Below are 288,358 nucleotides of genomic sequence, written 5' to 3'. Positions count from 1 at the left end.
TAGTAGATGTTAGCCATTAATATTTCCCAGCCCTCGCTTATTTCTTTAAGGATTTCCTACTAACCAGAGATCCCCATACTTATCCTAATAGTGAGTAAAAGGAAAAGCTGGAGAAGAAGAGAGGCTAGTGGGATTTGCTTTGGCTAAATCACAGGATTTCTCTTGGGAGAGAAAACAGGAAAGAGAAAAGAAACAGAGATGACTAGGAGGTATAAGAAATATTGAAAGTGAAAAAAAATGGGGAAATGATTTTTAAGAACATGCCTTAGTAAGATACTGAGATTTGAGAATTTTTAAGAGAATATAGTAGAGACTAAAATTGCTTTTATTCAGGGTTGCCAGATCATTTTTTCATTCATTTCCATTCAACAAATTATTAATGAGCCAACACTATGTGTCATATCCTGTGCTAGATGGTCATGATAGTCATGAAGAGAAAAAAACAAACTAGGTTTCTATCTGCATTTAGTTTTTGTAGAAGCAGGATGACAAACATTGAATAATCAGACATGCAGATGTTAAATTATTAACGTTGTAATTGCTACAATTGTAAAAGTAGAGCAGCTTAATATACTCAGGATTGTCAACGAAGCTTTCCCTGGAATCTGAAGGATGAGTAAGTGAAGTAGTATAGCCTTTTCTAGGAACTAAAGGAAGAAGTGCGGCTGAGGTACATTCAGTGAGGTGGTGCTTGGAGTGAAAGGAGACTGAATGGGTAGAAAGATGTCAGACCATGTGGGGTCCTGAGGATCTTAATAATGATTTTGATCTTGTCTTTAGGAGAAATGGGTTGATATAATCACTTTTACATTGTGAGAGGGTTTTTCTTCAGAGACTGCTTGGAATAGAAGAGGATATATGAATGGGCCAGTAGGTGGCTATTGCATTAGCACTGGTGAGAGCTGATAGTAATAATGAAGGAGTGGGTGGAGGATCAATAAGAAAGTGCCACGGATGACTCCTAATTTCTGGCTTGAGTAACTAGTTGGACAGACAGCAGCTGTTTCCTGGGAAGACTGGAGGGGACTAGAAACTGTGTAAGATTTATTTTTGACTCATTGAAAACTCTCTCCTCAAAATGAAAGCAGAGTTCATCTAGAATTAAAATCATCACCCTAGAGATGAGTCAAGAGTACTGATTAACTACGAACATATGATATTGAAATTTACTGTTGAAAGGCATGCAAGTTGACCAGACTAGAGTTGTGATTTGGAGGAAAAAGTTAATCAGAAGATATAAAATATTCTTCACAATGGTTTTTTTCTTTTTTTTTTGGTTTGTTTGTTTTCATTTCACAGAGAAATCCAGGGAAACTTCTCTGTAAGATTGCAAACTAAACAATATTTTCAACCCAACCTGCATGAAAACCCAATTTCTAAACAGTAGGACTCTTCTTGGCTGGAAGGTGATGGTCATTATTATACATGCCTGAATGAATTTAAATCCCTTGCACTGCCTTTCTGGCTGAGGCTGAAGACTTTGGCTACTGCTATAAAATTTGAAAATAGTAAGGGTTGTTTTCTACCAGAAACTGAAGAAGTTCTGTGCAAAGAAGAGGAGAATATGACTTTGTTTAAAAGAACAATATTCTCTTGTTACAGATGAGAGATGGAAACCATTGAAGAAACACAAAAATGCTGTCAATTGTGTGAAGGGTCAGGCACTAGTAGACAATAGTTCAGCAGAGGATGACCTCATTACACTAGAGGTAGTGCAGTAACTTGGATTCATATGCAGAATTTATAACAACTCTTTTAACAAGAAGGGTAGAAATAATCTGCCTATGGGTTTAAAGCGAAGAAGTTCTACTCTGAGTGACAAGTCAAGGAGCCAGTATTTGGAAGATCACTACAAGTTGAACAAGATATGAAGGAATCTTTCTTCAAGAAGAGGTCTGTCTTAATCACACACCTAGCACACGTCTTGATTACTTGGTAAAGTCAGTGAAGAGCGAAGAGAAAAAGGAAGATAATTGTGGCAGGATTCTAGGACTTAGAAAAAAGAAGCAGGCAGAGTTGAGGAACTAGATGTCATGCAGGTGAACCTTAACTTCTTGAAGAAAGACATCCCAAGCCCCTCATGGGCTATTTTGCCAATCCCCTCTAAGATCACCAGAGCAAGCCTAAGGCAGAGCTGAAGAAAACATTACTTATAATATTTGTTTCTGAAATCAAGGTTGATTACAAAATGGATTACTATGACCACTTAAAGACCCATGCCCTTACATTTCCCAGAACCCTCCTTGAAAAATGAATGATTTTATTATTAATCTGCTGAGTACACTTGCACATTTCAATTTGGTGGCTATATGAGTGTTCAAAAACATATGAGTAATGTGTTATGAGCACAAAGGAGTGATTCACCCTGTCTGGACAACTTGTACAAGTTAGCCCCAAGGCTAACTTTAAAAAAAAAAAAATTTAATTGTGGTAAAAAAAACACAAAATTTTTAATTTTTTTTAAATTTTAAATTAAAAAAAATTTAATTGTGGTAAAAAACATAAAATTTACTATCTTAATTTTTAAGTGTATAGGTCAGTAGTGTTAAGTATATTCACATTGTTGCACAAACAGATCTCTGGAACATTTTCATCTTGCAAAACTCAAGCTCTATAACTCATAAACAACAACTCTCCATTTCCCCCTTCCCTCAGCCCCTGGCAACCACCATTCTACTTTCTGTTTTTATGAATTTAATTACTTTAGGTACTCATGTAAGTGGAATCATACAGTAACTGTCTTTTTGTGACTGGCTTATTTCACTTAGCATAATGTCCTTAGGATTCATCCATGTTGTAGCATGCTTAAGGATTTCCTTCCTTTTTAAGGCTGAATAATATTCCATAGTATATATGTACAACATTTGGTTTATCCTTTTATCTGTTGATGAACATTTGGGTTGCTTCCACTTCTTGGCTATTGTGAATAGCGCTGCAGTGAACACAGGAGTGCAAATACCTTTTTAAGATCCTGCTTTCGATTCTTTTGTATACATACCAAGAAATGGGATTGCTGGATCATATGGCAGTTCTATTTTTAATTTTTTGAGAAACCACCATACTGTTTTCCATAGCAGTTGAACCACTTTACAATCTCACCGACAGTGCAAAAGGATTCCAATTTCTCCAAGAAGTGTTTTTAAAACTAGATTTTTTATTTTATATTTATTAAAGGTTAATATATATATTAATATTGCACATATATTAATATATCTATAGAAGAGTACATATGTAAGTGTATACCTCAGTGAATTTTCATAACATGGTTATAGTACGACCATACAATCAACACATAGATAAAAATATAGAAAATACCAGCACCCAAGAGGTTCCCTCTGTGCCCCATCTCTGCCACTTTCCCCCAAAGAAACCATTATCCTGACTTTTATCACCATAAATTATTTTGGCACATTGCAGTATTTTATAGCAATAGAATCCTAAAGCATGTACTCTTTTGTATATATCATCTTTAGCTGAATATTATGATTTTGAGATTTCATCCAAATTGCTGTATACAGCAGTGATTGGAATATACCATAATATGTATCCATTTGTACTTCCTTGATAAAGTATTAATTTAAGGTAGAGACTCAATAAATCAAGGATCCACTGTGTAATCTCTGGGAAATTCATCCTTCCTCCTCCCAAAATAATAACACAATCTATAGTTAATAAAAGGGAAAATAGAAATATTAAAAATGCATTTGATTAATTCATAACAAGTCAAGAAAGAAGAAAAAGGAAATGAGCAAAAGGGAAAAATGGAAAAAAGTAAGCTGATAGATCTAGATCCAAATATACCAGTGATACCATTAAAAGATGAAGATGTTCATTCTGGATCAAAATAGATCTAACTATTTTCTGATTATAATAAACATACTTTAAATGTAAGAAAGGTTGAAAGTAAAATGATATAAAAGATTATGCCATGCAATATCAACCAAAAGAAAGAATGTGTAGTTTTACTAAGGTAATACAAAAATACTTTAAAGCAAAAAGCATCACTAGAAATCAAGATGATATTTCATAATGATAAAAGGTTGAACATACTGAGGAGATATCACAATATAATATCTTTGTATACCCAAAATATAGCTTTAAAATATACAGAGCAAATATTGACAACATCATATGAAAAATACACAAATCCACAATCATAATAGGATATTTTGCCATACCTCTTTCACTAGCTCATAAAAGAAAGCCACAAAAATCAGGAAGCATATAACATATTTGAACAACACTGTTAACAAAAATGACTGACATATAGAACATTCTACCTATTAACAACAGAATACACTTTTCCCCCAAGCGCACATGAAGCATTTAACAAAATAGACCATGTCTTGAATCATAAAGCCCAAGGTTTAAATTTCATACAGAATATTTATCTGACCACAAGGAAATTAAGCAAGTAGAAAATAAGAAATAACAACAACACAACAACAAAAAGAGATCTCTAACTTTAGTGATTAAATAACACACTTCTAAATAGCCCATTGGACAAATTGTGAAGAAAATCAGGCAATATTTTGAGCTAAATGAAAATGAAAAGAAAACAAACAGAAATTTATAGAATGCAGCTAAAGTGGTGCTATGTGAAATTTATAGACTTAAATGCACATTGTGGAAAGAAGAAAGACTAAACATTAAGAATTGGAGAGGGCTTCCCTAGTGGCACAGTGGTTGAGAGTCCGCCTGCTGATGCAGGGGACACGGGTTCGTGCCCCGGTCCGGGAGGACCCCACATGCCACGGAGCGGCTGGGCCCGTGAGCCATGGCTGCTGAGCCTGTGCATCCGGAGCCTGTGCCCCGCAGTGGGAGAGGCCACAGCAGTGAGAGGCCTGCGCTATGGCAAAAAAAAAAAAAAAAAAAAATTGGAGAATCCATCTAAAGAAGCTAGGAAATAACAGCAAATCAAACCAAAATACAAGAGAAGAAAATAAAGATAAGATGCACAAACAATGAAATAGAAAACGAATTAACAATAGAGGACTCAACAGAACTAAATTTAGTTCTTTAAAAAGACTAAGAAAAAAATTTTTTTAAATAACAAAACTGATCAAGAAGAAATGAAATTACCAAATCAAGAATTTTAAAAATGGAACATCATTACATATTCTAGTATACAAAGATAAGAGCGAGTATAATGGACAACTCTGTTCCAGTAAGTTAAACATTTAGATGAAGTAGACAAATTTCTTAAAAGTGTAATTTTCCAAATTTGTCTTGGGAAGAAATGGAAAATGTGAATAATTCTATACTTATTTAAAAATTTGAATAAGGCTTTAAAGCCATGGTTTCTCATGTGAACTTTTCTAGACGTATACATAAACTCTTTCAGAAAATAGAAAAGTGATTGCTGGTATAAGGTCAGCATAACCATGGATCCAATATCTGACAAGGATATTATAAGGACAAGTTGTATACTAATGTCTCTCATGATCATAGATGCAAAAACCCTAAACAAAATATTAGCATATCAAATCCAATAATAAGTAAAAAGGATAATATACCATGATCATACTAATATATCTTCAAGAATGGAAAGCTGGTGGGACATTAGTAAAGCATTTTATTCTAGACTCCCTTTTCCAAGCCGGGGCTCCTTCTCAGCTGAATTCTGAATGATTTGCCTCTTTTGCTTCTTGATCTTTCCAATTTCCTTTTTTTATATTATCATATTTCCTTTCCCTTGCCTTTCAGAAGTCTTCTTAATCTTAAAGTCTGTAACTGTGCCTACCAACCACAATTCCAAATCTCCTTTAGGAATACTCAGGCAGCCTTGAGTAAACAGTTTCGGGCATACAACTCTCCCTGTTGGAGCAATTTCTGAGTTCCCTAACTCAGCCTGTTCTAGTGAAGTATATTTCTGTATGGCTTCCTATGTTCCCTCCAATTGGAGCTGAACAAACTCATAAACCTTTTGAAACTTGCATTAGGACTGAAATTATGTTATAAACCCTGCCCAGCCAGCTACATTGACTTCAGTAGGTTTACATAGAAAACAGAATCTGAAGTAAAAGCTTATGTGCCTGCTTTTTATTGGTGATTGCAACAGCACAAGAACTGAGGTCTGAGGGACCACAGTCACCCTAAAGCAACTATACTCTGATAAAAATTTTTTTAAAAAAAGCATAAGCAAATAGCTTTTGCTTCAGGTTCTGAGTTTTTAAAGGGGGAGAACAGATATACAGGAGTGAGGCAGCCCCAGCTTTGTAACAAGGATAAGTTTTTGTTTTGGCTTGCTGGATGTTTTCATAGAAGCAGTATGGAGCTGCTGCATCTCAAATAGCCCAAACCAGGAGGACATTGAGAGAAAATTTATTCTGGTTCCCTCTGACCCCTTATCTCTCATTGGTCAAAGTTTTCCCCATGGGGGATTAATTTGCCTTCACTTCTAGGTGTCTCACCTAAGTGTCTCAGCTCCCATCAGGAAGCCAAATTCCTCCACCTGTTGCATGGAACTTTTTTTGAGTCAGAGGTAGTGGGATGATTAAGCATCACAAAATTTAGCATTAGATTGTTCTGCTATAGTTGGGACAAGGTCCACCTAAAGTCAGTGGATTTACAGTAGCTGGGACCAAAGAATTGGTCTAGGAACTGTAGGTGAGCTTGAGATCCGTGGTGACAGTAAGCGGTGCCCCATATATGCATATAGCCTGACTCTGCCTGTTAAACTCCAGAAGTACATTCCATGCTTCCAGTGTTGCCTTTCTAATGAACAAAATTATTTGCTGGTCTATAATTTGATGCTCAAGAACACTGTTAGATAGACTCTCTGGTTTTTTGCCTATTCCATACTACTACATTTTTAAAATCTGGGACATACCTCCTAGCAGAGCACCTTCAAGTTAATATCCCCAAGTAATTTATCATTCAAAGAATAAATCACACATTGAAATTCAGAATATATTAATAAGACCAATGCTAATAGCAAGATTTATCAAAACCAGAAATTCTACCCCAACACATTTTGTTTCATATTTTATAGCACTTCTTAGAGTACACTGGCTAGTTGTGTTAACCTTGAGTGCCCTATGCACTTCTCAGACACTATAAAACTTGGTGTGGTGACTAAAACTGGATAAAGTTTATATGATTATAAATAATAGTCTCTGTAAAATGAAATACCTTTAAAAAAGAGTGGAAGCAGAGAATCGGTAGTTAGAAGTAAGGAATAAAAATGACCAATATGCTAGTTGGTTTTCATGTTGTTTAACGCTTCTCTTTCACAGACAAGTTACAATGGAACTGGAAATTATGTTATTACATAAGAGATGGCTACTTCTGTTCCTTTTAGCATCTCCATTAACTGTGTTTAGAAAATGGATTAGAATTTAACTTGTCACTGATGGCTCTTAGTAAAGCTGGGAAAGAGTTGCTTTTTAACACTTTCCATGCAGCAGTCCCAGTGGGCCTGTGAAGAGTATTCTATTTTTCCAACGCTTGGCATAATATTCTAAGAAGATGCCAACGCTTAGCCAAAACAGTTACATTAGGAAAAGTGAATGTCTGAAAGAAGACAGGGCCACTTTTCTTGGGTAAACAGAGCACCCCTAGAAGGGAGCTTGCCTGGTGCTGGGCAGTGATGTGTGCGGGCAGCTGATGGTGAGTGAAGGGTACTGAGTAAAGAAGCTGGCTCGTCCAACTTTTACAAACCAAATACCTGATGCTCACATGTACAAAATAACTCCATTTTTATATTCATGATCCCTGCCAAACTAGTATATCCCACTACTTTAGTATATCTACACTTGTCATCTGGGCTGCAGTTAAAATGTTGATCACTAGACCTCACTCCCTATCTATTAAATTTGCAATAATTTCTTTAAGCTATTTTTTTTTTCATGTAAACCAAAGTTTGGGGACTATAAATTGGCTTAGAATATAGAGGTTAAGAGGTTATCCCCTAGGGGTTAAGAACATGGACGCTGGATTAAGTCTACCTGGACTCATTATGTATGTTGACATGATAATCTTACTTCCTTTATGAGCCTTTAGCTCAGCATATAATGTGTGCTGAATGATGCTGGCTGTAACGACAATTGTCAAAGCATAGCTCCATACTGTCAGTGCCTTTGCTCCTTGTGTGTTACCTTTTAATAAATTTGTTTCCACTTTAATAATACCCTGAATGACCATTTTAAATGGATTTCAAACCTGCAGAATAGGGAGTGTTTTTAACTGAAAAAAAAATTAGTATTCTGCATTTTTCTGGAGTCAAGGGCCTATTTATTACAGTCTAGTTACATCTCTACACATGGGAAAGCATAGAATTACTTAAATAGAAACATCATTGTTCAGCTCTGTTAAATGTCAGTGGAACATAGACTGAGTTGTCCCCAAATAACTGGGACTCAGTAAGCAATTCAGGCTTCTTTGAAGTTTCAAAACAAGTGAAGAATAACTTAGGTGGAAGGAAACTGGGTGAGGAATGAGGAGCCCTACTAAAAAGAGAATCTGGGCTATTTTCAAGCAAACAAATTATTGGAGAGTACGATATACTACATTATTCACAAACTCCATTATGCCTCTGACTTCAATAAATAATTGACCCTCCATAAAATGAATACCTACCATAAGTTTCAGTCTGAGCTGAAGAATGTATTGTATATAATGTTCTCAATAAAATTTTCAACTCTAAATGATTTTAACTGATTTAAAGTAATGAAACCGTGGTGTTTTAGATGCAATTGTGAGTTCTCAGATAATCACAGTATCCTTAGTCTCAAGGTCCCCAAAACTCCAAGAAATGCCTAAGCAGTAATATATTTCTTACTTATCTTCACACTGTAAATGCATTTTGTTTTCCTTCCCTGCTCTTGGACTATTGAAAATCATTACCATTGCAGCAAAACTAATTTTTGTGCCATTACAAATACTGACATTTATTCTTAATGACTACAAGGGTGGAAGCCAAAAAGCAATTGCAATAGATTATACACAGAAAGTTCTTTTAGTCACAATTATGGTATTTGTGTAAATTCTAAAATCCGTAATTGTGGATGTCTCAAAAGACAAATTCTCAATGATCATTAAAATACAAATAATTTCCTAAAAAATGTTTTTCTAAAACAGGATCTGGAACTTGCAAATAATTCTGGCCCTCAAAATGTTGTTCTTTTTTCCTAGATCCCAATGTAAATGGTCACCTTTTAGCAGCTACCCTCCCCCAAAATGTAGCAAAAATTTCCTTGCATTCTGAGTCCTTGAAACAAATTATCTTATTAAAATAAAGTTTGAGCACTGATTTCATATAAACTCCCTACGGTCTACCTAGAATTTCAAATGTGGTTCTCTTCTGAAGCGCTTTGGTGCTATTATGTTTTACTGAACTGATTGTAAAATCTTCTAATGGCCTTCCTGCCAGCTTACTTGTTTCTCTCTCTTCTTTCCTTACCTTTCCCTTTGCCTGGGTTACGGGAGACTCAGGTATTTAATCAGGAAGAGAATGGGTTCTGAGTTTGTTTTTGTTTTCTCTTTATAAATCAATCCCTATTTCTGAACAAACTTAGCCTGTAGAAAGATAAGCTCCTTGCTCTTATACCTCATGGCCAAATTTCTTATAGAAATTGACAAAGTGACTACTATGGGGTTATTGGAATTGTAACATTGGTCAAAGCTTAGCCACCACTTCTGATGGGAAGTGTTTTTGATCCTTGCCATCTAGATTCGGAACAATTTTTCTTGATCCTCCATAGTACCTTGTATTTGTTCTTTTAATGCAGTTGTATCACACTGTACTGTAAATCCTAACCATTTATCTGTAGTATCTATTAGGCTATAATTTTCATAAGGGAAAGAAGGGTCTGCCTTGCGCTTAGCACAAAATCTGGCACAAAATTTACCAATATTTGTGTATAAAATTAATAATGCCATCCCTGTCTGCTTGACTTTAAGGCAATTGAGAAGGAAACTAAGAAGGAAACAGAAGGAAAAGTCCTGAGTGGTGGGCAGGACATTTAGCATCATTATTTACACTGTTATCTTAAATGTCCCTTGTGAAATACATCTTAACTTCTACAATGAGAGATTTGAACTAGAGATCATTGTCAGCTCTGAATGTCTAATAATAATTTTTCTGTTCCTTACAGTTAATTTGAACAGGAGGGGCAAAGGCAAGCTAAATGAATGTGCAGCCTTGCAAATGTGCATGGATGTATTATTAATGAGAGGAAGGGAGGAGGAAAGGAGCAGGGGAAGCAAGGAGAAGAGAGAGCAGACAGACTTTGAAATTTAGATTTGGGGCAGGAATTATTTCATATATAGCAATTGAATCAGATCAGACATGCCAGGTATAATTATTAATCTCACAAAAATCACAGCTGAAATGAAAATAGATCTGAACCAACACCCTACCTCTGATAAAAAAAAAAAAAGCTTGAATAAAACAATGGGAAAGTTGGGTAGGAGGTAGACTGTGTAGCGTATAAGGCTTAATTTGACCACCAGGGGGCAACAGGGTATTTTCTTATTTAAAATATAATGTATCTAAAGGAAAAACTTAATTTAAAATTGTTTTTCAATCAGTCACTTTTATTCAATGCCCACTGTGTGCAGACCCTTGAAAAATATGTTGAGGAAATTCCTTAAGAAATAATGTACACAGTTCATAGGCATTTAAATTGGAATAATTATTAAATCCATCATCAGTTCTATGTTACCTCATTTAGGTCAATGACTCCTAATTCAATTTAAACCAATATGAATGCCTCTTATAGCAGCAATCCATAATTTCTTTTTTTAAATTGAGATATCATTGACATATAACATTATGTTAGTTCCAGGTGTACAACAATGATTCAATATATGTATATATTGTGAAATGTTTACCACAATAAATCTAGTTAACATCCATCACCACACACAGTTACAATTCTTTTTCTTCATGAGAACTTTCATGATCTACTCTCTTAGCAACTAAACTATAATTCCTTAAGTGACATCCTACTTTCTTTGTGCAAATGCTCTCTGAATAAATGCCAATAACTAAGGGCTAATTTTCTTCTCCAGTATTCAAACTGCTTCTGCTTCAAATCATAAAAAGGAAAATCTTTGAGGTTTATGTTTTCAGGAAATCATGATCTTTTTCATGTGGAGGAGCACAATCAAAATTTAGACCTGGAAGTAGAAAGAATCATTGAAACCAGCTGTTCTGACCCCCTTTTTTTCAAATGAAGCAACTGAGAAGAAAAATGTCTTCTCCAAGATCACAGTGTTTTCTAGCACTGTACTGCCCGGTGTGGTAGCCACTAGCCACGCATCATTTTTTGAGTTTAAATCAATTTTAAGAGAATAAAAATTTGTAAAGCCATTCCTCAATTTCACCAGCCGTATTTCAAATGCTCAATAGCTCCATATAGCTGATGACTATGTATTAGGCAGATATGGAACATTTCTATCACTGCAGAGAATCCTTTTGGAGAGCCCTGGATTACAGAAAGAGCTGGAATAAAACCAGGTCTCTTGAGATGATGGACCAGAGAAATTGAATTAGAAAAGTGTGGGGTGAGCAAACACAAAGAAAACTATAGCTTCCAGAAGGAAATAATACAGCAGAGGTGTTAGGCAGATGGAAACTGAAAAGGGTCCATTAATTCTGACATTTAGCAAATCATTTTTCACAGTTTTATACAGTGCCTGCTAACTTCCCAGAATCCTAACATAACATGATTTTCCAGAGAGGGAAGACAATTGTAACAAAATGAAATTACTGAATTATAAGACATGATAATACATAATTTCAGTTAATCGGCCTTGAAACATACAATTTTAATTTTTGTAGTGTAAACTTTGCAAAATGCTTGTGAAAATATACACTGAAAGAAAGGTAAACTAATAGAGCAACTTATGGGGACAGCCACCACAGCCTGTGTGTCCTTTGCACAGTACTTTATTCATATAAGAAACTCTAATAGTGACTCTGACAAGAGTATGTCAGTGGGAAATTCCAGAGTAGAATGAAAAAACGAACGGGGAGGAAGTGAGACATCACGTAGAAGCTGTTCTTTTAAGGTGATAGAGAAAAGAAAGAAAGAACGGTAGCCTATGGAAGACCAGGAGTTTGTTTCCCTGCACTGTCTACTTTAAGATTAACAAATGACCTTCAGACTGGTTCACAAGTCTTATGAAACTTAGTGCAAAACTTTCTAGGTTTATGCATATGTACTTTTTTCTGTAAATGGAGTGTGTAGCGTATCTACTGTTTAGTCTAATGAGAGAATTTGAGGATAAAGAAAAAGCAGAAAACTGAGCAAAGTCCCTGAGGAAGGAGGTAACAAAAGGAATCAGGAAGAGAGGGGAAAAGTAGATCTTAAGGAAGAGTAAAAAGTCTCAATTTGGTCATCTTAGGGAAGAAAGGCTGTATATGCAGAGACAGTCTTGAATAATCATATTGAGAAGTCCTGCAAAACTGTTTACAGAGCTTTAAATTTCTTCTTGGTTTCACCTAGGGGTTCTCCAAATATTTTTGCCTCTACATAGAGAAATGTTTCTGTTAAACAATGTATTACATTTCATGGCAAATGTCTAAAAACACTAATTGTAAACTAATTTATCAACAAATACTAATTAAGCACTTAATATAAGCTGATTACACTCAGTACTATGTTTTAATTTCTTACATATGTTTACTTGTACCAAGGCCAGAACTATGCAAAGAAAGACCACATGCAGTACGACTTTAATAATTTATACATTTAGTACACTTGGGAATCTTACCTTTCTTTCCTACTCATCTTGCATAATTTATTTTCTGCCTTTCTCTAGTGTGTCCAAAATCCTCATTATACTTTACATTAAGTAGCCACAGTTCCTAGGAAGCCTGTCTACTTACAATGTGATACTATTTCCTTTAACCTCTCTATATTTATTCTATTCTAAAGTAGGTGTCTGGAAATTGCATTCTTGTTATTGTTCTGATTGTTCATTAATAATCTGTAATAAAAAATCTAATAACAATAAAATATAACATTTATTAAGTAGTAACTGTAAGTCAATGAGCTTTATATACATTGTATCATTTAATCACCCCAATGACTTTAGACATTGGTACATTATTATTTTGTTTTACAGATAAAATATAGGACAGTTCTTGACTCTCCAGAGCTCATACTGAGACACTGGGGTAAGAACAATACATTCACTGACCCCTTGGGTGTTACATTCTGAGAAGAAGATATAAATTAAACAAGTAGTGACATAATTAATCACTAAATTAGAACCCCATAGCTGGGGTAATTAACTTGATCTGGTAGAAGGCAGCAGAGGGTTTCCTAAGGATTTTTAAAATGAGGGATAAACCATTGAAGGGAAAATAAAGCAAGAGGCAAAATGGCTTGACAAACACTGGAGAAGAATCTGACTCAGAAAGAAGAATGAAACAATAGTTAATTCTTTCAGTTTTCTATAACATGGTTGAAGGAAAAAAAAGTTAATTTATTTGCCATTCATGAACATTTCAGAATGTTGGATTTAGATGATTAGGTATTTACCTTAGCTGATGTTTGTTATGCATTAGAAGAGATGGTGTTGGCAAGATATGAACCCTCCTGTACTATTGGTTCATTCAAGATTTGCTTCCTCCATCACCTGTAATACTGGGGGCATGGGGAGGTCGGGGTCCTGAAGGACAATTACATTCTGTTTCTGGAAAGGATGCAGTTACTTCTGGAAGAGAGTTGCCAGCAGAGGGGATGTTGACTCAAAGTAAAACACACAACTTAAGAGTTGTGAGTTTAAGTTTTATTCAGGGATCTTAGGGAGGACGATAGCCCAGGAGACAACTACTCAGTAGCTCTGAGGAAATTGCTCCCAAGAGGTAGAGAAGAAGCCAGTTTACATATGATTTTTCGCTAGGGAATACATGCAGTCAAGCACACATTTTGGTAAAAGTTGACTGCTAGTCACAAAGAACAGATATCTCAAGTTAATGATTTTAGGGCTTTTTGATGTATGGGAAGATGCAAGAATCTGGGTTCATTAAAATTCTTCCTGAGATATACATCTAACTACCTGTGGGACCTGTTTACCCAAAGCACAGAGTGCCTCATCCTGGTTTTCACCCTGAATTCCTCTCAGGGTGTGTTGTTGGTCAGAGACTGCAGTGGCTAACAACTTAATCCTTGTAGAACCTGGTGGTGAACAACACACTTTGTTTTTCTTTGTTTACAGGGGTTTACAAGATGGAGCCTGCAGGTAGACTTCCTTGAATGTGAGAATGGAGTTTGGAAGGATGTGTAGGTGAATTTCTCAGGCTATCGCTATAAATGCAGTATTCACTTAAGAGAAGAGCCAATTGAATATTGGGTGACTATGTGGAAATTTCTCTCATTTCAGGTGATGTGAAAAGATAGGGATGCCAGCCATCTCTTTGCAGAGTCATCTCTTGAATAGTTGTTTTGTGAAATCTCTCGCTCCAAGTCTGTCTTTTCTTCAGATGGGATAAAGGGATAAAGCAGCAGTCAGGGGGAGAGGTGGGACATTATTTATATCTTCATATTGGTATGATGACTTCCTGGGAAATTATGTATTAACTTTATTTTCAATTAATTTTATGTTTTATTAAAGTAAAACATAAACATGGATTAAAAAGTTAAATATTCCTAAAAGGCATGTAACAAAACTCTCTCATTTTCTTGACTTTAGGCAGGCAACCCTTTAAATCGTTTTAGCTGTTTCATCTATAATCTTCTTCCAAATTTACAAATAGTATGTGGATACTGCTTTTTTTTTGATTCATCAATTTTAGATATTATGTATCACATTTCTACTATGGGAAATTAGCATTTTCCCTCTCTTTCACGCCCTGCCCATGCAAACATCCTGCCAATGTTGCTATATGACATTGATTAGACCCACATTGGTTGCTTTGATAATAAGATTCTGCTAGGTCAAGGAGAGTACCATAATCGTATTTCCTTATATATATGTGATTTTGTTTTTTCTTGGGTTAATATTTAAATAACTTTTAAATTTTCTTATTTTTTTAACTGTTGACTAAATGTTCTCGTACTCTTCAAAATTTCTGTGAACTACCACATGTACCTCCACCTCCAGTCTGAACTGGTCCTCTTGGGGCCTGCAGTGTATCTCTCATTCTGGCACTTTGTTCTATTTTGAAACCCTGTTTATTAGATCCCAGGAACATTTTTGTATTGTTCTCTCCTTGGAAAAATCACATTTTCCAATAATTTCTTAAGTAAGAATACATAGATGGAAAAGTACATGGAAAATAAAGTTTTGAGAACTCCCATGTCTGAAAATTATTTATATACTTTTCTTATATTTACTGATGGCTTAGCTGTGTCTAAAATACTAGATTGGAGTTCATTCTTCTCTAGACATTTGAAACTTACCACCCATTGCCTTCTGGATTCCAATGCAGCAACTGATAAATCCTATATAATTTATAGCCCAATTCTTTGTTGTGTTGTGGTTTTAATCTACAGATTTTATTAGAATTTCACTAGTTTTTCCACCAATGTCACATTTCTGATTCAGGATACAATCCAGAATTCCACATTATACATACTTGTCAAGCCTCCTTGGTCTCTATATTCTATGACAATCCCTTGGTCTTTCTTTGCCTTTAGTGACTTTGACACCTTTGATGAGTATGGACCAGTTATCTTGTAGATTACCCCTCTATTTGAGTTTTGTGTGTTCTCCTGACTAAATTGAATTTATGAATTTGGGGGCAAAATATTGCATGTCTTATTATTAGTGATGTTAATTTTGATCATTTCATTATGTTGGCCTCTGTCAGGATACTCCACTGTAAAGTTGCTAGTTTTTCTTTTGTAATTAATGCCTATTTTGTGACTAGATTCTTTGAGAATATGGGAATATCCTGTTTCTCATTATAATAATACTTTATTTCTTATACAGCACTTGGGGATTTATAAACAATTTTTTGAAAAGATAATACAGAGAGTCCTATATACCTTCCCCCAGTCCCACAAACATACACACACACACAGTTGCCCCTACTATTTACATCTTACATTAGTATGGCACATTTGTTACCATTAATGAACCGATGTTGATATAATTATTAACTAAAGTCCATAGTTAATTCAAATGTCTTTAGTTTTTAACTTAATGTCCTTTTTTTCTGTTCCAGGATCTCATCCAACTTACCATATTTACGTTTAGTTGTCATATCCTTAGGCTTCTTTTGGATGTGACAGTTTCTTAGACTTTTCCTTGTTTTGATGTCCTAAACAGTTTTGAGGAGTACTGGTCAGGTAAATTGTAGGTTGTTCCTCTATTGGAATTTGTCTGATGTTTTCCTCTTAGTCTGCAGGTATGAGATTTGGGAGGAAGATCACAGAGATAAAGTCATTTCAAGAGTGCCTACTATCAGCATGATTTATGACGGTTGATGTTGACCTTGATCACCTGGCTGAGGTAGGATTGTCAGGTTTCTACACTGTAAAGTTACTCTTTTTCCCCTTTTCCATACTGTACACTTTGAAAGGAAGAATTTATGTGTAACCCATACTGAATGGGTAAGGAATAATGCTCCCTCTCCTTCAGTATGGAGAATCTATATAAATTATTTAAAATTCTTCTGCATGGGAGATTTGTCTCTTCTCCCACATTTATTAATTTATTGAATCATCATGAGTATGGACTCATGGATATTTTATACTTTGGGTTATAATCCAGCACTACTTTACTTATTTTGTTGCTCAAATTGTTCCAGCTTTGGTCATTATTAGCTTTCAGTTGGCTCTCATGTCCCTTTGTTTTGACATGCCCCCATTACTGTGAAGTTTTTTTGAGCTTTCTTACTTTCTGGCACTGCAAGATGCTCCAGACTCATCTTATATTTTTCCTGCCCGAGACCTACAATCAACCATCTCTCAAAGGAATCCTGGTTGATTTTATTGGAGAATGATATTACACCCAAGATTTGGGCAAAAGGTATGTAACTCAATTTTCTTCAGTCTGGGAGCTTTAAAATCTTACCTTTATCTAAAAATTCTAACATTTCATGGTGATTTTCTTTGTCGAGGACCTATTTCCACTTAAACTGCTTGGCCCTTTCTGGGCCCATTCACTTGGGAGACTTGGGTCCTTCAATTCTGAGAAATTTTCTTGTATTATTTATTTGATGATTTACTCTCACTTGCTCTCTATTCTCTCTTTCTGGAAACTGAAGGTTGGACCTTTGGAATTTAGTCTCTTATTTTATCTTTAATATGCTGTTGTCTCTTTCTTTGTGTATACTTGGTCATTTCCACAATTTTATTATACAGACTCTTCCATCATCATCGTCATCATCATCATCATCATCTATCATAGATAGATAGATTCCAAGAGCTCTTTCATATATTGTTCCTTTAAAAGAGTACATCCTATCTTTGTTCCATGGATATATCACTCACTCTTATTTCCCACGTTAATTATATTTTCTTTGAATTTTCTTCTGTGCCTTACTCTGTCTCTACCTTCACAAAGTTACTCTGTTCAATAGACTTGTTTCAGTTCCTCTCTCCCATGATGAAATCATTCCTCAAATGTCCAGTGATTCTTGTTTAGTGATCACTAAGTAAATAACCAGATACACTATACATTTATACATGTGTTTGAGGGTTGGGGAAATAAATCTTGTGGACTAGAAGACTTTATTCTAGGATGATCCAGTAATCAGTTAACTATTTTGTTGAAGACATGAATATACCAGTATCAATGGGTCTGTCCTGGGATAGGTCAGATTTTCCAGGAGAAGATCCTAGAATCTTCCTTCTGAAATATAAAATCTGACTACCAGAATACTGGGTGTTGATTAAGGGAAATTACCTGGAGCAAAGGGGAGAGAGTCTCATCATTTAGAATACAAACTTTTATTAAAGGTCTTCTTTTCAGTCTAGCACCTCTCTGTATTCTTCTCTGTGTTTAATATTCCAGATTTCAAGACTTTACAATCCAAATTTTCTAGAGAATGTATTTCCTACCACGAGTTGAGGAAGGGGCAGTTAGCAGGGTGGGCTAGATTTAGACCTCTGGTGGCCTACAGATTTTCAAACAACTTCCTGTTTTCAGCACACAACCTAGCCCAGTTGCAAGATAACCAGGTCTCCCTAATTCCTGAGATTTTCCTAGCTGCCTGAAGAGATGATTATCTCGACTTTCACCAGTATTACTCTTGATAGGCAAGAAATCTAATGCATTTGAGGAAACAAATTAGAATCTAATACTGTAACTGTTCAAATGGTTGTTCTTCAATCTGAATTTCTTGCCTGGTAATTCTAATTTAGGTGGGGAGAAATGTTTATTGATAAATTTAGTTTTGCTTTTGTAAGTTCTTAAATCTTTAGAAGTTACACATTTTTCTTCTAATTTGCTGTGTGGTGAGGGCATCCAGTCTAATTAGAATGTCAATTGCAGATGCAGACAGGGCATGGCAGAAGTTGCTGATCATCCCCCAATATTCATTCTTACTTTTCTACATTAGTAGAAACCTCAACTTTTGGCTCACAGAATAGACATCAGAATAAACTCGACATTCCCCAGCCTTCCTTGCAGCCAGTTGTGTCTATGGGGTTAAGTTTTGGCCAACACGGTATGAACTCAAGAATGTGTAAAGTAAAACTTTTGGATTGTAACCTTTATGGAATGGGCATGAACTCCATTTTCTCTATTCCCTTTTACTGCTACCTGGACTACAAATGTGTTGGTGAGCCATCTTGAATCATGCAAACAATTGTATAATACAGTAGAGATGGCAGATCAACAAAATTGAAAGAGCCTGATTTGGTGATATTTTGTAGCCCTGAACTCCCTATGCCTAGGTTATTAGGTTTGAGAGAAATAAATTTCTACCATGCTTAAGCTACAATTTTTTTAGCTTTTTGTTACAGCAGTCAAATCCTCCTTTTACATATGGCATGCATATGTTCAACTGTTTCACATGTGGGCACACAAATTATAATGGAACATTCAGATAAATGACAACAAATTGTGATTTTGTATTTTTCTCTGTTTTGTGTTTTATTATTTCACTTGAAAATATTCTGGATTTCTGCCAAGACTGGTTAGAAATTACTTGATAGATGAATGTTGGATTCAAAATTGCAAAATGCAATGCATTGTGATCAGGAACATTGTGAACACAAACTCCAGATGTGTCTATGATTTGTCTAATCTGATTCTTGGTACCACAGAAAACTATGAAATAAATATAGGCACAAAAGGGTCCACCTTATACTATATGAATGTGTTTTCCAAATGAGAAGTTTGACATATGTTTCCTTGCTGATTTCCTATATTTAATTTGGCTTTTCACTGATAGTCTTTGTTGACTATGCCTACCTTTGGAATATTTTGGGGAAGAGTCAAACTGGGACATTATGTACATATGCATATATTCCAAGGAATCTGAGAAATTGGAACTGGTTTAGTAATTTATCAACTGATAATTAAAGCTCTAAAAGAATTTTTGTCCACTTTTTTATAGAGGACCCCAATTGACTCTTACCATCTATGGCCTGTTCCTTCAATTCTGAGAATCCTTAAGAATCAAGACATTTATTTGGTTCCTCTGCAACTGTTTAAACAACTTTTTACAGTTTTATTCACTGTCCAAATTCTTATAGTTCTGGAACTTGGGACAGAATTGAAGACTGTGGCAAGGTTTTCTTGGAACAGTTCTAGGTAATTCAAACATATAGTCAGAACCATAAGTAGAATACTATACAAATAAAAATAATGATAAGAAACTGATATTGGCTTTGCAGCACTGTCTTTTTTTTTCAGGCTGCATTGGTCTTCATTGCTGCTCATGGGCTTTCTGTAGTGCGGCGAGTGGGGGCTTCTCTTCTTTGCGGTGCACAGGATTCTCATTGCGGTGGCTTTTCTTGTTGCAGAGCACGGGCTCTAGGCTCACAGACTTCAGTAGTTGCAGCACACGGCCTCAGTAGTTACAGCACGTGGGCTCTAGGGCATGTGGGCTTCAGTAGTTGTGGTGTGCAGGCTCAGTAGTTGTGGCTCACGGGCTCTAGATCACAGGCTCAGTAGTTGTGGAGCACAGGCTTAGTTGCTCCATGGCATGTGGGATCTTCCCAGACCAGGGATCAAACCTGTGTCCCCTGCATTGGCAGGTGGGTTCTTAACCACTGCGCCACCAGGGAAGTCCCTGAAGTACTGTTTTGATGTAGGTAGGTGAGGATGATAAAAACTGCAAAGAAAGTATTATTGATGGAATGTTCGTGTCCTCCTCCAAAAAAAAAAAAAATCATATGTTGAAACCCTACTCCCCAATGTGATAGCATTAGGAGACAGGGCCTTTGGGAAGTGATTAGGATTAGATGAGGTCATAAGGGTGGAACCCTCATGAATGGGTTTAGTGACTTTATAAGAATCATAAGAGACTTTTCTTCTTCTCTCAGTTCTTCACCATGGGAAGATACAATGATAAACCTGCAATCTGCAATCCAACCTGACTACGCTGTCACCTTCCAGCCGCCAAAATTGTGAGAAATAATTTTCTGTTATTTATAAGCCACCAAGTTTCTGTTATTTATAAGCTACCAGTTAGCAGCCCTAACTGACTAAGACAAAAAGGATCATAAGAATTTGCCTGTGATATTATACATGACATGTGGAAAGTTAACTAGCATTTGCTAAAGAAGTTATGGTCTTTTAAAAAAATTTTTTAAAAGATGAGAACTCTTAGGATTTACTCTTTTTTTAAAATTAATTTATTTATTTAGTTTTGGCTGTGTTGGGTCTTCGTTGCTGTGCGTGGGCTCTCTCTAGTTGGAGCGAGCAGGGGCTACTCTTTGTTGCGTTGTGCGGACTTTTCACTGCAGTGGCTTCTCTTGTTGCAGAACATGGGCTCTAGGTGCACGGACTTCAGTAGTTGTGGCACGCGGGCTCAGTAGTTGTGGCTTGCGGGCTCCAGAGTGCAGGCTCAGTAGTTGTGGCACACGGGCTTAGTTCCTCCACAGCATGTGGTATCTTCCTGGACGAGGGCTCGAACCTGTGTCCCCTGCATTAGCAGGTGGATTCTCAACCACTGCACCACCAAGGACGTCCCAATATGAAGTCTAAAAAATCATAAAATTCAAGTGATTCAGAAACATGTTTCTACAATACATTTTATTTTATATTCATCCTGAAAAATATCTAGGCCTGGGGCTTCCCTGGTGGCGCAGTGGTTGAGAGTCCGCCTGCCGATGCAGGGGACATGGGTTCGTGCCCCGGTCCGGGAAGATCCCACATGCCGCGGAGTGGCTAGGCCCGTGAGCCATGGCCGCTGAGCCTGCGCGTCCGGAGCCTGTGCTTCACAACGGGAAAGGCCACAACAGTGAGAGGCCCGCGTACCGCAAAAAAATATATATATATATTGGGCTTCCCTGGTGGCGCAGTGATTGAGAGTCCGCCTGCCAATGCAGGGGACACGGGTTCGTGCCCCGGTCCGGGAAGATCCCACATGCCGCGGAGTGGCTAGGCCCGTGAGCCATGGCCGCTGAGCCTGCGCGTCCGGAGCCTGTGCTCCGCAACGGGAGAGGCCACAACAGTGACAGGCCCGCGTACCACCAAAAAAAAAAATATATATATATATATATATATATATATATATATATCTAGGCCTGGATTTTGACAACAATCCCACACCAATGTCTATTTCTTAGTATTGTAGAATAAGGTTATAGTTTTTTGGTTGTTTCTTGTTTTGTTTTAATGCTGAGTGTTTTATTTCGCTGAGTGCCTTGGCATTCCCCATAGACAAAATTGGACTTTCTTATTTGTACCACTTCTTTTCAGACAGACCTGTGCTTTGTATCAAGATTCTGCAGCCAGAGGAAATTTTCACATCTGTGTATACAGAAGCATTAAAGTATATAAGTATCATAGATGAAGCAGAATAAAAGCAGATCAACAAACAATTTTCATGTTCTTCATATTACATGTGCCCTATGATCTGTTTCTTTTTTTTTTAGAAGATGTTGGGGGTAGGAGTTAATTTATTTATTTATTTATTTTTGCTGTGTTGGGTCTTCGTTTCTGTGCGAGGGCTTTCTCTAGTTGTTGCAAGCGGGGTCCACTCTTCATCGCAGTGTGCGAGCCTCACTATTGTGGCCTCTCTTGTTGTGGAGCACAGGCTCCAGACGCGCAGGCTCAGTAGTTGTGGCTCACGGGCCTAGTTGCTCCGCGGCATGTGGGATCCTCCCAGACCAGGGCTCGAACCCGTGTCCCCTGCATTAACAGGCAGATTCTCAACCACTGCGCTACCAGGGAAGCCCCCTATGATCCGTTTCTATGGTGAATCACCACATTCTTCCAAGAAGCACACAGTGGACTGGGGGCATGCTTGGTGTTCATTCCTTTAACAAATTTACTGGGTACCTAATATATTACAACCTCTGTTCTAAGCACCTTATAACAGGGGATAAACAAGTCTCCCTTGTCATGTAGCATGCATTCTGGTGGTACAAGACAGAAAAAAAAAAAAAGAACAACTGACGTTTAGCAGGTCAGATAAGCGTTACAGAGAAAAACAAGCAGTTGCTAGCTATGACAAGATTCAAAATGTGAGTGTGGGAATTAGCAGCTGAGGTAGAGTGGAAAAAAATCATCTATTAGGGAGGAAAGTAGAAACTAGACTACTGAAATGCTTATCAGTATCCAAATGGATGAGAAAGTTGTTAAGAGTAGAAAGTAGAAAGTTGTAAGAGTCCAGATGGAAGGGAAGACTGTCGACCAGAAAATAAATCCTTAATAAATAAGAATATTTATAAAGTCAGAAGATGAATGCTAGACCAGTAGAAGGAAAGGATGATACAGCTAGTGGACATACGTTCAAAGGAAGGTATGTTTTGATTTGTTTGTATTTTGGGAGAATTATTTTAAGGTTTTACTGACCTCGGATGTGGTGATATGGAGTCAGAATCAAAACACCAGACCCGTCCACACACCTGACACTGATATATTTGAGGTTAGAAATAAACAACCTCTACTTAAGCAGGCTGCAAGGGAAATAATTCCTCCAGGGGCTTATCTGGTTCAAGTGTAGTGTGATTGAAAAGGTTTCTCTTGACGAGGTAGCGCAAGCAGGTCTAGAGCTTCTGCCTCCTGGGTACATACTTAGGAAACACAGCTTAAAATATATGATTATAAGGTTCTTAAGGCAGAAGCGTGGAAAACAAACAGCAAGTGACCCCTCCTACCCACACACTTCCCCAGCCGGGCAACCCAAAAGGGTCTCATAAGCTCTTATTAGGATCATAATAATTGCTAAAATTTGTCAGATTAATTTAGTAATATTATCTAATAGTAGTGACAAAATATTTGCTCCAGAATAAAAACAACAAAAAATTATTGTCCAACTCAGAAGGTAAATCCAATATCATTGGTTTCCCTTCCATTTACCACTTGTTTCTATTTTTGGTTTGCACAATGTCTTGGGATTAGTTGCCTGTTATAGTTGTTCATTATACAAAGCAGAATTTCTCTTTATTTATGTCAGATATCTTATTTAAACTTTAAAATATTTGATATTTTTAAGTTTGTTAACTTTATATTATGTTATTTCTATTATGTTTGTACAGAAAGATGCATAGAATTTTACTGGGTATGAAGGAATGCTCCAAGAAAAGTCCAATGCAATAGACAATCCACTTGTAGGGTTACCTCAAAGTGTGAGCAAGAGAAGCTGGAAATCCACACATTGTCTATTAAAAATAGATCAAGGAGGGGCTTCTCTGGTAGCGCAGTAGTTAAGAGTCTGCTTGCCAATGCAGGGGACACAGGTTCGAGCCCTGGTCTGGGAAGATCCCACATGCTGCGGAGTAACTAAGCCCGTGCGCCACAGCTACTGAGCCTGCTCTCTAGAGCCTGTGAGCCACAACTACTGAGCCTGCGTGCCACAGCCTGTGCGCCTAGAGCCCATGCTCTGCAACAAAGAGAAGCCACCACAATGAGAAGCCCGTGCACCACAACAAAGAGTAGCCCCCGCTCGCCGCAACTAGAGAAAGCCCGTGCACAGCAATGAAGACACAGCACAGCCAAAAATAAAAATAAATAAATAAATTTATTAAAAAAAATAGATCAAGTTGATGTTTGACTACAAAATAAAGATTATTAATTTTTAGGTATGATAATTGAATTGGGTTGTATTTTTTAGAAGTTCTTATCATTCAGAGACATATATGCTGATTTTTTTTTTGGATAAAATGATATGATATCTGAACTAGTTTTAAATTAACCCAAGGTGAGAGGGTGGGTATAGACAAAATAAAATTGGCTACATGTTGACAATAGTTGAGGCTGAGTGATGAGTACATAGGAGTTTATTATAGTTTCTTTGTATTTTTGTATATGTTTGAAAATTTTCATAACAAATGTTATGATTTAAACAAACAAACAAAATACATGTAACAAGACCTTTTCTGTGAATCATGGATGAAACATGCTGTTTCTGACATGGTTTGCACAGAACTAATGTTAGCTTAGTTCTACTTTATTCTTCTGTCCGATGCCTTGGAATGTAAAATTTGAGCCTTTTATAAATATACATGATTTCTTTTCCCTTTTCCTCATTTTTATTGTCTTTCTGACATGTGTTGTAGGGATCCTTTTTTTTTTTTTTTGCGGTGCGCGGGCCTCTCACTGTTGTGGTCTCTCCCGTTGCGGAGCACAGGCTCCGGACGCGCAGGCTCAGCAGCCATGGCTCACGGGCCCAGCCGCTCCGCGGCATGTGGAATCTTCCCGGACCGGGGCACGAACCCGTCCGTGTCCCCTGCATCGGCAGGCGGACTCTCAACCACTGCGCCATCAGGGAAGCCCAGGGATCCTTATTTCTGAACAGAATCGGGTTATAAAATGAATGTTCTATGATGTAACAAAATTTTCCAAACTCCCTTTGGGAAAGAAGGTCAAACACTTCCTTCTTTCACCCCCAAACCACCCTGTCGTGCACTAGTTTTCCAAGATATGCATAACTGTTCCTCTGTCTTTGTGTCTCAAATCGCCAGAGTGGGAAAGAAATCCCGAGTGAGAAGGTATAGTGGCTCCAATCCATTCTTTCCTAAACATCTGCACCCCCACCCCCACACACACACCCACACACACGCACCTACAGCACTGTCCAGATTTGAATGCTGCAGGCTAATAATTGCCTCTCACGGCCTCCATGGGGGCAACTAGGCAAGGAGGGAGAGCGAGCTCCTAGACCTAAAGACCTGAGTTTGCTGCCTTCTTCTCTTCCTCTCTCGCTCCTGTCCCTCCTGTTTACGACTCTTCCCCCACCCCCAGCTGCATCCCATCTGCATCCCGCTCTTCCTCTATTCTCCATTCCTTCCCGCTCCTGCAGTCCTCTCCCCGCTCCCCTCCTCCCCCATCCCGCTCCTCTCGCCCCCTCCCTTCCCAGGCAGCTAATAGAGGGGACACCGCAGCCGCCGCTGTCTCTGTCAACATCACCCCGCCCACGCCCGGTCTGGAGGCCGAAGTCGCGCACCATCCTGGGGAGGAGGGCGGGGGACAGGGTGGCGTGGCTGGGAGAGGGGAGGGAGGAGTGAGAAGGACTCAGAAATAGCTTCCAGGCGGCGGGCGGAGCTCCACTGCGCACCTGGGCAGGAGGGGTGTTTGGGTCAGCGGCTGAGCAGCCGCCCCAGAAACTCTTTCCAGCCGACAATTCGGTGGGGTCCGTTTACTGCTGAGCTGTCGTGGCCTGGGTGGCATCCGCTGGTGAGGGCCGACGCCAGCCTAGCAACACCTGCTGAGCAACCAGAGCTCAGGAAACCAGAGATCCTGGAGGAAAGAGAAGCCCAGGAGGAGAAAGGGGCTGCAAGGAAGCCCAGCTTCCCTTTAGGTGCTGGTGGAGACCCGTCACATGGTAGCAAGTAAGTGCCTTTTTCTTGCTGAGTGCCCAGTCCTGGGATGGTGATAGCTGTCACCTGCTGCCAGCCTTTCCCACCCACCCTGCCTGCCTCACCCCATACACACCCTTAGGGTCCCCAGTAGGAGATTCTGGACTTGAATTAAGAGAGCTACTTCAAGAGCAGCAACTGTCTGTGAATGTTTGCTCTGCACTGTATGTATGTGTGGTCAGTTTTCTCATCCCACCAGGTAAGCTTATGAAAGCAAGATGCTCTGTTAGTGTAAAATTTCTAAAAACTCTATATGGCAATGACTTTTAGGTTACATGACACAATGATAGAACAGAAGGAATAAAAGCTTATGCAAGATGGAGTATACTTCTTCTAAGGAATCTTATCTTCTACGCCAAGTAACTTAGTGATTTCAAGATTGATGCTTTTCATGTAAGAATCAACAGATAAAATTAGCGGCACAGATGTGATGGGAAATAGTGTGCCAGTTTAAACAGTTGGGCATTTTGGTATTGTTTGGATCAACAGGTTTTTGTTTTTGTTTTTCCATTGTTTAGTTCTGTAATATGCATACCTTCTGAAGGTTTTCTTTTAAAAGTGTTGATGATGTGATCATTTTGACTGTAGGTTTATGTTGCTTCCAATACTCAGGATATCGGTCTAAGAAGGACAAATGATGAACACATGTGGAATGACACACTGATGGGTTCCTTTCATTAATGGAAATGATGGAGTTAAGTTTGGATACTGGCCAGAAAAATCTCTTGAAATGAGGAGTTTGGGTGGTGCTTTTTGTGGATATTTTTTTCCTGGCTATTGGGTACTCTATAGCAAGATATAAGGAAACTGGGCCCTATGATAAACAGAGTCCTGAGCACCATACCTGCTATAACCAGCCCTAATTAAAGTTTCTATAATCCAGCCTCTAGTTATACAAGTAAAGAAGATAAGGCCCACGAGGAATAATTTGATGATGGTACCTGGCTAATCAATGATGAGCTGGAATTCCAATGAAGAAAACTTTGAATTTTATATGATAAAATGATTTCTGTTTTTGTGAAATTGCAGTTATTGAACTTTGGATTAAGCTTTATTTTTCTTATCTGTAAATGACATAAAAAACTTACAGATCCTGACAAGGACCAAATGACAGAGATTACATGAAGGGTTTTGTAAAGGTAATACCATGTGTAACTATTGCTTATATAAGGAATTGTTCTGTATATTTATCCACTTCACTCTCTAGCTCTCATTTAAAGTCCACTTCATTATAAGAATAAAAGAGGTTTTGACAGACCTCACTAGAATGCACTAGAGGAAGTGAAATTCAAATCCATGTCATGATCTACTGCCACCAGTACAATTTAAAGTATATTCTAACCTGTGAGCCTCCATCCTCACAAAATTGTGTACTTTGGTTAACAATTCATATTTAAACCTTTTGAATATTCTCAAAATATACTTTACTCTCTTTCTCTTTTTAGTTTTAAATTTTGTTTTAGGTATATGCTCTTACTTCCTTGGGATGAAACCATCAGTATATTGGATATTGCTGAATTTATTTGATCCACTAATTAACATAGGAGAAATCAAAGTTTAGGCATAAATATGCTACTCTTGTCTTCTGGGATTTATTAAAATTCTGCACTGAGAGGACAGGTACTGTGAGCTCCCTTTTTACCATTAATGTATATAAAGCAATAAGAGAAGAACCTAAAATTGGATGTAGGCTCAGGAAAAGGAACCAACAGATTCCAAAGGACATGATACACATGTTGCTGTGTGTCAGTCTCTACTGCAGAGGGGGCCGAAGAGCTAAGCACCTAGGAACTGGGCATTCTGTCTCACAGCCTCCTGTGGGAAAGGCTCTGGGAGGGTGGTTGATTTACACTCCCACTAATTTTGCACAGGTAGGATGAATACAGGTCTAAAGCACACTGAAAATGGAAACAACAGTATTGTGCTCAATCCCTCACTTAGGGAAGAAGTATCCCAATATGCCCCAGGCCTAGATCTCATTATGACAGTATCTGTAACACAACTGGGGTATTCAGAGACTGACCCACAACCCTAAACTTACCACCATAGACTCTTTCTTGAAAGCTTATGGTAGAGGCATTAGCATAAAAGAGACAGTCTTGATACCTGGAAGTCTGGTCCCATTATTTCTACTAACCCATATTGTGACTGGTCCATTGTAAGAGGACATCTGTAAACTCTGCCCACCCTGACTAGCTATCAGCAATGCACAGTCACCCACCATCATATGACCCTAACTTGTATGGACAGATCTCATTTTTCCCTGAGTTGGTCCCCTTCTCTTCTATTAATGTGGGCTAACCAAGGCCATGCAAGCAAGGTCTCACCTCTGCAACACTGAAAAAGGAAACCTTTAAGGCTGAAGAGAAAGTTTTCATTGGAGAGCTTCTAGGGATGTTTCTTTAGCTCGTCTGTATCTCTTTGCCCAGCTGGGATCATGATTTCCATGTGTTTGTTCATTTATTGTTATTTATAAACCAGGCTTATTCTGGTCATGCGCTATGCTGATAGGGGAACCCCCGTGTCTGGCTAACAGATATCCCTGTTGTATACACAGCACTTCTGACTGGATTGACTCAGCTTTTGCTGACTGAGGATAGCCAACTTTGTTGACAGTTTTGATTGTGGTGACAGCCAGGTGCCAGACTGACTGTATCAGCATCAAACAGGAGCTTGATGAAAATGTTGAAGCCCCACCCAAGGAAATTCTGATTTTAAAAGTCAGAGATTAGTCCAGGGCACTTGGTTTTAAACTGGAACGTAAAAGGATGCTGATTTGAGGGCCATAGTCCCTGGTTGAATATATAGTGTTGAATGGAATATTCCTTCCCTTCTGCTTTAAATGCCAGAGTGAGGCTTCCCATCCACCAGCTTCTCATTCTCTGAGTTCTCCCAGAGGCTGCATGGTCTAAGAACCTAATTATAGGCTATAATTTTGGCACTGGTCCATATCCTGCCTCACCCTAATATGTTTAAAGGCTCCTCTCTAGTTGCTCTTACTCTCCAATTTGAGAAAAACCTGGTGTCTGTGTATTTAGTTCCACATTTGAAAAGCTAGAGTAGTTTTGGGGGTGGTACAAGTAGATCCTGGAAAAACAGACCAACTATTTAGATGATCGGGAGCAGAGGTAAATAGCCAATTCTAAGAGGCATCTAGGGTTCCAGTGAATATGCCAGTCCTGGAATTTTTTTTAAATTTAGCATTCCACAGATTCAGTGTCGTCTAAAGCCATAGGCCAGAAGGTCTCAGGATTGCTGATGAGTATAGAAGTTACATGCATAACAAGCTCCCTTTTGTGTTACTCTAGCAGAGGCAAGAATACATTCCTCCGTCTTGAGCTCTTAAATGGCTCCTGGCCAGATTCCTCTGGTCTAGGGTCTGACTGACTTGGGTCACAAGAATAGTTAGTTCTGGAAAGATTCTGGCCTTTCCCCAACATGCTTATTTTGGTGGGCTGGACAGGCACAGCTTGGAAGTTATTATCATATCCATAGAAACAAGGGACCCTGCTTGTGAACCATGAGGTTGCCATAGGGAAGCTCAAGTGGGCATACTTAAAACCCAGGCAACTTTCCTTCATGTTCTAGAAGCCTTCTCTGCCTCCATTGCCAGTCATAATGGTTCACCCTAGTGAGACTCCATCTCCCATAGACACTTACCATCCTGCATCTTGTCAAAGCATTCAAACATGAACTGACCTTTCCTTGGGCTCATTCTTCGAAATGAATGTGAAAAGAGACCAGGTGTTAAGACTTTGTCACGTGACACTCTTGTCCAGATTTCTTCTCCTCAGTATAAGTCGTACTACTCTGAATGTGTGACATGAACTCCTCCCCCCTAGAAATATGACACAAAGACCTCAGATCCTGATTATGTTAATGAACCATCACTAGAATTTGAGTTTACCAGATTTGGGGGGAGTTCAGTTCTCAAAGGATAACTTTTTACTTGGGGAGAGATAGCACCTGTCCCTTTGGATTTTTGCTGATACTTGTTTATTTCGAAGGCTACTTTCTGAGTTTTTGAATATAGAAGAATGCCTGGAATAAAAAAATTATTAAGGAATAAAATCAAAGTAAAATGGCAATGCATACTTATGTTTTTGAGAAAATTATTAATTTACAGTTTTCTTCTGCAGAATGACATATTCTAGGAACATGTTGGCTGAAATTGTCACAGTGAGGGAGTTGAGTCCAGAATTCAGTGGATATATAGAAGCCAAAATTGGCTGACCTGGTTGCAGAACACAGCTGCAGGCAGAATCCAGGTCCAGGGACAAAGGAGAAAAAGTCAATTAAGCCAGGTGAGGTAAACTGTATACCAGAGAGAAGTAAAAGTGTAGGAGTCAGATAATCAAAGCTAAACAGGAAGTAAGCAGTTGAAGTGAAAAAATAATCCAGAAGCAGAAAACCAGGTAGGTTGAAGTCAAGGGGAACAGACACTGCAAAATTCCAGGTGGATTGGCATTATTCTGGTCAATCTGTCCTTTATTCCCAAGCCTTCAGTATGTAAATTTTCTATTTTTGGATTTTAGTAATACAGATACATGGTAAATTATGTTCAAGTAGTATAGAAATACTAACCAGAAAGCAACAGAGTCCTCTGACACCTTTTCAGTCCCTCTGTCTAGATATAGCAGTTTACTTCCTTTCAGAGGGAAAACGCCATGCATGTGCTAGCATATAGGCCACTGTGTGTATAATCCTCATAAAACATTTTATTCAAAGCCGCTCTTTGAATGCAATGCAAGCTGTTCTCAACATTTTGTTTTTCACTAAATAATTTATTTGGAGAATCATTCCATATGAACACAGAACTCAAACTTTAGCAAAATATTCATAGGGCAGTTTAATTGCAGGGTGAAAGAGTTCATGCAACTTTATTTTAGGAAGTATTGCCAAGCAGTCCTTCAGAAAAAATGCACTTATTTACACTCTTTCCTGAACTATGAGAGAGGGCCCATTACTTCCATATCCTAGCCTGCCAAAGACTGCATCCATTGAGAAGAGTCTGAAGTATGTCTCTAGAGATTTACTGTTAAGATTATTGGTTGTTTTAATCTTATTTATATCTTTCAAAATTTCATGAGACATCTTTCCTTATGCGTCCTAAAAGAAAATGATAATATTTTTGTATCCTTCATAAGAAGAAAGCAATACATCAAATATCATTTGAGTTCTAAACCCTGGAGAAGAAAAAATTATAGAGAACTCTTGGTGAAAAGGCTTTGCATCAGAGAATTTAGCTGTGAGTCGTTACAGAATTGGATAAGATGAAATATAAGCCATAATATATCTATGTAGTGCAGTCAAGAGGCTCCAATGAACAAAAATATAATCTAAATTGGTTACTTCACTAAAGCAGTATGGTTCCTACATTCTCAACAATATAGATTCCAGTAAATCATCACATTAGCTCTGTCTCTGTCAGTTATGCATCCAGTACCTTCTAGTCTCCAAATGTTTATCAGCCTTGTTATTACTATCATTACTTTTTTTTTTTTTTTGCAATTATCTGAATGTAATTGGTACAAGAGGCTTGTTGCATTGTCCATGTCCGATAGAGAGCATAATTGTTTCAAAATAGCTTGGAAACTAAGTAAGAAGTCATTTTACCCTTTATTTCCTATTTCCTGTCAGAGTGAAATTGACATTTGCTAAGTTATCCTTACTCTATGGATCTACTGTCCTAATTTTTGCTTCATTTTTCTTAACTTATATTATCTTGCTTTATGGCCTACACCTTTGTATACTACCCCAAACCTTTTGGTAAATGTATTAAGAGAATAAATATTTATTATCTGTTATAATTAGTGAACATTTCATAATTCTCTTTGGCAAAGCTACACTAGCATCTGTTTCTCACATCTAAGATCAACTCCAGCTTCCCAGAATGCATATAGGTTGATTATTTAGATGCTGTAGTTTTAATTCCCTAAGGTGCGAAAAATGAAAGTGAGAAGGTGGTGACTGCTCTGGGCAGTCACCTCCTACATGTGCAGAATCTATCTGCACAGTTTGACTGCATTACTGGCAGGCTGTGCTCTGGGAATCAAACTGAGGGGCAAGGGAAGCAATAAGGAATGGGAGAAAGAGGGAGAGGAAAAACATCGACTTCCGGCATCCCCTTTCTTCCCTGACCTTCGTCATCTCTAAGAAATACAGCTGCAGTTGCTGATAGAGAATGCTATCTATACACACAGCCTCTTCCCAGAAACTAAACTACAGAGAGGCCGAGCACTGGCCCACTGATTGAGTGGCTGTCATTCATCATCTAACACAGAGGTTTTTGAAAAGGAAAGAGAATGCCGTTAATAATTAATTCGCAGCAACAGGCATAAACCCAAACTGTCCCCCAGAATGCTGTGACTTATGGTCATGCTACTTAACTATGAGATTGAGTGGGTTGGAAACAAAAGGAAAGAGTGGAAGGAAAAAGCTAGATTCATTATCTTGAGGGAACTGGGAGCAACAGGATAAGGTGGATATCCCAGTTGCATTTTTCATTTCAAACTTTAGACCTGTTTTGCACCAGAACCTCTGTGGCAGAATGGCAACATCTGGTAAGGTCAAGGCACCCACGGAATAAGGAAAATTGTAGAGCTGAGGGAGATAAGGTGCCCAGAGAGGTGAAAAGAATGTGATCTTTTGGAGAAGTGATATTCTAAAGCGAGTATTTGCAATTCTGGTATAAGCTTCGTCTCTCATACTTAGGATATCAGATAAGAGAAACAACGAAAGAAAATGTAATGATGTCTCTGCTTGCTTTTTGAAGGTGGTTGAATGAAACATGGCTATCAGCCAAAGGAATCTTTCTGTCTAGCAGGCTGCATTAGATTTATCCCAAGGGACCCCAGCCCAAGATACTCTGAAATTGTCTGTCTGGGTTGGGCTGCTGACTCCTAGATATTCAACATTAGTGCCAGGAGATTTCTAATATGCAGTCAAGAGCTGGTATAATTCAAATCAGGTGTACTGAGAGGGTTGTCTTTCCCTACAACTCTCAGTACCAGGATATTGATCAGGGGGCCACACCCTCTTCCCTTCTCCCTCCTCTCAGAGGCCCCAGGATTCATAAACTGCAGATTTGACGCTATCACATCTAGTCAGCTGCCCAAGGTCTAGTACAATGTCGAAGGTTTTGTGCCCATCTCAAGCTAACCCAGAGCCAGAGTAGGTGCTAATGGTTGGTCTTTTATGACAACTGGTTCAGAGCTCTTCCATCTGACTGAAGATTTAGGAAATGGTTTGTGGTTCTATGAGCTTAGCTCCACTGCTCAGAAGCTGGGCAACAGTGAAGGTCTGAGAAAACTCACAGTCTCTCTGCAGATTAAGAGGATGCTTAAGGAGGTCACCTCTTTGTGAATGGTCCCCAAGAGCTCCAAGGTATAGTTCCAGTTCTGGATTTTTTAAACAGATGTTGAGATCAGGTCTTACATCTCAGGGGAACCAGTTGCATCAAGGACATTAGGACTGAAGATAACTTGTAGAATCTCGTTGCGTGACAGAGCCCCTTTGCATTCCTATGGGAAGTAGCAAAGAGTACTTTTCTTTCACTTGTTAACCCAAAATGAGGCCACTGGCCAGAAATTTTTGGCCAAAGATCTGACAGATTCTTGGGTTCATGAGAAATACAATTCTAGGAAGATCCTGGCTCCCTTAAAACTTGTTCATTTTTTTCAGAGTAACAGGGATAATTCAGAAATCCTAGAGGCCAATTTCACAAAGCAGTAGAAGTTTTGAGAACATCTAGAGAAACTGAGAACATTGAGAGGTTTGGAATGTTGAGTTAGACCACTTTCCCAGACTCACCAGTAGGGAATCAACATATTTGTTGTCTTAGAAGATTCAAGTAGGACTATTTAAGGCAGAATCAGCTTTACCTTTTGTGTTCCTGGCAACCTGGCTTTCTACTGTCTTTATCACTGTCATAGCGGCATTTGTTAGTCAGGTGGGAGACCCTCATTGGGATCCTATCCCCAGTGATCTGCATCCCTTCCTAATATTTCAACTGCCACTAAGCTTCCTGTTCATTGTTCTTAGAAAATTTGCAATCAGATGCAGATAGACTCTGTTATCTGACACTGGTTATGATCTTCTAATCCTATTGTGTATGTTGACCGTGTCATTCTGAATCTTAATGTCCTGACTGCTCCCTCCCTCAAGAAGAGGAGGGAAAATCTAACACTGTAGAATCCAGGCCCACCAGTGTTGGAAATGATTTTAATTTCAGTCTCTGTTGATCTTGAAACTTAATAATTTTCAGAGATGACCAAGATAACTTGGTTCTTATTTGTTTACAAGTCTGTCTCCCATTGTCCTTAAATCCAGTGACTATGTTTTATTACTATTTCCAGCACTGATACCTAGCACAGTGCTTGACACTTAATATATGCTCCACAAATGATTGCTAAATAAATGAATGTCAAAAGCAAAAACCATGGTTAAACTTATTGCCCTATATTATATATCAAACTGCAATATTTATATATATTTTAAAAATATATCTGAAATTAAAATGCTAAAATATAGAATTATAAATAAAAATAAGTGTATATGATTATAAATATATTTTTGAGAAACTCACTTATTTTATAACCACTTTCTGCAAGATAGCATATTCCAGTAATGTGTTCCAAGGGGTCTCAGATGGGTTAGGACATCTCAGGAAGGATAGAGTTGAGCAATCAGGAAATCTGAAGCCACCAGAAAGTCCAGAACTGGGACCCGAAGTAGGTCAATCCTAAGTTAGTCACACATAGTGAGGAGCGTTAGCCAAAACTGGCTAAACCCTGGGCAGAATACAATTGCAGAAAATGTAAAGACAAGAGCCCAAAATCAAAAGTCATTTAAGTCAGAAAGAGTAAAGCAATCTCAGGGGCAAGAAAAAGAGTTGGAATAAAGAAAATGTTAGCACACTGGAGTAAAGAGATGCAAATACAAGAAGAATCCAAGAATATATATTAGTTATGTAGTAAATGGAGTGAAGCCTGAGCCAGTTTTTGGAGGCTAGAACTTATATACCCACAGGAGTACGATGGCTATTTTCATCAGATGTTTGATCTGTCCCGATAGCTGCCTTTCAATCAATCCTCCCACGTAGAAATATTTCTACCTGTGGGACTTTAAATGGTCAGGTGATAAATGTGACTTGTTTTGGATTATACTTATAATATAAAGAAATATCATCAGCTTCTTCTAAACCTGACAGGAATCTTGGAATCTAAGAGAAGTACATTCTGCCTATTAACCCGGGAGTCATTATTCATCAATCTCAACCCTTTAAGATATATCTCAGGACAAGAAAATAATGGTTGATTATTTTTTTTCATTGAAGGTCTTGGACTGCCACTCATGGCCTATTATTATGGTGTTTACACTTAGCAAGTTAGAGGCAGTTGTTAGAAGAAGAAGCAGATAGAAGCAAGAAACTTGAAAGCAGTAAAAATAAAATCTAAAAATCTGATGATACCATGGACATTTTACAAATGTGACAATCAACAAAAGCTTCTCAAGGGGGGAACTCCTTATAGATCCCTTTGTGGAATGAACTTGCACTTTGGCTCAGAAGGTCCCTGGGTCCTGCAATGCCTGTCCAGGACTCCTGTGCCCATGAGAAAACTATGCCAGGCATTTTCTCAAAGCATCAGGCCTCTGCATGCTCTTCTCAGCAAGTTTCATGGCAATCACTGCAGTCCTTACCAAGTATCTCTGATATGACATTGTAAATTATAAGGAATCAATATACTGGGTACATGTAAAATTTTTTTTTTCCTGGGAATCAAGGTGGATGTGTGGGACAAAATTGAGGCAATGCAAAGGTGGGTTTCACTGTAATTATTGCAGTAATGATTTTAATATTATTCAATTTCAATAAACTATCCTGTTTTAGATAGTGGAAAATAAATAAATAAATAAAAGTCTGGGGCTTCCCTGGTGGCGCAGTGGTTGAGAGTCCGCCTGCCGATGCAGGGGACACGGGTTCGTGCCCCGGTCCGGGAAGACCCCACATGCCGCGGAGCGGCTGGGCCCGTGAGCCATGACCGCTGAGCCTGCGCGTCCGGAGCCTGTGCTCCGCAACGGGAGAGGCCACAACAGTGAGAGGCCCGCGTACCGCAAAAAAACAAAAACAAAAGTCTGATGATAAATGAGACACAAATAAATAAAGCAGAAGAAAATGTAAAAAGCAGAACTCTTTGAGTTTTAAAAATTATTTAAGGGGCTTCCCTGGTGGCGCAGTGGTTGAGTCCGCCTGCAGATGCAGGGGACACGGGTTCACACTCCGGTCCGGGAAGATCCCACATGCTGCGGAGCGGCTGGGCCCTTGAGCCATGGCCTCTGAGCCTGCGCATCCGGAGCCTGCTTGTCTGGGGGAGGCCACAACAGTGAGAGGCCCGCGTACCGCAAAAAAAAAAAAAAAAAAAAAAAATTATTTAAGTATGTCACAGTATTGCAGCTGATTATTGTAATTGAATACTACTATTACTTTGATTTATCAGTAAGAAATTAAATTATATTTTGCATATTCCCGTTATAAATTCCGAGAAATAAGGCAGTAATTTTAATTAAAAAGATTGTTAAACAAAAAAGTATTATGCTTTAAAGGATTAAAAATAACAACTAGTACTTACTGAGTGTGTAATACCTGGCAAGCACTGTTCTAGGTGCTTTATATTTATTAACTCATTCAGTGCTCATATTACCCTATGAAGTAAGTACTCTTATTATTCCCATTTTACAGTTGAGGAAAATGAGGCATGGAGAGGTTAAGTGCCTTGCTCAAGGTCACAGTTACAAAGTTCTAAAGCCCAGATTTGAATCCAGACAAGAGCTCCAAAACCAAACTTTTTTTTCAAATATTTATTATAAAATATTTCAAACATGTAGAAAAATTGACAGAACTGTACAATAGACACCCATACATTCAACACCTAGAATCTTCACTTGTAATTTTATAATATTTACTTTATCACATGTCTGTCTATGCATTACTCAAACCATCAATTAATTCTTCTTATTTTTTGATGCCTTTCAAAATAAGTTGCAAATACCATTAGGCCTCACCCATAAACACTTAATAGTTCATATAGTTAACTAGAATTCAGTATTTGTTTATGGGCTTTTTAAAGGTAAAGCCAAGTAAAATCCACAAAACTTAAAGGTATCATTTTATCAGTTTTGACAAACATATATACCTGTGTGCTCCAAACCCTCAGGATGTTGAACATTACTGTCACCTGAGAAAGTTCCATCATTCCTCCAATCTCCCAGTCAGTTCCTACTTCACTCCTAGAAATTAATTTTGTCTGTTCTAGCATTTCATATGAAATGGATCATGTAGTTTGTAATCTTTGGTGTAAGGCTTCTTTCACTTGGCATAATGTTTTTGGACTCTCATTTTTATGTGCATCAGTAGTTCATTCATTTTTATCACAGGATTGTGTTCTGTTGTATAAATATACCACAGTTTTTATTTTTCTATCTAGTCTATGGATGGACAACTGGGCTGCTTCCAATTTTGGGTAATTATGCTTTATATTTTTTATACTCTCCTACATGTTTATCATTTCTCTTTCTCTTCATTCCTTCCTAGAGATCTAAATTTCCATCTGAAACATTTGAAAATATATTTTGCCTTCATTCTTGAAGGGTAATTTTGGTGTATGTGTAATCCCAGCCTTACATTTTTTTTTCTTTCAACAGTTTAAAGATTGTTACATTGTCTTCTGTTCTTTTAAGACTAGAAGAACAGTGATTATTGTTACCATTGTTTCCTAATATATATTATTTTTTAAAGTGCTTTTACTATTTTGACCATAATATCCCTTGTTAATATTTAACTGATATGATTTAAAACATTAATTAGTAGTGATATATAAAATAATTTGCTTTCTAAACTATTTTTTTCCATCAAAAAGGTTAAGTTTTAGGTAGATCCTTTTCAATAGGCTGTCATTGAAATCAGTCTATAAAGAATTCCACACATTTTGCAAATGCACATAATCGTTTTTATTCTTTTCAGCTATTTATATATCATATAACTATATAACCATATATAGTATGTATATATACACACACTCATATATACACATATATTTAAGTGTATATATAAAACATATACAAACATATACAGTTTAATTTTCTTTATTAAGCTCCAGATCCAAATTTCCAATTAATCTCTGAATTTTTACTTTTGGATATTTCAGATGGACCTCAAATCCCCAAAATACAAAACATTATCTCTCCCTCCTATAATCTCTAAACTGGTACTTCTCCATATTCCATATTCTCTATATGATATGGTAGTCAATCATAAAATCCAGATGTTATAGACCTCACTGTCAGAACCTGTGATCTATGCACATAGTTAGAAATCAACTATTATTTTTTTAATTTATAAAGATATTAAGAATCACATCATTTTCTAGTTAACACTTGTCTCTATTTTCAAAATAATTCTATGTGCGTATACTTTAAAATATATATATTTTAGCAGCTGTACTTGAAATACATGTTAGCTGCTTCTATTCTTAGCTATCAAAATACTACTCTGAACAATCTTGTGCATGTGAATTGGTTTGAGATGTACCCATGAAGTAAGTTCCTGTTGCTCAAATTGCAGGGGTAAGGTATATACATTTTAATTTAGAGAACTAGTATCAGATTACCTTCTAAGAAATGTGTACGAATTTAACTCTACCAAAAAAGTTTATTAGAGTGCTTTATTTCCTCACATCCTAGGCAGGACTTTGCTTTATTAAACTAGGGCTTCCATTTTAAATTATTATAAACATGTTTACTTATGATTTCTTTTATAAGTTTCATAGTTTGGTGTTTTTATAAATTTTATTTTGATTTGAATCATTGAGCCATCTAACTTTTATCTGGATATAAGTGGATGGAGCCAAGGATAATGGGAACTGCCTAATTCTGATCCTTCATATATATACTACACAAGGAATACAGTCCAAAAAAAGAAAAACAAATAAAACTACACAAAACCCGCACCATCAGCATAACTAGAAGGCAGAGAATGCCCAAACTTCAAAATGCCTGTAAAGGAAAAGTAAAACCAAATTAATTTGCACTCTCTCTGTCATACTCCAAGTCTTTATAGAAAATTGGGTATCAATTTTATTTTAAATGACTGACAGAAAGAGAATACTCCCCCTAATTGTGAAGATGCTGGGGAAAAAAGCATTTCCACATATTTCCTTGTATAAGCTATTTAATAACCTCTATTTTCCCATTCTGATCTGAAACTACAGTTTTTATGTAGATTCTATATTATACTAATGCTTCAAATTATACTTAATGACAGTAACAAAATCAGTCTCGGGGAATGAAATCACGTGATAGATTAAAACTCAACTCTTAATAATCTTAAATCTGGGCGTCCACAGAAAAAATGGGGGAGGGGTAATGGGGGGGCGAACTAAGTCACAGCCAAGATCAAAGCCAATATCATATGACAGAACCAGTCCAGCTGACATTAATAATACCTCAGCTAAAACCACCAAAAATATAGCTCTAGTCTCTGCTACTGACTCCATTGCTACTATTGCTCCCTCAACTGCTGAAAAGTTGAAGCTTCTGACTCTCTTGCAAATAGGGATTCTCCACTGCCTCTCTTATTTTGTGTCATTAAATTCATATTAGAAATCTTGAGCTAATGTCTTTGATTGGCTCAGCCAAGGTCATGTGGTCACTTCCTAGATCCATAAGATCCTGGAAAAGTCATTATCTGGTCCTTTTCACTTGTATTGCAGGAGGTCTCCCACCATGATTCATACAGTAACAAATTCCCTAAATCTATGTACAGGGTCACCATGCTAGGCAGCACCTCCTCCTTCCAAATTAATGTCCACTATGCTTACTCACCTTCTATTTTACAAAATTTTACAAAATATTTGATTTTGACAACACTTAAACAAAGAAAATTTCTAGACAATCCCATCTGACATCAACCTGTTAGCTACTCAGCGAAGCAAGTTATCCTAGTAAGCCCATTGGTTTTTGGATATCTCTAAAGTAGCCATACAGAGGTACCAATTGCTTACACTTGTCTTAAAATTTTACAGCTTGTAAGCACTTTTGTGGTATAGTTTAGAGGTACCCAAATTTAGATTTAGACACAACTGCGCTAGCATCTATCTTCACTACCTATCTAGCTGTACAGTGATAAAGTCATGAAACTCATCAATCTCTCTCTCCTCATTTGTAAAATGGTGATCACAAGGGTAATACATGAAAATATGATGTAATAGAGTTAGAAACATCTAGTCGAGTGCCTTGAAATGGTACTCACTCAGCAAGTGTTACTATAACTAAAATTGCCATATTTATTACAGTAAATATTGGCTCATACTCAATTGCTTAAAGTCTGTTTTAAGGAGAATATTTTTTTTTCTAAGAATGCACCTCTTAATAGCACTTCTGAATGCTTCAGAGAGGAACACTGAAGAATTCTGTCTGGTGAGAGCCATGTGGTTGATAAGGTCTTGGTGCTCTGGCCAGATGTCAGGCCTGAGCCTTGGAGGTGGGAGAGCTGAGTTCAGGATATTGGACCACCAGAGACCTCCCAACCCATGTAATATCAATCAGTGAGAGCTCTCCCAGAGATCTCTGTCTCAACGCTAAGACCCAGCTCCACTCAATGACACCCCATGCCAAACAACTAGCAAGACAGGAACATAACCACACCCATTAGCAGAGAGGCTGCCTAAAATCATAATAAGTTCACAAACACCCCAAAACACACCACTGGGCTCAGTCCTGCCCACCAGAAAGATAAGATCCAGCCTTATCCACCAGAACGCAGGCACCAGTCCCCTCCACCAGGAAGCCTACACAAGCCACTGAACCAACCCTACCCACTGGGGGAAGACACCAAAAACAGCAGGAATTACAAACCTGAAGCCTGCAAAAAGGAGACCCCAAACACAGTAAGTTAAGCAAAATAAGTAACAGGAATAGGCAGCAGATGAAGGAGCAAGGTAAAAACCCACCAGACCAAACAAATGAAGAGGAAATAGCAGTCTACCTAAAAAAGAATTCAGAACAATGATAGTAAAGATGATCCAAAATCTTTGAAATAGAATGGAGAAAATAAAAGAAATGTTTAACAAGGACCTAGAAGAACTAAAGAGCAAACAAACAATGATGAACAACACAATAAATGAAATTTAAAATTCTCTAGAAGGAATCAATAACAGAATAACTGAGGCAGAAGAAAGGATAAGTGACCTGGAAGATAAAATAGTGGAAATAACTACTGCAGAGAAGAATAAAGAAAAAAGAATGAAAAGAATTGAGGACAGTCTCAGAGACCACTGGGACAACATTAAATGCACCAACATCCGCATTCTAGGGATCCCAGAAGAAGAAGAGAATAAGAAAGGGGCTGAGAAAATATTTGAACAGATTATAGTTGAAAACTTCCCTAGCATGGGAAAGGAAATAGTAAATCAAGTCCAGGAGTGCAGAGAGTCCCATAGAGGATAAATCCAAGGAGAAACATGCCAAGACACATATTAATCAAACTATCAAAAATTAAATACAAAGAAAAAATATTAAAAGCAAATAACATACAAGGGAATCCCCATAAGGTTAACAGCAGATCTTTCAGCAGAAACTCTGCAAGCCAGAAGGGAGTGGCAGGACATGTTTAAAGTGATTAAAAGGACATGATTAAAAGGAAAAACCTACAACCAAGATTACTCTACCAGAAAGGATCTCATTCAGATTTGATGGAGAAATTGAAGCCTTTACAGAGAAGCAAAAGCTAAAGGGATTCAGCACCATGAAACCAGTTTTACAACAAATGCTAAAGGAACTTCTCTAGGCAGGAAACACAAGAGAAGGAAAAGACCTACAATAACAAACCCCTCAAAATTAAGAAAATGGTAATAGGAACACACATATCAATAACTACCTTAAATGTAAATGGATTAAATGCTCCAACCAAAAGACATAGACTAGCTGAATGGTTACAGAAACAAGACCTGTATATATACTGTCTACAAGAGACCCACTGCAGACCTAGGGACACATACAGACTGAAAGTGAAGGGATGGAAAAAAATATTCCATGCAAATAGAAATCAAAAGGAAGCTGGAGTAGCAATTCTTATATCAGACAAAATAGATTTAAAGTAAAGACTATTACAAGAGACCAAGAAGGACACTACATAATGATCAAGGGATCATTCCAAGAAGAAGATATAACAATTGTAAATATTTATGCATCCAACATAGGAGCACCTCAATACGCAAGGCAAATGCTAACAGCCATAAAAGGGGAAATTGACAGTTACACAAACATAGTAGGGGACTTTAATACCCCACTTTCATCAATGGACAGATCAACCAAAATGAAACTAAATAAGGAAACACAAGCTTTAAATGACAGGTTAAACAACATGGACTTAATTGATATTTATAGGACATTCCATCCAAAAACAACAGAATACACTTTCTTTTCAAGTGCTCGTGGAACATTCTCCAGGATAGATCATATCTTGGGTCACAAATCAAGCCTTGGTAAATTTAAGAAAATTGAAATCGTATCAAGCATTTTTTCCAACCACAGTGCTATGAGACTAGATATCAATTATAGGAAAAAAACTGTAAAAAATACAAACACATGAAGGCTAAACAATACGCTACTAAATAACCAAGAGATCACTGAAGACATCAAAGAGGAAATCAAAAAATACCTAGAAAAAATTACAATGAAAACATGACAGCACAAAACCTATGGGATGCAGCAAAACAGCTCTAAGAGGGAAGTTTATAGCAATACAATCCTACCTATAAAAACAAGAAAACTCTCAAATAAACAACCTAACCATACACCTAAAGCAATTGAAGAAAGAAGACCAAAAAATACCCCAAAGTTAGCAGAAGGAAAGAAAACATAAAGTTAGAGCAGAAATAAATGAAAAAGAAATGAAGAAAACAATAACAAATATCAATACAACTTAAAGCTGGTTCTTTGAGAAGATAAACAAAATTGATAAGCCATTAGCCAGACTCTAAGAAAAAAAGTGAAAACTCTCAAATAAACAGAATTAGAAATGAAAAAGGAGAAGTAACAACTGACACTGCAGAAATACAAAGGATCATGAGAGATTACTACAAACAACTCTATGCTAATAAAATGGACAACCTGGAAGAAATGGACAAATACTGAGAAAAGCATAACCTTCTGAGACTGAACCAGGAAGAAATAGAAAATATAAACAGACAAATCACAAGCACTGAAATTGAGACTGTGATTAAAAATCTTCCAACAAACAAAAGCCCAGGACCAGATGGCTTCACAGGCGAATTCTATCAAACATTTAGAGAAGAGCTCACACCTATCCTTCTCAAACACTTCCAAAATATAGCAGAGGGAGGAACACTCCCAAACTCATTCTATGAGGCCACCATCACCCTGATACCAAAACCAGACAAAGATGTCACAAAAAAAGAATACTACAGGCCAATACCACTGATGAACATAGATGTGAAAATCCTCAATAAAATACTAGCAAACAGAATCCAGTAGCACATTAAAAGGATCATACACCATGATCAAGTGTATTCCTTTTATCCCAGGAATGCAAGTATTCTTCAGTATAGGCAAATCAATCATTGTGATACACCATAATAAAAAATTGAAGGATAAAAACCATATGAACATCTCAATAGATGCAGAAAAAGCTTTTCACAAAATTCAACACCCATTTATGATAAAACCTTTCCAGAAAATAGGCATAGAGGGAACTTACCTCAAAAGAATAAAGGCCATATATGACAAACCCACAGCTAACATCGTTCTCAATGGTTAAAAACTGAAACAATTTCCATTAAGATCAGGAAAAAGACAAGGTTGCCCACTCTCACAACTATTATTCAACATAATCTTGGAAGTTTTAGCCACAGCATTCAGAGAAGAAAAATAAAAGGAATCCAAATCGGAAAAGAAGAAGTAATACTGTCACTGTTTGCAGATGACATGATGCTATACACAGAGAATCCTAAAGATGCTACCAGAAAACTATGAGAGCTAATCAATGAATCTGGTAAAGTAGCAGGATACCAAATTAATGCATAGAAATCTCTTTCATTCCTATACACTAATGGTGAAAAATCTGAAAGTGAAATTAAGGAAACACTCCTATTTACCATTGCAACAAAAAGAATAAAATACCTAGGTATAAACCTACTTAAGGAGACTAAAAACCTGTATGCAGAAAACTATAAGACACTGATGAAAGAAACTAAACATGATACAAACAGATGGAGAGATATACCATGTTCTTGGATTGGAAGAATCAACATTGTGAAAAGGACTGTACTACCCCAAGCAATCAACAGATTCAATGCAATCCCTATCAAACTACCAATGGCATTTTTCACAGAACTAGAATAAAAAAATTCACAATTTGTATGGAAATACAAAATACCCTGAATAGCCAAAGCAATCTTGAGAAAAAAAAAGGAGCTGCAGGAATCAGGCTCCCAGACTTCAGAGTATACTACAAAGCTACAGTAATCAAGACAGTATGGTACTGGCACAAAAACAGAAATATAGATCAATGGAACAGGATAGAAAGCACAGAGATAAACCCATGCACATAGGGTCACCTTACCTTTGATAAAGGAGGCAAGACTATACAATGGAGAAAAGACAGCCACTTCAATAAGTGGTGCTAGGAAAAGTGGACATCTACCTGTAAAAGAATGAAATTAGAACACTCCCTAACACCATATACAGAAATAAACTGCAAATGGATTAAAAACCTAAATGTAAGACCAGACACTATTAAACTCTTAGAGGAAAACTTAGGCAGAGCACTCTATGACATAAATCACAGCAAGATCCTTTTTGATCCACCTCCTAGGGAAATGGAAATAAAAATAAACAAATGGGACCTAATGAAACTTAAAAGCTTTTGCACAGCAAAGGAAACCATAAACAAGATGAAAAAACAACCCTCAGAATGGGAGAAAATATTTGCAAATGAAGCAACTGACAAAGGATTAATCTCCAAAATATACAAGCAGCTCATGCAGCTCAATATGAAAAAGCAAACAACGCAATCCAAAAAAGGACAGAAGATCTAAATAGACATTTCTCCAAAGAAGATATACAGATTGCCAACAAACACATGAAAGGGTGCTCAACCTCACTAATCATGAGAGAAATGCAAATCAAAACAGTGAAGTATCACCTCACACCGATCAGAATGGCCATCATCAAAAAATCTAGAAACAATAAATGCTGGAGAGGGTGTGGAGAAAAGGGAACTCTCGTGCACTGTTGGTGGGCATGTAAATTGATACAGCCACTATGGAGAATAGTATGGTGGTTCCTTAAGAAACTGAAAATAGGACTACCATAGGACCCAGTAATCCCACTACTGGGCATATACCCTGAGAAAAGCATAATTCAAAAAGAGTCATGTACCACAATGTTCACTGCAGCATTATTTACAATAACCAGGACATGGAAACAACCTAAGTGTCCATCGACAGATGAATGGATAAAGAAGATGTGGCACATATATACAATGGAATATTACTCAGCCATAAAAAGAAATGAAATTGAGTTATTTGTCATGAGGTGGATGGACCTAGAATCTGTCATACAGAGTGAAGTAAGTCAGAAAGAGAAAAGCAAATACCATATGCTAACATATATATGGAATCAAAATAAAAGTGTTTCTGAAGAACATAGGGGCAGGACAGGAATAAAGACACATATGTAGAGAATGGAGTTGAGGACACAGCGAGAGGGAAGGATAAGCTGGGAAGACGTGAGAGTGTGGCACTGACATATGTACACTACCAACCACTCTGTGCTAAGCAGCCGCATAGCACAGAGAGATCAGCTCGGTGCTTTGTGACCACCTAGAGGGGTGGGTTAGGGAGGGTGGAGGGAGATGCAAGAGGAAGGGGATATGGGGATATATGTATAGCTGATTCACTTTGTTATACAGCAGAAACTAACACAACAATGTAAAGCAATTATACTCCAATAAAGCTGTTAAAAAAAAAAAGATCTTTTCTCCATACTGATGCTGGTACTGCTCCTTTCATCTAATGACCAAGAGAAATGGCTTGCACTTTAATCAACAATATAAAATATTATTACACTTGGCACTTGTTAGAGTCCAAACCTGAGTTGACTTTGATACAATTTTTGCCAAAATCTTACTTCAGCTATTCAGTTTTTTAGAAAGGTGGTCTAATGGCTAGATTAACTATTAATCTTTCTATATTTTTCAGGCATTAGTGCTATATTAAGATCATTCACCAGAAAACGTAGGGCCTGCACCATATTTCATAAATTCCCCACAGAAATGCTTTTACTGAATTATGATTTAATGATTAATAATTTACAATCTGCACTCAGCCATCTAAAAGTCAGATGCAAGCCAGTTTTATCTGATTAAGTGCTTGCATTTCTTTGTCATACCACAGAAGACAAGGCCCACTATCCATTTATTCACCTAGTCAACAACTGGAGTAGTTTCATTCAACATCAAAATCATGACTAAAGAAGTCTTTGGGGAGAACTGACTGGATTGGGAGAGAGAATTAGCACTGATAAAGTCAGTACTGTGTAGCAGGCTTTCTGTATATGGTCTGGTTTAATGTTTGTGACCGAGTGTGATATATGAGGGGTTCCAAAATTTACCCAGGCTATGTTATTAAGATCTCATAGCTAGTAGGTGGCAGACTGAGTAATCAAAGACTGTTGTGCTGTGAAGTGATAACAGAAAGGAAAAGAAGATTATATTTGGACTATACAGTAAGAAGACTGGCTGGCAAATTAAATTTTGACGTTTCAATGGATGGTGTTCAAAAATATTTTCATTAATGGTGGCATCTTTGCAATAAGGTTGCAACCTCCCTTTGTATCTACTTTTAAGGACACTATTTTTTACACACATAAACTTAATAATGATTTTTAGCAGTTAGAATGGATCACTAAAAATATAAAAAAGCACTTTTACTGTAATATGAAGAGATATATGTTAAAAATGCTTTTGATTTTGTTAACTCAATTATTGTTAATTCAGTGCTGCATATAGGTTTAGTTTAGCTAATATTTAGCCTAAACTTTTAGGTCATGTGATACTCTGTGAATATTCAAAGATTTTAGGATTGCAAAGTTCTAAAAGTACAAGGTCGCCATCAATCATATTTGGATCCATTTAAATTATTCTAACTGTTAATAAGTCCATGCTTCCACATTGCTAGTCAGAGGGAAGGATTAATGTCCAAGTCAACTTATTCCATTTTTCAATGGCTATTTAGAAAGTGCTTTATTATCTTGAGCCAAATCTATTCTGGCTTCAGCTCATTGCTCCTAGTTCATCTTATTTTTTTAAAGTAGTACTTAAATCTAATTTCTCTTCTACATAAAATCATTCAGATACTTGGACACAATAATGTTCTACTTCAGTCTCTTCTGCTTCAACTAATATATCCTCTATTATTTTAACTGGTCTGTAGATGGCATGATTTGAGTTTTATCATATGCTGATCCCATTTGAAGACCCTCCAGTTACATGCATGCCTTTTAAGAGTGGTCATGGAATACAGCAGAAGAGAGAGAAATTGCCTCCTTCATCTTCCTTCAATACCAATAAAGGTTATATTAGCTTTCTTGGCAGACACAAGTCAGTATTGATTTATATTGCACTTACTATTAAGTAAACCCCCTTGGCAGTTTTCTCTGCTGTAAAAACGTACTGACTGCACTTGTGCAGATGGGTTGTTTTGGTCCAAATTTCAAAACCTTACATGTATTCCTACTATACTATTATTCTGTTAGATTCGACCAATCATTCTAAGATATAAAATCATATCACAGTTAAAATTTTATGTTTAGGGCTTCCCTGGTGGCGCAGTGGTTAAGAATCTGCCTGCCAATGCAGGGGACATGGGTTGGAGCCCTGGTCCAGGAAGATCCCACATGCCGCGGAGCAACTAAGCCTGTGCGCCACAACTACTGAGCCTGCACTCTAGAGCCCACGAGCCACAACTACTGAGCCCGAGTGCCACAACTACTGAAGCCTGCACGCCTAGAGCCCGTGCTCTGCAATGAGAAGCCACCCAATGAGAAGCCCACGCACCGCAACGAAGAGTAGCCCCCGCTCTCCGCTACTAGAGAAAAGCCCGCGCACAGCAACAAAGATGCAACACAGCCAAAAAATTAAAATAAATTAATTAATTTTTTAAAATTTATGTGTAGTTTGAACCTATTATGTGCCAATCACCACACTAGGCATTTTCATTCACATTATTTTATTTTATCCTTATTTAACCCGAGTAGGAACCCCAATTTTATGATTGACAGGTTCAAGAACATAAGTAATTTAACTGAGACCTCTAAGAATATTAATAACAGAATTTAGGATTTGATTGTAAGTCTAATTCCAAAGTTTGTGATTTCATTTATACTAGTCTATAACCATGAATTGTTAAGAATCTATTCAAGGAAATCCATGAAAGGAGTACAATTTTGAAAGCTCATTAAATATTTTAAGGGAAGAAGATTATATATGTAAGTAAGAGCAAACTTCAGTTGTCTGTAGCTTGTCTCCATAAATTGTACTTATTCAAAGCATTTTGACTACCCTCAATAAAATTTGATATGTGAGGTATTCCTATACATGCATTTGTATGTGTGTATGGTGTATATAAATAATTCTTAATAATCTTTTAATAAGTGTTAGTTTTGTGCATGATATTGAAGCAAGATATTTGAAAAATAAGTAAATTTTATGATGAGCAATTGTTAGTTTTTATTAGTCTGGAAAGAGAGTTCCAAGTAGATATATGCTGACATTCCTATTCCATATTTCTCTCTTTAAAACTGCTTCACACGCATCCTTGCAGCATCTCTTGAGGGTCTTGGGCATAAGCTGCCATTGCTATTGTGAAAATGTCCCTCTCTCTGGTCACAAATAACTGAACCAAGAGGAAATAAATCCATAGGCTGGGCTAGTCAATTAGAGTATCTTTTAATTTACATTTTTGGAGGTAGAGGTTATAGGCATATGGTGGGAACTTAAACTGAAATATCAAAGTTGAGGCAGGCGATGGCATTTTGTTCTATGTGCATTCTTAGAAGTAAGCATAGGAAGCCATTCTTTAGATAGAATGCAGTAGAAATTAAAAGAAAAGCCGAGAAAACTGTGATGCCATGAACGGCATAAGGAGTTACCCTAGTAATTATTTTCCATTTTTATTTTTCAGGGTACAGAAATGGACTATGTGTCCTCTCCTTGGATGTCTACAAGACTGCCATTTGTGTATTTTAAATATCTCTCACACACCTCTTATTTAACCTATTAGGAGTCTGATTCTCACAATGATTGGTACTCCATTATGATTAATGAACATATTTTTTCTTACTTTCCATTAATAGCAAGTAATGGATTCAACTATTAAACAACTCAATTTTACCCAGTAGTGGAAAATTCTGGATTAGCATATATGTGTGTATACATATATGTGTGATTTCTGTCTTAGGAAAATATTATAGAAGAAATTCAGCTAAGGCCAACACTATTACAGACAAAATATACATATAGAAAATGCTACAGTATCAAGTACAAAATTTCTTATCCTTAATTGCAATAATAAAATTACCAAGGGGGTTAAGAAGAATGTATAAAGAATAATCAGTCAGTTGTCACTGAGCAGGATCATTTGAAGTGTAGGTTTTGACAGAAATTGGACTGGGAAAAATCAGCAAAAGAACATAATTTTATGAGAGGAAAGAATCAGGTTCATAAATGGAGAATTGATGCATGAAATTGTATTTAATGAAGACTAATTGAGTGACCCATAGGACGGCTTGAAGTAGATAAAGACTAGAATTGAGAGAGACCTGTAAAGACTACTAGAGCAATCCAGAGATAGAATTACAAAGATGACTATCTTGATGTAGGTATATGAACAGTGGATAATATTTAAATACCTAATGGAAAATAATTGTAAGAAAATTATTTTTTTCAGAGGAATTAATGACAAAGAAAAACATTTCATGAGTAACTTTCAAGGCAATAAGTTTATATGTGTGGTTTTTTTTTTTACAATGGCTAGAAGGTAAAAGAGTGATTCTAGTCTTGGGGAAAAACAACAAACTTTGTTTTTACTTGTTAAATTGCTGTTATTGGTGGATTGCCACATAGATGACTGAGGGAAGGGAGTGTTTGGGGAAATGTACTTGGTAAATACCCATGTACGGTAGTTAAAATTCTGTGTTTGCCTATGTATTTACCAAAAAGATGGATATAACTAGGGGAAAAGCAGAACTTTAAAGGATATCAAAGTTAAAATTTCAGAGGAAAAACTAAGTCAAAGGAATTAATCAGAGCTATAGGAAGAGATAAAGAAGAGGGGGCCCCCAGAGCCAATGAAAACTGAGTTTAGAGAAGGAAAGTCTAGTCAGTAGTTAAATACAGCTGAGAGTGAAATAATTGGATTTGGCCTTCCAACAATCTCTAGCCACTTTAGAACTCTTTCATTACAAGGGAGAAACTGAAAGGCAGATTTCAGTAAAAGAAAGAAGATTCAATGGATGAATAAATGAAATAGAATGAGTTATTTGTGAAATTACAAATTAAGTCTAATATTAAGTGAAACAAAACCAAGTTTAATGACTCAGATTTCTCTAAAGCTCAGGAATTTTCTTTGAATGCTTTTATTCAGTTTGCTCTTCTCTTTTATTCCTATCCTAGACTTTTAAAATTTTAAATTTTTCTTTATATACACAAATCTTATCTAGAACTGAAGAAAATACTTTTCAGGTGCAAAACTGGAAATGGCTTCCCCAGAACGTAAGGGCCTTGTCCCCTTCACCAGAGAGTCTCTTGAAGTTATGGAACAGCATAGTGCTAAAAAACACAGTGAGGAACACAAAGAAGATTTAAAGCCAAACACTGACTTGGAAGCTGGAAAAGAGCTGCCATTTGTTTATGGAAATCTTCCTAGAGCAATGGTGTCAGAGCCATTGGAAGATGTGGACCCATACTACAAGAATAAAATGGTAAGGATTAATTAAACTTATTATGACTATATTTTTATTCATTTTCCAGACATGTGAAAAATGTAATTGAGATAGGATGAAAGAAGATGGAAGAATAAGTGAAGAGGTAATTTTAAGTTACAGAAAACTGGATAAGAAATTTCACACATATTTGAGATTTTTATCAAAACCGAATATTTGCCTGGTAGGTTAGTTTGTTTAGGGTTACTTTACTTTGTATGTAACAGGCTATACTGTTATGCCTTGATGTAAATGATTTCTTTTATGTGAGCATAATGATTGGCTACTTAAGATTACTGATTTTAAAATAACTATCATGTAAAATTTCCATACTATGTACAGCAATTTCAACTGTTCAACTTGATGAGCTTACTCGGTAGTCAGGAAAATAAAGCCAATGTATATTTCATTCATAAATTTTATTCATTCATACAGTCACAGCCTCTCTATCCAGAGAATGATTTGAGGAACTTACTAAATATTTTGAACAATCCAAAAAGAAGCACAAAATGATAAAAATAAAAATAATTATGCTTACAAAAGACAGATCTGTGTAGACTGACAAAGCTGGAAGAGTCTCTACTAAGAAAATAGAATTTGAGTTATAGCTTGGAGAACACTTCACATTTTTACAAGGCAAAGGGAAGCTCTTCAATGAACAGTCAGTCAATAGCAGATATTAATTCTGGAATAGGGAAGAGACAGGCTGATGATAGAACTAGAACCCTGTAGCTGTGTTGCAGATTGTGGGAAATAAGATGAGATAACAGAGATGGCTTTAATGTGGTGGCCAAAATACTGGTGTAATGAATGCAGTGTTTAAGTAAGATTAATCTAGAGATTCCTAAATTACTATTGCATGGAAGAGATAGGGTCAGAAAAATGAAATTAGAGAGAAAACAATTGAGACCTGAAGTCAAGAGGTCTGGATTATAGGAGTGTCTTGGAGAGAGAGGTAACACACCCGAGACGAAATAGCAGGATTTGAAGACTGATTAATAATGCCAAGGTTTCCAGCTTGAAAGAATAGAAGTGCTTCTGACAAAAATGAAGTAACTATAAAGAAAGATCAAATTTGGGAGAGATGAGGATTAGTCCCATTGTAGACAAATGTAATTTGATATTCTTGTAGAGTGTTCAGTGATTTTACCAAATGGGTGAAATGGAAATGAATCACTTTCTGGACAGAAGGCAAAGTGAGAATTTTGTATAATCACAACTCTTTTGAATACTTTGCATGGTGGAAGCGTATTGACAATTTACAGTATAAATGTATATATTAACAAAAGACTCCAGTATCTCTGGTAGACTCCATGGGCATTATGCATCATTCGCTATAAAACACCTATAAAACCTTAAGAACATTTTAGTGAAAATGTAAGTCCTCATCTCAATTATCTCCGCTTTCACTTTTGCTATGCTTAAGTCATTAACAGTTGATATAACAGTAACCTTAAAGGTAACTCTATTATAGCAGAGTTCTGAGTTCTTTGTAGTGTTTACAGACGTGACAGACAAATCTAGGTGTGTTAGTGAAGACAAAATCAAAGATTTTGAAAAAAACCAAAAACGGTAAGGATACCTTAGTATAAAAAGTATTGTTATTAGTGATAACACAAAGATACTAAAAATTTTAATTATATTTAGTTTACTCTGTTAAAGATGGCATACAAATAAATAATTCTAAAATGAAATGAACAATTTCAGCACTTAAACATTAACTAGAAAATTATTCTATCTGGATCTACTCATTCCTTCACAAAGACATAAGTTGGTTGGCTACATCCTGTGTGAAGTTTGAAATTGTTTTGGAAAATACATGGAAAGCACATTTTAAACAATCAGATTTATTTTATTTGGCCCTTTTTACTTTCTTTTTGCTTTTAAAATGGAAAGAGGGACAATAACTACAATCAGGCCAAAATACACACAAATTGTATGTTGGAGAAGTGTTCCATTGAGGAGAATCAGAGCATGGTTTGTTTTCCATTTAGAATAGGTATCCATAAAATATCAATGAATATATATTTGTATATAGAGACAAATATAAATACCAATGTATAGTCACATATACACTTCTGTATAATTATATATTAAATATAATATATATTTTAGTATATTATAATATATTTTATCACATTGCATTATACACTATACATTACTGTTACATAACTGTTACATTATACTCTATATAATGTTTACTATGTGTAATATAGTTATGCACACACCACAACAAATGAATTTTCCAAATGGGCATGTATATATAGTAAAAGTGCACATATGTATGTGTGTATATACTTATGTGCGTGTGTATATATATATACAGACATACACACATACATATACACTTTTACTGTGTATCCATATTTTACACACATATACATATACACACATATACATAAGTCCTTTTTAAAATGTTTCTGATTTTTCCCTTTTTTGGTTTAATATTTCTATATGCCAACATATTAGTTTTACATGATATAAACTTGTTTTAAATATGTTTATGTCGGGGCTTCCCTGGTGGCGCAGTGGTTGAGAGTTCGCCTGCCGATGCGGGGGACACGGGTTCTTGCCCCGGTTCGGGATGATCCCACATGTCGCGGAGCGGCTGGGCCCGTGAGCCATGGCCGCTGAGCCTGCACGTCCAGAGCCTGTGCTCTGCAACGGGAGAGGCCACAACAGTGAGAGGCCCGTGTACCGCAAAAAAAAAAAAAAAAAAAATATATATATATATATATATATATATATATATATATATATATGTTTATGTCATTGATAATTTACAAGTGGGGTTTTATACCGTAGGTAATTACTAATGATTAATGTAATGTTTGAGTGCATTCGGTCACTTTTACTACTATAATCCCATACCTTATTTGCTTCAAAATAAAATTAACTTATTTTACATTCATTGAATTTTAGTATGCTTAAATGCATACCCATGAGCCATCTGGATATAGATTTCTTTCTATTACATTAGTTTTGCAGGAAAACTTGAGGATTGGTGTGTGGCAAACAGTTTTCTTAGGTAGAACACTGTTTAAAAAAAAGTGGTAGATAAGGCTAAATATAAGTAAAAATAGTTTAAAGAAAACTTTCCATTTGATTTAGTCTGTAAAAGGATATCAAAATGTAAGAAGTATAACTGTTAGACTTCATGACAAATGATCATTGGCAATATGCTTCATAATTGATGAGATCATAATTTCTCAGTTCTAATTTCAGTTGATGTTCTTTATTTTCATTTCACTTGATGTTCTTCTTTTCCTCTTACAGACTTTCATAGTATTAAATAAAAAGAGAACAGTATTCAGATTCAGTGCCACCTGGTGTACATTGTCTCCTTTCAATTCAGTTAGAAGAACAGCCATTAAGATTTTGGTACATCCATATCCTTTTCTGTTGGTTTTAAACTGTACTAATATCAAATGCAACTATTCTATTCAGATATTGCTGCAGTCTTTTTCTCTTTTTAATTTTCATTTTAGGTCATACTGAAATCTTGATTATAACTGCACTGTGTTCCATATTTGAAAGTACATTTAAAATATATTTTCTAGGGACTTTCCTGGTGGTCCAGCAGTTAAGACTCCGCACTTCCACTGCAGGGGGCTCGGGTTCGATCCCTGGTCAGGGAACTAAGATCCCACATGCCTCGTGGCCAAAAATATATATATATATATATATATATATATATATATATATATATATATATATATATATATAGTTTTCTTTTCTAGTACACACAACAGTAGTAAATGTTAACAAATCTTAGTAATCCTCATTGTTTTCAATATGAGGAGTATATTTTTTTGACATTTGAGAAACTATGTGATCTCATATGTGTAAATACATATAAACAGATTATAGAAACATGTATTTCCAATATTATTTTTATTAACATTATTCCTTGACGATAACTTACCTTTTTCCGACTGTTAATTTTAATTAGCATCCTGATTGACTGCATATTTATGTCCATGACTGATTTGCCAAAATGGGGGCCAGCATTACAGTAAGTTATATAATTTTATTATGTATAATTGCATATATGATTATATTTTATATTTAATACATTGTGTTACAGTACATTATATATTACATAATATAGCAAATTAATATTTTTAATATATAATTTACATTGTACGTAATATAATATTTATACACATTCCACAATTAATTGATAGTCAAATTTCATGGTTAATGCTGTAAGACATAGCCCACTCTAGAAGCCCTAACTAAAGCCCTATCCTATGGTCGTCTGGTTGATTGGTTGGTTGGTTGCTTGGTTGCCAGATAATTATCCTCGACATAGTTCTTCAGAGTTGACGATGTATTAGTCTCACTTTTAATATGAAGTTATTATATGAAAACTTTTCTGCAGGAATACTTTGCTTGGAATTTATACATTTGAAATACTTGTAAAACTCATTGCAAGAGGCATCTGGGCAGGATCTTTTTATTTCTTTGGTGATCCATGGAACTGGCTCGATTTCAGTGTAACTTTGTTTGAGTGAGTATTTCTTTTAAGTTGCAAACATCTTAATACCTTGCTAAGAAAATGCTTTTCATAAAGAAACATTGAGGATGATAAAGTTTTTTGCCTGCAAAAATTCTGTGAGTAAAGAATAATTCATAAATCATAGCCATAATGAGCTCCCTCAGGCAGCTCCAACTGAACTAATCCTTAGAATATGCATTCAAAATTAAAGGAGTGGGATATTATCTCTGTAATCTACCCAAAGCAAAAACAATAGATTGAATTTTTGCATTTGAAGTGATTATTTTCAGTGAACAGAAAATCTCCTGGGAGTTTAAGAGAGGATCCTGACGTATTTGATTCTTCTCTAATCTACATTGCTTAAAAACAGTAAATATTCTAGTTATCAGAATAAGATATTTTATATGCACACATTTTTCTAGAATGATACATTAAGTTCTAATAATTTACATGTGTATTGATTTATTTAATCCTTCTACTTAGTGTACTCTATTTTATGGCTAAAGAAATTGTCACTGGCATCAAACTTCTGTTAAAATAATTTAAAATAATACTCTATTTGTGGACTTGGGGTCAATTTTTTTGCAAAAGAAATAACCTTTATAAAGAACATAATTAGTTTCTGCCATGTTGTAAGCAGTCAAAACATAGTAGCTAATATCATTGAAATTATTATCACTACTACTTCTACTATTACTATTATTATTTCTGCTCTTGCCATTGCTATTAGCTAACACTTAGGTAACACAGCTAACATTTAGCCCTTAGTATGTGCCAGATGCGTTGCCATGAACTTTACATATATTAACTTATTTAATCCCCCCAAATCCTCAGAATTAGGAAGTATTATTATCCTTACTTTACGTTTGAGGAAACTAAGGCAAGAAAGATTAAGTAATTTAAATAGTGGAGCCTGTATTTCTACATGGTCAGTCTGGCTACAGAGTCTGTATCCTTAACCACTATACACCTTTACTTCTGCTGTCATCACCATCACCATTCTCATCATCATCATCACCTCATCACCATCATTATCATCACCAGAAGTTTAAATACTTAAATTTTATTCCTTTAAAAAACTGTGGATTTCCTTATTTTTAACTATCTCTTCACCAATTAGATTCAAAGTATTTATGAACATAATATAGAGTATTTGATATGGAATTATGACTACTCAGAGTGTCAAGCTTTTATAAACTCTCATAATTTGTTTGTAGATCAATATTTACTTGGATACCTTGCACTATAGCAGTCTTTCCCTTCCAATCAATAATAAAACTGTTTGCAAAATGCAATAATGAAAGCAAGTGAAACATTTGGATATATGGTTTTAAAAATAAGTTTCAAATAGTATAAAGAGCCAATATGACTTCTAAATGACTCCAATTTAATCCCACAGGCATATATCAAGATATTCACCTCCAAACTTCATTTCAATATTTCGAATTACAAGAAATTTGAGAATTTTGAAAATTATTCCTTTAAACCAAGGTAAGAAAAGGCACTGAGTTCTTCATTTTGTTTCATGTACTTCTGTGTATTCATCTGAACACCCCTATTATTGCTTGAAGAAATGTTAAATTGAACAGTGTTTCAGATTTGGAATAAATGAATTATCTGATTTTCAAATTTATTTCAGTCACTCCTGGAACGGCAAGAAAGAAATATCACATTTTTTACTAATTTGAAATGGGTTCAATGCTTTTGATAATAAAATATAGAGCTCAATCAAAATATATTATTTTTCTATTTTTTTCTTTTTTACTTATTCTTATGTCTTAAATATGAACTTATAAAATTGTCCTTAGACTTCTGAGAGAGATAGCAGTTTAGACAGATATCTAATCTGTCCTCTTCTTTTCCTCACTGTGTCTAAAAACCAGTTGAAATGAACAAAGCAATATAAAATAAGATAAATTTCCTTTTGCTGTCAGTGCTTGGATAGGATGCATTCCACATGCCACAAAGTTTAAGAAGATTCTGCTAAATAAAGTGGAGCTGTGACCACATTGATGGAAGAAGCTGACAACTAATTTACACCTCCCATTCCGGAAAGAGTCTTAGAGAAGCCTACCAATACCTTCTGATTTGTTGTTCTGAATGAATAAAAACAATCAGCTAGGAAAACTTGACCCTGAGGTTTTTTTTGGCTTCTATGAGTCAGAGGTATTATGAAATAGTTGAACGAATAAACCCACAGGCAAGTGTGATAATACCAAAAATAAGATCTACAGGCAACTTTCATCCACTGGAACACCATGAAAAAGGCCAGATATATTGCATACTCTGTACTTGGAGAACAGGCTGGGCAAAACAGCAAAAAAAGATTGGAGAAATATGGTAATGGATGCCTAACCTTGTGGATATACTGAAAGATTAAATAGTACACATTAAACAGGTGAATTGTGTGGTTTATAAATTATATCTCTTATTTTTCTTCTAATACATTGGCAATGAGATTTTTTTTAAAATGTCCTAGCTTTAGTGAAGGCCTGACTATATATTTATAGTCTCTGGTTTATGCATTGGTTCAACATCTCAACAATTTGAACGTATGAATCGATACTTAAATATGGTCATATATTTTGATACAGAAATTCCATTTCTAATGTAATACTTTAAAAAGACTTGCATATGGCAAAAAAAATTAATAGTATTATTCCAGGTGGCAAAAGTAGCTATAAATATGTATTTTGGTATGATAGCAATTAAAATTGTATATCTACTCTAGATATCACATTTCTTTAACCACAGGAATAACTTTATTTCAACCCTATTCTATTACACTCAAGAAATCTAATCATCTGAGGAGGTCATTTAAAAAATAGATTTTCAATTCTCACAATGATATATGAAATAGGTATCACTATACCCATTTAAAAAATAATAAAACAAGCATAGAAATGTTGGTAACTTGCTCAGCGTCACAGAGCTAGTATATTCTCATCCATTGTTGAGCTGAGTAACTATTAGGATCATAAATTTAAACAGACCAACAAATAAAAAAGGAGCAAGGGAAAAAGAGAAGGAAGGAAGGAGGGAACTAACGAAGGAAGGATGGAAAGAAGGAAGGAAGCAAGGGAGGAAGGAAGGCTTATAGTAGTTTCATCAATGAAATTTAATTATGGGGTTTTTGTTGTTGCATCTTCTTGTTTTCTATGTTTTCAAAATTGAGCATGTATTATTTAATAATTAGAAAAATGAATGTTCTTAAATAAATCTAGCTTTAAAGTTGAATTCTCTATTAGTAAGTATTCTGATATAAATACAGCCACATATAATCACAGTTATGTGTTATTCTCATTTCTAATCATTAAAAGTTTTTCATGTTTTACTTAATCAGCTCCAAAAATTGAGTTCTTAAAAAGTTAATGAGATAGCCACTATGGAGAACAGTATGGAGGTTCCTTAAAAAACTAAAAATAGAACTACCATATGAACCAGCAAGCCCACTACTGGGCATATACCCTGAGAAAACCATAATTCAAAAAGAGTCATGTACCACAATGTTCACTGCAGCTCTATTTACAATAGCCAGGACATGGAAGTAACCTAAGTGTCCATCAACAGATGAATGGATAAAGAAGATGTGGCACATATATACAATGGAATATTACTCAGCCATAAAAAGAAACGAAATTGAGTTATTTGTAGTGAGGTGGATGGACCTAGAGTCTGTCATACAGAGTGAAGTAAGTCAGAAAGAGAAAAACAAATACCATATGCTAACACATATATATGGAATCTAAGAAAAAAAAAATTGTCATGAAGAACCTAGGGGCAAGATGGTATAAAGACACAGACCTGCTAGAGAATGGACTTGAGTCTATGGGGAGGGGGAACGGTAAGCTGGGACAAAGTGAGAGAGTGGTATGGACATATATACACTACCAAAAGTAAAATAGATAGCTAGTGGGAAGCAGCCGCATAGCACAGGGAGATCAGCTCAGTTGTTTGTGACCACCTAGAGGGGTGGGATAGGGAGGGTGGGAGGGAGGGAGATGCAAGAGGGAAGAGATATGGGGATATATGTATATGTATAACTGATTCACTTTGTTATAAAGCAGAAACTAACACACCATTGTAAAGCAATTATACTCCAATAAAGATGTTTAAAAAAAAAAGTTAATGAAAGAATGTATAGAATACCGCTATTTCAAACTATTTCTTGTTTCAACATTTGCAACCCATGTTGATTTTTAACTCTACGCCTTTACCTATGCTTATAAATAATGGTGATTGGTATGAAAAACAATAGCCAAGAGAGAAGGCCTGTTCTTTATGTAGTAAAGAGAAACAAACAAATAACTAATTTAAAAATACTAAGTTATGTCTAAATTATTGCCAGGTGTAATAAATTAGCAATCATACAGAAACCTAAAAGTTAAGGGTTTTATTCATTTTAGTCATTGGACCTAGATAATGGTGAACTAAATTATAAAACACAAAGCTATTGATTTCGATGGCATCTGCATTTGCCATGGGAGAAGTTTGCTAATCCTGCTTTACTAAGATATTTTATTTTATCGAAAACAAACCTTTCTCTTTTCAGGTCTGAAGTCTTTTGTAGGGATCCTGATCCATTGTTTGAAGAAACTCACTGGGGTCATCATCCTAACTCTCTTCTTTCTGAGCATATTTTCTCTAATTGGGATGGAGCTCTTCATGGGCAACCTGAAGCATAAATGTTTGCGATGGCCCCAAGAAAATGAAACTGAAACACTGCACAACAGAACTGGAAACCCTTATTATATTCGAGGTAAGAATCCCTTGCATCTATATCAAAAAAATTAAAACTTTTCTTACTGGCAAAACATTCTTCACAGAAATATTGAACATTCAATTTCAGAACAAATTTGACTTCAGAACAACCTTCATATAAATGCCATAACTATGCTCAAGTACTAATTTGGATCAGTTTCCTTTATCAGGATAATAAAGTTCCAAATCTTCAGACAGTTAAATCAGGGAAACCTAACTTTGGACTTGCTAAAACTTGCAAGTTTTATCCTTTCATAAATAAATAAATATGACCAAAGTCTTAATTGCAATTTTATCAGAGTACAATCCTCATGATACTACCTTTCTTCGATAAAGTTGTTTAAAATTTAAATGTAAGTGTACACATTATAAACTTTGGGGTGATCATATAAATCAAAAAATGACCTACAATATAGAAATTCTTACTACTGTTGTATTTCAATTGCTGCTGCTCATTTTAAATGCTTTGAGTTATACTTTGATGAATAATGAAAATATTTTAGGCTAACAGAAATAATGTCAAACAAGTATTGCTTAGCCCTTATACATAAGTAATTCACATGCCTGATCACATATCTTCACCATAATCCTGCAGAGAAGACATGAATAACCCCTGTTACCAACAGGGAAACAGAAGTAAAGAGAAATTTTGTGAATGTTCTAGCATACTATAACCACTCGGTGGCAAAACTAGGATTCTAGCCAAGCTCCATCTGGCTTTAAAACCCATTCCATTTTCACCAGGCCATACTCTCTTATTAGATTTTTCCCTCATATTAAAATCATCAGCTCCTTTCTGACAGTATTTAGAAAAAACCAAAAGCATATTGTTCAACTAATAAAAATAAAATATTGTTTAACCTTAAGTAGTCCTTCTACCTTAATTTTATTTATACTTTGGATTTAATAAGTTCTAAAACAAATCTTAATAAATTTTACTCTTTGGTTTATCCCATAATATGATTATGATGCAAGTAATGCAAAATTATTAGTATATATATGAAATGTTTCCTTATTATGTAGGTCTATTTCATGGTCTTAATTCTAGTGATAAGAACAATAGGAGATGGATGTTAAATCTTAGATTCCAAATGAAATCCCCTTTAACTTCTTTGATGTTGTAATAAAAATATGCTAATTACTAAAAATTTTGCTACTTCACTGGTTATTGCTAAGAAAATAGAGTCCAAGTTCTTTTCTTTGTTAAAGTATGTATCTTATAATGAAATCATTTTAAAGATTATCACTTCCATATTTGTCCAATTCTAGTCATTCCATTTCCTCAAATAGCATGTTAGGAATTGCTGGAAATATATTTGCAAAACATTATTTAACCTAATTTCCATGTCGTAGTCCTTGTATTTAGAAGAGCACTTGGGACTGCTCAGTTCTAATGTCAAATTTCATTTGGTTTTTGACAGTCACTCAAAAGTTTTGATTAATGGCTCCTAACTATGATTTTTAAATTCTTCTAAAATTATTTTAGGTGACAAATTAAAGTGACATTTTCTGAGATTGGTGTAATTCAATTTTGTATACACACACACACACACACACACACACTCACCAGGACTGATCTCATGGGTTTGATTTGTGTGATTTGAATTCAGAAACTAAAAAGCAATGCTACTAAGCATGTATGTTCCTAACCCTGGTAACTGATATCTATAAATACACAATTTACATTTTGATTGATAGCAGATAAAAATACCTGGATGAATTCTACGGGCTATGACTCAGATTAGCTCAGATTATGATTGAAACTAGGTGATATCAGGACAAGTAATTAGGCGGCACTGGACACTCATTGTAGAAAAGTAAGCTGCAAAGTGGGAAGAGAATGGAAATTAAACCCAGAGACAGAAAACTCTGGTCTTCTGTTCAGGAAGATCATCAGGAATAAATCCTGGAAGGAATAATCCTCAGTTTTCAAATAGATTAGTCTTGGGAATTTTTCTTTCAGGGTCTGGTCATACCTGGCTGGAGTAGGTGGATTGCCAGAGGTCTTTTGGCCTGTACACTGGATGCTAGGACAGCCTCCTAGATTTAAAAGAAAAGCGGGGGAGGCAGGCTCTATGCTCCTTCCTTCTCACTGTACAGAAGTATGTTCATCTGTACAGATTTAATTGGGTTTCAGATATGCTGTCCACTCAAGATTAGATATGGAATATCATTTCTTTCCTATTCTTCAGAAACAGAAAACTTTTATTATTTGGAAGGAGAAAGATATGCTCTTCTTTGTGGCAACAGAACAGATGCTGGGTAAGTGGTATTAATGTTTTCTTCTATTGTAACCAGAAGTGAGGTCTGGCTGTTCAACGCTCAAAAGCCGGTAAAAAGGCCAGGTTGGTGGAAAGGAAAGTTTGCTTTATTTTGGGTACCAGCAACCGTGAGCAGGGAGTGGGGTGGGGAGAGGGCGGAAGCCTGTGTCCAATGGCCGACTCTGACCCCACCGCCCTGACAATCAGGGAGCAAGAGCTTTTATAGATGGAGGGAGGGGGCTACAGGCAGGAACAGCGCAGCCAGCTCTGACAGACATCTTGATATTGGTCATCGGTGGTCTGACCAGCATCATTTTGATTGTTTTAAGTACAGTTAATCTTCAGTTCCAGGGTCGGTTTGTTCCCATTTCCTTGAGGCCAGTTCTTGGAATTATGGCAGCTCATGTCACGGCTACAGTCTGGTCTTCATGTAGTTAACTTCTTCCACCTGGTGGGGATTTCATCATCTATAGACAGCTCACAGGATATGGCTCAGAATATTATCTGTAGCCCTTGAAAAGGAACTAAATGTCCTTAACTATGTTTAATGACTAAACTATTATTATTTGGTCTCCTTTGACTGTTTTCCTTTGTTTCTACTTTTTCTCACTTCTCCGATTAAACTTATTCTTTGGTTAAAGTTTTTCCACAGACAAAAGTCAGGATGAGGACATGGGAGAGCAAGGACCATAGGGTCCTGCTCCGTTTCAGTATCCCTGATCAATAGTATTTATTTAATGATTATTGCTTTTATTAATGGTTCCCATTTGATTACATAATCTCATTTTACCATCAAAACCATGCTGAGAAGTGTACAATATGGAATACTATTAATCTGATTTTACAGAAAAAAGTATAATGGATAGACTAGCTAAATGGTTTATTCAAGGTCAAGAAGTTAGCAAATGGAAGAGCTGGGACTTAAATAAGAATCTGATTTTCTGTTTTCAGTGTGCCCCAGAGCTAATAGGAATTATCAGGAAAGACAATGTAATCTGTTCTTCAGCCCGAAGACTTTGAAGAAAAAAAATTAAAGATATGATGTTATTTCACTTATTTTATGACTTGTATGTCTTTAATGAATATAATTTACATTAATCACAAGCTGATTGCTCTTAAAAACAGTACTTATAAATAATTCTTCAGTGAGACAAAACTCTCAAGTTTTATTGTCCTATAATTTCAGATGAAGAGATAAGAAGGTACTATGCAGTACTAAGAAGGTACACAGCAGTACTATGACTCAATTCCTTATGTTACTTCCCTAAGCCGGGATGACTTGACACCCATTTGTAAACTCAGCTCTTTCTTAGAGGCTCTGGGCACAGATTGACAAAAAAGCACACGGGAGAGGGGAACATGAGTTATGTAGTTTAGTTGTATTAAGATGATTTAGACATATTGTTGCTTACTCAACTCTTTTTGCCACCCTACTTCTGGGCTTCCTTTCTGTTTTCAAGTCCAGATTGTGATTTCATCGCATTGTTTCTGCCCCATCCCACTCAAGCTAACCCTTTCAATGGACATTCCAAATTAAATTTGACCTGAAATGCATGTTGGAGATATCTGGTCATGGATAGACAGAATCACAATGATATAGTATGTCAAGGCCAGAAGAGAAAGTCATACAGCGTTTCACCTGCAGCCATCATACTTTGCTGCATGGTAAACTATCCTAAAAGTTGGTGCTTTAAGACAAGAACAAAAATTCATTTGTTCAGATTCTGTAGGTCAGCAATTTAACAAGCCTCAACACACAAGTACTTTTTAAACCTCTGTTTGCATCACAATTGTTAACCATTAACAAGTATGCAAAACAAGTCACATGGCCAAAGTTCCAATAATGTAGGAGGAACTACAGAAAGTTGTGGATGGAGGAAGCATGATTTATTGGGCCACTACTGTCATAATGGACCACAACACCCAAGCCCCAGTAGGTAAAAGTATGAAGACTCCATGAAAGGAAATGAAATAAATATTTAATCATCTTTCTACCAAACTTCCAGTTCTGCTTATAAATTATTGATAATAAAATTTTTCTCACCCTTGAATAATGGGATGTAAGGGTTTGAGATGATATCATTTAAAAATTAAACCCTAAACTACTACAGTTTTATTTTTATCAGTGTTATTTTCCGTCAGTTATACTTTCACTTTGATACTAGGTAGTAAAGAAATCTTTAACAAAAGGCTTAGCAAAAACCATTTGTGAGGCCCTGTTGTCTTTTAGTTTAATTAACACTGTTCACTTATATCAACTTAAAATCTAACTCATATGCAGCTTTTTCCGCCGGGAACTGTTTGGGAGAAGACTACTTCCTGTGGAAGAGGGAGCCCTTTATTATTCATGGGCAGATGTTATGTATTTATGATTTGACCATAATCTGAAAGTCACCTAAGAGTAAACAGTTTTTCTTTTCTGTGTCTTAATTAGTCAGTGTCCTGAAGGATATGTGTGTGTAAAAGCTGGTGTAAATCCTGATTATGGCTACACAAATTTTGACAGTTTTGGCTGGACCTTATTAGCCCTATTTCGGTTAATGATGCAGGATTACCCTGAAGCACTTTATCACCAGGTAAGAACACAGAGAATCTGCACTGCACAGAAAAATGGTGCCATGCTCCTCCTTTCTGAAATAATGATCAAATATAATACACTGTATTAAATTTTTATGTGAAGAAGAATTTGAGGACAGAAGAAAAGAGGACGAGAATAACCTAATGTCAAACTCTATGTTAAAACTGAGCCCAAGTCTGTGTTCTTATGTATGGTATTGATATCTTATTTAATCTTTGAAACAATCCTACAAGGATATAAATATGTACATGCACTTTTTTATGAAGACCCTAAGATCAGAGCATTTAGGTAATCTCCCCAAAGTTAAAACACATGTATCTGCCAGAGATCACTATACTGCTCTGTTGTCTCAGACGTTTGACATTAACTAAGTAAAGAGCATTTCTAAGTACTAATTCTTTAGACAAAAAAATTGAACCTATGAGATTACCATGTATTAAGAAATTATTTGTTGAATGCCCACAATGTACTCCTTCTCTTTAATTCTCTATTTCTTCTCATTCTCCTTTAATATTCAATCAGGCTCCAGTTGTAATAGCAGAAAGCCTGCTGTTATGAGACTTGAAATCAAAATGCTGAGAGTCCTCCTTTATAACTGATGATTTGTGTGCCATAGTGTCTCAGAAGGATATAATACGTGCTCATTAAAATAGAGATTCAATTTTTCTTTTAAGAAAAGTTCCAGTATAGTGGAATATGCAGTGTCATTTCAGCAGCATAGTTAATATCGAAGGATATTAGATAAAATAAGTAAATTACTTTAAATTCCAAAAGTATTTACAGTTGAAAAAGAGCACTCTTTTTAAACACACACACCATACTTTTTATGATTGAATAAATTATGGTGTGTGTGTATGTGTGTTTACAGGCCATTAATAATGATAAGGATAATATAATATATTTTTGGCACAAAGATTCATAATATATTATTAAATGAAAATCAAGTAAACCAAACATGCTTGTAGTATAATTATATTTCTAGTAAAAGTACATGAAAATATTACAAGTGATTTTTTTCTTTATGCAAACTATATTTTTCTAATTTTGTAAGAGTAGTTATATTGTTATTTCCCAAAATTTTGACAAGCATCAATGCCTCCACCACAACACTGTAAACTTCTTATTTCTAAAATAATCTCATCATGTTATTCTCCTTCTAACAATCCTTCAGTGATTTCCAAATTTCTGTGAGATGAAGTTCAAAGTCCATATGCATTGTCCATAGTGCCCTTTAAAATCTAGTCTCAGCATTTGTTGCCAGATTCATTTCCCAAAAATATCCTAATATATACTCTCTGCTTTATTTGAGTCAAAAAGATTTGCTGTTTCCTAAATGACCTTTTCCTGTAATTTCTTGTTTCAGTGTGTACAAATTCAAGTTTCTTCCATCTTCAGTCTCATGCCTCAGATTTTTGCCTCCAAGCTATATTTCTTTTTTGAGCTTTTCCCCAACCTCTTCTTTTAGAGCTGGACATATTCTACATCAGAATTCCATGGTACCCTGTAATTGCCTCAGGTAGTGCTTATTTTAATTGCTTGTTCAGCATTTCCTCCCACTAGGAGATACACTACCTAAGAAGAAGTATTTGGTCTTATTTTAATTTTTGTATTCTCAGCATCTAACACATAGAAATGTTTGATGAAGTTTTAATAAACAAAAATATAAGTAAATATTCATGGGTTATGTTACTTTATATAATAGTGAATGTCTTGCCTTTTTTTTTACAGCTTTCAAAGTGCGTTAGCTAATTTTCTTGGTAACATTGGTCTAAAGGAAATCCTCTCATACAACCAGTGAAATGAGAAATCAGTTTGGGAGTGCCCTGGTGCTGGAGTCTTACAGGACCTTCATCATTATTGTACTCTAAATTTTTATTGACTAGTGTAGATAAGGTTTGCTTTGATTTGGACTTGGTTTTTACTCTGAGCATTGCTCTACTGAACTAAACTGACTGTGACTAGGGAAATTTGGTAATTATTCCCAAAGAGTACAGCTCATGTTTTAGAGGATATCATTCTCCGTTCGTTCAACAAATATTTATTTGACCCAAGTACTCTTTGATACAGCATCAGTACGGAAATGAACAAAGCAGATTGTCAATCCTCATGGAATGGAGTTATGTTTAGCAATAGTTAACGTAATGCATACTTGCCATGAGCTAAGATCGTCTCATACATTGTTTCATTTGATTTTCATAACAAATCTATGACAAAGGGGTATAATTAGCCCCTATTTCCTGCTAAAATATAATAGAACTAGAATTTGTATACTTTTCCATTCTAATAAGATTGTATACTTTTATTCTCCATCAGCTTCATATAGGGGAAAGAGCAAAAGTTTTGAATTCAGGCATTCCCCCACAGTTATGAGATCTTTGCCTGTCTAATTTTCATCTCTTTTCTATGTGGTAAATACCACACGAACGTTTTGCCCAGAATTAATAAAATAATAACCATAAAGTATTTATTAATATACATATCCTGCAGTGTACTCCATGATATCTATTACTAACTCCTGAATATACTGTAAATGACAGCCATTTAGTAGGAAAAATATTTAACGACATCCTAAATAGCTGACTCACTGGGATAATCAAGTTTATTAAAAATACCTTTAAAGAAAAACATACTATAGATTAATAAGAAATTATTTCTGACTAAATGTTAGAAGGTCGTATTAATTTGTAAACATTCTTAACTCTGTTATATCAACACATTATTTTCTGTAAATACCTGTCTATTGATTCAAATGAATACTTAAAAATTAAAACTATTCCCATTTGTTTTCTTGAAATTGGTTCATATACTTTTAATCAATGAAGATAAATCAGTGGACTATATTTTAGATTTGTCATATCTACTTATAAATTTAAAAGTTTTCTGATATATCTTAGGTAATTATTATGAAATAAAAGCTAGTCAATGCGCAGTTTGGAAATCTACAGTTTTGTATTTTTCTATCCACAAATGACTTCATATAAGTGAATGATATAACTTTCCTTTGTGATTTGTCTAGAGGTTCGTCAACAAAGCAGGTATTCCGACAGATATAGAAATATTCCTGTTCCTCACCCCTTTGAATAGACCTGATTTTGTACCTCGTTGTGATGTTTCCATGAAGTTCAGAGGAAAGTAATCTCCAAACAGTCATTCTTTGACTTTATTACACTTCGTATAGTTAAAGATTCTACTTCAAAGTAAATAATCTTTCATATTTAGACTGTCCAGCTTTCTTTATTGAAAGATGACAGTTTTTTCCTTTCAACATGTTTACTCTGTTAATGAAGACATAAAAGTCAGATGTTCAGCCTGAATTAAGTAAATTACTAAATTCTTCCCTGGTTTTGTACCATATATTTTGTACCTTACATATATGTCTAAATTGAAGAGCTTTCATTTATTTCTCCAGGTAGAGCCAGTACTTAAGCTGTCTTGTGATTACATTCCACTTATAACTAAATTATTTTCATAACAAAATTTCATTTTTCATTTTAAAATAACAGATTGCAGGAAGACAAATAACGTTTCCTCTCTGTCCTGTTTTCCACCTTTCCTTAGATCCTTTATGCTTCTGGGAAGGTCTACATGATATTTTTTGTTGTGATAAGTTTTTGGTTTGCCTTTTATATGGCAAGTTTGTTCTTAGGCATACTTGCTATCTCCTGTGAAGAAGAAAAGCAGAGAGCTGCTGAAAAAGCTAAGAAGATTGAGCCGGAGCTTCAGCAGGCTTTAACGGAACTTCAAGAAGGAAATAAAGCAGCAGAGGTACAGATTTTTTAAATGCTTTTTTGGAGTCAGAGTTTATCTTCTTGGAGCATATTGTCTTCTAATAGATGCTCAATATCTGTGTGTGGTACATAATAAGATCATAAGTGATTTTAATAGGAGGGCTCACTTTTGCTACATAACATTCTTTCCTGAGTGTGGTGTGGTAAGAGTGACCAACATGTTTAAGATTTTGTTTTTGCTCCAAAATGCATACTACTACTGCTGATAAACTATGGATATATTATACATTTTTTTGAACTTGACTTCTCTTAATGCAGGTATAATTTATTAATTTAAACTTGCTTCAGACAGCACATCAGAATTAGCTTTGGAAAATTTCAGTGTTCAACTCAAAAGTGACAGTGCCTTCCATAATTTAGAAATCAGAAAGTACTAAAAGCATGGATCGAAGTATAGTACTGAAGTTGTAAAAAGAGGAAAAAATTTTACTTTATTGACTTTCTAACTCGTTCAAGAGGAAATGCACTGTGCATCCTGACCTAAGGAGTTATTTTACCTGTGGAATAATTAAATCCATGATCAGTAAAATTTAATACAATTTTACTCGAATTTTCAATGACCTTAGTGTTGTGTTTGAATATATTTTCAGATGTTTAGCCTCATAGCAAAAGATTTTGCCCACGAATCTAAAAGTATTCACAGAAGTAACATTAAAGAAGTTGTAGAAAATTATCTTTAAAAATCTAAATTGTGCCATAAGTGTGCAGAAAAGAAGAACAGGACCTAGGAAAGCAACCAGAAGTAGCTTTCTTATATTCCACAGGACCTAGCTAGCTCACACCTCCTCTTAGGTTTAGAGAGGGATAGGTTTAGCTCAGTCTCCTAATATCCCTACCCAGAAGCTGTCAAGGTGTGCAGTGGGCAGAAGCCAAAGCAGCCTAAGGGGGACGGAACCCATGCCTCTTCTGAGGTGTTGCTCCCTTCCTCTGTGTTGTGAGCAGTCCCCCTGCCAAGAAGCTTGTTCTTTGGAGGGTGCTTGGCCCAAAGTGATCACAAGCAAGTCCAGTGCTCCCACCCCACTGGCCTAGTTACAGGACCCTCACTTGCGGGAGGGGGGCCATGCCCTGCCTTCTTTTCCATCCTTCTGGAATATTTATTTTTGCACTCTTAACACTTGCTAATAAAGATTGTCTACACGGGAAAAATACTCGAACTATATTTTCTAGTAGATGTAAAAAGAACAGATTGGCGGAGCAAACAAAAGATAGAAAGGGGCTATATCCAGGATCCTCTCACATAAAAAGATAAAAAGAGCTGAGGAAAAGTAAAGGGCAAAAGATTCACTCCGGCATGTGTAGTATGACTGGCTAAGAAGTTCATTAATACCAAAGGCCCCTGCTGGGCCAAAAAGAGGAAAATGTTAACTCCCCTGTTATATAACCCTTTCATTAAGTTGTCATCAGTAAAGAAGCTCTAGAAAAGTCATTCCACTACAAAGTGGGGTCTGAATGATATGATATAGGATCATACCAAATGACAAGTTATTGATAGATATGTGTATCTATGAGGTTTCAATGCATACAATTGAAAAATGAATCAATTACAGACGGTATGAAGAAAACATGTATAAAAAGAAGCTATCAAATATAGCCATCATATCACCCATGAGGAAGTCACAGAAGAACAAATTACAAAAGCTTTCTGTCTCTAGAAATGAGTCTGAGGTCCTTCAGATTGAATGATTGTAGTCTGAATGATATGTTGAATGTGTAATTTGTTTTGAAGTGGCATTTCAAATCTCAAGGGCTACACACAAATGCATTCAAGAGCACAATACTTCTCTTATTCCAGATGAGATGCCCTATTAGCTCTGCTTATGAAGAACTTAGATTATTCCCTAATTTCCCAATATCTCCATTCCTTTGGCTATTTGGATCACATAAAGCCTTTCTGGTTTTAATTAAATTCTTTCAATTATAAAAGGTTTCTGTTCCTGGAAGAGTACTAGAACATTTTGTCATGCAAAAGTTTTCTGGGAAAATGAGAATAAAAGTTATTTTCACAAGATGTGCTTTCTTTTCCTTTTTTATTTATACATAAGAAAACACTGGACAGTGAAGAATTTAAAATGGAACATACTGAGGACCCTTTAGATGACCAACCTGATTTAACCCTAGACAGATTCTAATTCCAATGTTGGAATTACTGGGAAATTACATATGTGTTTCATATTCTCACATTATAAGAAAACAGTAGATCATATTGGCTAAAATTAGAGTTTTGCAGTCAGATAAATATAGATTTAAGTCCATTTTAGCCACTTAATAGATGTATGATATTTGCCAAGCCTGTTAACCTTTCTAAACTTCAGCTTCTTTATCTGTAAGGTGTGTATTATAATATCTGTGTCATAGGTTGTTGTGAGATTCAAATTAAACATTTGTAAAGCACTTAGCACTGCTTAGAATATACTAAGCAACTGAAAAAATGGTAATGGCTAATTATAGGAAAGACAAGAAGACAACTGCAAGAAGGCACTGTCGTCCATATGGAGAATACTTGTCAATATAAAATTCTTTAAGTCTTTGACTATGTCCCCCTTTTAGGGATAATTAAAGTAATAATAATAATAATGATAATAATAGTATATAATGTTTATTGAGTGTCAACTATGTGCCAGACACATAATTAGTGTCTTCACAAATTCTCAAATTTAATCTTTATTGAGAAGTTCCAGTTACAAAGTTTGATCTGTATTTATTGGTAATTGATTTCTCAACACTGAGAAAGAGAACCCATTTTTCATCACTTTACCATCACTGTTCTGGAGAATCAACACTGAAACAATATTATTTCATCAGTTACACAGTTTGTAGGTGAAACTTTCCTATGAATTGTCAGTTATTGGCAAAACCTTAGAAAAGAATGATTTATACAACTGTAGGAATATAAATATTAAAAAAAGTTTTGCCCATCTAAACTGATATCCTTACAGTTCACCTGTATAATTAAACATTATTGACAATATTCTGTATGTTAGGCATTGTATTAAGCATTGGAGATTTTAAAATTAATAAATATAAATACAGTGTCTATCATCATGAAGCTAATGGTCTAATGGGGAGATAAACTATAAAAATAAATGGTAACTTTAGGACCACCAGACATTATGTTTCCTGATGTTATGAAATAGGAAACATAAAACACCACAATATATTCTTGCCAAAATCCACGCTAAGTCTAATATGCCTCTAGATCTAACCATCTTTTTCCAGAGACTATAGGAGAGAGAAGAATGCATTAAATTAAACTAAAAAGACATAATCTGCCAAATTAAGAATGTGGAAAATTCTACAATATAAGTGATTCAGTGTCTTTAACAAATTACACAGGCTAAATAAATTTAAAAGCATGATAATCAGTAGAACTGCAAACCAAAAAAAAATGTATATCATTTTGTATTTTGATTGGAACAAGTCAACTATAATAGAATGTTTCTGAGAAATGAAAGAAAATTGAGCATGGTCTGGGTCTTGGATAATATTAAGGAATTAATAATTTTGCTGACTGTGATAATGGTGTTGTGGTTATCTTTTTAAAAAGCTTATTCTGAAATTTTATGATATTTGAAATTTGATTTAAAATAATTCAGGAAAAAAGTAGGGTGAGTAATACATGAAAAATGGAAAGTATAATGTCATTAATGGTTGAAGCAACCTATTGGGTACCTGGTGAGTATTATTCTCCACTAAAAAAATTAAATATGAAAATATGGGAAGTGCTATAAAAGTGAGAAACTTAGTGCTTTGAAAACTTGTAATAAAGAATTTCTCTGAGTCAGAAAAGGTTTTTATTGAGGACTTGGCACTTGAACTGAGATCTGAAGAATGAGTCCGTTCTCTCTGGCGGGACGGAACAGGATGAGTCAGAGGATTAAAAAGGCCAGTGGGGTTGCAGTAGAGAGAGGAAGTCTGGGTCCCAGATGAACACTTCAGGTGTTCATTGCTAAATGCCAGGAGTATGACTGGGTTCTTCCTTTTTCATATCTCCCCTCCAGAGAAAATTGAAACCAGCAGTGAGAAGAATCCTAGGCCGTTCTTCCAGTTTAATTTTAATGCTGGATTGTCTAAAATTCAGGCATATATCCTCATTAGCTCTTAAACTTCCAAAAAGAAAATTTTTGAGTCATAATCCTTTCAATTTACATTGTAAACTAGGTGTATCCTTAGGAGTTGGCCAACGTATGGGCACTTATTGAGAAGTTCAATTGAGATAATTACTAAACTGATATGTGGTTTGTTCATTTTGTATCCTAAAACATATCCATAGTTCAAGCCAAATCAGTAATGAGCATTGACTGTCTCAACAATAACGTTATCACTCTCCCCGCTCCACTGCTCCCCCCATCACAGATGATGATCTTAACTGGATTGCTCTTTGTTGTAAATTCATCAAACATTGTCACCGTCACTACCACAAGCAGCTCTATGAGAAGTAATTCCTCGGTATTAAGAATATAGTGGAGGATATTGTTCACGATATGACAAAGTATCATCATTATGAAGAAACACCTGGGAAATTCCTATCAGACTTTAATAACAAAAATTATAGTTCTGTCAGTTTTTAACTCATGGAAATTTGGAGTTATATAAATGATCACATATTTTATGTAGCCTTGTAAGTCAGCAAAGAAAATACTTTCTGGAATAAGCATTGGTTTAAATAAATAAATTAGCTTCACATCCTGAGGTTTTGCTTACTTTTTCAGTTTAAAAAAAAAAAAGTGAGGCAACAGAGATCTGTAGACCTAAAGAATCTGTCATTTTCCTGATGGAACTCAGTATGTAGTACAGTTGGTTTTTACCTCCTCTAGCTCTAGTATTTAAATTAGAAGGACTTGACTCCTACTGAGTGAGATGAATGTGATGATTCCCTTGATATCTACTCTGGGACTTCAGATAGACCACAGCAGAACCTGCCAGCCAGGGTGTTCTGGGTATGGGTTATCAGTGAGCCTCAACCATGAATCCCCTCAGTGTTAGGGCAGCAGCAGGACCATGCCAGTTATCTCTATTCAAAAGCTGCCTCACCTATTTAAATTTATTTACTATTTATTTCACCTATTAGGCTCACCTATTTACCAAATTAACAAGCATACAAATATTATTATTCTTTGTGTGTGCCAAGTGTAAAAACTGTTGGGGGCTCTATGGTGCAATGTCATCTACCCATTGCCAGTTTCTTACTGTTTAAATTCAAATACAAAGTTTATACATGGTCACTAGAAACATCTGGGGCCATACTTGTGATAATCATGAATGTGTAGAACTTGTAACATCTGCATCGAAGCCGAGGAGTTTTGAGTGCCTTTCCAATGCAAGGGTTCTTTTTAACTCGGTAACCACATCAGCAAAACAAAGGGTGTCTTAAAACTGTTACTCAAGAGTCATGAGGGACAGAAAGAAGTGATTCGTTTTTGGAAGTATCAAATTTGTTCTAACCAAAAATATCCTTTAAAATTCATTCTATTACCTGATATTACATGAGACATGTTTCATCATCTCAACACCAAATAATTGATTTTATCAAGAGAGTTTACAAAGTCGTAGTTAACATATCCTCAAGTAAAAAATGTAAGGTGTTAGAGAAATGTAAGGTGTTATTGTCCAGTAGCATGTTTGCCAGCTGCATATTCCACAATAATTCTAAACTGTACACTGAATTCTTTGTCAAATATGGGTGATACCACTATCATTCTCTGATTTTCTCCTTTTATAGTTGACCTCATAATATAAAATGATTTTGTTGAGTTGCAAGTAGTACACATTCATTTTCCAAATAATCCTAAGTCAGTTTAATAATATCTATAGTGTAAAGAGTGGCAAATTATGGAACACAGAAAGGCTTTTGGAAGAAAGAATCAGCATTTTAAAGAAGGTTATAAGCCATCTTATAGTTATTGTCTTAGATATACAAAGGGGAGAAGCCAGTATTAGACTCATCAAATTTCTTTTTAGACCAAGACTACAGAAATAGAAATGAAGAAAAGATCATCAACTTCTATGATTACTTCTTTGGATATGTTGGATGATGCTACTATCAGACAGAAAGAAGGTAAAGTAAAAAATATTTAGACACTATGGAAGGTACCATTCATATGATTCACTTTTTTAAAAAATTATTTATTTATTTATTTATTTATTGGCTGTGTTGGTTCTTTGTTGCTGCCCGCCGGCTTTCTCTAGTTGCAGCGAGCGGGGGCTACTCTTCGTTGTGGTGAGTGAGCTTCTCATTGTGGTGGCTTCTCTTTGTTGTGGAGCATGGGCTCTAGGTGCACAGCCTTCAGTAGTTGTGGCACAGAGGCTCAGTAGTTGTGGCACATAGGCTTAGTTGCTCTGTGGCATGTGGGATCTTCCCAGACCAGGGCTCAAACCCGTGTCTCCTGCATTGGCAGGAGGATTCTTAACCACTGCGCCACCAGGGAAGTCCCCATATGATTCACTTTTAAGGAAATCCTCCAATTTCTTCAGAATTTTAGATGATAGTAACTAAAATTTAAGGAATAACATGAGACTATTAGGATAAACAATACTTTAAAATTTCATAAGCATAGTGTTTTAAACACTGGAAAAGGAACCAAAGAGTACCAAGGTATTTTCTTTGTTTAACACTGAAAACAACATGAAGTATTACCTTGTAACTAAAAATACAGTTTGGTGTATATAACATTAACCTATTAAGGTCCTTTTTATACTTGTCTCTGCTTTTTAAATATATATAACTAGTAATCATTATTATAGACAATATTGAAAGACATTATTTTGTAAAGCATGTAAATCTAAAATTATAAATATACTCTCAGTTATATTCCATATTTGTTTTTCTTGAGAGGTACTCCTATGTTTTGATTCTAATACGTAATTTGTCTCATTTTCATTTGTCTAACTTGAAAGCATGAACAAAATAGAAGAAATTTACTTTGCTCAGATTTTTATTAATACAAAATATTTCTATTTGCTAATACAAAATCAGAAGTCTAGTTTCAAACCTCCCTTTGCATGCAAAAGTCAAAAATTTCTACTAGTTAGAGCTTAAATAAACAATTAGCTAATGCATAACTTTTCTATTCTTTCATTTCAGAACTTAGAAAATCCAGGAAGAGATGCCCATTTTGTTGGTATAGATTTGCTAAAACTTTCTTGATCTGGAATTGTTCTCCTTGTTGGTTAAAGTTGAAAGAGTTTGTCCATATTATTATAATGGACCCATTTACCGATCTTTTCCTTACCATATGCATAATTCTAAATGTACATTTTTTGGCCTTAGAACACTACCCAATGAGTTTAGAAACGAACAATATTCTCAACATTGAAAACCAGGTAAGGCTCTCATTGTACATTATTTTCTTTTGCAATTTCAACTTTTCTTTAGTCATCATTATCCCTGCTATTTTATTTTATAACTCCAAAATGTTGCAAATGCATTATATGAGTATGAGATGAAGTACTGTGTTCATGCTTTCTCACCTCACCTCCCCCAGCCCTGCTTTGTGAATATTCTTATCATTGAATAGATTTATAGCTAGAGTCCGTTTAAATATAATACTTCTAGCTAGCTGCATGGCAGTCAGGTTAAGTAGAAATTATTTATTTCCTCTCCCTTCTCAAATATCCCCTCTTTTGGTATGGTAGCCCCTAGATCAAGATAGGGCAGAGGTGAAATAACAGACACAAGTCCTTCACTGACACCTGAATTTTGAATTCTGTTACAACTGCACCTAATCTTAGACTGGAGCTTATCCTTTTGGCAAGGTATTTTTGAGATTTGCCCATCTTTTCTTTCCACATACAATACAAAAGAGAAAGATTTCTATGAGTTTAAAAACAAGTCACATTCAAGCAAATATATATTGTTTAATTTCGTTTGCTTTTATTGTTGTTTAGTTACTTGATACTAATACAAACAGCCAACTGCTACCAATTTTGAACTATACATTTACTTGATACCAAAAGAGTAATTTAGTTAGTTCTGCCAGTGTAGTTTTCAAAGGACAATTTCCATGGGTTTGCTTTTTTTCTGGATCATATATACTTTTGAAAAATTTCTTTTACAGTTTTAAAAATTAAATATCTTAATATGTACTTTTTAGCCCAAAAGGAACTATTCAAAATGAAAAGATTTTCACTCTCAAATATTCTTTTGTTTTCTTCCAGGATGACTTTTATTAAAGTAATTGAAGATTACACGATGTTTGACATTAGATTGTCAAACAAAACCTATGAGCCTGTACTTGTAATACAGACTCTGAAACTAATCAGATCTTGACAGAGGAAATATGAAAAAGGTGGCAGTGAAAATTTACAGTTTCTGCGTGTGAGGGTTCTGATAGAGCTACTGGAATCATATTCTCATCTCTCTGTTTTGTTTTATTTAGGTGTTTATTGGAATTTTCACAGCAGAAATGATTTTTAAAATAATTGCCATGCATCCATATGGGTATTTCCAAGTAGGCTGGAACATTTATGATAGCCTAATTGTGTTCCATGGTTTAGTAGAACTTTATGTAACACATTGTCATGGACTGGCTGTTTTACGATCATTCAGGGTGGTAAGTAGAATCCAAGACCTAAATTTTATTTTATAAAAATTCATCTCAGTTTCCTCAGACGTGAAGTGGGAAGAATAGTAATACCTATCCTTTTGGTATACTGGAGGTAGTAAATGAACTAATTCATATGTAACAAGCTTAGAAAGTAACCCAGAAAAGAGTAAGTAGTCTCCAATGCTGTTGTTTGGCTCAGGCATTAAAGGAAATACGCCATATATACAGCAAATTTGAGATACAGTTTTAGAAAGCAGGGTCAGGAGTACTGGGTCAGTTTTGAGAAGCAGGATAATAAAGAGTCCCAGAAGCTGAATGCCAGTGTGTAACTAAAGAATCAGGTGAGTATTTCTAAATGTAGGGTAGAAAACTTTGTAAAAGAAGAACGGTCAGGCCAATAAAATGTTATTAGAAAATTATCAAGTCAGAATCACTATATGCCTGCAATGTAGGTTGTAGTAAAAGCATCAGAAAACTAGGCAAAGAAATAATGTTATTAGAATGATATTTATAGAAATGTTGGGCATTTGATAAATAATATATTGTCTCATTCTTGGTAACAAGTTGAAGGAATGTAGCGGATATCAAGAACAATTAAGTAGATTTGATCTTATCCAAATAATTCTTCAGAATCCTATCTTAAATCTTTATCCATAGGCTTGTCTAATGAGTAAGAGAAAAATATAAAAGCTGTATTTATCAAATTTATGGATGAAATAAGACTGGCAAATACAGACAATGTAATAAAAGGTAGTATCAAAATATCTGAAAGACTAGTAATGGACTGAATCTAAGATGATCACGTTTTTTTTTTTTTTTTTTGGCTGTGTTGGGTCTTCGTTTCTGTGCGAGGGCTTTCTCTAGTTGCGGCAAGCAGGGACCACTCTTCATCACGGTGCGTGGGCCTTTCTCTATAGCGGCCTCTCTAGTTGCGGAGCACAAGCTCCAGACGCGCAGGCTCAGTAGTTGTGGCTCACGGGCCTAATTGCTCCGCGGCATGTGGGATCTTCTCAGACCAGGGCTCGAACCCGTGTCCCCTGCATTGGCAGGCAGATTCTCAACCACTACGCCACCAGGGAAGCCCTAAGATGATTAAGTTTTACATGGATAAATGTTAAGTCCTACCCCTGAGTCCGGAAAGCCAACTATATACCAGAAAATGTTGAGGAAGGTATAGCACATATAAAAATAATATATGGATTTTAGATGACCCAAATATTAAGGTGATTTTGTGCCATATAAATAAAAATTTTTTAATCTGGTGAAAAGAAATGAAATATTCAGACTAAACCTAGCATGTTATGTTTGGTCTTCCATGTTACTTTTAAAGGTAAATACACAATAGAACTGTCAATGGAATTCAATGGAAACTGAAGACTTTTCCAGCATCATCTATATGTCAAAATGTGGGAAAATATTCAATACACTGTGAAAAACAAAACAAAGAATGGATACTTGCTTTACCAGATATTAAAACATAAAACTAGAATAATTATAATAGTGTAATATTGAATGGGAATTGACAGATCAATAGAAGAAAATATACATGGATTTACAGTAATAAACTATAGAATATTTAAGATGTATTAAGAATTATACATAAACTGAATTTTCAGTGCTTAGTATTAATAATGCTCAAAACTGAATATTACATTAAAGACTACATATGTATATGTGTATAATGCTGATAAAAAATTTTAATGTACATCGTAATGAATAGTGACCAGATTTTTTGTTGTTTTTTTCTTATTCTGGGTTTTACATTGCTCTATCAGTTGCGAATTTTCAAATTGGGGAGATATTGGCCAACTTTCAAGATTTTGCTGCTGACTCTTGGTAACTCAGTGATGGCCCTGAAAGACTTGGTCCTGCTGTTGTTCACATTCATATTCTTTTCTGCTGTGCTTGGCCTGAAGCTGTTTGGTTCAAATTACAAAATGTACGTCTGCAACATAGATGAAGACTGTCAACTTCCACGCTGGCACATGCATGATTTCCTCCACTCCTTCCTGAATGTATTCCGGATTCTCTGTGGAGAGTGGATAGAAACTTTATGGGATTGCTTTAAGGTAGCAGGCCAATTCAGTTGTATTCCTTTTTACATGATGGTGATTTTAGTTGGAAACTTATTGGTAAGTAATCCATGCTTTAAAATTTTCCTTGAAAAACTGATGTATTGTAGTCTGGCATTTTCACAATGTGGACTTATGGAAGACAGTGGTCTATAACTGTGCTATCTGATATGGTGGCCTCTAGCCACATGTGGCCATTGATCAGTTAAAATATGAGTGGTCCACTCTGAGATGTGTCATAAGTGTAAAATACCCACTGAATTTGAAGTCTTACCTCCCAAAAAAGAATGTAAATGATTTCATTAATAATTTTTATATCGAATGTATTTTAATTATAATATTTTGATACATTTAGTTGAATAAAATATGTTAGTAAAATTAATTTCACCTGTTTTTGTTTACACTTTTAGTGTGCCTACTGGAAAATTGCATATGTGATATGCATCATATCTCCATTGGATAGCACTGGTTATAACCTGCTACTCAAAGTAGCTTTGGCTTTATGGGAGATAGTTATTAATGAAGACTCTCAGATCCCATCCCAGACCTGTGGAATCAGAATCTATATTTTAACAATATCCCCAAGTGATCTGTATGCACATTAAATTTTAAGAAGCACTTAAATGTAGCACTGGTTGTCAAATTTGACTGCACGTTGGAATTACCAGGGGAACTAATAAAAATAAACTAATGTCTTGGATTCATTCCCAGAGATTCTGATTTTATTGGTATGTGGACATAACCTGGTCATCACGATTTTTTTTTAAATCCTCATTTGATTAAATTGTGCAGCAAAGTTGGAAAACCACTGATCTATAAAACTGTTATGCATTAACTAAGAGGAAATACTTTCACTTTTAAATTTCCAGTAATTGGAGTGATATTACCTTTTACTTCTTCAAGAAAAAAAATGGCTTATAAGACAAAATTGTTCTTACAGGAAAAAAAAGAGATTCAATATTTACTTTTTATTCCTAAGTCATAGAGGTCAAGCACATCTCCCAAAAGGTGGGGAAAAAAATCACAGGTTAGACTCCATTGTATCAGCACATTTCCTCATTGCTTCTGTTTACCCTGGGCATACTCCTGTCATATGCACACATTGACATTATGTTTAATTGTTCATGTGCTTGTCTATCTTCCTTATTAAACTATAGGCTCCATGAAGGAAGGGATCATGAGTCCTCCTATTAATCTTTTAGGAGACTAGGCTATTTTTAATTCAGAGCGCACTTAAACAAAGCAGTAGCATTTTACAGTGTTATAAAGTTCTTTCTTTAGATCACAGTTCCAGAGCATTATGAACTTGATTTTCAGCCTTTTAACGCTCTTATTGTGTATATATATATATATATATATATATATATATATATATGGGGAAGTGTGTGTGTGTCTAAGATATAAGAAATCTTACATTGTAAGCTCTTAAATATACAGTTGCTGTAGCATAATTTTTCCTTCTCCAAATCCTGACACAAAAATCTATTCTTTCATTCATTCCATACTTAATTAATTTTTCAACAAATATTTTTTATCATGTACTTTGTGCCTAGCATTGTGCTGGTTGTCTATTTAAGAGAAAACATGGTTTCTACTCATATGAAGCTTATAGTCATGAAATTCTTACTAAACACTATTTTCATTTTTCTCACTGTGGACAATACTTAACCAAACAAAGGAAAAAGAAACAACCAACTACCTTAAATTATACTTGGTCTTTCCCTTTGTCCTTTGAGAATGATAGAGATGCTAATAGTCTAGTTCCTACAAGGGCCATGGAGCCCCTGCCCAGATTATCTGTAAGTAAGCCTTAATATCAAAATGGGACACTAGTGGGAGAAAATCAAACTATTCTGGGGATATTGACATTCAATTACTGTCTTTTCAGTTTTTTTTTTTTCCATTGAGATTCTGTAATTGTAGGTTATAGAAAATATATGTTAGTTGTTCAGATGATCTTACGTGCAAGAAATTTCCAATGCTGAGCCATCTTATACCCTCTGTTTTATTGCTACACCAAAACTATGGTTACGATTAAGATGATTTATTTGATGACTTTATTAACTGCAAAAATATTTTGATTTTTCCATGAGTGAGTCTCATTTGAGCTTTCTCTATTCCTAAGTGTTAAAAAATATCTGGGTATTGAGAAGTAAAAGTAATTTATTAGAAATGAACATGATTTGGTGGGTACTTCATAGTATTTTAGGTGTATATGTGCATGAGAAACAGTAATTATCAGAGTGCTTGAGAATTCACCTCTTCACATAGATCCAAAATTCTGAAAGATATTTTAACAAATGAATGCTGCAGATCTTCATATACTTAGCTATTTTATTTTATGTACAGATAAATTTTCAGTATAAGTATTTTTAAAAGTAGATCTTAATATATGAAGAAATCAGAAATACAAGCAGGAAAATGTTATGTAAGTTATATACATATTATTACACATAATGTGTAACATTTGAACCTTTCCCTTTAAAAATAATAGGTAAATCATAAAGTAAATTAAATCTTCAAAAACTCAAATATCTGAAGAGAGGAGAGAAAACTGCCAGAATAGACAAAATGCTCAAATTACTACTTTAAGTCTAAGAATAATCAATATAAATCTCCAAAACTAGAATCTAAAATTATAATCTATACCCTACAACAACAAACAAAATAAAAATCTGATTCTCTGGAAAATGTACATGCCTTGATCTTATTTCTCAGTGATAGTAAAGGTCGAAATACACACTATCCTCGAATTCAAAATAACTTGCAAATATTAGGAATGATTCTTCCATCACTCATCTCTTTCTTATTTGACCAAATTTATTATCACAGAGAATCAATTAACCTACCCAATCCCTGTGCTTGCACGTCACAAGGAAAGTTAGATGTGGGCTTCAGAACCAGGGATAGCTCTCTCCCCATGAGATTCCTCATGGGTTTGCAGACCCATGAAGATGTCATTACACATCTTCCTGGGTTAGGGCTAAAGTGAAGTCAGCCACCTGGAGTAGCAATTCATTTTCTCACTTTGGGAGAGTTAGCCTGGCTTAGTGAAAAAAACAAACTTTGGAATAAGCCAGACTTATATTCAACCTGTGTGATCTTTGATACTTAGCATCTGTAAGCTTTGTGGTTTTCATCTGTAAAAGAGAAACAAATGATATTTCATAGAATATTGTGACCTTGAGATGAGTTCTGGCTATACAAACCACTAACACAGCACCTGGCCCACTGTAGATGAGCAAAAACTGAATAGCCTAAATAGCATTGTAGTGTGTATGCTGTTTTCAAATCTCAGGTCCACTTTTTTAAAAGATTATTTTGTCGTTGTTGTTTGAAAGGAAACAAAAAAATGAGATGCATTTAACCTCATTTACTTCCTCATTCAGATACTTTACCTGTTTCTGGCATTGGTCAGCTCATTTAGTTCATACAAGGCTGCAACAACTGAAGAGAATGATGAAGCAAAAAATCTCCAGCGTGCAATGGCGAGGATTAAAAAAGGAATAAATTATGTGCTTTCTAAAATATTATGCAAAAACCAAAATGTTCCAGAGGAAACAATGGACAATGTAAGTGATATATATGTTAAAGAGAATATTTCTGACCATACTCTCTCTGAATTGAGCAACACCCAAGATTTCCTCAAGGATAAGGAAAAAAGCAGTGGCACAGAGAAAAACACAATGACCGAAAATGGGAGTCAGTCACTTATCCCCAGTCCCAGTGTCTCAGAAACTGTACCGATTGCGTCAGAAGAATCTGATATAGAAAATCTGAACAATAAGGAGATTCAGAGCAAGTCAGGTGATGGAAGCAGCAAAGAAGTAAGTTGTTTTAATATCATGATTTCTTATTGTTGATTGATGGCATTGTTGATAAGGAAGTGAAGCAGTGCTGAAGTTCCCGAGTTAGATTACCCATTCAATCCTAGCTATAGCATTCCTTGCTCCTGATTTTCTGCTGCTGATCAAGTTTCTTAAACTTTCTAAGCTTCAGTTTCCTCGTCTGTAAATGAGGATAAACTTGTATCTATTTCTTAGAGGAGATAGAAAAGAAAGATTGAGAAAAATAGTTCAATAGTGCATAGAATAATGCCCACATATAGTAAGCACTTAGTAAACAACAGATAATATAATTATAATAGTCTGTCCATTAATAAGCAAGCAGCATGGGGTGATGAAAAGCATATTGAAGAAAACTACATTTTTAAAATCTATGTGTGTTATTGGAGAAATCACCAAACTCTCCTGGACTTTATCATATTTAAAATATAAGATGGGACTAGAAGAGTGCTAAGTTACTTTCTTGCTTGCTAAAATTTTAAGATTCTTGTCAGTTCATTTCTGCAACGTATTGTAGCATATATAATTGAGTTGGACTAAAAGAACAAAGGAAAAAACCACCAGTTTGAATTGTGAACATTTTGCAACTTTATAAACACAGGGTGGTGGGGGAGAAGGGTCATATTCAAAGAAGGGCAGATAACTGCTGTTCACTTAGCTTTTAAAATGTATACCCTACGGGATACAGTCTTACTGTCTTCATTTGCAAGCAGCATAATGTGTTAGTAGGAGCTATCATTTAATTCAAAGCTACATCTATAGAGATCACATCTGCACTGTGAACCACTTGCATTGGACCTCACTAGAGAATCGTTTTAGTTCATTCACTGGCATGGGGAAGGGCAGAGAATATATTTTTCCAGGTCCCCATAGTCTCTGACACCATCTTATCTCCCAGACCTCTTCTGGCTTGGCAGCCGCTCTCTGCAATAACTTATCAAATTGGCCTTCTAAAAGGAATTAAGTTTCAATTATTCAAAGTCCTTCTAGTTTCTAGTGCAGGCATCTTTGTTTCCGAGAATCATTTTCACTCCTTGTCACACCCCATATTCTCAGGTTCATTTTCCTTTAATTAATACCATTATTAGAAAATGAAAAGTATTCTTCTCCAGCACACTTCTATATCTTCACTTAAATATTTATGAATATTTATAGAGTGCTAGCTGATTTTATTTAAATTATAACAACACTATAAGGCATGTACTACCATCCATTTCTCAGTAAAATTACTATTTATCATAGCACATCATGTGGAAATGGGAAACTTCTTGCCAATCTCATTAGAAAGTTGGAGATACGAAAATACATAGGAAAGATGGAAATTAATATAACTGTAAATGTTGAAGTTTCAGAAGTTGTCATTTAAGCTGCATAATTATTTGGTCTTGTTGATTGGTTAACTACTCAAAGAAGATTTATTCATTTATATATTTATAACACTTTCCAGATTATGTAGCCCAAGAGTGCTTAGGATGTTGATATACCAAAAGCCAAAGATGAAATATAAAATTACATGTGATCTGATAATTCAGAGATTCATACTCTCTTTGGTATTTAAACTTTCATATTTTATTACAAATATGTAACTATATAAATTTCATAAAAGCATAAAATTTAAATCAGATTTTGAAACTTGTTTTTTCATAATGTAGCAATATATATTGGCCATTAAATAATCTTTTACTAAAATGATTTATAATTTTGAATCTTAATTGATTTATTTATAAATTTAGAATAAAAGTACTCACACAGTTTTGGGAAAATGTCATCAAATAATTTACGTGCAAGGGTTTTCCAAACTCTAATAAAGCATTTAAATATAAAATGTATAATTTTCAATCATTGAATGCTCAAACATGATATAATATTAATTTATTTATTGTCTACTCCCAAATCAGTGCATTTCTATACCCTTATTTTATCAATAATAAAGAGAATATAAAGGGAAATGAAGTAATTTTTCAAGAGATTTGCTTATTTAAGAGTAATATCCTGCTGTATATTTTATTTTTTTAATTGAGCACCATGATGTCTTACAATTGACCGTATATGGTTTAAAACAAACAAAACTTCTAATTTTATTTCCTTGATGCTTACTGTGCAAAAGACAAAGAGGTAGAACAAAATATTTATAATTTTCTTTTTTGTATACTCTACCTAGATCTTTCCTTTCAGAAATTTGAGATAGCCTGCACATCTTTTAGGAGAACAGTGTTATTAACTATATGTTAATTTTAATCTAAAAATCATTTTATCTTAAGTTAATTTTTTAAATATTTTTTAAAAACTTCAATTCCCAGACATATGTATGCATTTTAATATCAATTATGAAATTGGCCTGAAGTCTTTTACGCCTGACAGTAGTCTTTCTGTACATAATTTTTCTTTTTTCTGAAAATAAAATAAACTTTAACTACAGTGAGTAAATGAAAGTTTAATCACAACTTTCTTGGTGGGATTTTACTTTTCAGAAGGTAAAGCAATCTAGCTCATCTGAATGCAGTACGGTTGATATTTCTATCTCTGAAGAAGAAGAAATGGTCTATGAACGTGGAAAGCCAAAGCGTCTTAAAAACGGTAAGAAAAAAATTAATTCCTTTGAAAATTGTATTGAAATTAGACTAAATTTCTCTTAACCTAAATAATACTATTGAATATAATTTTAATTTTAAAGAGTTTATTAATTTGACTAAGGAATACACACACATGAACATGTTTGTGTGCATGCACATGTACACATGCCCATATGAATCCTGATAGAAACTTATAATAAATATCTAAGAAAAAGTCAGTATTTGGAAAAGAGAGGAAGGGCCTACTTCCTAGGGAGTCTAATGAAGTAGTTAAGAGTGTTGGTTCTGAAATCAGACAGCCTGAGTTCGTATGCCAGCCCACCATTTACTAGCTTTTACTTACCCTCTCTCTGGTTCATTTCCTAACATGTAAAATGAGAATAATAATAAGACTTCATGGGATTATTAAAAAGATTAAATTCGTGTACGTGTGTATGTTTTTATAACTCGTGGAATGGGGTCAATATTTAAAACACTCATAGGAAAACAAATCACGTGATGGTCATGTATTTTTATATACCACATGAATATTAAGAAATGTATGGGGCTTCTGTCAGTTGACCGACTCACTAGATATGTAGCATGCAACCCTCAATGACTTATAATTCAAATTAGTTTCCTAACAAGATTAACAAATAACTGTAGGTTCTGAACATTTGAAATCACTGGAAATCATCAAAATGGTAATTGCTAAATGTTCAAATTCCTATATTCAAAAATAAGAATCCGCTCTTGGTAGCTTGAGTTATAGCACTTGTATCATACAAGACCAGGGAGGAAACATTTTCTATATTTTTCTGACCAAAGATGTATAAATTGACTCTAGGTAAAATTTTATAAAATTCTAAAATGTGTCTCTTTAAACTCCACCCACCTCCATTCTTCATTCTCTTACCTGTTAATCATACCCTTCTCAAGCCTCACGTTTTCCTTATGCTAATTCTCTTGACGAGAAGGTAGAATTCAACCTCATACACCAGTACCCTACCCACAAATTACTCCAAGCTTAGCGCCTTAAAGAGTCTCAATCAAAATTTCCATTCCCATGCCACCTAAGAGCTGGGATCAATTTAATTTACTTAACTGATATTATACCTCTTACCATGTCATAAATATTTGTATATTTAAATGGAAATGCTTGTTATGCCATGTGAATCTTCAGAGAATGACTTTTCAGGCATTATACAAAAATGTAGTAATCAGAAGATGGTGTGTGTGTGTCTTGTGTGTATGCATGTGTGTGTTTTGTAGGAGTGGGGGTGAGTTCTATTCTCAGACTCTGTCCAGCAGGGTAAGAGGATGTTCTAAGTCATCTCTTCCTTTCACAATTTCTTTCCTCCTACTGTTACCAAACTCACAAGCTAAGTTTTTTCTTTTTTTCCTCAGTGATTGCAGTGGTCACTACAATAGAGGTAAAAATCAAATATTTATGTCAGAAACCACCTATATTAGACTCTGTAAATAAATACTTGCCAAAACATTTGGAATGTTTACTTTTTCATGAGTTTTCTAGATTTCTGTTCTTAATAGTTTCATTCTTGACAGGTTATGGACGAAGATCTTCATCTGCTCAAATCAGCAGAGACTCCAGGAAAAGAAAAATTTGGCAGAACATAAGGAAAACTTGCTGCAAGATAGTAGAAAACAGTTGTTTTAAGTGTTTCATTGGCCTTGTCACTCTGCTCAGCACAGGTGCTCTGGTAAGTGAGAGTTCATATTTTTATGGAAAAAAATGCATCATGAGTCTACATTCATGAAGTCACCATGCCAAATCATTTTTCCCCAGAATACTTATTATAGCACAAAATTTCATATTCTAGGATTTTAGTTGTGGAAGACATACATTACAGTTTCTCAGAAAGTCTGTATATGCCTCATTCAATATTAAATAAATAATATAATTTCAAAATATATGAATGATAGCAGGAAAAAAGAATGTTAATAAATACCCAATTTTTCTTATTTTAATAAAATGCACATATTGTGCTAGTACTTTGTTACCCGTTCCATTGGAAAGAGAAATATTGCATTTACTTTTTTGTAAAATTAATTAATTAATTTTTGGCTGCGTTGGGTCTTCGTTGCTGCACGTGGGCTTTCTCTCTAGTTGCGGCAAGCAGGGGTTACTCTTCATTGCGGAGCGTGGGCTTCTCATTGTGGTGGCTTCTCTTTGTTGTGGGCTCTAGGGGCATGGGCTCAGGAGTTGTGTCTCGAGGGCTCTAGAGCACAGGCTCAGCAGTTGTGACGCATGGGCTTAGTCGCTCCGCGGCAAGTGGGATCTTCCTGGACCAGGGCCCGAACCCGTGTCTCCTGCATTGGCAGGAGGATTGTTAACCACTGTACCACCAGGGAAGTCCCTGCACATACTTTTAAGAACCTTTGAACTGGAAATATATTTACCCATTGACCCAAGAATCTTAATTCAGGGAAATTATTTTAAAATCTTCACACATATTAAATGCATTTACAAGGCTATGCACTGAAGAATTTTTTGTAATAGCAAAAGATTGAAAAACAAAAAGAAACCATATTAGATGACTGTTTAAATATGCTATGGTACAGTCATCCAATGGGACACTGTGCAGTTACTAGAAAATACAAGAGCTGTCTGCATGATGATATTGCAATTCCCCAAGATATGGTAATAAGTGAAAAAAAGAAAGAATAAAGTGTACAGCATGCTACATTTTATGTAAGAAAGGGAGAAAAATAGAACGCATATTGATATTTGCTTGTGTTTGATTAAAGAAGATCAAAGAATGATACACAAGAAATACTTAATCATGAGATGCACAAAACAGAGTCATGGTTGGGAACCAGACTTTGTACTGCAAATATTTTTAAAGTAAACTTTATACTGACATTTAGCACACATACTGAAAAGCATGAAAATCTTAAGTGTATAGCATAAAAGATTTTCACCAAGTGTATGTACCTATGTAACCATCACTTGGCTTGAGAAATAGAAAGCTACCAGGGCTCCAGAACCATACTCTGACCCTAACAGTTACTTCTTCATTCCATGTGGATAGCCAGTATGTGGACTTCAACTGCCACAGATTGGTTTTGCCTATTTTTTAATGTTTTAATTGAAATAGAGACTTCTGTATATCTTTTTATATTATTTCACATTATATACCTATTCAGTAAGTAAATACATGTAATGAATAAAGTCCTTTAAAATAACTTTGGATGATATTTATAATCTGCTTTTATAAACACTTTTACTCCATAATTCGTTCAGTTGAGTCAGCAATTCTCTTATTTTATATTTACTTTTATTTAATAGGTTTTTAAGAGTCACACCATTATTTACCAAAGATTATTTTCATCCTTGTTTAATCTTTGACCTCAAATACACTTTGAAACAAGTCTGCCTGAGGTTATTGATATTTTATTGCCTTTTTTACAGTGATAAAAAAATACTATGAAATTACTTTGAATGACATTATCAGAATTTGCTTCCTTCACAGTAAAATTGAGGTTGATCTATTAAAACCAAGAAACTTTAGAAAAACATTATAATTTTATTTCATATTCATGTGTTTCCAATGGTTGATCTGACAAACTCTGTGACTTTTTCATGTAATAGAAGCATGGATTTCTGAAAACACAGGTTTGGGGGGTTTTGTTTCTTTGTTTGTTTATCTCTGCTCCTTTAATCTCAATAGCATATATCTATGAGATGGCTATGTGGAATTAGAGACAAGAACCAGGTCAGATGTGACTAAAGATTCCACCTCTTAAGTTTGATTAATTGATTTGAGAGAGGCTTTTCAGATCACTAATTAGAACACAATTTGGAGGTTCTGGAATCAATGAATGATGTCTGCTACAGGCATGGGATCAGAAAACAGATGTGGATTGTGTGAATAAATCCAAACCAAGTGAACAAGCCCTTGAGACTACAACCTATGACAATGCTCACCATCTAGAGATGGGATTTCATTCCCCTCTGTGCCAAAAGAGCTTATAGAAATTACATGTACACTAATCCTTAAATTTTTTACCCACAGGCTTTTGAAGATATATATATTGATCAGAGGAAGACTATTAAAATCTTATTAGAATATGGTGACATGATCTTCACTTACATCTTTATTCTGGAAATGCTTCTAAAGTGGATGGCATACGGTTTTAAAGCCTATTTCACTAATGGCTGGTACCAACTAGACTTCATGGTTGTTATTGTATGTATTTTAAAGAAAAAATTGAAAGGCTATTTGATTTACTCTTCCTTCTTTACTCTGACTTACTCTTCCATTTACTTATGTCTTTCTTTTCCCTCTCTATATACATTTTCAGTCACCAACATCCCATATATCTTCATATGTAATGCTTCACATCCATCCTTTTCTTTTCATTCTAAAATTTTAACAGTTCAGTATTTAACTCCTGATTCTTCTAATCATTGCCTATAAACCTGCTGCTAATTAAAATAGTCTTATTGCAGAATATCTTGAAAATATCAGCATTCTAAAATATTTAGATTGGTTCTACCTTTAAATCATACATTTAAAATTAGACTACTTATCATAACATTCACCAGTACCACACTGATCCAAGCTACCAGAACTGCCCATTTGTATCACTGCAGTAGATTCCAAGCTGAGATCCTTGCTTCCACCACTGCACGCCTTTGTTCTACTCTCCACATAGCAACCACATATGTTGTACTGTTGTAAAATGAAACTCAGCTCAAGTCACTTTTCTTGAAATCCTCCAATAAACACCCCTCACTCATAGTAAAAGCTACAGTCTTTGCAATCAAAGGCCTACAAGTCTCTACATGATCCAGTCTTATGTCCTGCTACTCTCCCTTTCCCCCATCCTGGTCTATATACTGCTCCACCAGCACCGGAATTCTTGAAGTTCAAAAACCATGCCAAAATTACTTCTATCTTAGTGCCTTTGCACTTATTCTTCCTTCCACCTGAAATTTTTGCTGGCTCACCTCATTTATGTCTGCTGAAAAGAAAGTGTTGAAGTTAGGTCTTTCTGCATTACCATATTTAAAACTGCAACCACTACAATACTCCTTTGTGTTTTCTCTGCTTTCTTCATTTCCTATTAATATTATATGGGGTTGGCCAAAAAGTTCCTTCGGTTTTAAGTAAAAATAAAAGACACATTTTTCATTTTCACCAAGAACTTTATTGAACAACATATTCACCCTTCTGTTCCACTACTTTCTGCCATTTTTCAGGCAACTTCATAATTCCATCTTCCCAAAACTTTTTATCTTTTTGAGCAAAGAACTGTTCTAGGTGCCTTTTACAGTCTTCCAGGGAACTGAAATATTTTCCATTAAGAGAATTTTGTAAAGACCAAAATAAATGGAAATCCAAAGGTGCAGTGTCTGGTGAATATAGCAGATGAATCAGAACTTCCCAGCCAAACCATAATAGTTTTTGTCTGGTCATCAAAGAAACATGTGGTCTTGCATTAAACTCATGGAAGATTATGCGTTTTTTGTTGACTAATTCCGGATGCTTTTTGCTGAGTGCTGCTTTCAGTTGGTCTAATTGGGAGGAGTACTTGTTGGAATTAATCGTTTGGTTTCCCAGAAGGAGCTCATAATAGAGGACTCCCTTCCAATCCCACCATATACACAACATCACCTTCTTTGGATGAAGACTGGCCTTTGGTGTGGTTGGTGGTGGTTCATCACTTGCCCCACGATCTCCTCCATTCCACGTTATTGTACAGTAGCCACTTTTCATCGCCTGTCACAATTTTTTTTAAAAAACAGAATGTCTTCATTACATTTAAGTAGAGAATCGCATGCAGAAATATGGTCAAGAAGGTTTTTTTCGCTTAACTTATGTGGAACCCAAACATCAAAGTGATTCACATAACCAAGCTGGTGCAAATGATTTTCAGTGTTTGATTTGGATATTTTGAGTATGCCAGCTATCTCCCACATGGTATAACGCTGATTGTTCTCAATTAATGTCTCAATTTGACACTATCAACTTCATCTGGTCTACCCAACCATGGAACATCATCCAGCGAGAAATCTCCAGCACGCAAAACACTTTTGACACATTTGACCAATCACAGCACCTTCTTCAAAAACTGCTAAATCTTTTTTTGCATTTCAGTTGCGTTTTTACCTTTCTTGAAATAAGAAAGCATAATATGCTGAAAATGTTGCTTCTTTTTTTCCATCTTCAATATTAAAATGGTTACACAGAAATTCACCAATTTTGATAAGTTTTTAAAAAATGCACACAGATATGACAGCTGTCACAATACAATCTAACAAAATTGTTTCAAATGAAGTTAAAGACAACTAAGTGCTACTAGAGCCATCTTACAGAAAAAAACACAAACCTTTTGGCCAGCCCAATATAATTTACTCACTGATTTTGCTTACTGAAAGATAAGCTCCATTAAGGCAAAATAGTTTCTCAGTTTGGTTCTCTCCTTATCCTATACAATTGTTATCCTAGAACAATTCATGTCACATATTAGGTGCTCAATAATTTTTCTTGAATGCACAAATGTCTCCCTATTCTATAAACAATGATTGAAGCTTCTCAGTCTTTAAATAATGACTTACAATATCTGACCTTTGTCTTCTAAATTAATTCTTGCAATTAACCTTCTACTTCAACCAAACCATACTACACCTGCAACCCACCTTCCTGTTTCCTGGTATTGTTCTTTTGAGTCCACATCCCTCCATGCTTATATAAATGATACCCTTACTTCAAAGTCCACTTCAAGATAATCTCTTTAGCATGGGGTAAAAGAGAGTAATTTTTTTCATTTATATTGCCTTGAAAATACAGAAAATATGAAGATACAACAAAAGTTAATCATAACTATACCACCTTGCTCAATCTCCGTTAATTTTTTAGAATTTGAATCATATTTATACATATATTTTTAGTTTAAAAAATCACCTTAGAATCTTGCTACATTTTTTGGTAATTAGTACTTGGACTTAACAGTATTCATTTCCTTCTTTATGCCTCTTCTCTGAAATCCTATTTTTTATATCATCTTAACCATCTTCATATTTAGATTCATATGTAAATATATTCCGAATTTTGTTTTAATGAATACATTGTGTACTATTACTATATTGCAAATAATCATGTAACTGATTCTTAATTTAATTTAAAAATAAAAAGTGGATATAAATATTAAGCCTTGACCATAAAGAATCTCAAATATACAAACTTTTGTTTATCTCGATAGCATATATTCCTATTACCAGAAAATAGTTTTATCTTTCTTTAAGTGATTTTAACACAGAATGATTTTCTTATATCTTTCTGTAGGTCATCATTAAGATATATTGAAATGTATATTAAAATATTTCATAAATTTCTTAGTAGGCTTTGACTGTATCTTTTCCATAATAAAAGTTTTTTACACATTGTTTTGATTAAAGTTAAAATTAAATTCTATTCACTTTTTTGATATACCCAGGTGTTTTGTCTTAGCTTAATAGGCAAATCTCGGGAAGAACTAAAACCACTTATTTCCATTAAATTCCTTCGAGCACTCAGAGTTCTATCTCAATTTGAAAGAATGAAGGTAAGAGAAAAGTTTCTAATCTGTAGGTTTTTATTTAGGATTAATAACTCTCCATAAATTAACAATCATGTTGTCTTCACATTTGTATCTTTAACAATATTAATACAAAAGTCTTACATATTACTAATTAAAAATACAGAAGAAAGGTTTATTAGTTATGCTTATTAACATTTTAGGCTTTTATTGCTCATAAGATACAAAAACTAATAAAGATAAGCAAAAAATTAATAGTTGAGAGAGAAAAATGTAATAACCCACTGATACATAGAAGTATTAATGAAATGATGTCCATGTTAAAAATATAACTGATAGAAAATGAAATGTTGATCAGTTAGCTAACTTTTTTAAATTATAAGGACATCATACACACTTATTAATTTACCAAATGAAATAACAGTTTGAGTTTTAAAATAAATTCACTTTTAAGTCACACATCACAAATTATGAATTCTTGCCAGTCTTCTCTCTCTCACTCCCATGTTAAAACTTCTTCTGAACAATGTGAGGGAAACTAATAGGTTGCACCATATAAAATGGCCAATGTTCAATCTTTGGGCCTATAATGGAAGTCCCATATGACTCAACCTAGAAGAAAAAGCAGAGTCTATGACCACCAGAATTAGTATAATTATATAGCTATACAGTGATCAATTATATGCAGAAATGGGAGAGTAGTATTTTACCTTTTATTTCGTAATCATACATTTATATTTCCTTGCATTTGTCATTTACATGGATTATTTAACATTAGCCTGCCTCTTTGACTAATACTATGGAATATCATATATCCAATGTAGGTGGAAACAATAAGAAACTTATTTATGTTTAAGCTGCATTGTTTTTATAGTTGATACATTGTATGTTACATTTAAACTGCCATTCATTAAGAAACTCAATACTTAAATTCCTTCCACTTGGCTAAAAAATAGATATTTATTTTTATTTCAAACTTTGAGTGATTATTATAAATCTAAACAGAAATATAAGTAATTTAAAAAATGTGTTTTACCTAAAACATACTTCCAAAATTTTAATAGTACCATCTTTATATGATTCAATATAATATGATTATGTGATACACAGTTGTGTATACATGTGTATATGTTTTAAGTATGTTAATTATATTTTAATATATATGCAAATGCATGATTGACAATATTTTTGTAATTAATATGAATCTGTGACTGGTCAACCTATTCTCCAAATACATTTGATGTGCTAATGTTGGGAAAGAAATATTTCATCATGTAGCAAATACAGAAAAATTCCAGTTATCATACACCTAGAAAACAAAAATTTTGAATATTAATTGTAATTTACATTATGACTTACGAAACACTTTATTAACAACGTTATGGAAGTCCACAAGGTGGTGATATTCCCCAGTGCTTTTAAACCAAAACAAGGAGGATAAGCTGAAAAGGAGAAAATGATTGAAAAGATCTGTAAGATTCAGGAATGACAATACAGCCAAATTTCTAGCATAAATTCAGTTTAGTGATAAGATAATTTCATAGTATATTCTAGGGCTATAAACTACACATGGCCTATTAAAACATAAGGGCTGTGGGTAAGGGAAATGGAGAAATGTTGATCAAAGGGTCCAAACTTTCATTTATAAGATGAATAAGTTCTGGGGATCTAGTGTACAGTATGGTGACTACAGTTAGTAATACTGCATTGTATACTCGAAATTTTCTAAGAGAGTAGATCTTAAATGTTTCTCACCACATACCCGAAAAGATAATTATGTGAAGTGATGGATGTGTTAATTAGCTTGATTGTAGGAATCATTTCACAATTTATACATATATCAGGACATCACCTTGTACATCTTAAATTTACACAATTTTTGTAAATTATACCTAAATAAAGCAAAACACATGTACAGATATACACTAACACACAGAAATTAGATAATGAATGTAACTAGACTACTTTTCCTTATTTTAAAAAACGTTCTGGCATAATATCAGCGTTTCTTTATCCTAATAAATTTAGATACAAAGAGAAAAAAAAGTATCAAAATCAGCAAGTTTTCTGCCCTTGATTCACAGAAAAGTAGGAAGCGATTTGCTAGGGAAGCTGCCTCTCAAAAATCAAGTGCTGTTACTATTTGATGCCATTCATTAATTAGAATGGCAATGAGAGAGTAGCCATGGACAATTCGAGGTCAGGTAAATAATTATGTTTAGGTCAAGGTCAGATCCAGATCTTAAACTTCATCTCATCCTCTGGAAGTTCTGTAGCTGAATTAACTGAGTATATAAGGAAGCTAAGTGATTACAAAATTAATGTTTTATGTATTTAATAAGCTTCAGGTGCTCTTACTATTTAAATATTTGTTTCAACCATATCTATTGCTTTTATTCTTACATTTGTGTGTATTTTCTAATAGACATAGCATTTTTTTCATCAGAAGCATCAGTGGGCCTTTCAAAATATCTAAATGTCAACAAAGGATCTGTGACTTAGTTTTAGAAGTAAAACTAAATGTAATTAAAAGCATAATTAAAAATCAAAATATTAATTCAAGGACAGAAATCTAAGGAATATAAGAAAGAAAGTATAGGCAAAAGGCTCCGTATCCAGTAATGGCTGAGGGAAGGGAAGGTTAGAATGGTAGAAAAGAGAAGGTTCCCTCAGGGAAAAAAAGAGAGAGAGAAAGAAGTGAGGTTGGGGAAAAGGAGTCAAAGTATAAATGATAAAGGAAAGATAAAGAGGTAGCAAAGATTGAAAATATTTTATTGGGTATAGCCACTGGTTTACATTCACCATAACAGCTTTAGTGGACTGATAAGAATAAAATTCTGAATGTATCAATAATATTTAAAGAATGAAGGAACTAAGGAAATGGAGACAGTGATCATAGATTATTGTTATATTTAAGTTTAGGTGGTAGATTCATTTCCCAAATGACCCACTCTGGAGTAGGTCACTAGAGACAGTGGTTCAGAGAGGAGATCTATGATTTTGAGAGGCACAGCTGCGCATTCAGTGTTTCTTGACACAATCTCTTGCCTTGGCTTCAAGAATCTACAATCTCTACAATCTCTTGGTCTTCCTCTTATTTTCCCTCCACTTCTTCACCATCTCCTTTATAGGCTAATCCTCCCTGAAGTTAGAATCCCCAAGATTAGATCCAGACTTATTTCACTCTCATTTTATATGCTTTCTAAATAATCTCATACATATACACAGGTTCAGTTGTCTTGCCCATTTCTGGCACAATAGAGAAAATGGAAAAACGAGTTAAATAAGTGAAATAATTATGTATTCTAGTATTTATACCAATCAGCCCTGTTGTCTTTTAATATTTTTAGTACAAAAATTTTGAGAATATCTGGATTTTTAATATATATATTTTTAACATCTTTATTGGAGTATAATTGCTTTACAATGGTGTGTTAGTTTCTGCTTTATAACAAAGTGAATCAGCTATATGCATAAATATACCCCCATATCTCCTCCCTCTTCAACCTCCCTCCTACCCTCTCTATCCCACCCCTCTAGGTAGTCGCAAAGCACCGAGCTGACCTCCCTGTGCTCTGCGGCTGCTTCCCATTAGCTATCTATTTTACATTTGGTAGTGTATATATGTCCATGCCACTGTCTCACTTCGTCCCATCTTACCCTTACCCCTCCCCGTGTCCTCAAGTCCGTTCTCTACGTCTATGTCTTTATTCCTGTCCTGGCCCTAGGTTCATCAGAACCTTTTTTTTTTTTTTTTTTAGATTCCATATATATGTGTTAGTGTACGGTATTTGTTTTTCTCTTTCTGACTTACATCACTCTGTATGACAGACTCTAGGTCCATCCAGCACACTACAAATAACGCAGTTTCGTTTCTTTTTATGACTGAGTAATATTCCATTGTATATATGTGCCACATCTTCTTTATCCATTCATCTGTCGATGGACACTTCAGTTGCTTCCATGTCCTGGCTATTGTAAATAGTGCTGCAATGAACATTGTAGTACATGACTCTTTTTTGAATTGTGGTTTTCTCAGGGTATATGCCCAGTAGTGGGATAGCTGGGTCCTATGGTAGTTCTATTTTTAGTTTTTTAAGGAACCTCCATACTGTTCTCCATAGTGGCTGTATCAATTTACATTCCCACCAACAATGCAAGATGTTGCCCTTTTCTCCACACCCTCTCCAGCCTTTATTGTTTGTATATTTTTGATGGTGGCCATTCTGATTGGTGTGAGGTGATACCTCATTGTAGTCTTGATTTGCATTTCTCTCATGATTAGTGATGTTGAGCATCCTTTCATGTGTTTGTTGGCAATTTGTGTACCTTCTTTGCGAAATGTCTATTTAGATCTTCTGCCCATTTTTGGATTGGGTTGTTTGTTTTTTTGATATTGAGCTGCATGAGCTGCTTGTATATTTTGGAGATTAATCCCTTGTCAGTTGCTTCACTTGCAAATATTTTCTCCCATTCTGAGGGTTGACTTTTGTCTTGTTTATGGTTTCCTTTGCTGTGCAAAAACCTTTGTTTCATTAGGTCCCATTTGTTTATTTTTGTTTTTATTTCCGTTTCTCTAGGAGGTGGGTCAAAAAGGATCTTGCTGTGATTTATGTCAAAGAGTGTTCTGCCTATGTTTTCCTCTAAGAGTTTTAGTATCCAGCCTTACATTTAGGTCTTTAATCCGTTTTGAGTTTATTTTTGTTTATGGTGTTAGGGACTGTTCTAATTTCATTATTTTACATGTAGCTATCCAGTTTTCTCAGCACCACTTATTGAAGAGGCTGTCTTTTCTCCATTGTATATTCTTGACTCCTTTAGCAAAGATAAGGTGACCCTATGTGCATGGGATTATCTCTGGGCTTTCTACCCTGTCCCATTGATCTATATTTCTGTTTTTGAGCCAGTACAATACTGTCTTGATTACAGTAACTTTGTAGTATAGTCTGAAGTCCAGGAGCCTGATTCCTCCAGCTCCATTTTTCTTTCTGAAGATTGCTTTGGCTGTTCGGAGTCTTTTGTGTTTCCATACAAATTGTGAAGTTTTTTGTTCTCATTCTGTGAAAAATGCCAATGGTAGTTTGATAGTGTTTGCAGCGAATCTGTAGATTGCTTTGGGTAGTGGAGTCATTTTCACAATCTTGATTCTTCCAATCCAACAACATAGTATATCTCTCCATCTGTTTGTACCATCTTTAATTTCTTTCATTGGCATCTGTAGTTTTCTGCATACAGGTCTTTTGTCTCCTTAGGTAGGTTTATTCCTAGGTATTTTATCTTTTTGTTGCAATGGTAAATGGGAGTGTTTCTGTAATTTCTCTTTCAGATTTTTCATCATTAGTGTATAGGAATGAAAGAGATTTCTGTGCATTAATTTGGTATCCTGCTACTTTACCAAATTCATTGATTAGCTCTAGAAGTTTTCTGGTAGCATCTTTAGGATTCTCTATGTATAGTATCATGTCATCTGCAAACAGTGACAGTTTTGCTTCTTCTTTTCCGATTTGGATTCCTTTTACTTCTTTTTCTTCTGTGATTGGTGTGGCTAAACCTTCCAAAACATTGAATAATAATGGTGAGAGTGGGCAACATTGTCTTGTTCCTGAACTTAGAGGAAATGCTTCCAGTTTTTCACCTTTGTGAACAATGTTTGCTGTGGGTTGGTCATATAATGGCCTTTATTATGTTGAGGTAAGTTCCCTCTATGTCTACTTTCTGGAGGATTTTCATCATAAATGGGTGTTGAATTTTGTCGAAAATTTTTTCTGCATCCATTGAGATTATCATATTGTTTTTCTCCCTCAGTTTGTTAATGTCGTGTGTCACATTGATTGATTTGTGTATATTGAAGAATCCTTGCATTCCTGGGATAAACCCCACTTGATCATGGTGTATGATCCCTTTAATGTGCTGTTGGATTCTGTTTGCTAGTGTTTTGTTGAGGAGTTTTTCATCTATGTTCATCAGTGATACTGGCCTGTAGGGTTTTTTTGTGTGTGTGACTCCTTTGTCTGGTGTTGGTATCAGGGTGATGGTGGCCTCATAGAATGAGTTTGGGAGTGTTCCTCCCTCTGCTATATTTTGGAAAAGTTTGAGAAGGATAGCTGTTAGCTCTTCTCTAAATGTTTGATAGAATTTGCCTGTGAAACTGTCTGGTCCTGGGCTTTGGTTATTGGAAGATTTTTAAACACAGTTTCAATTTCAGTGCTTGTGATTGGTCTGTTCATATTTTCTATTTCTTCCTGGTGGAGTCTTGGAAGGTTGTGCTTTTCTAAGAATTCGTCCATTTCTTCCAGGTTGTTCATTTTATTGACATATAGTTGCTTGTAGTAATCTCTTATGATCATTTGTATTTCTGTTGTTACTTGTCCTTTTTCATTTCTAATTCTGCTGATTTGAGTCTTTTCCCTTTTTTCTTGATGAGTCTGGCTAATGGTTTATCAATTTTGTTTTTCTTCTCAAAGAACCAGGTTTAAGTTTTATTGATCTTTGCCATTGTGTCCTTCATTTCTTTTTCATTTATTTCTGCTGATTTTTATGATTTCTTTCCTTCTGCTAACTTTGAGGGTTTTTTGTTCTTCTTTCTCTAATTGCTTTAGTTGTAAGGTTAAGTTGTTTATTTGAGATTTTTCTTGTTTCTTGAGGTAGGATTATATTGCTATAAACTTCCCTCTTAGAACTGCTTTAGCTACATCGCATAGGTTTTGGGCTGTTGTGTTTTCATTGTCATTTGTTTATAGGTATTTTTTGATTTCCTCTTGATTTCTTCACTGATCTCTTGGTTATTTAGTACTCTATTTTTTAGCCTCCATGTGTTTGTATTTTTTTCCTGTAATTGATATCTAGTCTCATAGCATTGTGGTTGGAAAAGATACTTGACACGATTTCAATTTTCTTAAATTTACCAAGGCTTGACTTGTGACCCAAGATATGATCTATCCTGGAGAATGTTCCATGAGCACTTGAGAAGAAAGTGTATTCTATTGTTTTTGGATGGAATATCCTATAAATATCAATTAAGTCCATCTTGTTTAATGTCTCATTTAAAGCTTGTGTTTCCTTATTTTCATTTTGGATGATCTGTCCATTGGTAAATGTGGGGTGTTATAGTCCCCTACTATGATTGTGTTATTGTCGATTTCCCCTTTTATGGCTGTTAGCATTTGCCTTGCGTATTGAGGTGCTCCTATGTTGGATGCATAAATATTTACAATTGTTATATCTTCTTCTTGGATTGATCCCTTGATCATTATGTAGTGTCCTTCTTTGTCTCTTGGAATAGTCTTTATTTTAAAGTCTATTTTGTCTGATATGAGAATTACTACTTCAGCTTTCTTTTGATCTCCATTTGCATGGAATATCTTTTTCCATCCCCTCACTTTCAGTCTGTATGTGTCCCTAGGTCTGAAGTGGATCTCTTGTAGACAGCATATGTACAGTCTTGTTTTTGTATCCATTCAGCCAGCCTATGTCTTTTGGTTGGAGCATTTCATCCTTTTACATTTAAGGTAATTATTGATATGTATGTTCTTATTACCATTTTCTTAATTGTTTTGGGTGTGTTTGTTTGTTTTTTGTTTTGTTTTTTGTTTTTTTGAGGTATGCAGGCCTCTCACTGTTGTGGCCTCTCCTGTTGCAGAGCACAGGCTCCAGATGCGCAGGCTCAGCGGCCATGGCTCATGGGCCTAGCCACTCCGCGGCATGTGGGATCTTCCCAGACCGGGGCACGAACCTGTGTCCCCTGCATCGGCAGGTGGACTCTCAACCACTGCGCCACCAGAGAAGCCCTGTATTTAATTTTTGATAGTTTGATTAACATGTGTCTTGGCATGTTTCTCCTTGGATTTATCCTGTATGGTACTCTCTGCACTTCCTGGACTTGAATGACAATTTCCTTTCCTGTATTAGGGAAGTTTTCAACTATAATCTCTTCAAATATTTTCTCAGTCCCTTTCTTTTTTTCTTCTTTTTCTAGGACCCCTATAATTCAAATGTTGGTGCATTTAATTTTGTCCCAGAAGTATCTGTGACTGTCCTCAATTCTTTTCATTCTTTTTTCTTTATTCTGCTCTGTAGTTATTTCCACTATTTTATATTCCAGGTTACTTATCCATTCTTCTGTCTCAGTGATTCTGCTATTGATTCTTTCTAGAGAATTTGTAATTTCATTTATTGTGTTGTTCATCACTGTTTGTTTGCACTTTAGTTCTTCTAGGTCCTTGTTAAACGTTTCTTGTATTTTCTCTATTCTATTTCCAAGATTTTGGATCATCTTTACTATCTTTACTCTGAATTCTTTTTCAGGTAGACTGCCTATTTCCTCTTCATTTGTTTTGTCTGGTGGGTTTTTACTTTGCTCCTTCATCTGCTGAGTATTTCTCTGTCTTCTCATTTTGCTTAACTTACTGTGTTTGGGGTCTCCTTTTCACATGGTTCAGGTTTGTAGGACCTGTTGTTTTTGATGTCTACCCCAAGTGGGTGAGGTTGATTCAGTGGATTGTGTAGGCTTCCTGATGGAGGGAACTGGTGCCTGTGTTTTGGTGGATGAGGCTGGATCTTGTCTTTCTGGTGGGCAGAAACACATCTGTTGTTGTGTTTTGGGGTTTCTGTGAACTTATTATGACTTTAGGCAGCCTCTCTGCTAATGGGTGGGGTTGTGTTTCTGTCTTGCTAGTTGTTTGGCATGTGGTGTCCAGCAGTGGAGCTTCCTGGTCGTTGAGTGGAGCTGGGTCTTAGCATTGAGATGGAGATCTTTGGGAGACATCTCACCAACTGATATTATGTGGGGCCAGGAGGTCTCTGGTAATCCATTGTCCTGAACTTGGGTCTCCCACTTCCAATGCTCAGGCCTGACACCCAGCCGGAGCACCACGACCCTGTCAGCCACACTGTATTCAAAATGTGATCTTAAGACCAGCACATGGTTATCATGTGGCAGCTTGTTAAAACTCGAACATTTCAATCTTTCTTTTCTTCTCTTTTCTTTTCTTTTCTTTTCGTTTCTTCTCTTCTCTTCTTTTCTCTTCTCTTCTCTCTCTCTCTTTCTTTCATCAACCACTCTGATTGTTTTAGTTCTACTGCAGGCATTTTACTCCTCACATTTAATAAACCAGGACCTCGCTTCTTCCCTTCCAAGGGTCGTGTTGGGTGAAGCTGTGCTGGGCTGACCTGGTTGGGGTTCAGAAGCCCTCAGGACCTATTATATTCTTCCAGCCTCTCTCTAATTCTTAGAAATCCAGCCCCCTCAACCTGTCTGCCACTCCCTCAAGGCAGGCCTATCTTCTAAAGCTAAGACATTTCCTTTCTCCTCCACAGTTAAAACTTTCCAGAAAGATCAGCAATCTGAGGCTGGTATCATCTAATTAGCACTGAAATTGCTCAGGCAGTAGGCAGCAGGACAGTCTGGGCAGGTGTGGGTGGTGAGGTAACTTGGGGTGCACTGAGGCTGACACTAGAGCACAGGCTCATGGCCTTTAATATATATTTTTAATTGAAATTTGTTTTTTAGGTTATTCAAATACCAGATGTGATCTATTAAATCTTTAAAGATGGTCTTTTTTGTTGTTATTTCAATATGACATTACATTAATAAATATTTCCAATTTAATTAAAACACTTTCACATTTCTTACCTAAAGTTTACATGTTTGTTTTTTATATGCCAGGTGGTAGTGAGAGCTTTGGTAAAAACAACTTTACCCACATGGAATGTGTTACTGGTCTGCCTTATGATCTGGCTGGCTTTTAGCATCATAGGAGTACACTTATTTGCTGGCACATTCTATGAATGCATTGACCCAACAAGTGGAGAAAGGTTTCCTATATCTGAAGTCATGAATAGAAGTCAATGTGAAAGCCTTGTGTTTAATGAATCCATGCCATGGGAGAATGCAAAACTGAACTTTGATAATGTTGGAATCAGTTTCCTTTCACTGCTTCAAGTAGTAAGTACATGTTTGAATTTGTGAATTACATGTTCATTCATATTGTATGTGAACATAAAGGACAAAATGTGGGTGCTTAATAAAGTTGGTTTTAAATTATTTTAGCAATTATTAGTTAGTAGATACATGTTATGGGACATACTATACTAAGCTCATTTAGAAAGACAAAAGTCCTTGCTCTGTTGGGAGAAGGAAGTAGAAATAAAGGTAGGACTAACGGAGGAAATGACAGGTACTGGCCAAAGCTATTTCCTCCACCACTGATGAGATAATAGGTTCACAATTTTTGATCTAACTCAGATTACTGCTATTTTGTTTCTACTTAGTATTTTGAGGAATGGCTACTTGGTCCCCCAATATCTAGCAGATATAAGGTGGTGAATAATTCCTGTCTTACCTCTGTCATAGTGAAGCACACATACAGCAGTTACAACTAACTATGACACTTGGGCAGCGTGTATTTATTTACCATTTATCTATCTATCTAACCAGTGCTCTCTCTCTCTCTTTTTATTAATACTATCTTAAAATATTTTAAGTTATTAACTACAATTAAGCTAAGTAGTTTTAAATAGTTGTTAATAGACAGTATAAATGTAAAAATGAAAGTGGTAAAGATCTCAATTACACAGTATATTGAAGTGTGGTCAGCCTTACTAATCAAATGCTTTACTGTATTAATAACAGATTGAGTTTTAATTTTTATTTGCCACAAAGCATAAGATTTCCATAAAAATTAAATACATGCCATTTTTACAGGCCACATTTAATGGATGGATCACTATTATGAATTCAGCAGTTGATTCTATTGGTGTAAGTACAATATAATCCTAGAGCCACTGTTAAGGTTCACACAAAGTCATTTTTGCAATTCAAGGACAGGACACAAGCAATAATTGAGTAATTAACATGGTAAAAGCAAATGCTTATGCTAGATAGAAATTAAATACATTTCAGATTGAATATTTCATGAACAATGAACTCCTTCCAGGATTATATACAATGGTTGAGGCCAAACAGACCCATTTGAAGGATTATCATAACAATGATTAAACCAATGCAATAAATTTTAAAATTCAAATAAAAGCCATGATATCTCTTCACCAAAGACCAAGGAGGAAATATTGCCTCAAGTATCACTGTTGTATTTTTTTTGTCATAAATTATTTTCTAAGTCTTAAAAGGTCAGTATAAATATTTTGCTTATTTTCTCACTTTTTATTTTATTTTTAAAAACAATTTTTTCAGAGAAATTTTAGATCTACAGCAAAATTGAGAGGGAGGTACAGAGATTTCCCATATACCCCTGCTCTCACACATGCACACCTCTCCATTATTGACATTCCTCACCACAGTGCTGCATTTTTTACCAAAGACGAACCTACATTGACACATCATAATCACCCAATGTTCATAGTTCATAGGGTTCACTCAGTGTTGTACATTCTATGGGTTTGGACAAATGTATAATAACATATACCCTTCGTTATAATATCATACAGAGTATTTTCACTGCCCTAAAAATCCTCTATGTTCTGCCTTATTTCACTTATTTTTTAACTTAACTTTTAGGTAGATATGCAGCCTAATTTTGAAGACAACATCTACATGTGTTGTTACTTTATTGACTTCATTATCATTGGATTATTTCTTCCTCTGAGTATGTTGATTGGTGCTATTATTGCTAATTTCAACAAACATAAAGTAAAGATAAGTATAAATATTCTTTGTTCATCAATGTCTGAGGGGAAAAAAATGTTCTGCTTCAAATAATTAGTTTTGGATCCAGCTTAATATTGTTTTTATTTGGTACTAATCTTTAAAAAAATGATTGATGTTCCTGCAGATTGATGGATATTGCTGAAATGTTCACTTTTACATTGTTTTCTATATTTAAATAAGGACAGACAAGATTAAAAGTTAAAAATTACCAATGTTTCTGTATATGGGTTTGTAAATAATGACATGCTGAAAAATAACATTGTTATGCATCTGCACAAATATCTGAAGATGTTCAAGAAAAATAAACCACACTTTTTTACTCTCTGATATACTCAAAGCTTTCAGAGTCATAACCAGCAGAGACATCTTTGTCGGTTGAAATAGCTTTTTCTGCTAGAAGTAGAGTCATAAATCCTAACTACATGACCTAAATAGGAGTGCTCGAAACAAATAAGAGAGAATTCAGAGGCAGAATTGAACAACCCATGTTTGGTGCCATCTCCACACAAAGACTCCCTTCAGGGCTTCTATTAATACAAATATCTCAAAAGTCATATAAGTTCACTTATTTTAACCTCAGGGCCCTACTTTCTATTAGGTGTAGGAATGCCTTATGGTAAATCAAAGAAAAGAAGAGTTTAATCTTGAAATTCCATCTTTGGCCATGTCATCAAAGCTTAACCACATGCAGAATCTGGTAAACAAACCACTCTGAGTCTGCACTAATTAGATGGGATTAGAAAGATCAGTGGTCAAATGAAATATTCATTGGATTGGATGCTTCATCTTCCTAGGGATTTCAACCTAATGGGATGATATCCTAGGATTTGCTTCTGGACTTCAAACTGATGACCCCTGTCAATTTTAAGTGAGCAAGTCCTGCCATGGGCAGTAACAATTCCTAATTCCTAGATTAACACATTAAATGTTCACCTCTTATTCACTTTGCATATTCTGTATAAGATACTGAAATTAGCACTAGAAACACAAAGATGAATAATCCCTAGAAGGTTCAATGAAGAGGTAAACACTGGTGCTTTTTGAATAATAGTGAAAAGTATCTTCTAATAGTATTTGGAAAATTAAGTAACGTATGAACATATAAAAACACATATATGACCAATTATATTTTTTCCTGATTATTAAAAGGTATAAACCAGCTTTACATTTAGCTTTTTAGTTCAACTTTTCTTAGTCACCTTTCCAGATATCCTCTGCTGTTTCTCCTTTGTCTCTAACAAGAGGTCGGCCTCAGTAACTAAAAAGTTAAAATAGGGTTGACTACCCACAGGAAAGTTCATCAAAAGATATTTATCAATCATTTCCAGTGTATACTCTGTGTTTTGTATGAATTTTTGTGCAGAAGATCAGACATGTTTAAACATGATTTAGTTCATTGCAGTTAAGCCTTTTTTAAAGGATTAAATCAATAATTGCCAAGCTTTCGAAAACGCATATTAATGTAAGATGAAATTTGGATTAAATATGATTTTAATATCTTTTTCTTCCCTTTATTTACCTGGGAGGCTCAAATATCTTTATAACAGTAAAACAGAAGAAACAATACCATGCACTGAAGAAGCTGATGTGTGAAGTCTCTCAAAAACCAGTACCTCGCCCAGGAGTAAGGAAATACCTAGATTTTTTTTTAAGTTCTGAAAAAGTTTCCTTTATATATTCTCTCTTACAAATGAAGATGTGTTTTTAAAATTCTTAACAACAAATGCTTTTGACAAAATTTTTAAAATATAGTCTTTGAAAGAGCTTTTGATGGTCTTTCTGTTTGCTTTTACTCTGTGCTATAGTTATTGCTTGGTAAAAACTTAGTCTTCAGTTATTTTCCTATTTATGCTGGGACGGAAGCTGTAAATCTAAAGACAATATGTCTGTATAAATATCTTATTAATAAAAATATTACACCTTTTTTCTTTACACACAGAACAAGTTCCAAGGATTTGTCTTTGACTTGGTAACAAATCAAGTTTTTAATATCATCATCATGGTTCTTATATTTTTCCAAGCAATAACCATTATGATACAAAGTGATGAACAGAACCCCAAAATTGACATTGCTGTCTACTGGATTAACTCAGTTTTTGTTACACTGTACACTGGAGAATGTGTACTAAAGCTCATCGTTTTCCGTTATAACTATTTCACCAATGGATGGAACATTTTTGATTTTATGGTGGTTGTTTTCTCTATGACAGGTAAGATTTTGTTTAGTCAAATTTTCATTTGTAATAATATTAATTCAGGCAAGCTCTTAGAGTAAATATCTCCTGAGATATAGTCTCTTAATAAGCAAAACAGGTAGGGATCCTTTTTATTTCCAGCAGGAATGCCTTACATTTTTACATTCATACATGTACACATGCCTGACAGATATAAGATATTAAAAATACTTTCTGAATTAATACATAGACTTTACTTCACAGACCACCAGATAAATGCTTAATTACCCCTTCAGTATATCACATACATTATTTTTCTAAGATGACACTAGAAGGACCTTTATGTCTTAGCATGATATAACCTTTCAAACTCATTATTGTTCCCTTTCCTCTAATCTCTAAAACTGTTTGCTACTTTCACAACACTAGAGTTTTAGGGTTTAATGAATTTGTTACAAGTTTTCTCTTACTCTGGAGATCCCAGTCCTTTATTTAACAAATATACTTGATTACCCTCTTTTTGAATATATGTTATGCTGTGTGCAAAGAATTCAGTTACAAACAAAGTAGGCATAATTCCTGTATATACATAGTTTATAATCTATCAAGGGATGCAGATAATTAAACAGTACATGTTAATGTTGTGCTATTAAGGTTATGATAAGGGAAGAAGCATGGGGTGCCACAACAGCACAACAGAGCAAGGAGCACCTAATCAGTAAGTAGAGATCAGAGAAAACTTCACGGAAGAAGCAAAAATCTAAATAGAGACCCATTGGATAAGGAGGTAGCCAAGAATCTAAGATAAAAGTGTTTTAGGCAGAGAAAAGTTTGTTTATTGTCTGCCTCCCATAAGACACATACTATAATGTTATCTCCATAAGAGTAGAAACAATATTTAATGTTATTGTCAAGTACTATTCTATGCAGTCAGTAGTGAAAAATGTAGATAAACTGCTCAGTTGTGCTCCCAGAAAATTCATTCATCAGCTGGTAGTAGAGGCAGTGCAGCTAATATTGATAGACAAGTACAAGAAGCTTGCTAGAAAAGTATGTAAAGTCAGGAAAGGGCTGATAGGAAGAAAACAAAGGAAAACAGAATTAAAGAGCCCCATGAGATTGAAATGAGAGTTACTGAATCAGACATCTAGAAGGAGAGGAAATTGCAGTCCGAGATAAAGATGTTTGAATTTGAGATCTCAGAAGGTCAGGTATCCTGGGTGCAGAATGTGGCCATAGATGGGTGTGTCTACAGTAAAATGATGGAGATTATTAAAATTTAAGAAAGCCAAATACTGGAGGGCTAGCCTTTCAATGGGTTGTTGATGGTAGGTGCTGGGGTGGAAAGGGTGACAGTGAGCCATGTACCAAAGTCTCCAATGAATATGAGTGAGGGAGAATGAATAGATCATAGAACCAAGGAATGGTAGGAGATGGTAGAGTTGAATGTCATGGTCCACAAACTCAAAAATTTCTTTTTTGTTTATAAAATTAATGTGAAGGAAAAGTATCTGAAAATCACATTGGAAAGAGGGAAAGATGCTTGCTTGTTCCATCTTTCTACCCTGAGAAATGTGGAATGGGAAAGAGTGAGTTATCTGTGCTTGAGAGTGTTGCAAGGGAAATAGTGTCCTCAAGATAGAGTCAGCTTTTAGATAAGAAAGGAAGTGAAGAAAATTTAGTGATGGAGAAGTAAAAATGTGTTTATAATTAAGTAGGGAAACCTCCTGCATAATGGAAGGGTTTGAGAGATTGAGGAGAAATGAAAATTTGAGTCAGAGTAGAAAGTTCACTAAAGCACTGTGGAAATGAGGGTATATGTAAGATAGAACGTCAGAGAGAATGCCATCATTGACAGTGACCAAATTAACAGAAATGTGAGACATGATCCTTCCAGATTCAGCAAACATACCATCTCATTTAGAAGTTTCATGGGATTTTCCCCTTCTCCACCTTCTCAACTCAGAATGAACCACACCCTCTCCAGTACTTTCAAAGAGCATCCCTTATGTTTTTTATGGTAATTATAATTTCACCTTGCTCTATAGTTATATATCTCCCTCTCATAGTGCCATCATCCTCCCACCATTGCCAGAAAGAAAAGTTCTTGGCGAAGACTCATTTATTCAATTCACATTTAAAGCTCCTAAGGTCCCAGATACTATTTATGAAGTCAATAAATCAAATTATAATCTGTGATCACTGAATACAAAATATTTTTTAAACTGTGTTTATCCACTAGGTCTTTCTGCCTTGCATTATAGTTAGTTTAAATATCTACCTCTACTCCCTAGATTATAGGGTCTTTGAGGATAGGAGTCATGTCACTCATCTCCGCATATTTTCTTGACACCTTTATGAGGTATCCAATAAAGGTTGGGTTGAATTAAATTTCTTGATCTAACTGCAATCAGGAAAAAAAATATGACTACTGTCCTATATTATGAATTCATGCCATCTGTGACTCCAGAAGTGCTTGATCTGTAATACTCTGAAAATGATGGTAGAAATAATTCTCTTCCAAATTTTGTTAGACACTCTGAGCATTGCCACAATTAGTATTTGGCTAACCCAGACTTTCAATATGTGCTAAATGTTATACGGGAAGGATTAATTACCTTAACATATAGAAGAAAACCAAAGAAATGTAAAATAATTTATATTCCTCTAAATAATTGTATTGCCTGTTTTATCTTTTCCTACACCAAGGACTATTTCTGCCTCTGATGGTGGGATATTACCTTGTACCTCCTTCCCTTTTGCAACTGATACTTCTCTCACGGATCATCCACATCCTGCGTCCTGAGAAAGGACCAAAGATGTTCCATGATCTGTTGCTTCCTTTGGTGCTGTCCCTCCCTGCATTGTTGAACATCAGTCTCCTCATCTTCCTGATCATGTTCGTCTACGCCATCTTTGGAATGTACAATTTTGCCTATGTTAAAAAGGAAGCTGGAATTAATGATGTGTCCAACTTTGAAACCTTTGGCAGCAGTATGCTCTGTCTTTTCCAAGTTACAATATTTGCTGGTTGGGACGAGATGCTCAATGCAATTTTCAACAGTAAATGGTCTGACTGTGATCCTGATAAAATTAACCCTGGGACTCAGGTTAGAGGAGACTGTGGTAACCCCTTTGTTGGGATTGTTTATTTTGTCAGTTACATCCTCATATCATGGCTGATCATTGTAAACATGTACATTGTTGTTGTCATGGAGTTTTTAAATATTGCTTCTAAGAAAAAAGCCAAGACATTGAGTGAAGATGATTTTAGGAAATTTTTTCAGGTATGGAAGAGGTTTGATCCCGATAGAACCCAGTATATAGACTCTAGCAAGCTTTCAGACTTTGCAGCTGCTCTTCATCCTCCTCTTTTCATGGCAAAACCAAACAAGGGCCAGATCGTTGCCATGGATCTTCCCATGGCTGTCGGGGACAGAGTTCATTGCCTTGACATCCTACTCGCTTTAACAAAGCGAGTTATGAGTCAAGATGTAAGCATGGAGAAAGTTCTTTCAGAGATGGAATCTGGATTTATGTTAGCCAACCCTTTTAAGATCACATATGAGCCAATTACAACTACTCTGAAACGAAAACAAGAGGCAGTCTCAGCAACCATCATTCAGCGTGCTTATAAAAGTTACCGTTTGAGGCAAAATGACAAGAAAACATCAGATATTCATATGATAGATGGGGACGTGGAAGTTCAGGCTATCAAAGAAGGTTCATATTTTGACAAAACTGAGGGAAAGTCAACTATTTAAAGCCAGATCTAATCCCACTCACTACCTTTTCACCTTCTTTACATATTCCCCAAATGTTAAAAGTTTAGATCAGAAATAAAAGAAAAGATCAGAGAAAGTAAAGATTTCACTTAAAAATCAATTGTTTACAACCCATGGAAGATAAGCTTGTGCTCACAAGATCCCACGTCCAATTCACTTTTACCCCTGTATATTCAGTCTGACCAAGACAACCCCTTGATATTACTGCAGAGTTAAATCGGGTTAAAACTGTTGTTTAATAATCCAATACTTGTTTTCTCTATATGGCTTATATGGAGTGTGCTTCTTCTGGAGGGTTGGGGGAGGTAGTAGCAGAAATTAGTAGCCGAAGGAGCTTACTTATACATTTTATGTCTACTTTAACTTGATGGGATTCAAGTCACTACTAATGGGACTTAATTACAAATAAAAAAGTACTTTCTTAAAGTGGGATGGTATTTTAAAAAATAGTACAATGCTACAGGCCATTAAATCATAAACTTGCCTAGGCCGATGCCAATCAGGGGAAGAGGAAAGGCAGTTCTTAGAAAGTGTCTCTGAGATTAATCAAAGAGACTCTTGGGCTGATTCAAACCACTTTTGAAAACGATTGATGAGAGCCTAGGTTTTGTTTTTGATTGTTTTGGTTTTATTTATTTTTGGTTTGTGAATTAATGTTGTTTCATTGTTCTTGGATTCCTGGTTTCTCATCTTTTTGGCTAGTTCCAGCTAAGGACCATTCTCTCTTTAAGAGAATGAGTTCCTAGAACAATCAGCATAAAGGGAGCTACAGTTATAGCCTACATTTTCTAATTTTCCTCATTTCTCCTTGGGAAACTGTGGCCACTTTGTAGTACTTTTCACTGCACTTCATGGATTTTTATAACTTTCAGAAAGAAAATGATCACTAAAACTGTGTGGACTCTGAACTAGGAGATCAAAGTGTGAGTTTGCTGTTCGTGGTGTTTTATAACATCAGTGTATGCAACTTAGTTTCCACTTTCACATTTATCTTTCCAAGTTTTCTGTTTTGTTTTGTGTTTATTTCATCACATACATAATTACTATGTAAAATGTTTTATGTTTGAAAAACTTTAAAATCCTAAGCATTAATTTTCACAAGATAGTAAGATAGGCACAAATTGTTGTTTTGATGTAATCATAAAATGTAGTCTCTTGCATCCCTGTAGTTTGAGATTCAGATATTTATTCTATTTGTGTGATGATTGATTTCAGTGTGCCTACAAAGCCCTAAAGGATTCAGAAGGAAAATATGTATACTGATGACTTAATGAAAAGCTTTAAATATGTTGTATGACATTCAATATCACTTAAATATCAGTAATTGTATTTTATTATGAATGCATGATCTTGATTGAGCCTTAACTATTATAATCTATTTCTGCTCCTCAGAAATGTATTAACCTGACCAAGATGCCTTTGGGGGATCCCCTAAGCAAATATAATTTCAGAGTTCTGTTTCTTACTATAAATGTTGCTTCCCTCTCTCCTCCTCTTCTCCATCATGTGATGGGGACCAATGAGGAATCAGTGTTAATTTGGTGACATGGTGACAGCTGGTGCTTTATTTAAGCTTCTCAATTTTCTATTTCTTGGAAATGCTTTAATGTGGAAACTGCTTCAAATATTTAAACTGAATCTAAGCTTGCTTCTGTAAATTCCATAAAGACTATGAACTGATTTTAGTTCGAAAATGATATCTTTTAATTGTAAATCGTGTTTGCCACTAACCTTCCGAAAGCTATGTAAAGAATTATTTTTAACAAATCTTACAACATATTTTACTTTTTAGATACTAAAGAAAATAGTAAATACAACTTGTTAACCAAGGTAAGCTTTGGTTCTTTTTCTTTCGTAAATTAGGTTGACAACTTTGTGTAATAAGAACTTTTTTAAAATGAGCCTTACATTAAAGCTTATTCATTCAGGTTCAAAGTTCGAAACTGGAAATATTTTTGCTTCGTTTGGATTAACTTAATTTTGTAAAATAAATATTAGTAAGCTTACCAGAGATCCTTACAAACTGAAAAATGTAAAAAGCACTCCTCTTAGCAAAATCCGAAGTTTACTGGATATATCTCCATATTTTTAGAAGTTGCTATATGGAAGATAATGCTGAAATTAAATTTATTGTTATGCTAATATTTATCAATACCTGCTTCTTTAAAATTTTTCTTTCTGCTTCTTTAATAAATATAATTCACTTTAATATGGTTTTTAAAATGTTGGAAATAGCTACCATTTATTGAGCAGACTGTTAAGCCCAGCCTTGTGCTAAGTATTTACCATGCATGAACTCAGCATTCACAACTCATGAAGCAATGATAATTCTCATTTTATAGATGAAAAAACTCAGGCTTAGAAGGGTTATAAGGGCTTTTATATGACACAGAACTTGTAATTAACATGGCCAGGAATGCAAATCAGGGCTAGTTTCAGAGCCTGAATAGTAAACCACTCTGTATGACACCTGTCTAGTAATAAATGACCTGGGTAAAGACAAAGGAAGTTTAAGATAAATTATATTTTTGTGCAGAGATAAGGAATCTTTTTCCCTCCCTCTCCTCTCGCCCTCTCCCCCACCCCTCTCTCTCCCTCTCTCTCTCTCCCTTTCTCCCTCTCTCCTTCTCTCCCCAACATCCAGCCCCCCACCACCACTGCCCACACCCCACCCCTGTGGAAGGAATTTTAAAAGTCATGACCACTTCTGGAAAAAGGAAAGGCACAAGGGATAAAACTATAGAAGTTTTTTTCATTCAACATTTATTGAATGCTAGATACTAGAGATAAACCCAGAGCCTGGATAGATATACATACATATACACATAGATACATACAAAGATAAATATGAAACTAAAGAATTTATTGGCTGCCAGGGGAAACATAACTATTCAGCTGGATATATAATATATGGTAAGTTTTATACTATTTCATATAACCTGTAATATATATATACAGGAAGGAATGATGGATTCTACATTAGAAATTACAGGTGATATTAATAAAATGAGCCCCTGAAGAAAAAGAAAGATTTTATCAGTTAGAGAAAAAGGTAACTGTATTCAACACAGAAACACTTTTAAGGAGAGGAGTTCGTCATGGAGATGAGACCTAGGTTTCCAGCTACTAGTTCTTCAAGCTAGACAATAAAGAGAGAGAGGAATCAACAATAGGATAAAATTTTCACAGCAGAGATGGAATAGAAACTGGAGCAGAATTACTCTGGGCACTCTGAATCCCTTCCCAGACATGCTTTATTTTGCCCTTTGGTTCTTGAACCCTCTCCTCCTTTAACTGCTCCTTTCAATAAATTCCAGGTCCACATGCTCAACTCTAACACTCAATAACATGCCCAGTGAATGACTGAGGCTTCATTCTACCGGTGGGGATTTTCCTCTTTATGTTAGGTAACCTAAAACTGTCAGGGTCAGACACTTACTCTTCTCCTCATCTGCAAGTGAACCTCTTATCTTCACTGACTTCAAAATTACAAATTAGCTCACAGGATTTTCTCTCAACTCCAGCTATCTACTCTATTAACCATCCAGGTGGCACAACACCCCTACTCCTGGATTCTAGTCTAAACCATATGAAGGTAACATCTTCAAATGACCCATAAATTCAGGGTCCCCATTCATACAAAATTTCATCACCATTCTTCCCTTCTTTTCTTCTTACTATCTTTCATAAAAAACTGTTGAGCATCTCCTAGGCACAGTAATTTAGAGATAAAGTTGTCTTTATCCTTAAAAAGGTATTAGTCAAGGTTCTCCAGAGAAACAGAACTAATAGGATACATAGAGATATATAAGAGGAGATTTATTATTATGGGAATTGGCTCACACAATTATAGAATCTGAGATATGCCATGTGCAAGCTTGAGAACCAGGAAAGATGGCAGTACAGTTCTGTCCACATCCAAAGGCCTGAGAACGAGGAGAGCCATGGGGTAGCTCACAGTCCAAGGCCAAAGGCCTAAGAACTGGGGAGGGACACTGGTGTAAGTCCTAAAATCTGAATCTAAAGGCCCTGGAACCAGGAGCTCCAATGTCCAAGAGCAGGAGAATATAGATGTCCCAGCTCAAGAACAGAGAGAGAATTCATCCTTCCTCCACCTTTTTGTTCTATTTGGACCTTAAATGGACTGGATGATGCCTGCCCATTGTTGAGGGAAATCTTCCTTGTTTTCATTCTTTTACTTCCAATAGACATATGTCACTGAATTTGCAGTGGGCTTCTTATAATCACTATATGGTTGGGTCACATTTTTTAATCTACTTTTTACTGGTATATTTAGATCAATTACATTTAAGGTAATTATTGATATGTTAACATTTAAGGTTGTCATTTATTATTTGTTTTTTATTTGTTTCCTCCAGTCTCATTTCTCTGGTTCTCTTTTCTTACCTTCCTGCACAATTCTGAACATATTTTAGGATTCCATCTGGATTTATTCATAGTGCTTTTAAGTGTATCTCTTTGTATATTTTTGGTAGTGCTTGTTCTGAGTATTACTATATCTACTTATCTATATATATATCAATCTACAAATTATACAGTCTAATATAAAGCATTTTACCACTTTTAGTGAAGTATGGAAACCTCACTCTCATTTGTCTCTTTGTCTTCCCTATTTGAAAATATTATTGTCTTGGGAATCAGAAGGCACTGCAATTTTTGCTCCAGTCATCAAATATGGTTTTAAAACTCATAAGGAAAAGGACAGTCCCTTGTATGAGTCCATATTTCTGCTCTTTGCATTATTTCTTTCTTCCTGATGATCCATCATTCCTTCTTTTATCAATTATTTTCTGTTTGAAGAATTTTGCTTCGCCAATCTTTAAAAGTAAGAGAGTTTATTTCTCTTTAATATTTTTATATTTAATATATATTTATTGCAAGTTGAAATGATAGTGTTTTGATATATTGGGTTAAACAGAATATATTACTAAATTTTTAGAAAGACTATGTCCGCTAGTAACAAATTCTTCTAGCTTTTCTTCCTCCGAGAATTGAGAATGTTTTTATTTCTCTTTCATTCCTGAAGGATAAATTCATAGGATATAGAATTTGTGGTTGACAGTTTTTTGCCTGAAGAATATTGTGCCATTTCTGGCTTCCATAACCTCACATAAGAAATCCATTGTCATTTGCATTGGTATTCATTCCACTGTAGGTAAAATGTCATCTCCTTACAGCTGCTTTCAATAATTTTTAGTTTTCAAATTTTTTAATTGGGTGCAGCTTTGGCATGGATTTCTTTGTGTTTATCCTGTTTGGTATCTACTCAGCTTCTTGGAACTGTAGATTTGTGTCTTTCACCAAATTTATGACATCTTCAGCCAATAGTTCTTCAAACAATTTTTCAGCCTCGCTTTTTTCTCCTTTCCTTCTGAGATAGTAATGACATGATGGATGACTCTTTTGTTATTGTCTCACAGGTACCTGAGGCTCTGTTCATTTTTTTTTTTACCATCTTTTTTCTATCTGTTGTTCAGATTGGGTGAATTGTATTGTTCTCTGCTTAAGTTCACTGATTTTCTCCTTCATCATCTTCACTCTACTGTTGAGCCCATCTATTGAGTTTTTTATTTCTGTTATTGTATTTTTCAGTTCTATAATTCCACTGTTTTTTTCTTATAGAATCTATTTCTTTGCAGTGATTTTCTGGTTTTTAATTTGTTTCAAGAGAATTTGAAATTCATTGTTGAAGCATTGTTATAGTGGATGTTTTAAAAATATTCCTCAGATAATTCCAGTATCTGACTCATCTCAGGATTAGTGTCAACAAATTGTCTTTTGTCCTTCAACTTGTGATTTTTCTCAGTTCTTGGTATGTTGGCTGCTCTTTTAAAATCATACTCTGGATATTTTGTCTATATTAGGAGATACTGGACCCTACTTAAATCTTTTATTTTAGCAGTTAATCACACTGTTTAGGTTTAGCATATAGGTCTTAGTCTATTTTTGCAGGCTATGTTTCTCATAGTAGTTTAATTTCAGAGCCTTGGAGGTGTTATTTTGGTTTTCCTTGTTTATCTGATGTGGCTTGGGCTGCCACTGGTCCCTGCTGGACTGAAAGAGGTTTCCATAGGCCAAGCAACCTGGCTTTTCTCAGAGGGAGGTCAGGGAATGAGGAAGGATCCCTCTACTAACAGCTCATGAGGACAAGGAGAATTTCTGGACCAGGCTACTTGTGCCTGCATCCTCCTTGCTGGCTCCTCCCAACCATTCAGGTGTCTCTGGGCAGAGAAGGAAAGTCTCTGCATCTCCCAGATTACTGGGTTTAATTTTCACTCTTTATGGCTGCAACTTCTGTAACTGACACTTTGTTATAGCTACATCTAGTCTCTAGGGAACTTCTTGTAACCATGCCTCCTGCACCCTGATCCCCAACCCCCACCACACCTTCAGGCCTAGAAGCAAAATCCCTTGACTTCCCTTTAAACTTTGTCCATACATTTTATGAGCTCAATTCTCCACAAATTATCCCTGATCCATACACCACCTAAACTTTTGGCCTTTTATAGTTCTTGAAACTGAAAGAACTCAAATTCTACCTCCTGTAATAATTGACCTCAAAGTAAGCTTAAATCTTATTCTCTCTCTCTTTTTTTTTAATTTTTTAAATTTAACTTTATTTTTTTGAAAAAGTAAAGGCAAGAAAAATGGAAGGAAGAAAAGAAGGAAACGAGGGAGGGAGAGAGGAAGAAAAGAAGGAAGGAAGGAAGAGTACATCCTATGATACTTGTATTTTGCTGAGTGTTAACAAGCTTAGAACCACAGCTGAATTGATTGCTCAGAACAACAGAGAAACTATATGGCTCTGAGAACATGGGAGGTAGGAGAGGAAACTTGGATATAGAAGAGCTGGGCAAGCAACGTTTGGGAAGAAGTGACCTGTGTGGTGAGACTTGTAGAGTGAATTGTTTAGATCTTTTCACCTCCCTGGTGGCCCCGATTTGAAAGAAGCACTCCTGATCTCCGTCTGGGAGAACCTTTTTTTCTAGTCTGAAGAAAGGAAATTCACCTTTCCCCTGTGCTTTGTCAAGATGTTTTGTTTCTATCTGAAAATTACCTAAAACCTATAAGCTTTCCTAAAGATTCAGGCTTTTCAAAAGCAAAGTCCAGAGTACTTAGAAGCTATTTGTCTTTTCTGCCTTGACATATAATTGGCTGGGTTTAGAAAGAACAAATCAGTTCTCTTCCTAAATGTGTGGAAATTGAGGGAGGGCAGAAGCAAAGGTTAAAAGGGTGAAAAAAAATCTGAACTGATATCAAATAATATCTGAAAATATGCAAAATAGTGTATTCCAACCGTACACTGACTTTCACTTTTTGCATAGGATTCTCTCCAATAATCCTAAACAAGTGAATTAGAAGGAAATTATCGTAAACTCATAAAATAGTGCTTTCCGATCATTGGGTACATCATACTGTTTCAGTACATGAAAGAGCTATCCTTTTTTTTGCTGAATAATCCTTTTTGTGTTAAAATTCTTATAGCATAGACTGTCTCATATATGCCAAAAAACCAGTCTGTTCTTATTTCCAAGTAGTATATTTAGGTACAAAACCAATGAAATACAGACTTTCTGACCTCAAGAAGTTGACATCTAGGTGGGGCAACAGACCATTAATAAAATGATATAAAAATAATTAAAGGTGGCATATGCTGCAACTCAGATTACTAATGGAAGTAAATGTACCACAGCTACTAAATTGATTATCACCATAGGACTTGATCTGGCCTTTGATCACACACTAGCAGTATGAACACAATTAGGAAAAACAGTATTTTCACAAGTTTCAGCCCAATTCTTCTTCCTCTCTTGCTTCAACTCCCAATTACTTGAAGTTCTTCTGCTCAGAAAATCACATCTTTGCTGCCACAACCCAGCCTGAGCACTTGAAAATCCATCACCAAGAATACTGTTTTAATTCTCTCCAAGCTTCCAGTCCATCCAGCAGAAACAGAGATAGCAGCCTCCTTTCCAAATGGGTGTACTCTCATCCTGATGAGAAAACTACAGAAAATTCAAGGCACGACAGTGAAAACTGTTCAATAAGTTCCTTTTAATAAGTGTAAGATTTAGATAAAGGCTAATTTTCTAACTAGGTCTCATGGTTAAGCAGACTCTTAGTATGTTACAAAGACTCTTTGTTTCCCCCAAACTTGTTCTCCCATCCTTACGTGGTAATAGCATTCCTGATTCTTAGCTAGATAACATGGCCTTCTGGAATAAATACTATACTTTATAACCTTTTTTTTTTTTTCAATTAAGGCTGTCCATGTAACTAAATTCTATCATTTTTAACTTTCTTTCCACTGACCAGAACATGGATGAAGAGGCAGGGCATCTGTTATGAAACAAGGGAGATCAACAATCAATGAATGCTAAGCAATGTTAGAAGGGTCTGGTTCAGATAATCATACTTTATGATTAAAGTATAATCATATTTTATGATTAAAGTAGGGAACAGTCAGATCACATTGTGTCTCCTTTACCTAAGCTATGAAGAAAAATATGAACACTGAGGGATGAACCAAACCTCTTTCCAAAATTTCCGGGCAAAGGTCCAAATCTTTAAAAAAAAAAAAAATCACACCATTATAGCAGAATCATATTCTCTAGAGCTTAAAACTGAAAAATTGTTATACAGTAGTGCAGTAGAGAGCATAGAACTCTAATATAATATCCCATTATAATCTCTTTTTTAGCCATATGGGTATTACGGGCAGTAATTTCCAACCCTGCACTGACTTTCACTTTTTGCTTAGGATTCTCTCCAATAATCCTAAACAAGTGAATTGGAAGGAAACTATCATAAACTCATAAAATAGTGTTTTTCGATCATTGGGTACATCATACTGTTTCAGTACATGAAAGAGCTATCTTTTTTTTTTGCTGAATAATTATTTCTTTCGAATTGTTCTATCAACCATGCTTGACAGTTATGGTGAAGGAAAGTATTCATTCTCTCAACTGAGCGAAGCTTTTAGATCAAGGAGAAGCATTGCCATATTTAGGAAAAGCAAGGCTCTGCAGTAGTAGCATCAGTTTGATTAAAGGAGATGTGTTGATTTATTTTCTTTTACATCCCAAAGAGTGACTAAGAATCATCTCTAAGATGTCTGTTTTTCTCCTGAACCTTAAATTATTAAACGTATTTCGCTGTCCTCACCTTGCTTTCTGCAGAAGAAAGCACTGCATCCTTCCAGTGCACACAAAGATTCTACTGCAGTGCAACCCAAGAAAAACCAGCCAAGGTCTGCTGAGGATCTCTGCTGCTGCAGCATTTGATACACACAGGAAAAGTCTCATGAATAATGCACAGTTATAAACAGGTAGCCATATCAAGATCTCTTCACTTAATTCTATTCCCAAACACACTCCAAGGAAAGTAACTGGATACCTTCATTAACGATTGATCTGTACAGGAAGAAAGTATGATTAAAAGCTTTCAAGACATCGATTGCATGTGCATTAGCTTGCATTGACCTGCATTGTTTTCTACTGAAAACCCAAGCAAATTGTAGCAATAATCAGAATTGTAGTGCTAAACAGAAATATAAAATATTTTAAAACCACAAGTATGAAAATCCAGAACAGTTCACCCACTGCAGAGTATGTAAGAAGCAAAAGCAGCTTGTCATGAGGTCACCTTATAACTGGGTAAGTGCTTGTGAGGCAGCATGAAGTGTTGATGTGCTACCAGTGGAACAGCTTGTAGGATATGAATCCACTCTAGTCCATTTTCTTAACACCAATGACAAGAAATGCCAGGAGGCTCTAAACACCTTCCTGGAACAGCCATCATTAATCTCTAATATGATCACATTACTTTTTTATTATTTTAGATGAAAAAAACAGTGGGCACTTTTTTTTTTTTTTTGCCCAATCAGAGACTATGTGTTAAACCTACAACATAACAGCCTTTGTGCATTCACCTCAATTTGCCAGAATTATCAACACAATTGGTTGAAGTTGATTGCTGCTCTTGGTGGAGGGAGGGAGGATGGCCCCCACGGCCAAGTCATACACTACAAATATAAGCCTCTCTACTCTTATACACAAATCTTCTTTAACAAGAAGATGGAAATGTGTTACACTATCCTAACTAGACTATAAATTATTATTATTATAGTAAGCATTTATAGGTATTTTTAAGACAGCACTCAAATAATTTCTGTATGTTTTGTTTTGCTTTATATTGTTTTATGTCAGTGGCTCTTATGTTATCAGTTGAGTCCTATATAAGGTTAACTGTATATGATTAACTTTTTCTCTTTGAAATTGTAAAGTAGAGTAACTCATCTAGGCGGTCTGGAGATTCTATGTTGCTGACTGTGGTAGGAAGTTTTGTTTACATCATTACCCTGTTATGGTTATGTTCTCCATATCTTAGTTACTTCAAGATATCTGTGTTGATTTAATGCATGAAAATTAAATATGCTAATGTGGGAGAGAAAAAATCAAATTCTAAGCCGTCATTAATATGAGGTGCAATCACTGGGGAAGAGGGCTTTATTTAAGTTTACTTAAAATTAAAGTCAGGATCTTCTGCCTATATTTAAAAAAGATTGATGTGGGAATTGCCATCTCATTGTAAATAACTAGAAAACTTGACAAAATGTAGGAAACAAATATTTTTAGACATTGAACAATAGTCAGCACAAGATTATGAAATCTGACAGAATGGGTCCTGAGACAACTAAGTTTCAGGATCTCTGCCCTTTATCAAAGGCTGCTCCAGACCTGACTTAAATACACTTTAACACAAGCCTCACAAAGGCTAAACAAATCTGAAAGGAATTTAAGTGCATGCCATGCTTAAGGAATACAGTAAAATGCAGCACTCAGTACTATAAAATTCACAATGTCCAGTAACCAATCAAAACTTTCAGAAAATGGAATAAGCAGGAAAATGTGACTCTTAAGCAGAAGTAAAAAGAAACAGATTCAGTTATGATATTAATTATGAAATAAGCAGAACAGGATATTAAAATAGCTATTCTGAATATTATAACCATGGACAAGGTTATAAAGGAACACATGAAGTAATAAGGAGAGAAATTAAAATTATAAACAATTATCCTAATAGAAGTCCTAGGGATGAACAAAAATCATCTGAAATGAAAAATAAACCAGATGGGTTTAACTGCACATTAGAAACTGCAGTAGAAAGGATCAGTGAACTTGAAAATGTGGAATAAAAACGATGCAAATTTAGAGAGAAAAAAAATTACAGAGTCTCAGTAACCTATGGGCCAATATCTAACAATCTTATATATGTGTAATCTTGCCAAAACAAAGATAAATACTTTTTATTTATTGGAGTATAATTGCTTTACAATGGTGTGTTCGTTTCTGCTTTATAACAAAGTGAATCAGATAAATACTTTTTAACACAAACAAAAGATAAGAAAATTTATCACCAGTGTTGCTGCACTACAAGGTCAAAGGAAGTTCTTCAGGTGGAAAGCAAATGATATCAGATTGAAATGTGGATTTAAACAATGGAATGAAAAGCACTAGAAATTGTAAACATGTGAATAAATATGAAAGACATATTTTCTCATCTTTAATATTTTTAAGTTGACTGTATAAAGCAAGATAATAATGTATGTTTTTTATAATTTGTTTGTAAACATGTATAAAAAATGCCTAACAACATGGCAAAAAGGACAAGATTAAAGAAATAGAAGTATTTTGGAATAGGTGTTATATTGTATACATGAAGTGGTATATTATTTGAAGTTAGACTTCGATAAGTTAAAGAAGCACATTCTAAATTATAGAATAACCATTTAAAAATATAAAACAAAGAGAAGGTTAATAAGCCAAAAGAGGGGACAAATGGAAACTTTCAAAGTGCTAAAATAATTTTTTAAAAGAATAAAAACTTGAAAAACAAATACAGACAAACAAAAGATGGAACAAATAGAAAGCATAGTAAGACAGCAATATCATTGATATAAATTCAACCATATCAATAATTACATAAAGTGTAAATGATCTAAACACTCCACTTAAAAGACAAACATGTCAAATAGAATTTAAAAATTACCAAACCCACAATATGGAGGTTCCTTAAAAAACTACAAATAGAACTACCATATGACCCAGCAATCCCACTACTGGGCATATACCCTGAGAAAACCACAATTCAAAAAGAGTCATGTACCAAAATGTTCATTGCAGCTCTATTTACAATAGCCCGGAGATGGAAACAACCTAAGTGCCCATCATCGGATGAATGGATAAAGAAGATGTGGCACATATATACAACGGAATATTACTCAGCCATAAAAAGAAACGAAATTGAGCTATTTGTAATGAGGTGGATGGACCTGGAGTCTGTCATACAGAGTGAAGTAAGTCAGAAAGAGAGAGACAGGTACCGTATGCTAACACATATATATGGAATTTAAGAAAAAAAATGTCATGAAGAACCTAGGGGTAAGACAGGAATAAAGACACAGACCTACTGGAGAACGGACTTGAGGATATGGGGAGGGGGAAGGGTGAGCTGTGACAGGGCGAGAGAGAGGCATGGACATATATACACTACCAAACGTAAGGTAGATAGCTAGTGGGAAGCAGCCGCATGGCACAGGGATATCGGCTAGGCTCGGTGCTTTGTGACTGCCTGGAGGGGTGGGATAGGGAGGGTGGGAGGGAGGGAGACGCAAGAGGGAAGAGATATGGGAACATATGTATATGTATAACTGATTCACTTTGTTATAAAGCAGAAACTAACACACCATTGTAAAGCAATTATACCCCAATAAAGATGTTAAAAAAAAAAAGACACAGACCTACTAGAGAATGGACTTGAGGATATAGGGAGGGAGAAGGGTAAGCTGTGACGAGGCGAGAGAGTGGCATGGACATATATACACTACCAAGCATAAGATAGCTAGCTAGTGGGAGGCAGCCGCATAGCACAGGGAGATCAGCTTGGTGCTTTGTGACCACCTGGAGGGGTGGGATAGGGAGGGTGGGAGGGAGGGAGATGCAGGAGGGAGGAGATGTGGGAACATATGTATATGTATAGCTGATTCACTTTGTTATAAAGCAGAAACTAACACACACTAACACACTAACAACACATAGTTGTAAAGCAACTGTACTCTAATAAAGATGTTTAAAAAAAAAAAGGTAATCTCTTCAATAAACAATGCTGGAATAACTGATCATTCACAGGCAAAAAAATGAATCTAGACACAGACCTTACACCCTTCACAAAAATTAACTCAAAGTTGTTTACAGACTTAAATGTAAAATGCAAAATTATAAAACTTTTAGAAGATAACATAGGAGAAAACCCAGATGACCTTGGGTATGGTGATGCCTTTTTGGGTACAACATCAAAGACACAGTCCATGAAAAAAAAGAATTGATAAGCTGGACTTCATTAAAAGTAAAAACTTCTACTCTGCCAAAGATAATATCAACAGAATTAGAAGATAAGTACAGAGTGGAAGAAAATATTTGCAAAAGACATATCATCTGATAAAGGACTGTTATCCAAAATGTACAAAGAACTTTTAAAATGCAACAGTTAGAAAACAAACAACCCTATTTAAAAATGAGCCAAAGACCTTAACAGCTACCTCACTGAGGAAGATATACAGCTGTCTAATAAGAATATGAAAAGATGCTCTACATAATATGGCACCAGGAAAATGCAAATTAAAATAACAATGAGATATCACTGCACACCTATTAAGGCCAAAATCTGTAATATTGACCACACTAAATGCTAATGAGAATGTGGAACAACAGGAACTCTCATTCATTGCTGGCGGAAATGCAAAATGGTGCAGCCACTTTGGAAGACAGTTTGGCAGGTTCTTACAAAACAACACTTACTCTTAGCATATGATTGAGCAATTGTCCTCCTTGATATTACCCAAAAGAGCTGAAAATTTATATTCACACAAAAACCTGCACACAGACATTATAGCAGTTTTACTAATAATTGCCAAAACTTGGAAGCAACCAAGATATCTTTCAGCAGATGAATAGATAAATAAACCAAGGTACATCCACACAATGGAATATTACTCAGTGCTGAAAAGAAATGAGCTATCAAGCCATGAAAAAACATGGAGAAAATTTAAATTCATATCATTAAGTGAAAGAACCAATCTGAAAAGGTACATAATACTGTATGATTCAAACTATATGACATTCTGGAAAAGGCAAAACTATGGAGACAATAAAAAGATCAATGGTTGCCAAGGGCGGAGGGGGAGAGGGAAGAGATGAAGAAGCAGAGCATAGAAAAATTTTAGGGCAGTGAAAATACTCTGTAAGATAGTTTAATGACGGACATATGTAATTATACAATTGTCCAATATCCCATAGAATGTACAACACTAAGAGTGAACTCTAAGGTAAACTATGGACTTTGAGCGATTATGATGCATTAATGTAGGTTCATCCTTGGTAAAAAATAAACCATTCGGGTGAGTGATGTTGATAATGTGGAAGGCTGGGCATGCATGGGGGCAGGGGGTATATGAGAAAGCTCTGTACCTCCCTTTCAGATTTGTTGTAAACCCAGAACTTCCCTAAAAAAATAAAGTAAAACAAAAATAGAAGAAAAAGAAAACAGTGTAAAAGATTTTTATGACTTTCTAAAACACTTGACATATTTTGAACACCAGGTGGCAGTAGATATAGCATTTATCAAAATGAATGCGTGAGGAGGAAACAGTTTGTGTATGCAAATCAATAGTATATACAGAATGTCCACTGTATGCAGCATGCTAGAATTTGACTGAGGTACCTCTGAAGGAATGAGTCATAATCCAGTGCTGTAAGGATAACTTCACATTTGAGTCTATGGCTTTTATTCAATTAATCCTCATTTGATTATTTCTCTTAACTTGTAACAATAGACACTAATTAGCCATTTTGATAACATCTCCCAAAAGTAGCCATCATAGAGAAAATATGAATACTGAATACATGCTGCTTACAAACAACAATTCCCCAGTAGGTAACATGTTTCAATGAAAGAATATTCGATTTAAATTTGACTTAGAAAAACTACACATATTCATTTAAAAGAAACAAATCTAAAAGGTTAGCAAAGAAAGGATCTTAAAAATAATTAGTACAAGCCTTCCTATTTAGAGAGGAGAAAAGTGAAATACACAGAGATTAGGAGACTTGTGCAATGAACGACACAGTCATAATTGGTAGGTCAGGAAATGGCTTCTGTATTCTCTCCACTATAATACAATGCAATTGAACTTCTCTGACTTGTTTGATTCCAGTTAACATGTTTATTTGTAAATAAATGAACTACTGAGAGATTTACTTTATGTTTATATTGTTCTTCTACATTACAATTACCAACTTTATTTTCAATTCATAATTATAATGTATCCTGGCCAATTTTTCTTAATTGTAATTTTATGTTTCTTAATGTGTATACTGTCTTTATAAGACATAGAATAGCCATTTCCCTGTGGGATTATTATCTCTTGGTGCTTAAGCACAGACTCCAGAGCCTGATTACCTAGGCTGACACCTTGGCCCCTCCACATATTAGCTGGATGACCTTGGGAAAGTTAATTAACCTCTCACATTTAAATGTTCTTACCTGCAAAAATGGGGATGATAATACTGCTTACTTCCACGAGTTGTTGTATGGATTAAATGGGTTAAACAAGTAGAGTTTTAAAAACAATGTCTACTACGTATTAAAAAGTAAACAAGTGTTATTAATCTCACTGGCAAGGACAAAAATAATTTTAAGTGTGAAACCTAACTACTTTCCTGAATTTTTTATAAAAATATACTGACCATTTAAAAAAACATAGTATTATTTACCATTCAGTCTATCTTCACTACATTTCACATAATGATGCACTCCCAAAATATTTTTGGAATAGGTAGCTATTTTAGACATTGCTTAAACAGGATTCAGATTTAAAATTTACCATATCCTAGTCATCATAACACAAATACATTCGGTTTTAAAGAAAATCTGGTTTCCTTTTTCTTTTTTTTTTGATCTTTCCTCACTGCTAGAAATTTTGAGTCTATTTACTGAATTGCTTAAAACACAACGAAGTAAACCTTTTTTTTAATTGTCAAAACTCCCCACTACAATGATAATCTGATCAATGGAAAATCTGTGATTTCAAAGATAAACCTTAACTAATTAGTATTTACATGATAAAAAGTTGCAGTGTGGGAATCTTTAAACAACAAACTTAGTGCTTAGAACAGGGGGTCTATAAATAGCAAACAAGTCCTTGCAAATGTATCTCAGACCCTTTGAATGCTGGGCTCCTGGAGACCTCCCCAGGCTGACCCCTCTCTTAGGTCTTTCTAAATCACTCAGAACTTCTGATCCATGAACTGGGAACATTCATTCCATTGTTTCTTCTTTCTCAAATACCCCATCCCATCTTTGCTTTAACATCTCGTACTCTGGCAAAATTCAGTTATTACCACATCCTAGACTACACATTCGAATTTGCCAACAGCCTACTTCTGACAACAATCAAAACAACCACCAAAAAAATGCCTATATAAACTCCACTTATGTAAACTCCATTTAATGTTGCATAATGGAAGTTTCAATTTAGTAAAGATACCGGAGTTAATACATTTAAATAGCTGTTACCACCTTTAAAGTAGCAGCTTGGGAAGTTACATCTTGATTTCACTAATGATAATTGCTGAAATATTTTTAAATTTTTCTTTTGGAACTATCTTCAAGGCCTGTTTTATATATCTTTAATGGACAAAAATTTCTAAACCTTGAGAGTGAACTTAATAAATATAAATATAATATGTTAGGTAAATCCAATATATTAAAATACTTATTGCGAAGTTAAATATGGTCACAACTTTGAATTATTATAACGGCAAAAAATTATGCATTACTATTTTATTGTTTCAAATAATATTATATTTGTTTACACAGACAAATAAAAGTCTGGAAAGACAGTGGTCAACCTCTTAAATAAAACAGTTCGTACATGAAATTCAGGATTACAGGAGTCATTACTTTTCTATTTTGCGTAAACATATTGTAAGGCCAACTGGCCCGAGGCAGGGGAACACATTCAGATTCACAGGTTGCATCAGACCGAAATTCTCCGGGCCACCCAGTTCCAGAAACTGCCCTGGAGACATTCCGGACCACCCAGTTCCAGGAACTGACCTGGGGACTTTGAACCCAGCCCAGCCTTCCCGCCTTTCGAGGGGCGGGACTAACGGTCCCCCAGGACACCCGAAAAGACCACCAAATAAGGAATACCCTGCGCCCTCGCAGATTCACCACACCCCTTTCCCTTCTTCCCCTATAAAATCTTGCCCAACCCTCGCCCGGGAGCGACTTCTCTGGCCCCTTTCTCTCGGACCAGTGAATCTCGCCCGGGAGAGCTCCGTAATGAAGCTCACTTGAAGGTCACTTGAAGCTCACTTGAAGCTTTCCTCGGCGGTGCCGTTTGTTAAGATCCGACCTTACGCATATGTATTCCTTAAATATTCTTCCAAGTGAGTATTACTTTTAAATACCATGGATTTTCAATTTCTTATGTTGTATTTTTCACATCTAGAAGTTCAGTTTTGGGGTTTTTTATATCTTCTATTTCCCTCTCTTCATCGTGCTCAGATTTTTCTCTACTGTCTTGGGCATTCAAAACACACATAACATGCAATCTAATGTCCTAATCTGTTAATTCCACCGTCTTCGCCATTTCTGGGTCTCTTCCCAGAAATGACTTTTTTTTTTTTTTTTTTTTCCCAGAAATGACTTTTAATCGACTTGTCTCCTGGCTATAGTTCGTATTTTCCTTCTTTGCAAGTGTGGTAATTTTTTTTAAATGGATGCCAATCAGTGATAATTTTATGTTTTCAGGTTCTTCGGAAATGTTGAATTTTATTCTGGTTAGCAATTAAGCAAGTTGAAACCGGTTGGATTCTTTTGTCTTGCTTTTAAGCTTTGTTGCTGTAAATCCAGAGCAACTTTAAAGTTAATTTAGCCCCACTACTAAGACAATATCCTTTTAAGGATTCTACCAATATCTCACATGTGATGAGATCTTTCCACTTTGGCTGGGGGGAATACAATTTCTAGCCCTGCGTGAGGTCCAGGAATTTTTTGACATGCTGTTTGCCATTAGTTCTTTCCCTGGCCTTAGGTATGTCTGTTCTCACACAATGGCACATCAGGATCAACCAGAAAAGGTGAGGGTCTCCTCTGCAGGTCCCTGGCATACTCTCTATGCAGTTCCCTTCTCTCTGGTTCTCTAGCCCACAGATTCCAGCTGCCTCAGCCTCTTAAACTCTAGTTTCTGTCTTCTCAACTCAGGGAGGTTGTGGAGCTCTTTTGGGGTTTTCCTCTTTCTTTGCTTCAGTCTGAAAACCAATTTCATGTAGTAAACTGGGACGATCACCAACTCACCTTGTTTATTTCCTTTCTCTCAGGGTTCACAGTTTTGCATATCATGTTGCCCCAATGTCTAAAAGCAAAGGTTTCATATATTGTGTAACCTTGTCTAGTTTAAGGCTTCTGCAAGAAGGGGACTTGGATAACAGTGGTTTTGATCAAGAACAATTCCAAAGAAAGCACATCATCAACAAAAGCATTGCTCCAGTAAAGGACCCATCCGTGGGCTGTTTGACCTTGTGAGAGGAATTCTTCATGAATAATTGATCAATCAATATATTTACTGAGCATCTACTACATGCAAAACAAAACACATTTATTTTTCTTTACATGAGTTTACTGGCACAACGGCCAAGACCATGTCAAATTAGATCAGTAAACACTCTGATGTTGATACATTTTTAGGAAACTGCTTTTCTTCTGTTGTTTCATTATGCATAATTTGTCCATCTTATCACTTCAGCTTATGTCTGATAATCTTCCTTGTTTATTGCACCATGTTTTAATTATAGCTCTAGTTCTTTTTAATCCTACTTTGAAACTCTACTTTTGAACCCTACTTTAAAATAATTAATTAATTAATTAATTAATTAATTTTTGGCTGCATTGGGTCTTTGTTGCTGCACGCGGGCTTTCTCTAGTTGCGGGGATCAGGGGCCGCTCTTTGTTGCGGTGCACAGGCTTCTCATTGCGGTGGCTTCTCTTGCTGTAGGAGCAAGAGCTTCTCTTGCTGGAGCACGGGCTGTAGGGCGCTCAGGCTTCAGTAGTTGTGGCACACGGGCTCAGTAGTTGTGGCTTACGGGCTGTAGAGCGCAGGCTCAGTAGTTGTGACACACGGGCTTAGTTGCTCTGCGGCAAGTGGGATCTTCCAGGACCAGGGCTCGAACCTGTGTCCCCCGCATTGGCAGGCGGATTCTTAACCACTGCACCACCAGGAAAGTCCCTGAACCCTACTTAAAAAAAAAAACTTATTTATCTGGTTGCACCAAGTCTTAGTTGTGGCAGGTGGGTTCCTTAGTTGAGGCACACAGGCTCCTTAGTTATGGCTCCAGGGCTCCTTAGTTGCAGCACATGGGCTCCTTAGTAGTGGCATGCAGACTCTTAGTTGTGGCATACACGTGGGAGCTAGTTCCCTGACCAGGGATCGAACCCAGGACCCCTGCATTGGGAGCATGGAGTCTTATGCAGTGTGCCACCAGGGAAGTCCTGAACCCTACATTTTAGCTATGTATACACAAAAACTTATAGCTCTATTCCTCCATTTTCACAACAGTGTAATTGTTTTTCCTCAAATTAGAACATTGCCATGTAGCAGATGTTAGAAGATAAATAGGTATTTCTAATCCTATTTAATGAGAAAACTCTGCCAGTACTGTATTGCTTAGTTTATTGTCTATTACTGCCTATCTACCTCTTTTCCAGAAACTTCTGTAGTTTTGAAAATTGGAGTGGCAATTGTGGAAAAGATAGATGTGTGGATTTCCATGTTACTACCAAGTAAAACAAAATTCTTCATTCTTGTTCTGGTTTTGAAGTATAATATTAGTCAATTTCAAAGTATAAACATCCCTACTTTTTTCTACCCAAATTATAGAATATCAGTTGTGAATAGTCCAAGAATTTATTGGTTGTTGGCTGGCTCAACTGGGTTCTTCTCTGCCTCCCATAATTCAAGCCTACCCTTTAACCTTCTCAATGGCGCTATCTACTTATGTCTACATGTGACACCATCACTTAGTGTTTGGTGAATTCTTAGGGGTATTTAGTGTAATATTCAATAGGAGACTCAGAGAGTCTTTTTCTGAATTTAAACAGAGACAAAAAATCCCAGCACTGCCAAAATAGCAATAAAAACACAGACAGCATAGACTAAAGGCAACAGATTACAAATTCTTGCAAGACTGAAAATGGTACATAAAGTAAATAGATGGATGGTAAATAAATAGTTGGGAGATGAAAGAGAATTAGAAAAAATAATGAATAATGTACACCATGCTTTGCCAATGAATTCACAGGTAAAATCCCACCAGGGACCCCTCAGACAAACCAAGGAGGTTTTATTTTTGAAGACCCCTAATAAGAACCTAGGTATATTGAACAGAGTTTTAGAGTGGCAAAGCATGGTATATATTATTTATTATTTTCTTAGTGGCAGGGGGAGAGGGATACCAAATCCCTTTCCTACCACACAGGTGGGAAAAAATTTTGGTCATTAAGAAAACCTGCTACACTTCATCGAACCAATGGATCACCCAGCCTAGTATCTCATCACTATCCCAAGTGAAGTTTTCTGGGTGGTCCTACATGATATTAACCACCAGAAGTGACTCTAATTTCCTATCATTCCATATGGCGCCATCATTTTCCAATTCCTCTTGACTCTATTTTTGTCTTCATTTTTCACCATCTCTAGGAATAACAAATCCAGTAAACTCACTCTATACTGTATTTTATAATATGGTACTTTGATTTGTTCTTGATTGTTTCTTTAAAGCTTTGAGTATTTTGGAATTTGATCAAATCTGTGTTAATCATATTAATAAATTTTATAATTTCAGAGGCACTGATCAGTTTTTCTTTGTCTTAATCAGCTAGAGCCTTAATGTTCTAATTTATCTTCTTAAGGAAAAAATAACATGGATTTGAAATTCTGTGGGTTCTAATTATTCTGAATGTCATATGGATTATTCCCTAATGAAATGGAGAGAGCTGTAAGGGAAAGGGTTGATTGAGCTCATCTTACATCTCAGTGACTGTGCATCAGACAATTTAGTTGAAGGGAGACTCCACTTCAAGGTGGTAAGAAAAGACAGTGGCTTTACTGCATCTAATAAAAAAGGCTGTGTCTCCTAGTACAGTTAATTCTTCTTCTTATGTCTGCAAACAATGAAGGAAGAGAAAGTGACTTGGCCATGACATGGCATTGAGAATTAGGTCCCAGTGACCCAGTTCACTCTTCAGTGGAAAGCCTCAGAAACTGACAGTTTCCTTCCTTCAACAGCACATCTTACAAATCAAGAATGTTAAGGTCCAAAGCCCCAGGGCAAATCTCAGAAGCTCAGTAAGCGGCCCAGAAAGGTAAACCCTGGGACTTGGTATCCTGTGTGTTTACCACTAAGTATCATTTCCATAATAGGAGTGGAAGCAAATTACACTATAGCTGCAAATGCCCATCATTCATATTTATACAGCTAAGTGATCTGTCCATTTTATAAGGCCGGGATCCGGAAGTCTACCCTGCCTCAACGTCTTAATCCTTCGATTTTTCCCTTTGGTGGAAACTTCCTGTTTCTCTTTGAGAAAGATAATTCTATCCTGTTTTCATCCCCTTCCTCCCAGCAGGCTGCTGTAGAAAACGCGCGCGCGCACACACATCGCACAAAATGATTTAGAAAGATTTCTTTTCACAGTCGCTCCTACCCAGCTCTGAAAGTCAGAACCTATATGACTGATGGTGTAACCAGATGAGCGGGTCCCAGGTCCGGGAAGGCAAGTCCCCTCTGCCCCAGGTCCCCCTCTCCACCCACGGCGACTTGGGCTCCTCTCTCCGCCTTTGAAAGAAAATGCATTCTTTGCTTCCCTGGAAGACTTGGCAACCCGATCGATCTATCATAAAAAAGAAAAGAAAAATCGCAGCCTAGAGACAGGTCTAGCGCGCCACCAACCCAGCCTCCGTGGGCAAAGTCCCAGGGAAGGAACCGATTCCCAGTATTGAATCCTCGGAGCCCAGGGCCCAGGAGACAATGGCTGGGCCTTTGCCATAGGTCCCCACCTCCTCTGCCCGTAGTTCTCTCCAGCTCCCCGTCAAGCCGCAGTAAGTGACTTCTCGGAAATCTCAGCAGATTCTGCTGAGCAGGAAAGGAGGAAGGGGTGATGGGGGCGGAGTGAGGTAAGGGAAGGGCTCTTCTGGCTCCTGGACACACACGCGCGCGCCCCACCCAATGGGGTAGGTGAGGGTGCACGGTCTTGCCATCCCCTCCTCTGCCTTCTAGTAGCGCACGGTAGCGAGACTGCAGCATCTCCAATACCTCGCCGGCTGGGTCCCCGCCCCGCGCCCCCTGCGGGAGTGGAGGGCGGCGGGGAGCGAGGGTGGGGAAAGGGCGGGGAGCGAGGAGGGGCCGGAGAACCGGGGCGGGGCCGCTGCTTCCCTGGGCGCGCCCCGGAAGGAGGGGCGCAGTCTCCGGGCTGGCCCTCGCCCGCAGTGCTGCGTCCGGTGTCTGGTTTCCAATTCCGCGGGCTCGGCCGGCTGGGGCTGGGTGCCAGCGGCGGGTAGTGGCAGGCGTCCGCTGAGCAACAGGAGCCCAGAGAAAGAGGGAGCGGCAGTGGCAGCGGCAGCGGAGGGGACGCCGCGGGAGAGAGGCCGGGAGCGAGGAAGGGTCCCTGAAGCCCGCCCCCTACCCGGCGCCAGACTCTGCGTGCGCACTGGGTGAGCATGGTCGGCGGGCAAGGTTGCAAGTAAGTGCCTTTTCTCTTGTTCCTCCGGTATGGAGGGGAGGGAAACCGCCAGTCTCTCGCCAGTGCTCGCCTCGACCGCCACACCCACCTGTGCCTGATTTCACATCTGTCGTGTTTTGGCCGACCGGTGTTAATGCCACCTGGAAAGTAGAGGGGAGAAGTTAGGCGAGGAGGTGCCAGCGACTGGACAAAGAGGAGCTGGAAAGGCAACCGGTCCTTTGCCAGTTTTGACGGTGTGGATTTCAGGTTCAGAAAATGTGGAAAGGCAAGGCAGCTAGCTGCACCTCATGGTTTACTATTATTTCTTTCTGTCTACGCTAGCTGAGTCGTTGGATGGGTTTCGGTTCCAGGGGTAGGTCGTATTCTTTACGAGCAAAAAGCATGTGTTCTTTTTCCCATCTGCAAATGTGAGCGTGCAGAACCAACAGAGCTGACACTACCTGTGGAGACGGCGAGGATGCGCCGAACCCCTTCGGAGCACACAAACACAAATGATTGACGGGACTGCTTAGCCCCATTTCTCGACGCAGTTTTTTTTCAAACGAATGTGCATTTTATAGTGAAATTCAGATGAGATTCAGAATCATTTTAACTTTTTATCGGCTTCAGCTGAAACCGTCATTTAGTTTAAGAAGAAAATAGTTGTTTTCGTCACTTCTATTAAAGACAAAAGATTAAAGCGAGATTAACATACTAGAAACTTCAGTGCCAACTTTTGTGATTACAGCAAACATATTTCTCATTATTTTAGTGTTTTTTTTATTACAGTTGCAGTATTCAAAATAATTTATATCTCCTCTGAAGCTAAGAGCAATTTTTATGTGAGAGAAGCTTAGGGGAGGTTTTAAAAAGCTCATTTCAATAAGATAAAGACCAAGTCAACATAGGCTTTTAAAAGAATGATGGATTTTCAGTTGTTGAGTGTGAAGTCAGTGCTAGAAGGTTCAGGTTTTTTCAGAAACACAATGTTCTTTTCTATTTCTCATGCTTCTCTATGGGCAGGAGAAAGGTATTGTCTTTCTTTGGTAATTTAAAATATATATTTATGATTTTTGCTTTAATGTCAATAAAACCTATCTATATATCATCTGCAAACCAAGTCCAATTATTAAACAGTCCATTTTATTGAAAAGTCTTTAACTTATTTTTCCATCATTTAAAACAATTTAAACTAGAATTCACTTTTTTAGAAACTATGTTAAGTAGGATCTTTAACAAATTTTATTATCTGAAAGCCTTATCTGAGCCCTGTGTGTGGAATGATCATGATTGCTAGAACAGCTTATTTACAACAAAATGCTAGACAAAATATGGCATTTGATGTAATGAAGGATGTGCCCTGTATCAGGCAACCGACAGTAGTTTTGCTTAAGGTACGTTTTTGTATTTTGTAGCTGTTTAAAGTACCTCTTTATTTAGAGGTCCCTTTTTGAACGTGAACCATTGTGCAATCGTGGGACACCATGACATATTCTTATAAAAGCCGGGTATATGGTTTGCCATGATTCCTATGGTGCAGGGCAGGGCTTACAGGGTACCTGATGCTTCTATGGAAGAAAGATGAGTCAGGTCTGGCTCTCTGCCAAGAGCATCCTCCTGCCTCTGTGACTCTCAGGACCAGGAGAGACCATGGGAGCCCTCCTGTGGTAGTGCTTCTGTGATTTTGCTACCTGTTGCTGAGAAGAGTTTTGGCAGCAAAGAAAATGTAAGAAATTCAGAGGTGGAATCATTGGGGTCCTATTCACCTTATTTAATGTGACCAACCAACTTTCTCTGTGGCAAGGAAAAAGAACAGAATCTTGCATTTTTCATGAATAATAAAAATTAATATTTACCTAATGTCTCTTCCTGTTAGACATGTGAGAGAGTGTGAAGTACTGGGAAGAATTATATGTTATTTTTCTAACCCTGTAAAGGAACTTAAAGTTTATTAATATGAATGGGTCATTCTTCACGTCATAGTGGTAATAATTTATGATTTTCCCTAAAACTCTTGTCTCAGATCCTTTTCCCCAGTCTTTGTCATCTGGATTAATGGTTCCACCATCCACCAAGTGTTGATTGCTTTCTGTTCCTCGTCACGGCATTTTATCCCTAATCAGTCCATGTTTAGATCTCTCAATCTTATCTCCCAAACGCATCTCTGTTCAATTATATTTCTCAGCTGTACCTCTTCCACTTTGTTTTCTATATCTACCCTGCCACCAAATTAGTGGCATCATCATAATTTTCCTGGATTCCTGCTACAGCCTTCACATTAACCTACCTCCATAGTTCGCTCCCTTGTGATTCACTCTTCATACAAAGCAATGCCATTATGCCTCTCCTTAAGAACATTCAGTGGCTCATAACTATATAGAAAAAAGGAATAAATGCAGAAACACAAAACGATTAATAACAAATTCCTTCTGGTAGCCTACAGCTCACTCTCTGATCTGGCCCTCCGCTACAATCTCCCTGAGTGCATCTCCCGCTCATTTATATGCTCCAGCCACCCTGGTCTTTTTTTTTTTTTTTTTAATTTATTTATTTTTGGCTGTGGTGGGTCTTCATTGCTGTGCGTGGGCTTTCTCTAGTTGTGATGAGCGGGGGTTGCTCTTTGTTGCAGTGCATGGGCTTCTCAATGCGGGGGCTTCTCTTGTTGCAGAGCACGGGCTCTAGACACGCAGGCTTCAGTAGTTGTGGCACATGGGCTCAGTAGTTGCAGCTCGTGGGCTCTAGAGCGCAGGCTTGGTAGTTGTGGTGCACCGGCTTAGTTGCTGGGAGGCATGTGGGATCTTCCAGGATCAGGGCTTGAACCCATGTCCTCGGCATTGGCAGGCGGATTCTTAAGCACTGCGCTACCAGGGAAGTCCCCACCCTGGTCTTTTAGTACCTGAAACACATGAAACAATTTCACTCCCTAGGCCTCTTCAAGTGTTCCCAGTGCCTGGACTATTCCTTCCTCTCTTTAAATGCCTAGCTCCTTTGCAAAGTTTAAACTTCAGCTCAAAGGTCTCTGCGTCACAGAGATCATTCTTGATCACCTTGTCAAAAGTAAGCTGTTATCTGTTAGGTTCTGTCTTGCTTCCTTGTTTTCTTCCTCCATAGTGCTTATTACAGCATGTGGGTATTTTGTGGATTTTGTGGATTTGTGGATTTTGTGGATTTGTGTATTGAGTGCTCCAAATGAACGGGCACTGCTTCCATAACAGTACCTACAATGAAGCAGTAGGGGTTTCCTAGATATTTATGTAAATAATTAAGTACGAAGATTAAGACTTATTTCATCATAGAGTGCACTAACCTTGCAAACTTACGCATTTTAGGATTCAATTTCTTTTTTATTTGTTGAGCATTGGGTGTATTTACACTCAGTACTATGATTGTGAGGAGGTAAAGTTAAAATATCCTGAGATGTATTCCCATCTCTCAGCAGTGTAGGCATTAAGGTATTCAAAGGGAAGTAGACTGTAACACACCCTTAGAAAGGCAGTGACCATAACTGGATTAAAATGTATTTTGAAGAAACATTGGAGTGCATAAGCCAATGACTTTATGACTTTAGTGTAAGTGATTCCTAATATACAATGATGACCTTATTAGGTTTAAATCTGTATGTTTTACCAAAATTTGAGGGTCGCTTAATAATCACTAAATTTAAAATCATGTTTTGTAATAAATATGGCCACTTGAGTGGGCTCAGTTGATGGAAGTATGGTCAACAGGTGCCAACATGATCCAAATTGGTGTTTACTCCAGAATCAAGGGGCAGATTATCTCACAAATGCAAAGTGTTCACTAGGGAAGGCTCAGAGAGACACTGTGGACTAATACAGGAAAGTCCATCACTATTATTGGGGAAGGGGAGTGGGCTCAAAATTCACGTTGGTGAATGATAGCATCATACTTACACTAGAATGTATACACACACACACACACACACTCTTTTTTTTTTTTGAATTTAATTTAATTTATTTTTTCATACAGCAGGTTCCTATTAGTCATCCATTTTATACACATCAGTGTATACATGTCAATTGCAAACTCCCAATTCATCACACCACCACCCCACCCCCCGCCGCTTTCCCTCCTTGGTGTCCATACGTTTGTTCTCTACATCTGTGTCTCAACTTCTGCCCTGCAAACCATTTCATCTGTACCATTTTTCTAGCTTCCACATATATGCGTTAATATACAATATTTGTTTTTCTCTTTCTGACTTACTTCACTCTGTATGACAGTCTCTAGATCCATCCACGTCTCTACAAATGACCCAATTTCGTTCCTTTTTATGGCTGAGTAATATTCCATCGTATATATGTACCACATCTTCTTTATCCATTCGTCTGTTGATGGGCATTTAGGTTGCTTCCATGACCTGGCTATTGTAAATAGTGCTGCAATGAACATTGGGGTGCATGTGTCTTTTTGAATTATGGTTTTCTCTGGGTATATGCCCAGTAGTGGGATTGCCGGGTCATATGGTAATTCTATGTTTATTTTTTTAAGGAACCTCCATACTGTTCTCCTTAGTGGCTGTATCAATTTACATTCCCAGCAACAGCGCAAGAGGGTTCCCTTTTCTCCACTCCCTCTCCAGCATTTGTTGCTTGTAGATTTTCTGATGATGCCCATTCTAACTGGTGTGAGGTGATACCTCATTGTAGTTTTGATTTGCGTTTCTCTAATAATTAATGATGTTGAGCAGCTTTTCATGTGCTTCTTGGCCATCTGTATGTCTTCTTTGGAGAAATGTCTATTTACTTCTGCCCGTTTTTGGATTGGGTTGTTTGTTTCTTTAATATTGAGCTGCATGAGCTGTTTATATAATTTGGAGATTAATCCTTTGTCCATTGATTCGTTTGCAAATATTTTCTCCCATTCTGAGGGTTGTCTTTTCATCTTGTTTATGGTTTCCTTTGCTGTGCAAAAGCTTTTAAGTTTCATTAGGTCCCATTTGTTTATTTTTGATTTTATTTCCATTGCTCTAGGAGGTGGATCAAAAAATGTCTTGCTGTGATTTATGTCAAAGAGTGTTCTTCCTATGTTTTCCTCTAAGAGTTTTATAGTGTCTGGCCTTACATTTAGGTCTCCAATCCATTTTGAGTTTATTTTTGTGTATGGTGTTAGGGATTGTTCTAATTTCATTCTTTTACATGTAGCTCTCCAGTTTTCCCAGCACCACTTATTGGAGAGACTATCTTTTCTCCTTTGTATATCCTTGCCTCCTTTGTCATAGATTAGTTGACCATAGGTGCGTGGGTTTATCTCTTGGCTTTCTATCTTGTTCCCTTGATCTGTGTTTCTGTTTTTGTGCCAGTACCATATCGTCTTGATTACTGTAGCTTTGTAGTATAGTCTGAAGTCAGGGAATCTGATTCCTCCAGTTTCGTTTTTTTCCTTCAAGACTGCTTTGGCTGTTCTGGGTCTTTCGTGTCTCCATACAAGTTTTAAGATTTTTTGTTCTAGTTCCGTAAAAAATGCCATTGGTAATTTGATAGGGCTTGCATTGAATCTGTAGATTGCTTTGGGTAGTATAGTCATTTTCACAATATTGATTCTTCCAATCCAAGAACATGGTATATTTCTCCATCTGTTGGTATCATCTTTAATTTCTTTCATCAGGGTCTTATAGTTTTCTGCATACAGGTCTTTTATCTCCCTAGGTAGGTTTATTCCTAGGTATTTTATTCTTTTCCTTGCGGTGGTAAATGGGAGTGTTTCCTTAATTTCTGTTTCATATTTTTCATCATTAGTGTATAGGAATGCAAGAGATTTCTGTGCATTAATTTTGTATCCTGCAACTTTACCAAATTCATTGATTAGCTCTAGTAGTTTTCTGGTGGCATCTTTAGGATTCTCTATGTATAGTATCATGTCACCTGCAAACAGTGACAGTTTTACTTCTTCTTTTCCAATTTGTCTTCCTTTGATTTCTTTTTCTTCTCTGATTGACATGGCTAGGACTTCCAAAACTATGTTGAATAATAATGGTGAGAGTGGGCAACATTGTCTTGTTCCTGATCTTAGAGGAAATGCTTTCAGTTTTTCACCATTGAGAATGATGTTTGCTCTGGGTTTGTCATATATGGCCTTTATTATGTTGAGGGAGGTTCCCTCTATGCCTTATTTCTGGAGAGTTTTTATCATAAATGGGTGTTGAATTTTGTCAAAAGCTTTTTCTGCATCTATTGAGATGATCTGTGGTTTTTATTCTTCAATTTGTTAATATGGTGTATCACATTGATTGATTTCGTATATTGAAGAATCCTTGCATTCCTGGGATAAATCCCACTTGATCATGGTATATGATCCTTTTAATGTGTTGTTCGATTCTGTTTGCTAGTATTTTGTTGAGGATTTTTGCATCTATATTCATTAGTTATATTGGTCTGTAATTTTCTTTTTTTGTAGTATCTTTGTCTGGTTTTGGTATCCTCATAGGGTGATGGTGGCCTCATAGAATGAGTTTGGGAGTGTTCCTTCCTCTGCAATTTTTTGGAAGAGTTTGAGAAGGATGGGTGTTAGCTCTTCTCTAAATGTTTGACAGAATTCACCTGTGAAGCCATCTGGTCCTGGGCTTTTGTTTGTTGGAAGACTTTTAATCACAGTTTCAATTTCATTACTTGTAATTGGTCTGTTCATATTTTCTATTTCTTCCTGGTTCAGTCTTGGAAGGTTATACCTTTCTAAGAATTTGTCCATTTCTTCCAGGTTGTGCATTTTATTGGCATAGAGTTGCTTGTAGTAGTCTCTTAGGGTGCTTTGTATTTCTGTGGTGTCTGTTGTAACTTCTCCTTTTTCATTTCTAATTCTGCTGATTTGAGTCTTTTCCCTTTTTTCTTGATGAGTCTGGCTAATGGTTTATCAATTATGTTTATCTTTTCAAAGAACCAGCTTTTAGTTTTATTAATCTTTGCTCTTGTTTTCTTTGTTTCTATTTTATTTATTTCTGCTCTGATCTTTATGATTTCTTTCCTTCTGTTAACTTTGGGTTTTGTTTGTTCTACTTTCTCTAGTTTCTTTAGGTGTAAGTTTAGATTGTTTGAGATTTTTCTTGTTTCTTGAGGTAGGCTTGTATAGCTACAAACTTCCCTCTTAGAACTGCTTTTGCTGCATCCCATAGGTTTTGGACCGTCGTGTTTTCATTGTCATTTGTCTCTAGTTATTTTTTGATTTCCTCTTTGATTTCTTCAGTGATCTCTTGGTTATTTAGTAACATATTTTTTAGCCTCCATGTGTTTGTGTTTTTTACGTTTTTTTCCCTGTAATTGATTTCTAATCCTCATAGTGTTGTGGTCAGAAAAGATGCTTGATATGATTTCAATTTTCTTAAATTTACTGAGGCTTGATTTGTGACCCAAGATATGATCTATCCTGGAGAATGTTCCGTGCGCACTTGAGAAGAAAGTGTAATGTGCTGTTTTTGGATGGAATGTCCTATAAATATCAATTAAATCTATCTTGTCTATTGTGTCATTTAAAGCTTGTGTTTCCTTATTAATTTTCTGTTTTGATGATCTGTCCATTGGTGTAAGTGAGGTGTTAAAAAGTCCCCCACCATTATTGTGTCACTGTCGATTTCCTCTTTTATAGCTGGTATCAGTTGCCTTATGTATTGAGGTGCTCCTATGTTGGATGCATATATATTTATAATTGTTATATCTTCTTCTTGGATTGATCCCTTGATTATTATGTAGTGTCCTTCCTTGTCTCTTATAACATTCTTAATTTTTTTTTTTTTTTTTTTTGCGATACGCGGGCCTCTCACTGTCGTGGCCTCTCCTGTTGCGGAGCACAGGCTCCGATGCGCAGGCTCAGCGGCCATGGCTCACGGGCCCAGCCACTCTGCGGCATGTGGGATCTTCCCGGACCGGGGCACGAACCCGTGTCCCCTGCATCGGCAGGCAGACTCTCAACCACTGAGTCACCAGGGAAGCCCAACATTTTTAATTTTAAAGTCTATTTTATCTGATGCGAGTATTGCTACTCCAGTTTTCTTTTGATTTCTATTTGCATGGAATATCTTTTTCCATCCCCTCACTTTCAGTCAGTGTGTGTCCCTAGGTCTGAAGTGGGTCTCTTATAGACAGCATATATATGGGTCTTGTGTTTGTATCCATTCAGCAAGCCTGTGTCTTTTGGTTGGAGCATTTAATCCATTCACATTTAAGGTAATTATTGATAGGTATTTTCCTATTACCATTTTGTTAATTGTTTTGGGTTTGTTTTTGTAGGTCCTTTCCTTCTCTTGTGTTTCCCACTTAGAGAAGTTCCTTTAGCATTTGTTGTAGAGCTGGTTTGGTGGTTTTGAATCCTCTTAGCTTTTGCTTGTCTGTAAAGCTTTTGATTTCTCCATCGAATCTGAATGAGATCCATGCCGGGTAGAGTAATCTTGGTTGTAGGTTTTTCCCTTTCATCACTTTAAGTATATCATGCCACTCCCTTCTGGCTTGTAGAGTTTCTGCTGAAAAATCAGCTGGTAACCTTACGGAAGTTCCCTTGTATGTTATTCGTCATTTTTCCCTTGCTGCTTTCAATAATTTTTCTTTGTCTTTAACTTTTGCCAATTTAATTACTATGTGTCTTGGCATGTTTCTCCTTGGGTTTATCCTGTATGGGACACTCTGTGCTTCCTGGACTTGGGTGGCTATTTCCTTTCACATGTTAGGGAAGTTTTCGACTATAATCACTTCAAATATTTTCTCGGGTCCTTTCTCTCTCTCTTCTCCTTCTGGGACCCCTATAATGCGAATGTTGTTGCGTTTAATGTTGTCCCAGAGGTCTCTTATGCTGTCTTCATTTCTTTTCATTCTTTTTTCTTTATTCTGTTCCACAGCAGTGAATTCCACCATTCTGTCTTCCAGGTCACTTATCTGTTCTTCTGCCTCAGTTATTCTGCTATTGATTCTTTCTAGTGTATTTTTCATTTCAGTTATTGTATTGTTCATCTCTGTTTGTTCTTTAATTCTTCTAGGTCTTTATTAAACATTTCTTGCATCTTCTCGATCTTTGCCTCCATTCTTTTTCCAAGGTCCTGGATCACCTTCACTATCATTATTCTGAATTCTTTTTCTGGAAGGTTGCCTATCTCCACTTCATTTAGTTTTTTTTCTGGGGTTTTATCTTGTTCCTTCATCTGGTACATAGCCTTCTGCCTTTTCATCTTGTCTGTCTTTCTATGAATGTGGTTTTTGTTCCACAGGCTGCAGGATTGTAGTTCTTCTTGCTTCTGCTGTCTGCCCTCTGGCAGATGTGGCTATCTAAGAGGCTTGTGGAAGTTTCCTGATGGGAGGGACTGGTGGTGGGTAGAGATGGCTGTTGCTCTGTTGGGCAGAGCTCAGTAAAACTTTAATCCACTTGCCTGCTAATGGGTGGGGCTGGGTCCCCTCCCTGTTGGTTGTTTGGCTTGAGGAGACCCAACACTGGAGCCTACCCGGGCTCTTTGGTGGGGCTAATGGCAGACTCTGGGAGGGCTCACGCCAAGGAGTAGTTCCCAGAACTTCTGCTGCCAGTGTCCTTGTCCTCATGGTGAGACAGAGCCACCCCTGCTTCTGCAGGAGACCCCCACCAACACTAGCAGGTAGGTCTGGTTCAGTCTCTATGGTGTCACTGTTCCTTCCCCTGGGTCCCGATGTGCACACTACTTTGTGTGTGCCCTCCAAGAGTGGAGTCTCTGTTTCCCCACGTCCTGTCGAAGTCCTGCAATCGAATCCCACTAGCCTTCAAAGTCTGATTCTCTAGGAATTCCTCCTCCTGTTGCTGGACCCCCAGGTTGGGAAGCCTGACGTGGGGCTCAGAACCTTCACTCCAGTGGGTGGACTTCTGTGGTATAAGTGTTCTCCAGTCTGTGCGTCACCCACCCAGCTGTTATGGGATTTGATTTTATTGTGATTGCGCCCCTCCTAATGTCTCATTGTGGCTTCTACTTTGTCTTTGGGGTATCTTTTTTGGTGAGTTCCAACTGTCTTCCTGTCGATGACTGTTCAGCAGTTAGTTGTGATTCCAGTGTTCTTGCAAGAGGGAGTGAGAGCACGTCCTTCTACTCCGCTGTCTTGAACCAATCTCCTCACATACTCTTTGTGTGACGATAAGTCTCCTCCTTTTTTGAGACTATACTTAAAGGTATGAAACAAATAAGTAGTTTTGCTATTACTGTTTGGTTGAAAATTTAGCTTTTGGTTAAGCAGTCAGCTTTGATTAATGATATTTTTATCTAGCAAGTGTCTAACCATATTTGTTTGTTTGTTTCTGGTAAAGAATTTGGCAATCATGTTTCTTTTTGAAGGACTAAACTATTTCACGAATTGTCACCAGGGATTTGGTTAAATTTTGCAATTATGGTGGCACAACGTGGTTGTTGTAATCTGTTGGAATGCATCTGTGCACTAATTGAAGTTGGGCCTCCATTTTACACATCTCACATTAGCTAATTCATTCTCACATGGAGGTATTAGGGCTTCCTTCTTGAGAACTTTGTAGGATTAGATTACTATTTAAGATGGCAAGGTCATAATGAAATGGATAGTCTAAGATTGCATGAAAATGATTTTCATATGAGAATTTTTAGGAGAGCATTCACAGACGTGGGTAGATTACTTTTGTGGAATATGAGAGAGCAGTTTTGGTGTCTTTTGCATTCTGCAAAATGAAATTTCTTCATTGAAGGTTTAACTTTCTCTTCCTTCTCTGTGTAGCTAGAAGGAAACTGCTTTAGGCAACAGGGAAAGCCATCAGCTCTTGGCAGCTAAAGGTAAAATGAAGTTTGGAAGAATGAAACCCTTGAGTGGTGAGGAAAAATGCCAGACCATGAAAGAGGGGAAGGAGGAAGGAATGCCTTGAACAGTGCCAATAAACATCATCGGCCACAGACAAATTTGAGTAGACGTTGTATATAGAATTGGATGATCTTATATCTTTTTAGCCCCACTGAGAAAATAATTCTTTCTTTTCTCTTTAAAATAACAACTGTATTTTAAATGAAAAAATTCTGTCATTGCTTCTTTAATACAGGAAATTGAATACCTTTGGATTTTTAAACTGACATAACTGGGAGCCAAAAGTACCATATATTATTATTGTTAAAATATACCATGAATGGGGCTTCCCTGGTGGCGCAGTGGTTGGGGGTCCGCCTGCCGATGCAGGGGACGCAGGTTTGTGCCCCAGTCCGGGAAGATCCCACATGCCTGGGAGCGGCTGGGCCTGTGAGCCATGGCCGCTGAGCCTGTGCGTCCGGAGCTTGTGCTCCGCAAAGGGAGAGGCCACAACAGTGAGAGGCCCGCGTACCGCAAAAAAAAAAAAAAAAAATACCATGACTTTAATTGTAATTTCATTGCTGTTCATTTTATGACTTCCTTTTGTTGTGTCAGGTGTTTGAGAGACTGCCATTATTGATCACAACTTTCTTTAAAATGTCTCTTTGGATTTTTTACAAAGCTCTCTGAATCATTTATTAAAATATGATAAAACTTTAATTGTGCCTATGATTGTTCACTTGGAAATGGTTCAGTCTTACAGGGAGTGAGTACACTTACAGTATCATTAACCTACCATCTCTGCCCTGCAATGAATGCCTTTTTCTTGCCCTTTCTCTCTTATATCTCATCTTTGAAAACATTTGATCTATATACCAGTAATACAAATTTTGCCCCACTATTAGGTCAAAGTATTAACACAAATAATTGGAAAATTGAGCCTCTAAAGAAGAATTAGTAAGATTAGATAGATGCATTAAAATATAAGTACAAAGACATTTCTGTGTAGATGTTTAATGAAATCTTCTTTGTGTTATACGCCAAACGAAACTCCCGTGTCATCTGATTGTTTTTTAAAAATAGGGGTGATTTCACTAGATGTAATGTTTGCCAACTATATTAGTCGCTCATACAATATATATCTTAGAATCTAATGTAATTAAAAATATGTCATCTTCTTCAGGGCCTATTACTTAGAAGTTCAAAAAAGGAGTAAATAGAAGTAAACAGTAGATATACAAATCCCTACATGAAAATAAAACAGGGGAAAGTGAGAGAAATGTTATATGATAATGAAATATTCCCTTATGTATTGACTTAAACTCCACTAAATGATTATTCTTTCAAGTCCAATGGACAGTGCTTCCTTTAGGGCTTAGAGTATGGATAATTTACTAACTCTATGTACATTTTAAATAGAATAAATAGAATATTTTATTGGTAAATTATGCTTTCACTTTCTCTGGGTGATGATATAAAGTTAACATTCCTTCTAGATAAATTTTATGGGACCAATCTTCATAGGTGATCCTTTCATGGAACAAGTATTACAAAATTGAAGTGATGATTTCCACACAAATGGAAATACATATATATTCTTGTTACCCTGGACAAACTTGGCTCAAGGTAATTCAAGTAGGGAGAAAAGAAATGGCATCCTCAGGGGTCAACTGGGAGCAAGCTTCTTATAATCCCATGAGATCGTCTGACAGACTTTCAGGAATGAATGTTTGTGGCATGGCTATGCAGAGAAACTCTTTCGAAAATTCATATTAGGTCCCTCCTATAGTTCAGAATCATTGTAAAATATTGTTATAACATGTTAAAAGCACAGAGGAATAAATTTGTGTTCACATTTGGGTAGTGAAAAAAGTGTTTGTCTAGTTATCTCTCTTGCTGAACATGTGATCTTAGTCAAATACTTTCACTTCTCAAATGCAACTTTGTTATAAAATTGGTAGTGTCTACTTCTCAGGGTTGCTGTACAAATTAGATTAAAAAATATATATCCACAGCAGCCATTTTAGTGTCTCACACATAAGGAGGTGTTCAATTATGTTGGCTAGATATTTGGTAACAGTATATAGACAGCACAGTTTACATCTTGTTAATATTACTGATACTAACATTAATTTAACAGCTTCATATCTGAGGGTCTCATTTATGCCGAGTAGTGCATTAAGGGATTTGCAAATGCTCCTTTTAAATCCCCACAACCGCCCTCTGAGGTGAGTAAACACTAAGGCTCAGGAGTTACCTTACCTTCACAAAGACTCACCGTGTTTACTAAACTTGAATAACATATATATTACTTTTAATGGAAATAAAATCTTATTTTTCCCAAGATTACACTTGCAAATATCCCACACAGGTACGCCTGGTTACCGGTATGCCACAAAAGCCTTTTTAACCCATAATGGAGCTGAAAGAATCTACATTTGCAATTAAACATAGCAAACTGTAATTACAATACTATAGAACAAGAAAAAGAAAGGTTGAATATTGGTTAAATGTTCCTCTTGAATACTGATTCTTGGGCAGTGCATTTGTATTAAACTGAAATTGAGATTTAGGTAGAAGTTTGAAGACAGTATGATATTATGAAATGTATCTATACGTTTGAAGTGTTCCTGAGGTTTCTTTAGGCATTGAATAGCTTTGCTTTCTTGGTCTAGGGGTGTCCCTGTATTACTCTGACTTGACTTGGCCACAATTAGTGTATTGGGTTTTTTTAGTTTTATTATGAGAGAATCAAAGACAGGAAAGGGGACTTTCCCAAGGCAGACAAAAATTGAAAGAAGAGGGGTAGTGTCATTGAAAAGGGTAAGTGTGTGAAATGTCTCGGGCAGGTTCATTCAGCTATGAGCTATGAAATGGAGTAGAAACAGGGAGTGGAGTTGTACCCATGAGATCCTGGGTGTTAGAGGATGGAGAAGTAGAGGAAGCAAAGTGATCTTGTGCAGGGTAAGGAAAGAAGAAGACAGTGTTCATCTAAAGTGTTCATATGTCCTAACCTAAAGCTCAGTACTTATTGTAACAAAGAATCAATGATTTATATCAATAACAGTGATTCTTTAACATCAGTGATTCAGGGTGCTTACTCTTAAGGGTTTTAAAACATTTGGGGAAAAATAATTTATTTTACGTGATACTTATAATAATTTTCTAAGGCAGATGATTTTCTTTTAATATCTATTATCTACTTAGATAGTGTTCTTTGAGTGAGATATGAAAATCATGAGAAATTGGACCCCTGCGTTCTACGATATGTCTCAATCTGTTCTAATGGTTGTGGATTGGCCGCTTATCCACTAGACAGTTAAGGTTTTAAGGGTAGAGACCATAACTTGTTCATATTGGCACCCCTGCAGGGTACCATACATGCAGTCATTCTTGATACATATTTCATGAATAAATGATACATACTACACAACCAGGTGCTTGACTTTTATGAAAAATAGCTTTTTCACTGAAACTGAATGCTTTCTAAGAATATAGGAGGAATAAGTTAACAAGAATTTAATAATTTATGCTCCTCTTGCCTAGCTTTTTACCATTACTAGGTAAATTCATATTTCTTATTTCTTAGGGAAGGAATAGCATTCCTGCTTATTTTCTGCCCCAGTTTGGGTTCATCAATTCTAGATGACAATGTTTAGCCTCCTTTGCAGAAAAAAGCCCAAATATTTTGACATGTACTCAAGTTGATGCATTAAAAAGGCTGAAGCCCAAATCCGTCTCTAAAGATTTGCTTAAGAGGCGGACTGGTAATCAGATAGTAAAAAAAAGTTTGAACTACAATTTCCAAGTGCTTTGTCTTGAGCTCATGATCAATCATTAAGCCCTATCTGGTTGGCCTCCAAAATGTGTAGGTCAGGAGTTCGAATCCAAGTTTGTATCAGTGCCATTGAGGTTTGTGGGGAGGGAGGACCTGGCAGAGATCCCAAGGGTAGTGGTAAAGAGATGCTGAGTTGCTCCAGGTCTGTTCCTAGAACTCTCAGCCTCACTATTCTCGGCATTTATATGTTTTCTGAAAGTAAATGGTAATTCCTTCTTTCCTTCCCTCTTTCTTTGTTTACTCCCTTCAGCAAGTATTTATTGAGTAGCTATTCAGGGCACTGCTGTAGACGCTGTACATGCAACATTGAACAAAACGTAGAGGTTTCCTGCTAGTTTTGAGACAGATAATGAATAAGTAAACAAATGTTCACCACTTCCTGACCTTGTATTATACTATACGCTGTGAAAAAAAATAAAGCAGGACAGAGAAAATTGAGGGAAGGAGGCATTGTTGATTAAGGGTGGTTAGAAAAGCCTTTCAGAGGTGCTATTTGAGCAGAGACCTGAAGGAGGTAAGGAAGTGAGGGAGCCAACTACTAAGCGACAGGAAAATTATTCTAGTCACAAGAAGCAGAGATGGCAACAGCCCTAAGGCATATTTGATGTGTTTACGTAACATCAAGGAGGTCAGTGTGACTGAAGTGCAGAGAGCAAGGTGGAAAGTGGTAGAAGATGGGAACCTTTTCTTAATTTGGAGAAGATTACTAAGTCTGCCTAGAGGTCTGTGTGATGTCAACATTACAGTGACTGGCAGGGGACAGACTTTGGGAGGGGATGAAGTGTGCTTTCTTTAAAAACTGGATCCCATTCTGGACGTGGGTACCACACAATCCAAATATATGATTGGGAAACTCCTAATTTCCATATAAAATTCATCTTTCAGTCATTTTTTGTGATTTATATGTAAATGTTTTATGTTCTTTTCTCATCTGCAATAGATTAGATTCTTGGAAGCCATTTGAGGAAAGAAGGGCTAATATGACAGAGGTTACAATTGAGAGTATCTTTAAATGTTTAAATTCTGGAAATTAAAACATGGCAAGAGTACAGTAATATTTTGCATATTTTGATTAATTTTTATATCTATTGTGCAAATTATTTCTCGAGAAATAATGATACTGCATATATATAAAGGAGTCTTGCCTGGCAAAATAGATACCGGAGAAGCACATCTGAATCCCATTGAGGTTGACCCACTGTTAACTGCCATGACTTTGGTATCTTCCTGACTCTCCTCCCTACAGTTCTGAGCAAATTTTTGCAAATTAAAAAATAAAAATTTTTTTGCAGTAAAATATACGTAACATAAAATTTACCATTTCAGCCATTGTTAAGTGTACAACTCAGGGGCATTAAGTCCATTCACATTGTTTGCGACCATCACCACCGTCCATCTCCGGAACTTTTTCATCATTCCACACTGAAACTCTGTACCCATTGAATAATAATTCCTCATGCTTTCCACTCCCCCCAGTCCCTGGTAACCAGCATTCTACTTTCTTTCTTTATGAATTTGACTATTCCAGGTACCTCATGTAAGTAGAAATAGTCAATATTTGTCCTTTTTTGTCTGGCTTATTTCACCTCACATAATATTTTTAAGGCTTATTGATGTTATAGCATGTATCAGAATTTCCTTCCTTTTTAAGGCTGTATAGTAATGCATTGTATGTACATACCACATTTTATTTATCCATTCCTCCACTGATGGATGTTTGGGTTGCTTGTATGTTATGGATAATGCTGTGATGAACACCATTGTACAAATATCTCATTGAGTCCCTGCTTTTAATTCTTTTGGGTATATGCCCACAAGTGGAGTTGCTAGATCATAAGATAATTCTATAATTAATTTTTTGAAGAACTGCCATACTCTTTTGCACAGTGGCTGCACTATTTTATATTCCCACCAGCACTGCATAATGGTTCCAATTTCTCTACACCCTCGCTAACATTTATTTTCTCTCTTTTTAAATAATGGTCATCCTGCTGGGTGTGAAGTTGGCTCTCCCTGTGGTTCTGACTTGCATTTCCTAATGATTAGTGAAGTTGAATATTTTTTCATGTGCATATTGACCATTTGTATATTTTCTTTGCAGAAATGTGTATTCAAGTCCTTTGCTCATTTTAGAATAGGGCTGTTTGTTTTTGTTGAGTTTAAGAGTCCTTAATATATTGTGGATATTAATCCCTTATCAGATACATGATTTGCAAATATTTTGTCTGTTCTTGGGTTGTCTTTTTACTCTCCAACAGTGTCCTTTGACGCACAAAAGTTTTAATTTTTATGAAATCCAATTTTCTTTTTCTTTTGCTGCCTGTACTTTTGGTGCCATATCCAAGAAATCATTGCCAAATCCAGTGTCTTACCCCATGTTTTCTTACTTTAGTTTTATAGTCTTAGCTCTTAAGTTTAGGTCTGTGATCCATTGCTGATTATTTTTTTCCATTCCTATAGACATTATAGAGTCTAAGAATCTCCAGCTTCCCTTCACCCATCACTTCCAGGGGTTTGGTTTTTAGTTCAATATTCCTTACTCTGAACATTTACCTTTCTTTTCAGTAACCCCCATCTCATTTGTTCTTTCTTGTATGCTAGGATTAAAATGCTTTAATTATTGAAAGAGTAGAGTAGCGACAAATAGGGATCCCTGGTGCAGAAAGAATATTATATACTCACATGCTCCTAGTCTCTGATTGGGTTCATTCATCCTTTTGACCAATCTTATCATTGAAAAACGTTTGGGTTTAGTCCCTTCCTATGTAGTTTAGGAATTCTGATTCCTTACTCACTAGATAATAGATTCAGGAGCTCTTTATATTCTGATCCTAGGTATTAGATGATATGATTAAATAGAGCAAGAATTTTGTCTTGCTACAGTTATAACCCCCCCAATCATAGCACAATATTTTACACAGAGTGGGTGCTCAATACTACTTGATTGAATAAACAGACGAGTAAATGAATTGGAAAAAAAGACTGTCGTGTTTCCTTAGGTGTTTGGTATATCAATGGCTTCTACTATTTAGAATTTTAGATTCATTTTAATAAAGAGCAAGTTCGAAAATCTCCTTTCCCCTTTCCCTTAATTCTTAGTGAAGACACTAATTTTTCAATCAATTTTGTTAGAAGTGTTTTAGAAGAGTTTGCTGCTGAGAACTGAGGTTTGAAGATTAGAGTTTGTACCACAAATATTTCTGTTCCATTAGACAGTCCTTGTGGAGGTTAAGTCCTATAGCAGCACCTTTCCCCTTGGGTAGCTACCAGAAAATGAAAAATGGTGACTGTTTATAGAAACTCAAGGTCACTATGTACGGTTTATATTGTCATGAAAATATGATATATGAACATCTTTTTGTTTATAAACAGTTAAATGCATTAATTAGAACAATAGCTGAAAGAAGTAAAACCCATAAGTAAAAGTTAAGCCCCTTTGCCATTGAATTGTTGTATACTCTTTTTGCCTAAACACTCACCTTATCTCAGAATACAAGTCTTCTGGTCAGATATCTACTGGAATGTAAATTTGAAGAAGGATGGGAATTATTTTCTCCCCACTTACTTGTTACTCAGTGGCCAGTATCTAATCTGGAATTTTCTCCACTATTCTAAGCCTGTTTACATTTATTATGAGAGTCTGAAAATCCTGTTTAAAAGTGGCAGAAAGTAAGAGATATTATCATACATTTAATTCACCCCTCTTTAAAAATAGCCATACTTGGGCTTCCCTGGTGGCGCAGTGGCTGAGAGTCCACCTGCCGATGCAGGGGACACGGGTTCGTGCCCCGGTCCGGGAAGATCCCACATGCCGCTCCGCAATGGCAGAGGCCACAGCAGTGAAAGGCCCGCGTACCACACACACACACACACACACACACACACACACACACACACACACACACACACACACACACACACACACACACACACACACACACACACACACACACACACACACACACACACACACACACACACCATACCCTTCGTCTTCTGAATATCTTTTAAACAACGACTACCTCAAAAGAGGGTACTTTTTAAACAGTCTTACATGGGTTTCATCGTATTCCCGGATTGAGGTCAGGGCTACTGAATGCCTTGCCATAATTATAGCCTCTAGTTCTAAGAAGGAGTAGAGAAGTATGAAGCACAGGAAGTTCCTCTGTTGATGAACATATCAGTTCGATGGACATATTCGTTTGCAAAGGACTTGTTTGTAAGTTCATGTGATTCGTTCCATGGTTCTTTACCATCCCTAGATGAATTTCCATTAATAAGCTGTTTCTTTAGAATCATAAAACCTCCTTTCCCTGCCATTATGCATTCTAAAAAAATGTCTACACCAAAAGTCTTATAAGTAGACTGACAACTTTTCTTGATAATGTCCACAAATAGTCCAAAGAATCTCTTGGCCTGTGTGCTACTTTATTCACTTGTTCTGTTATTGAGTTGAAGGGCTTTGAGTCTATTGAACCATTCCTGGCCTGCCAGGAATATTTTATCAGCAACGGTCACTATGCTTGGATTTTTGCCTTCTTGAATGAATCCCTGGCCTTCTCCTGCTTTAGCATTAAGTTCTGGAGCATCCACTACTAATGAAGAATAATCCTCTGACCCCTACTGGAAATTTTTCCCTATTTTTTTTTTTAAATAATGTTTCTGTGTATCATGCTGGTTATTGCCTACCCTCAGCATTTTTAACCTATTGCATGATCCTTCTCAGTCCTAAAGAACCATTTCTAATGTCAGATGATTAATCTTTTATGAACTTGCCACATTCCTTATTTTCATATACTTTCAATTATTTTATTATTTCCACATTGGTTTTCATCAAATTCCAATTTTTTGGTTATCAAATATTTTAACACTCTCAGTATATTTTCAGTTAACAAGTCTGATTGGTTTAATAATTTTTATCACCTTTTAAAAACAATGCACACATTCTGCGTACACTGCATGGACAGACTAATGAGCCTTATGTCAGGCAGGGACTAGATGACTGTATGACGTATATCGCCATCTGTTGGTAGAAAGCACTGTCGTTTTGGTTGATCATAGTTTAGTTTTAATCTTTAAAATATCTTGAAAGTGGAAACTCACGGACTTGAAGAATGAATTTATGATTACCAGGGGGGAAAGGTGGGGGGGGATAGTTAGGGAGTTTGAGATTGACATGTACACACTGCTATATTTAAAATGAATGACCAACAAGGACCTACTGTATTGCACAGGGACATCTGTTCAATATTCTGTAACAACCTAATTGGGAAGAGAATTTGAAAAAAGAATAGATACATGTATATGTATAACCGAATCACCTTGTTGTACACCTGAAACTAACAAAACATTGTTAATCAGCTATACTCCAGTGTGAAATAAAAAGTTAAAAAAAAAAACCAGGTACAACCCCTAAGAAGAGCAATTTGGGAATATCTTTCAAAATTACAAATACACATATCTTTGACCTAAAAAAAAAAAAAAGCAATCCTGAAGAAGAAAAGTTTCTGTGTGTAGATAAATGCAAAGCTTTATCTATTATGAAGTAACCAAATTTATTCTCCTTTCTTAAGAACGTTAGGTGTGCAAAATCAATTGATAAGGAAGTTGATAAAAATCATTCATAATAACGGTTCGAGTTTTTGTGCACATAAAACATTATCAGGAAATAAGCCAAATGAATGGTTAGAATGTATTGTACACTTAAAGTGTACTAAGAAATGTGCTTCGTGTTTAAAATGCAGTGTCTCGTTTTTTCCCTTAAAATGACCTTATTGGATAATTATTTCCAGCCCTGTTTTCCAATGCAGAAACCAAGCTTTAGAGAGGTTAATTAACTTGCCCAAGGACACAAGCTAATAAGCAGTAGAGATGGAATTTGAACCCAGGTCTCTCTCACTCTGGAGCCACAAATTTAAGAACTATGAATATTGCTAATATTTAGCCTAGGCACTGTGGTAGGCACAGAAACTGTTTCTATTTTACCTAATAACCAGCTACTTTCCCTGCTTCATGAATGAGGAATTTGCATAATGTCACAAGGCTACTTATGTGTTATAATTAGGGAAGTCAAAAAACCTAACCCTGCCTGGCATCAAAGGTATTATGCCCTTTCTCCAAAACCATGTTGATATTTTGGGGGAGGTGGGTATACGCATAATCAGAGTGCAAATGAACTCACTATACAACACTTTATAAAAAGGGGTAGGACCTCTTCTGCAGCCATACTTTAGTGACCCCAGAAGTTACCTAAGTTTGTGATGATTTGTGCTCTCAAGAATTCTGACTAACAGAGAAAATTTAATGTGAGCAAAGAAATCTTTTCCCTTTTTCCTTCATACATCACATGTAAATGGGACTACATGAATTTTCTTTTAAAAACTTCAGATATGCCAGCAATCATTGACAATCATCTTAATTTCCCTCAAGGTAATATACTTTTTGAGGTTATAAACTTTAATTTCTTATAAATTTGAGGAGTACTGTATTTTGTAAGCCCATACATAGAGACAACTTCTGTCTTAAAGTATAACATAGATAATCATTACAGGCTGTCTGAAAGACCCAGATCACAATATTTCAATAATTTTCCTCATCAAAGAGTCTAGAAATAAATTCCTAACTATCTGTCTGCTACTCTTAGTATAAAATTATCACATGCAATCCTTAAAATTTTTTGTGTATCAGTTGATCAGATGCTATAAAATGTCATGAAAACTCTTTGAGTGATTTTGGGATGTGGAATATTGGGCTACTCGTTTGAAGTGTTTGTCATCCTCCAAATTATACAGCTCTAAGAAATAATAATCACTTTGACAATTTATTAATATGATTAACATGGTGCTAAATATAAAGGATGTAATGGTAAGGTTTCAGCAATCATAAAATAATTAAATTGATCGCTTATTTATTGATTATTATATTTAATTTATAGATGATGTATCTCTGCTTAACATTAGCGGCTTTAAAGTGGGTGGCCAGCTCAGCTCAGTTTTCTTATGATGGTATATTTTGTGTTTATGGTCTAAAGAGAAGGTATTAAGGAAAGGAGTTATAGCATATAAAGACAGCAGTTCTTTTTAAGTTAACTTATAAATTTACTGCAATCCCAATGAAAATAAAAATAGGATTTTCACTCTGAAATTAGATCAACCGAGTCTACTTAGCGAGGACAATATACAAAACACAGAGAGTAATGTCTGATAGGACTTACCCCATTAGATATCAAATGATTTTATAAACTAGAGTAATTAAAATGGTGTAATATTGGTATAATACATAATGCAGTGGAAGAAAATATAATGTCCAGAAATAGACATAATTACATATGAGAATTATAAAGGTGGCATCTCAAATAGATGCGAGGAAATATTACTTAATAGGTATCGTTGGGACAGCTGGGTAGCCATGTGGATAAAGATAAATTCAGATTGCTACCTCACAACTTAATCCCAGGATACATTCAAATGAATCAAATATTTAAAATATAAACCACAGGAAGAAAAAATGTTACTAGAAGAAAACGTTGAATTTTTTCAAAATCTTAAAGTAGAAAATTTTTCTAAGGTAATGTAAAGCACAATAGCCATTAGAGAAAGCATTGCTGAATTCAGTTTAATAAAAACTATGTTTTGAAGGGGAAACATCACCATAAACCAAAAGAAATGAAAAGTAGCAAACTGTTAAAAATATTTACATCTTATTCCACAAAAAAGAACTAATTTCCTTATTATATTAAGAGTTCCTAAATTAATAAGAACAGACCAATAGCCCATTATAAAAACGGACAAAGGCTGTATACAGAGAGCTCACAGAAAAGGAAGAACCAATGGTTTCTAAGGATAGGAAAAGATCCCCAACCTTACTCAGAAGAGAAAATGCAAAATAAAACAATAGGAAGTTGTCATTTCCCACTTCTCAAAATGGCAAAGATGAAAACAATTTTAAAAACTCTGTGTTGAAGTTATGTGCAAACAATTCCTGACATATTGTGGGGAGTATGAATTGATAGAACCTCTATGAAAAGTAATTTGGCAATATTATCTTTTTCCAAATTAAAAACAGAGATACAATTATGACCCAGCAATTCCACTTTCAGGCATTTGTCTCACAAATATAGTTCCGTATTGTGAAGCTATATATGAGAGGATAATCATCATAGCTTTGTGAAAAAAACTAAATGTTCTACAAGGGGGAATGGCTAAATAATTTTGGCATATTCATGGACATATATACACTACCAAATGTAAAATAGATAGCTAGTGGGAAGCAGCCGCATAGCACAGGGAGATCAGCTTGGTGCTTTGTGACCACCTAGAGGGGTGGGATAAGGAGGGTGAGAGGGAGACGCAAGAGGGAGGAGATATGGGGATATACGTATACGTATAGCTGATTCACTTTGTTATAAAGCAGAAACTAGCACACCATTGTAAAGCAATTATACTCCAATAAAGATGTTAAAACATTTTTTGATATGTTCATACAATAGGAATTTATGAAACTGTTGGAAAAAAGAGGTGGTGCCTCTATACATACTATTATGGAAATACTTCCAGGTTATACTTTTAAGTGATAAATGCAAAACATAAAGCAGTGTGTATATAGAGTATTATTTGTGTGAAAAGAAAAATTAATAGGTATTTATGTGTTTATAGAAACACGTTAGATGGATACACAAGGGATTGGTACCAGTGGTTCCCTCCTACTATGGTAAGAGTATAGGTGGCTGGGAAACAAGGGAGAGAGGGAGAATTAATTTTCATTATATATACCTTTGAGTTTTGTGGCTGTGTTTAGTCTTCAAAAACAAATATAAGAACACTCTTGAGGGGAAAATACTGAGTCATAAACCTGTAGTTTTGACCCAACTATTCAACTTAAAAGTATTCTATTCTCGGAGTTACTAATTGCTCTGAAGCTTAGGGTTATAATCAAATAGTGTATCCTCAAAAATATGTCTAGAATGAACTTGAATGAATGAATGATGCAGGTGAAAGTGTTTAGCAAACCATAATATGTATAAAAATATATAATATTATTATTAGCCTTATTTAGAATAGAGTCATCTGAATTAAAGAAATTTCACTCTAGAAAATTCCAAATGCAGACAAGGTTATACAGAAGATCGGAGGAGGTGCGTGACCCAAACACCGAGAAAAGAGGAGAGGCAAAGGTTGAATTGGATGAATCCAGTCGAGGTAAAATGAGCAACCTGTCTCAGCCTCAGACCTGACTCCAGGGACTGTGTGAATAGCTCATTCCTAGGCCTGTGATTCCCAGAAATATATCTGGAAAATAAAACTCTGCTCTCACACTAGGAAAAAATACGTATGCATAAAAAGTAAACATTTTAATTATAAAGTCACTGTATAGTTTTTTAGGTAGCAATTATGTAAGTCTATTTTCAAAAACCAGGTTTACCAAAGACAAAAATTAAAAGATGACAAACTGGCAAAAAATAAGTAAATAGAAACTTTTATGCAAAGGGACCAATATCCTTAGCATAAAAAGACCTCTTATCAGGCTTCCCTGGTGGCACAGTGGTTGAGAGTCCACCTGCCGATGCAGGGAATGCGGGTTCATGCCCCGGTCTGGGAAGATCCCACATGCTGCGGAGCGGCTGGGCCCGTGAGCCGTGGCCGCTGAGCCTGCGCGTCCGGAGCCTGTGCTCCGCAATGGGAGAGGCCACAACAGTGAGAGGCCCGCGTAACGCACAAAAAAAAACAAACAAAAAAAACCCTTATCAAAGAAGGAAATGATGAAAACCCCCATAGAAAAAGGACCAAGGGAATAAGCAGATTTATTAAAGAAGAAACAGGAATGTTCCATGGAATGCACATTTTTAAATGTTTTTTTCCTATCAAATTGGGAAGCATTTTTTAAATTACTATATTTAATATTGTTTGGGTATGGAAAATATATGCTTATATATTGCTAGAGGGAACGTAAATTTTTACAGCCTTTCTGGAAAGCATTTTTGCTGTATGTATGTGCGTAAAAACAAAGCAAATACTTCAGAATATTGTCAGTAATTTTTTCTGAATAGATTCATTTTGTTTTAATCTTTATGCTTTTCAGTATTTTCTAAATTTTATACCAATGAAAATTTGCTATTTATATTCAACTATATTAATAACCTTAAATTAGTTATATGCACAACTTTCTTCAAGGTATTGTATGTCAGATTTAACAATAATAAAATATTTTCTGTATAACTTGGCCCTGTTATTTACCTACAAATCTTTAAATAAACTGCATTGTTAATGGCAAAATTTAAGTTAGAATGAATCACTAATCTATTGCATCTGTGCCTAAGTTTCTGAAACAATTAAGTTATCACTTTGCTAGAGATCCAGACATTTGGGGATTTGTCCTTAATCAAATAAGTGTTTCATGTTAAGTATTTGCAATTTGGGGGTGCTTAAGCACTGGTGAAATGGGAAAACATTCCTAATGAATTTTTAAGAGTGACTAGTATAATTGTGACTATGCATGACTAGTATAATTCAGAATTGAAGAATTTTACATTTAATTAGGTGATGTCCACCATATTGGTCTCCCTTCTCATCTATCAGATCAAGCTTTTAACTTTACTGTTTTTGGTTGTTTGAATGCTGCTTTGATTAAACCCAAGCAGATAGGCAGTAGTTTTTATTTTGGTATCATTAAAATGAGAAACAGAGTATAACAGCAGAAATTTTATATTTCTTACACACATCAGGCTACATATAAGGATAGGAATTGTTTCGTTTCTGAATGTTTTTTAATTTTTTTAATGAGGAGCAAAAGGAAAATTGAGAGTGCCATAAATTTTTTTCAAGTTTCTGATGTAAAGTCAATGACATGACAGTTATTGATTATTGTATTTGAAGATACTCTCAAAATATTGAAAACTCTTGGGCTTCCCTGGTGGCACAGTGGTTGAGAATCTGCCTGCTAATGCAGGGGACACGGGTTTGAGCCCTGGTCTGGGAGGATCCCACATGCCGCAGAGCAGCTAGGCCAGTGAGCCACAACTACCGAGCCTGCGCGTCTGGAGCCTGTGCTCCGCAACAAGAGAGGCCGCCATAGTGAGAGGCCCGCGCACCGCGATGAAGAGTGGCCCCCACTTGCCACAACTAGAGAAAGCCCTCGCACAGAAACGAAGACCCAACACAACAAAAAAAATAAAATAAATTAATAAACTCCTACCCCCAACATCTTAAAAAATATATTGAAAACTCTTAAGTAATTTCATTGAATAATAACTAAAATTTGCTTACAAATCAGTGAGATGTATACATTACCTTAAAGGCAAGATTCTTGCTTCTTCATATATTTGGGTTAGGAGAAGTTGTCATTCATCAGTCATTCAGCAGGTTCCTATGATGTCTAGATACCATGCAATACACTAGTGATAAAAGATGCCTAAGACAAGTTTCCTATCTAAGAAGCTTAGAGTCTAGATGAAGAAGACAGGCATGGAGACTAATGAAAGAAATGAGGCATTATAAGAAATATGATAAAAATCTGCACTAGGTGGTAGTTGGGAGCCCAAGTCAGACAGGAGAGATGAGAGAAGGAGAAGCTGATGAAGAGTTGAATTTATATTTGAAGGAAGAAAGGTAGGTGATGAGATCAGATCTCTTCATATAAGAGGTGCTGAGCTGATTATTAAAAGATAAGTAATCAGATGATCTGGGTAGTTGAAACTGGATAGTGGGAGCAGCATGGGAAGGCAGTGATCATAAAATAATCTCGCTGCCCTTTGGCAAATGAAATGTAGAGTGATGTAGCTGGAATGTAGACACAAATAGGGGAAGAAAAGAGGCTGTCAGCACCTGGCTAGGAAAAGCATTCTGTGCCAAACCAAAGCCAAGGCAGACTATGCTGTAGGCCGTGGTCAGCTATAGAGGATTTTTTTTTTTTTTTTTTTTAAGCAGGGGAAAATCACTGAATTTCCCATTGTAAAGGCAGGATCTCTTGTACATTGAATGAATATTATAACTGATCCAAACTTACTTGGTACTACCCAACTAAATACTTCCCAGCATTTTCTGTAGCACAACTGTTTTTTCTTTTTTTCCAAAAGAAATCTTGCTGTGCTTCAATAAGAAAAATAGATAAAATGGAAAGATAGGGTCCTTAACAGTTTTAAATCTTGGTTTAGAGAAAATAATTCCTTTTTCTAACAACCCCTGATACTGCTAAATTGAAAACCACTAATGTGTCCCATCTCACATGCACAGAAATGACACCCAATTTTCAGTTGATGGAGGCGACAGAAGAGAGCAGTACAGAAACGTGAAGCCCCCTTTCAGGTGGAAGGCTCAGATTCCTAAAATAGCCTCTGTTTGGAATTTCTTCCTTTTTTTTACGTTTGAAAGTCTGACTATATTATTATAATTGAGGGGGCAAAACTACCTTGACAAGATCTAGGAGAATATCTTACAATATATTCAGTTAATGAATTCATTAAAATCCATCCAGCAACACATGTATGATTAACCGTTAATGATTAACAGTTTGTGGTTGAGGATTGCTTTCCTAAATACTCCTTTACTTCAGTGTAGGATATACAAGGTCCTTGCTAAGGCATTAGTTGATTTCTTCGTTTCAGTCTTGCTGTACTCTGCCCTTATGGTAGGTTTTTTAAAAAATGTATCACCATCGTTAATTTGCCATGGTGTTTCATTTTTTGAATTTTACTTGTTTAGATCATATTTTAGATGCTTCATTTCTTGTCTCAGAGCAAAGGAATACACATGTCAACCATGTAAATATTTGTTGAGTAGAACAGTCTTTAAAAGTACATCATTAAATCAGTATGGATTTATCTATTTTAAATTTTCTATTAAGTTATCTAAAGTAGGACTGTGTAAAACTGATAATCTGTGAAATTATAATAGGAAATGTACCAGTATTCCAAGTTAGCAGTTTTTCCCCATCTTACAGGTATAAGGTTTCTTTTCTAGTTATGTCAATATAGTTTCAACATTGTACATGTTGCTTAAGAACATGCAGAAGAAGGACAGTAGACAAGAGTATTTGTGATATAGGAGATATCATATATAATTTAATAATAAAATATCGGTTATAATGGGGCTAGGCTATATATATAATATACGTTTATTTATATACTTTTTTTTTTTACTGTGTCTTACAACAGTAAAAGCATTATTACACTGTACTGGAATAAAAGACTTTTTAAGTGTCACTGTATTATTTTCATATAAATATGTTCTCAGGTGGTATCAGCTATGCTGATGAGGTGCTTCATAGTAATTGTTTAAAACTCCACAATGAGATTTGTTCCCATTCTAATCGAGAAGGATAAGGCATTTTGAAAACAAAAAACAAAAACCAAAAGATCGATTCTCTGGTAATTAAAGTTAACCATATGGGCACCTGGCAGAAAAGGTTTGGACATCGTAAATCCACGTGGTTTTTCTACCCATTCCACAAGCCTAATGACTTAGATGATCCTGTTGTATTTGCTTATCTATTGCAAAGATAGACGGGTCAGCCAGGGAATTCTCCACTAGCTCTGCCTTTCTGAAACCACAGTCAGGAAATGTAATCAGAGTGCTCAGCTGAACCAGAGCAAGAGCTTTCCTAATGGGTAACTGTGACTTGAGAAATCACATCCATTAGATAAAGTGATTAAATATACATCAGCCCTTTGGCAAGGGAGCCATGAAGATATTGCAATAGAACATCATCATGTGACCCATCTCTCCTGCTTGAAAGAAGAAACATGTTTTTACCTTTGACATGTATCAGCTCTAAATTCCTCAGCTCAGTTGCAGGGAGACATTTTTTTGTGACAAGATTGATGCAGTTCTGATTTTCTGTGAACCATAAAGTAATTGCGTGGTTGATAAAACATTATAAAGGAAATATTTCTGACTTGCTCGTTCCCCCACACTGTTTTTGTTTTATATTGTTGTTCTTCGTTTCTTAGGCATTTCACAGTTCAGTTATTTTTTAAAAATTCTTCCAGTGGAAGCTTTTTGTGTCCCCAAATTAGGTTTTTTTTCACTTTAGGTATACACATCTTAAATATCTATTTAGAAAAAAAATTTTGTTGTGTCTGTGTTCATGCAGATTCCTCTTAGCTTTCCAAATAAGTTTATGTTAAAATAACATTTAAAGAAAATTTAGCTTTATAAAGAAATATCACCATCAAATAGCATTGACTTTGACTATATTTATAGTTCTAGAGATTCCTGTTTCTTACTCTTAGTTATAACCATCTTTTGGTTAATAATATGCTGCCCATGTTATATTAGTGTACTTGCTACTAACGTACTTGAGGTAATACATGCATTTAGAATGTTCTTCTTTTTTTTTTTTTTCCCCGGTACGCGGGCCTCTCACTGTTGTGGCCTCTCCCGTTGCGGAGCACAGGCTCCGGACGCGCAGGCTCAGCGGCCATGGCTCACGGGACCAGCCGCTCCGCGGCATGTGGGATCTTCCCGGACCGGGGCACGAACCCGTGTCCCCTGCATCGGCAGGCGGACTCTCAACCACTGCGCCACCAGGGAAGCCCCTAGAATGTTCTTCTTAAACGACGAATAATCTTTCACTTTTTCCCTGGTGACCATCAGCAGACAACTGCAAGATGACTGACAGGGCATGTGTTTACAATCATGGAGTCATAGATAACTAAGTTGAAAGTATCCTCAAAAATTATAGCCAACTTCCTCACTTTACAGACGAATCCCTGAGCACTCAATTCATTGTGTCTAGCATCATAGAAAGCACAATTAAAAACTAGATCGAAAGTAATTGTCATTTCTAAAGTTTCATTAGTGAATTCCTGAGCACACCTCTATACACACTAATTCCTCTCCCCCAAATCAAGATTTCTCTTCATATTCTTAAATCTCCAAATCCTCAAAGTCAGCAGAGATGAGAAAGTGAAGCTCTGATTTTCTTGGGTTTTGTGCACATATTTATAGGTTTCTAAAGCACATATAGGGATGTCTACTATCATGGGACCAAGTGGTGGGGATATTACATACACAGAGAAAGTTGTCACAAACAAAACCAGACAGGAATGCATATGAAGTGCCTGGAAAGTTGTCTTCACTAGCCTGTGTAATAATGTCTGCTGTTATGTAAAACACTCAAATTACCTGTAAATTATACATGTAGGAAAAATGGAATCAGAATTTTCGTACAGAAAGGAACCTTACAGATGTACTAGTATAAATGTTCTTGGTAGTTTAGCTATAGTTTAGCTATAGCATAGTTTAGCTATAGCATAGCAAGTTAGAGTCAAGTCTATGAGCCATTCATTGGTAGAAAGGCTTTCAACTGAAAATATAGCAGACCTAGCATGTTACTATGAAACATTTTTATGTACATGATGACTCTAGGCTCCTATAGTGTACTGCCCTCAGTGTCTACTTAGAGTGTTTAGTAAAATTGTGCCCTAACTTAATGTAGTGGAGATATTATAATTTACAGAATTGACAATATTTTAATTCTCTCTGACCATTGAGAATGTTTCATTTAATATTCCAAAACTGGGAGATGAAGGGAAGGTACTCAGTAGGTAAGTAAAATATGTGGTTCAGTGCAGAAATTGAAATAAATAAAATGGATTGTATAGAAAGTAATAAATATGAGAGAGAAGTGGAGAACTCATTACATAAGTTTGTGACATTTTTCTTTTTCTTTTATTGGGATCTTGAGTTTTGAGCTTTTTCTAATCTTTTCTGGAGTATGGAATAGAGAAAAAATATATAACCATTGAATCAATGTTTGTTGTCTGCCTACTATGTGCCTCATTGGGAGTTGAAAGATGAATAAGATGTCAAATCACGATGAGAGTAACTACTTTGGAGATTTAAGGAAAGTGGTCCTGGGTGAAATAATTCTTGGACTGGCTCCTGAAGGATGAATGGGAATGCTCCATTGGACCAGAGCCACTTCGCCAGAGTTCTGAATAGGTGGGTGGGCCTGAATTTCATGGAATGAGGCTGGGGTCTCTTAAGAAAGGCCTTTGTAGTTAATCTCATAAGCCAACCATGGATGATTTTTAAGTAGAGAAGTGAAGTCATCAGTTTTTATTTACCACTTTGATAGTAATGTGTAGTCTATAGATGAGAGGAAAAGAGACTGGAAACCTAGACCTTAGGAAACTATTGTGATCATGCAGATAAGAGGTAAAGAATAAAGAGAAAAGCTGTGGGGATGTAAAAGGGAATGAATTTAGGGATGGTTTAGGAGGAATAATCAGTAGGACTTGTTGATTGGATATTAAGAGTCTATTCTGTATCCCTAGATAGTGAATGATATTTGTTACTTCTAGTACTGGCTACTGATTAACAGTGTCATTTAAGTGATCAGGGTAATATAAGAGTATAGGAAAAATAGATACCAGTTTGCTGAACCTGAAGGACGTATATAGGCTGGAAAATAGCTGTTTCTCAAGTTTTTACAGTGGAAAGCCTTTCCGTTCTTAGTTTGTAAAAAAACAGTCCATATGATAATCAACAAATAATTGCACATGGTGGTATCTTAGCTGATTTCCATTGGCTCATGAGTTGACTGCTTCCTGGTGTCCTCTCTGAGAGTCACAGCATGACAGTTGGGAAGTAGGCGATCTCTCCCCCATGTGTTCTCCCTGCGTGTGCACCTGATTTGAGTACCCACCATCTTATTATACTGAAAGAAAAAGGCCTAGTCCCTCTGGATCATGGTCATGAAAAGTTGCCAATTCCTTATGTAGGTCCTGGGTCTATTTGAAATTCAAATTCAACTGGGTACTGCATATTTTATCTGGCAGCCCTATCCTATAGTTTTAAAAAAATGTTCATCCTTTTCTGTCTCCTCATGACCTCATTATATAAGCTGTAGATCAGAATGTATCCCTTAAATTCTGGGACATGAACTTCAAATGCGTGTGAAGGGTGGGGTCAGGGGAGGATAGTCTACCAGTCAAGTCAAGGCACTTAAGACAGTAATTCCTGGGTTTATTTTCGGTGTTGTCATTTATTGGTGACTTCACATAAAGCCTTAATGTGTTTATAACTCAGGAAGAATGATGGAATAGTACTCACAGTGCCCCAGGTGTGTTTTGAGCATTAATTAGTTAATTATGAAACACTTGGTTGAGAGGCATCCTAAATGCACAGAACTCAAGGCTTTTCACCTCAATTGGGGGTCCACTTAAATAACACTTTACTATGCCAGGAAAAACAAATACAACTTGTCCATAAGGTACATCATCCACTAGGAAGGCTGATCTCCCAGTGTGATCACGTGCATGCAAATAGATCCCTCGGGTGTCAAAGGCTTTCTAAGAGCAATGATTCATGAACCTCCTGGATTTTTAGGACAATATTGTGAACATATTTTATCTGTATTCTTAAACAGTTACTTGACGTGATTAAAATATTTTATGCTTTGATCCAGGAGTTGTAGGTGTCAGTGGAAACGAGAGAATACTCCAAAAATATAAGATCCCAGAGGAGATTAAGAAGTGGGAGAGGACAAATCGGATAGGAGGGTGGAGAGAGTGGTAGGCCAGTGCCTAAAGATTTTAGACAAACTTGCAGTACTAATGCTTCTAGTTTGTGTTCTCTAAGTTCCATTCTTATTGATTCAGGGTCACCGTAATACATAAAAACTTTTTTTTTTTTTTTTTTTTTTTTTTGCGGTACGCGGGCCTCTCACTGTCGTGGCCTCTCCAGTTGCGGAGCACAGGCTCCAGACGCGCAGGCTCAGCGGCCATGGCTCACGGGCCCAGACGCTCCGCGGCATGTGGGATCTTCCCGGATCGGGGCACGAACCTGCGTCCCCTGCATCGGCAGGTGGACTCTCAACCACAGCGCCACCAGGGAAGCCCTAGAAGTCATATTCTTGATCGTGTACATTTATATATTATATACCCTTTACATTGAGCTCGATTCCCACCTGAATCCATGCTATAGAGAGAAAATGATAAGTTTTCTCTGCACCTGTACCATGTTTAGTAAGTTTCCAGTTCCTTTCGGTATCAAACAATAGCAGGTATCTCTGCAGTCCCTCAGGTCACTAGTGTGCTTGGTTTTGTTGTCAAGGTAGCAGCTGAGCTATATCTTTCACAAACAGGTGGTAAATTGTTTTCCAGCTTGAGCTGAGCACCGCCCATTCATTAGGTAGAAATGCCCCTAGAGGCCCATCTTTATGTTGTCGACACGGCCAAAGCATTGTATACTTTAAAATGTCTAATACGTACAGTATTGAATTGTTTTAAAACATTAAGTATCCTTAATGTTTTAGTAAATCCTCTTTGTTGAGATGAATAAAAGGTGTCCAGTTTCCGAAGGCAAGACTGAAAAGATCTATGAGAAATGCCAAGTCGTGGTGGATTCATTTGGGGAAAAAAGAAAAGTTTTGTGCAAAAGATTTATGATCTTTGGTATTAAATTTTGGAATTAAGAATAGGCCTAAATAATGAGAAGATTTTCTGATGATCTGTTCCATTTTCATATCCCCTGACCAACCCTGTTTTCCTTTTGAGAAATTGGCTAAGGCAGGGAAGAGGGAGGAAGTGTCAGGGCACCACTGGTGCTTATTTCCTTGTTTGTTTACAAGTGGTGAGACAAATTATCTACCACAGCAGCACAGGTTAATCAAGAGGCTCAGAAGAGCAGGAAGATGAGACACTCCTTACTGATATTTCAGTACAGAATTCTCCATCTTGGTGGTTTCAAGGCAGATGACAGAAGTTCCCAAGCCTATAAGTCCCAACAAGCAGACCTAATGACATAGGACTTTATCACGTGTTCCATGGTGGCAATTTTAAGTGTATTCTGCACTTAAAATACTCCCTAGTGAGGGTGCTAGGTCTAGCTGTTCTTCAGTAATATTGGGAAGTCTAATCCATAATACCTGTGTTTAAACAGTCTTGTTTCTAAAAAGTTATATCTTTGGAAGATATTCTCTTGGGTGAGAACTTTAAAATACAGGGTAGGCAATGTTAGTTTTATTTTGGGAGGAGGTGGTAGTAGGGGAAAACGTAACCAAGGATATCATCCTCATTCCTAGTCACGGCAACATGGAATTCTGGGAGCTCAGGAAGAAGGAAAGCAACAAATACTTTCACCTTCAACAGGACCTTCTGGCAAATATACCTGGGTTTGTTTGTTTTTTTTGTTTCTTTGGGTTTTGTTTCATTGTTTTTTAATTCCTCTATTGATTTGAAATACCTATTTGTATTGTGTGTTTTCTTATAACTTACACCTTTATGTCAGTCAGTATCCCATTTTCCATAGCTTTCTTTCCCCTCACCTTTTAAAGAGCCTACTGACCTCAATGTGGTGAAAACTTTCAAAGCAGGGAGAACTGAGTTTAGCTTGCCTCTGCCCCTTTCTAGGAGTATCAAAGAAGTTCTCTAAGTCTCCATGAATTGGAATGAGGGTAATAACACATTCATAGTGTTTCTGAAAAGATTACATTTCTAGCACAGTACTTAACACAGAGTAGCTGCTTTATGTATATATTAGCTTTCTTCTATAGCACAACCAAACTCTACCTACTCAAAAATCATATTCTTTGCTGATGGCATTTACAGTTTTGTAAAAGCTCTCATCACTGGCCGATTTTCTAAGCTGTGTACACCACAACCCAGTACCAATTTTGTCATGAAATGACCTAAAGATAGCCTAAGAATAGAGATTCTATGAAAGAATTTTGGGTACTATTAAATCAAGATATGTATTATCAAGCAGCAACTTGCTGGCCATTCTTCTATACGGATGAGAGCTGAGGTCTCTATTTAGGGCACTTGATGCCCATCTTACATGACAGTTGTGATATTTTAATTCTTGGAGTAATTGGGGGAATATTTGCAATACAATCAGCTCAAATCTAATTTATCAATTTTGTGAGGTCTGAAACATGGTCAGAGCTCTCTTTCGGAGCCTTGAGGAAAAGCTGCTTTGGCAAGACAACAAAGGGCATGACTCAGGGCTTTCTGACTTGCACTCCTGGTTCACATCAGACGCAGAGAATTTTATGTTTAGTGACTTTCTCCTCCCACGTAGTTTGGATTTTCTCATCTAAAGGCACAGCTGTGACATCAGCAGTGGAAATTTCCATCTCTGGGTTTGTTATCTTGATTAGTTTTTCCTGCTTGCACAAAGGATTTTAGGTGGCTTTCCATAAAACACACATGAAAGGGATCACTAAAAGCAATTTCAAAATAAATTAGATATTATTGGCAGTGGAGGAAACAATCCAAGCAATAGGAAATTTTGTTTTGTCTTTGACAGAAGGTCTACCACATACTGATGAATTGCTAGTGTGATGATTATTTATACAGCCCAGATACATCTTCTTAAGGTTTATTCTCTAGTTTCTTTTGACCAAGCCCAGTACTCTTATAAGGTTGAATGAGTCTGATGATAGATGATTAGGAGGACCCCTTTCTAAGCCAATGTAAAAAATTATAAATCCTTAGTTTCATAAGATAACTTCTCACCAAAAGGCTTTACTTTGTGGTTTCTCATGTTTCACACTTCTGTTAACTCCTAGGTGATGGTTAATGGTATCCTTTTTAGCAGTGCAATGTTGTTAGATTCAAATGAAATAATAATACTAAAAAGCTTTACAAAGGTAAAAAATATTCCAAAATGTGGTTTTAAAGATGCTTCATTCTAGATAATATGATGTGGTTAATAATTTTTCAATTAAGTATGTGTCTCTGCCAGTTTAGTTTGGTTGATTGAAATATGATACTACTAAAGCTAATGCAGTGGATTGGATCCGTATAGGAACACTTAGCATTTATTTCTCCATGAAAAGACATATTATACTCTCAGGCGCTCCTCCTTGACCCTAGCTGATTATCCACATAAGCATAGAATTGAACCTTACCAATTTGAGCTTTAATATTTTATTGAGTGGTTCTTGTGTTCAGCATCCCCTCATCACTTTATCTTATAAAGTCATCTATATAAATAGATGGCTTTATTTGCAGTATCTATTGTAATGCACACAATAACATAATGAGGAAAGGCACTATTGTCGTCTCCACTTTTTAGGTGAGCAAACTTGATTTTAGAGAAGTAGAGACACTAGTCCATCACACACAACCAGAAAATGATAGAGCTGAACTTCAAAAGCTGGTTTGTCTGACTCATAGTTCCTAATACAATAACTATGTTCCTCAATCCAAAGGCTCTCTCTTGGCCGATTTTGAAATGTATAGAAAAATTCTTGGGGGAAAAGAAAGCAATATTTTATTTAAAATTTTTTCTTTCCCAGAAAAGGTATCTGGTATGTATTTTGCATCAACTGGAACTTCTTTTTTGAAACACAAACATTTCCAGTTCTGTAAAATACTGACATATGTAATGTCTCCTAAAAACTTGGGGTTTCCATATGTAAAGACTCCTTGTTTTTGTTTCAAAATAAAATACCAATCATAACTCTAAATGGGTTATCCCAAATACATAATTTTCTCCTCTAAAACCAGCAAAGGATATGACAAAAAATTTTATGTGTTCTCTTTTTCACCACACCAATAAAAATCAGTCTTATAATTATTTCATATAAATATACATTTAGTGCAGATTTCGCCTGCACTAAATTATGTAGTTAATTTCACAGCATCTAGAAAGGTGTAGCACAGAAGATGTTACAATTAATCTTGATGTTGAAAAAAATGCTAGTTTTAAAACCAGAAGTACTCTGTGCACTGTAAGTATTTTTGCAGTATAAAGGTAGGAATAGATGGGACGTGTTTGCCATGGTTCTCCAGGGAAGTTTTGGCGATGGATGTGAGGCCTGAGCTGAGCTGGTCAAATTATGCTTTGGACATGGGAAAGGCGTGATCTGCCGTCTCCAAGTGGATTATGCACATCTAAGAAGGATGCTGGAAGACTTTTTTTAAAATTCTTGTCTTTAAATTTTCAATCTTATATGTACATATTTTTAATTTATATAATGTTTTACAGTTGCACATGTAGATTCTTTAAAATTTAGCGATAGTATAAATTCATGTAGGAGATGCTCACTTTATTATTATTGTTATTTTCCTAGTAAAAATGAATCTGGGATGTTTTCTTAATGATAAGGATTGCAAACTTGATCCTATATGTATTATCATCTTAAGAAAAGGCAGGAAAACTAACTGCAGGAATTGCCTATTGGCATGTTGTAGGGGTCATGATTGGCCCAGTGTATCAGCAAATGACCAGACACAAACATCTCCATACGGCATTGACTGAATAGACTGGGCCCACCTCTGATTTAAATCATTTGTGTTTCCTGCACAAACTTGAAATAACCCAATAATTCTAAATTATTTTAAAGTAAATATAATGTATTATTATATTATATATATATACATATGTGTTCATATATGTTTATTTGCTCTTCTTTTTTCTATTTGTAAGACATCATAATTTCCCAAATGTCAAGGAGTGAATCTTCATGATAAGATTTTTGGAAAGTATACGCAGTCTTCTCTCAATTAATTATTATTTTGATAGATATTTATGCAACACACAGAGAAATAAGTCTGAGACATTTCCTGTGTATTGACCTCATTATTCTGCAAGTATGCTTACAAAACAATAAAAGAGAGACCAGAATCTCCTAGTTTTCTTAAAATTAAGATCAAAACTTGCCTCATATTTTCTGAATGAAATGACAGGTTAATATTATTAATGAAATGATTATGGCTTGGCTTCCTTGAAATATAAGCTGTTAGAAAAAAAAAGGCAATTAGGAAAATAAGAAAGAAATGAAACAGCAATTCCTCTCCCAGTTTTTCCTCTGTATTGTGTCATGAGCAAAAGAAACATAATAGCCACTAACTATAGGAAACCTCTCAGACTTTGTAATTGGATGTTCCATTTTTGCCACAGCAAGGGTGAACTAAGAATTTATTCACAGATAGACCTCGTTCATTCCCATGAACTCTCATCAGTGTGTCTTTCTGAGAGCCTTAAAAAAAGAGAGACCCATGTACATATTTAGACATATTGGCTAAACTGACTTTTTTTTTTTTTTTGAGAGCAAATATCTTTAGGTTTATTATTGCGTATTCTTCCATTTACTATCCAAATGACCTATCTTAAGCAGAATGAAGTGGTGGAAGGCACTGAACTCAAAGCTCAAAACTTGACTTCTAGTCATGGCTCCAATATCTCCTTCAACATGACTTTGCAAATACTAAACTCTAAACCTTGATGTCACCATTTATATTAAATTAAGGAAAGGATAGTTGCATTTTATATTTCAGAGCGTTGCCATATGAGAAAGAGCTGTGAAAATTATAAACTATTGTAACTCAGCATATCTTTATATAAATCTGTGTTACTCTTGAATTGGAAATGTATTTTTAATTTTTTTCTCTGAAAAAGGTACTATCAATTAAGCGGTGTTTCCAAAAGAAATTAGTTCTGTAGAAATATGTTGGCATATTAATGTCTGTCAAAAAATATGAAGAAATGTTGATATAAAAATAAGATATAGGGCTTCCCTGGTGGCGCAGTGGTTGAGAGTCCGCCTGCCGATGCAGGGGACACGGGTTCGTGCCCCGGTCCGGGAAGATCCCACATGCTGCGGAGCGGCTGGGCCCGTGAGCCATGGCCGCTGAGCCTGCGTGTCCGGAGCCTGTGCTCCGCAACAGGAGAGGCCACAACAGTTAGAGGCCCACGTACCACAAAAAAAAAAAAATAATAAGATATAGAACAAATACACAAAACCATGTTCTTGGTATACTTTTGTACATCAAGAAGTAAACTTCATAATGGGATGAGAGGACTGAATCTAAAACATTAGAAACCTGATAAAATAAAAATTAGAAAACCAGAGTCATGTACCACAGTGTTCATTGCAGCTCTATTTACAATAGCCAGGACACGGAAGCAACCTAAGTGTCCATTGACAGATGAATGGATAAAGAAGATGTGGCACATATATACAATGGAATATTACTCAGCCATATAAAGAAACGAAATTGAGTTATTTGTTCTGAGGTGGATGGACCTAGAGACTGTTATACAGAGTGAAGTAAGTCAGAAAGAGAAAAACAAATACCGTATGCTAACACATATATGTGGAATCTAAAAAAAAAAAGGTTCTGAAGAACCTAGGGGCAGGACAGGAATAAAGATTTAGACGTAGAGAACGGACTTGAGGTTATGGGGAGGGGGAAGGGTAAGCTGGGACGAAGTGAGAGAGTGGCATGGACATATATACACTACCAAACGTAAAATAGATAGCTAGTGGGAAGTAGCCGCATAGCTCAGGGAGATCAGCTCGGTGCTTTGTGACCACCTAGAGGGGTGGGAGGGAGACACAAGAGGGAGGGGATATGGGGATATATGTATACATATAGCTGATTCATTTTGTTATACAGCAGAAACTAACACACCATTGTAAAGCAATTATACTCCAATAAAGGTGTTAAAAAACAACGGTAAACCTTTCATATGATGGAATACTATATAGCAATAAAAAATTTTTAAATACTGAAGAAAAAAAATTTAGAAAACCAAGAATCAGTAGTACTAGTTGAAAGAAAATAAAACTGAATGAGAGGTCGTGGTGGAGTAGATGTGGAAACAATATTTGGTTAAATGCATATGTCTTTGCTTTTAAGTCATATATATCAGTGTTAAAATTGTATAGCTTGGGAGAAAACCCATGTCAAATGCAGTCGATATAAATTATAAAATTTCTAAAAGTACATTCTTTTCAGTTTGTATTAATGGGGAATTTTGTTTTCACTCATTTTCATTAAGGAGACAGATTTCCTGTTTGCTTGCTTGCTTCCTTCCTTCCTTTCTTCCTCCCTCCCTTCCCTCGCTTCCTCCCTCCTTCCCTCCCTCCCTCCCTTCTTTCCTTCCTTCCTTTCTTCCTCTCTTCCTCTCTCTCTTTTTGCTGTAATGCTGTAGAATAAAACTAACCAGTTTGTCGACATGCTTATCTCATGCCTTCTTCCTAACAGATTAGCCAGATAAGTTCCTCACCACTGATATGGGATGTAGAATTCCTGAGTATCTGAGAGAATAAGTTACTTGCTCTTTATACGACAGTATGAAGCCAACATTTGGACCTGTGATTTTGTCACAAGAGTGCTTATGATTTGCTAGCTGTAATATGCTACCTCTCTAGACAGTGGACTTTAGTTTCAAAAAGAAATATCATAAGAGATGTTGTATGTACTTATATTCCTCACTAACGTTCTCATTTAAAATGTTTGCCATATTATTATATAGACGTTATTTGAATAAAAGTCATCTTAAGATGATTTTTATACTAACATCAAGTTTCTTCGTTGCAGTGGTGAATTTACAATTCATTAACCAATACTTATTGAGTAGACACTTAGATGCAAGGGACTCAATTTTGTTGTTAATATATTTCTTTTTTATTTAAATATAGAGACTCGATATCAAATATTGGGATGAAAAGTAATAGATTTAATAAGCTTCTCTTCCATCTTCATAAATTCATTACACTTAGGGGTGGGGGCCTGTAAAAATACAAGGACCAATGGATTTGTTGTACTTCAACAAAATATGTTTCCTTCCCAAGGTATTTCTTTAATATTCTCTTGTCCTCACCTATTTTTGCATATTTACTAATCTTTAATTAAAGTCCAAATTACAAATTTAGAAATTCCCAAATTATGTTCCTATCAATAAAAGATTACTGCCTACGAAATGAGCCTTTTCTTTGACACATTAAGTATCAGAGAGTTTGCAATTACTTGTGCATGCCTTTAAGGAAGTTAAAAGCAACCTGCCTGTCATTTTAAATTTGATTTTCAAAGAGCAGTGTGACAGAAATGTGACATAAGCACCCCAACAAATTGTAGCTTCTAGGTGTTACTGATGGGTAGACATTCCTCAATTAAGTTTCTGGAGATTGTTTTATTTAATTACAAAGGCAGTTTACTAGATCAACTACTTGCTGATTGAGTTTCTAGACTCAAGCCTGCTGAACAAAGCCAAATGAGTCATCAGTTAAAAACCGGTGATTCAGATGCCAAGACCTTTGTGATGGGTACATACTGTAAGCCATATACTTCTACATTTTGAACTTTTAAAAACATGAACATCCCTTATCTAACGTTATCTTTTCTTTCTACATTGGGGATGAGCAGACCTTCGTCCTCATCCTGACTCTGCTTTACACAGCTCTGTCATCTTGGACAAAGTCACCCTCTAGATGACACTTCAGTTTCCATATTTGTGAATTGAGAGGTCTGACTTAGATTTCCTCTAAGCTCCAGTCACTGTAGAGTAGTATTTTTAAATGGGATTAGTGAGTTGTAGTGTGTAGATTTAACACACACACGTACACAAAGACAGTGAGCGGTAGACTAGAAGAGAGAACCTCCTGTGAGTATTACTTAACAGTAGGAATATATATTGTTTGTGAAACTTTGTTTTAATATAAGTGAACATGTGTATACTCAGCCACAGTGTACAACATAGTTTGCACTGTGGGTCATGGCCAAAAACTGTGAGAACTTCTCTAGAATCTTACCCATGTTTCCCACTCTGTTTATAATGGTTGGTTTGCAAATGAAAACTTAAATAACTCCTGTTCCCATCACAGAATTTTAATTGTCACAGCCTTAAAAACACCATGTCCCCAAACAGTAAGCCTCAAAACAAACCCAACACAAACCAGGATAATTCATGCCTGGAATATGTACGATATAGGGTTTTTTGATTATCCTAAATGTAGTCATGGAAAAGCAGAATGTGTTCAAGGCACTAAATAGTATTTTGCCCTGTTAAGGTGAGGTGCATTTTTAAGTATTTGCTGCATCCTAAAAGTCTGTAGTGGTTAAATTTTAATGTTGGCTTTGCTGCACCCTGTTCCTTTCAGAATAATGAGTCTGATCATTGCCATCTGAGATTTGCATATTAAATCAAGATGATTAGTAATTGTTGAGCCTCAGTAGATAGTAATTAATGTAGTCTTCTTAAAGTATTCAAATTGGCTTTTTATTTCTAAGCTATAAAATAGGTTTTAGCACTGTTGGTCTTGGAAAACTTCAATTAGGAAAAATTGTTTTAATATAGCCATTTGCATGCAGACCATTTGAACCAAGGTCTGTATGCACTATAATTTTTGGCACCTTATTAAAATATTACCTCTGGATTCATGGGTATAGTCCTTGAGATTTTCTTATAAGTGAAACTGATATGTTGCTGTACCTTGAACTTCCTCTCAAATGGCACCTAAGATCTAGTTGCTCTGTGCTTCGTCTTCTCTTTGGAAAAATAGTATTAATTATGGTATTAAAGTTATTCAATTATGCGATTGGTTTTATAGCCCTCTGCATTTCATAAGAACTGTGCTTTTTGAGGAAACCAACCTGTGTGGTAACATGTCAAACACTAAGATAATTTTTAAAAGTTAGGAATAATTATGAAAAATTAAATAAAGTTTGATAAATGTAAAAGAACAGAAGCATGTAAAATGTGTTTCAATGTTGTATATGATGTTATTAAGAATAATTTCATTCAGCATTAATCAGTTTATGAATCAAATTAATATCACTTGATTGGATAGGTATTCGATATTGCTTTCGTGTCATTTGGAATTAGATTCAGCTGCTAATAATAGCGACCTGAACACAGTAGCTCAAACTTTCAAGTTGTTATGCTTTCGCTCAATGGAAGGCCAAGATAGACATCCAGGACTGGTCCAGTGGCTGCACAAAGTCAGTGGATATCCACCCAGATCCTTCGTCCTGCTCTGTTACTTCTGACTTCCAACCAGAAGTTCACATTATAGTCCAGGACGGTTGTTGGAGTGCTAATATCCAAATTCAAGGCAACAGAAAGAAGGGAAGATGCAACTTCTCCCTTTCCAGGCATCTGCAAGGAAGTTCCATTAACATTTCTTACCTTTATTTAGTCAAAACTAGTCACACCCCTACCTATGAGGAAAACTGAGTAAATATGGTTTTTCAGTTGGGCAGATAACCCGGGATTCTCGTGAAAAAAAAAAAGTGAGAATGAATATTAGAACACATACATTTCCTCTTTTGTTCCAAATAATGGACCCATTTGGGTTTTTTTTATTTTTTCAAAAAGCAGTCTCACTAGCAAGTAATACTGAAGGGTTTATGAAATAATCATTTATAGACACTGTGCTCTTTATTCAGAACAAGTTAAACATATTCTGGTAGTATTACTGGTTCAGAAAAGCTATTTAAATTAACTTTTTAGACCAGAAAAGAACTTAGAGATCACCATCTAAATTCTGTGTTTTCTAGGTGGGATAACTGGCACCAGGGTAAGCTGAGTGACCTGCTCAGGGTCTCATAAGTGACAAGAGTAAGAGCCAGGACAGAAATATAGGTTTCTTAAGGTTCCTACTAGTACTCTTCCTACTACATGATGCATAAAAATTGCTGAAAAGATTCCCTTAGAAGGGGAATGCCTGTCACCACTACTCTGCTGCTAGCAAGTTCTGGTTCATACCATCTATTCCTGGGTTTAGGGCTACCAAGTACTCCATAGACCTCTCTTCATTTCCTTAACTTGTTCTGCATGTTTTGATGCATCAATGCCCTGGTTCACTTTGTTCCCTCTGCCTGATTAATAGTGATAATAACAGCAGTCATCATAGGCATTTATTAAGGTCATACTGTTTCAGATACAGTTCTGAAGAGTTTATATTTGTTGATTCGTTTAATTCTCCATCATCCTTTTCATACTCATCTTACAGATGAGTAAATTGAAATGCCCAATTAAGTAATTTGACCAAGGTGACACAGCTTCTAAGTCTTGAAGTCAGGATTAAAAAGAAGGTATCCTGGCTCAGACAGTCCAGCCTTGAGAAATACACATTCAACCATGTACTTCTGCAGAATTCTGACTTATCTTTCTTGTACTAGCTCCAACCCACTTCTACTTCCTTGTGTTTCTAAAGTACTTTTGAAATACTTCCATTCAAGTAATTATATCATCCCTTGAATTATGGTAATTTGCATATAAGTCTTAAAGGCTATTAACCTGTTAAGAGTAGAAATTTTCCTGGTCAGTGTCAAATAGTTCTTTGTGCTGGTGACTCCAAAGTTACTATTTCCAACCCAGGCTAATGGATTGAGTTCTGGAACAACATGGCTGACTATTTATTGGACCTGTATACTTTATGTCTCCAGGCATCTCAGACACATGATGACCAAAACTGGAACCATCATTTTTCCTCCCTTGTTTAAGCCTCATCCTCCTAGTTTTCCGACCATAAGAAATTATGAGAGCATTTCTTGGTTGACCAAGTCAGATACCTGAAAGTAGTCCTTGATTCTCATCTCTTTCCTAGGGTCCCACATTCCAGTGTCAATTCTAACTTTTCATTATCTCTCAAATATGACCACACCTCTACATCATGATATGCTACAGTTTCACATTCATTTGCCAGCTGATCTCTGTGTCGTAAATTCACCCTCTGCACAGTGGGAGACCTGAGCTTTACAAAATACAGATTTGATCATTTTCCTGCTTAAATCAATTCACAGTCATTGCATCTACCTTCTTCTCCAGCCCCCTTTCTCTCCACTTTATTTTTTCAAGGACATAGTTACTTTAAATATAATGGAAATGGTGAATATTTCCCAAGTGAATTAGTGTCAGTGTCTAGGGTCTATAGCTCTGCACAGATATTCTCTATAGAGAGTACTACAATAGGAGTACCAAAGGTTGGACCAAAGGTTGGACCAAAGGTAATGACAATGTAATGATTATAAATGAAAATGGTGGAGGCTTTGGATTTATTGACAGCCTATAATACCCTTCAGGAGAACTAAAAACTGAGCCATCTGCTCGGGGTGTTTACAATGTAAACAGCAAGTAGATAATGTAAAAGTCAATTAGAGCCAAATTAGCAAGTAAGTTCCTAAGAACCCTGGTCAGGGCTACATCAGAGAGGCCTACAGATGAAATTGTGGTTTAAGCACTGGTTTCTCAACTCAGCAAGGTTGACATTTGGGCCATATAATTCTTTGCTGTAGGAGGCTTTCCTGTTAGCAGCCTTCCTAGACTCTTCCTACCAGATGTCCATAACAAACACTCCTCCCTCTTATTGAGTTAGGAGTTAATCATAAAAACTGTACTTCTGAAGCAGAAACTGATACACCATTGTAAAGCAATTATATTCCAATAAAGATGTTTTAAAAAAAACAACAAAAAAACCCTGTACTTCTTTTGGTGGAGACAATACAAATATAATTTGGTGAATGTTTACCTAAAGGTGTGTTGTTTATTCAAAGTTGAAGCAAAGTATAAATGACCCTCTGGGTGGTGTTAGCTATTCTGCCGTATTGTACATGATGAACAACATCTGGTGTCCTTTATATTGACAGCAAAGTAATTGTCATGAAATTGTTTTCTTATTTTAGGATTCTGTTCGAACAGAATGATTAGAGGATTTTTGTGTTTTTGTTTGCATTCATTATTCTTCAGTTCTCTTGCATTCTAAAAGTTAGTGGCTCTCTAACAAATGAGGTGGAGAGAATCCTCGACTATTGAAGCACTGAAATCATACATTAATTCTGAAAAGGCCCCACAAATTCTTGCTGACTTTTTAAATAGCTCATTGTGTGAAGCCTACTTATTCCCTGTTTATGGTTTTCAATTTCTCTGTAAGTAGGATTATGCTGTTTCAAAGAAGAGTAGAAAGTATTATTGAAGTACTCCACTGCTTTAAAGAACTTATTGAATGAAAAAAATGAGTGAAAATGTTACTCATTAAATGCCAAGGCTGTTTTTAAAAGGGACAACATTGCTTAGGAACACGTGGGGAAAAAATCCATTTGAAGTGAATGATTTTTACAACAGTTTTCATGACTGTATTTTGAAATGGATTCTACCTCTTGAAGAATTTGATTCTTGTATATGAATATTGCTAAATACTCTTCCAGAATGGGAATAATTGAAGTCATGTGTAGTCAAAGAAGAGAATAAAAATTCATGACATTGCTCTTGTCAGTAGGCAACATTTTAACAAGTTGTAGATCAAGAGATACAACTTAGTCCTGAAAAATACAAAAGCAAGTTATGTCATGAAAGATAACAACTCTGAGCCTTGCTGTTTCTAACTTTATATACATATGTGTTCAGTATCCCAGCTTGTAAGGCTAATACTGACCATGTTTTCTCATTAATGAATGTTCAGTGGACAAAAGAATGAAATAAGTGGATGTGACCACTATGGCAGCTGTGTTACAGTGTAAATGGAACATAGACTCTAACTGCAAGAAATTTTAGGAGAAAATTCTGCAAAACAAGGGGCTGTTAATGAAAGCCAAATCATCAGATATTCAGGAAAGATATATATATATATATAGTTTAGATACTGATCAGTTATTTCCAATAAACAATGAATGAAGTTTTAGAATAAGTATGCTCTGTATATATGTTTTATTTATCTCAAAATGTGCATAGGCAATTAGAAATAATTTAAATTTAACTGAATGTTGTGATTTTTTTATTTCCTAACTTTGGGAACCCTGAGAGGTGAGTAGGGAAGAATTGCCATGTTGAGAGAACCACTAATTTAGGCCGAGATCAAATAATATAGCATTCTTATGATTATTTAAATTACTTGATTATTAGTCTTTATATTTCTCATAATCACAATATTCCTGTATGTCCCAGACTTTCCTGAGGATGAAAAACTACAAATATTTTATTTTGAAATGTATTAAAAATGTAACTTTAAAAGAAAATTTAATTTTGAAGTATTTTAATCACTTAGCAAAACTGCCCTGTCTAAAATTAGCCTGTTCTTATCATAACCTAGTTTCCACACAGTGAGTAAGAAGTAATTTTCCCTTATTAAACAAGAATATTGGTTGACAGCAAGAGAAATAAACGTTGGCTATCTCAAGCCAAAGGGAGATTTATTGAAAGATTCTGGATCCTCACACAGTCACTGGAAGGCTTTGGGTATCTGGACGAGCTGACTGGGGAAATGAGCAGACCAGCAGGAGGGCTAGAGGCTGTTCGGCAGACTCATCTGGCCAGGACAGAACTGCTGGATGATTCTGCCGGAATTGGACTCTACTGTAGTTGCACAAAGGAATTCCAACTAGACCTTTCTTCATTTTGGCTTCACTCATTCCAGGATCCAAGTAAAGGGAAAGTTAATCCATTCGGATTAGTTTAGGAGATGCGGCCTTGCCATACTAACAAGAGTAGAAAGGAAGGATAATTCACCTTAGATTTCCACAGCAAGAGGTAGGGCTCGAGTTCCATCACCACTACTCCCAAGGGGAGATCCTTGTTCACCCCAGTGAAGAAGGAAGATTGGCTGCTGGATATAAATATAAATATATATACATGCACACACATATGCATAGACACACCTATAATTTGCTTTGGGGTTTAAAAATGAAGCAGATTAATATCTGATTATGCGAGATTGATCAGGTATGTGCAGTCAGACATTGAGTGACTGAATGGTTAGAATAGATATACCTTATATACTTGAAGCAAAGGAAGGCATTTTACCTCAAGTAGTAAGTATAACGATTAAATAAAGTATCATTTTACATTTGAGTTTAAGTCATCTGGTGGCAATGGATGTCCCTCCTCCCCAAGGTAATAGATAATTTGTGGTGCTTTTCTAATTTGTGAAGTTATCATTCTGTAGTTCAGAGAATTCCCAAGTGATTTATACCCAACTATGCCTATTCTCTAATTTGATAAGTGAACTATGAAGTGGTATATTATGAAAAGATAACATAAGTGTGAAAGGTAATGCACTAAAAGTAAGTTATATTAAAAAGAAGCAGTTAAAGTTGAGGGCATGGCATTTTGTCTTTTTTATCATTGAATTCCCAGATCTTATGCAGTATCTGACATAAAGTGGTTATTCATACTCTATATTGGTGCTCCAAGAAAAGAAAAAGAAATAAAAGGAGAAAAAATTGTCATTATTTCCAGAAGATATGATCATCTATTCAGAAAGCATAATTGACGAACTATTAGAAATGAAAATTAAAGATCACAGGATATAAAGTCCAATCAGTAGCAATTACCAACTAGAATGTATGTGTTTTTAAAATAGGACCTCATTTACAATAGCAACATAAAACTATACAGTGTCTAGAATTAATTCACTAATTTAAGTAGTAATATACAAATCCTTACATAGAAAAATTTAAACTCTAATAAGGGACATATAAAATTATCTAACCTCTTCAGATGGGAAGACAAATATTATAAAGGCATAAATCCTTCATAAATTATTCAGTGTGTCAATTGGCTTTTTGGAAAAATTGATAAAGTAGAAGACTAAACGATCATGTATAGGTAAGTTAACCTCAAGTAGAGAGAAAAGGAGAGGACATGTCTCAATATGGATGAAAACATACTATAAGAAATCTTTGTAGGAGGAGAGGTGAAGAAGCCTATATGAAGCAAGACTTTCAGAACATTAAAATAAGGCCAATTAAAGATACCTGTTCAATGAAGAAAAGATACCACTGACAAAGTTAATGATAGAATAGAAGATACTTGCAATTCTGAAACTGAGGTATTACAGTCTAGTTTATACGGGAACACCTGCTAATCAACCAGTAAAAGACAAAAATCATAATAGAAAAATTGGAAAAAGGATAAGAACTCATATAAGAAGAAACCCAGAAAGTGAGTAGGCATACAAAGAGATGCTCAACATCATTATAGACCAGAGCAATGGTAACTCAGTTTGAAAAGTGATAGGTTTTTCACCTCTTAGCCTGATAAAAGTTAAAAAACTGAATAATGCCATATGTTGGTGTGGATGTAGAGATATAGAACCTTCTCTGGTGGGAGAATATTTCTATGCAGCCATTCTGGAGAGGAACTTGACATTACTTAGTCCAATTATGTATATATGTACCCTAGGACCCAACAATTATGCTCCCTACCTCGGGAGATTGGCAAAGAATTCTTACACAGCTCCCTAAAGGGACGCATACAAAGTTGTTCATGACAACGTTATTTTGTGGTGGTGACAGAAGTGAGTTTAATGAGGAAATAATCAAGTTTAATCTAGGAGGAGCTTTAGCAATGTTTTCACATGTTACCTATTTTGGTAAGATTTACAAAAGTAAGATATTTTAAGTATCGATATTACCATGATTTTCCCTGCTATCAAGTAGTGTTGGAGTAGCCATGACCATATCTGGTTTGTAGCAAAGAGGAGTTGAGTTGGAGATACATTTAATTTGAGTTTATTTATGGGGTTTACAGTTACTTCCATGTACATTTATCATACACACTCTTATAAAAACACTAAGTATATAGAATAGGTGCCATGTTCGGCTCTTTAATCTTGCCAGAGAAGCTTCCCAGTAACTGAAATTGTGATTACTTTGGTATTTTTCAACAGTTACATGTTTTTGTTTTTTACTGGTCACATTTCATAGATGTCATATTTGATACACAGATGCCAACTTGGAATTTTCTTTTATTTACTCTGCCTATTATAAAGCTTCCCAAATTATATGAAATAGGTACGATGAAATTCCAAAATATATCCTTAATATATATTTTGGGTTTCTTGAGAAACCCAGTTACAAATGAGGTACAAGATATTTATCCACAAATACAATAAAGCTCAAATATGACAGTTTAATTGCAATTTAGAAAGGTATATAAGAATACTCTAAGTTAAAAATGACACATTAACTAAATATATATAATATATGTATATATATATATAAGAAAGGCACTTTCTTTTTCATCTTTAACTTTTGTATTAAAGTACTGAGAAAATTTAGATATAAAATTAGTGGAATATGAAACAAAAATTGTAAAAAGCAAGGAAATCATTATATATTAACATTGAACAATGAAATATAGCAAGCATTTTGTCATATCAGAAGCAAAAGTAAGAAACAGTATTTCACTAAAAGGAAGAGGTGAATTTCTAATAGAAGTATTAAATAGTCTCTTGGATTGTTTGATAATCCAGTTAAAGAAGAGTGAATCATATAAATATGTTGGGGAAAAAATACTTAAATTTCTTGCTGGTTGGCCATGAAATACCCAAACACATGAGATAACATGAAATTCATTGTATATCACTACGTTGAGGACGTCGATGACAAAGTGGTTAGTGAGTGTTGTCAATTCAGAGTATATAAGATTAGCCGTTGAACAAGGACACTCAAATGCTTTGGTATCTTAAAGCTCAAATATGAAAGGAACTTGGTGGAGGTTTTCCCAAATCTGACAGTAATACTAAAAATGTACATGCCATTACCAAGACACATTCCAATTAGTTATACTAAAGGAAAGACTAAATTGCCTCTGTTTCCCTCATTAAAAAATTGTTACCCTGTGTAGAGATGGTCAACGAGAATGAAGCCAAAAATGGAGGAAAAGTATTAAAAGAGGTGTACTAGGGAGTTAATTCATTAAATTTTGGAATTTATGGTGTTTGTGGTATTGGTTAGTTTTTTTTTTTAATGGAAATACATTTAATTTCTGTATCTAATTTGTATTTGTAATTTGCATTTTTTCCCTCAATCCTCCTGCTAAGAAATTGTATAGGCTACAGGCTTAAATAACCTGGATCTGTCTCTGTGTCCCCAGAGAGGTAGGGGGGCCTAGATGGCACCCAAGTGTTCTCACTAAGAGAGCAGATAGGTAAAATGTCTGATAATATACATTGGAATATTAGAAGTAGTTAGAAGCACATATTAGATGTACTTATTGTAACACAGATGGATATTATAATCATAGTGCTTAGTTTAAAATAAATAGAAATGGAATGAGGTGTATAACACAAAATTTATAAAAATTTAAGATACTTGCATCCAAGGTAATATTCAATTTTTAAGAAAACATAACACAAAGATGCACAGTAAACCCATTAGGATGGTTGTGTATGGATGAGAATGGGAATGGGAAGGGGCTGGAGTAAACAGGACTGGCATACCGGGCTGAATAAAGAAAAAAAAAATAATAGAGGCTTTGCATGGCCAGTGGTGACGATGGGCATGATCTGGGGAGATTAATTCTCCAAACCTGAGGTTAAAACAAAAAATTTATGGAATGCAGTGATGGTTGATATTATGCACAGTACAGCTAAATTATGATTTAATCTTTACAAGCTTTGTGCAAACTTTTAAAAAATTTAAGTTAGAATAGCCTGAGATTAGATAAATCCAGGAATAGACTCTAAAGAGCTTATGAAGTTATACATTTCAGAGTCCATGGAAGGACAAAGCCAGAGATGATTTTTTTTTTTTTTTTTTTTTTTGCGGTACGCGGGCCTCTCACCGCCGTGGCCTCTCCTGTTGCGGAGCACAGGCTCCAGACGCGCAGGCTCAGCGGCCATGGCTCACGGGCCCAGCCACTCCGCGGCATGTGGGATCTTTCCGGACCGGGACACGAGCCCGTGTCCCATGAATCGGCAGGCGGACTCTCAACCACTGCGCCACCAGGGAAGCCCCAGAGATGATTTTTTTATTGTTTAGAAAAGCTGAGTGTGGAGAAGACGATCAGGCTAGGGACAAACCTAAAAAATGACAAAGACAGCTCCTGGACCATAGTAGGCACTTAACAGTCTTACAAATAAAGAGTGCCAAGGCAGAGGACTTATCGGGGCTACAAGTCATAGTACAGACCACCCAACCTCTACTCATCTTCCCTCCTTGACTAAAATCTTCCTTCCAGAGTCCAGGTCAGGTGCCTTTTCCATATATTCTCATTACTGTCGTATGATAGATGGATTGCAATTGTTTGCCTTCCCATATTCCCCAATAGACTGTAGGTCCCAGAGGACAAGGACCAAGGCTGCCTCTTGTATTTGTGTCCCCAGAACCTGGTATTGTGTCTGACACTTAGTAATCAGTTTAAAAATATTTGTTGAACAGTAAGTAAAATGGAATGGACGTATTAAAGGAATATTAACATCATATGATTTCACACATGTAACAATTATTATTTGTGTAACCTATTGGGAGGTGATCTTAAAATCAGGATTACCTTCAGTTTGTCTTAATTTGACCAATAAGGAATTCGTAATATTTAGGTCTTCTTGCTTTAGTCTTTTGTAGCTTAATAAAGAAAAATCCCCAAAGCACATCCTGTTAATTCTGCTGACAGTTTATTGTGATGGCATTTAAAAATAAATTTTAATACAAATAATCATGTTGAAAATACTTTAACTGATGGCTGCTCATTTAATATTCATTTTCTAATTTTCAGTTATTGAAGGCTCTTTCAAAATAAGGCTACTTTGAAAATAGTAATATTTATACAACAGTATGCACTAAGGTCTTCATGGACAGTGTTTTCTACATAACAGAGAAGAAAATTCCATCTTCTTTTTTTGAAACCTGAGAACAATTACCTTAATAAAACTCAAATGTTACAGGCTGAAATAAGTAAAAATTAAATAAGATTAAAGGAAATCTAGTTTGTATAATGATGGATTCAAGAAAATATATAAACTGGAATTCATTCATGCATTTTATTCTACATCGTCTTAAAATCCATGATATAGAATTATTATTGCTTTGTATAGTCATTCATTTTTGTAGAGTCAGTTTTTCCTTTTATATACACAGACACATACCCATTCCGATGTTCTTCATTTCTCTCTGTATTTCCACTCTTCTTCCCTTAGGATCTTTTCTTGCTGCCTAGGAACTTCCTTTAATGTTTAATGTATATTTTCATATGATGATGAATTCTCTCAGTTTGTGTTTTCTGAAAAAAGTTTTTAAATTTCACATTCATCTTTTTAAACTTTCCATGAAGTACAATATACTTACAGAAAAGTACATATATCCTAAATATATAGTTCCATGAATTTCTCCAAACTAAACAAACCACTCAACCAGCAATGGGGTAAAAACACAGAACTGTTCACTCTAGAAGGATATTTTTATACCTTCTAATGTTCTGGATTGTCAGTGACCACGAGACTACAAAACCAAGTGGCAGGTCTACTTTGTTCTAAGCACAATTACAGACTAAGGATACACTGCTCTCTAGGATCATATAATCTTAAAGATTCCTAGAGACACCTAATTCTAACAATCAGTCAAGTGAAGCTATATATTTATGGGCTATAGTTCAATGATGACACATATTAGTTCATCTAACCCATCTTGTAAGGGAAGGCTCCTTAGTACCAGCTAGATGTGGGGAATTACTAGGATATGCACAAGATAAATCCACAATGAAGATAGGCAATTAAATGGTAAAGTGTACTATATTTAGTGACTACTGATGACATTGTAAGAAATTATATAAAGTTCAAAGCAAATTGAGGAAATAGAGGATTGCATATAGATTCATAAAGGCTGTCTTAATTCTAGTCTCCTTACTGCCTACTTAAGTGAAAAATTTTTGGTTAATTTTTAAATTTCAGGTAACGAAACAAATAATATGGCCATCACCTAAATCCCTAAACATAATGGATTACAACCACTGGTTTTGCTGAACCGTGACCTGGCAAAGAGGAAGATAAAGCAACAGAGGTAGAACAATTGACAATTTGAAAATTCGTACAATTTTCAAAAATGATAAACTGATAGGAAGTGTTAGAGGTTCTGCCCAAATTAGAGCTAAAATTATGTATTTATTTTGATCAAAATTAGATATATAAGACAGCAAATTAAAAGATTAGTCAAAGGGTTTTTATAGACCTTTTATTGCATATTAAATGCAATGCCAAGCAGTATTTGAATATAACCCATGGTGCTTCCAGCCTGCACCTGAAGCTGGGAATCTTTAGTTATCTGAGGTCCCAGCCTAGAAGACTCCCTGGGATGTCATTTAAGCAAGATGTAGGATTCCCAAAGAGTAGCAATGTCATTATGATTAAATCTTAAGGATTTAAGATTTAAGTTCTGCCTATGTTTATTTTGGTACTGCTGTGCAGCCATAACGTCTGTCTTTCAGCAAAGCACACAGTAGCTGTGGTACACCTAGACAAATAATGATCAAGACAGTTAGTCTTATATGCTCCCATAAAAAGGAAAGTATTACAAAGGAATGCCTTGTAAGGATCTTAGGTCCTTTTTGATAACTTCTAGGCTGTCTCAAAAGTAGGATGAGCACATATCGAAGTTTGCCCAGAACAGTCCCAATTTATGTCTTGGTGTCTGATGTGATGTAGCATTTATTCTTGACAAAAAATCTTGCTTCGCAACATAAATGCCATGGTCATCCTGCCATGAATGGAATAAAATTTGTACAGCCAGGGCATATGTGTCTATTGCCTTCCTCCAGTGATGTTATCAGGTGTTCACGTATCAGCAAAATGAACGTCTATTGAGAGGCCTTCTAATTACAATTCAGGGAGCAGCCAGGAATGGACTCAAACCTGGTTTAGTTACTGTTTTTTTCCCTATACTCTCCAGATTCAGTCCTCCAGCAGCTTTCACTTTCTTATCTAAATAGTAGAGCTACTGGATGATTAATGTACACTTCTTCCTATCTTTGAGTGTTTCAGCTTCATCTTCCTTGTCACTGACAGATAGGATTTGTATGATCTAGGTATTCCTCTCATGTACTGCAGCTGGGTATAGGAAGGATCCAGGTGTTTCCTTTGGTGCCAAGATGTAGAGCAGAACTTCCAGACTCATCTGAAGTTTTGTAGTTCTGATAAAAGAGAGCTTATATCATAACAGTTCATACTGGAAGTAAAGGTTGCCTCTCGCATCTCCTGATGATGACTTTCTCTTTTATCACGGGATTTTAGATTTTATGAGTAGAAAAATTGTAAAGGGGATGTCACTGAACATAGATGAGGGTTTTAAAATGCTATGGTGGCAACAGAGGACTTTCGTTATAAGAAATGGTTAATTAAGTGTATCCCTGACTATTATCAGGTGTTTAGAAGTCAATAAAATGAGAATTTCTGAGTCAGATAGATTTCCTTCATCGCAGTGTTACCCCACAGTTTCTAAAGTAATACAGAAACCAAAAGAGAGCCTTTTATAGCTTAACTGCATCATCATGACAGACATATAATAATGCATTAATTTAACAACTTAAAAAATACTTGGTATGCTTAACACTACCGAGTGAGCTAAATTACCCTTATTCTAAAAGAAAACACATATGAATCCTTTATAGATGAATTTTTTAGCCTACTTAGTCATAATGATCTCAAGTATAATTAGGACTCAGACATTGTGACTCCAGTCTAATTCTATGTTTATAAGTTGTAAGCTTATTCCTTACTCAAGAGGGCACATTTATAAAAATTACCCTCCCAAGCATAATAACTTAAAAATTGTTCAGCATTTCTAATGGATCTCCTGTTTATCAAAGTGATGCTATTTTTTACTCTGCAAAATATTTTTATGTATTAATTATAACCCATTTAAATTAAAGTAGCTCAGTTTTGTAGGTCTGTTATCACTTAGGTACATTCTAAATAATGGCAATGTATTTACTTGATAAAATAAAATTACTGATACATTGTTAACTTTACATAATATTAGTGTAATTTTACATCTGTGTTGTCTCTTTTTTTTTAAAAGAACTTTTTATCTTGGAATTGTTTTAGGTTTATGAAAAATTATGCAGGTAGTACAGAGTTCCCATGTACTCCATACCCAGTTTCCCCTATTAATAACAATTTACATTTTTATGGTATATATCTTGCAATTAATGAAACCATAATGATACATTATTATTATTAAGTAATAATACTTTACTCAGATTGCCCTAGGTTTTCCCCACTGTCTTTTTTTCTCATCCAAGATCCTGCCCAGGATACCAGGATTACATTTAGCCATCATGTCTCCTTAGACATCTATAGGCTGTCAGAGTTCCTCAGACTTGCCTTGTTTTTGATAACTGATGATTTGAAGGAGTACTGGTCAGGTATTTTGTAGAATGTCCCTGACTTGGGGTTTTCTGATGTTTTTCTCATGATTAGGATCAAAGTTTTGAATTTTGGGGAGGACGACTATACAAGTAAAGCACCATTCTCATCATATATCAAGAGAACATATCATCAACGTGAGTTATCACTGTTGATGTGAGGTATGATTTATTTTAAATTGCCCTTTAAAATGCTTGTGTATGGACTCCATGGTGCCTTGAGAAGGCTTTAAAAATGAATGGTACTCGAGGCTTCCCTGGTGGCGCGGTGGTTGGGGGTCCGCCTGCCGATGCAGGGGATACAGGTTCGTGCCCCGGTCCGGGAAGATCCCACATGCCGTGGAGCGGCTGGGCCCGTGGGCCATGGCCGCTGAGCCTGCGCGTCCAGGGCCTGTGCTCCGCAGCGGGAGGGGCCGCAGCAGTGAGAGACCCGCGTACCGCAAAAAAAAAAAAAAAAAAAAAAAATGAATGGTACTCCAGCTAAAATTTTACCTGTGAGAAAATATCACTATCTGTTTCCAGACAAGTGACATTTTCAAAGCAATTTTTCATTTGACAACAGTGAGATCAATATAACATCCTATTTTACTTTTTTTACATTTGCCCACTGTCTGAAATAATTTAGATTTGACCAAAGTTGATTCAGATTTTGGCAGATCTTCAAAACGGTTTATTGGATCTATTTTAATTTTATATAAATTTAAGTAAGCTATAGGTAAGAGACTCAGTGATGGAATATAAAACAGAGCCTGAGTTTATTATAGAATTATGAACATGTAATTATTCTCCTGTTCCTTGAAATGGGGAAATATCATATCTTTAATTGTCTAATCACAAAGAAATAAGAAATTCAAATATTACCTGATCTCTACAAGAAATGTTGAAACTTGTCAAATGAAACTAACTGCTAAAGTATTCCATAGGAAATATTTTAAGAGAATAATTCTATTTTTAAATATATATTACATGGGTAAGACAAAGTATGCTGATAATCATTACAAAAGCCCATTTCTTGTTACAAAATTATTTGGACATGATATACACATATCCTACATGAACCACAATAGAGTCGACACTCTGGCATTAATAAATCAATTGGGAACTGCCATTTAGAGTTCCAGTATTAGGCACCTGCCGTGGGGCTAAGGTAACAGAGGCCACTGAGACCTTTACCAGCATATGATAATGGGCACAGACCACATTTTTTCCCTTTTCCACATTTAAGTAAAAACTGGTGTTGGGGTTCACTTCATTGATTTCTGGGAGATTCCCAGTTTGGACTGTAAACATCTAGGGGAACCCACACCCATCTCACTCTCAGAGATTATCCCTATGTGAGGGGCTTCATAGGACCCTGAGGACTAAAGGAATCCCCCAAAGCAGCTTTGTCATGGCTGCTGCTGATACATGACTACAAGTATACAGTTTTTGGAACAGTATGTTCAGAGCCATAGAAGGTACCCAGCATCCTAAAACTTTCTAGAGACTGATATTTCTTTGCTTGAAGGAAAGGATCATTCCTGTACTCTGTTCAGAGACTCCATTAATGATACTTAAATGCTTCTCAGAAGATGAACCAAGTGGTAGAATTCGCTTCCTTTTGAGCCTGTACAGAAATACCACTTCAATTAAAAAAAAGAAAAAAACATCTTAATGATAGCTCTTGAACCACATAATTTCATCTAAATAAAAAATTATCTCACAAATGTTGATATAAAGTTCAAGGCAGCAAAGGCAAAATAATGGGAATTTACTTAGACAAAGGAAACTCAGCAGCCGTCTAAATCTCTGAGCAATGAAGATTCATTCTGGGGATATTTGTGGTGTTTAACGTTATGTTTTACAAAGTAACTGGTTCTGTTGTAAATGCTTCAGTGTCTTTTAGGCTCAGATAGGTTGCATAAATTGGATATACAAGATCACATAAATAGTAACTAGTAAACCCAGGATTCAAACTCTAGGATTTCTGGCTCCTGAACTTGCACTTGAATCATGTCTCTAAATCAAATCTCTGCTTGTGTTATACATATATGTGAACTATGTTTCTTGTTTAAAAGGCTAATAAATTTCTATAAATTGAAATATCCTCAAGTTTATTGTAATTAGTAGATCTTAATTACAAATGTATGATGTAAATGACCAAAGCAAGGAATTCAAATGGAAACATGAGACAAGTTAATAATATTAACGGCACCAAATATGGTTACTATGTGTAAAATTCTCCTAAACACTTTATATACACTTAACCATGCCAACCCTAACCACTCTTGGAGGCAGTGATTATTAACGCCATTTTCAAACTAGGAAACTGAGGCTCAGAGAAATTAAGTCATCTGTAAAGGGTCAATAGGTATAAAATGTGGAACATGGATTGTGATGGGAAAGGTCAAGATGATGACTGATCTGTGAGCTACTGAAACCAGTTTGAGTTTTTCTATTTTGAATACAAGTGCACTTCATGGTATATAGTATGAAGGATTTTGTCCATTTTACATTTTTGGAAATGAGCCATATTTTCAATGTCTTGCAGAAACTCAAATTTGAAGAGAAACTGGAGAAACTTATGTAAAATGAAAAAAAAATTTTTTAAGTGTGTACATTGCTAAATATTTAGCATTCATAAATTAATACATACCTTTAGTTCTTAAGCTGATAAACATGTTTCTTTTAATATCTTTGTCTTCTTTTTTTGCAGCGCTGTCATTTATTCCTAAAAGTTGAAAGATCAGCTTTTTTTAAATTGAGGAATAATTGACATATAACATTATATTAATTTCAAGTGTACAACATAATAATTTGATATTTGGGGTTCCTGTCTTAATAGAGATGAAGTAATATGACATGAATGATGCTTAAAATGTTGAGAATTAAAAATAAAAATTAATATGGTGAAGAACTTGCTTTGTTTTTTTTGTTGTCTTGGACTTTGTAGCCGGAAGGGAGCTAAGGGACCAAGGGTATTTTTGTTAGTCTCTCTCCCTTTTACCCTATTACACTCTGCTTTCCTGTTCAGTTTGTTTATCATCTTCCTTCTCTCGTTCAACCTTTTTCATTTCCTCCTTTTTTCCCCTCATTCCAAATCTTCTTTCTTTAACTGAGCATAATATAGATTCAGAGTTCAAAAAATGTGTTGTTTTTATTGAATGGAATTTATGTTTATCTTTTCAATTTTAAAATGGAGACTTTAAACTGTCATATTTTACATTCCTACTACATACTCTTCAAATAAAACAAAATCCAAAAACTTTTGTGTGCTTTTAATTGCATTTGATTTATCTTATTGAATAATAAAACCTGGTCATTAATTTATATGTATTCATCTGCTGTTTTTGATTTAGTGCATTTGTTGCTTTAAAAATGGTTCTTAAAAGGGGAATCACATCAATATTTTATGCTTTTTTAAAGTAGATAAACTTAAACCCTCCCTCAAAAATTTTATTTCAGCATTACTTGGATAAGCCCTGGCAGCTGTAGTTTTTAAGTTATGCAGATGATTCTTTTATACACCCAGGTTGGGAACCAAAACAGAGTATACCTTCATTCTGACATACATTTTTTGGCAGCAATAGGGAAAAATGACACTTAGCTGCCTTTTTTTTTTTTTTTTTTTTTTGGCTGCATTGGGTCTTTGTTGCTGTGTGCGGGCTGTCTCTCGTTGAAGCAAGAGGGGGCTACTCTTTGTTGTGGCACGTGGGCTTCTCATTACGGTGGCTTCTCTTGTTGTGGAGCACGGGCTATAGGCGTGCGGGCTTCAGTAGTTGTGGCACGCGGGCTCAGTAGTTGTGGTGCGTGGGCTCTAGAGTGCAGGCTCAGTAGTTGTGGCTTCAGGGCTTAGCTGCTCTGCAGCATGTGGGATCTTCCTGGACCAGGGATCGAACCCGGGTCCCTTGCATTGGCAGGCAGACTCTTAACCACTGCGCCACCAGGGAAGTCCTTAGCCACCTTTTTACTGTTACCTAAGTGAAAAGAGCTTTTAAAATAGTAGTATTTAAGAAAATAGTAGGGAATAAGACTCATTAATTTTATAATATGGGTTCTTGATATTGTTTAGCATGATGCCAGTATCCATACCTAGTTATGGAAGAATTGGTGTGAGATTCAATGAAAATTGATACCATTGGAAATCATACATTCAGCAAGCCAACCATAGGTGTCACCTAATAAAGCTTTCTGTATTCATCTAAGCAAAGAAAGTAGAAGAGACATTCCTTACCCTGTGGGAGTTTGCAGTGTGACACCTTGGTCCCTTGAAAGGAAGGTATTAATAAAATAAATTTCAGATTGTCTCCAATTTACCCTAAAGAGAACAAAACAATGGATCTAATATATGGATTTTTTTCAAAATCTTGTCTTTCTTATTGGAATTCTAAATTTTCACTAGAATCGACCTTTTTAATTGAACCTCTTTTGTATTTTCAGCCTGATGACTCTTGATTAATTTTCTTCTATCTTTTTTAAATTATTATTTTCTCTTTTCCGTTTGCTGCTCCCTCGTTTGGAAGCTCAAATGAGACTGATGTTGGGACTCCCTGGATTATTCTATATCTCCTGAATTTTATTTTGAGCTTTCCTTTGCTCTTTTGCACTACTTTTTAGAAGAATTTTTTGACACACATCCAAAGTATAGAACTCCATTAATTTTTACATATGTACGTACCCATGTGACCATCACACAGATCAAGATACAGAACATTTCCACACCTTAGAATGCTCACTTATGCCCCTTCCTGGTAAACTACCCTTGAAAGGTAACTAAAATTCTGACTTCTAGTTCTTTTCAGCAAACATTCTATTGAAATTTTTATTTTGACCATCATGCCTCTAATTATTAGGAATTTTTGTTGTTTTGATACCTCTTTTTTTTTTTTTTTTTGTAGCCTATTCTTTTCTGTAATACATTCTCTGTCCTCTCAGGTTTCTCTGGGAATACTAATTTTAAACTCTTAATATGCCCCTATGTTTGCTTTTTCCTTTCTTCTAGAGTTAGGAGTTTGGTCTGTTCGTCTTAGTCCTTCAGTTTCATGTTTGGTAGTCTTTGATTACCAATTTATCCTTAATTATCTATTAATAGTTATAAATGAAAAGCTATGCTGTTGTTGGTCAGGATTTCTCCTGCCTTTATGTAGGCCTGTTTTCCGAACAAATACTCCCTTGAAAGAGAGGGATGACGGCAAGCTCTCTGTGTGTGTCTGGTGTGTTGATAGGCTGGCTTCCTTTTAGGATGTATGGGCAAGAAGAAGAGTCCACCTTTCCCCAGTCTCCACTCTGCTTTCAGCTAAAATGGAAATGGACACCCTAGGGGTCTTATCTCAGTTAATTCAGAGATTAACTTTTTGGTTTTAGCCTGGGGATAAATTCTGCTGCTTTATACTTGAATATAGAGGGAGTAGTGGGAAATGTGACCTGCAAGTTGTTAAATCAACAATCCCTGGGCTAGTTAGCTTGTTTTCTGACATACTTGCCCTGTGTGCCAACTCTGTGACTTCTGTGCTGGGAAGAAGTGTTTCTTTCTCTGTTCTGACATTCTCAGATGAGTGTTTTAGGCTGTGCCTTCTGCTCTGATCTCTTCACTGGGATAACCCCATCTGCTATCTCTTCTTCAGATTTGTGAAAGCTGTTTAGTGTCTTTTTTGGTGTTCAATGATGTCATGAAACTGTTCCCTACTGTGCATCTTTGTTTTCAGTTCAGTGGGAATTTGGAAGCCAAGGGGTGGTAAACACATGGGTCAAGACCATTGTCATGAACTGGAAGCTGACATTGCTTTGACTGGAAAAGATGTATGAGATAAAAATAGGTAGATGATAGACAGAGAGAGAGAGAAATGCATACATACATAGATAATAGCTAGAAAATAAGAGTTCAGAATAAATATTTTCATACCTATTATAAATGTAAGAAATCCTAGATATAAGGATAATACCTTCAGTTTTTATTTTCAGAAGTTAAGTATCTTCTATTATGAGATTAATGGTAGGTCGGCAAAATAGTCATGAGAACACAAAAATATTGTCTTCATGTGCAATATTGTGATCTTACTCTGAAGAAGATGCAGTCATAGTGATATTAATAAGTGGAAACATAGTAATTTTCAGAATTGTAAACTAAACATGGAAAGAATAAACAGAGGCTGATTTCATTAAATATATTAAATCCGGTCAAATAAATTTAAGTGCTTCTTTTTAAAGTACCTTTTTTTGGATAAAAAAGCATGACATTTTTATTGTTAAAATTTGAAAAATAAGTATAAATAAATTAATAAAAATAACTCATAAGCCCTCAGCTAGGAATGACCTTCATTAAATATATAGTGTATTTAATTTCAGAGTTTCTTTCTATACATTTTTAAAAATTAAGATGAATATAAATATGTTTGTGTACATGTACCCTGTATTCTATTAATTATCCTTTATAAGATTTTTAAAATTTATTAAATAGTCTTTAAAAGCACTCTTGAAATGCCACTCAGTTTTTCATTGTATGTTTATTTTCATTTAATGAAACCCTGACTGTTAGACTTTTGGATTGATTACAATTTTTCAGTATTACAAAAACATTGCAGTAAACATCTTCATAAATGTTTGAGGACATCTGAGATTATTGCTTTTGGTTACATTCCTAGAAGGGAGGTTATTTGGCCATAAAAATGAATCAACATATTTGAGGCTTTTGATAGATATTGCAAAATTACCCTCAAAATTTGGTACACATTATTTTTTCCCATCATCCAGACAGGAGGCAGTGATCTCCCCTCTACCTTCCAAACTAGAGGATGATTATGGAATCTGACCGGAGTCTCTTCAACTTAACTTTTCAAGGCCCTGATGTTAAGCAGGTGCTTAGTGTCTTCCTTCAATTTAGCCTGAGGAAAATATGTCCCAGTGGTACCACTGACTTGAATCACCCACCATCCCTGCTATTTCCATATACTATAGTGACTCAGAAACTGTATATTGAGAATGTGCATGAGCAAGGAGAAGAAAAAGAGGGAAAAAGAGAATAAGAATATTGAAAGAGTGGAGCTGGTGACTGGACATCTGAGTTCATGACATCTACTTACCTGGATTTCTGTCAAATAATTCTTGAAAGAGGTGACACCTTCATTTGAATGTAAGATGTACAAAAATACCAGTTCTTCAGCCATCTCTTCCCGCAGGAGACCATGTATGTGTACACTGAAAGTCAGTTGACACAAGTAACCCCTCCTTGCCTTTGTGATTTCCAAAAGTGTTGAGGAATCTCCTAAGCCCAAGTGGCAACTACACTCACCGCCTTGCTTCTCAGATTGATTTGTGACCACAGTTTTAAAACCTGTACCAGGCTTGGCCTTCAAGGGCTAGAACTAAACCTTAGCTTCTCCTGAATTAATCTTACACCAAGAGCAATCCCATGTTTATACTGAGACTACAGAGACTTATACAGTGAATGGTGTTGAGTATGTGCATTTGTTTCCATTTTCCTAAACCTCTCTTCTCAGCTCAGGGCAATTTTCACAGATTTCATGATTCAGTTTTTTTAGAAAGCATTTATAATAATTTTATTGAGGTGTAGCTCACATACCATAAAAATCATCCTTTAAAGTGTAAATTCAGTAGTTTATAGCATATTCACAGAGTTGTGCAATCATTGCCATTATCTAATTTTAGAACTTTTTATCACCTCCCCAAGAAACTTCATTCCTATTAACCATTAACCCCATAACCATTAATGGTCTCTCCTCACTACCCCCTCCCCCCAGCCTCTGGCAATAGCAATGTACTTTTTGTCTCTGAGGGTATGCCTGTTCTGGGCATTTCATACAGATGGAATCATCCAGTATGTGACCTTTGGGGTCTGGCCACCTTCACGGGGTTTTCAGAGTTCATCCATGTTGTAACATGTATCTGTATTTTATTTATTTTTATTGTCGTATTCTTTTGTGTGGATACGCCCCATTTTGTCAGTCGACAGACATTTGGATTGTTTCCACTTTTTGGCTATTAAGAGTAATGCTGCTATGAACATTCAGGTACAAGTTTGGCGGGGACATGTTTTCAATTCTATTGAGTACTTACCTAGTAGTGGAATGTTGAGTCATGATTCATTCTTTCATGAGTCACTCTATCCTGCTTTTGAATGTGCACATGCAGTGTCCCTTATTTTTCACTACATTCTTCGAAATTCTTTTCAACTTTCGTTTCCATCAAAATATATACCTCTTCTTACTGGTTTGAATTTATAGAAATAACAATAAATAATCTTAGTCAAATACTTTAAAACCCAGGGCAAACCAGCAGACACATAGTCAATTAACTATATGAATTTTGTTCAAAAGCAACAATTTTAGCAGCTTGTGGCCAGCAGAATGGACTGACTTTGCTCTTCTTTTTCATAATTATAAAATTCCATAATTCTGAACCCATAGGTAGAGATGTGTTCTTATTTCCAAATATGCCATTGCATGGCTTTCAGCAAATTTTCTCCCATGAACTATTGCTATATATCTACTATTTATAAGATGTTTTGAGTTCTCCATGTTTGGAGAGGCTCCTAAAAGACTCCTGGAATTTATGTCAGTAATGTTTGAAATTTTGTACTTAAATCGCAGGAACTCGCCACTTCCTATTACCTATGGTACCCTCTCTCCTGGCACATGCCTATATCTCTTTCTCTGTGTCTACATCAGGGTATAAAGGAAGGCTGTGAGTTACTTAAGCTGATTGTATTCTCCTGTAGTATGGCCAAACCAGGCTTGTCTTTGCTGTATGATTTGGTATGATTGGTATTCCTTTTTAGAATGTAAGGTCCTTAATGACAAAAACTGTGTTTTCTCCTTACTCTCACAGCTTTAAATATCTGATATAGGAACATGCCCAGATTAACTATTTGGTAAAAACATTTTAAATGAATATGGGTTAGCAGATTTAAAAAGAAATATGTTGATACATACCATGGCAAAAACCAGACTCATTTATGTGATAAAAACATAAAAATGCATTTTTCAGAAAAGCTAAATTTGCATTATAAGCCTTTCTATAATCTTATATTGCAAAATGGTTTTCTGTTGTTTTCCACCTTAAAAAAATACATAGATTTCTGATAAGGGTTATTCTTATACCATACCCAAATAACTAAGGGGAAAATCATCCATTTTGCTCAAAACATAATTGAAGTAAATTTTGTTTGACATGGGAATAGGAGAAATCTGTAAAAGAATAATTAGTTTCAGCTTCTTTTCACTACTTTTTCTGAATCTATATAACCTGTGTTGTCACTATTGTGATTTGCTTAATTTTTATGTTTCTCATTGGAAAATAAAAGAACAGACCGTGGCTTCTCTTAGCTTATCCTCCCTCTGTGTGTCATGATATCACTTAATATACAACCTTTCAAGTTGTTCACAGTGCGTTGACATACTAGAAGTTGGTGTGTCCCAACTCTCAGGCAATCCTAATGCAGAAGGACTCATTTTTATTTTCCAGTGGAGGAATTATGAAGTTACCTTGACTCATTGAAATAATAAGTCTGTTATTTTTAAAATAGGAACAGTTATTTTTTATGCTCTTTTATTTAGAACATTCCAAAATAATAATATATAGAAGTTTGCATTTTTTATTTTGTATTTTTCTTTCCTGTAGTTCTTGTAATGTTTTGTATACACATGTAAGTTAATTAGGGAAGTCATAATTTGAATGCCTATTATAGTGTTTTCACTTTTTAAATTGAATCTATCCCAAACCTTTCCCAAATTCCTTTTATCTTCTTTGTTCTTCTGATACATTTGCCTAAATTGTTTTTAATTCAGAATGGAAATATATTTTTTTCTGATTCATAAAGGTATATGTATTTATTGTAAGAAAATCTAAATGTGTAAAATAGAGTAAAACAATCTTCCACCACCTCACTTCACAGAGATGAGTTTCCTCAAGAAAGAGAAGCAGAGGGTGTGAGTATATTATGAGATGTCAGACAGAAGAGGATCAGGTGACGAGAGAGGCAAGAAGGGAACCTGGAGAGTAGTGCTGTCAGAAGCACTGTCATAAAGATTTTTAAACAAGGAAAGTTGAATTGAATTGCACTACGAGTAAATACAGATGAAAAATAAAGGGAATTAAACATATTTTTCATTACGTTATCACTTTAAGATCTGTGAAGTGTTAAGTTCAAATTCTTAAATAAAGATCATTAGAGAGCATGGAAAATAAGTCATGTACGTAGTAGTCACTTAATAAGTGCTCATTCAACATGATGATAATTCTGTGAACACAGTGCTTCTTGTAGTTGAAAGCAAAATCTGTTTTATTATTACTATTACTATTATTTTTTTTCAAGTGCCGTCCCTGGCTGGCAACCACTTAAGGCTTTGTTTGTTTCTACTTAGGCCTCTTATGTAAGGAGCTGAAGGGGAAATAAAATATACAGGATGAAAAGATGGCAATGTTGCCTCCCCCAGGACCTCAGAGCTTTGTCTACTTCACAAAACAGTCTCTTGCCCTCATTGAACAACGTATTGCTGAAGGAAAAACAAAGGAACCCAAAGAAGAAAAGAAAGACGATGACGAAGAAGGGCCAAAGCCAAGCAGTGACTTGGAAGCCGGCAAACAGCTGCCCTTCATCTATGGGGACATCCCTCAGGGCATGGTTTCGGAGCCCCTGGAGGACCTGGACCCTTACTATGCAGATAAAAAAGTGAGTTTATTGTGCCTGCAATGGCGTGGTCTCTGTTTACCTCTTTTGTACAGAAAGATATTTTAAATTGAGATTAAGTGGAATTTAGTGAAAAGCCACGACATGACAAAAATGTTTAGTTAAATACATATGTAGGCTCTTTCAGAATATGTACTTTTACTAATTTTTCATCAAAACTGGTTCTGTCACTGGCATACTATTTCGATTTTTTAAAATTTAATAGCGTTCAGTATAATGTTCTGCCTTTTGGAACATAACATAAGTGCATCCTGGTAGGAACAAAATAATTGTCAGTTTGAGAAGTAAGACCTGGGGATATGTCCAGAATGCATTTGCACGGAGGTGACAGGTGAATCCATGGGAATATATAAAATCACTCAACTAATAATGGGATTTAGAGAGCCACTCATTTAGGGGGTTGGAGAGAAAGAGTCTGAGATGGTCAGAGAGGCAAGACATTATAAATCAGAAAGTTTTCCATTATTCAAAAAAAAAAAAAAAAAAGGGAAGACAGTATCTCATAAAATTATCCAGAAAGTTGAGGCTGGAGAAAGGCTATTGGAATGAACAAGGAGGATGAGTTGGTAACTTTTTGGAAGCAGTTTGTGTTAGGTGATGGAAATAAAAGCAATATAGTGGTGGATAGCAAGTAAACAGAGGAAGTGGGTGGCAGTCGATACATGCTGAAAAATTTGAGAAATTTCCACCAGAAAGATGGTCACTTGAGGCAATGAATAAATTGAAAACCTTTTCAATGTAGGGTATAAATAGCATGTTTGAAAGTGGAGAAAAATTATTCTCAGAGAAAAATACAGAGGATCGAGTAAGTAGCTAGTTGCTGATGTTAACAGACAAGGGATAAACCACAGGTCAGCTTGTATTTGCATTAGAAAAATGGAGTGAAGCCTTACTGTGTGAGCCCTGAAGGGCAAATAGGAGGATGAATTTGAGTCCTGATATGTTGAAGTAAAGGTAGGCACATCTGAGGAAATGCATGTTAAATCATATCAATATTTTCCATACTACAGGAGTGGAAATTGTCCTTTGAGAGTCAATCTTGAGAGCAGCAGATCTGAGAAGGTGTTGATTGCATTAAGGGGAGAGTTTGAAACACTGCTACAGAGGTTATTCTACCAAGAAAATGAGAAGGGGATTACAGTCATTTCTGAGACAGTAGCAGATACAACCAGATTGAACTTGACAAAGAGGAGACAGTAAAGGATTAGATCAGCAGGTTCCATAACTTTCTCCAACAATGCTTTGCTGCATGGCAACTGCAGAGTTACCTTTAAGAGGTCAAGAAAGGCAGGATAAAGTCCATTAAAAAAAACTATTTTGACTTAAGATGTAAATAAAAGAGACTATTTATTGATAACACATCTAGCAAATAAAATAAAGGGCACTGAATTGTCTTAAGAAATAGAAAATGTGATGAAGTTAATTTTGATGGTAGAAACACATCTTCTTTGGGATAGTTGCTATGAATAGCAATATGTAATATTTTGCTTCACATTAAAGCCAGCATCTCAGCAAGCTGACAGCACAGAAGGAGAAAGCAGAATACCTGAGAAGGCTTTGAGATACTACCCAGCATTCCAATTAACCAATCAGTATTCTGACACAGGAAGGAAGAATGTTAACATGTATTCAGGATCTCTGCGTCAGGCACTAGACTTTTTATACAAATTAACACACATATTTACTATAACTTGGTAAGACAGGAAGTAACAAAGGACCTGGGGAAAATAAATAACTTACAAAATGCTACATGCTAGTAAGTTTTGCCACAAATTTTTTAGTTCAAGTTGATTTGACTCCCTACTGAAATATTCTGTTGTATAACATCTCTTAGTTTAATTTCTGTTGTATAGCAATCACCATGCTCACAGCTTTACAAAAATGAATGGAAGAATGAATGGGTAAATAATGAAACCGGCAATATAAAAAGTACTTTCTCATTTTACTTACTACTTCATCCTGAAAAATGCCTGGCTCTTCATGGATACCTCCTGCATTTCCCATTTCTCAAGGGGGCCTGGATGTTACTTAACCAGGAACCCCTGAAGGAGGAAAGGAATCTTTCTGAAATAAATCCCAATTCAGAGATATAAACTAATATTGGCTTAAAGTGACTTGGGAGGTAAGGAGAAAATGTTTGTATTTGGATGGAGGATTAACTAATGGAATCATTTTAGGTATGTGGTAGACAACTTTAATGGAGAATATTTAGGGGTGGGACTCCAATCCCTCACCTTGGCCCCAGCTCCTTTCAAATATGACGCCAACCACATTAAAAGCCTAACGCACATCTGCATCAGTGTACTTGGGTAGAGCTAGGTCAAACGAAGTGATCTGTTTTTCACAGTCCTCTCTATTAACAGATGAATAAATACCCACAGGGATTACCGAGTCTTTTTATTTTAATTTTTTGGTTTCGAGCTTTAAATGATCAGCTTTTTGTGCCATGTCCTAGCCCTTCAATCATTCTTGATTAAAGTAGTTTTGACTTCCACTTGCAACTTCAGGATTGACTTCTGTGTGGATTGATTCCTTAATGTTTCGGGTTATTCACACTTATTGACAAGAGCTTTATTTCTGCTACATTATAATCACTGCTTGGATTAAAAATCTAAATGACTCCTGATTTGACCTGGGTTCAGATTTTAACTTATATTTGAGTGTAATTATCAATGCTTTGTTAAAAAAAAGGACACTTAATAAACTAATGATAGAAGTTAGGGCTTCATTTTCATGTGTGATGAATATATTAAGTGCTTCTGAAGAGTTTTATATAGTGCCTTTATTATAGATGAAAGTTTGTGTCTTTAAGAAAGAATAAATTACCAATCACCCTCTGCTGTGGGTATTAAGAGGACAGGTACAATGTCTTATTATCTTCATATCATTGGTGCCTTATATGTTGCCAAAATATCAGCAGCTGTTCCTACCATTTACTAAGAATTTACAATACACCAGAACTTAAAAGCTTCACAGACATGAAGTGCTAGCTCTCAAGTTGTGAAATGGTAGATTAGGCATTTAGAATCCTATCTGTCCAACTCCAACGCTTATACTCTTTAAGTACCTTAATTCTCTAATTTTATGTTCAATAAATTATTAAATAAGTGAGCAATATTAAAAAAAATTTATTCAGACCTTGACATCTATGCATTTCCTAGTAGGATTTTAGACTTTGCTAAAGAGACTCATTCTGCTACCCAAAATTTCATAGGCATATCTGTTTTTCCCACCTGTAATTAACTCCTGGTTGTTTATAAACCTAGACAATCCTAAAGAAGTTTTTAAAGAGAATGTAAAATTGGGAATCTGAATTTAAAAATAGTAAACCAGTTCTTTTTTTTAAATTTCAAGGACAAGGTAACTTGATCTTGCCAAGTTGAGGCAGTAATATGATTTTCACATTAGCTCAGATGACCTCTGGTTCATGAAGTCCCCTGATTATTCTGACAGACGTGTGACCACACCCCCTCTTTACTCTCATGCTCTGCCATTTGTATTTCTCTGTATGCTACCTGTCACATCTTGCCTTGTATTAGAGTTACTATGTTCTTATCACTTTTCTAGGAAGCTCCTTGAATGCAAAACTCATGCCTCATTTATGTTCAAATTCCTTTCATTGCCTCTTATGCCATAGTTGCTCACTGCACAATTATAGAATATAATGGCTGAACGAATATTAAAAAGCACAGTGTATTGAGATTTAAGAAAACAATAGTTGTACTCAAAGGTGAGATATTAATTTTAAAACTAATTTTCAATGTAAAAGTGAACTTTATGTTAAATTATGTTTAATTTACTATACATAACTGGTATAGTACAAGGGACCAGGAATATAAAAGGGCATCTGAAAATAATAGATTCTGTTTGTTTTCTTGGGGGCTCTGCCACATACAAAAGCAAGATTACCCGAAGTTACATCTCCAGTTTGGTGAAAAATATTTATTACCAGAAGCTCCCTTATAAACTTATATAAAATTCAGAATCAACAACAAAAAGACCAAATTAGTGTCTTCTAGATAACACAAGGAATTTGTTTGCCAGCCACAGAAAAATAAGACAAGGATTTGAACTTGGTCTTTCTGATATCCAAGCCAACTCCTTCGGTTGTTTTAATGTTTTGTTGTTATTGCTGTTTGTTTGTTTGGGTTTCAAATTTTTCAACTAAATACCAAAGACATGGAAACTGTCACTCATTATGCAATGGTTACATAACATATTTCTTAAATATTTGGTTCTATTCGTATTATTTCAAAAAATTGCCATGGATAGTAGCAAGCAAGTCCTTTAATTTATGTTCTTTTATTTTAGCTGTTATTGGTATTAACATCTAAAATAGGAAAATCATACTGAGTAGTAGGATTCTTTCAACTCTAATATTCCTTAAATTTATGAAAATATTTTTGAAAACTCATATTTTGGTACATTTGCTACTAAACCTGACAATAGCCAAGAAGTATTAAAATTCTCTCAGTGATATGATAAAAATCAAGGATAGCTAGTATCTATTTGGTTTGCATAAAATGCAATGTAATGAAAGAACTAAGTTGTATTTTAAAATATTTACAGTGACCACAAGTTATTGTTACTGATTTGGGTGTTGAAGGGATATGAAAAAGTGAAAACTGTATTTTGAAAGCTCTAAATAATACATGCTCATAAATGGCTCACTTCTTACTTTACTGATGAAATGGACAATGGACTTGGAGTTCATTGGCCAACATGACGTGAAGAGCTGCATTGCTTGAGTCTGATGGCAGTGTTTCTTTAATATGGTCCTACCACATGGAGAGGTAAATTGCAGATATTAATCTACTACATTGAAATTTTGGAGTCTTGATTCATACTGTTTTCTTTTTACTCCTGCAGACTTTCATAGTTTTGAACAAAGGGAAAGCAATCTTCCGTTTCAATGCCACACCTGCTTTGTACATCCTCTCTCCTTTCAGTCCTCTCAGAAGAATATCTATTAAGATTTTAGTACACTCATATCCTTTTTAAAATGCTTACTTACAATGGTTCTTTAAAATGCAGTTTTTTGTTATTTTTTTTTAAATATAGATTTTAGTCCTTTTGTACCTGAAAAGACTCTGGTTTACCAATCTCAGTATAATTTGGTGTAGATCTGTGAGTAGATTGGGAGAATGGCAATTTTAGTATTTTAGGAAAAATTGCTTTTGTCTATTACTCCCTTGTTCAAAGAGATTTTTTTTAAGTCTATAGACGTGCTTAGAATTTTTTTCTAAGGAAAAATTGTTAGCATTTCAACAAATGTCTTTATCAAATATTCAAAGTTCCTACCGTGGTCTTTTATCATATTCCTTGATTCTAAGCTACCGCATTCAGCATGCTTATCATGTGCACTATTCTGACGAATTGCATATTTATGACCATGAGTAACCCTCCAGATTGGACCAAGAATGTAGAGTAAGTGGGTTTAAGTACATTTTAATATAGTCTTAGTATGGTCATTCTTATCCTTTCCTTTTTATACCAGGAAGTTATTGCATCTATAAATATTGTGGTGTTTATCTTTCCATGTTACATAGTTGCTTTTCTTTCAATTATTTTTCTCTCCCCTACAATATTAACCTGCTAATATTAGAATAGAATAATATGTGCTACAGTCTTTTCTAGAAAAAAGACCTTATCAGATGCCCTGCTTTGTTCTTAGACATGCCACATATCTCTTGTCCTTGGGTATATTTCTGATAGGAACAATGCAGGAATTTTCTAGGCAGATCTAATACCTGTGTTCTTAGTAATTTTTAAATACCTCTACTTTCTGAGAGTGTTTCTGATATGTACATTTTAAGATTTTTCTGGAAGGACCTTTACTGTAGTTTATTCTCATAGTTAGAATGGGTCCATAAACCAACAGCCATACTCCAATAGATGCCTTCCTTTGGTTGATCAGAAAAAATTAATTATAAAGATTCACATGGTATTGTATTCTTTTCACACTTAATATCCCAATGGATTCTTGTGCCTAGGTACACTTTTACTGGAATATATACTTTTGAATCACTTGTAAAAATCCTTGCAAGAGGCTTCTGCGTAGGAGAATTCACTTTCCTTCGTGACCCTTGGAACTGGCTTGATTTTATTGTCATTGTTTTTGCGTAAGTACTTTCAGTTTTTTGAAATGCCAAACTCATGAAAGTCTCAGACAGCACAGTATTCCAGTAAGAACAGACTTTTGGGGTTTGACTTTTCCTGCATATAATGGTTACATTTAAAGGATACTGTATGGAAGTTAGTCATCAAAAAAATATTAATATTTTTTCAGATAGAGCATTTTCTACTCAAAAGTGTGTGACATCATTAAGATAGATGGTCTTCCTCCATGCTCAGTACTTGGATAGATAATATATGTAGTGCCAGTTAGGGTCACACTTTTTCCAAGTTCTTATTTAAAATCTGGTAAAACCTATAAGAAAAAACTCAGGCATTTATTATAAGTATGGTGCTCTTTTTTTAAATTAACCTATATTATTCAAAAGCTAATAAGTATATTAAAATATAGAAAGAAATCTTTTTATAAGGGCTGTCACTGCATACTAAACCTAACATTAATGCATTGTGTATGCATTACATAGGCATCCACAGTTTATTTTCAAGGGAAAAGTATCACATTAAGATATAATTTTAATTTATTCATATTGCTGCTCTTTTCCTAAATATATTTGTCAGAAACACTTATTTATTTTTTAAATCTCAAACCTATATACAGTATTTTCCCTCTGTCACTTTGAATTGTAAAAGTAATACGTGTTCATTGGAGGGATTTAGACAATACAGAAGGGTCTTGGGATTTCTAGTCTCCAATTCCCGCACACCTGCCCCACCTCTGTCCTTCAGGCTGGCTTTTTGTGGTCATATAAGACTGCTGTACTGCCACCCACCACCTGCTAAGACAAGACTGTGTCAAAGAAGGCTGCATCTTCTCAGGGGTCTCCTTCTTTAAATTTATGTGCCATAAACTTTACCATTTTTAAAGTATAAAATTCAGTGTTTTGTAGTATGTTCACAAAGTTGTGCAGCCATCATCACTTTCTAATTCCAGAATATTTTCGTCACCCCAGAGAGCAGTCACTTCCATTCCCTTCTCCCCCCGCCGCCAGTCCCTGGAAACCACTCAACTGTGTTCTGTCTCTGTGGATTTGCCTATTCTAGACATTTCACGTGAATGGAATCATACAATATATGACCTTTTAGTGTCTGGCTTCTTTGAATTAGCATACAGTTGTCTAGGTTTGCTGCTGGTATTTTATAGAATATTAAATATCTATATTACCATAATATTGAAGTTTAGTAATTGAAGCATTTAATTGTTTAGTTAGGCATTTATGTGTATGAAACCATTTTAATAATACGTTTGTATTTTGCTCACATCAAATGACTCAAATCAAATCAAATTAAATTAGTAATGATAGAAGCAAAAGACTTGCAGAACTGTAAATTTAAATAAGAGGTTCCAGGCGTAGGAAACACCTTGACTAAAGGCACAGGTAAGTATCATAGACTCTATCTAAATTCTGAATAACTCTGATTTAATTCTACAGGTATTTAACAGAATTTGTAAATCTAGGCAATGTTTCAGCTCTTCGAACTTTCAGAGTGTTGAGAGCTTTGAAAACTATTTCTGTAATCCCAGGTAAGAAGTAATTGGTGTGAAGCATTAGGCCACTCATAACTCCAACTATTTTGGGAGTTGTTCTTTGTTTGTGTGTGTGTGTTGTTACCGTGTTTGTGTATAAACTCCCCTATTACAGATATGTGACAGAGTTTGTGGACCTGGGCAATGTCTCAGCGTTGAGAACATTCAGAGTTCTCCGAGCTTTGAAAACAATTTCAGTCATTCCAGGTGAGAGTGGGGTTAAACACCGGGGCTGACTTTGATCTTTTCAAGGAAAAACAAGAAAAATTTTCTCTTACACAATTTTAATTAAATTTGATCTCTTACGTTTTTCATAATCGTTATTAAAAGTCAGCCTTTGAGTTTAATCAGTTGCATGAGTCTTAGGCGATGAAGATGGCCATTTGGTTCACATCTCAACTTGAAATTTTCCCTCCTGTCTAACAGTTCATTTTCCATTTTGCTTATCCAGGAATGAAAATTTCAATTTGTTTTATTCCTTTTCATATGGTTAAGAAAAGAGATACAAAATATCAGCATGGGGAGGATTGCATGACATAATGTTTTTTTCTTTCCTCAACAAACCATTTCTTAACTGAAATTTAGTAAGTTGTCACTGTGTGCTGCAATTCAGCCTCTTTTCTGTTTTGGTGTCGTTATAAAGAGATGTTTTGTCTGACAAACATTCACTGAATTGACATTTTTTAAAAATTATTTTTTCAAGTGAGTGTGGATATGGTTTGAGCAACCAAATTATTCATTTTGACAGTTTGGTTATTCTCTGGAAATATTTCAAGTTTTTAATCACTTGCTGTAATATACAGAAACAAAATATATAAAACAGCAAGTCCACCCTTTTGAGCTGGTAGACTTCTTTCCAACTAGGTTATTTAAGATCATTGGTTTGATAAAATGCATGCATTTCTAGGAAAGCTTGTGTTTTGTTTTCGTTTCTCATTCAGAGGCTTTATTTCATTTTGAACACCTATTTCTCCTCCTCGTATTCAGGCCTGAAGACCATCGTAGGGGCCCTGATCCAGTCTGTGAAGAAGCTTTCTGACGTCATGATCCTGACTGTGTTCTGTCTGAGCGTGTTTGCACTGATTGGGCTGCAGCTCTTTATGGGCAACCTGAAGCAAAAATGTGTGCGGACTCTGCTTGAAAATAATGAAACAATAGAAAGCATATTGAATACTCTCGATGAAGAAGACTATGGAAGTAAGAATGCCCTTGTAGTTATTAATAGGTTGAAATAAGGCTAAGAGCATTGTTCTCTTCTGGCAATGGAATGTTGCTTTCATTTTAATTATTTCAAAATCACTCAAATATAGAGAAAGTTGCTGCATTGTGAATTTGGATCATGTTATATTTTCATAAATTTCCCTGGATCTAAGCTTTCTAGCGGTTCTGGTATTAAGAACATGGGATAGTTGCATAATTCTCAATTTCTGTAAGATAAAAAAGAATAAGTTTGCTCTAGAAAAATAAATTTAGCTATGAATTAATGATATTGACCATTAAATTTCATAAGTTATATATTTATATACTGTAGTTTTATTGAGTAATTTATACTTACGTTTATTTTATAGTATAATTTATTATATAGTAATATAATTATATTTTTACCCTTGTATTTTTCTTATAACATTGTACAGTCATGTTAATATGTTATAATGATAATATTATCACATATTAAAATGTTTGTCTCAATAGTATTTCTAAAGATTTGTATAAGCAGAACAGTTTATTCAGCTTTATCAGCACTATCCTCATACTATAACCAATGATGAGTTTTACAGCTCTTTCTAATGGCTGCCTTCAATCTAGCTAATGACCATCATAGTTTAATTCATCAGAACTAGTTCTGTAGATACCATTTACGATGATCTGTACGCACAGTCTCAGAAGTCTACTTAATTCACAAGTGTATATTAGAGTATCCTACAGAAAGCATAAACGGCATGTTTTCTAAATAGTTATCCCCTAACACAGTTTCTCTCACCAGAGCTGATGAGTTTGGGTGAGAATGAAATCTAGCAAGATTGTAATTTCTGTCTAACACCTGCAGTGTGTCTGTAAGATGTTGCCCACATGAACCCATAAACCTTAATAATTAGATCCAGAGGTAAGGTGGACATGCAAGTGCCTTTGATAGAAGGAGATCAGGGAGTAAAGGTCAGGTGTTAATTCTCCTTAAATAATAAAGAGTCGTATACATCATTATTTTTTTTTTACTTTACTCAATGTGTTTTTTCCTACTCACTGAGTAATATAAAGGCAAATAAAACCTAGCTAATATAGTAAAAGACTGTAAATAAAGAAAACTGAAAAAAAGGAAGCCTAAAACAAGAAAACTGAAGGGTTTCAAAGTAAAATTTTTAATGTATATTTTTTTTACTACCAGCATTTGATGAGGAATGTAGCATATTTTCCTTTGCTTTTCTTTAATTTATTTTTTCAGCTTCTGATTTTTATTAATATGATCTTAAATTTTATTTCTAGTTTCCAAAGGATTTTATTTCTTAATTTATATACCATGCAAGTTATAGAGCTTACAGGTAATTGCTGACATTTGTACTTTGTTTTATGAATCAGTTTACATACAGCACTTACTTAAACTTGACTTTTTTTTAACTAGGATCATTACCAGTCCTTTTATTCTGAATCTTGGTCTCATTCCTGAGTTCATACGTTGAGTGATTTTTTTTTTTTTGACTTTCTGGAATTGCTTCAAGCAATTTTTTTCAAAAGGCGTAGAAAAAGCTCTTGGATCTTGCAGTATATCTTCATATTGGGTTCACACATGAGTGAATGACAGCTTAGCTAACAATGAAGTTTTATACCACAATCTTCTCCCTCAACTCTATACATTATTCTTGATTTTCTTCTGAAATATAGTTTCACAGCAGACATGATTGTGTTCAGTCCGAGTTTGGTTTCCTACCTGTTTTCTGTGTCATAGAAGCCCAGTCTCACTGCAGTATTTATTCAAGTATTCATCACATGGGTTTATTGAGTGCTTCCCTGAGCTAAGCATTGTACAAGTTTCTGGACCTGTAGCAGTGAGTATGATAACCTCAGCCTCTGCATTCACAGAGCTTATCTTCTAGGGAGAATGAAAGAGTAAAAGGAGGGGAACAGACAAAAAATATTGCAAGTTATAACAAATGCTATGTGAAGAAAATAAATCTCAGGGGCTGAGATACCAACTAAATGAGAAGCCCTCTCTGAGGAGGTGGCATTTAAGCAGAGATCTAAAGGATAATAAGAAGCCATAAAATAGTGTAGGTGTAAATGGGGGCTGTTCCTTGAATTAGAAGGAAGAGCTTGTGGAAAAGCCCTGAGACAAGACAGAGTATCATGTGTTTAAGGAATGGGAGAATAGCAGTGTGGTTAGACTTTAGCAAAGGAGAGGCAGAATGGCAACAGAGAAAGTTAGAGAAAAAGGCAGGGGTCATATCATGAAGAATGTCTTAGCCCATGGAAAGGAGTTTGGATTTTATTTTAAATGCAGTGGTTTTAATCACTTTACCATACGGGGAGCTGATTGGGTAAGATAGATGGTAGATTAGAAAAAGGAAGACCAGTTAGGATGATGCTTCTATCATTCCAAACAAGACAAGGTTGTGGTTTCATCTAGAGTGGCGGCAGAAAGTGAAAAATGTGAGTTCAAAATGACACCTATAGAACTCACTGATGAATTAGAGAGGAGAGAAGGGCTTGGGGAATCTCATCTACGTTTCTGGCACAGTAACTGGATAGGTGGCAATGGGAAGTGAGGGAAGAGTGGGCAGGTTTGTAGGAGAAAGTCACTATTAACCAGTTAAAATTGAGATGTCATTGGGATATCCAAGTGGAGATAGAAAGTAGACAATTGGAGATTTAAGCATAGAGATCAGAGGAAATGCCTAGTTTGGAGATATACACTTCGAAGTAATCAGCAAAGGGAAAAGATATGTACACGCATACACACATCCTTCTGAAAATCCTCATGTTTATAAGTAGGTAGACAATGGGAAACCTGGTGTTTAAAGCAGATTTGGTGTTTAGAAGATGCTCATCTCCACAACCCTAATGTCTAGAAGGCAGGTAGAGAGGAGGACCCCAAAAAAGATGCAGAGAAAAAGTGGCCAGTAAAGCAAGAAGCAAAGATATAAGTAGGAAAATCAAGAGAAAAAAGTATGTTGAGAAAAGGGAGTGCTTGTGTTGAATGACGCTGCAAGATCAAGGATTAAGATCAAGATCAAGGATGATGAGGATAGAGACATGTATATTAGCTTAAACAACATGGAAGTCATTAGAGAATTTCATGAGCAAATTTTAGTAGAGCGGTAGGACACAAGGTTGGATGAAGGTGGTGACGGGTGAATAAGATGTCAGAAAGAAGAGAAGACAGTATGTGTAGACAATTCTTCCAAGAAATTTGGCTGTAAGGGAATCAGAATAACAGGGGCAATGGCCGGCATTTTTTTAAAAGATGGATTTTGATAGGGATGTTTTTCTAGTGCTAGAAATGAATGAGTAGTAAAATATGGATTAATAATTCAGGAGAGTGGGGGAGAGCAAGTCCTTGAGAAAGTGGGAGAGCGAAGGGGAGAGACATCTCCACCACAGAAGCAGGAGGAAAGATGGAAGAGCAGGCTCCAGCGTAATCAGAGGAGGATTAAGTCAAGCCCAGTGGCTTTTATTTCCACAGAAAAATGTGAGGTGGGATCATTGGCTGGCAGTGCAAAAGAGGAATTCTTCTCTTGGTATTACATTTTCCCTTTACATGTTAACCTTAAATTCTCTTGAGGCTAACTATCCTAATAATTTACTGTTTATTTGTTTGGGAATTATTTTCAAGTGTTCTACAAGACCAGAGTGAGCTACTCCCATTGCTTCACCTTTCACCATTCGTGTATTGAATTGACTATGTTAGCCCTGCAACATGCCCGTACAGGCAGCTCTAGAGCCTACTTTTATAAAGCAGCTCCTCAGTGATTGGTAAATGTGAACTGGTATTTCTTTAAAGGATAACTCTAAAGTAATCCTTTCATAATAAAAATATCTCAGAGGTTTATGTATAAAACATTGCATGATAACCTCCTCCATCCTCATTCTGCCATGCCTACCCTCCCCAAGGCACAGGATTTTTTGCAAAAATGAACACAGAGTTTTCACCCCAAGCTAAGAGGCCTTATTGGTTTATTTGTGTCTTCTAATATTTGTATCTTCTACATAAGACCAAACGATGGCATATAAGTCAGTTAGGCTTATCTGAAGTTGTTTAATAAGAGCTGCTGCTCTTTTAGCATTGATGTAGAAAGCGTGGGTCACTGTGTTAAGTGTTTTACATGCCATAGCCTATTAGTACTAATTCAACAGCTCTACAAAGTAGGTGTTCTTACCCACATTTTACAGATGCAGAAGCTAAATCTTAAAGTGATAAAGTAATTCACCTACATAGGAAGGGGTAGAAACAATATTCAAATCCAAGTACATCTGACTTCAAAGTCTTCGTTCTGCTGTTACTCCAGAGCCTCCTAGAAATTACATCTTTATTTATTTTGACTTGAGCCAGATAGGAAGTTGGGCTCTTATTAAAAAAAATTCTTTTTGTCCTTTATACCTTTACTGTATAGGTTTGGATCAGCCCCCTGTATTAAGAATAAGTCATTATAGTAAATAAAGGAAGAGTTATGAGTTCCTTTACACCTGAAAATGGGCACAGAGGGTACCATGAAAGGGGAAAATGTACATTTATTTCAGTTCTGTATCCTCAACATCCAGAACTTAGTAAGTCCTAAATAGATGTTTATTGGTGAGTAAACAATGAGAGAATTTCAGAAAATATATTTCCTTCACTTATAGTGTTGCCTTGCCAACTGTACCCCTTCTGGAATACTTGGGGCTGAGCTGGGGGCTCTTTTCCTTCTCTTTCCCTCCCCTTCCCCAGCTCCACTTTCTCTCTGGGTTAACTCATCAGGTCCCATGGCCTGATGATGACGCCCATCTTTGTATCTCCATAGTTGATACCTTCACTGACCTCAAGACTCATATCAATCCAGTCACTTACTTGACAAATATAATTTAATACCTAATAATCATCTCATGTGGAGCACAGCTAAAACGGAGCTCCTGGTTGTGCTTCAGGCCATTCTGTGCCCCACTCTTCCTTATCCCAGTAACTGGTACCACTCTTGACCAGCTGATACATCCTTGTGTCTCCTCTCTTCCACATACCCCACATGCACTCCGTCAACACATCCCGTCCGCTTGATTCTATCCCCTTCTCTCCGTATCCATGGCTACTCTCTGAATCGTAGCCATGTCACCTGTCACTGTAGTCACTTAGCTTGTATCCCTGCTTCCACAGCTCTGAATCGTAGCCATGTCACCTGTCACTGTAGTCACTTAGCTTGTATCCCTGCTTCCACACTTGCCCTCCTATAGTCCATAGTCCACAAAGCAGCCACAGCAACATTCAGAAATGTTAATTATTGTCTCACATCTCTAATTCCTACTTCTATTACTTCCTATCACACTTACAATCCAAACTCCTTTCCATGGCATGCAAAGCCTTGCTACGTGGCCCCGGCCTACCTCTGACACCACAATCCTCGCCACTCACTGCACTATAACTGGGCTGGCCATTTTGCTTTTTTGTTTCCATATACCAACTTCATTTCTACCTTGGGGTTTTGCTCTTCGCTCTTCACTCTGTCAAGATGTCTCACGAGGGTCCTCGAATGGCTGGCTTCTCTGTAGCATTTAGGTTCCAGCTCGAATGTCATCTCTTTAGAAAAGACTTCCCTGACCACATTTTGTCACATTGTCTTAATTTATTTTCTTTAGGGCATTTATCCCTATGTGAAAATACCTTGTATATTTACTTATTTACTTGTTAGGTGTCTTTCTCCATCCCCAACCTCCACCCTTACCTAAACATAAAGAAAGCTTCATAAAATTGATGATCTTATTTATCATGTTTGTCATCATATTCACTGCCTGGCCCATAAGAGGTTATCGACAAATATTTGAAGGAAAATATATAAGAATACAATAAATAAATGAATGCCTATTGCCTGGCACTGGGCCTGAATATGTTTGTAAATATATCTATATTAATTAACTGACCTGCTGTGTCACTCTTAAAGCTTACACTCCATAATGTTATATTGTTCAATTTCTTTCTGAACAGAATATTTTTATTACTTGGAGGGATCCAAAGATGCTCTCCTTTGTGGTTTCAGCACCGATTCAGGGTACGTAATATTTGTTTTCAGTTTAGTCCAAAGGCTGGGGAAAAAAAGAAAAATCAAACTCAATCAGTTTGCTAATAAGAACCTTTGATTCTATATTATTTTTATATATTTCATGGCATTTTTTGACTCATTCTGTCCCACAGTGAGTCCAGAGTTTAAAACTTTCATGGTTAATGCATACCATACATTTGAAAGCAATACTTTGAGGTAGTGCTTGCATTAAAACAAGATACAAATCGTATACATCCTAAGAAAGTAGAAAAAAATTACTTCCAAAAAACCCCACCAAAAGTTGGATGGATAATTTCCAGCCTTTCTTCTTTCTGGGAAGAAGAGTGACAAAATCAACTTTTCTTTCCATCCCCAAATTATACTCATTCTCCCATCAAGTATGGTTCATAGGTGACAGAATGCAGTGACAGTTTGGCCACTCTAAACAAAAGGATCCCATGGACTGGGGTAAAGATATTTTAAGAATGTCGTGTTTATGTAAGTACCCATTTTGTTCTTTCTTCCACACACCGACTTTATTTCTGCTGCAGGGCCTTTGTTCTTGCACTGCCCCCTGCCCAGGAGGAGGCTCTGGGTACAGTGGAAACATAAAAACAAACAAGATAAGGTTGCTGCTCCTAAAGACACCTCAGAACACTGTGTTTATTTGACATCATGGATACCAATCCACTAACTTTAAAGAGAAAAAAAGTCTTAAACTAAAAATCTCTATGTACTTACACAATTGTTATCTATTGACTGTTCTTGATTCTAATTCACCCCAAGAATAATTTGGGGAGACAATTTTATTCGAGGCCTATATATCAATCTTTATGGGTACAAGAACTACTATATGACATCTGGTGAAAGTTTCCAAGTCTTAATGATGGATGTTGATGATGATACTAATAGCAGCTACCATTTATTAAATGCTTTCTATGTGCAGGAACTAGGCTAGGTAATTTGCATACATTCTCTTCTTTAAACTTAATAACAGTCCTAACCTTTGGAGGTTGAAGGAAAATATATAAGACTATATATATAAATATATATATAAATATATATATTTATATATAAATAATATATACATTTATGTATATATAAATATATATTTATATATAATAATATATACATTTATATATAAATAATATATATAATATATATTTATATATAATATAATATATGATAATATATTTATATATAAATAATATATATTATATTAAATATATAAATATATTTATATATAAATAATATTATATATATATATATATATATATATATATATATTTCCTTCAACTTTTAACCTTTGGAGGTAGGTATTATTATCTTGTCTCACAGAAAGAAGGAACCCGGCCTTGGAGAATTTTAAGTAATTTGACAAAGTCAACAACTAGTAAAAAGTAAGGATGGGATTCAAACCCAGTTCTTGCTGACTCCAAATAATGTGTTCTTAATCATTATTCAATATTGTCCCCCTGGAAAGGAAACCTTGAGTTTCCGACTTCTCTGTAGTACCCTTTAGCTTGCATCCTGAAGGTACTCTGACTTGTGATATCCTTTTTCACATGTAGTCAGTGTCCAGAAGGGTACACCTGTGTGAAGGTTGGCAAGAACCCTGACTATGGCTACACGAGCTTCGATACTTTCAGTTGGGCCTTCTTAGCCTTGTTTCGGCTAATGACCCAGGATTACTGGGAAAACCTTTACCAACAGGTGAGTGCCAAGAGAAACATTCATTGCATTCATTGCACAAAAATCTGATGTATGTTCCTTACCAGCCTTATATATGAGATGTTTTATTCAATTTAGAATGGAGAAAACTCTATTGTCTTAGTACTAAAATTAGACATGTTCTATTTCCAGCACTATTAGAATGGATAGTTCTTAAATCATAAATTATTTTCTTACTCTTCTGGGCTTTTTGATCTCTAGATCTCTTTCCCCCTTTCTGAATATAGCATCCCACGGGGTCCTAGGTAAATAGCAAGAAATATACTGTAATGTTCTCTCACAGCACTCCTACACACGCTGTGCTTTCCACACTTGCCTCCCTGCCTGCAGTGCCCTAAACACCAGGCTCTCCTGTGCTCACTGTTCTTTATTTTGTGCACTCCCATGTACACTTGTTCTGGACTGAATAGTATCTCCCCCAAATTCATATGTTGAAGTCCTAACTCCCAGTACCTTAGAATGACTATATTTAGAGTTAGGGCCTTTAAAGCGGTAACTAAAATGAGGCTATTAGGGTGGGTCCTAAACCTATCTGATGTCCTTATAAGAAGGAAACATTAGGATATGAGTAGAGATACACACACACACAGAGAAAATACCTTGTGAGGACTCAGTGAGAAGGTAGCCATCCACAAGCCAAGGGGAGAGACCACAGGAGAAACCAAACCTGCCAATACTTTGATCTTGGATTTCAATCCCCTAGGACTGAGAAAATAAATTTCTGTTGTTTAAGTTACCCAATTTATAGCATTTTGTTATGGCAGCCTGAGCAAATTAATATGAGAATGGAAGACTCAATTCATGTCTCTGAGTTTTTCTCTCTCAACTCACTTGTTCCTTCTTCTACACCTCCATGCCCTTTGTTCTTCAGTTTATAGCATCCATCTCTTGTACTGGAATTCTTCATTCATGTGAACATCTCCTCTCTAACTTACATGTGATCCTCTTGGGATTGTGGCTCTATCTTTTCACCTATATGTTATCAGTACCCAACCCCAAGAGGAAGGAGATCAAAAATGATTATTCTATATTATAAAAAATAATGAATCACTTCTCAAATTGCTACAGATTCTTCTTTTGGCCTGTTTTATGTCTGTTTAATTTCTGAGAATATTATAAATGAATGTAGAAATTATATAAAAATCTTACTTCACAGGAAAAAAAAGAAATACAAGCGACTTTTTAAGTATGCAAAAAGATACTCACCTTTACTGCAAATTAAAACTGGAGTGACATATAACTTTTCACCTGTCAGAATGACCAAAATCAAAAAGTTGATCAAAGGAGAGATACTGTCTGACTAGATGTGGGGAGGTAGACTTTCTCACACATGTCTGGGAACCACTGGAGAAGATATCATGGCAATTTCTATGAAAATTAAAATGAATATACCTGTTGACCTAAGAATTCCACTATAAAGAATTGATCCAAAAGAAGAAATCAGTAAGAGCAGTAACTGATAGAAAAGGCAATTGAGTTACCACGCATCAGAGATAGAATAGAGAGACTTATTTTTCATTTAATACCTGTTTGTACCATTTGAATTTTTTACCATGTATTACATTTAAAAAATTTTAATAAATGTTAATTAAAAATACATAAAAGATGAATGCATAAATTCATACAATAAGGCTATCTACCTTGTGTTAACATAATCATTAATACTTCTTAAAGATATAATTTTATCAGTAAATGATACTATGGAAATTATCTAGTCCTATAATTTGAAAATGAGTAAAGCAGCTAGTTTTTGAGTAATTTTCAGATTAGGGGAGAAAAGATCCAGGGTTATTATTATGCTTACTAATAGTCAAGAATCACACTTAACTTCAGTACAAGCTTAATTAATTGCTATATCTTTTGTACTGAAAAAGTGTGTATTTTAATACTGATTGTTTTCAATGAAGATACAATTTTATTCCTTTATATTTTTGATAACATGAGAGTATACAGAACTGTACGATTTACATACCTAATATGCCATTCAAGTTGAAATGATTTATCAAAAAAAACCTTTGTGTTATTAAAATAATAATTACCATTTTTCCCTAGACACTGCGTGCTGCTGGGAAAACCTACATGATCTTCTTTGTTGTGGTGATTTTCCTGGGATCCTTTTATCTAATAAACTTGATCCTGGCAGTGGTTGCCATGGCCTATGAAGAACAGAACCAGGCAAACATCGAAGAAGCTAGGCAGAAAGAGTTAGAATTTCAACAGATGTTAGATCGACTTAAAAAAGAGCAAGAGGAAGCTGAGGTATTGTTATTTGATTTAAAATTCTTCCTAGAAGTAGAAAAGCAGCGGAAACAGCAGAAGCCCTGTGGCCTATGCTCAGCCTTCCCCGGGGAGATTTTCCTTCCTGGTTTCCTTTCATTTTTATAAATGAAAACTGAATTTTCATTCTGGTGTGGTCAAAGGAAGCAATTCTGGATTGAGTTAGAACTGACATCTGCCCCATTCCACCTTCCCACATAATCAGCTCACTCCAGCAAGGAGAATGTTCTAAACTCTTCCTCCTAAACCTGTTACTCACAATTCCTCTGTGTGCATGGCATTATGCAAAGTCCCAGAACGTATATGATGTATTTCCCCAGAGTAACAATTGTACACAAATGTTTAGGGAAAATTATTTGATGTTAAAGTTAGATACTCTGTGGGGTAGAAAGCAAAATATTCATCAGTTTTGGTTAATGTTGCAAGGATTTTAAGATAACATGTGAGATGTTAAGAAAATCATACTTATGATTGTGGCCACAAATTCTTGAGGATTTCTCCTTACTCCTCCCTCCAAAGGGGTACTTCAGTGGAAAAGTTTGAGGAGACTTGTACTAAGAGAACCAAAATTTCAAATATTCCACACGTGTTTGATGATTTGACCTAGCAAATCTCTTCAAGCAATCTAACCTATTTGGGGGAGGGTAGTAATCTGTGATGCGGAGAAACTTTGAAGCAGACAGATGTTCAGGACAGTATTTTAATAATATTAAAAATCAGAAAGCATTTAAATTTCCAAAAATTAGAAAATGGTTAAGAGGACTATGATATGTTTGTGTCGTGTAGTATTACTCGGCCATAAAATGATGTGTTTTAAGAATATTATGACAGGAAAAGGTATTAATATAACAATATATTAAGTTGTAGAATACAAAATAGAATATAGGATACAAACAATTTAAAAATTATATATATAAAGAGTGGAAGAAATGTTAACACCAATTATTGCTAGGATGTAAGTTTCTGACTGATTTTTGTCTTTTATTCACAATATCTTTATTTTCCAAATTTTTACAAGGATTATTTTATTTTAATAATAAAAATTTAATTTTTATAAAAGGGGTAGCACTAGGCTATCCCAGGAATTTCCTAGAGAACCCCTAAAAGGCTCTTTCATTTTCTTGAGATATTATTCTGTAATAATTTATTTTATTTGCAAATAATTCATTCTTCATTAAAGTATAGCTGTACCTGAATTTATTGATAATATTGAGTTAATTACCCGAACAAGATATACAAATGAATTATCACATGGTTTATGTGTTTTATGACCCAGAATTACCTAAAATTAAAACTTTTACATGGTTTATGTGTTTTATGACCCAGAATCACCTAAAATTAAAACTTGTATGTATACAATTTAAAATTCCACATATACTACTTAAATTGCTTTACTATATAGTAATAGTATGTAATAGTTTAACTCCAAGGCACAGTATGGCTTTATTACAATGCAGGAGAAGCAATAAACATAGATTTTGTAAGCTCTCTATTCAGAGTGCAAAGGAAACGACATCACTTCCCTTACAAGGGACGTGATTACATGAACAGTGTAACTGAATTTGTAGTAAACAGGTGCCCCATAATAGGGTTTCCCAAACTTTGGAAATGACTCACTGTGTGTGTAACCTCTTGGTGCAACAGGCAATAGCAATGGCAGCAGCTGAATATACAAGCATTGAGAGAAGCCGGATAATGGGCCTCTCCGAGAGTTCTTCCGAAACATCCAAAATGAGCTCTAAAAGTGCTAAAGAAAGAAGAAACAGAAGAAAGAAAAATAATCAAAAGAAACTCTCCATTGGGGAAGAAAAGGGAGATGATGAGAAATTGTCCAAATCGGAATCCGAGGAGAGCATCAGGAGAAAAAGTTTCCACCTTGGTGTTGAAGGTCATAGGCGAGCACGTGAAAAGAGATTTTCTACCCCTAACCAGGTACCACTGACACCGTCACATGCATATCACCAGAGGTGGCATCATAGAGCAAAGTGTTCTGAGGGAAGGGACCTCAGGAGAGGAGTGAATTGTTGTAGCCACTGACTACAGAACAAGACCCACATCTTGTCAATGCCATGGACTGGCTTCACCTCAGTCCTACCTTTCTCAACCTTCATGTACCCTCAGTCCCCCATGATTGTTTACTCTCACCTACATGCCCTATATTTTCATTCCTTTATTACTTGTTACACATGGTTTCCTCTAAGTGGGATGATTTTCTTCCTTGTTTGCCTCCTGGCATAGGACCACCCATTCTTTATCCATTAGCTTAGGTGCCACCCATCCACAAAGATTCCTCTGTCCTCTCCATTCTTCCCAATCTGCTCTTCAGTTACCCACGCAGAATTCCTATCCTTTTTATCTACATCATCATTTAAAATTTCTATCTTCTACTACTTAAGTCTGTAAGACCCTTCCAGATACATACAAAATAAAAGTCCCTGCCTTCAAAGATTTCATAATCTGGTTGGGGAGACAGAACTTGAATACATGTGATATCAATAAAAAGAAATATGACAAGAGCAGTCCAAGCTAGTTTTAAGGTAACGACCCTGTCATACCCATTTTCCATTATTCACTATGCCTACCACCTTGTCCTGTATATAGCAAGCACTAATGTTTATTCAATTAGATACTTCCAAAGAATATGCAGTTTCATTTAAACCTGTACAGAGCCACCTGCCCTCAAGCCAGTGGTCTCAGTGGAAGTTATGGGAAATGAACTTCTGTTTTGGTGTGCTTCAGCAGATACGTGTCATCTCTTATTTTTTCTGCAGTCACCACTCAGCATTCATGGCTCCTTGTTTTCTGCAAGGCGAAGTAGCAGAACAAGTCTTTTTAGTTTCAAAGGTCGAGGAAAAGATATTGGATCTGAGACTGAATTTGCTGATGACGAGCATAGCATCTTTGGGGACAACGAGAGCAGAAGGGGCTCACTGTTCGTGCCCCACAGACCTCGGGAGCGGCGCAGCAGTAATATCAGCCAAGCCAGTAGGTCCCCCCCAGGGCTGCCGGTGAACAGGAAGATGCACAGCGCCGTGGACTGCAATGGTGTGGTCTCCTTGGTGGATGGACCCTCAGCCCTCATGCTCCCCAATGGACAGCTTCTGCCAGAGGTGATAATAGATAAGGCAACTTCTGATGACAGTGTAAGGACGTTTTAAATACCTCAGGCATGGCTCGGCCCTTACTCTTGCATCCATCAGTCTCTCTGCTGGAGGTGCCTTCTCTCTGGTCCTGTGAATGCCTCTGCATCTTGCAATACCTTTTATGTTAGAAACACACCTTTAACTGATTAACATATTCCTCATACTATTGTTATAGGTATCTAATTCCAAGATATTTAAAACCCCATTTTTGAAAAAAGGTACTTATCTTCTGTTACTGTACTTGATTATGAATCATCCCCTTAGAAAATAATTTATAAAAGATCTATATATCAGCACAAAGTGCATTGATAATGCTGATCTTATTAGTTGATAATAGGTCCCATGTCTCTAAGGAAATTTGGATTATTTGTCACCTACTGCTATTTTTTTCAAGTCACTACTTAATATATACCTTATTGCAAGGATCTTATTTGAGTTGTTAATAATCAATAATAGTAATAATAATAGCAGACACATTAGTATTTACAACAGCCCTGTGAGGTGATATATTATTATCCCTGTTTTACAAATGGGGAAACTGAGGCACAGGGAAATAAAGCAGTTTGTGCAAGGTCACTCAGCTAATAAATGGTAGTCCTAAAGTTCAAACAGAGACCCTCTATTTCAAAGCTTGTGCTTTTAACCACCATACTTCCTCTCCAATGTGTGGTAGGCTTCTTGGAAATAATTTAGAATAACTGTGCTTTTTCCCATACATAAATGAAACTTACTGTTTTCATTAAAAAACAACAAAACTCTTTTATCTGGAATCTATGAATAAAAACATAATATCCAAAACACATACAGAAATGCAAACGTATATATATAAAGACAAAAACAAAACACCTTTCCAAAACAACAGTTTCAAGAGTTTAGGAATCATTGAGTGGTTTGAGAAAAGGGTGTGATGAGGCTTGAAAGTCTTTCTGGTTTATGGAGTATCTAGGTAACCTCTTAAGGCCACTCACTATGTAACACTGCATTACTCAGTATCAGCAAGGCTTTGACTTTGAACTTGGGCTACCTATTCATAAATTCACAGTTGCAGACAATGTAGTATTTCAAGTGAGAATAAAGTTCCATCAGACCCATGCCCACACACATATTTTCGTTTGGTTTGAAAGAATGCATGTGCTTTTAGGTCACCTGTGACCTCTATGCTTGCACGATACAGCTTCAGCCCTCTGTCAAGGTATTTTTCCTTATCAAACAAGCATGTTAAATTTCCATAGAATCAGATCTTTGTTGTGTTTTGCTTTTCAACAATGTGTATTACCTGTAAAAGATTATATAATGTGTATCAGATTTGGAGATTAGTTCCTATTTTTAAATGAAATGTTTCATTTAATACTTCATTTTTACCCACAGAAAAATCAGTAGCACTCTAAATCCTGAAACTAAAACTACAAAACTTGAGTAATTGGTGGATACTTTAAGATTCAATAGAAATGCAAAACATAATAGTGTGGAATAATGTACAGTTTAGATGAAAAAATTGCATGAGAAATAATATAAACTTGACACCTGAGACATGTCTACATGGAGAACAAATTATTTAATCAACACAGCTGATTGTTTGGGGGAAAAAGAAATCTCTGCTTCTGGAAAGTCAGTAAATTAGAGAGTATATCAGAGAAAACATGGTTATAGAAAGATTTCTATATAAAGCCACCTGCAGATATGTGTGTGTGTCTTTGCACATACACATACCTGCATACATACACACATACATATATTTTTGCCTGCTTGTCATTGTTTTAATATATACACAAATATAACTATATATAAACAACTGTACAACTTTACAACTCTAGATCTGTATATTTATATATATGTAGAATGGTGTGTGTGTTTGTGTGTATACACATGTACATACATACCACACACGTCTAGATAGATGATAAATGTAGACTTGTATAGTTGTTTGTATGTATATATATGTGTGTGAGCGTGTGTGTGTGTGTGTGTATTGTTGGCCTGCACTCAACTGGCATAGTGTTTTGAATTAGTTGCTAAGATTTAGAAATAAGACATCTTCACATAAAAATGGGTATACCTGGTAAGACTGAGCTCATATTCCTGCATAGCAGCAATCCTTAGAGCTGGAGAGTGGTCACCTCTTTTAGATGGAGCGTATATTCTCCATTTTCCTACAGTTTCCATCAGTCTTAATTGTCCTTTTCCAACTGAGTCATTTATCCTCATAGCTTCAGAGCAGTTCATGAGATCTTCCTTGGCAGTGAGAAACAATCATTACAGTTGCCTCTGTTATTGCTGAACCTTAACAAAGGATAATTACAGAAATTTAATTTAACCTAGAAATCTAGGTTCTACCTCTTTACGCACACGCCACTTACAACAATTGTTTAGCTGTTTACATGTAGGATTCTTACATAGTAAAACTATCTGAATAAATTGGAAACCCTGAAAGATAGATAATGATAGTGAATTTAACAATGAAAGCAGCTCATTTTATTTTTTATTTCCTAAGTACTAATTCATTTAATACTCATAGCAAGACTGTAAGGCAAGTGCTATGATTATCCCTATTTTACCAATGATGAAACGGAGACAGGTTAAGTAACTCTCCTATGATACACAGCCTGTAAGTAGCAGAGCCATGATTCAAATCAACAATCTAGACTCTACTTTTAATTACTCACTACAGCTATGTGAGCAAGATTTTATTTTCTACCTACAATTTATTAGAATTCCATTCTTAAAACTGTAATTAATCATCTTTTTTTTTTCAGGGTACAAACAATCAAATACACAAGAAAAGACGTTCCAGTTCTTACCTCCTTTCTGAGGATATGTTGAATGATCCCAATCTCAGACAAAGGGCAATGAGTAGGGCAAGCATATTAACAAACACTGTAGAAGGTATGGAATAATATTCTCTTTACCATACAGATTTTTAACAAAATTCAAGTAAGTCCTAGTCAGCCTTAAATAGATATAGCAAGTTCTTAGAAAGAATTCAAAGAATATAAAATGGTTATAAACAATGGTAAGGCTAACAAATGGACACTAAAGGAATTGTCTTTATGTGCTTAAAAAGTGGATAAAGTTATTTGTGATTAAAGACAGGCTTTGGGTGATATGCCTTTCAAAGATAGATAGCTTTATGGTACTAAATGAAGAAAGGGAGGTTAACCCAGGCCTGTGTGGTTCTCTCACTATGTATTCTTCGAAACTTTACCTAGTCTCTTGGAATTGATCATCTTTCTAAAATGTGAGAAAATAATACAAACTTCCAGGTGTTTATACAGTGCTGCCTCTGAGCACCTTCTATAAAATTGCAAAATGGTAATATGTGACATGACATCTGTTAAGATTGTGATCCAAAGGAATTAGAGAAAGCAGTTCAGAGAATATGATGTGAATAGTAGTGGCCGGTCAAAGGGTGGCAATTTAAAAAATGTGTTGGCTCCCACCTTCTCTCCCCACAATGTGTCCCAGGTCTTACCTTGTCCATGGGCTACCACCTCATCCCCCGACATACCCATGATGGGCCCAGTCAAAGTTTTCACCCACCTCCTAAATTTATGATGAGAACTAAATGGGCTAATGGTGTTTAGTGCCTATTGCATGAGTCACTCTATAAATTATTTCCAGTCTCTTGGTTCTGGGATTGTTTTCACCTGTGAACTAGCAAGAGCTTTTCCTGGAGAGAGTAGAAGTGTATTATTGTTGTAATGGGTTAAGGACACAGGGGAAAGTATGTATACTGGTATACATACATTTATCTTAAAAATATACATATCTCCATTAAGAAAACATCATTTCTCTTGTTTACTGTCATATGTTAAGTATATGTTTCTCTCAGAGATATCCATATCTGCTCTCATTCATTAATTTCACTGCCTTCTCCTTGGTTGATCTAGTAAGTGAATGTGTGATCAAAGATTTGTATGTAACATGCTATGCTTTCATAGAAACAGTACTGTTAAATTTGCAAAGTCTAAACAGAAGACTTGTTTCAGTGTTAAAGTATACTGCTGATTTGTATCTGGTGAGGAATAAAAAGTGTACAATATGCAAATGATTGACTTGGTGTTCTCTGTTGTTTTTTCTCCCAGAACTCGAGGAGTCCAGACAAAAATGTCCACCTTGGTGGTACAGATTTGCACACACATTCTTGATCTGGAATTGCTCTCCATATTGGATAAAATTCAAAAGACTTATCTATTTTATTGTAATGGATCCTTTTGTAGATCTTGCTATTACCATTTGCATAGTTTTAAACACTCTGTTCATGGCTATGGAACATCACCCAATGACTGATGAATTCAAAAACGTGCTCACTGTGGGAAATTTGGTAAGTCTCTTAATGTGAGTTATGTTCCCAGAGCTGCTCTCTTTGTTTGTCATGATTGTCGTTTCTTTTTTTGAAGTCAGATGGATATTTAGCTAGGTAATTAGGCATCTCCAGAATTCACAGTATGAATCATTGTACAGAGTCAAGTTTCTGGTGATAGTTACTATTTTTAAATAATTTTGCAGTAATATTGAGGCCTATAAGTAACAATACTATTTCCATAACGAGTCACGTCTTGGGAGTTGATAGTGTGTTCTGTTTTCCTGCTGGCATGTCTCTTAGCAGCAGCACTTTGAAAATTTGATACTTCCTTACCCATTTTATAATTACACTGCAGCTTCCTTGTGAGTACATACCCTACATGTTTTCGGAAAAGCTATGGATACTTTGTTTTGACATAATAGGTAAAGAATCTAGACCTTTGGAGGCCCAAAGTCCTGAGTTTGAATCCTGGTTTTGCCTCTTACTGGTTATATGACCTTGGGAAAATGTTTTAATATCTATAATCTTTAATTTCTCATTTATATAATTATAATGCTTTATAAAATAATAATAATTCTTTAATATAATGATAATATTTTATATATCATATTATTGAGAGGAATAAAAACTTTCTACTTATCATCCTGGCATATAGTAAGTACTCAACAAATCAAACCTATTGTCATCATCACCATCATGCTTTCAATGAATCAGCAGAAACAAGCCTTAAGAACAAGAATATTTAGAAACCAGAATGATTAAACTGGACACAGAAGACATAAGGGCAGACTAGAAGGATTCTAGTAGGAAAGTTGATGCTCTTTAATGTGCAGTGTTGATCACACTCAAGTTAATTGATGCCTTACGGCAAATAGAAAGTGCTAGTTTCCAACAATCTGCATGAACCAGGCAGAAGTACTATTTAACAGCCAAAAGGTCCCAACTTATGACTCTTCATAAATCATAAAAAACTCTGGATGTCTTTGCAAATGTCTGTATAAGATAATTTTACTTTTGCCGTGGTCCCAAACCAATCGATCTTTGAAGTCAAAGAGTGTTTCTGAGTTGATCGTCTCTCTAAAACTTCTTATGAATATTCCCAGTCAGGATTTTTAAAACTCATGTGCTCTAAGTTAGCATTCTTCTTTCTTTCTATTCCTCACTGGAAAAAGGCAGGACTGTCTAGTTTCTAATTGTTGGTAGAGGTCCAGATTATGAAAATCAGTACCTTCTTACTGAGTTGACTGCATCACTGTGAATCCAAAAGAGACTCACCATGTTTCTTGTCTATAACTACAATCCCAAGTCTGGGTGGTCCCTGCTAGTCTTCCTGATGCTGCATTATTTTAAAAATGACTCACGCAGTTATAGAGCTAACTATTTCCCTTTGAACCTTCTTTGCTCAGTTTCTTTGAATCAAATTGTACCCGAATGATTCATAAGTCTTTCACTGTTGCCTTTTTAAATGAGTCCTTTGATGCCATGTCATGAATTAATGATGTTTTGTGATGCACTTTTGTGTCAAAGCTTTGGCAGTCTTACTTTACCTGCTACTGTATCAATTAAATACTTTTTCCTTTACTGATAAATCTTTAAAGAGTGAGTCAGTTTGTTCCTTATTACCTTAAGAGTAGTCAGATCAGAAGAAAAGCCTGGTTCAAAATTTTTGTATCAGTCTGTTTCCTTTATATTATCTTCCAGAATAACTTGTTGACCCACAAAACTTGTTTTGCAAAGATTGCCTGTGTTAATTTTCAAAGGTTTTATTTATCTGAAATTTTAGTATGCTTTTCTATAATGCTATCTAAAGGTGATGAGAGCTGATAGGTGAGTTAGAGCTTCATGACCCTTCGATGCTTGTATTAGAGCTATAGGACTAGTGATACTTGGTTTGTAGGATTGAATGAAATAATAATATGTTTATAAAGTATCTAGCACATTGTCTGAAACACAGTAAATGCTAAACATATATAGTCATTATTATCATTAGCTTGATTCCATACCTTCTAATAATACTAGAAAAATATTATATTTTTCATGTAGGTCTTTACTGGCATCTTTGCAGCTGAAATGGTTTTAAAACTAATTGCCATGGATCCATACGAGTACTTCCAAGTAGGATGGAATATTTTTGACAGTCTTATTGTGACTTTAAGCTTAGTGGAGCTTTTTCTAGCAGATGTGGAAGGATTGTCAGTTCTACGATCATTCAGACTGGTAAATATAGACCAACCTTACCATTATATTCTATATATAAAGGGGTGTTTCTTTGGTTTTGCATTATTATTATTTAAAACTTTTGGAGGTTTGAATCAAAAGACAAGATTAGGTCTCAATATCTAATAAAATAAAGCCCATTCAGTAACATGTACTTAGAGCTCAAAATCACAGAGATATCTTAATTTTAGGATCTTGAAGACATACTCAGTTGTATGCTAGTATAATGGTAGGGCAATGATTTATATCGCAATAAGCTTATGGTTTATAGAATTTCAACCATTATAATATGTTCATTACTTTGTGTATTTGATAATTAAAGATTATACCCTCAGAATTGTTCTCTGATATCAAAAATATTAAAAAGTAAAGACTTTCTAATGTTTTTTTCCTCTAACATGTTAGGCTTTCTCCCTATGTCAGCATGAAAAAAATTATGAAAGTATCAGAAAATAGAATTAAGGATAAATTTTCAATTTAAAGGGTATAATATCTGATAGAGGTTCTATAACAATCCTGAACTAAAATTACAGTTCCTTCAAAATTTGTGTGGTAATTATATGGTGGCAAGTATAACAAAATAACAGGAATATTGAGAGTAGATGAAAATGAAAAGTAGAAATAATCGATTTTAGCTAGGTAATAATGACAATATTTTAGAACTAAATTTTGGAACAAAATTCAAGATTGGAAACATTGAGAACTTTTTCATAAAAATTAATATTAAGCTTTGTGTTGACTTTTAGCTCCGAGTTTTCAAGTTGGCAAAATCTTGGCCAACACTGAACATGCTGATCAAGATCATTGGTAACTCAGTGGGGGCTCTGGGTAACCTCACCTTGGTGTTGGCCATCATCGTCTTCATTTTTGCCGTGGTTGGCATGCAGCTCTTTGGTAAGAGCTACAAAGAATGTGTCTGTAAGATCAATGAAGACTGCACACTCCCACGCTGGCACATGAATGACTTCTTCCACTCCTTCCTGATTGTGTTCCGAGTGCTGTGTGGAGAGTGGATAGAGACCATGTGGGACTGCATGGAGGTCGCCGGTCAAGCCATGTGCCTTATTGTTTACATGATGGTCATGGTCATTGGAAACCTGGTGGTATGTAATCTGATGTTCATACATTTAAAATTCTCCGTAGAAAATTGTTACATGATGATTTGATCAGTTACTTTTATAATTATAGGATTAATTAGATCTAAAACTGTTAATTATAATGGAATATTGACTATTTCAATTCAGTGAAGAACAGAAAAGAAAATGAAATATTGTCTACATTTCTGTGCCAGATAACCTATATTTATATTTTTCACAATATTTATTTTAATGGAAAGTGTTCTATTTTATTCTTTAATTTTGATAGTGATGTCATATGAATTACATCTGTGGTTTTCATGTCTCTTAAGTGTTGATTCCAACGTGAAGCTATACTAGTAAACAGAATATGATTAAATTAACAATAACAAAACTGAAGTTATAGTGGAACAAGGCAAATGGAAGGACTAGTCCTGCTCTGTTAAAGTCACATATAAGACTAGCACCTATAACAAGTATCAGCAAACAATATGGCCCATGGGCCAAATCCCACACACTGCTTGTTTTTGCATGGCCCTGCAAAACTGAAATGTTTTTTACATTTTTAAATTGTTAAAAAAATATAAAGAAAAATATTTTTTGGCACATGGAAATTATATGAAATTCAAATTTCAGTTTCCATAAGCAAAATTTATTGAAACACGGACATGCTCATTCATTTACATATTGTCTTTGGCTGTTTTACTCTACAGACAGGTCTGAGTAGTGTCCATAGAGATTCTTTGTCCTACAAAACCTAAATAATTTATTATCGGGCCCTTTTACAGAAAAATTTGCCCACCACTGCTCTATAGCATCTCTTTTACAAGTGATCTGCTTCTCCATTAGTGTTTTCCTAGCTTGTATGCCTTCACTGTTTGTTTCCTCCTTTCTTATACGTACCTGTTGGTAGGAATTTTCAAGCTTAGAGGCAGGAGATAATTGGGATAAGATGCTCTTCAATGACTCAATTCAATTTTCAAAGCCACCATGTTGGTTTGGTTTAGTTGGTCAACCTAGCATCAGACTCTTCATCAGGTATCCCAGGAGGTTGTCTGTGATAATAGCCATATGGTTAGTACCTTCACTCCCCACTGGCTTGAATATAAGTTGCTCATTTTTTTTGTCCTTGCAGCCCACATGCCAACTTGAAAGTTGCTAAGAGAGTAGACTTAAATGTTCTCACCACAAGAAAATAATGGTAATTATGAGACATGATGGAGGTATTCCCTAATATATAAGGATATCAAATCAACATGCTGTACACTTTAAACTTACACAGTGTTGTATGACAATTATCTCAGTAAAGCTGGAAAAATGAAATCTAATTAAAAATTTGAAGGAAAAAAAGAAATCTATTAACATTTGCATTGATTAGGGAGACTAAAGGGTAAAATGAGCCCTTGGCTTCCCATCAACATTCCTATTAAAACATACACATAAACAAACATGCATTTCATAGTGAAATATATTTTTCATTGACAATAAAAACCAAAATGAAAATAACCAATTCTGAATTCCTTAATGATTCATCAAATTGTTTTCTATGCTTTTCTTTTTCCCCTCCCTCTCAGATTCTTCTCTTAAACTAGACATATTAACACAGACTTTTTTTTTTTTTTTGGCTGTGTTGGGTCTTCATTTTTGTGTGTGGGCTTTCTCTAGTTGTGGCGAGCGGGGGCCACTCTTCATTGCGGTGCGTGGGCCTCTCACTGTCGCAGCCTTTCTTGTTGCAGAGCACAAGCTCCAGACGCGCAGGCTCAGTAGTTGTGGCTCATGGGCCTAATTGCTCCGCGGCATGTGGGATCTTCCCAGACCAGGGCTCGAATCCATGTCCCCTGCATTGGCAGGCAGATTCTCAACTACTGCGCCAGGGAAGCCCAACACAGACATTTTTAACTTGTGCTTTTCTACTTACATTTCTGAGAAATTGTTTTAGGTGTGACCAAAATCAGGGGTGAGTCCCTTTTCCTCAGTTTGGTCTAATTTTGATTGTTTAAATGTGAGGTAGATGTTTTTGGCCATGAGGAGACTTAAATGAAAGTTTATTTCAATTATCTTTTTGTTTTTTATATAAAACACTTTTAAAATATGATTTACGTATTTTTAGCCCTCTGTAAGAATTCTTTTTTTTTTTTCCACAATGTTCAGTTCACCTGGACCCTTACTTCCAGGAGGAAAAACAGAAATAGTTTGCACACAAACAGAACTTTGCTTCAAGTTGGAGTTGTCTTGACCTGGAGTTGTCCGGGGCGAAAATGATTGGCAGTGAAGCCACCCAATCATAATGCCATTGTCTCATTTGAATTGGGTTCAATGGGCAGGTCTTTTTCTTTGCTTTAAAAGCTTCATTAAGGGACGTCCCTGGCAGTCCAGTGGTTAGGACTCCATGCTTCCACTGCAGGGGCCGCGGGTTTGATCCCTGGCCAGGGAACTAAGATCCCGCATAACACACAGTGCAACCAAAAAAAAAAAGCCTCATTAAGTTGCAAGCTGGCAAAAATCTCGGACAGAATATTTTATTACAGGCGCTCTGCAAGTATTATGTGTTCCATTTGTTGTAATAAGTGACATTTATCTCCTGGGAAAAGTGAACACAGATCTTGGCTTAAGTAACCTTCACAATAGACACTAGTCACAATTTTCTTGTTCTACTTGTTTTTCACAGGTAACAAATATCAATTAAAGGTAGTGTTAGAAGAGCTATTTAGACCCATAAAAGGGAATTTGGACAAGGGATTCCTGCTGTAGAAAGGAACTTAGGAATGACATCCTGGTAATGGTGAGGGAGCATTCTCTTTGCTCCTCATACCCTTTAAGGGTATGGCTGACCTCTGTTCCCCAGAGCTCACAGAAGCTCAGACATGGAGAGACTGATGAGGACTCTAGCTTCTCCTCTACACCTATCATATGTTCTTATCTATGGGTGAAGAAGTGCAGGGCTCTTCGTTGCTGGTTTGGATTTTGGCCTGTATTTCAGAAAACTGTACTTATTTTCGTTTTTATTTCCTGTCTCCCTTTTTCTCCACACCCTATCCTAACCCTGACATAGGTCCTCAACCTATTTCTTGCTTTATTATTGAGCTCATTTAGTTCAGACAATCTTACAGCAATTGAAGAAGACACTGATGCAAACAACCTCCAGACTGCAGTGGCTAGAATTAAGAAGGGAATAAATTATGTGAAACAAACCTTACGTGAATTTTTTCTAAAAGGATTTTCCACAAAGCCAAAGATTTCCAAAGAGATAAGACGAACAGAAGATCTAAATTATAAGAAGGAAAACTACATCTCTAACCACACACTTGCTGAAATGAGCAAGGATCACAATTTTCACAAAGAAAAAGATAAAACCAGTGGTTTTGGAAACAGCATGGACAAATACTTGGTGGAAGAAAGTGATGGTCAGTCATTTATTCATAATGCCAGCCTCACAGTGACAGTGCCAATTGCACCCGGGGAATCTGATTTGGAAATTATGAATACTGAGGAACTTAGCAGTGATTCAGATAGTGAATACAGCAAAGGGGTAAGATTGTTTTATACGCATTTTGTTTCATGTTATTAACTAGTACGAAATGAGTTAAAATTTCAGATTCTTTGCTGTCCTAAGTTTATTCTAATATTGCATACTAATGAGTAGTTTGTGTGTATATGAATTTATACTGTAGCTTCCTGAAGGTTCATATGGTAAGGTTTTACTTACTGATTCTTCATAACTGATATAATCCATTTAGCGAAATTTGAAAGTACCAGGTATCTTTAAGTCTTCCTTTCCTTTATTCCCTGTTTGTTACCAATCGTAAAATCATATACCATCTCCTTTCACAGTGTCTGTTGAATCCACAGCTCCTGTTCGTCACCTTTGCCTTTGCCCTCTCTACTTCTTACCGAAACCATTCCACGTGAATTCCCCACTGGTGTCTCTGCCTCCATTTTCCATCTACTCTAATCCACTTGTTTGATTAATTTTACTTAGGTTCAATCCCAATCATACTTCTCCTTTGAAGTATCCTTGATCCCCAACGTAGATTTGAATTGTGGACCATACATAAAGCCTTCACACCATGGCCCTGACCAGCTGTCTCTCCTGGGCTTGCTAGGGCTCCTGTGCCTGAACCAAGCCAATTTCCTTCTGGGCCACATACACTCACAACCTGCATGATTTTGCTTGGGGTTTCCTTCTTCAGTCAAAATCCTAAACACGTACTTCAAGTCATAGCCCTCAGCTTCCTCGTGTGTAAAATTATTAGCCCTTACAGCATAGGGTTAGGTGAGGGTTAAATGAATTAACACATGTAGGATGCTTAGAACAGTACTCAGAGTGCTCAAAAGTGGTAGCCGTTGCATCATTCCTAGTTTCTCTTCAAACAGATATGATCTCATTTTGAACCCCACACAATTTTATGCCTTTTCCTAGATTTATTATTTAGCCTTGTATCTTAATTTTTTTGAGAAATTATTGTATGCACCAAATGGTACTGTAAACTCATTGAAAACGGGAAACTTTTATTAAAACTTTTTTTGTATCCTCCTTCCCCACACCTGGTTGCATATATTCAAAGCATTATTGAGCTGTATTTTTATTAATATGGAATATAATAATCATAAGTGAGTTTTATCACAAAGCATTTTTTATGACATCTCTTTAAAGTTTTAAGATATCACTTTAAAATATTTTTCCTTTCTTTAGGTCATATTTGAAAGTATTTGACAGGTATTTCCCAAACATCTTCTATCTTCTTAACCTTATATCAAGAACTATCCTCCATGAATTTATAGTGGATTTTGGAACAAAGATACACAGCTCTGTGTGTGTGTGTGTGTGTGTGTGTGTGTGTGTGTGTGTGCATGCACACCATACGACCAGTACTAGGTGCAGAGTAAATGCTCAATACTTACTTATTGAATGAATAAATGATTAAATAAATTATGAACATATATATTTTACGTAGCCAAAAAAATTATTTCCAAGATCACAAAGGAATCAAATATTTTATTTTTTATTTAAAAAAATCTTTACATGGAAGAAGTAATCCAAAATTCAAAAGGTGTGGTTGATTTGGCTTGAAGATAGAAAATTAGATTTCACATACCCCGCTCAGGAACAGTAATCTGGGGCTAGTCTCATGTGAAAATGAAAACTAATTCAATTACCCACTTTTCTGCCTACAAAGATTAGAGGTGTAAAACCCTAACTGCCTGGCAGACTTTCTGAATAAGCTTGAGATTCTGGGTGTTAAAGCACTTTGGTAGCTTGTTTGAGTTTACCAAATACTGCTTTCCTCTTAATATTTGGGAGGAATCATTTCTTACCTGGTTGTTTTTTCTTTTCTCAGAGCCTGTGGCTCTCCCTACATGGATCTCCTTAGTCGCTGGCAAAAATCATATTCTTAGTATGTTGAATTATAACATTGTAAAGGGACTATAATAGACCTGCCCCATTTAGCACCTCATTTCCTAACTGAGAAAGCCATTAAGAGGAAGCAACTTTATCTATAGTTATAAAGCTGGTTCAAGGCAGAGCCAAGACAAGAATCCCAGTCTTGTTATTCATAAGTCTACCTTCCTTCTCCTGTCTTTGTCTATTTCAGGGATAAAACCCACATTCCTATTGGGGTTAATACCCAGTTTGTCTCCCCTGGGATACTGAGCCATGCTTCTGAAGAATTTACATACCCTGTAGTATCCAGAGGAAGTTTGTGATGTCATAGTATACAGCAGTCTTTTATAATTAATGATTTAGTCTATAAACTATTTGGTTACTGAAATAGACTATTTTAACCATCCATAAAGTTACTCTGGCACCTAGCCCATAAATCCTTCCTAAAAAGCATGAAATTTAGTGCACTTAAACTGTGTTATCCAAAGACCATTTGCTGGTAACATTTTAATATTCTTAATTATCATTGGTTTTTGTTCATGACATTATAGTCATAACTACATGAGAAAAAATACACTTTTTCTAATTCATATCTGTGGTTTACATGGTATAATATTCAGGAGCTTGAGGCTACCTCATAGGTTGTAATAAGGAATACATAAGCTAGTCTCTTTAAATCATTTAGCACAGTATTTGACTTGTTAAGCCCTAAAAAAGTGTTAGGTGTTGTGTTTATTATTGAATTCATCATCATTATTAGCCTCTAAAAGTTCAGATTTTAAATTATGGATTTTGAAAGTTTATCCTTCTTCATAAGACATTTTCCATGGCATATCTCAAAATGTGTCATCTTGAGTACATTCAAACCTACTTGACTATATACTGGACTTGAGAAGTAATGAAATTTCAAGCTCTACAGGAAATTTGTTAGATAATATTAAGCTGTTGCCAACTGTGACACCCAGTGTCTAGAGCCTGTCTCTCCAGTAGCTTGAGATTTAAATGATCCTAGTAATGACTTATTGGTTTTATTTTTCAATTTGGGCCACTATCATTATTCACCACAATTATAAGGACCACAATTTCCTTATTCACCTAAAGTGTTTCTAACGCCCTTCCAGGCTAACCTCCTTGCTCTAATTCCCCTAATCTTCAGCTCTTACTTGAGTTCCCAATTTTTTAACTGCTGTGTAACTTTCTTATTTTTCACGCCTCAGATATCTTTGAAATAATGATTCTATGTTCTTGATGAACCTTGCCCAAAGAGGCAAATCATGATTATCCAATGGAAAATAATGCCCAATTGAATATATGTAAGTTATTTAAGTCTTAAGCACTACCTTCGAGTATGATGAAGAATGCATCCTCTGGAGATAGAATACTTGCCTTAGATCCTGTATTTCATGTTTGCTAATAACTCCATGATCTTGAGCAATTTAAAAAAAAACCTCTGTTTTTTTCTAGTTTACTTGTATGCAACATAGAATTGTAATAAAGATTGAATGATTTAGGTAAACAAGTGCCTGTTGGAAAATAAGTGCCCAATTAACAATTATCATGGGTATGATTAGTAGTCATGTACACACTGTAAGTAGCTATTTGCTACAGGTTAAATTTTAGTGTGTAAAGACAAACACAGGAGCTTGTTACAAACGCCTGTTCTGGTCCGTATCCTCCAAACTCTCTCTGCCTAAGTCTGGATGCAACCTCAGAATCCTTACCAGCAGGGTTCCCAGGGGCCACTGTGCTGGATTGAGTTTGCATAGGAAGTGAACCTAAATTCATCCGTGGTTTATTTTGATCCAGGTTTCTGAGAAATCATTTTCTTTATTCAGGGGCTGGGGTATTTTCCACTTTTACCTGTTTAAGAATCTGCATTTTGAACAGAGGGAAAGAATATCTTTGACCTTTGACACCTTTTCCTCTTTCCCTTTCCGCATCCAAAAAAACAAATCCACCCTCTTTCATGTCCTAGCATACTTTTTTTCCCATTGTATTTTATGGAGACTTTCTGTCCTCTTCTAGTGTCGGCTCTCAGATAGGCAGGTTTCCGTGTTCTGATAGACAGTTAGATATACACTCCAGATTGAAGTCAAAATATTTTGTAATCAAACACCTTACCAGCAAATGACCAAAGAGATGAGTTCAAATAAGGTGTTGAGTAAATATCTAAAAGAGTTTTGAGGCAGTAATTGGCAATAGAACGTCAGCGTTTCTCTGAAGATAGAGTCTGTCTCAGAATCGAGAAAGACATACTGTCATCTCAAGGGGACCCATGAGAGTAAGACTCCTGTCACTGCTTCTCAGAATACACTCTAAACTGATGGCCCTTCTCAGAATCAGCCTCCACCTGAGGCAGCCCTCTAAGCCCTAGGCAAACATTAACACGCTGCAGATTTTCACCATTAACGATGAAGTGCTTCATTATTATGAGCCTCAAATGAAGCATGAAATGCACCCATTCATTCAATAAATATTTATTGAGATCTGCTATGCTCCAGGCACTGTGCTAACAGCTGCTTAGAGAAAAAAAAGAAAATTTTTTTTTCACCCAGCTGCAGTGATTCAATGTGATCTGGCTTAACTAAATTCTTAAGAAGTGTAGTTTTTTTCTCTTTTTAAAATCATGCCAAATCTCAAAATTGAAAGTTCTAAAAAACTAAATTAATAAATTTTTTAAAATGGAGAGGTCTTTCTTGGAGAGTTAAAGAGACCCTTTGTTTTCAGTTATTACAGATTACTTATTTCTTTGCTTTAAAGATAAAAAAAGAGCCATTTTACAGAATTGTGACATTGATTTGAAACTGTATGTAAATTTGGGGGAAAAACGTTAAATTTATCCAGTTTACTTCTCCAAATATTTTAAAACATAACAGCCTCATGTGATTTTGGAGTGGTTAAACTCTGACAGCTTTCAGAGAAGCTACTCGCTATGAATCTAATACCCCAAATCTTCTTTACTGCTCTTTTGACAAATGTATCTATTATCAAGGCTTAAGTGAATTTGCTCCTGTTGTGTATTCAGCAGAAAGGAAAACATCCTGTGTAAAGTTTTCCTGCACAGAAAGATCCCCTATTCATTCCTCCTCCAGTCAAACACAGAAACTTTACTCAGCTTTACTTAGTAGCCCTTTAGTGTTTTGAAACACTGTCTCCAAGTTGTGATGGAGCTAGCTGAGGTCCTTGAAGAAAGGAAACCAATGAAGCCTTCAAATTTTACATAATCAAACTTCTCACCTTCAACGGAGTGTCATTTAAAACACTGCAAACACAGTTATGCAAAATTTTTGTTCTTAAAGGAAGCAAAGTCCATTCACTTTGATCATTGTGAGAGAAAAAAATTGTGAAGGAATACCTGAGTACATGTTCAGTAAACTGTGGCTATTCATTTTTTCAACTCACATTTCCTAAGCACCTGCTTTTTGCCTTCTGCCTACTGGACACTAGAAAGATGTCATCGGTGTACTCATTTCCTCAGTAGACGTAGGCTCAGGGTCTTCTTTCTCTCTGGCACTGTCTTAAGTGATAAAGAGTAAAGCAAGGTCCCTGCTTTAGAAGAGAAACATGTATGGAAATCAGAAATTATAATTAAACATATAAAAAAGAATTAAAACAGATTTTTAGAAAAAAATATTGAAGCAGGATAAAGATATGGTTAATAATCTTGAAAATAAACTGGAATACTTCACAGTGGAGAATGCACTTGAAGAGGATTTTATCGTAAAAAGACAATTCATCAGGAAAGAGAGAATGAAAGAGAGGGAGCCCGGAAGAGAGGGGGAGGAAGGGAGGGAGACAGAGACGGAGAGAGACAGAGACACCCTTCTGGTAGATGTAATGGGCCCAGCATGTGGAAGCATCCAGATGCACAAAAGCCCATGAAATACACATGAGGATGGCCTGCTGGGAAGTAGTAAGTGACAGAGGTAAATTGGAGGCAGGGAGTAAATGGCTTGACTTACCATGGGCAAGAGATTGAAATAGGTTTCTTTTTATTTACCAGAAAGAGGAAACTTTGTCTTGTTTTGTTATACTTTGTTGTTAGCAAACCTCTACTTTTTTTTTTTTTTTTTCGGTTCGTGGGCCTCTCACTGTTGTGGCCTTTCCCGTTGCGGAGCGCAGGCTCCGGATGCGCAGGCTCAGCGGCCGTGGCTCACGGGCCCAGCCGCTCCGCGGCATGTGGGATCTTCCGGGACCGGGGCACGAAGCCGTGTCCCCTGCATCGGCAGGCGGACTCTCAACCACTGTGCCACCAGGGAAGCCCCTCAAACCTCTACTTTTAAAGAAAGTCTGGTTGGGGGTGTAATAAAGGGGAGAGGATGAAAGGCTATTGAAGCCATCCCAAGCACACTTGGTGAGGGCTCAGTCTAAGGGAGTGATGGTGGTGTGTGGGATAATGGTAAGACACCGCAAGTTAAAAAATAAGGGCTCAGGGTCTGGATATGTGAGTTGTGAGCTGTTTCAAAGGGTATATTCATTTCCTGTGGCTGTCATAACAGAGTATCACAAACTTGGGGCCTTATACAACAGAACTGTATCCTTAGATAGTTCTAGAGGCTGTAAGTCTGAAATGGAGGTGTAGGCAGGGCCATGCTCTCTGCAGGCTCTAGCGAGGACCCTACCTCGCTTTTTCCTAGCTTCTGGTGGTGGTACTTCATCCTTGGCCTCCCCTGTGTAGCAGCTGCATCACTCTGATCTTCGCTTCTGTTGTCACATGGAGTTCTCCCTATCTGTCTCTGTCTTTTCATTTTATAAAGACACTAATTATGTTAGATTAGGGCCCACCCTAGTGAATTCCTCTCAATTTGACTACATCTGCAAAGACCCTATTTCCACATAAGGTCATATTCAGAGGTACCAAGCATTAGGACTTCAACATATCTGTTTTGGGAGATACAAATTAACTCATAATCAAAAGTTTTGACTTAGACAACTGGATGGATATTGATGCTATTAAAAATACACGGGGTCGGGGGAGGGAAGAAAACTTGAGGGGTAAGATAGAGACAGAGTTTAATTTGGGGACATCTTAATTGTGAGCTATGTGCAGGATAGCTAAGTGATGGTGAGCGGTCGGTATTTGGAGGTTTTAAGAAGATAAGTCAGAGTTGTAGACAGGTTGGAATTTTGTATGTTAATTTTGAGGTCAGGTTCCCTGGGAAACCAACTCTGAGTAGTGTTCTCGGGTTCAGCACCTAACGCCTGTAAGAAGTGAGGGAAGCGAGATGATTGCACAGAGGGAGAAGCTGAAATGCTCTGCAGTTGCAGCAGAGGCCTCAGCTGACCCTGTAGGCCCCTCTGGCACTGGAATGACCCTTTGGAGTAGTCCCAAGTTGAAGCAAGGGGTCAGGACTTTGTGTGCTCCGCACCAGTCCGTCACTGGATACAGGCTCTCCCTCCACTCTTCCAGGCCAGGGGAGGGGATGTAACCTTGAGTAAGGCAGCTTCCTTCTGTATTTCAATTCCCAGAGAGGGACTCAGCTGTGAGCCTTCAGCTGCCAACACTCCTAGCAGGTGGAAGAATGAGTGGCTTGTCTGAAAGGGGGACTGGGGCGGGGCACCACAGCATCCACTGCAGTACAGGGACCATAGAAAGGAAGAGGACAAGTGATCAACTCAGCACTTGAGAAGTGGACACAAGAAAGCACCAAAGAGACCAAGGAGAAAATGTATACATTAGCCACTTTCATATAAGCTATATAACTTTCCTCCTTAAAACAACCCAGGGGGGCTTCCCTGGTGGCGCGGTGGTTGAGAGTCCGCCTGCCGATGCAGGGGACGCGGGTTCGTGCCCCGGTCCGGGAGGATCCCACGTGCCGCGGAGCGGCTGGGCCCGTGAGCCATGGCCGCTGAGCCTGCGCGTCCGGAGCCTGTGCTCCGCGACGGGAGAGGCCGCAACGGTGAGAGGCCCGCGTACCGCAAAAAAAAAACCAAAAACCAAAAAACAACCCAGGAAAGTGGATAATATGAATCTATATTTACTAAGATGCTAAAAGATTAAGAAATGATGCTGGCTAGTCACTGATGTTTCTAGGGTTCTTTTAAAATTTGAGCTCCAAGCTTTAACCACCATAATACATGTCATAGAAAGGCAAGAGAGTGGATAGGAATATAATTATTTTCTGTTATATCTCTGTAATGTTGCAATTCAGGATCAGATTTTCTGTTCTAATGGTATTGTGCATTTGCTGATTCGTGTTCAGTGTCTAATCCTCCTTAATGTTAATTTATTATCTTATAGTTTACTTTGACAATGTAACAGAGCAGAGCAAAGTACAGTCCATAAGAGAATAATAAACCAGTCCATTGAGGATGTATTAAGTAAGGGATTATATCAGGTCGAAGGCACATGAAAGGAGGTGGCACCTAAGCTAGACCCTAAAGGATGGACATCATTTCATTGTGTGAATGTGGTGGAGAAGGAAATCCCAGGCAGAGGAACAAACATTCATGTTGTTCATCTGATTCACTCATTCATTTTATCCATCCACCTATTCATCTATTCAGTATTCAATTTTTGAAAGCCATCATCTTTGGAGAAACTTAAATGTGCTTACTTGTTATTAAATTCATTCCTTTTATTGATTTTATAAAAAGTTGTTTAAATATTTGTAGTCATCAAAGTTAAATATTTATTTTTAATATATGGTGGTTTTAATTACATTGTTATTAGGTCTATCTCTCCTTAGATTTTTTATAAAGTTTTTTCCACAAAGAGGCAGTTGCAGGCAGTTTAGATTTCTTCTCTTTACTGCATTTTAGAAAATATAATAATCTTCTCCAGAAATGCTTTTGATTTGGCAAGATTTAGGGATTAGTTTCAATTATACCTTTGGGGGAAGCTGACATTTGATCCTATCTTTTATGCATAGATTCTTGCAAAAACAAAACAAAGCACCCCTACAGAATTTTACTTAGATAATTTCTTTTTTGCAGATTGGTTCCAAACTATTTGAAATTATTTTCATCTTTATTGGATTTGTTCTTGTGTCTAAAAGTGACATTTTGGTCTGACATTTAAATCAATGTTTCTTAATTTTTATATTTTGATAAATTTGAAAACATTCCTTTCCTGTAATGCTGTTTGAAATATCAAAATTAAAAGTAAATCAAGAAATGCTAATTTTAGAATATGCTTCAAAAACCACATACTCTCAACTCTCACCTCATTCCAATATTGAGGATCACTTATTTTAAAATGTTTGTTATGAAGAGCAAGCAGAATGCAAAAGATTGCCGTCGCACATTATATCAATAGTGTTTAAATTCATCTCCTAAATAACAGAACTATATTACTGTTTAGTTCATTATTTCTAAATCTGTGTTGAATGATATTTAATCTTATTACTGTGTTTCAAATATATTGCTTTGCGTTGAGCATATAGCATGCATTGTCAAATATAACTAATTTCTACTTACAGGTATATGTCTTTAAACATTTCAAATCTGTTGATTAAACTGTTCCATCATGCTGCATTTACAGACTTCAGTACCTGACCTTCTTACTTCTCACAGGGGTAAAAACAAACTGGATCCATCAAGATGCAGCTCTGTGCTTTTAACCAGGCACAGACATATGTGACCACTTTTACACAGGTTACCTAAAAAAAAAAATCATACATATGTATATGATATTTTTTTTCAGTGTCATGCATGCTGTTCAGCTACAGAATCTCTCTGCCTGACCCATTGCAAGAAAGTTAAAACATATACAATTTTTCCATAGATAAATTGACATCACAGCATGTCACTGGGGCAATTCCATTGTTTTTTGTTACTCTGTTGCTTAATTCCTTGATACATCTCTCATGTCCTTAGGTGATTTCAAGTGCATGATCTATAAATTTTATTGGCTGGATTATAAAAGTTAGTATGTAACAGAAGCCACTGAAGCAGCATTTAATTAAAAAACCTCTATCAACTTCCCCTCCTAATTTAAGCTATACAGTTGACCCTTGAACAACAGGGGTTTGAACTGCGTGGTTCCACTAATACTGGGATTTTTTCAGTAGTAAAGAATACAGTACTACACGATCTGTGGTTGGTTGAATCCACGGATGTGGAACAGAGGGTGCTGAGGAACGGTGGATGCGGAGGGCTGACTACGAGTTATAATCAGATTTTAGACCTCACAGAGGGTCGTGCCCTGACCCCCATGATGTTCAAGGGTCACCTGTATATATATATAGATGTATGTCATACTAAATTGTCAGGTTTATTGCAATGAGAGTAGAGTTTTAATATTCTCACCATAATAACAACAAGGAAATGGTAATTATGTGAGGTGAAGGACGTATTAACTAACCTTATTGTGGTAAACATTTCACAATATATACATGTATCTAATTATCACATTGTTTACCTTAAACTTACACAACGCTGTATGTCAGTTACATCTCAGTAAAGCTGGGGGGAAAAAATAAAAATTGTCACATTCAAATTCAGTAAATTAAAACTCAAGAAATAATTTTTGTGGGAGAAATATTTCAGGCATAAACATAAAATTCTTGTAACAGGAAAGGACCTTTCTAGTGTTAGTCGTGTATTCACAGGTAAGGAAATTGAGACTCATACAGTTTCTGAGTACACATGTAGAAAGTTGGAGACAGAGCCAAAGTACCCAGCTTCTAGGCCAGACTTTGAGTATGTTTTGAAATTATTTTAAGCACAATGATAACTAGGACTTTATTTCTTTGATTAATTCAGTAATATTTGATTTTTATTTGGCAGTATATAAAATGAATCAATTAATAATTTACTGGGCTCTGCCTATGAAGGAATGAGTTGTAAATGCCTGAAATGATTAATTTGATTCCAGAGCAGATTTACACACTGATGAGACTAAGTTTCTGATTATGTACATTTGGCCCTCTGTATCCATGTGTCCTGCATGAGCAGTTTCAACTAATCGGGATTGAAAATATTTGGGGAAAAAATTCCAGAAAGTTCCAAAAACCACAACATGAATTTGCTGTACACCAGCAACTATTTACATGCATATACATTCTATTTACAACTATTTACATAGCATTCACATCGTATTAGGTATTATGAGTAATCTAGAGATGATTTAAAGTATAAGGGAGAATGGAAGGATGTGCATATGTTATATGCAAATACTACACCTTTTTATATAAGCGACTTGAGCATTTGCAGATTTTGGTATCTGCTGGGGCCCTGCAGCCAACCTCCCAGGATACCGAGGGATGACTGAATATATTTCATGAGGAGATAGATATACATGTAACCTCAAGAAAGATAAGAGGTTTAAATGGAACATATTACGAAGTGAACACTAAACCTGTCAATAAGACATGAAACACTTTCCCTAAAATTAGAAGGATTAATATGGATTGCTGTATCTGGCTAACACGTATAAAAGAAATATACTACTCAGATATAATATCTTGTTTTAATTTTAGTATAACCTGTTGAATGAATGAACTCTAAAATTCCTTGGAAGGAAAAAAATCCACATTAATAAGAATCTTGCCTTTTTTATATTTAATGCAGTTCATATTTTCAATTTCTCTGTCATTGTTAGGATGTTTGTATTATTGTTTTCCGTTTGCAATGATGGAAGCAAAACTCTATCCTAAAATTGATACACTCTAGGAATAGTAATGATAGGAGTTTCAAATTTAAAAAGAAACATAATTGTTCTAGTTTACTTGCAGTTAATTTTAAAGGTGCTCCTAGGTAAAAGACATATTTTTCTATTTCAAATTGATGGTGATTTACAGGCAATATTTTAGAGAACCATTTTATTCCAAAATGCAGTAAATTTCCTTCCCCTAGAACCTAAGTAAAGATGTACACATATACAATAGAATCTATATATGTACAGCTAAAACACAATTTTTGAGAAAACTGTTTCTAGAAATATATATGTGTGTGTGTGTGTGCTTGATTCCTAAATTATTATTACTTTTTTTTTTTTTTTTTTTTTTTTTTTTTACCAAACTACTGTTAGAAAACTTGAGGTACCTATTAAGGAGTGGTTGTTCTCCAGATAAACAAAAATTCAGTTGCAAAAAATTGACTTGAAATACAATACTTTTCTTTGTCAGAAGCTATCTACATAAAGGTTAGGAAAAATATATTTTATCTGTGCCAAATTTTATTTTACATTGTGTTTGCAGTATTAGAAGCCCCGGTATTTAAAAACTATTGGAACGTTCCAATTGGAATTGTTGCCATTGGAATTTCTTTCCTTGTCCTTCCTCATTATGGGTAGTTTTAGGGAATACCATTAATCACTCAGATGTACAGGTAGTTTGTTTTTTGTCATCTCCTTTTTTATTATAAATAATATTTAGTGACCTTGAGTCATAGAGTCTATGCTTTTACCTCACATTTTCCTGTCATGTTTGCTTGTGTTCCAATCCGTATTTACCTACTTGGAGTTTCCTAGCAGGCCTCAAAAGTAGAACTGTTTAAGTGTTCGTTCCTAAAGTTTTTAAGGTATTTCTTCTGATTTGGCCCACTGTATTCCAGCTTTTTAAATAACTATCCTCTGCAAATAGCAGTTCTGTGTTAGTGCACAAAGCCTTTGAATAACGGGGGTTGCTTTACCTTTCAAGACCTTACTGGTGAATGCCATTTGCCTTTCCATTAGAAAGAAGTTGATGATACTGTAGGATCTGGCTGAGAAATCTATAGCCGGTCAGATCTTATATGGCCCAACTTTGCTGCATTTGATTGTTTGTTTTCATACGCAAGATCTTGATCTTGATCTTTCAGCCCCGTAAATTGTCCTGTTATTGAATAGAAAGTACCCTAGCTAGACGATTCTGGGAAAACTAGGAACTTTCAGTAAACTATTTGCTTTATTTTGAATTTCGCTGGTGGTGACTGCGATTTGACCTCATTATTTCTCCATCAACTGATACTATAAACCATCTGACCCTGTGATGGAGTTGTTAAGTAGATTTCCTGCTGAATGAACAACTATTCCCAAAAAGCCTACACAGCTTCTCTAGTAGCGATAAACAAAACACTAGGAAAGGAAAAACTCCATTTTCTTGCCCTTTATATGAAAAAGTGCTGGAGTTTTAGTTGCCCATAATGTGAGAAAAGAATTTACTGTAACTAGTAAATAAACTATTTTCTGCTAATTTAAATGGAAGTGAAATGAAAATCTAGATCACAGAGAGGAAAAAATATTTAATTTTCCATTGATGAAGTGTATCTGGAGTACTTTTTAACTTTGGTCATTGCCTTTTTTTTTTTTTAACATCTTTATTGGAGTATAATTGCTTTACAATGTTGTGTTAGTTGCTGCTGTATAACAAAGTGAATCAGCTGTATGTATACATGTATCCCCATATCCCCTCCCTCTTGCGTCTCCCTCCCACCCTCCCTATCCCACCCCTCTAGGTGGTCACAAAGCACCGAGCTGATCTCCCTGTGCTATGTGGCTGCTTCCCACTAGCTATCTATTTTACATTTGGTAGTATATATAGGTCCATGCCACTCTTTCACTTTGTCCCAGATTACCCTTACCCTTCCCCGTGTCCTCAAGTCCATTCTCTATGTCTGAGTCTTTATTCCTGTCCTGCCCCTAGGTTCTTCTTAACCACTTTTTTTTTTTTTAGATTCCATATATATGTGTTAGCATATGGTATTTGCCTTTTAAAAATAATTTTGAGAGAAAGCAGAATTCCAGAGAGACTGGAAAAGGATTTGAGGGACTTTGAGGGGCCCAGAAGCTAAATCATGTAAAGAAACTAAATATCATTACTCTCAAAATAAAAAAAAAAAAAACCCACAAATGGTAATACCATAGGTAATCTTTAGTTTTAAAAGGCTGAAAGGGGTAATGTTTGCATTTCTTCAGAAGGCAAAAAAAGAGCCTAACAATTGCAAGGGAGAGGAAAGCATATTTTGGCTTTAAAATTCAAGTTATCCCATAATAGAATGGTAAACTTGGAAAAACAAGCATAGTAGCTATCTGTGGAATTCCTCTGTAAATGTTCTTTGATCCTTTATTCTAAACCTTACCATTTCACTCCTCATTATAGATTCAGAGCCCTCATTATAGATATCAATTGTAAAATTAGGCTATAAAATTAAAAGATGGGTGATATTGATTTGAATCTAATAGAAGTCTTTCTTGTTTATTGACATACAGTGGAGCTTAGTGTATCACTAATGTCTCCCATAATTTTTCTGTCCTTATATGCCCATCCTTTCCTTTTGATTTGCTTCTTTCAATCTTGCTGTGCTTTGGGTTTTTTTGTTTGGACGTTCAGGTGAAATAACTATTCTAGACTCTGCTACTCAAAGAATACCTTTCTTGTGTTGTGTGAAGCAAACAGCCTTATAGCATGTACTTTAAACATGACATCTTTCGGATGTTTTCAACACCAACCATCCTCTTTGAATAAGGCTTTTGTTGAGTTCTGTGTTTTCTACAGCGCTGCTATATGTTGATAGTGTTTTTGATTTTGAGTGCCAGATTGTCAAGTTATTAGACAATCCTACTTCATACCTCTCGAAATAAATGACCAACTAGCATTAACCACCATCCTATACTAGCATCAAATAGGCTTACAATGAGATCGCCTATTTCAGGAAATGACAGTAACAAATTTGTAAGTGACCAGCCTAGGGCAGTTTTTCATATGACACCTATATTTAACAGAGTTTCTAACTATATGCCCTGTTGTAGAAAACACACCTTCAAGACAAAAGGAGATCCATGAAGAATAATTAAGCTTTAATTTGATCATATTTTCAGTAGTGAAATAGCTACATAAGTTTATAATCAAGAGTAGGATGTTTCAAAACTACTTCAGTGTTTTGAAGAATACAGAAACACATGTCAAAAAGTACATATATATAGTATAGTAATTACCTAAAGGAAATAGAATCAGGGCGAGAGTGGAGGGGACTTGTATTTTTCATCACATGCTATTGTACATTTGAAATTTTTGAATCAAGTGTATAGGTTTTATTTAAAGGAAAGAAATAAAAAAATTAGAACGTACCTACAGTCAATACCATATTATTTAATAAAAACTATAGCATATTTCCATTCTATACTATACTAGTGAGTCTACCTTTATGGTCCTATTTTTACACTTATTTCTATTAATATGTAGACCACGACAGATTAAGAATTATCTTTGTTGACAAGCAAAGAAGTAATAGACAAAAAGTATATTTCACATTTTACTAAAAATAAAATCAAGGTGAAATTTTAAAATGACCTATTTATAAAACCAGAAGGGAACTTTTTCATACTGAAGTATTTATTTCACTGCTCTTAGTATAGTATAACTATTCTTCCATTTCCAAAATCACAAGAAAACTAAATAGTAAATGATTGAGTATACAGAAATGAAAATAATCATATAATTAATTATATAAAATGATACAAATGATTGACTTGATCTTCACTGTATACTAAATAAGAATAAAAGAAGATTCAATAGTTAAATCTAGCAATGCCTACTATGAGATTTAAAAGAATTTACCTTCAAGAGAAAACCTTTGTAATAGATGTTAGCCTTTCTATTTAAAAATGTCCTTTTTGGACCCTGTTAAAGAAACTTCTGCTTTAGTAGGTATGAAGTTTAAAAGCTGAATAGATTAAAACTAAACTGTCTATATTGCTAGGACATGCCCATAAATATTTAACATTATATACAGTACTGAAATAGCTACTTGTGAATACTTAATGCATTCCCAGGAAAACATTGAATTCCTAAAAACATTCTAAACATTGAATTTGGCTTGTGATACAAATTATAGTTCATATTAAATATTTTGATAATTTCTGTTCCAATGAGGAATAATTTTGAATAACTGTCATTTATGATGTAAGATCCGAGCCAAACTCCGAATTTAATTGACAAAATATTGCCATAAAAGTTATGGGGGGGAAAGCCTTCAATGGCAAGAATACACATCATAAAATCATCTTAATTTTTACTTATAAATTAACTTGGTATAAGTCTGCTTTGTTAATGCTCTTTTAAAGAGTGAGAAAACCAAATGTTGAGGTTGAAGATGCTTTCATTAATTTAACATACATCAGGGTTCTGCAGATTTGAAACATTTTATTTAAAAGTTGTTACAAGGTGAGAGAAAAATCATTATAACTATATCCTAGTTGTCAGCATTTTGGCTAATAGCAGGGAGGAGCTTTGTATTCTATCAGCTATTTCACCCACTGCTTTTCCTCAAGGTCCAAGCCAATAACTTCTTTTCAGCATGGAAATGTTTGGTCTCATCTCCACAGAATCATAGTGCCTTGTCCTTCAATTCCCTAGTGACAGTTCACTTGCAACTGAAAGGTCAGGAATTGAAGACATCAAATAATTGTAGTCTTTTAGATATGGTACTTAAAATGGGTTTTTGTGGTAATTGGCACAATAGGACATATTAATAATTATAAGTTTCCCCATTGTTTCCTGGAGTAATATATATTTTAAAACCTTAAGTCTTACAGGATATTGTCTTACAATTAATTTTTATTTGTTTTTTTAAGTAATTTTAGATTAATTCAATCAGTTTAACCTGCTTCTTAAGTGAAATTTCATATTGATACTGTTAATAACGTAATATTCTAAAACTCTTCGACTATGTGGGAATAATACTGCTATGCCAATGTGGATTAGAAGTAGTAATTTAATAGAGTGTTCATAATTCTTTACCTCAGTTATACAAACCACTTTGCTTACATCATTCCTTATGTTCAATTCTTATCAATGCCTTTTTTACTGATATTGAATACTGTGTAATAATAATAGTACTGAGAATTTAATGTGGTACCCATAAAGTATACTTTTAGCTTCCAAAGTCATTCTCTAAAAGTTAATATTTTAGTTTGGGCCTATGATCTTAATGCAAATCAATAGATTGAAGAATCAGTTTAAATGAAATAAGTATTTCCTCATTTTTAGCACTTACATTTGTTTGAATTATTCTTAAAAAAACAAGTAAAGCTGTAATCTTATTAAGAGAAGTACATGCTATAATAACTAGTAGTTTTCAATATTCACATGTCGTTTAGCAAATGAGAATGAAAATTGAACTCTTCCATTGATGTGCTGCTCTACCCCTTATAAAATAATATTAGGAAAATTTGACACAGTTTTGCTACAATTGCTGTATGTATTTTATCTAAAACTTTCTGTGTATGTGTGTGTGTGTGAACATCATGTTTGATCACAAAGTTCTGGGTGGGGAAAATTTGTGTTATGATCAGTTTTATGATCATAATGACAATGAGTTCATTCCTCTCATGTGTTGGTCTGCCATGTTCAATGTCATGGAGTCTTTGTTTCAGAGTTTGCATGTGGTGCTCACTTTAGTAGCCACTATCTCTTGACATTATAAATAATATTTATGATCTCTTCTACTGTATCCTGAAATTCTATCACTGAAATAGGTGGTATTGGATAAGATAATTACTATGGTCTTTGACATTTTGATTCCAATACAGTATTTGACTTTTTTTGTTTTGATGAAAGGCCTTCTATCTATATCATCCTGATACATATTCTCAAATCCAAGCGTTAATAGAAAAAAATATGTTTGGATTTCATTTTACACTGATTTTATTCTTTTTAAAAATTTTAAGCACCAACAAGCTTTTTCTGCCAGTTGTTAGATCTGACCTTTCAGTTATCAGGTGTTGGCAATTTGGCACTTGTATATTATTTCTGTCAGGGTCTTGGTTGTTCTAAAATAGTAATTATTGGTGTATACAAATTTATATTAAACATAAAACAAAATAAAAATGTGGCCAATACTTTGCAGATGTTATAGTTTACATAAAAATATTACCTTAAGACTAATTCTGTCCATAACTTGTTAGCATACGAAAAATAAGGAAATGTATTTTTCACAGGATGTGTAGATAGAAAGATCAAGCACAGATGCATTGTAAGGTGACCTGACCTCAATGTATGTTTATATGTTTTTATGGCCATCATACTGTTAATCTCTTTTCATAACACTTTGCATGACTCTGATTATCAAATATGGTTTTAATGCAAGATTTGAATGAACCCTAAATGAACTCTCTGGTGGGGTGGTGAATTTCTTTTTAGAGGCTGAACGGATCGAGTTCCTCTGAGTGCAGCACAGTTGATAACCCTGTGCCAGGAGAAGGAGAGGAAGCAGAGGCTGAGCCTGTAAATTCAGATGAGCCAGAGGCCTGTTTTACAGATGGTAAGAGAAAAATTGAGACCTCAGTTAGCAGCCATTTATTAGTGTTTGGGCTTTGGTCTTAAAACCTAATACTTACTGGGGGTTGATGAGTAAAAAGTCAGAAGACTCTATTCCATGCTGATTCAGTCATGGCTCTGTGACTAAGGGCAAGTTGCTGGAGCTTTCTAAGCTTCAGTTTCCACACTTATGATATGCTACTAACAGTAATTTATGACGGTGACGCTGTTATACTATATAGCACTCTACTTACTGAAAGATGTTCATATTCTCCTCTAGGTCCTTAATTCATGTTCTCAGTTCCATGGAACCAGTAAACAAATTAATGGGGTAGATGGTACTGTTGTCCTTTTCATCAAAAGCTGGAGCTACTCAGTCAGGAAACCATTTGAGACAGTTGACCATAGTCTGTCTCAAACTTCTTCCTTCCCTTGGTTTCAGAGGCCACACTCTACTTTTGTTCTTCTTTTACATCACTGCGAATTCTGAGTTTCTTCCCCTATTTCTTTTAGTGACTATTTTTTATGCACAAACCTTAAATAATGACGTTTCCCCACGTTTTGATGCTTGGTTATCTACTTTTCTTATTCTCTAGCCCTAAGCGGTTTCATCCATGTCTGTGGTGTAAGCAACCATTTCTGTACTGTTGCTCTTAAATCTTTATCTTTACCCCTGACTTCATTCAAGTTCCAGATCTGCCTACAGCTCCCCATTGCTCATCTCCATCTGTTGTCTTTAAACAACAGTTGAATAAGTTCAAAACAAACTTCAGTGGGGTTTCCACATGTAATCTACAGCTTCTTCCAGTCTCTATCACATTTAGTGACGTCATGATCTATCTTGCCTCTCAAGCTAGACTTTAAGTCAGTCCTAACCTCTCCCTTTCTAGCCACAGGTTGATCACAAAACACACAAGTTGATCAGAAACTCTGGAGATAGGGTCCGAGTCCTTCAGGGGATTCTGATGCACACTAAAATTTGAGAACCATTGGTAGGATAAAACCTGAAGTCCTTAACTTGGCATGTAAGGCCCTTTACATTTGGCCTCAGTGTCTTATTTTATAACAGTGCCTCTTTTCATTCCTTTTCACTTTCTATCTTACTGAACGTCTTACTACTCCTGGAATTTTTCAGGGATTTTATTCAAAGCAGTAACTTTGAACTTGACTTGGGAAAGTATGCAGTTTTCTAAGCAAGTATTGTGTCATCTAAGTAAAAACGCAAACCTTTTTTGGTAGGGTTGCAATGTAATACGATGATTTATTATACAAGCTTTGGAGCATGATAAATATGAGTTCTAATTGGCCTACTGCTAACTCTCTGTGAGACCTTGAGCACATTTTAATCTTGTACCTCAGACGCCTTATCTGTAAAATGGGTACATTTTACATCCATATCATAGGGATGTTGAGAGATTAAATGAGATAGCATTAATAAATTAATTAGCACAGTACTGTCTTTCATCTCCTTCTAGTTTCCTTATTGTTTTTAAAGTATTTTGTTAACAGTCTTGTCTAGAAGCAATGGTAGCCTTGATGCTAAATGGCTCGCAATCTACTCATGGGCTTAAACTCTCAGCATTTGTGGTTTTTTGTGGAAATCACTGACTCGCTTTCATTCTTCAAGATTTTCTCAACCAGTCTCCTATAACACTCATGCAGTAAACAAAATGACCGGCAAATAAAGATATCTGCAAACTACAATGGATGCATGAATTCTCTTTAAATAAAAGCCAAATGTCATTTTTTGTGTGTGTGAGAAGCAAAAAAGTGTGACACCCAATTAATAGAAATTTGTGTTAGCTCAAATTAGTACCATAAGCAAAACACATGGAGTTTTCTTTAGAAGTGTTCATGTTAAAGGCATTTAAGAGTATCATCATGTATTTCAGCATCACGATGAAATTAAATTGACTAGTACCATGTAAACTTAAATTTGTACGGATGCTACCAAGATTTCTTCCACACATTTTATGAATGACCCTGACTTAAAATTCTAGGATAACCAGAAAGAAGTTGGGCTTATCAAACAAATTATGGCTCTATATCAGAAAAGGGCTTTAGAAAACCTTAAACCCTCTGCAGAAAGTATTAATGCTAAGCTATTTCAGACTGGAGGTGCTATCTTACTGAGATCAAACTTTACAAAAGTTATTTTAATCCCATAAAATACCAATGAGAATACTTATATAATGACTTGGAGATTATTCATAACTTCTAATTTGAGTCTAGTATATAAGAGATATTATAGAAACACATTTTCAGTGAATTGTGGTCTTGACCACTGAAAATTTACTGAGAACCAAAGTTTCAGTTGTACAAGATGAATGCATTCTGGAAATCTAATGGACAACAATATGAGTATAGTTAATAATACCGCGTTGTGTACTTGAGATTTGCTGAGGGTAGATCTTCAATGTTCTCAACGCACCCAAAGAGAAGAAATTGGTAACTACGTGAGGTGTTGGCAATTCAATTAACTTGATCGTGGTGATTATTTCACAGTATAAACCTATATCAAGTCATCAAGTTGTACACCTTAAATATATACAATTTCTAATTGTCAATTATACCTCAGTAAAGCTGGAAGAAATGGGCAAAATAGGAGAAGAATAGGCAAAATCAATCTACAAAGGTAGAAGTCAGACTAGTGGTTACTTTTAGCGGGTACAGATTGGGAAAGGGCATGAGGGTGATTTCTGGGTGCTTGGAAATGTTATATCATGACCTACATGGCTGTTACATGAGAATATCAATCTGTATACTTAAAATATGTGTAGTATACTGTATGTATGTTCTCAATAAAAATGTAAATAAACAGATAAATATATTTTTTTAAATGACAAGAAAATATACTAGCAAACACACATCTCTGAGTCATATCACTTTGAGCAGCTGTGCTCCACTCGAGACTTTATACTCACCGGACCTGCTGGGCTAAGAGGCTCAGCCTGATAAATTAAACAGGGCAACCAATTTTCTGAGCCCTTCAACCCTTTATCCACTTAATCATTCTTTTATCCAATCAACGAATAATCGTTTAATACCTTCTGTCTGCCAGGCCCAGACCTGAGCACTAGACAGAGATAGAGCAGGGAAAACAAAACAATGTTTCTTACCCAAATAAATAGATAAATATTTAGTAGGTCCGATAAGTGATACATGCTATGGAGAAGTAAAGTGAAAATGGGAATAGTAAGACTGAGGGGTAGAAGCCTACTCTCATAGAAACAGAATGGTCAGAGAAGGCCTTTCTAAAAAGATAACATTGGACCATGCAAATATATGAAGGAAGAGTATTTTAAGCAGAGTAATGAAGGCACATGCCCTGAAGTGGCGATATGCACATTTGAAAACAAAATCAAGAGGCCGGTATGAGTAGAACAGATTGAGAGTTGGAAAGGGTGGTAGAAGTTGAGGTTAGAGACACAGTAGAGGCCAGATCTCAAGAGCACTGAAAAACATAAGAATCTCATTTAGAAGTCTTACAAAATGCCATCTTAAGAGCAGATAGGTGGATAGCAAGGGCAGAAGCTGGGAAACCTCTTGGATGTCCCTGCGGTAATCCAGGTGAGAGATGATGGGAGCATAGACTACTGTGGGAGTATTGGGGATGGTGAGAGTATGAGATTCTGAGTATATTTTCAAGTTAAAGCTGAAGGGATTTGCTGGTGGATTCGATGTTGGGTGTTAAAGCTTTCTTCTCTTTAGAAGAGTCAAAGATGACACCAAGCTTGCGGCCTCAAGAAACTGGAAATAGATGGTTTCCACATGAAGAGTTCAAAATGAGTAGGCTTGACAGGATGGAAAATTGGGAACTTGTTTACTCATAGTGGAAATGACCCTTACCAAGTCGTGATTGGTTGAGAAGTGTTGCGCTAGAACCAGTGCCAATTTACAGTAGCATTTGGCCTCTAGAGGTTTTTGTTACCTGAAAGGCAGCAGAAAAATCAAAGGAAGTGGGAGAGTTAAATCAGAATAGTTGTGTTTCAGTGAAGACGAACGCTAAAATGATTTTGTTGTTCATAGCCTCACATCCACTGATCCTTTTTAACTTCGTAACTATCACTTTATTCATTCGCATCTTGTTCCTCTTCACCTTTTTCTCCTCCCTCTTATTCTGTGTTTTTCCTTAGTTCTGTTTCATTAGCTTTATCATTCAAGACTTCAGGTACCTTCCCCAGATCTGGTACTGCTCTTCACTATCCTTAATTCTACATGTCTTTGTAATCTGTATAATTATGAACATGACATGACTCTGATTCTGCTTGGTTTTATATTATACTCCTTTTGGATTATACAATTAGTAACTCACAAAATCAAGATTAGGGTGTGAGAAGGATACACTCTTTTCCTTAAAATAATGTATTTTCTATTAATTTAGTAGGAGGAGCTAACTCAACTTTCCCCCAAAATGTTCTGAGTTCCACTTCCTATAAAATAACTAATTCTAAGTTTAGTAACACAATAACCAACTCCTTTGTGCCTATTTTTGTCTTTTTTTGGAAAGAAAATGTGGACAAAAAACTTGTTTTAAAGGATTTAGAAGTTTTTAAGAAGTGTTTAAAAAAAGACATGTTTTCCTAATAAATTTTTATATTAATTATGCAGATCATGCTGTTATATTTTTATTAATGGCTAAACTTAGAAGAGGCCTGTGGTTTCTTTTTTATTTGAAAGCATTAGTTTAACATGATGAAACACAATAGAGATTTTATTTAATGGATCACAAGAGCAAATTAATGAAACCACCCAAAAGAAATAGCATTTACCCATGGGGACCTATTAAAATGTTTGAGACATTCTGTGCTGTATTTACATTTAATTAATAGTTCTTTTAAAAAAGAAGGTGTGATATAACGTTGCTAACCAGCTAGGTTGGAAATCTCTTGGGATATGCCTTTGCATAAAAGCTAGACAGGCAGTGGTCCTATTCTCCTGCTCAAAATAAGAGAGAAACTCTCTGAGGTGTGATAAATCCTGAGGACAATACTTATGAACCTTCATCTCAGATAAAAAGTTTACTTACTTTTCTAATTAGAATATATAGTGCCTTTTCCTGCCTCAATCATAAGAATAATATTTATCTTCCACCTTAAGACCTACAAAAAGAAATCCCAAATAGTAAAATCTTCTTAACCAAAGAGATAACTTTCTCCTCTGGTAATTATACTTGATGCAAATAGATTCTGTTCTGCACAAGATCTTTGTTTTTAAAATAAATTCTAAAGTCTCAAGCATTAAGTTAATAAAAAAAAATTCCATCTTAAATTTTTCCACTCTATCTGGTGTTTTCTTTTGCCCTGAAAAAGATGATCTGGTGACAATTTTTGACCTTACCTTTTACTATTTTTTCATATCATTTTATAAAATATTCTTTCTTTACTAAATGCATTTGAGATATAAAGTAATTGTTTTAGATACAATGAAGATAAATTCTTTCAGATCTGAGGTCATGTGAACTGTAATTAACATTGGATAAATGAAGCCATGTGTATATTTTCCTTTCACCCTGTTGTTGTTGTGTTTTTTTTTTTTTCTGTTTCATCCAAATTTTGTGTAAATTCTAGAATTCACAAAGACATAACCCTTCAGATCATGACTAATGCTTAGATTATTTTAGAACTCTTTTTGGGGGGGTTATGTCTTCTAAGTCAACTATCCCAGCATGTGAATCTATGTAGAGGATTGTAGTAAGTACTGTGAGCAGAAAGAAAGGGCATAACAGGCACAGTTCAGCCTTCTGGGAGCTTAGAAGTTTCCAGAGAGAAAGGACAAGATCACATAAAATTGTTAGCAAAAATGTCAGACTTGGGAGGAAAACATAACTTGCTACATTTCTATAAAACTGGAAATTAAAGTACTAGGAGATACCTCGTATTAAGGATCAATGAATTAATTTCACTACAGAATCGTAAAAGAAGCCATAACAAGACATTGTCCAAAAAATGTATTTCATCAAGAGAATTCTACCTTTGTTGTTTTAGGACAGACAGCTTATGATTATATGAAGTTATTACTTGATAGGCTCAATATTTTTAATGAAATATATTGTTTCATAGACAAGTAAATTATTTTGAGTGCCTAACTTACAAACTTCTAAAACAAGTCTCTAAAAAGTGCTGTTCATTCTTGCTTTCCCACCTTCTACATTCCCTCCAAACGAGGTTTTTGATCTAAAATTTTTAAGAGAAGAATTCACTGTAGTTCCTCTTTTTAAATTCTTCCTTTTTTAAGTAATTTTGATGATTTATTTTTTAATCAACTTTAATTTTTTTTTTAATTTCAATCATTATCTCTCTGAGCCTCTCTTGGTCATAGCTGTGTTCACCAGTCCTTCATGAAACTCTTCCCTGACTTTTCTTTTATTGCAGCCTCTTGTACATTTTCCCCACCCCAACTTTGTCACCTCCTTCAGGGTTTTCTCATCTTCCACCTTTCCCAGTGGTGGACAGGTAAATGTTTAACAACCAGTTTTCCAAGAAAAAGAAAGTATGCATACATCCATCAGTTTACCATATATTTTACTGATATAAAGGATATGTGGTACACAATTTACAGGCAGTAATATAATCAACATCCTTCATTGAACATTCATATAGCTAATTGGTTCCCACAGAATGCTTTTGTTGAATGTTGCCAAAATTTTATATTTATAAATAACTGGTTGCAACTGATGAACAAGTATAGTTTTAACCTGAAGGTTGGTTGGTATTTTCATTTACGTTAATCAGTAAGGTGAGAGTGAAACAAAAAGGCTGTGTGTCAAAACTTGACCCATTCATCAATGATGTGAACAAATATTTGCTGAATCAGATAATAGAATTCGAATAATGAAAGAATATTTCCTCAATTTTTTGTGCTATTCACAGTGTAATGGCTACCAATAAAGCATACTTTTTGCTTTATTAACATTTTCTCCATCACTTTCTTAATTCTACTCTAGAAAATCAACAAGCCTGGATTTATAGCATTTGATGACTTTTGTAAAGATTCCCACCATGGCTAATCTCAAACTACTGGTGTGACTTTGCTGCATGTAGAGTTGGGAAGAGATACGTAGTAGCCCAACAGTATAACATATTCTACCAACCAGATAGAATGCTTAAATATATTCAAGAGCATAGATAATAGTAAAATGTAGAGTAATATATTTTTAGTATTTATTACCTTTTTAAAGTAAGTTATACTTTTAAGTTTATACAATTTAATTTTTGATAACAGCTGCATTTAAAAACAGGCTAGCAAAATTTCCTGGCAATTTAACAATAACTTGTCAAGAACCAGTATGAGTTGGCTCCAGCATACCACTGAATTCTGTCTCTTAATATTGCTGTCCCAGAATGTTCCAGACTTGACCTCTTTCTCTCCTCATCCTAAATACTTTTTTGTGTGTGACCTCAACAACTGTCCTGATCTCAGCTGACACATATGTGCTAATGATTCCTACACATTCTTTTCCAGCCCAGACTTTTCCCCTGAGCTTCAGATTCACACCTCCAAATATCTACAGGATGTCTGTATTTAGAGGTTTCACTGGCATCTCAAACTCATTACCACCCCAAGCAGCTCCTGTTCCTGTGGTCTTCATTTCATTACTGATATCCACCCAGTTGTCTGGGCTTCTCCCTTCTTCTTACATCCCATATCCAATCAGTCAGCAAATGTGTTGATTTTACCGGCCAGATATGTCTTGACTCTGTTATTGCTCTAGTTCCTAACCAGAGCTGCCCAAATCTATCCTTCTTGTTGGGGATACTGAACCAGACCCTAAATGGTTTTCTAGCTCTGGGTCTTTCTTTGCTCCCCACCCCTCCTTCTTCTTCTCTTCCAACTTATCCTCCACAGTTGCTGGAGACATCTATTTATTTTATTATTATTATTTTATAAATTTATTTTATTTTTTAATTTAATTTTATTTTTTTAAAATTATTTTTGGCTGTGTTGGGTCTTCGTTGCTACGCACGGGCTTTCTCTAGTTGCAGCGAGAGGGGGCTACTGTTTGTTGCAGTGTGCGTGGGCTTCTCATTGCAGTGGCTTCTCTTGTTGCGGAGAATGGGCTGTACGTGTGTGGGCTTCAGTAGTTGTGGCATGCGGACTCAGTAGTTGTGGTTCACAGGTTCTAGAGTGCAGGCTCAGTACTTGTGGCACACAGGCTTAATTGCTCCGCGGCATGTGGGATCTTCCCGGACCAGGGCTCGAACCTGTGTCCCCTGTATTGGCAGGCGGATTCTTAACCACTGTGCCACCAGGGAAGCCCAAGACATCTATTTAAATTACAATCTTCCTATGTAATTTTCTGCTTACAACCCTTCACTTACTCCTCGTTAGGATTTAGGATATAGCCAAACTCCTTAAGGTGGGAGAAAATGCTTTCCATAATCTGACCAGTTTCTCTTCCTTATCTCTCATCCATGCCTTTTCTGTACACTTTGCTTTCATCAAAATTCTGAACTACTTGTAAGTCCTGTACACGGCACATTTTGCTGCCTCTTGGCCTGGAATTCCACTCCACTCTTTTTGGCTACTACTTTGATTCAGTTCAGGTCCCACCTCTTCTAGAAAACCTCCTCTGACCTCACTTTCTCAACAAATAAGCCAGGTTAGGTGAATTTCTTCCAAGCTATCAAACATAACCCCAGCGTATCTGTCATTTTAGTTGCATTATCCAGTTATAGTCATTTATTTCTATATCTAGCCGCCTAACCAAAAAACAGTAATAGATATCTTGAGGAAAAGAAACTATGTACACAGCTGAGTAAAAAGGTTAATCAATAAATGTTTGATGGGGATATGAATGAATTAACCTAAACAACTTTAAATAAAATATTCTTCAGTTTTTTATGGCAGTGTGTTTTACATCTGGGATTCCAGAGTCAGATTTGTTTTTAACTTATAGTACTTGAAACAGTTTCATCTGTTTCTTGTAATCAAGATCTGTTTCTTTTGAACTGAATTATAAGACCTTCTACTAATTTTTAAAGTATTACATAGAATGCTGTTTCTCAAAGGGTTTTTTATAGAGGAGTTGAAGCAGCACCAGACTGTAGACTAAATTCATATCAAGAAGGCCATGAAATACATTTTTGTCTTGAGATTTTCATTCGTTAACCAATAATTATTTACTGCTCATTGTGTATTAGGATTACATTAGGGCTGCAATCATAAAAAGAACAATATGTGGTTTAAACACTGTAGAGGAGATTGATGAGAAAGTAGGGAAGAACAGAAAACACGAATACATCCCAAGTTAGAAATTACTGATACAAGTATTAAGAAAACACCAAGGAGCGTTAAGAGATGAGAAAAGGCAGCATCCAAGTTGAAACTATTTGAAGCTTCAGGTGTAAGCGTTAGAAATTATTTGGTTGAGGAACTATCGTAGGGAGCACTTTGCATTAAATAATGTATGTTAAGTATTTTATGTATTCTGAATATCCAGATTTTACATGCCTGTCTTTCTTGCCAGGTTGTGTGCAGAGGCTCCCATGCTGCCAAGTTAACACAGAATCAGGGAAAGGAAAAATCTGGTGGAACATCAGGAAGACCTGCTATAGGATAGTTGAGCACAGTTGGTTTGAAAGCTTCATTGTCCTCATGATCTTGCTTAGCAGTGGTGCTCTGGTAAGTGATCTGACATCTAAGGCTTAGATCAATTAAGTCATTATTTTTAATAGATGAGTTGAAGATAAAAATATCATGGCAAATGACTTTACTTAAAAATTAATCCCTCTGATCAGTCCTAAGGACAAAATTTTAGTTAGCTCAGTAAATATTTACTCCATGCCTGGCATTATTCTTGCTGCCCTGAATGCAAAGTTGGATAAGATCCAGGTACTTTTCTCAAGGAGCTCAGAGAGCATTAGGGAAGTGAGAGGCACAAGTGATACAGAATTGGAATGTGTTTGTAAGTGAAGTATATGCATGATTAAGCTCTGGAGCAGGAAGTGTTGTCTGCTTGGGACTTCAGGACGGTAGATGTTCCTCCAGAACTCGGAGAAGGGAAGCAGAAGAGTCCTGAGGGCTGCACTTCAGTTCTTGCCTTTCAGTTCCATTGTCTTTCATAACCTCTGCTAGCTGCTAGAACCTTCTCTCAGCATCTTCATGGATCTGTCCATTCTCTCTGTTCCAACTTCTCTGTTTTCTTCAATATTGAGGATTACATTTCTCCAAAAGTACTAAGGATCATTTTTAAAGTATTGATATAAGAACTTGGAATAAGAAGAGTAAGAATGGCACAAGCCCATGACTATGGACAGGTAGTCCAGTGTTACCACCAAGGATACAGGTCCTTTTGCTTTCATTTTCTCCAACAAAGTGAATATTGTTTAAACTTGAAAGAGAAAAATATAATACTTTAGACCTGTTTAGGTCAGCAGTCATTTTCAGTGGCTTCAGTGAGATCACTTCTTTAAGTCCATTCAGATTATTTCCCACGGGCCTTGTGGCTATGACCACAGTACCATCGTCTATCACTTACTAAAATTTCTTGGAAAGTGTTAAAAGATGTCACGTTGATGGAATAAATATAACAGTGATTTGTAGAGCTGAAACTTTTAATGAATGATAAAGTATTGGTGCAAAATTCAAAGGAAGAAACCATCGTCTGTGTTCTATAGCCCTATTAAGCTACTGCATTCATTCATTTAGCAAACCTTTCCTGCTGTGTTCTTGACACAGTGCTAGGCACTGGGAATGTACAAACACATAAGAGCTGAAGGAGAGAGCTTAAATCCTACTTCTGTGTCGAAGTAGAGTGCAGGGTTAGAGAGATTTATAAAAGGGGCTGACCCTGGAATCATGTCTTAAATTACTAGGACTTACCTAATTTGAAGGAAGATAAAAGGGGAGTCAGATGAGTGGAAATCCCTGAATGTGTCAGAGATCATGATTCTTTTAGGGGACTATAAATAATTTCATTCTTTTGTACTCTCTTTCTCTTGACCTCTGGTGATCAGCCCCCTGCACTGGTGCAAAGGCTAGAACTAAGTGTTACACAGTAACTGTAAACCAGAAGAAAGACAGCTGGCCTGTAATAGTATTATATCTCAGTGTTCTCTTTATCAGAATTTCATTTCCTGTTTTTGTCATGAATCATAAGCTTTAAGTTGTACCAAATTTAAATCTGAATATTATTTTCACAGGCTTTTGAAGATATATATATTGAAAAGAAAAAGACCATTAAGATTATCCTGGAGTATGCTGACAAGATATTCACTTACATCTTTATTCTGGAAATGCTTCTAAAATGGATAGCATATGGTTATAAAACCTATTTCACCAATGCCTGGTGTTGGCTGGATTTCTTAATTGTCGATGTAGGTACTTTTGAGTAAATTTTAAAAGGGGATTTATTCTTACAAACAAGTGTTCTCAAAAACCTTCACTAATGTTAAATATTATCATATTTAGATAGGTGATATGCAAAAAAATTTTTTTTCCAAGGCAGGCATAGCTATACATTATATCTCCTATGTTCTCTCAGACTTCCTCTATGAGATATTTAATTTTTGATACTGTATGTTAATGATTTCATGTTTGATTATTTTTTGATTCACCTTTTTCTCATATAAGTTACATAGTTAATGCCTAGAAAAATGAATGGTAAGATGAACACTTTTGTAATACAATAGTTTTAAAGAAAGGTTAACCAAAATAAGAAATAATAGAAGGAATGTAGGCTATTTCTTTTCTCTTAACCTGTAAATATGATTGCATCTTTTAAAAATTATAAAATATATGAGATTCAGAAACTTTAAAAAATATTGTCAGTGTTCTTTTCATCTCAGATTAAAAAAAACGTTTACAAGTAGAGTTGAATTTATTTTTAGTTAAGAAAGAGTTATGGCTATTTAATAATGAAATTTTTTTGTATTTGAAAATCTGAAGTAGTGCTTCTCAATATTTAGGGGTATGTAATATGCAGAATTCAGGGAAGTTATATAGCTTCAATTTGAAATATTTAACATTTTGAAAAAACTAACTAAATAAATTATATATGTGTGTGTGTTTGTGTGTGTGTGTATATATATATATATATACACATAATGCATATAATTATATATATATAATGTTTTCATAATGCAACAGAGAGAGCAAAACTCCACTCAATTGTCTTGCTGATAGAGGTGCAAATCTAGGCATGTGGATTTTGGGGAGGAGCTGAGATTTTTTTTATTTCTCAAAAATTGAGAAATTTATCCAGCACAGTTGCTCTCACAGTGTGATCCCTGAACCAACAGCATTGGCACATGTGGGTGGGAACTTGTTATAGATACTCAGGTCCAACTCTCAGGTCCAACTCTCAGGTCAAACTCAAGTGCTACTAAATCAGAAACTCTGGTGTTGGGACGCAGAAAATTCTTGTAGTAAGATCTCCAGATGATTCTGGTACATATTCAGGTTTCAGAACCTGATTTGATATTCTTTTGATTTGATATTCAGAGGATGGATTTGTTTGATTTCTGCAAGCTTCCTGATTAGTTGAAACTTATTTGATTGAGCATTATTCATCAGTAGGGGCATATATCATGCACATACATATGTATACATAAATAGATAAATATATGCATATACATATGTTCTCAGTTACAGACTACATATATTCAATATAATAACACTCATTTAACAATGGTTTGGCGATCAGGTTAACCATTTCCTTAGGGGTTATTCAAATTATCATAGACATTTTAAACCTTTATTTTTTTCTGATTAAAAAGGAACATTTATTATTCTGATTAAAAAATACACATTTTTTAAAGCATACTTAAGTGGGAAATAATGGACCTGAATGACTGGGTGAATTTAAGAGTGATACTGAGGATTAGTTAGTAATTCTGAATACATAGCATGAGGACCTAAAAACAAAGAATTATGTTACATTTAGTGAGACATTTAGAAGTAACTGTATGAGAGCAAAACACTTCAACACATCCTGATTCAAAAATCAGTTCACTGTGTTTCTGATAGCAGCAGTAGTGAACTTGCAAGCAATAAATTTTTCTACTTCTTCAATAGTTAAACATAAGGAACTTGACTCTCCTGTTGCTCCTGATCTTTCCTGGGAAACTTCAATCTTTCAGTCATTACTTAATTCCAATGAACTGCATTGCGGACATTGTTCTTAGGCATTGCCTCCTGCTGCACGCAGTGTGAAACAATGGATATTTTAAATGGAACTTATTCAAAGACTGAATACATTTACCGATCCAGATCTTGGGTCATTGAAGAGCTCATTGGTCCTTACCAAAACATGTATTGATTTTACTTCTGTCCATGTTCTTTCTTCTGAGATAACTTACGATAAGAACACAAATTTCTGTTGGATACTGGTGATGGTGATTGTGGAGGGTCCGTCTAATATGACGAAGTTCTTATGTGTCTATGTTGTTTGTGAAGCCAGTGAGATCACCTGCTCGTGTGCTCTCTTCAGTACAATTGAGATTTTCTCCCACTAATTATTGATAGGAAGATCTTTGGTGCCAATTCTGAGAAACTGTAGGTCAGAATAATCTTCTGGGGAATTTGCCTCATCTCAAAGTCATAAGTCTTCAGAGTGCTTTTGAAAAAGGTCTATACTGGGACTTAGATTTGGTTGAGTGATTGCCACACTCTTTTAACTTAGCTTCAGAATCACACACTTTGTTATGCCCTGGGCTTTATTCCAATTGAAATTTTGATAGTTGCTTTACTTAAATGTTCAGGATTAATAAGCAAGTACAAAACCATTGACTACAGAAGTGTGAAAAGCATGTGTGATTTTTTTATTCAGATATAAGAAATAACTTACTTTCCTTCTATTATTTCATCTTATTTAGGTTAACTTTCCTTTAAATCTATTTCCTTTAAAAAGCATCTATCTTATCCAATTTTTAGACAATAAGTAATAACTTTATGTATAAAATCATATTGTTCTTGTTGAACTGCTCTTAGTGATCTTTGAAATTGACTTTTTCTCTTCATGCTTTATTATTTCATTGAAATGATTAATGAAATTTTTCTTCTTTTTTAGGTTTCTTTGGTTACTTTGGTCGCAAACACTCTTGGCTACTCAGACCTTGGCCCCATTAAATCCCTTCGGACACTTAGAGCCTTAAGACCTCTGAGAGCTTTATCTAGATTTGAAGGAATGAGGGTAAGAAAATACTAAACTTCTAATATAATATTCATATTTCCTAATGGAGTGTAAGATATGAAAAAATGGGTATGTAGGAATTATGGACTGTTTATATTTACACACATGTGCGTATATATGGGCTGTTTATGTATATAAGTGTGTATACATGTGCATATAGATGCAGTATTTCAATGCCTATTGATTAACAAAGACTAAATCAAATACAGTAATGCCTCCATATTATATTGTGAGGCAGTGATTCAAATAAGTGACTTTTCCCTTCCTAAATGACAATCTTTCCTATGCTAGGAAACTCAGGTGAAGGGGACACTCTTAGTCCTGACAGTATCTCTCATATACAAGTCACGAAGGACTTGCCTTTATCAGGTGCTGCTCAAACAATTTAAGGAACTACCCTGGGTGTGGGGCATAAGAAAAGACAGAGAAGTGAAGTAGCATCAGGCATCACTTTTAATTTCATTCTTTAAATACATGGCTCAGTGAAAGTGGAAATAGCTCCAAATTATATTTGAGAAAACTAAAGCTCTGATTTTACTTAATTTGCAGTAGGCAGCATAGTACCTGAAAAGAGATTCATTTTGCAGAAACAAACAGGTGAGATAAATAATGACTACCAGCAACTTAGCTTTAGGGCTGTATTAAACCAGCAACTTCTTCATAAAATCCATGCTTTATTTTCTCTAATGAATCTATATCCTCATTTGGTGCTTCTCTCCTTGAATTTCTTTTTCTCCAGATATATTCCTGCTTTCTCATTCCTCCATTCTCTTGGCCAGGAATGTCTCTCCCTGCCCTATCTCAATCCTAACTCATCAATATAGTAAATACCTACTCATCCTTTAAGCCTCAGTTTAAATGTGCCTTGTTTGTCCACCACCAGGTATAATTGAGCATCCTTCCTATATGTTCAGACACATAACATCCTCATTATATTGCATCGTACTTATTTATTTATCCGACTGCCTCTCTAACTGTAGTCTCTGAACAATTTGCTTACTGCATCTCTTAAATGTGGTCAGCATCATCTGAAAACTTACTAGAAATGCAAACTCCCAGGTTCCACCCCAGATATACTGAGTAATAAACTCTGGAATGGGGCTCAGAAATCTGAAGCCTCAGGTGAATGAATGTTAGATGTGTTTTAGTCTAGCAGATCTTCATTACATTATAAGTGTAACCTAATTATGACTGTAACCTCTACTTGTTAGTGTATCCGGTGTATGTTGGCCCCCATGTAAATACATGAAAGATCATGATTATGCAAAGATTTTTTTTCATAAGTAAAAGTCAAGTACTTTTGGTCATGTAAGAATTGAAATTACAAGTTTCATTTTATACAGAACAGTAGTATTGGAGTTGACATTAATTTTTCTTTTTGAGCATTAGTAGAATGTTGCGATCTATTCAGAACTTATGACTGATCCCTGGACTCAAGCAGAGCGTGTACTACATTCTCATGATCAAGTAATATACTTTCCCCATCAAGATATTAATACATCCCTCAGTGATTAAGCCACTCCATTATTTTACCCTGTTTGCTCTCTGTTGTTTATCTAATATACAGGTGAATTGGATGCAGGAGAATGTTTTAATATATTTGGAGGGGCAAGTATGTCTACTTAGTTACGTTTATTAGCCGTGCGAAACAGGGATGTTTCTTCAAATTGCAGGGTCGTTTTAAAGAATAAATGAAATATGATTGGAGGCATTTTGTAGTTAGCTTCCTTTAAAAAGGCTTGAGGTTCTTGAACTTACTGACTTTTCCAGATGGCTTCTCATCAGAACTATATGTATCCATCTCCCTCAGAGACTCATCATTACGCACATTCTTTCAGCACCAAAACTGTGTGTCAAATTTTGTACTATAAAAAGAGTACAATGGTAAATAGACCCCAGTCCCCCAAGAGTGAGCCAGGACAGCGGTCATGGAGAGACAGAGAGGGGAATAGTAGTTATTCTGTGACATCTGCTATAAAACAGTAGGCACACAGTGCTATGGGAGTAGAGATGAAAGTGGCTGCCTGGGGAGGTCTGGGAGGGGCTTCATATGGAGGTGACCTCGCAGCCATGACTGAAAGAATGGGCCCCAAGTCACAGGCAGGTGGGCATTCCAGGCAGAGATGGTAGAGGACAGAGTTGACTAGGCAAGGTGTGTTTGAGCAGTGACTATAAGAATCAGCGTGCCTAGGTTATGAGCATAGTGGGAGGGTAGCAGGAAATGAGGATGAAAATGTAGGCTTGAATAAGAGCTGACCACTTGGAATTCTACTCTCTAATTCTGTTCTTCCTAACCCTTTGGGGGTCATATACATTGTAAGAATCTCATAAATGTAGAAATCATTTCTCCGTAAAGAAAGCATAGCCATAATAATGTTCTTCATATGATTTCATGCCCCCATGGAACCTCTATAGGTCCATGTCTACCCATGAGCCCCAGGGTAATAACTGTTGTTCTTGACCAAGTGTCAACAACCAAAGCCTACAGGCTGGATGCCTGTTTTGTAAAGGAAGTTTCATTGGATCACAGCCATGCCCATTTGTTTATATATGATCTCTCGCTGCAATAGCAGAATGGAATAGTGGTAACAGAAATCATATAATCTGCAAAACCTAAAAATATTTAAGAAAATGTTTGACAACTCCTGCTCTAGACAATCTCAAAAGTAGTCAGGGATCCTGCTTGATACATTGCAAGAAAAAAGGGGGCACGTGCTCTTTACTTAACAAGTTATTCTTTAACACCTTTGCACTCAAATTCAGAGTAGAGGTCAACTGTAAGAAGATAGTAAGTGGAAAGATGAGGTAATTTAGAAAATCTGGAGAGTGATAAATGCTACAGTGGTCGCCATGAAGGAACAGTGGGTGGCAAGAGGCACTGGTGATCAATAGTAGTGGAAATGCTGAAAAGCAGAAATCAACGGAGTATTAAAGATAAACTATTCTGCATTTTTTGTTTTAATTGAGGCCAGCATTATCTATATTTAGCCAAGGGCTTATGTGTAAAGTGTTTTTAGAGTTAGAATAATACATTTGAAAAGACTGCTCTCATTCTATAGATGAGGAAACAGAGGTCCCAAGGTCTTAATTAAGTTTACATATCACACAACTAGCAGAACCAGTTAAATCTATGGCATTCAAACCGTGAAAAGATTCCCAATCTTAACTCCAGCTTATACGTACTAGTAGTTTCGCTATATGGGAGAATTTTAGCACTGGTAATTCTAGGACTATGAACCATTAAATGTACTTTTTATTTTAATTGTTTACATTTATAAATTTCTTTCTTTTCTAGAGCATGCAGATTTTATGGCTTCACCTTACATATATCAGGTTTTTGGTTTATTCTTTTTATTTATTTTTTTCATTTATTTAAGCTGTCATATAATCTTAGTGATTTGTTCTGTATTGTTGCTAGTAGTTTCACTGTGTGATCCTCATGTACTTTTGTAAACTCATTGATCAAGGGGCTCCTGTCTTATTTTGTCCTGATGAGCACACAGTAGGCCTTCAATAAGTACGTGTTGGTTGATTTATGTCTTAAACATGTAAGGGTGGCTTTTCTAACTTCTTTGATTCTGTATTGAGTTTCATTAATGTTGCCCATTTAACATTCATACTAATCCTAATCGTTCTTTCTTTTGAACGCTAGGTGGTCGTGAATGCACTCATAGGTGCAATCCCTTCCATCATGAATGTGCTACTTGTGTGTCTTATATTCTGGCTAATATTTAGCATCATGGGAGTAAATTTGTTTGCTGGCAAGTTCTATCAGTGTGTTAACACCACAGATGGGTCACCGTTTCCTACAAGTGAAGTTGAAAATCGTTCTGAGTGTTTTGCACTCATGAATGTTAGTCAAAATGTGCAATGGAAGAACCTGAAAGTGAACTTTGATAATGTTGGACTTGGTTACCTGTCTCTGCTTCAAGTTGTAAGTGAGCCCTTTTATGAATGCTTGACATTTTGGTGCACACTGGATGGAGGAGCTGTCATTATTTATATAATTATTAACTAAAAATTAAAGATAAAGTACTTTGTGACTTTAAAAATAGAGTTGGTCTTTTTAGAACATGTGCCTATAAACATGAAAACAGAACATGGGTTCTGTTGCATTTTAGAGTTATTAATCCACCTTTTTAGAGTCACCTGACCCCCTGCCACTGTGCCATCTGAATACTGCGTCCAAAAACGAATAGTCATGTTTTGGACTGCACTTTTACACTACAGGGAAATGAGAAGGACTTCCCACGGGTATGGAGAATCCTTAAGATATGGAAAAAAATTGTTTCCTTTGTTATTCATAAAATTCTCCTCCCCACTCTGGAAAAAATTAAAGTTCATGTACAAAACTCACAGGCAGTTGTGACAACCTGGCAATAATTAACTAGGAGTCAGATTTAGGATGTGACTTTGTGATATGTCCCTCCCCTTTTTTCCCTTGACACAGCATCTTATGTTAAATTGGTATTTTGAAATACAGTGGGCTCTCCTTTTCCGTGGGTTCGCATCTGCCTAATGCAAGGGACTTGAGCATGGGCAGATTTTGGTATCTTCAGGGGGGCCCTGGAACCAATCCCCTGCAGATACCGAGGGACGACTGTAGAGTAAAACTCACTAATTTAGTATTAATTAATAAATGCTATAACATTAAACACACTAAACTCACTTGTGACTATTTTAAAGTATGAGTTTCAGATTCTATAAATTTTATATTTACAGGCAACATTTAAAGGATGGATGGTTATTATGTATGCAGCAGTTGATTCTGTTAACGTAAGTATTGGTAAACATAACACTAAACTCTACAATTTTGAAAAGTTCCTTAGTTTAGTTAGGCTGTTTTCAAACAGCAGCTCCAAGGAGCCCTTGGTATGTGCACACACACTGAAGAACACCCACCTGGTGGTAGCCTAGTGGTTACCTGTGCAGCATTTGGAAACAGAGCTTGGCTTAAATTCTGGCTGTCCCATATCAGACAAGCTTGCATATGACTTCGAGCAAATTACTTTATCTCTCTGAGCCTATTTATTGATTTATGAAAAGAAAGTAATTCACCGCCTACATCATGGGATTGTTCTGAGTGAGGATCCAACTAGAAAATGTTAAGTAGAGCGCTTAGCACAGCCTGGCAATAATAAGTGCTCAGTAAATATTTGTTTATCAAAATAAAAAGGAAATAACATTTTATTCATAGTTTTTACTGCTTTTATATTTTAAAGTTCCTTGAAAGAGTTTATGCGAAATTAGTCACACACTAAGAAAGTTTGAAGACTGCTGACTATTTCATATTGTCACAAAAGCCACAGAAGACGTTGTAATCAAATGAAAAAAAAAAGATTTATATAAGTGTGATATCTCTTTTATTTTTTTCTGGAAATAAAAATTATGCATTAGGTCCTTTACTTACTAAATTGTCCTACAATCTGAGAATAAGTACTACAGTGGATAAGCCCTTTATAGTAATTTGAAAATTATATTCATAGTAAGCATGTAATACATATTTATTTAGTGTTGAATAAATTTTTAAGAATGATTATGTTGAACCTTGTCAACACTATGGCTTCTGAAAAACCACGTTTACCTAGGATAGCACTGTTTGAATTACCTTGTCAAACCATGTGAAAAAGAAAATGATGAATTTTATTGTCAACATACTGCTAACTTTTGTTAATTTTATAGGTAGACAGGCAGCCCATATATGAATACAGCCTCTACATGTATATTTATTTTGTCATCTTCATCATCTTTGGGTCATTCTTCACCTTGAACTTGTTCATTGGGGTCATCATAGATAACTTCAACCAACAGAAAAAGAAGATAAGTATTTCAAGTTTTTGTCATTGCACTGAAAGAAATTAACAATTATTTTCCCAAAAATACAATGTGAAATTTAATTTGATGTCAGTTAGTAATTAGTTCATTAGAATTTCATTAATTTTCCAAGTAATTGGTTACTATACAATGATGGATATGCTTAATCTCATTCATCTCTGCACAGAAAATAATCATCTCCTAAGTCATAATTATTTTTAAGAAATACATCAACTATTCAGTTTTATTTTCCAATGTTCCCTGTAGGGGATTGATTAAGAAAATTCAACGAACTAATTATTTACTCAAAACATGTTTCATAAGTAGTTACTGTATTCTGTTCTGAGCCACTGTTCTGTGTGGTATGTATTGGGTTGGTACTTAAAGAGAACAACAGAAGATACTTTCCTGCGCTCAAGGAGTTTATTATAGCAGAAGAAATGACACAGGTAATTAAAGTTGAGATTTGCAGGTCAAACACAATGAGCTTTTTGTTTCATTAATGTTCACATCAACTGTGTCAGTCTTAGGGCTGCCACAGCAAAGTACCACACACTGGGTGGTTTCGAACATCAGAAGTTGATTCTTTCACAGTTCTGGAAGCCAGAAGTCCAAAATCAAAGTGTTGGTAGGGCCATGTTTTCCTCAGAGTCTCTAGAGGAGGATCCTTCTTTGCATCTTCCAGCTTCTGGTAGCTCAAGTATTCCTTGGCTTATGGCAGCGTAACTTCAGTCTCAGCCTCTGTGGTCACATAACATTCTCTCTCTTTCTGTCTCTCTCCTCTCCTTATAGGGGCACCAGTCATATTGGATTAAGGGCCCACCCTACTCCAGTATGACCTTATTTTAATTACATCTTCAATGACACTATTTCCAAATAAGGTCTTTCTGAGGTACGAGGGGTTAGGACTTAAACATATCTCCTTTTTTTTTTTTGGACGGGGTGGGGAGGGGGATTGGACACAGTTTAATCCTTAACATCAACCATGAGAGGAATTATTATTATAGACTTTGTCTGATAAATGAGGAAAGGCACAGAGATTTTGAGTGACTTACCCACGATTATGCACCTGGTTAAGTGTTAGGGTTTTAATAGTTGATCCCATGTACCTTGTGTATTACTTAGGCCCTTTCCTATGCTGTACCCCCAAATACTATAATATGACATAGTGATAAATGCAGTTAAGAAAATTAACAACAAAAAAATGTAAATGGGCAGTCAGAGGAAAACTAGATCCAGCTTTAGAAAGTTTTATGATACATGTGACAATTGAGCAGGCCTTGGAAGATGGATGAAAAGACACAAAGCAAGTGACAGGCAGAAGGATAAGTAAGCCACATGAAGGGTCAGAGAAGTGTGTGAGCACATGCACCATGCTGGCAAAGGAGGTGCAGTACAGGAGAAATACCAGTCCATCCACTTTGGATGGAGTTTTGAGAAGAGAAATAGAAAAGATTGAGGTCATTATTTGCTTGAGAGCAGATCTGAAAAGTCATGTCAGATATTTTTCAGTAGGATCTCATGTGTCATTGAGGTATTTTGAGTACGGAAGAACATATAAACAGGACGTAGACATCTATTGAGATTTGATGACATGTCTGATCGTGTGTAAAGTACTTTACACAGTAGTCTTCGTCACATTTTATAAGTCTACAGAGCACAGTATCCCCACTTCACCTTTCAGAGGGATTGTGTGACTTGCACATGGTCTGATAGCTAAGAAGTAGCTTCATTATGCATCTAACTCCAGAGTCTCTTTTCCCAGAGATTATGAAAACTCAGCTTTAATTAAAAATTTAACCTAACAATGATGCAGAGAATGACTGGGGAAAGACCAAAGACTAGGTCAGACCCTGCTTTACCTGCCACCTAGACCACACTTAATTCTCCAAATTCATCATTTGCAGCAATAGAGAATAGGGGATTCATTCAGTTAAGAGATTTTAGGGGGTAAGGTCTACAGTGTTGTTTGTGATTTGCAGGAGAAAAAAATGTCTAAGAAGTCTCAGTTTTCTCAAAGTTAACAGAGTTACAGTGGCTGTAGCACCACCCACAGGAAAAGAGACCTTTGAAGGGTGAGTGCTGGAATACCAGGAGGAAGTGATTTCAGATACTGGCTTAGCATCTAAGAAAAGACAGGTGTACATGCAGTGAAATGTCATCAGTGTCCGTGATTGACTATTCTCAGGTGAAAGAAGATGTAGCAAATATTAAATATTATTGATGCTTATATTTCCAAATACAGGTGTTTATTTTTCAAAGAATTTTTAAAATTCCATGTTCCATTCTTACATTTTACATCTAACAGTCAAACTTAGCTAGCATTATCATATATTCATATTATCATATATTCATGCCTTTAGGCAGAGGATCTTGAATAATTAATAAATCTTGAAAATAATTTCACAAATTATACCCTAATTTCCAATTTATTTTTCCTACTTTAGTCATTATATACTTGTATATGTGATATATAAGCACATACATATGGTTCTCCAGCATTCCCTGTATATAATAAATTATAGTGGATCTAGAAAGAGCAGTATGACATGACAGGACAGCCACAGCCCTAATTGCTTTGATCCCCTTGCTCTTGAATGTTATTCTTACAACAAGAATTGCCACTGCAGGAAGATGGGTTGGGTAGACATCATTACCAGTAACGTCAGGCAAAAGTTACTAATTTCAAAGCAGTGACAGCTACAGTTATCCCCTACCATTCTTCCAGTGTTTCACTTGCATTCTAAGCTGCTTTTTATCTTCTGACCCTTTCTGAATGGTTTAGGGTTTCTTTACAACCTACTAAGAGAATGAAAGAAGACAGGACCAACACGTCAATTAATAATCTACTACAGAGGAGGTCTCCTGCTAGAGGCCTCTATATGAATTCATCTAATCCATGGAACAAACAAATGAAAGTGGTATCTCTATACAAGTGTATAAACCGAGGCCTAGAGAAGATAAACAACTTGTTTCAAATCAAGTAGTAGGTCATTGGTAGTCAGGATCCAAAGTTCTGTTTGACTGCAAAGCCTATTTTTTCCACAATGCAATGTTGCCTCTTAATGCTTTTTAACTTCAACACTTTGGTCTCAGTTTAGGACCCTGCCAAATTCCCATACCTCTTTCTAATCACCAGCCCCACTTTACTAGTTTGCCAACTATCCATCATTCTTACACACACTGTTTTCATCGTTAACAAATCCATGTGATAATTGGGTTTTTAATAGTTCATCAGAAAATATGCTTCTGAAAATTAGAACATAAGTTATTAATGAGTTCAATTTATAAAAGGGAAATGTATGCAATGTATTTACACAAATGACTAGTACAGACCTGGGTACATAGGAGTAACTTCTAAGTAACGTCAACCCTTTTCAGTAACTATAACTGTTTGGAAGGTTAATAACAACAACGGAAGTTATAAATAATTACTGAGTGTTTGAAATACAGTATCTTAATTGATCCTCACAACAAACCAATGAGGTACTCTTGTAATAATGAGATGATATAACCTTAAAGAGATTAAAAAACTTACCCAAGGGCAACAGAGATGGGGATTGAACGAAGATGATCTTACACCAGAACTGGGGTCTTCTTAACTACTATATAATACAGCCTTGACAGAGTGTAAAGACCAGCCTGACTTACAGAATGTCTGCCACCTAGCTTTTTTTTTTTTTTTTTAAATATTAAATTTTTATTTTTTTTTACATCTTTATTGGAGTATAACTGCTTTACAATGATGTGTTAGTTTCTGCTTTATAACAAAGTGAATCAGTCACACATACACATATGTTCCCATATCTCTTCCCTCTGGCGTCTCCCTCCCTCACACCCTCCCTATCCTACTCCTCTACGTGGTCACAAAGCACCAAGCTGATCTCCCTGTGCCATGTGGCTGCTTCCCAATAGCTATCTATTTTACATTTGGTAGTGTATATATGTCCATGCCACTCTCTCACTTTGTCACAGCTTACCCTTCCCCCTCCCCATCAAGTCCATTCTTTAGTAATGGGATGCATTTTCCAAGGTCTGTATAAGCTACAGTTAAATAAAATCACAACACAAGTTTCTCTACTGGAGCATTTTGTTATCTCCTATTAGCTTCATCCCATCCTTCATTATGTTGACAACCAGGGTATCATCAAGGGAAGACAAAACCTGCTACTTTGGTTTTTACCTCTAATTCAGAGTTATCTTCCCAGTGTTTTCCTAGCTTCTTGTAAGTTCTTGACCTGCTGTGATAGTCAGCCCTCATCACTGAGGAATAAAGGGTCTGGGCTTCTCTTAACATTGGCATGAAAGTTCTGTCTCACGCATCAATGGATCAGATAGATGAATGCCAAAATTGCACAAAGACTTCCTATCAATTAGAGGAGATGTAAATTAAAACACATAAGACAGAAGGGGAAGCCTGGTTATCGTTAGGTATTTGATAAGAAAATGCAATCCAGAAAAACCAAAGGGAAACCATAAACAGATCACCTTAGCTCCAGGACCCTACAAGTTAAGTAAGGATTTCGGAACTGTAAATTCCCCAAAATAACTTCCTAGTTACATGGATTGTACTAATTTATGCCATAACTAAAAAGTTTATATTGTGGACTGATGAGGAATATGCGTGGATCTGTATAAATTATAGATAATTTTAAGAAATTAACGGAGTCTAAAAGAATAGGCAAAGTTTCTAGGCCTCCTTTGTGAGATTTAGACTTATACAGTGTAGAAAGGAACAAAAACTTTATTTAGATGTTAATTTATTTACTGTTGAATCTTAAATGTTGTATATTCAATTAGAAAATCCTTCAAGTCAGAAACCCTGGATTACTGGTAATTTTCTCAACATCTAAAACTCTATTACATGTAATGTTTACACCCAATAAAGTGTTTATGTTGAAATTCCTTGTTTGGAATTAAAGAGGTAACTAAAGAGTTTTTTTTTTTTTTAATAAATAAATAAATAAATTTATTATATGTATGCCAAATATATGTGTGTGTGTATATGCAGTATTTATGGATATGTGCTATACATGTATATAGTATATTCATTTATTCTGCTAAGGGAATATGATATATTAAAATGAATGCAAGTGAATATAAAAATAATACTATTTTAGCTACCACTTTTGGCCCCTACTTCCTACTCTTTATGAGTCAGTATGGCTAATAGGTAAACATTAGCCAAATTATCATTCACTACTGATATATTTGTTATTTAGCAATGAAATGCCTGGTGAGACAAGTAGCAGATAAAATGAGATAGCAGGTTAGGCTACTAAAAGATAACTGAGCCAATCATTATTGCATGTAATCCATATATTTTGTGTATTATGCATACTGCATTACGTACGGAGAGTCTGTGCCTACACGTAGGTAATTCTTTAAGACAGGTTTGATTTATAGCTACCTTGCACATAATAAAAGGCATTTCATTTCTTTAAATCGAAGTGTAATTGATATATAACAGTATATTAGTTCCAGGTATACAACATAATGATTCGATATTTGCATACATTGTGAAATGATTACCATAAAAGTCTAGTTACCGTCTGTCACCATCTGTCACCAAAACTACGGAACGCTTCACAGATTTGCATGTCATCCTAGATCAGGAGCCATGCTAATCTCTGTATGGTTCCAATTTTAATATATGTGCTACTGAAGCGAGAAGACACTTCATTTCTATATGAATACATTTTTAACCTGAATAATGATCTGAAGGAAGATCTAGACAATGATTCTGGTTTTAACTAGATTTATTTTTTATTTCTTTACCTTGGAGGTCAAGATATCTTTATGACAGAAGAACAGAAGAAATATTATAATGCAATGAAAAAGCTGGGATCCAAGAAACCTCAAAAGCCAATACCTCGTCCGGGGGTAAAAAAAAAAATTATATTTAGCATGTAAATTTTAAAATTATTTTCAATTCATCTTTAATATATAATTATATCTTAAACATGAATGCATATATTTTAATATTTTGAAGAAAAATTCTTATAAAACTGAACATATGTATTTTGAACACTATCACAGCTCGTAATATGCCTTCATATAATTTCTTTTTCTATAAAAATGAAAAATAATTATATATGCTTTTTTTTTTTTTTTTTTGCGGTACACGGGCCTCTCACTGTTGTGGCCTCTCCCGTTGCAGAGCACAGGCTCCGGACGCGCAGGCTCAGCAGCCATGGCTCACAGGCCCAGCCGCTCCGCGGCATGTGGGATCCTCCTGGACCGGGGCACGAACCCGTGTCCTCTGCATTGGCAGATGGACTCTTAACCACTGCCCCACCAGGGAAGCCCCTATATATGCTTTTATCTCTACCTTAGCTATACAACTTACTATTAGTACAAATGGCCTGTAGAGAATCAAAATAAAATGTACTTTTGATTGAAATTTGATTTTCTTGATGGCTTTATGATGTAATGATGGCTCACTATCAGTCAGGTGAAACTAACCTTGTAGATCTCTGATATTACAACAAATAGCCAGAGAAGCAGTTGGACTGGTCATGAATCTAAACTTTATCTTACCATAGGGTCAAAGAAAGACCAGAATAGGCTCAGATGTAAATAGTGAGTCTTAGCAGTTAAAGAATAGTTTGTATTCCTCTAACAATTAAAATAATTTTAAATGCATTACATGTTTTTCAATTTCTTTTCAACATAACACACCTTACCAAAAGTCATGGCTGCAGACAGAGCGTCCTAAAGATGGGAATCCACTTAGTACCAGCTGGCTACATGAGGATTACCCAGCACTTTTTAAATGGACACATGGCCAGGTTTCACCCAGACCCTACTGAATCATAATGTATGAATTTAAAGCTCTGGTATTTAATTTTTTCAGTACACTACTTGACTTTGAATACAGTGCCTTAAAACTTGCCTATGCAACTAATAAAGTGATTTTGAAATTGGGTTTCCTGGAAAGCATAATACTATCAGTGAGACTGACAAGAAAGGTGATGTGTTAAGTATGGGTATGTTTGGAAATGTATATTCTATACATGGAAGAGATAGGAAAATATAGATCTGATATTATAGCAGTAATATCAGTACAAGACAGTGCCAACACATTAGTCAAAATAACGTGACAAAGTAGAAATTTAGAGATGTCATTTTATTACCTTGAAATACTCGAGGTAGTAGAGCTGAGGTTTTCTTAGTTAAACTTACCTTGTGATCCTGGCAACTCCTATATAACATACTAGGGGTGGATATGCTTAAAAGCAAATGTTAGTTTACAAGGCTCGCTGAAGACTTGGTATACTAAAAGTCAACAGCAACAAAAAGTTTTCATGTACTCTAAGATTTAATAATATTTCTTGTACAAAGCAAGAACCTATGACCAGGGATAATTTATGCAAGTTTTGAAGACTGATACCTTAAAAAAAATTTTTTTACTAATGTAATGATTTATGGATACTACTTGCAAAATTTACTGTACATTTCCTATTATTTTTGTTTCTTTGCAGAACAAATTCCAAGGATGTATATTTGACCTAGTAACAAACCAAGCTTTTGATATAGCCATCATGGTTCTTATCTGCCTCAACATGGTAACCATGATGGTAGAAAAAGAGGGACAAAGTGCATACATGACTGAAGTTTTATATTGGATCAATGTAGTTTTTGTTATCCTTTTCACTGGAGAATGTGTGCTGAAACTGATCTCCCTCAGATGCTACTACTTCACTGTAGGATGGAACATTTTTGATTTTGTGGTTGTGATTCTCTCCATTGTAGGTAAGAGCATTTATTAATCAGATTTCCATTTTGAATCAAACTAAACATCACACATACTCAGAGAAGTTTCTGAATTCTTGAGTGTAAACTTACTTTTGAGTAAGTTAGTAACACTGAAAGAGTGAAGGAACCTTAAAAACAAAACTAAAAAAAACAAATACCTCTGTGTCAGAATTCCTAGGTTCACACAACAAGCCTCAAAGCCACACATATTCTGTTTGTTGGAAGCACATAAAACTCCTTGATATTTGATTTCCAAGATTACCCTTCACAAAGGTAGCAGCTGGGTCTATAGGTAGGTATGTCTTAGAAGACCAATGTAGAATCTGAAATCACTTCCGGTTTTTACACATATGAGAACTATCCTTTGATTAATGATAATATAACTAGCCAGAATATTGGTGACTCTTTGTGAAAATTATTCCTGAACTCAAAGTAAAAAGTTAAGGTCTGAAGAAATGCCAGCTTCATTTCTTATGGCTTCATACTTGTCAAGTTTGTAATCATTTCTCAACCAACCCCAGTCATATCTGTGAATCACAGTATTTGATTTTATACTTCCTCTCATTTCATTACCATAGCTGTTTTTTCTATCCTATTTTTTTTTATTATTTGTACATGCCTTGCCCAGTAGTTTAGGATTGCATTTATTTTCATAATTATGAATTTTAGACAGAGATTGTAGAGATTATTTAATACAAACTCAATTTGGAGACACTGAAACAGGCAGGACAAGAAAGGTTAAAAGTCACATAACCTAAAACTGCCATATTGAGTAGTATAAGTTAGAATAGGGATTCAAAATCAATTTTTGAAAAAGGAGTATTATTACCAGAGGTGAGATTAAAGTTAATATATAAAAAACACAAATTAAAATTTAGGTAGGAATCACATACAACAAGCAAAATGGTGGAAGCATTCCAGTTAACTTAGGAAGAAGAAAAGTGTATCCCTCTATCACCTCTATTTGTAACAGTGTTGGCTGATACAATTAGATAAGAAAACAGAGGTACGTATATTTGAACAACGGAGCAAATTTTCATTTTCAGGTCTTATTATGGCACTCTAAAAATGCAAGAGAATCAACTGAAAATATGGATTCAATTAGAATTCAGAAGGTGCAAATTTTAAATTGTACATACCAATGTTAGTAATTGTTTTATATGTGGAGCAAAAAATTAGAAAATATGCCTAAAGAAAAATTTCATTCACAATTCCAATAAAAATAAAGTAAAATACCTAGTAACAACTTTAACAAGAAATGTATAAGGCTTCTATGAGGAAAACTAACAGAAACAAAAGAAGGTTTAAAATAATTGAAAGGCTTTTCTTGTACTTGGATAAGAAGGGTCTCCCTGTAATCATGACCATTTTTTTAAGAGATTAATCTATAATTCCAGTGTTATCCCAATGAGAATATGAGCATCTTTTTGTGTAGTGGGGATAATAAATTGGTGATATAAATCTAATGATTCTAAAATTCACCTGGAAGAAAAATTAGAGTAATGAGGGGTGACTTACATTGCTAGATATTAAGATTATTATTACATTGATGAAGTAAAACAGTGTTTACTAAGAAGCTCAATGGATTCAAATGAATAATCCAAAATTAAACATCAATATATAGAGAATTACTAAGTTACTCAGTTAAAAGATCTCATGGATCAAGATTTATTAATTGATGTGTAAAAATTAATGTATTAAAAAATGGATTCTAGTAGAAATAGATTTATAACCATGAGCTTGAATAGTCCTTTCTATTCATGACAAACTTGACTCCATGAAGAAAATATAATAGATATGACTACATAAAAATCAAAATATTCTATGGAGGAAAACTCACTACCACCACCAAATTAAAAAAAAAAAAAGTTGAAAGACAAATTAAAAACAGGGCTATTGTTAATGTAACATTTAAGGCCAACAAAGGATTAGCACTTGTAATAGAAAAATAGTCCTCATAAATCAGTAAGAAAATAGTAAATCTCCCAATAGAAAAATGGGCAAAGGACTAGACTAGGCCAAAAAGAGAAAGTTGAAAATAGTCAACAAGTATACAAAATGTCCAATAAATAATAAAAAATTTTGGGATTATTTTTTCCCAAAAGAAATGCAAATAAACTATAATAATGAGATGTTTTAAACATCACAAAGTTTTTTGGGTAAAATTATAAAGAAAAATGACAACACTAGTGAGCATGTGGAGTGTGAGCACTTTCATAGACTATCATTAGGAGTGTTAATTTGTACAGACTTTCTGGAGATAGACTTGCAATATATAACAAAATTTTAAATATACTGTTTGACCAACCTTCTTTTATTATCAAAATATGCCCATGGCCCGTGAGCCATGGCTGCCGGGCCTGCGCGTCCAGAGCCTGTGCTCTGCCACCAGAGAGGCCACAACAGTGAGAGGCCCGCGCAAAAAAAAAAAAAAAATGCCCATGCAACTAAAAGAAAATATACCTGCTTGGATATTTGTCTCAGCCAAAACAATTGGAAACAACATAAAATTCTTCAATATATGGTTATTTGGACAGAACATTATACAACTATAAGGAATTATTCTGTTGTCATTTATATGAAAATATGTCCATAACATATGATGAAGTAGCTAAAACAGATGACATAAAAAAGCTCCTATATCATGATTACATTTGTAAATGTTTGTGTGCTTGCATAGAAAAATGGAGTGATCCTCAACAAAATATTAACAGTAGTAAATGGTTGGTTGATATTTCAGGTGATTTATATTTTCTTTTTAGCATTTTACTGTGTAGCTTTAATTTTTCTACCCTTAACAATTAAAAAAATTGTTGTGGAGGAAAAAAATAAGATCTACAAACTTAGTAAGGGAGAGAAAATTTCACAATAGTAATTCTAACCATTTTCCTGTGGGATTGCTTGATCCTTGGGTTGTTATGAAATTGCCTTGCAATGTAAAATGACAATCCTGAAATCATAAGAGGTAAGATGGCACATAAAACTATTTAGAGTCATGATTTTCTGTAGCATGGATATTTAAGTATTTTCTTTGTATTCCTTCCCTCTTCACCAGGTATGTTTCTAGCAGATTTGATAGAAAGGTATTTTGTGTCCCCTACCCTGTTCCGAGTGATCCGTCTTGCCAGGATTGGCCGAATCCTGCGTCTGATCAAAGGGGCCAAGGGGATCCGCACGCTGCTCTTTGCTTTGATGATGTCCCTTCCTGCGTTGTTTAACATCGGCCTCCTGCTCTTTCTGGTCATGTTCATTTACGCCATCTTTGGAATGTCCAACTTTGCCTACGTTAAAAAGGAAGCTGGAATTAATGACATGTTCAACTTTGAGACCTTTGGCAACAGCATGATCTGCCTGTTCCAGATTACCACCTCTGCTGGCTGGGATGGATTGCTAGCACCTATTCTCAACAGTGCACCACCTGATTGTGACCCCAGGAAAGTTCATCCTGGAAGCTCAGTTGAAGGAGACTGTGGGAACCCATCTGTGGGGATATTCTATTTTGTCAGTTACATCATCATATCATTCCTGGTCGTGGTGAACATGTACATCGCTGTCATTCTGGAGAACTTCAGTGTTGCCACTGAAGAAAGTACTGAGCCGCTGAGTGAGGATGACTTTGAGATGTTCTACGAGGTTTGGGAGAAGTTTGATCCCGATGCCACCCAATTTATAGAATACAGCAAACTCTCTGATTTTGCAGCTGCCCTGGATCCTCCTCTTCTCGTAGCAAAACCAAACAAAGTCCAGCTCATTGCCATGGATCTGCCCATGGTCAGTGGGGACCGGATCCATTGTCTCGACATCTTATTTGCTTTTACAAAGCGTGTTTTGGGTGAAAGTGGAGAGATGGACTCTCTTCGTTCACAGATGGAAGAAAGGTTCATGTCTGCAAATCCTTCTAAAGTGTCCTATGAACCCATCACAACTACACTAAAACGAAAACAGGAAGATGTGTCTGCTACTGTCATTCAGCGTGCTTACAGACGTTATCGCTTACGGCAAAATGTCAAGAACATATCAAGTATATACATAAAAGATGGTGACAGAGATGATGATTTGCCCAATAAAGAAGATATGGTTTTTGATAACGTTAATGAGAACTCAAGTCCAGAAAAAACAGATGGAACTCCATCTACCATCTCTCCACCTTCATATGATAGTGTAACAAAACCAGACAAAGAGAAATATGAAAAAGACAAAACAGAAAAGGAGGACAAAGGAAAAGATGGCAAGGAAGGCAAAAAATAGAGCTTCACTTTGATATATTGTTTACAGCCTGTGAAGGTGATATATTTGTGTTAATAAGACTCTTTTAAGGAGGTCTATGCCAAAACTCTTTTTATCAAAATAGTCTCAAAGTCAGTGCAGTCGCTAGCTCTGATTCTCTAACATAGGTGAGCAGCATTAGCAGTGGCTATTTTTGCATTGGTAAATGAATCTATAAGAATTCTTAGGAGTAACTGTACAGGGATTATTGATTACAGCAAACAAAGGTGATTTAATTTTATTTACTTTTAATAACTCAGAAGACCATGTAGAAAATGTTCACATCTGCCTTGTCATCTTTTCACAGGATTGTAAACATTCATGTTTCCCATGCAAATACAAACACACGCGCGCGTGCGCGCAAATATCTATCATTTGGATATCTACAAAAGTATTTTCCCGTGGCTTTGCCATGAAGTGCCCTGATGGAAGGAATGAATACTAGTAATGAATGTTTAGTTAAAACATCTTGTTATTATTAGGGGGCAAGGCTCTTTTATCCATCTACAGTGGTCATTCTATATTTTGAGGTGCTTAAATTTATTCATATTGCATCAAAACCAATTTATATGTGCCTATTAAATGCCATGGGATTAAAAACATGTAGGCTCGTCAGTTCAACAAATGCTTTTTATTCATCATGACTCATATACCAACTAGGATAAGAGTTACCTTTAGAGTATTGTGCTTCATAGACTGCCTTTTTCTATATCCTTCTTTGTTCATACAATAACTGTGGAACATGAAAAAATTATTTTCAGTATGTATCACATTCCTTGAAAGAAAAAAATGAAGGTAATTGAGAAAAGAAGCAACTGGAGAAAGCTTTATTCACTTTTATGTATACAGTGTAACACTGGACTGTGCTGCCCCAAAATACCAATAATAACCCAACTCTTAGTCATTTTTGTCACCGTCTTCTGCTTTCTGATTCAGTATTGTTGAGTTATGCTTTAGCACTAAGCAAAGTTGATACTTCTCTTCCATGGAGTGCTTCCAGATATGCAGGTAGATATTTGATACCATGGAACATGTTTGAGCAGATAATGACTTGGGCACAGTATTAACTGTGTCTCCTGCATACCATCCTAAGTGTGTATGGCATGCTTTCAACACAGACTTGTGTGTGAAAAGGATGAAATAGCATTCATCCTCTTGAACTTTTATGTTTTCATCTACAAAATGAGAAAGATGTCACTTTCTCCATAAAATTCTATGATTATGAGGTATATTATGTATCAATCAATAGCATATCCTGAGCTTATAGTTTACCAAGCACACATTCATTTTGCTTTAGCTGTTGTCCTTCCACCAAGGATTATGAATCTAGTTTTTTAAAAATCCTTGTTAATAGTGGCTTGAAAAGAAACAGCCATGATGTATTTTTTATGAGTTTATTCCAGGAATATGAGATCTTTCTTCTATCGAGTTATTCATGCACACACAAAAATCGAGTTACATAAGTAGAAAGAATTTTATTTAGAAGATTTTGTGGGAGTTTTCAAAGCAAATATATACAACAATATTTCATTCATTTGCTTTCTTAAATGAAAAAAGAACATAAATATATTTCTATCTTAAGTACTTAAAGCAATTTTTTTGTTGTTCTGGCTAGTTAAAAATAAAGGAGATTTAAGCATACCTGTAGAGATGAAGAAGTATAGGTAGAGAATGAGAGGCAGAGAGGCAAAGAAACACAGAAATGAGAAAGACGGATAAAAACCAAGAAAGCGAAATTTCCACAGAACTTTCTATCTAGAATGTTTTCAGCATCTGTGAAGGAGATTATCACGTCTAGACATTTGTCCTAAGGCACATATGAAATTAAACCTAGGGCCAAAGATTCTTTACACCTAAATTCAATCACTCATCTTACATTATTTGAGCCTCTTTTTTATTTAATATATAAGATACCATGCAGTGTTTTCCTAGACTATGTAGAGCATTGCATCACATCCCTGCTAAGTCTGTTGAAAATAGGTTTTGACAATTTAATTAGAGAACCATACAAAATATATTAACATTTGTAAGATATTTTAATACATTAAATTAAGAAATTAATACTAACTTAATTTGAATGCAGTTTATCCTCATCATTTTAAATCTATATAAATATAACTGCACTTTGCATATTTATATAATACAGTGTGAAAAGATGTATAGTGGGTAGGTTTATGTGTGATTTACTACTAATGTTTTTACATTGCCTGATTTTTATGTGAAGAAAATATTGGCAACTGGTTCCTCAACACAATTTCTTCTTAGCATTTCAAAAAAAAAACTTACAAAGTCACACTTCTGTTTCATGCTGAACCTATTTCATGCTGAACTATAATTTTTTTTCAATATAACATGCTTAGGTTTTGTATATGTATGTTTTCCCAGGAATGTCTAGTTGTGACTTTTTATCAATTACTAATAATATTTGGAACCAAGAGCTCATTTAATACAGTACAAGCTTGAAGGAAAATTAGACTTCTCTTTTCATGTAGATTACCGTTTGGTACTGATTATAAGATACCACCCTCAGAAAGCACTGTCATGCTAATATTTAAGTCACACAATCATTGAACTCATTTAACCTAATGATATAGAATGGCAGTTACACTGTAAAATTTAAATTGGAATAAAACTGAAGTGAACAGATTTGAATACAAATCCATTCATACAATTTGAATAAAAGTGGGAGAATCTCACTTTACCTTTTTGACTGTTACATAGTTTGCAAAAGATATAAGTGATTTGTGGGCTGTTTCTAAATGCTGATTGTTGAAAACCTCAACCAAAAATGTTCAGCATGATTTCATAGAATTTTAATAGCTTTGTTAAAAAGAGTTCAGATAAAATGCATATGTAAATAAAGCAGTTCTAAATAGCAATTTCAGAGAAATGTTACTGGGAGTGATGAAAAAGGGCCAGCTAAATTAGAATGCCCAAGTAATTGGCTTGGGTTTAGGACCTATGTATAGAGGCCATCAATTTCTGTTAATATCTGCGGTTTATTATGTTATATTCTTGAGGAAAATAATCAAGAACTGCTTCATAAAATTCAGTGAATAGCCGTGAATATAATAATGCTGTTTACATAGAATTCTTTACAAATTTCATATATCTATGAATGCTCAAAATGTTTGTCATAAATTATATTGTAGTTATACTTGAGACTTACACATTGTAATAGAATCTAAAAATAAAAGTCATCAAAAAAATAAAATCATGTTGGCATGTATCTTCTGTTTTTGTGAAAATAATCTTTAAGGAGATCAATTCAGTGCCTCCCTAAATAAGTTGTAGCTACTGATAACTTTTTTCTTTTTATTGAAAAATGGACAGCTTCAAATGTCTTCCATGAGAAGTTTTCCAGGGTAAGAAAGATGGGGATAAAGACTATAGAATTCCAAAGGAATTCATTGAAATCTACAATAGAGTTTGTGCAGGAGAAGAAAATTGAGTCAGGAAGTGAAAATATACAAACATTTAGCCACACAATGACAGTGTGTATCTTTTGTGTGTGATAGTGTTGAGAGGTAAGATAGCATACATAATGGCGAGGGCTTGGGTTCTAGATCCAGAATTGTATTTGGATACCAGTTAAGCCAGGACTCTTCAAATTTCCTTAATACATTACTTAACATGTGCCTCAGCTTTCTCATCCGTAAAATGAAGATAATAGTACTACGCTGCCATATGGTTATAAGGGTAGAATGAGAAAATTCACATGAAGCAATTAGAACAGTGCCTGACAACACAGAATCAAGAATTTATATTTCTAATAGTAGTTAGTGTGACAGTCACTTCGCTGCTAAAAGTATGAGCCCAAGCTACCTCTCCATCATACAGGAGCACAATGCAGTCTCCATGTTAAATGATGATATTTCTATTTTATATGGGTAAGTGTGAATATAGTATCCCAGAGAGTCTCATGCATCCAGTTGGTATGTAGTGAGCATTCAGTGCACCAAAATATTTTTAAATTGAACTATTTTTTTAGATTTATGAATGCAAACAACATGCTAAAATGAGAAAACATGCATACTGTATATACAAAGGTTTAGCTTTTTCCAGGAGAGTATTTGGAGGTAGAAGTTCCCATATTAACTAAATAGTCAATCCAAACCTCTATTTTAGTTTAGCTGTGAGCATCCAGTCCTGTTATTTGTCTTTACACAAGATACACTAAAAAGAATTGCTGCTGAGCTGGGCCACTATTTCTACCTTGTGTGTTAGTATAATGGCGTGTAGAAAGGTATAAAATATTCCTAGGGAATCTCTGTACTGGCAGTTGTGATAGTCACTCTGCAGAATAAAATTATAGTCCCTCAACAGTACCATCACCTCAACCTGATTGGCAATCACATGAAGTTCCTACAACAGAACAGCTCAATTCTTCCTTGCTGTAGATAATATTATACCATAATCCAGGCAAAATGAGCTGCAGAGTACATGGTAATCTCTCTCAAGGGAGGGAAAAGTTGCATACTGATTAGAGCAGAGGAGACCTTTGCTGCAACTACATTTAATGCATACAGGAAGAGAAACACGAATAATTGAGAGCTATAAACAAGCAACAGAGCAAACTGTTGCTACACTTTATTATTCTAAGAGTTGTATAATTAGGTACCTACATTAACAATTAATCCATCCCAGAAAAGAAAGCCAATTTTAAGAGATTTAGGAGGCATGTGTCATGTCTGTATCATGTGCTTTAACTTGATTCTCAAATATTTAATATACATTTTCATAAGCAGTTTAAAGGCAAAAACGTCATAGATAAAACTATAGGCAATAAGTATATAGAAATGATTCAGAGCTTGTTAACAATTTTGAAAACCTAGTGGAATTGAGGAAAAATTACTCCTGTTCCAGGTGCTATATTTGCTGGCATGTGCTAGTTTTGATTGTAATTCATACAAGACAATATGACTTCTATTTAGTTAATTTCCACTAGGTGACTAGCAACACCTTGGGATATCTTTATGGGCCTATCAAAATAATTAAAAGCGAAGACAAACCGTATTACGAAGTGAAAGAAACCAGTCTGAAAAGGCAACATACCGTACAAACTAGCAGGTGACACCAACGGGAATACTTCAACGCAGAACAAACTATTTCATAACCTTAGGGAATTTAAAATAAAATTGATTTTAACTGCATTAGACCCCTGGCAAAATTGAAAAGAGAACTACCAAAGAAAACCGCTGTAAAGTATTGAGGGAAAAGAACGCAATTCAAA

General features: G+C 35.7%; 2 protein-coding genes, 2 long non-coding RNA genes and 1 other non-coding gene across 5 annotated transcripts; 3 read left to right on the top strand and 2 right to left on the bottom strand.

Annotated features, from left to right (window-relative positions):
• The first annotated feature begins 25,539 nt into the window (after nt 1-25,539).
• LOC125964982 (uncharacterized) lies at nt 25,540-54,335 on the top strand. The gene is made up of 3 exons (XR_007478378.1): nt 25,540-25,856; nt 50,682-50,942; nt 54,219-54,335. It is a non-coding gene; the product is annotated as an uncharacterized LOC125964982 (long non-coding RNA).
• A 532-nt stretch (nt 54,336-54,867) lies between these two features.
• Nucleotides 54,868-113,187, top strand: SCN7A (sodium voltage-gated channel alpha subunit 7). The gene is made up of 20 exons (XM_049712220.1): nt 54,868-54,957; nt 55,327-55,455; nt 56,843-56,934; nt 59,996-60,202; nt 62,397-62,466; nt 64,900-65,041; nt 68,602-68,808; nt 74,790-74,886; nt 75,913-76,151; nt 77,207-77,380; nt 79,150-79,506; nt 82,836-83,273; nt 85,763-85,868; nt 87,410-87,564; nt 89,881-90,054; nt 93,308-93,415; nt 103,053-103,331; nt 104,091-104,144; nt 106,993-107,263; nt 109,937-113,187. Exons 1-20 carry the CDS (start codon nt 54,917-54,919, stop codon nt 110,989-110,991), a joined length of 4,395 nt encoding a protein of 1,464 aa, XP_049568177.1. The 5' UTR covers nt 54,868-54,916; the 3' UTR covers nt 110,992-113,187.
• A 20,569-nt stretch (nt 113,188-133,756) lies between these two features.
• On the top strand, nt 133,757-283,403 carry SCN9A (sodium voltage-gated channel alpha subunit 9). Its single transcript, XM_004267254.4, has 27 exons — nt 133,757-133,896; nt 199,640-199,947; nt 204,835-204,953; nt 205,303-205,392; nt 205,959-206,087; nt 207,531-207,622; nt 208,613-208,822; nt 214,788-214,851; nt 216,414-216,555; nt 218,626-218,832; nt 220,495-220,782; nt 221,622-221,993; nt 224,747-224,876; nt 226,076-226,314; nt 228,340-228,513; nt 229,260-229,616; nt 232,642-233,118; nt 251,037-251,157; nt 260,623-260,777; nt 262,298-262,471; nt 265,165-265,287; nt 268,940-269,221; nt 270,010-270,063; nt 270,970-271,107; nt 276,880-276,984; nt 278,586-278,856; nt 281,915-283,403. The coding sequence occupies exons 2-27, from the start codon at nt 199,690-199,692 to the stop codon at nt 283,105-283,107; spliced, it is 5,964 nt and encodes a 1,987-aa protein (XP_004267302.1). The 5' UTR covers nt 133,757-133,896; nt 199,640-199,689; the 3' UTR covers nt 283,108-283,403.
• Nucleotides 197,339-218,604, bottom strand: LOC125964981 (uncharacterized). Its single transcript, XR_007478377.1, has 3 exons — nt 217,173-218,604; nt 214,724-214,885; nt 197,339-197,483 (listed from the first exon to the last, which is right to left on the bottom strand). It is a non-coding gene; the product is annotated as an uncharacterized LOC125964981 (long non-coding RNA).
• LOC117200523 (U6 spliceosomal RNA) lies at nt 276,672-276,779 on the bottom strand. The gene has a single exon (XR_004482117.1). It is a non-coding gene; the product is annotated as a U6 spliceosomal RNA (small nuclear RNA).
• Nucleotides 283,404-288,358: the final 4,955 nt, after the last annotated feature.

Source organism: Orcinus orca, chromosome 7 (assembly GCF_937001465.1).
Source record: "Orcinus orca chromosome 7, mOrcOrc1.1, whole genome shotgun sequence".
Classification (NCBI taxonomy): Eukaryota; Metazoa; Chordata; class Mammalia; order Artiodactyla; family Delphinidae; genus Orcinus; species Orcinus orca.
This window is presented reverse-complemented; position numbering and strand designations above follow the sequence as displayed.

Bases quoted from the DNA above. Each gene is read 5' to 3' on its own strand.
- SCN7A (XM_049712220.1), top strand. From the start codon at position 54,917: ATGTCCATGACTGATTTGCCAAAATGGGGGCCAGCATTACA. The intron at 68,809-74,789 runs GTACAGATTTTT...ATTTCTTTTTAG, and splicing joins AAGGAAATAAAGCAGCAGAG to ACCAAGACTACAGAAATAGA. The intron at 104,145-106,992 runs GTAAGTACAATA...CTTTACACACAG, and splicing joins CAGCAGTTGATTCTATTGGT to AACAAGTTCCAAGGATTTGT.
- SCN9A (XM_004267254.4), top strand. From the start codon at position 199,690: ATGGCAATGTTGCCTCCCCCAGGACCTCAGAGCTTTGTCTACTTCACA. The intron at 269,222-270,009 runs GTAAGTGAGCCC...TTATATTTACAG, and splicing joins ACCTGTCTCTGCTTCAAGTT to GCAACATTTAAAGGATGGAT. The intron at 270,064-270,969 runs GTAAGTATTGGT...TTAATTTTATAG, and splicing joins CAGCAGTTGATTCTGTTAAC to GTAGACAGGCAGCCCATATA.